Raw genomic sequence first — 255304 nt, 5'->3', positions numbered from 1 at the left:
CCGGGGAGGGGGAGGGGGAGGGAGGCCCGGTGTGGGACTGAGCCCCGGGGAGGGGGAGGGGGACCCGGTGTGGGACTGAGCCCCGGGGAGGGGGAGGGGGACCCGGTGTGGGACTGAGCCCCGGGGAGGGAGAGGGGGACCCGGTGTGGGACTGAGCCCCGGGGAGGGGGAGGGGGAGGGAGGCCCGGTGTGGGACTGAGCCCCGGGGAGGGGGAGGGGGACCCGGTGTGGGACTGAGCCCCGGGGAGGGGGAGGGGGAGGGAGGCCCGGTGTGGGACTGAGCCCCGGGGAGGGGGAGGGGGACCCGGTGTGGGACTGAGCCCCGGGGAGGGGGAGGGGGAGGGGGGCCCGGTGTGGGACTGAGCCCCGGGGAGGGGGAGGGGGAGGGGGGCCCGGTGTGGGACTGAGCCCCGGGGAGGGGGAGGGGGACCCGGTTAGGGACTGAGCCCCGGGGGGTTAGGGACTGAGCCCCGGGGAGGGGGAGGGGGGCCCGGTGTGGGACTGAGCCCCGGGGAGGGGGAGGGGGGCCCGGTTAGGGACTGAGCCCCGGGGAGGGGGAGGGGGGCCCGGTGTGGGACTGAGCCCCGGGGAGGGGGAGGGGGACCCGGTGTGGGACTGAGCCCCGGGGAGTGGGAGGGGGCGCCCGGTGTGGGACTGAGCCCCGGGGAGGGGGAGGGTGGCCCGGTGTGGGATGAAACATGTGCCCCTTGTTTAGGTGGAGGAGTTTGGTAGGTTACTGGTGGAAGCCATTCCCAGCGTGTTTCAGGAGACGAGGAGAACAGAACATGACAATCAGGAGCAGGAGTCGGCCATTCGGCCCCTCGAGCCTGCTCCGCCATCCAATCAGATCGCGGCTGACCTTTGACCTCAACTCCACTTTCCCGCCCGATCCCTCGATTCCCTTAATATCCAAAAATCTCCCGCTCTCGGCCTCGAAGACTGAGCCTCCCACGGCCCTCTGGGGCAGAGAATTCCAAAGATTCACCCCCCTCTGAGTGAAGAAATTCCTCCTCATCTCCGTCCTAAATGGCCAAGCCCTTATCCTGAGACTGTGAGCCCTGGTTCTAGACTCCCCAGCCCCGGGGGGGAAACACCCTCCCTGCATCTACCCTGTCAAGCCCTGTAAGTATTGTGTGTGTTTCAATGAGATCACCTCTCATTCTTCTAAACTCCAGAGAATATCGGCCCAGTCTGCTCAATCTCTCCTCATAGGACAATCCCCCCCATCCCAGGAATCAGTCTGGTGAACCTTCGCTGCACTCCCTCTGTGGCAAGTATATCCGTCCTTGGGTAAGGAGACCAAAACTGTGCACAATACTCCAGGTGTGGTCTCACCAGGGCCCTGTACAGATGTAGCAAGACTTCCTTACTTTTATACTCCAAGCCCCGCGCAATAAAGGCCAACAGACCATTTGCCTCCCTCATTGCTTGCTGTACCTGCAGGCTCGGTGGGGACAGGGTGGAGGGGAGGGGTGATGGGTGAGAAGATTGTTGTGGATCCGCTGTTATGGGGTGTGTTTAATTTTCCTGTTTTCAGTCCCCACAATATTCCTGAGCAAGAGGCCGAAGGATAAAGAGCTGGACTCCAAGAGTCAGGTGATCGAAGGCATCAGTCGGCTCATCTGCTCAGCCAAACCGCAGCAACAGAGCATGCTGAAAGGTCAGCTGGGGTCAAGGGTCGGGGGGTCAGGTGGCTCCCAGTCACCGTCCCATTGGCGAGGTTGGGAGGGGCTGGAGAGAGAAGGGGGAGGGGGGAGGGTTGGTAAAGGGGGGGGATGAGGGAGGGGGAGGGGTGGGAGGGAGGAGGTGGGGGTAAGGGAGGGGGAGTAAGTGAGGGAGGGTTGAGGAGGGAAGGAGAGGGGACGGAGGGGGTGAGGAAGGGAGGGAGTGAGGGGGAAGGGGGGGTGGTGGGGTGAGTGGGGAGTGAGGAGATGAAGCAGTGACGGTGGTGTTTGTGTCCGACAGTCTCCATCGATGGACTCGATTGGAACGATGTGAAGTTTTTCCAGCTGGCAGCTCAGTGGCCGAGCCATGTGAAGCATTTCCCCATCGGACTCTTCTCCTACAGTAAGCCCAGCTGCTAGCCCACGGCGGGGGCTGGGGGAGAGGCCGGACGGACACTCTAGGCCAGCCCTGGCCTCCGAACCCTCAGCGGCCGGGAGAGCCACGTCCGACTGGAATATATAAACGGAGGCGTTCGAGATACAAACCCACCGGGTCCTTGGAGTGCTGTCATAGCCGGCGAGCTGTGTACAGAACGGCTTTTATACCGCCTGTGTCCGTGTCCCCCTCCGCCTGTGTCCGTGTCCCCCTCCGCCTGTGTCCGTGTCCGTGTCCCCCTCCGCCTGTGTCCGTGTCCCCCTCCGCCTGTGTCCGTGTCCCCCTCCGCCTGTGTCCGTGTCCCCCTCCGCCTGTGTCCGTGTCCCCCTCCGCCTGTGTCCGTGTCCCCCTCCGCCTGTGTCCGTGTCCCCCTCCGCCTGTGTCCGTGTCCCCCTCCGCCTGTGTCCGTGTCCCCCTCCGCCTGTGTCCGTGTCCCCCTCCGCCTGTGTCCGTGTCCCCCTCCGCCTGTGTCCGTGTCCCCCTCCGCCTGTGTCCGTGTCCCCCTCCGCCTGTGTCCGTGTCCCCCTCCGCCTGTGTCCGTGGCCCCCTCCGCCTGTGTCCGTGGCCCCCTCCGCCTGTGTCCGTGTCCCCCTCCGCCTGTGTCCGTGTCCCCCTCCGCCTGTGTCCGTGTCCCCCTCCGCCTGTGTCCGTGTCCCCCTCCGCCTGTGTCCGTGTCCCCCTCCGCCTGTGTCCGTGTCCCCCTCCGCCTGTGTCCGTGTCCCCCTCCGCCTGTGTCCGTGTTCCCCCTCCGCCGGTGTCCGTGTCCCCCTCCGCCTGTGTCCGTGTCCCCCTCCGCCTGTGTCCGTGTCCCCCTCCGCCTGTGTCCGTGTCCCCCTCCGCCTGTGTCCGTGTTCCCCCTCCGCCGGTGTCCGTGTTCCCCCTCCGCCTGTGTCCGTGTCCCCCCCCTCCCTCCCGCGGTCTGCTCCCTTTTCCCTCCCACCCCGCTGTCTGCATCATCTCCTCCCCCCCGCGCTGTCCGGGTCCCCTGTGTTGGTGTGATGGTACAAGCAGGTGTCTCTCTCTCTCAATGACAGATGCTAGAAATGGCTATTTGTTTCCGCCCGGTGCAAATGATCATAGGATGCCCCCCCCCTGCACCCTCGCCCTTCAATGCTACAGTGCAGCTACTCAACTCAATAACATTGATGGGACAGTGTAGAGGGAGCTTTACTCTGTATCTAACCCCCTGTACCTGCCCTGGGAGTGTTTGATGGGACAGTGTAGAGGGAGCTTTACTCTGTATCTAACCCCCTGTACCTGCCCTGGGAGTGTTTGATGGGACAGTGTAGAGGGAGCTTTACTCTGTATCTAACCCCCTGTACCTGCCCTGGGAGTGTTTGATGGGACAGTGTAGAGGGAGCTTTACTCTGTATCTAACCCCCTGTACCTGCCCTGGGAGTGTTTGATGGGACAGTGTAGAGGGAGCTTTACTCTGTATCTAACCCCCTGTACCTGCCCTGGGAGTGTTTGATGGGACAGTGCAGAGGGAGCTTTACTCTGTATCTAACCCCCTGTACCTGCCCTGGGAGTGTGTGATGGGACAGTGTAGAGGGAGCTTTACTCTGTATCTAACCCCGTGCTGTACCTGCCCTGGGAATGTTTGATGGGACAGTGTAGAGGGAGCTTTACTCTGTATCTAACCCTGTGCTGAGGCGTGACTGATCCTGTGGGGTGAGCCCCTTCCCCTCTGGTTCCTGCTGTACCTGAAGTCCTGTGTTGTGGGTGATGTTTCGCTCTGTGTTGTAAATAGTGAATTTTTTTTTGAAGGTGTTTGTACTTTTGGTGCCATAACCCTGATGTCTAATAATGTGATACGGAGAAGTGCGGGGGGGGGGTGTTGGTCTTTGCTTTGCGATCCTGTTGCTCTGAGACGGGCAATTCTCCCTCAGGATCACTTCTCAAAACAAAGCAAGGAGCCACCCAGTGCCTCAGCTGGTGAATGCCCCGTCCAGTGTGGTACAGAGCCCCACGCACAGAACAGGAAACGCCCAGGCTCCATCCGCGGCCTAGTGAAGGAGTCAGCTGATGGCAGTCGGAGCTGCTCTGGGTTAAGGGGCCGGGGATAAATCAGCCAGGGTTCATGCCCGAGATTGCGAAACTCCTCTACGTTTCCGCAATGTTGGAAACTTGTTTTTAAAAATTGTTTTTAAGGTTAAAAAAAAATTAACGATAAAAGTTTGGTGTGAAGGGTGGGGTGTGACTGAACGCACAGGCCTGTGCTCAAATGTGGGCGTGTGTTGTACTCGTGTAAGCACAGCTGAACAGGAGAACCAAAGTGAAATCCACGGGACTCGAGTGATGGCTTGGGTTTGAAATGTCCGACCTCCCCAAACCGCAGACAGCTCCCCTCCCCGGCGCCCCTTGGCTCGGGAATGTGTGTACGCGCGCGCGCCCGGCATGGAGTCGAATAGCCCGTCTCCAGTCGGCTCGCAGGTGCTGAATGGCCCCTTTCCCGGGCGCGGAACCAGTGGGACCCTTGCCCCAGTGAGAGTCACCCCCTCCTCACCTGATCGTGGAACCGGTGGGACACTTGCCCCAGTGAGAGTCACCCCCTCCTCACCCGATCGTGGAATCGGTGGGACCCTTACCCCAGTGAGAGTCACCCCCTCATCCGATCGTGGAACCGGTGGGACCCTTGCCCCAGTAAGAGTCACCCCCACCCCCGATCGTGGAACCAGTGGGACCCTTACCCCAGTGAGAGTCAGCCCCTCACCCAATCGTGGAATCGGTGGGACCCTTACCCAAGTGAGAGTCAGCCCCCACCCCCGATCGTGGAACCAGTGGGACCCTTACCCCAGTGAGAGTCAGCCCCTCACCCAATCGTGGAACCGGTGGGACCCGTACCCCAGTGAGAGCCACCCCCTCCCCCGATCGTGGAACCGGTGGGACCCTTGCCCCAGGAAGAGTCAGCCCCTCCATAGGGTGCGGGCGGTGGGAGGAAGATCTTAGGGGGTGGGGGTCGGTCTTCAGTGGGCCCCACCAGAATGATGCGGGACTCCTCTGGGCTGAGGTGCTGCAGACAGAGGCCGTCGCTCTCTGGGGGAACGGGGGATTGTGTTACTCTGGCCAGCTATCACTTGTTACAGATCCATAGAATAATACAGCACAGGAGCCCACTCGGCCTGTCGTGCTTGTGCCGGCTGTTTGGTACAGCATTCCAATTTCTCCTGTTCAAGTATTTATCTAATTACATTTTTGAAAGTACCTGTCGCATCTCCTTCCACCACCCCTTCGGCCCCCGGGGATCGCGTGCGAACGTCTGAGTATTATGTTCCTGCTTTCTGTTTCCTTTTCTCTATTAAGCTATTAACAGCAGGCCTGTTATCAGTATTCGGAGAGAGAGAGAAAGAGAGAGTGCGTGGTCCTTCAGTGGGGGTCTCTGTTTTGTGTCTTTTGCTTCAATATATAAAGTTATTGTATTACAATTTTTCTATCCAAATAAAATTGTGCTCACATGGAATGATTCTGCCGCGTTGCTCTGCTTTGCACAGGATCCTCAGTGCACTGGCCGAGCTAACTCCTCGAGGGCAAGATAACCATCATCATCATAGGCAGTCCCTCGGGATCGAGGAAGACTTGCTTCCACTCTGAGTTCTTGGGTGACTGAACAGTCCAATACGGGAATTACAGTCTGTCACAGGTGGGACAGACAGCGGTTGAGGGAAGGGGAGGGTGGGACTGGTTTGCCGCATGCTCCTTCCGCTGCCTGCGCTTGGTTTCTGCACGCTCTCGGCGACGAGACTCGAGGTGCTCAGCGCCCTCCCGGATGCACTTCCTCCACTTAGGGCGGACTGGTCTTTGGGCCCAGGGACTCCCAGGTGTCGGTGGGGATGTTGCACTTTATCAGGGAGGCTTTGAGGGTTTTCTTGAACCATTTCCTCTGCCCACCTGGAGCTCGCTTGCCGTGTAGAGCGCTTGCTTTGGGAGTCTCGTGTCGGGGGGACATGCGAACAATGTGGCCCTGCCCAGCGGAGCTGGTCGAGTGTGGGTCAGTGCTTCGATGCTGGGGATGTTAGCCTGGTCGAGGACGCTAACGTTGGTGTGTCTGTCCTCCCGGGGGATTTGCAGGATCTTGCGGAGACATCGTTGGTGGTATTTCTCCAGCGACTTGAGGTGTCTACTGTACATGGTCCATGTCTCTGAGCCATACAGGAGGGTGGGTATCACTACAGCCCTGTAGACCATGAGCTTGGTGGCAGCTTTGAGTAACCCCTCACCGGTCAACACAAGGTGGGGACAGTGGGTTATTGTCTTGTTTCCTCGATTCATGGAATGGTTGCAGCAGGGTCTCTGCCACTTTCAATCCCCGCTCCCATTAATTTCCAGATATTTCGGGATACTGGTAGTAACGGATGTTGGACTTCGGGAGTGAAATTGGGAAACACTTCTACACACACAGGGTGGGAGAAGTTTGGAACTCAATTCCGCAAACGGCAATCGATGCTGTGTCAATTGTTTGTTGGAAGTCTGAGATTGGTAGCTTTCTGTTCAAGGGTTTTAAGGGATTTGGGATGAAGGCGGGTCTATGGAGTTGGGTCGCAGATCGGCATTGTTCTCACTGAATGGAGGAAGGGGCTCGAGGGGCTAATTGGCCGCCTCCCTGTTCCTGTGTTCTCGTTCAGTGCGTTGTATGCTTGTCCCCATTCCCTCAATGGGGACCGAGCCCTGTATTGGGGGGAGAAGGAGCTCTGGGATTGGCTGTATTGAGAGAAGGAGTTCTGGGATTGGCTGTATTAGGGGGAGAAGAAGCCCTGGCATTGGCTGTAATGGGGAGGAGGAGCGTTGGGATTGGTTGGTGGGAGCAGCAGCCCTGTGGTTGGCTGTCTCAATGGAGGCGTAGCCTCCCGCCCGGGTCACGTGCTTTCCCCCCCCCCTCGGATCTGAGCCGCTGCCATGTTGGTTAGACCGCCTCACCGGCTCCGGCGGCTTCCTCGCGCTTCACACGGCCGCCGTTTGACAGGCGGGTGAGTTAGCGGGGCGGGGGGGCGATGGCGATGGACGGTCCTGACTGGCGGCGCTGAGAGCTGTGGAGAATGGCGGAGGCGGGAAAGGGCCGGCGCGCTCGGCGGCCGCATGCTGCCGGCACCAGAGGATTTGGCGCCTGCGCGTTAGTGCCCGAACCGGCGGGGTGGGTGACGGGACTGCGCAGGCGCGACGACGAGCTCGGGACTACGCAGGCGTGACGGCGAGCTTGCGGCTGCGCGGGAGGAGGCGGGGCGGACCAACCGACGGCCCGCGAGCCCAGCATTCAAATCTCCCGCCACCCGAACTGGCTGTGCGCAAAATGGCGGCCGCGCGGCCCTCATTGCAACAGTGAGCGCCCTCCGGGGCCGGGCAGCGCTACGGGACGGCCCGGGGAGCGGGGTGGGGGAAACGGAGGGGAATAGGGGCTCGGGGGGGGGGGGGAAGAGGGGAATGGGGGCTCAGGGGGGGGAGAGAGGGGAATGGGGGGGGGGAGAGAGGGGAATGGGGGCTCGGGGGGTGGGGGGGAGAGGGGAATGGGGGCTCGGGGGGGGGAGAGGGGAATGGGGGCTCGGGGGGGGGAGAGGGGAATGGGGGCTCGGGGGGGGGGAGAGGGGAATGGGGGCTCGGGGGGGGGAGAGGGGAATAGGGGCTCGGGGGGGGGGAGAGGGGAATAGGGGCTCGGGGGGGAGAGGGGAATGGGGGCTCGGGGGGGTGGGGGGAAGAGAGGGGAATGGGGGCTCGCGTGGGGGGGGAAGAGAGGGGAATGGGGGCTTTTGAGGGGGGGGAAGAGGGGAATGGGGGTGGGGGGAAGAGAGTGGAATGGGGGCTTTTGAGGGGGGGGAGAGGGGAATGGGGGCTCGGGGGGGGGGAGAGAGGGGAATGGGGGCTCGCGTGGGGGGGAATGGGGGCTCGGGGGGGGGGGAAGAGAGGGGAATGGGGGCTCGGGGGGGTGGGGGGAAGAGAGGGGAATGGGGGCTTTTGAGGGGGGGGAGAGGGGAATGGGGGTGGGGGGAAGAGAGTGGAATGGGGGCTTTTGAGGGGGGGGAGAGGGGAATGGGGGCTCGGGGGGGGGGAGAGGGGAATGGGGGCTCGCGTGGGGGGGAATGGGGGCTCGGGGGGAAGAGAGGGGAATGGGGGCTCGGGGGGGGGAGAGAGGGGAATGGGGGCTCGCGTGGGGGGGAATGGGGGCTCGGGGGGGGGGGAAGAGAGGGGAATGGGGGCTCGGGGGGGGAGAGAGGGGAATGGGGGCTCGGGGGGGGGGGGAGAGAGGGAAATGGGGGCTCGGGGGGGGGAGAGAGGGGAATGGGGGCTCGGGGGGGGGGGAGAGAGGGAAATGGGGGCTCGGGGGGGGGGAAGAGAGGGGAATGGGGGCTCGGGGGGGGGGGAGAGGGGAATGGGGGCTCGGGGGTGGGGAGAGAGGGAAATGGGGGCTCGGGGGTGGGGAGAGAGGGGAATGGGGGGGAGAGAGGGGGCTCGGGGGTGGGGAGAGAGGGGAATGGGGGCTCGGGGGTGGGGAGAGAGGGGAATGGGGGCTCGGGGGTGGGGAGAGAGGGGAATGGGGGCTCGGGGGTGGAGGGGAGGGAAATGGGGGCTCGGGCGTGGGGAGAGAGGGGAATGGGGGCTCGGGGGGGAGAGAGAGGGGGGGGGGGAGAGAGGGGAATGGGGGCTCGCGGGGGGGGGGGGGAGAGGGGAATGGGTGCTCGGGGGGGGGGGAGAGGGGAATGGGGGCTCGGGGGAGGGGAATGGGGGCTCGGGGGGGGGGAGAGGGGAATGGGTGCTCGGGGGGGGGGGGGGAGAGAGGGGAATGGGGGCTCGGGGGAGGGGGGCAGACCCCTAGCCCTCACCCTCACCTGACTCCTGACTGCACATCACCATCTCACCAAGGCCTGTTTGAGTTGTTCCCTGTTCCACGCACCAGTCACCGTGGCTTCTCCCCTGAGTGAAAGGTGAGCCTTTAATGCAGGAGCCATTAGTTTGTTTTTGAAGGCGCAGATTTCCCGGGGAATGTGCTGAGGAAATGCAAAGTTATTTGTAAACACTGATTCTCCCTGAGATTAGAAACATAGAAAATAGGTGCAGGAGTAGGCCATTCGGCCCTTCGAGCCTGCACTGCATTCAATATGATCATGGCTGATCATGCAACTTCAGTACCCCATTCCTGCTTTCTCTCCATACCCGCTGATCCCTTTAGCCGTGCTGGCCACATCTTAACTTCCTTTGGAATATATCTGACGAATTGGACTCAACAACTTTCTGTGGCAGAGAATTACACAAGTTCACAACTCTGGGTGAAGAAGTTTCTCCTCATCTCAGTCCTAAATGGCCAACCCCTTATCCTTAGACTGTGACCCCCTGGTTCTGGACTTCCCCAACATCGGGAACATTCTTCCTGCATCTAACCTGTCCAGTCCCGTCAGAATTTTCTATATTTCTATGAGATCCCCTCTCATTCTTCTAAACTCCAATGAATACAGGGCCAGTTGATCCAGTCTCTCCTCATATGTCAGTCCTGCCATCCCGGGAATCAGTCTGGTGAACTCCCTCGATAGCAAGAAATGTCCTTCCTCAGATTAGGAGACCAAAACTGAACACAATATTCCAGGTGTGGCCTCACCAAGGCCCTGTACAACTGCAGTAAGACCTCCCTGCTCCTATACTCAAATCCCCTTGCTATGAAGGCCAACATGCCATTTGCTTTCTTTACTGCCTGCTGTACCTGCATGCCTGCCTTCAATGACTGATGTCCCATGACACCCAGGTCTCGTTGCACCTCCCCTTTTCCTAACCTGTCACCATTCAGATAATATTCTACCTTAGTGTTTTTGCCACCAAAGTGGATAACCTCACATTTATCCACATTATATTGCATCTGCCATGTATTTGCCCACTCACCTAACCTGTCCAAGTCCTCCTGCAGCCTTTTAGCATCCTCCTCGCAGCTCGCTTTGCCACCCCACCCAGCTTAGTGTCATCTGCAAACTTGGAGATATTACACTCAATTCCTTCATCTAAATCATTAATGTATATTGTAAATAGCTGGGGCCCCAGCACTGAGCCCTGCGGCACCCCACTAGTCACAGCCTGCCATTCTGAAAAGGACCCGTTTATTCCCACTCTCTGCTTCCTGTCTGCCAACCAGTTCTCTATCCACGTCAGTACATTACCCCCAATACCATGTGCTTTAATTTGACACACTAATTTCTTATGTGGGATCTTGTTAAAAGCCTTTTGAAAGTCTAAATCCACTGGCTCCCCCTTGTCCACTCTACTAGTTACATCGTCAAATAATTCCAGAAGATTTGTCAAGCACGATTTCCCTTTCATAAATCCATGCTGACTTGGACCGATCCTGTCACTGCTTTCCAAATGTGCTGCTATTACATCTTTGATAATTGATTCCAACATTTTCCCCATCACCGATGTCAGGGTGACCGGTCTATAATTCCCTGTTTTCTCTCTCCCTCCCTTTTTAAAAAGTAGTGTTACATTAGCTACTCTCCGGTCCATAGGAACTGATCCAGAGTCGATAGACTGTTGGAAAATGATCACCAATGCAACCACTATTTCTAGGGCCACTTCCTTAAGTACTCTGGGATGCAGACTATCAGGCCCTGGGGATTTATTGGCCTTCAATCCCATCAATTTCCCTAACACAATTTGCTGACTAATAAGGATATCCTTCAGTTCCTCCTACTCGCTAGACCCTTGTTCCCCTCGTATTTCCGGAAGGTTATTTGTGTGTGTGCCATTTCTTTGTTCCCCATTATAAATTCACCTGATTCTGACTGCAAGGGACCTACATTTATCTTCACTAATCTTTTTCTCTTCACGTATCTGTAGAAGCTTTTGCAGTCAATTTTTATGTTCCCTGCAAGCTTACTCTCATACTCTATTTCCCCCTAATTAAACCCTTTGTCCTCCTCTGCTGAATTCTAAATTTCTCCCAGTCCTCAGATTTGCTGCTTTTTTGGGCCAATTTATATGCCTTTTCCTTGGATTTAATACTATCACTAATTTCCCTTGTTAGCCACGGTTGAGCCACCTTCCCCGTTTTATTTTTACTCCAGACAGGGATGTACAATTGTTGAAGTTCATCCATGTGATCTTTAAATGTCTGCCATTGCCTATCCACCGTCAACCCTTTAAGTATTCCTCCTCCACAGTATTGCTACCAGTTTGGTTAGCCCACTCTATGGGCCCAAGTTTCCACACGATAAAAAAACGGGCGCCCCTCCGAGCTAATGTCCTTCTTTACTATTGCGTTAATCTCCTCTTTAACCAGTAACGCAACCCCACCTCCTTTTCCTTCCTGTCTGTCCTTCCTGATTATTGAATACCTCTGGATGTTGAGTTCCAGCCTTGGCTACTCTGGACCATGTCTCCGTTATCCCAATTACATCATATCTGTTAACAGATTTCTGTGCAGTCAATTCATCCACCTTATTACGAATGCACCTCGCATTGAGACTGAACCTTCAGGCTTGTTTTTTTAATACTCTTTGTCCTTTTAGAATTATGTTGTAATGTGGCTCTTTTTGATTTTTGCCCTTGATTTCTCTGCCCTCCAATCTTGCTTTTCTCCTTCCTACCTTTTGCTTCTGCCCCCTTTTTATTTCCCTCTGCCTCACAGCATAGATTCCCACCCCCCTGCCATTTTAGTTTAAACCCTCCCTAACAGCACTAGCAAACACTCCCCCTAGGACATCGGTTCCGATCCTGCCCAGGTGCAGACCGTCCAGTTTGTACTGGTCCCACCTCTCCCAGAACCGGTTCCAATATCCCAGCAATTTGAATTCCCTCCCCCTTGCACCATTCCTTAAGCCACGTATTCATCTGAGCTATCCTGCAATTCCTACTCTGACTAGCACGTGGCACTGGTAGCAATCCTGAGATTACTACCTTTGAGGTCCTACTTTTTAATTTAACTCCTAGCTCCCTAAATTCAGCTTGTAGGACCTCATCCAGTTTTTTTACCTATATCGTTGGTACCTATATGTACCATGACAACTGGCTGTTCACCTTCCCCCTCCAGAATGTGCTGCAGCCGCTCCAAGACATCCTTGATCCTTGCACCAGGGAGGCAACATACCATCCTGGAGTCTCATTTGCGGCCGCAGAAACGCCTATCTATTCCCCTTACAATAGAATCCCCTATTACTATAGCTCTCCCACTCTTTTTCCTGCCCTCCTGTGCAGCAGAGCCACCCATGGTGTCATGAACTTGGCTACTGCTGCCTTCCCCTGATGAGCCCATGGTGAATCTGTTTTGGAGGGAGATGACCGCAGTGGACCCCTGCACTACCTTCCACTGCTCTTCCTGGCTGTGTAACCTTTACCTGCAGTGTGACCAACTCACTAAACGTGCTATTGACGACATCCTCGGCATCATGGATGCTCCACAGTGAATCCATCTGCAGCTCCAGTGCCGTAATGCGGTCTGTCAGGAGCTGCAGCTGGATACACCTCCTACACATGTCGTTGTGTCCCTGATTTCCCACACAGCGCAGGAGGAGCATGACACGTGTCTGGGCTTTCCTGCCTTGACTTAATCCTTAAATTAACGTAATTGGTAACAGTGCCAAAGGTTTCTTACTGATAAGAAAAGAAAAAGATAAAGAAAAACTACTCACTAATCGACCAGCCAATCATTTACCCGCTTGGCTTTGACATCACACTCTGTTTCTTTCCACTTCTTTTTTGCCTTTTGAACCTGAACTGCTCTCCCTCTGTTGAGCTGCTCTCCTGACTGCTGTCCTTTTATGGTCTGGGTGGAACTGGGAATCAAAGTGCTGTACCCTCACTGGCCACTCGAGAACAGCGGTGAGCCTGGACCACAGCAGCAGCTGACAGCAATGGCCAGGTGAGTTGTACAACACCTTGCATTTATATAGCGCCTCACAGGAGAGTTAGCAGTTGACGCCGAGCCACAGACGAGGCGGAGAGGTTCAGGGAGGGAATTCCCTCCCGAGGGCCCAGGCAGCTGAAGGAGCCGCTGTCAACATTGGGGTGAAGGAAGAGGGGCATGCAAAAGAGGCCATGGTTGGAGGAGTGCCGAGATCTCGGAGGGTTGTGGTACCACAGGAGATTATAGAGATGGGAAGGGGCGAGGAGGCCACAGAGGGATTTGAACACCAGTAATAATTGTAAAGATGTGGTGTTTCCGGACCGGGAGTCATTGTAGGTCAGTGAGCACAGGGGGTGATGGGTGAGTGGCACTCGGTGCGAGTTAGGACACGGGGCAGTGAGCACAGGGAGTGATGGGTGAGTGGGACTGGGTGCGAGTTAGGACACGGGGACAGTGAGCACAGAGGGTGATCGGGACTCGGTGCGAGTTAGGACACGGAGCAGTGAGCACAGGGGGATGATGGGTGAGTGGGACTCGGTGCGAGTTAGGACACGGGGCAGTGAGCACAGGGGGTGATGGGTGAGTGGGACTCGGTGTGAGTTAGGACACAGGGCAGCGAGCACAGGGTGTGATGGGTGAGCGGGACTCTGTGAGTTAGGACACGGGGCAGTGAGCACAGGAGGTGATGGGTGAGTGGGACTTGGTGCGAGTTAGGACACGGGGCAGCAGAGTTGAAGTGAACCATTCTTGTTGAAGACAAATTATCAGCAGCTTAGAAACTTAATTGCATTGAAATTAGAAACAGCATCAACTGAGTACAAATCTGAGTGATTGTGTAAATATAATTACAATAAATACAGAGAAAATTAGGCCCCAGCTGGAGAATTGTGTCCAATTCTGGGTACCGCACTTTAGGGAGAATGTGAAGGCCCCAGAGAAGGTGTGGAGGGAGAACGGTCCCAGGGATGAGGGACTTCAGTGACGTGGGGAGTCTAGAGAAGCCGGGGTTGTTCTCCTTAGAGCAGAGAGGCTTAAGGGGAGATTTAACATAGGTGTGCAAAATTGTGAAGGATTTTGATAGAGAAGATAGAGAGAAACTGTTTGCAGTGGCAGGAGGGTCAGTAACTAGAGGGACACAGATTGACGATAATTAGCGAAAGAACCAGAGGGGAGATGATAATGTTTTTACACAGTAGGTTCTGATCTGGAACGCGCTGCCTGAAAGGGCGGTTGCGGGGAGGGGGGAGGCGGTGGAGCAGATTCAATATTAACTTTCAAAAGGGAATTGGATAAATACTTGAAAAGGTGAAATTTCCAGGGCTAGAGAGAAAGAGCAGGGGGAGTGGGACTAATGGGATAGATCTTTCACAGAGCCGGCACAGGCACGATGGGACGAATGGTCTTCTGTGCTGTAACACTCTGTAAGCAGGGAATGAATTTGACCCACCTTGCTCATCCATCTATCGACCTACACAAGCCCCTCCAGCAGCTAACTGTTTGAGGTTTTATTCTGTGAGCCAGAAGTCCAACCCAGGGAATCAGCATTCCATCTTGTGAAGTGCTTCCCGAGCTCTGTCCAAACCCACTGTGTTAACTTCTGCCTCCCTTTTCTCTCTCACTGGTTTCTCCCAGTGTCCTGCAGTTGTATTGTGAGTTAATGGTGCTCAGGATTCAGCTACCCTATTGCCGCTTGATCCTTCTATCTCTCCTTGTGCTGCACTGACGATACAAGGGTAGACTCGGTGTGAAGTGGTCTGGTTTCGGAAACTCCCCAACTGGAACTGTATCAGGGCCCCGGGAACCGTATCGAGGTCCCGCGCACCATATCGGGGCTGAAGGAAGGGGTCCCGTTTTCAGCATTGCAACAGGTCTGCACCTCAATTAATGGGGATAATTAAATTAAATTCTTTAATTCAATGAATGCAGAGAATGTCAATTTAGTAAGACATAGAACAGTACGTGGTTTCTGCACCAACCCAATACAGATTGTTACTCATCAACCAGTGGTTTCATTAATAACATCCTCAAGGTGCAAAATACTTTCAACGACGCACCGGCGCAGCAATAACACCAACCATAGCACCAATAGCACCACCAACAATAGTGCCAATTGGACCAAAAGCAGAGCCAGTAATAGCACCACCACCAGCAGCACTACCAGCAACAACAGCTTCAAGCATTTTCTCGACCTGTGGGAAGAGAGTGCATCAGTTAGAGACAGAAACAGACACCACAGTGAAGATGTTTCAGTGACTCTGAGATCCCAGCTGTAGATACTGTGCCGGGTCATTGATGGTATGAACTCTAGTGACCTTCCCAATGTGCCTTTGTATCCTCTTCCATTTAACATGTGCCTCGGTCTCCATTCCCATTCCATGGAATAACCAAGGAATTCTGGTCTAACCCCCCTCCCCCCCCCCCCCCCAGTACCGTTCCCCGACTCTCTCACTGACAAACCGATAGAATGCCCCATTCACCCCCACACACAACACCCTGTGTCAACGTGTCTCAGACACTTGGAGGGACACCTGCTGGTAGAGAGGCCAAAGCCACATCAGATCTCCCCAGTGTATCATTACCTGTTGGTCACGGGATGTACTCACCTGAAATGATACCTTTTTACCGTACCGAAGTCCATTGACAAAGTGCTCGCAGTTTGCTGTTGTTACTTTGTACTTCACTGTTTTTCCAACCCATTTTTTAGCTGCTCCTATAATCTGGTCAACAGGTAATGGGTCCCATTTCTCGTCAGAACTGTTGTTGATACGGTAGTCATCATTTCCAGCTACCTTAGAGAGAGGCTCTCTTTTAACCACAGCGATTAATGTAGCACTGGAAAATCGAAGGCTCAATTCTGCACTACCTCCACCTGGAAAATACATTAAAGGGACAGTTTATTGAGGCTGATCGAATAGCCAGGGTGGATACAGTTAAAGGGATGGAACCTGGTTTAGGTTACAGTTATTCAGGCTAATGGAATAAAATTAAAGGGATTGCTTTCTGGGGTTGATAAAAACCTGGTTGGAACCTGGCTTAGGTACAGTTAAAGGGAATGGGTAACTGAGGCTGATAAAATACCTCAGTTAGATACAACCTACAAATCTCTGCCACCGTTGAGAGTAACTGGCCCAAGGTGTTTCAGAGAGGAGTGAGGTGAGCAGCAGCGGTTGTAGAGTTTGGAGAACTGACCTTGGCTTTGGTCACCGAGGGTTTGAGACTGCTTTTGAGGTTTGGGAGAGAATGTCGGGCAGTGACAGAGCTAGGGTAGAGGAATGGAGGGGTCGAACTCCAGATTTGGCCGATTGGGCAGACTTAAGATTTATACCTGTATTCTGCCTTTAGAAAAGGACAAAAGCAAAATACTGCGGATGCTGGAAATCTGAAATAAAAACAGAAAATGCAGGAAATATTCAGCAGGTCGGGCAGCATCTGTGGAGAGAGAAACCGAGTTAATGTTTCAGCTCGATGACCCTTTGTCAGAATGGGAAAAGGTTAGAGATGTAACCGGTTTTAAGCAAGTACAGAGGTAGGGAAAGGGGGGAGGGGAGGAAAGAACAAAAGGGAAGGTCTGTGATAGGGGGGAGGCCGGAGAGGTAACATTAAAAGGGATGATGATGCAAGGCAAAAGGAGATGGTAATGGGGAAAGTAAAGAAACAAAAGGTGGGTGTAGAGGAGCTGAAAATAACTAAAGCAGAATCATTACCAACAACTGCTGTCCGATATAATAGGAGCAGTGGTTACCATGAATATGAAGGGACGTTGAATCGAAGTACAAAAGCGTGGTAGCTCTTACCTTCAGTTAAGTGGATGACCTCTCCATCTCCGACATAGATGGCCCAGTGTTGAAACCCAGATCGGAATATTTCGATCAAATCTCCAGGCTTTTCACGGTGGAGTGACTGGAAATGAGACGGATTTTACATGAGAAGTCAGTGTGGCCGTTTGAAAGTGTATTTATTTACAGTTCCTTGGGTTCTCGAGGTTAGGACACAGAATAGCTGAATGTGTGCTTCACCCCTTGACCTGCATGCTGTGTTGAAGAGGAGGCCAGGCATCTCCCCAAAGAGGAGTGAGGAAGCTGGGCAGAGAGTGACTCCAGGCCCTCCAGCAGCTGGTGGCAGAGGCCTGGGAGAAGGAGAATCACCAGCCTGCCTGTAACGTCTCGTGGATCAACAGATGGACACGCTGTTTGTGTTACCTGAGTTACACTGACTTCTCTCTAATCGAACAAGGTCATCCCGTTCTCATTTTCTATCTGTCTTTAGCAACATTTACAGGCGCATTTCTCAATGTTTCCAGAAACTGTCGATCTCTTCACAGAACCTTGGATTGTACCAGAACACTCGGCTCATCAGGTCTTCACTGGTGTTTTTATCCACACAGTCTGATCCCACTCTCCCCCTCACTCCCCGTACTCTTCAGTATCCCACCCAGTCTAATCCCACTCTCCCCCTCACTCCCTGCACCCTTTAAAATCCCACCCAGTCTAATCCCACTCTCCCCCTCACTCCCCGTACACTTCAATATCCCACCCAGTCTAATCCCACTCTCCCCCTCACTCCCTGCACCCTTTAATATCCCACCCAGTCTAATCCCACTCTCCCCCTCACTCCCCGTACACTTCAATATCCCACCCAGTCTAATCCCACTCTCCCCCTCACTCCTTGTACACTTCAATATCCCACCAGGTCTAATCCCACTCTCCCCCTCACTCCCTGCACCCTTTAATATCCCACCCAGTCTAATCCCACTCTCATCCTTACTCCCCGTACAGTTCAATATCCCACACAGTCTAATCCCACTTTCCCCCTCACTCCCTGTACTCTTCAGTATCCCACCCAGTCTAATCCCACTCTCCCCCTCCCTGTACACTTCTATATCCTACACAGTCTAATCCCACTCTCCCCCTCACTCACCGTACACTTCAATATGTGGCGGTGTGAGCTGTGAGGAGGACGCTAAGAGGCTGCAGGATGACTTGGACAGGTTAGGTGAGTGGGCAAATGCATGGCAGATGCAGGATAAAGTGGATAAATGTGAGGTTATCCATTTTGGGGGCAAAAACAGGAAGACAGAATATTATCTGAATGGTGGCAGATTAGGAAAAGGGGAGATGCAATGAGACCTGGGTGTCATGGTACATCAGTCATTGAAAGTTGGCATACAGGTACAGCAGGCGGTGAAGAAGGCAAATGGTATGTTGGCCTTCATAGGTAGGGGATTTGAGTATAGGAGCAGGGAGGTCTTACTGCAGTTGTACAGGGCCTTGGTGAGGCCTCACCTGCAATATTGTGTTCAGTTTTGGTCTCCTAATCGTGAGGAAGGACGTTCTTGCTATTGAGAGAGTGCAGCGAAGATTCACCAGACTGATTCCAGGGATGGCTGGACTGACATATGAGGAGAGACTGGATCGACGGAGCCTTTATTCACTGGAATTTAGAAGGATGAGAGGCAATCTCATAGAAACATATAAAATTCTGACGGGACCGGACAGGTTAGATGCGGGAAGAATGTTCCCAATGTTGGGGAAGTCCAGAACCAGGAAACACAGTCTAAGGATAAGGGGCAGGCCATTTAGGACTGAGATGAGGAGAAACTTCTTCACTCAGAGAGTTGTTAACCTGTGGAATTCCCGACCGCAGAGAGTTGTTGAGGCCAGTTCGTTGGATATATTCAAGAGGGAGTTAGATATGACCCTTACGGCTAAAGGGGATCAAGGGGTATGGAGAGAAAGCAGGAAAGGTGTACTGACGGAATGATCAGCCATGATCTTATCGAATGGTGGTGCAGGCTCAAAGGGCTGAATGGCCTACCTCTGCACCTATTTTCTATGTTTCTAATATCCCACCCAGCCTGATCCCACTCTCCCCCCTCACTCCCTGTACACTTCAATATCCCACCAGTCTAACCCACTCTCCTCACTCCTCACACCCTTTACGAACATAAGAAATAGGGGCAGGAGTAGGACATTCGGCCCCTCGAGCCTGCTCCACCATTCAATAAGATCATGGCTGATCTTCAACTCCACTTTCTTGTACTATCCCCATATCCCTTGATTCCCTTAATATTCTAAAATCTTTCAATCTCTGTCTTGAATATACTCAACGACTGAGCCTCCACAGCCTTCTGGGGCAGAGAATTCCAAAGATTCACCACCCTCTGAGTGAAGAAATTTCTTCTCATCTCAGTCCTAACTGGCCAATCCCTTATCCTGAGACTGTGACCCCTGGTTCTAGATTCTCCAGCCCGGGGGAAACACCCTCCCTGCATTTACCCTGTCAAGCTCTGTAAGAATTGTGTGTGTTTCATTGAGATCACTTCTCATTCTTCTAAACTCCAGAGAATATCGGCCCAGTCTGCTAAATCTCTCTTCATAGGACAATCCCTCCATCCAAGGAATCAGTCTAATAAAGGCCAACGTACCATTTGCTTTCCTAATTGCTTGCTGTACCTGCAGGTTAACTTTCAGTGATTGGTGTACAAGGACTCCCAGGTCCCTCTGAACATCGACATTTCCCAATCTCTCACCATTTAAAAAATACTCTGCTTTTCTATTTTCCCTCCCAAAGTGGATAACTTCACATGTGTATTCCATCTGCCATGTCCTTGCCCACTCACTTACTCTGTCTATATCCATTTAAAGCCTCTTTGCATCCTCCTCACAATTTAAATTACCACGTAGCTTTGTACATCAGCAAACTTGGATATATTACTTTTGGTCGCCTCATTCACTTTCCCGCTCACTCCCCACAGACTTTAATATCCCACCCAGTCTAATCCCACTCTCCCCTCACTCCCCGCACCCTTTAATATCCCACCCAGTCTAATCCCACTCTCCCCTCACTCCCCACACCCTTTAATATCTCACCCAGTCTAATCCCTCTCCCTCGTCACTCCGCCTAACACAGGGAGAGGAGAAATGTAAATATCCATTTTCTACCATTGACACAGGCTATCACAGGATTTTTCATAATGAGAGCTATATTTAAGATATGAGCCAATTTATTTTGATCAATTTCAGTGGCACTGTCTTTTTAACCTCTGTGTGAAACTGGTTGTTCTGTGGAGCTCTGCCCCGCTCCACAGACACGCTTCAGAATGTTAACAGTATTCGCCCTTTGCAGTCCTTCGTTTAGTAACATTAAAAGAAAGAAAGGACTCCCATTTATATCGTGCCTTTCACCATCTCGGGATGTTACTGGAGTGGGGCTTGAACCCCCAATCTGCTGACTCGGGGTGAGAGAGTTACCACAGAGCCACAGATGGGAGGTGTTTTGGGAGCTGCCTCAGTGACCTTCACCAGTCCTGCTGGTGATGAAGGAAGGAACCAGTGAGACAAAGGAGATAACCAATAGATAAGCACCAGAAATTTCAACATAGTAACAGGAGGAGGCCATTCAGCCCCTCGAGGCTGTTCCGATGGAGTTAAGATCTGTATCTTAACTCCATCTACCCACCTTGGTTCTGTAACCCTTAATCCTCTTACCCAACAAAAATCTATCAATTGACCCCCGGCCTCAGCAGCTTTTTGGGGGAGAGAGTTCCCGATTCCCACGGCCCTTTGTGTGAAGAAGTGCTCCCTGACATCACCCTGAACGGCCTGGCTCTAATGGTAAGGTGTCACCCCCTTGTTCTGGACTGACCCACCAGAGGGAATAGTCTCTCTCGCTCTCCCCCCATTGAACCCTTTAATCATCTTAAACACCTCGATTAGATCACCCCTTAATCTTCTAATCCCGAGGGAATACAAACCTCTTCTATGCCACCTGTATTCATAATTCAACCATTTTAGCCCCAGTATCATTCTGCTGAACTGAACGCAGTCACTCCACACGGGGTCTGACCAGAGCTTTATATAAACTGTAACATCGCTCCCACCGATTGTATTCCAGGCCCTGAGATAAAGGCCAACATTCCATTTGTCTCTTTAATTATTTTTTGACCCTGAGCGCTGGGTTTTAGTGATTTCTGTACTTGGAGCCCTAAATCTCTCTGCTCCCCCACAGTTCCGAACTTCTCGCCAGTTAGACCAGTGAAATCTTGTATTGATCTCGAACACTTTGAGGAAGTGACTGGGAGGGAGAGTGGAACCAGAAGAGGCAGTCCAGGAACCACAGAATGAGTTGGACAAGTTTTGTGAGTGAACAGAGTGATGGCGGAGGGAATTTAAGGCCAAGACGTGAAAAGTGCTGCCCAGAGGAAGGAGAAATAGCTGAGCAGCACGGCCCAGGATGAAGCTAAAAGATCTAGGAATCTCGGGAAACCCAAAGTCAAACCAAGGCAATAAATACAATCTAAATGGAAGTTCTAATATGCTTTATCTATTTCTGTTTAATAAAGGAATGCGATGTGGGATATTGCATTAGCGCTACTATTTATAGAGCTAAACACCCGGGCCGATATGGAGCAGGCATCGTTCACAGGAACACACACCTGAGTTGAGGTTAAAGTATTAGAACTGGTAAATATCAAAAAGGTTAAAAACAAACTTACATTTTGGCTACCCATTTTCAGCTCTTGATTCTGAACTGAGATCAAGATGGCAGTGATCGATCTCTCTCCCTCGGAGTTTCAGGACACGTGCAGACTGGAATCAAAACATGACGGAGCTTTCTTTTAAAAGTACTCAACTACTGTATTGTATGTTCTGTGCACTATTCCTTGTCGGGCTGTATATATATGCCGCCTAAGTTGACTAATCAGCTGTCACATATTTATGGTTTATTTCAGTTTCAATATGTCTCAGGTGCAAAGGTTCTTGGGACAGAGGCTTTGCCCAAACAGGATATTAGTCATTCATGGCCTACTGGGGGCTTCTCTTGTCTGACAACAGCAACTCCATCTTATCGGCGTGATGAGAAAGAAAGACAGAACTCCCATTCTACAGCTTTAGGATGTCCCAAAGCATTTTACAGCCAATGAAGTACTTTTGGAGTATAGTCACTGTTGTAATGTAGAAATCGTGGCAGCCATTTTGCACACAGCAAGCTCCCACAAACAGCAATGAGATGATGACCAGATCATCCGCTTTAGTGATGTTGGATGAGGGATAAATATTGGCCCCAGGACCCCGGGGTGAACTCGCCTGCTCTTCTTCCAATAGTGGCCGTGGGATCTGTTACAACCACCTTAAAGGGCAGACGGGGCCTCGGTTTAATGTCTTCTTTTTTTATTCATTCATAAGATGTGGGCTTTGTTGGCAAGGCTGGCATTTATTGCCCATCCCTAATTACCCCTTGGGAAGGTGGTGGTGAGCTGCCTTCTTGAACCGTTGCAGTCCGTGTGGTGAAGGTGCTCCCACAGTGCTGTTAGGGAGGGAGTTCCAGGATTGTGACCCTGCGACAATGAAGGAACGGCCGATATATTTCCAAGTCAGGATGGTGTGTGACTCGGAGGGGAACGTGGAGGTGATGGTGTTCCCATGCGCCTGCTGCCCTTGTCCTTCTAGGCGGTAGAGGTCGCGGGTTTGGGAGGTGCTGCCGAAGAAGCCTTGGTGAGTTGCTGCAGTGCATCTTGTAGATAGTACACACTGCAGCCACGGTGCGCCGGTGGTGGAGGGAGTGAATGTTGAAGGTGGTGAATGGGGTCCAAAACAAGTGGGCTACTTTGTCCTGGATGGTGTCAAGTTTTTTGTGTTTTGTTGGAGCTGCACTCATCCAGGCAAGTGGAGAGTATTCCATCACACTTCTTGTGCCTTGTAGATGGTGGAAAAGCTTTGTGGAGTCAGGAGGTGAGACACTTGCTGCAGAATACCCAGCCTCTGACCTGCTCATATAGCCACAGTATTTATGTGGCTGGTCCAGTTAAGTTTCTGGTCAATGGTGACCCCCGGGATGTTGATGGTGGGGGATTCGGCTATGGTAATGCAGTTGAATGTCAAGGGGCGGTGGTTAGACTCTCGCTTGTTGGAGATAGTCATTGTCTGTCATGTGTGTGGTGTGAATGTTACTTGCCACTTATCAGCCAAAGCTTGGTTGTTGCCCAGGTCTTGCTGCATGTGGGCACAGCCTGCTTCGCTATCTGAGGAGTTGTGAATGGAACTGAACACGTCATCAGCGAACATCCTCACTTCTGACCTAATGATGGAGGGAAGGCCATTGATGAAGCAGCTGAAGATGGTTGGGCCTAGGACACTGCCCTCAGCGATATCTTGGGGCTGAGATGATTGGCCTCCAACAACCACAGCCATCTTCCTTTGTGCTAGGTATGTCTCCAGCCATGGAGTGTTTTCCCTGATTCCCATTGACTTCAATTTTACTAGGGCCCCTTCATGCCACACTCGGTCAAATGCTGCCTTGATGTCAAGGGTAGTCACTCTCACCTCACCTCTGGTATTCAGCTCTTTTTGTACGGGGTATTTGTTTTACACTCTATCCTGATTCTTAGACCTCGGGACTTATAGGGAAAAGGACAACATGTGGCACAGGCTTAACCCAGTGTCAGTTTTATTACGCAATATCTAATTAAAACTACAGAACATACAATCGCCCTTCCAGGTTGTAGCTATTGTAGGTTTATGGTCGTTGGTTCCGTGACCGGTAGGTTCTTCTGGCCATTCTCTGCAGTTCAGTGATTGGCTGGTGATTAGTGAGTAGTTTTTCTTTTCCTTTTCTCTATCAGTTGGTAACCTTTAACATTGTTGGTGCCAAATTACGTTAATCTAGGGGTTAAGTCATGGCAGGAGAGCTCAGGCACGTGTTATGCTCCTCCTGTGCTATGGGAACTCAGGGACACTTCAAGCGTCCCTGATGACTACATATGCGGGAAGTGTATCCGCCTGCTGCACCTGACAGACCGCATTGCAGCACTGGAGCTGCGGGTGAATTTACTCTGGAGCATTCGCGATGCTGAGGATGTCGTGAATACATGTTTAGTGAGTTAGCCACACCGCAGGTAAAGGGTACACAGCCAGATAGGGGATGGGTGACCAACAGGAAGAGCAGTGGAAGGAAGGTAGTGCAGGGGTCCCTTGCGGTCATCCCTCTGCAAAACAGATACACCGCTTTGGGTACTGTTGAGGGGGATGACTCATCAGGGGAGAGCAGCAACAGCCAAGTTCATGGCATCGTGGGTGGCTCTGCTGCAAAGGAGGGCAGGAAAAAGAGTGGGAGAGCTATAGTGGTAGGGGATTCTATTGTAAGGGGAATAGATAGACGTTTCTGTGGCTGCAATTGAGACTCCAGGATGGTATGTTGCCTCGCTGGTGCAAGGGTCAAGAATGTCTCGGGTGCAGGACATTTTGAAAAGGGAGGGTGAACAGCCAGTTATCGTGGTGCGTATAGATACCAACGATATAGGTAAAAAAACGGGATAAGGTTCTAAAAGCTGAATTTAGGGAGCTGGGAGTTAAATTAAAAAGTAGGACCTCAAAGGTAGTAATCTCAGGATTGCTACCAGTGCCACGTGCTAGTCAGAGTAGGAATCGCAGGATAGCTCAGATGAATATGTGGCTTGAGGAGTGGTGCAGAAGGGAGGGATTCAAATTCCTGGGACATTGGAACCGGTTCTGGGGGAGGTTCTGGGGCAGGACCAGAACCAATGTCCTAGGGGAATGTTTGCTAATGCTGTTGGGGAGGGGTTAAACTAATATGGCAGGGGGATGGGAACCTATGCAGGGAGATGGGGGAAGTAAAATAGGGGCAGAAGCAAAAGATAGAAAGAAGAAAAGTAAAAGTGGAGGGCAGAGAAACCCAAGGCAAAAATCAAAAAGGGCGACATTGCAGCAAAATTCTAAAAGGGCAAAGTGTGTTAAAAAGACAAGCCTGAAAGCTCTGTGCCTCAATGCGCGGAGTATTCGTAATAAGGTGGACGAATTAACTGCACAGGCAGCAATTAATGAATATGATATAATTGGCATCACGGAGTCATGACTCCAGGGTGACCAAGGCTGGGAACTCAACATCCAGGGGTATTCAACATTCAGACAGGATAGACATAAAAGAAAAGGAGTGGGGTAGCGTTGCTGGTTAAAGAGGAAATTAACGCAATAGTAAGGAAGGACATTAGCTTGGATGATGTGGAATCTGTATGGGTAGAGCTGCAGAATACCAAAGGGCAGAAAACACCAAACGGTAGTAGTGAGGTTGGGGACAGCATCAAACAAGAACTTAGGGATGCTTGCAATAAAGGTACAGCAGATCTCATCCACTACTTTAATCGACATATAGATTGGGCTAACCAAACTGGTAGCACTATGATGGAGGAGGATTTCCTGGAGTGTATTAGGGATGGTTTTCTGGACCAATATGTCGAGGAACCAACTAGAGGGCTGGCCATCCTAGACTAGGTGATGTGTAATGAGAAAGGACTAATTAGCAATCTTGTTGTGCGAGGCCCTTTGGGGAAGAGTGACTATAATATGGTAGAATTCCTTATTAAGATGGAGAGTGACAGTTAATTCAGAGACTCGGGTCCTGAACTTAAGGAAAGGTAACTTTGATGGTATGAGATGTGAATTAGCTAGAATAGACTGGCAAATGATACTTAGAGGGTTGACGGTGGATAGGCAGTGGCAAACATTTAAAGATCACATGGATGAACTTCAACAATTGTACATCCCTGTCTGGAATAAAAATAAAACGGGGATGGTGGCTCAACCGTGGCTAACAAGGGAAATTAAGGATAATGTTAAATCCAAGGAAGAGGCATATAAATTGGCCAGAAAAAGCAGCAAACCTGAGGACTGGGAGAAATTTAGAATTCAGCAGAGGAGGACAAAGGGTTTAAATAGGTGGGGGGAAATAGAGTATGAGAGGAAGCTTGCAGGGAACATAAAAACTGACTGCAAAAGCTTCTATAGATATGTGAAGAGAAAAAGATTAGTGAAGACAAACATAGGTCCCTTGCAGTCAGATTCAGGTGAATGTATAATGGGCAACAAGGAAATGGCAGACCAGTTGAACAAATACTTTGGTACTGTCTTCACGAAGGAAGACACAAATAACCTTCCGGAAGTACTAGGGAACCGAGGGTCTAGTGAGAAGGAGGAACTGAAGGATATCTTTATTAGGCGGGAAATTGTGTTAGGAAAATTGATGGGATTGAAAGCCGATAAATCCCTGGGGCCTGATAGTCTGCATCCCAGAGTACTTAAGGAAGTGGCCCTAGAAATAGTGGATGCATTGGAGATCATTTTCCAATAGTCTATCGACTCTGGATCAGTTCCTATGGACTGGAGGGTAGCTAATGTAACACCACTTTTTAAAAAAGGAGGGAGAGAGAAAACGGGTAATTATAGACCGGTTAGCCTGACATCAATAGTGGGGAAAATGTTGGAATCAATTATTAAAGATGAAATAACAGCGCATTTAGAAAGCAGTGACAGGATCGGTCGAGTCAACATGGATTTATGAAATGGAAATCATGCTTGACAAATCTTCTGGAATTTTTTGAGGATGTAACTGGTAGAGTGGACAAGGGAGAACCAGTGGATGTGGTGTATTTGGACTTTCAAAAGGCTTTTGACAAGGTCCCACACAAGAGATTGGTGTGCAAAATTAAAGCACATGGCATTGGGGGTAATGTACTGACGTGGATAGAGAACTAGTTGGCAGACAGGAAGCAGAGAGTCGGGATAAACGGGTCCTTTTCAGAATGGCAGGCAGTGATTAGTGGGGTGCCGCAGGGCTCAGTGCTGGGACCTCAGCTATTTACAATATACATTAATGATTTAGACGAAGGAATTGAATGTAATATCTCCAAGTTTGCAAATGACACTAAACTGGGTGGCAGTGTGAGCTGCGAGGAGGACGCTAAGAAGCTGCAGGTTGACTTGGACAGGTTAGGTGAGTGGGCAAATACATGGCAGATGCAGTATAATGTGGATAAATGTGAGGTTATCCACTTTGGCGGCAAAAACACAGAATATTATCTGAATGGCGGCAGATTAGGAAAAAGGTAAGTGCAACGAGACCTGGGTGTCATGGTACATCAGTCATTGAAAGTTGGCATGCAGGTACAGCAGGCAGTGAAGAAGGCAAATGGCATGTTGGCCTTCATAGCTCGGGGTTTTGAGTATAAGAGCAAGGAGGAATTACTGCAGCTGTACAGGACCTTGGTGAGGCCTCACCTGGAATATTGTATTCCGTTTCGGTCTCCTAATCTGAGGAAGGACGTTCTTGCTTTTGAGGGAGTGCAGCGAAGGTTCACCAGACTGATTCCCGGGATGGCTGGACTGACATATGAGGAGAGACTGGATCAACTTGGCCTTTATTCACTGGAGTTTAGAAGGATGAGAGGGGATCTCATAGAAACATATAAAATTCTGACGGGACTGGACAGGTTAGATGCAGGAAGAATGTTCCCGATGTTGGAGAAGTCCAGAACCAGGGGTCACAGTCTAAGGATATGGGGTAAGCCATTTAGGACCGAGATGAGGAGAAACTTCTTCACTCAGAGAGTTGTTAACCTGTGGAATTCCCTACCGCAGAGAGTCCTTGATGCCAGTTCATTGGATATATTCAAGAGGGAGTTAGATATGGCCCTTACTGCTAAAGGGATCAAGGGGTATGGAGAGAAAGCAAGAATGGGGTACTGAGGCGAATGATCAGCCATGATCATATTGAATGGCGGTGCAGGCTCGAAGGGCCGAATGGCCTACCTCTGCACCTATTTTCTATGTTCCCTCCGCGTACGTTCCGTACCTAGCTGCGCTTCGGTACCACCCTTCCGTTTCCCACCGAACGATGATGGACGACTGGTAGGGTGTTTTTGAGCTGCTTCTAGCTCGCATATTTATATCCACGTTATGCCTGAACACCCACCACTGCGGTTCCTGATAATGTGTTTGCATGGATGCGTTGTTTTGTGGTGATCTTGGTTGATTGACTGCAATAATGGACTCGACTGTTCCCACTTTTCACACCGAGTCTACAAGGCACAAGATGCCTCCTCATTCCCCCAAAATGTGCACCTGATGTGATCCCTTTGTTGTCCAGTCTTCTTGCAGATTTGGTGTCTCCAGCGAGCTTTGTTCCCCCTGCATCCGCTCCCCCCCTCACTCTGGCCAATCAAGTTCAGGGCCTCATCAGTTAACTTATGAAAATGCAACAACTCCATTGTTGTTGTGCATAAAGTCAGTCTGGTCCCTGACCACAGAGTGTCCTTAAGTGGGGTGAGTCACCACCTACCACCAGGCTGGCGTCCTTTTTGCTCCGTTCAGTTCATTCCAAAGCTTATATTAAATCAATCACTTTTAGTTCATGGTCTCGTTCTGTGCTTTTTTGAAGATTTGTAACCTTACACTCCCTCCTTTTATGTCTCGTTAATATAAATCCAGAGACATTACTTGTGGATTTCTTCTTTTTCCATGAGCCATTTTTGGTTGTGGGTGTGCTGCAGTTTCAGTCAAAAACTCCAGATTACATTCCTTTTTACAACACAAACAGTACTTTTCCTGACAAACCTACGCTTTTTTACAACAAAAATGTTCGGCCTTGATCTGACTTCAGTTTTATATACAAACACTTTGGCCTTGGTTCATCTTAATAACCCTTCAAGATTACCTTCCTTTGTTTTCTGTTCTAATTTACAGGATAAGATAAATAGGTACAACACTATCACTAGCTGTAAAATGACTAGTGCATGTGATACGACTCGAACCCAGGGGGGGATCTCAATATTGAGTCCCATTGTGGAGGGGCCATCATTTCCTCAATTTCCTCCCTTACTTTCTCATTCATTTTGTTTAATGTTTGTGGGATAGCTCGATATCCTTTAATAACTTGGTCAAATGTTCGGGTAACGGCGGGATATCGTATCCAAAACGCGATATATATTCCTGGAGGTTCGGTATAGTACCATTGACTGTGATACTTATGTGTTTGTGGTCTGAGATAGGAGTGATATGAGTGTCTCTACCTAGGGTGTGAAACAAAAGGTGGAATCTGTCACTGGACGCCAAGTGTCCTGGTGTACTCTATATTGACTTTCGCTGGTGGTGACACAGCATGTCCCGTTTCCCTTGTACGCAACCTGTGGCGGGACATGGGCGTGAGCTGTCACTTCCATGATGCAGCTTATAGGCTGCCCGTCCTCATACTTGAACCCACATACCGGCCGGTCGAAAGGATTCAGGTGATAGGGGCACAATGTTGTTATGTATGTAAACCTTTATATACCCTGTATAGCCACCAGAGGGCTCAACCCCTGGTGTCCCAAGGGATCCCACAATCCCTTGGGAGCACAAGTACTTAAGGAGGCCTCAAAGGCTGGAGAGGCACTCTGGAGACCTGCAATAAAAGACTAAGCCCACACTTTACTTTGAACTCACAGTATCCATTCAGACTCTTTATGCATACATAACAACTGACGACGAGATACAGATGACGAATGCAACGATGCAGAGAACAGTGGGCATCCTGGAGAAATTTTCGGAGGGAGATGATTGGGAAACCTTCGTGGAGCAACTCGACCAATACTTCATGGCTGATGAGCTGGAAGGAGAAGCGAACGCTGCCAAACGAATGGCGATTCTCCTCACCGTCCACGGGGCACCAACGTATGGCCTCATGAAAAACCTGCTTGCTCCAGCAAAACGCACAGAGAAATCGTACGATGATTTGTGCACACTGGTCCGGGAGCATCTGAACCCAAAGGAAAGCGTTCTGATGGCGAGGTATCGGTTCGACACCTACGAAAGGTCTGAAGGCCAGGAAGTGGCAAGTTATGTCGCCGAGCTAAGATATCTTGCAGGACATTGCGAATTTGAAGGACATTTGGAGCACATGCTCAGAGACTTCTTCATACTTGGCATTGGCCATGAAGTGATACTTCGCAAACTGTTGACTGTAGGGGCCCCAGCCTTGAGTAAAGCCATAGCGATAGCCCAGGCGTTCATTGTCCAGTGACAATACTAAGCAAATCTCTCAGCACACGAGTGCTGCTACAGGTACAGTGAACAAAGTGATGTTGTTTTCAAATTGCAACATACAGGGCAGGCCCCACATGCCTGCAGCTGCACGTCCACAGATGTCTCAGAGTCCACCATCAAGGGTGATGAATGCAAGGTAATTAACACCTTGTTGGCGCTGCGGATGTGATCATCATTTCCATTCATGCCGCTTCAAAGGGTACATTTGCAAGGGCTGTGGTACAATGGGACACCTCCAACGTATGTGCAGGTGAGCTGCAAACCCTGTTACTCCTGCAAACCACTATGTTGCAGAGGAGGACAGATCCACGGCGGATCACGACGAACCAGAGTCTCAGACCGAGGAGGCAGAGGTATACAGTGTGCACACATTTACCACAAAGTGTCTCCCGATAATGCTAAAGGTTGAATTAAATGGACTCCCGGTGTCAATGGAGCTGGACACGGGCGCGAGCCAGTCCATTGTGAGCAAAAAGACTTTTAATAAATTGTGGTGTAGCAAGGACTCCCATTCGCACGAAACTGAGAACTTAGACAAAGGAACTGATTCCCGTAATTGACAGTGCTACTGTAAAGGTCTCCTACGATGGAGGGGTGCACAAGCTACCACTCTGGGTGGTACTGGGCGATGGGCCCACGCTGCTCAGCAGGAGCTGGCTGGGAAAAGTACACTGGAGCTGGGACGATGTCTGAGCACTCTCATCCGCTGACGACACTTCGTGTGCCCAGATCTTAAACAAGTTCCCTTCGCTGTTCAAACCAGGCATCGGGAAGTTCCAAGGAGCAAAAGTGCAGATCCACCTAATTCTGAGGGCACGACCCATCCATCACAAGGCGAGAGCAGTACGTACATGATGAGAGAAAGGGTAGAGATCGAGCTGGACCAGCTGCAACGAGAGGGCATCATTTTGCCGATCGAATTCAACGAGTGGGCCAGTCCGATTGTTCCAGTCCCCAAGGGAGACGGCACCATCAGAATCTATAGTGATTACAAAGTAACTATCAATCGTTTCTCCCTGCAGGATCAATACCGACTACCAAAGGCCGACGACCTTTTTGCAACGCTGGCGGGAGGAAAGACATTCACGAAGCTGGACCTGACCTTGGCCTACAAGACGCAGGAGCTGGAGGAATCATCAAAGGGCCGCACCTGCATCAACATGCACAAAGGTCTCTTCATTTACAAGAGATGCCCGTTTGGGATTCGATCAGCCACGGCGATATTCCAGAGAAACATGGAAAGCTTACTGAAGTCGGTCCCGTGCACGGTGGTCTTCCAGGACGACATCTTGGCTACAGGTTGGGACACAGTCGAGCATCGGCAGAACCTGGAGGAGGTGCTTAGTTGACTCAACTGCATGGGGCTCAGGTTAAAATGCTCGAAGTACATTTTCCTGGTGCCCGAAGTTGAGTTCCTAGGGAGAATAATCGAAGCGGCCGGCATCAGGCCCTCCGATTCGAAGACGGAGGCAATTGAAAATGCACCGAGACCACAGAACGTGATGGAGCAGCGGTCGTTTCTCGGACTCTTGAACTACTTTGGTAACTTCTTACCGGGTTTCAGCACACTGTTAGAACCACTGCACGCCTTACTGCATAAAGAAGATGAATGGGTATGGGGCAAAAGCCAAGAAAATGCCTTTGTAAAAGCTAGAAAATTGTTATGCTCAAATAAATTGCTTGTATTGTATGATCCATGTAAGCGTTTGGTACTAGCATGTGATGCGTCGTTGTACGGCGTCGGGTGTGTATTGCAATAAGCTAATGAATCTGGGAAATTGCAACCGGTTGCTTATGCATCCAGAAGTCTGTCTAAGGCTGAGAGAGCCTACAGCATGATTGAAAAAGAAGCATTAGCGAGTGTTTATGGGGTAAAGAAAATGCATCAATATCTGTTTGGGCTCAAATTTGAATTGGAAACTGACCATAAGCCACTGATATCCCTTTTTTCCGAAAGTAAGGGGATAAATACGAATGCATCGGCCCACATCCAGAGATGGGTGCTCACGTCCGCATACAAGTACACTATCCGCCACAGGCCAGGCACAGAAAACTGTGCCAATGCTCTCAGTAAGCTGCCGTTGCCACCATGGGGGTGCAAATGGCACAACCCGCAGATTTAGTCATGGTTATGGAAGCTTTCGAGAGTGAGCAATCACCCGTCACAGCCCGAGAGATTAGAACCTGGACGAGCCAGGACCCCTTACTGTCCCTTGTAAAAAATGGTGTGCTTAACGGGAGCTGGTCCAGTGTCCCAGTGGAAATGCAGGAAGAGATAAAGCCGTACCAGCGGCGCAAAGGTGAAATGTCTGCCTTCTGTGAGGTAATCGGGTAGTGGTCCCCAAGAAGGGCAGGGACACTTTCATCAGTGACCTCCACAGTACCCACCCAGGCATTGTAATGATGAAAGCGATAGCCAGATCCCACGTGTGGTGACCCGGTATCGATGTGGACTTAGAGTCCTGCGTGCACAAATGTAACACATGCTCGCAGTTAAGCAATGCACCCAGGGAGGCGCCACTAAGTTTATGATCTTGGCCCTCCAAACCGTGGTCCAGGGTCCATGTCGACTATGCACACCCGTTTTTGGGTAAAATGTTCCTTGTGGTTGTAGATGCGTACTCCAAATGGATTGAATGTGAGATAATGTCGGCAAGCACGTCCGCTGCCACCACAGAAAGCCTGCGGGCCATGTTTGCCATGCACGGACTTGTGAGCGACAACGGGCCGTGTTTCATCAGTGCCGAGTTCAAAGAGTTCATGACCTGCAATGGGATCAAACCGTTTAAACTAGCATCCAATGGTCAGGCAGAGAGAGCAGTGCAAACTATCAAGCAGGGCTTGAAGAAGGTACCTGAAGGCTCAAGGCTCTTGTTAGTTGACCCTGATCTACATGAAGAGCAGGCGGCTTCAACAAAGTACACATCATGATAGCGCAAATGATTCACGCGAAATTGAAATCAATGATCCTGTATTTGTGTTGAACTATGGACAAGGTCCCAAGTGGCTTCACGGCACTATTGTGGCCAAAGAGGGGAGCAGGGTGTTTCGGGTCAAACTTTCAAATGGACTCAATCAGCGGAAACACTTGGACCGAATCCAACTCAGATTCACGGACTATCCTGAGCAAACCCACTTTGGATCCTACCTTCTTTGACCCCCCAACATACACACCAGTGGCAACCGACACCGCGGTTGGCCACGAAGCAGAACCCATCACCCGCAGCAGCCCAGCATAACTCACCACACCAGGCAGCCCAGCAAGGCCAGCTGCACAGCAGTCCAGCGAGGGCCCAACAAACGATTCACCAAAATCAGCTTTCGCACCGAGACGATCAACCAGGGAAAGAAAGGCCCCAGATCGACTCACCTTGTAATTAGTTACACTATTGACTTTAGGTGGGAGTGTTGTTATCTATGTAAGCCTGTATATACCTTGTATAGCCACCAAAGGGCTCATCCGCTGGAGTCCCAAGAGATACCACAATCCCTTGGGAGCACAGGTACTTAAGGAGGCCTCACAGCCTGGAGAGGCACTCTGGAGACCTGCAATAAAAGACTACGGTCACACTTTACTTTGAGCTCACAGAATCCAGTCAAACTCTTTATTCATACATAACAGTCCACATATTGGACCAACCGATCTGGCTGACTAAAACCTTTTAATGCCTCGGCCATACTTTGGTGGAAGATTGAGGGACTATTATGAAACCCTTGTGGAAGTCATGTCCACGTGTACTGCTGACCCTTAAAGGTAAAGGCAAATTTATACTGGTCCTCCCGTCTCGGGGGAATGGACCAAAACCTGTTTGAAATGTCCAGCACGGTGAAAGCTGTAGCAGCTGCGGGGATACTCCCTATCAAATCCGCTACCACTGCTACCATGGGTGCACAGGCTGGAATATATTTACTCAGGGCTCGGTAATCTACCGTGGCCCTCCGTGAATTATGGGGCTTCTTTACTAGCTATACGGATGAGTTTACATGTGTGGCTATGGTCCTCAACACACCTTGATCCACCAGGGAATTTTTAGTAGTTTCCAAATCCTTTTCTGCTTCCCGGGGAAAAGTATATTGTTTCTGGGGCCATGTCATTGGGTCCCCGTCTATCTTCACCTCAACCCCAGTTACTCTCCCGCAATCATGCTTGTGCGTTGCAAATTCATCTATATTCTCCCGCACATACCCTTGATACCTGGCTGGAATGTTACCGACTAATCCTTCTAAGTCATAACACCCTTTCAGCTTCATTGTGCAGGTGCTGCCTTTGTCTGTCCTGTCCCTGGGAATCACTACGATCTCTCCCATTCTATCTGCATCAACTGCCTCCCATAGACAATTATTTTTCACATCCACTATGCCAAAATTTGCAGGCCACAGGAATGTGGGAAGGGAGGACCTTGAGACAATCATTATCACTAGGGGGGTAGTGCTGGACAGGCTAATGGGACTGAAGGTAGACAAGTCCCCTGGTCCTGATGAAATGCATCCCAGGGTATTAAAAGAGATGGCGGAAGTTATAGCAGATGTATTCGTTATAATCTACCAAAATTCTCTGGACTCTGGGGAGGTACCAGCGGATTGGAGAGCAGCTAATGTAACGCCTCTGTTTAAAAAGGGGGGCAGGCAAAAGGCAGGTAACTATAGGCCGGTTAGTTTAACATCTGTAGTGGGGAAAATGCTTGAAACTATCATTAAGGAAGAAATAGCGGGACATCTGGATAGGAATAGTGCAATCAAGCAGACGCAGCATGGATTCATGAAAGGGAAATCATGTTCAAGTAACTTACTGGAATTCTTTGAGGATATAACGAGCATGGTGGATAGAGGTGTACCGATGGATGTGGTGTATTTAGATTTCCAAAAGGCATTCGATAAGGTGCCACACAAAAGGTTACTGCAGAAGATAAAGTTATGCGGAGTCAGAGGAAATGTATTAGCATGGATAGAGAATTGGCTGGCGAACAGAAAGCAGAGAGTCGGGATAAATGGGTCCTTTTCTGGTTGGAAATCAGTGGTTAGTGGTGTGCCACAGGGATCAGTGCTAGGACCACAACTGTTTACAATATACATAGATGACCTAGAAGAGGAGACAGAGTGTAGTGCAACAAAATTTGAAGATGACACTAAGATTAGTGGGAAAGCGGGTTGTGTAGAGGACTCAGAGAGGCTGCAAGGAGATTTGGATAGGTTAAGCGAATAGGCTAAGGTTTGGCAGATGGAATACAATGTCGGAAAGTGTGAGGTCATCCACCTTGGGGAAAAAAAACAGTAAAAGGGAATATTATTTGAATGGGGAGAAATTACAACATGCTGTGGTGCAGAGGGACCTGGGGGTCCTTGTGCATGAATCCCAAAAAGTTAGTTTGCAGGTGCAGCAGGTAATCAGGAAGGCGAATGGAATGTTGGCCTTCATTGCGAGAGGGATGGAGTACAAAAGCAGGGAGGTCTTGCTGCAACTGTATAAGGTATTGGTAAGGCCGCACTTGGAGTACTGCGTGCAGTTTTGGTCATCTTACTTAAGGAAGGATATACTAGCTTTGGAAGGGGTACAGAGACGATTCACTAGGCTGATTCCAGAAATGAGGGGGTTACCTTATGATGATAGATTGAGTAGACTGGGTCTTTACTCCTTGGAGTTCAGAAGGATGAGGGGTGATCTTATAGAAACATTTAAAATCATGAAAGGGATAGACAAGATAGAGGCAGAGAGGTTGTTTCCATTGGTGGGGGAGACTAGAACTAGGGGGCACAGCCTCAAAATAGGGAGGAGCCAATTTAAAACCGAGTTGAGAAAGAATTTCTTCTCCCAGAGGGTTGTGAATCTGTGGAATTCTCTGCCCAAGGAATCAGTTGAGGATAGCTCATTCAAGTCACAGATAGATAGATTTTTAACCAATAAGGGAATTAAGGGTTATGGGGAGAGGGCGGGTAAGTGGAGCTGAGTCCACGACCAGATCAGCCATGATCTTATTGAGTGGCGGAGCAGGCTCGAGGGGCTAGATGGCCTACTCCTGTTCCTAATTCTTATGTTCTTACTATGGCGTGGTGTGCCAACATGTAGTCGGCCCCGAGAACTCCCGAACTGGGCTTTTTCCACTTCATTAAAATGCTTTCCCACTTTGTTATGTTAGGTCCTAACTCTTTGGTTAAGGGTGTCAACACTGCCCCAGCCTGCTCATTACCCGTAAAACTCGTCAGTGTAAATGGGACTCCGCTCGACCACGGGGAAGTGGTTGGATTCGGTGAGTGGACAACCGCTCTTGAGACTCCTGTATCGACTAAACACATTCCCCTAACTGTTTCCACCTGCACATCCACAGATAGCCTGCCCCACTCATCATATATGAGCAGACACAGGTACTCTGGCTGGGCGCAATGTCATAGCAGGGATGCCGATAGATTGGGTCCCTTTTCTCCCACTGCTGCCTCCAGCTTTCCTCCGCCCATGTCCATAATCTGCTGTAATGCGGCCACTAAAATCTGTACTGGGTCGCAGGCTACCTACGTCTGGCTTTTTCCTGCTCCAGCCTCGTACCCTGGTTGCCTCCCTGGTGCAAGGGTCAAGTATGTCTTGGAGCGGCTGCAGTGCATTCTGGAGGGGGAGGGTAAACAGCCAGTTGTCGTGGTGCATATAGGTACCAATGATATAGGTAAAAAAACGGGATGAGGTCCTGCAGGCTGAATTTAGGGAGCTAAGAGTTAAAGGTAGTAATCTCAGGATTACTACCAGTGCCATGTGCTAGTCAGAGTAGAAATAGCAGGATAGTTAAGATGAATACGTGGCTTGAGGAATGGTGCAAGAGGGAGGGATTCAAATTCCTGGGACATTGAAACCGGTTCTGGGGAAGGTGGGACCAGTACAAACCGGACGGTCTGCACCTGGGCAGGACTGGAACCGATGTCCTAGGGGGAGTGTTTGCTAGTGCTGTTGGGGAGGGGTTAAACTAATATGCAGGGGGATGGGAATCTATGCAGGGAGACAGAGGAAAGTAAAATGGGGGCAGAAGCAAAAGGTAGAAAGGAGGTAAGTAAAAGTGGAGGGCAGAGAAATCAAAGGCAAAAATCAAAAAGGGCCACATTACAATATATTTCTAAAAGGACAAAGAGTGTTAAAAAAACAAGCCCGAAGGCTCTGTGTCTCAATGCGAGGAGCACTCGTAATAAGGTGGATGAATTAACTGCGCAGACAACTGTTAACCGGTATGATGTAATTGGGATTACGGAAACCTGGCTCCAGGGTGACCAAGGCTGGGAACTCAACATCCAGGGGTATTCAATATTCAGGAAGGTTAGACAGAAAGGAAAATGAGATGGGGTAGTGTTGCTGGTTAAAGAGGAGATTAACACAATAGTAAGGAAGGACATTAGCTTGGATGATGTGGAATCTGTATGGGTAGAGCTGCGGAACACCAAAGGGCAGAAAACGTTAGTGGGAGTTGTGTACAGACCACCAAACAGCAGTAGTGAGTTGGGGATGGCATCAAACATGAAATTAGGAATGCGTGCAATAAAGGTACAGCAGTTATCATGGGTGACTTTAATCTACATGTAGATTGGGCAAACCAAACTGGTAGCAATACGGTGGAGGAGGATTTCCTGGAGTGTATAAGGGATGGTTTTCTAGACCAATATGTCGAGGAACCAACTAGAGAACAGGTCATCCAAGACTGGGTGTTGTGTAATGAGAGAGGATTAATTAGCAATCTTGTTGTCCGAGGCCCCTTGGGGAAGAGTGACCATAATATGGAAGAATTCTTCATTAAGATGGAGAGTGACACAGTTAAGTCAGAGACTAGGGTCCTGAACTTAAAGAAATGTAACTTCGATGGTATGAGACGTGAATTGGCTAGAATAGACTGGCAAATGATACTTAAATGGTTGACGGTGGATAGGCAATGGCAGACATTTAAAGATCACATGGATGAACTTCAACAATTGTACATCCCTGTCTGGAGTAAAAATAAAACGGGTAAGATGGCTCAACCGTGGCTAACAAGGGAAATTAGGGATAGTGTTCAATCCAAGGAAGAGGCATATAAATTGGCCAAAAAAAGCAGCAAACCTGAGGACTGGTAGAAATTTAGAGTTCAGCAGAGGAGGACAAAGGGTTTAATTAGGAGGGGGAAAATAGAGTATGAGAGTAAGCTTGCAGGGAACATAAAAACTGACTGCAAAAGCTTCAATAGATATGTGGAGAAAAAGATTAATGAAGATAAATGTAGGTCCCCTGCAGTCAGAATCAGGTGAATTTATAATGGGGAACAAAGAAATGGCAGACCAATTGAACAAATACTTTGGTTCTGTCTTCACCAAGGAAGACGGAAATACTAGGGGACCGTGGGTCTAGCGAGAAGGAGGAACTGAAGGAAATCTTTATTAGTCAGGAAGTTGTGTTAGGGAAATTGATGGGATTGAAGGCCGATAAATCCCCAGGGCCTGATAGTCTGCATCCCCGAGTACTTAAGGAAGTGGCCCTAGAAATAGTGGATGCATTGGTGGTCATTTTTCAACATTCTCTAGACTCTGGATCAGTACCTATGGATTGGAGGGTAGCTAATGTAACCCCACTTTTTAAAAAGGAGGGAGAGAGAAAACAGGGAATTATAAACCGGTTAGCCTGACATCGGTAGTTAGTGGGGAAAATGTTGGAATCAATTATTGAAGATGAAATAGCAGTGCATTTGGAAAGCAGTGACAGGATTGGATTTATGAAAGGGAAATCATGCTTAACAAATCTTCTAGAATTATTTGAAGATGTAACTAGTAGAGTGGACAAGGGAGAACCAGTGGATGTGGTGTATTTGGACTTTCAAAAGGCTTTTGACAAGGTCCCACACAAGAGATTAGCGTGCAAAATTAAAGGACATGGTATTGGGGGTAATGTATTGACGTGGATAGAGAACTGGTTGGCAGACAGGAAGCAAAGAGTAGGAATAAACGGGTCCTTTTCAGAATGGCAGGCAGTGACTAGTGGGGTACCGCAAGGTTCAGTGCTGGGACCCCAGCTCTTTACAATATACATCAATGATTTAGACGAAGGAATTGAATGTAATATCTCCAAGTTTGCAAATGACACTAAGTTGGGTAGCAGTGTGAGCTGTGAGGAGGATGCTAATAAATATAGAAATTAGGTGCAGGAGCAGGCCATTCAGCCCTTCGAGCCTGCACCACTATTCAATAAGATCATGGCTGATCATTCACCTCAGTACCCCTTTCCTGCTTTCTCTCCATACCCCTTGATCCCTTTAGCCGTAAGGGTCATATCTAACTCCCTCTTGAATATATCTTAACGAACTGGCCTCAACAACTTTCTGCGGTAGAGAATTCCACAGGTTAACCACTCTATGTGTGAAGAAGTTTCTCCTCATCTCAGTCCGAAATGGCTTACCCCTTATTCTTAGACTGTGACCCCTGGTTCTGTAACTCCCCAGCAACGGGAACATTCTTCCTGCCTCTAACCTGTCCAATCCCGTCAGAATTTTATATGTTTCTGTGGAATCCCCTCTCATTCTTCTAAACTCCAGTGGATACAAGCCCAGTTGATCCAATCTCTCCTCATATGTCAGTCCTGCCATTCGGGAATCAGACTGGTGAACCTTTGTTGTACTCCCTCAATAGCAAAAACATCCTTCCTCTGATTAAGAGACCAAAACTGAACACAATATTCCAGGTGAGACCTCACCAAGGCCCTGTACAATTGCAGTAAGACCTCCCTGCTCTTATACTCAAATCCCCTTGCTATGAAGGCCAACATGCCATTTGCCTTCTTCACTGCCTGCTGTACCTGCATGCCAACCTTCAGTGACTGATGTACCATGACACCCAGGTCTCGTTGCACCTCCCCTTTTCCTAATCTGCCGCCATTCAGATAATATTCTGCCTTTGTGTTTTTGCCCCCAAAGTGGATAACCTCACATTTATCCACATTATACTTCATCTGCCATGCATTTTCCCACTCACCTAACCTGTCCAAGTCACCCTGCAGCCTCTTAGCATCCTCCTCACAGCTCACACCGCCACCCAGCTTAGTGTCACCTGCAAACTTGGAGATATTACATTCAATTCCTTCATCTAAATCATTGATGTATATTGTAAATAGCTGGGGTCCCAGCACTGAACCCTGCGGCACCCCACTAGTCACTGCCTGCCATTCTGAAAAAGCCCGTTTATTCCTTCTCTCTGCTTCCTGTCTGCCAACCAGTTCTCTATCCACGCCAATACATTACCCCCAATACCATGTCCTTTAATTTTGCACACTAATCTCTTGTGTGGGACCTTGTCAAAAGCCTTTTGAAAGTCCAAATACACCACATCCACTGGTTCTCCCTTGTCCACTCTGCTAGTTACATCCTCAAAAAATTCTAGAAGATTTGTCAAGCATGATTTCCCTTTCATAAATCCATGCTGTCTTGGACCGATCCTGTCACTGCTTTCCAAATGCGTTGCTATTTCATCTTTAATAATTGATTCCAACATTTTCGCCACTACTGATGTCAGGCTAACCGGACTATAATTCCCTGTTTTCTCTCTCCCTCCCTTTTTACAAAGTGGTGTTACATTAGCTGCCCTACAGTCCATAGGAACTGATCCAGAGTCATTAGAATGTTGGAAAATGATGACATATGCATCCACTATTTCTAGGGCCACTTCCTTAAGTACTCAGGGATGCAGCCTATCAGGCCCCGGGGATTTATCCGCTTTCAATCCCTTCAATTTCTCTAACACAATTTCCTGACTGATAAGGATTTCCTTCCGTTCCTTCTTTTCGCCAGACCCTCAAACCCCGAGTATTTCCGGAAGGTTATTTGTGCCTTCCTTAGTGAAGACAGATCCAAAGTATTTGTTCAATTGGTCTGCCATTTCTTTGTTCCCCATTATAAATTCACCTGATTCTGACTGCAAAGGACCGACGTTGGTCTTCACTGATCTTTTTCTCTTCACATATCTATAGAAGCTTTTGCTGTCAGTATTTATGTTCCCTGCAAACTTCCTCTCAAACTCTATTTTCCCCCTCCAAATTAGACCCTTTGTCTTCCTCTGCTGAATTCTAAATTTCTCCCAGTCCTCAGGTTTGCTGTTTTTTCTGGCTAATTTATATGCCTCTTCCTTGGATTTAACACTATCTCTAATTTCCCTTGTTAGCCACGGTTGAGCTAGAAACATAGAAACATAGAAAATAGGTGCAGGAGTAGGCCATTCGGCCCTTCTAGCCTGCACCGCCATTCAATGAGTTCATGGCTGAACATGCAACTTCAGTACCCCATTCCTGCTTTCTCACCATACCCCTTGATTCCCCTAGTAGTAAGGACTTCATCTAACTCCTTTTTGAATATATTTAGTGAATTGGCCTCAACAACTTTCTGTGGTAGAGAATTCCACAGGTTCACCACTCTCTGGGTGAAGAAATTCCTCCTCATCTCGGTCCTAAATGGCTTCCCCCTTATCCTTAGACTGTGTCCCCTGGTTCTGGACTTCCCCAACATTGGGAATATTCTTCCTGCATCTAACCTGTCTAACCCCGTCAGAATTTTAAACGTTTCTATGAGGTCCCCTCTCATTCTTCTGAACTCCAGTGAATACAAGCCCAGTTGATCCAGTCTTTCTTGATAGGTCAGTCCCGCCATCCCGGGAATCAGTCTGGTGAACCTTCGCTGCACTCCCTCAATAGCAAGAATGTCCTTCCTCAGGTTAGGAGACCAAAACTGTACACAATACTCCAGGTGTGGCCTCACCAAGGCCCTGTACAATTGTAGCAACACCTCCCTGCCCTTGTACTCAAATCCCCTCGCTATGAAGGCCAACATGCCATTTGCTTTCTTAACCGCCTGCTGTACCTGCATGCCAACCTTCAATGACTGATGTACCATGACACCCAGGTCTCTTTGCACTTGCCCTTTTCCTAATCTGTCACCATTCAGATAATAGTCTGTCTCTCTGTTTTTACCACCAAAGTGGATAACCTCACATTTATCCACATTATACTTCATCTGCCATGCATTTGCCCACTCACCTAACCTATCCAAGTCGCTCTGCAGCCTCATAGAATCCTCCTTGCAGCTCACACTGCCACCCAACTTCGTGTCATCTGCAAATTTGGAGATACTACATTTAATCCCCTCGTCTAAATCATTAATGTACAGTGTAAACAGCTGGGGCCCCAGCACAGAACCTTGCGGTACCCCACTAGTCACTGCCTGCCATTCTGAAAAGTCCCCATTTACTCCTACTCTTTGCTTCCTGTCTGACAACCAGTTCTCAATCCATGTCAGCACACTACCCCCAATCCCATGTGCTTTAACTTTGCACATTAATCTCTTGTGTGGGACCTTGTCGAAAGCCTTCTGAAAGTCCAAATATACCACATCAACTGGTTCTCCCTTGTCCACTCTACTGGAAACATCCTCAAAAAATTCCAGAAGATTTGTCAAGCATGATTTCCCTTTCACAAATCCATGCTGACTTGGACCTATCATATTACCTCTTTCCAAATGCACTGCGATGACATCCTTAATAATTGATTCCATCATTTTACCCACTACCGATGTCAGGCTTACCGGCCTGTAATTCCCTGTTTTCTCTCTCCCTCCTTTTTTAAAAAGTGGGGTTACATTGGCTACCCTCCACTCCATAGGAACTGATCCAGAGTCAATGGAATGTTGGAAAATGACTGTCAATGCATCCACTATTTCCAAGGCCACCTCCTTAAGTACTCTGGGATGCAGTCCATCAGGCCCTGGGGATTTATCGGCCTTCAATCCCATCAATTTCCCCAACACAATTTCCCGACTAATAAGGATTTCCCTCAGTTCCTCCTCCTTACTAGACCCTCCGACCCCTTTTATATCCGGAAGGTTGTTTGTGTCCTCCTCAGTGAATACCGAACCAAAGTACTTGTTCAATTGGTCCGCCATTTCTTTGTTCCCCGTTATGACTTCCCCTGATTCTGACTGCAGGGGACCTACGTTTGTCTTCCCCGTTTTATTTTGACTCCAGACAGGGATATACAATTGTTCATCCAAGAGGCTGCAGGGTGACTTGGACAGGTTAGGTCAGTGGACAAATACATGGCAGATGCAGTATAATATAGATAAATGTGAGGTTATCCACTTTGGTGTCAAAAACAGGAAGGCAGAATATTATCTGAATGGTGACAGATTCGGAAAAGGGGAGGTGCAACAAGACTTGAGTGTCATGGTACATCAGTCATTGAAAGTTGGCCATGCAGGTACAGCAGGCGGTGAAGAAGGCAAATGGCATGTTGGCCTTCATAGCGAGAGGAATTGAGTATAGGAGCAGGGAGGTCTTACTGCAGTTGTTCAGAGCCACACCTTGAATATTGTGTACAGTTTTGGTCTCCTAATCTGAGGAAGGACATTCTTGATATTGAGGGAGTGCAGCGAAGGTTCACCAGACTGATTCCTGGGATGGCAGGACTGACATATGAAGAAAGACTGGATTGTCTGGGCTTATATTCACTGGAATTTAGAAGAATGAGAGGGGATCTCATAGAAACATATAAAATTCTGACGGGATTGGACAGGTTAGATGCAGGAAGAATGTTACAGATGTTGGGGAACCCGGGGTCACAGTCTAAGGATAAGGGGTAAGCCATTTAGGACCGAGATGAGGAGAAACTTCTTCACTCAGAGAATTGTGAACCTGTGGAATTCGCTACCACAGAAAGTTGTTGATGCCAGTTCGTTAGATATATTCAAAAGGGAGCTAGATGTGGCCCTTAGGGCTAAAAGGATCAAGGGGTATGGAGAGAAAGCAGGAGTGGGGTACTGAAGTTGCATGATCAGCCATGATCATATTGAATGGTGGTGCAGGCTCGAAGGGCCGAATGGCCTACTCCTGCACCTATTTTCTATGTTTCTATGTTTCCCTCCTTTAGCGCGCCGACAATCCTTGCTCCAGTGTCCCAGCTTCCCACAGTTAAAACTCGCCTTTAGATAGACCCGCATTACCTCCCTCTTGTCTCCATTCTTTCTTTTGCCTAACCTCTCCTTTTACTTCATGCACCTTCCCTTTTAGTTTCTCCTCCTCCCCTTGCCTGGACTTAAAAGCTAGAGTTAATCTTCTCAGCACCCCTGCCTCTGTATTCTGGAGATGGTCTGGGTCAGACCTTTGCTCTGACCCGTGGCAAACTGTTAGCCTTTACTGTTGGTTTCTGGGTTCCCCTATTAGGCCTGCCCGTATCAGTGGCCTCCAGTGGCCGTTAAATAAGTCGGCCACAGTCTATCTGCAAACGTATCGGGTGATTCATTTACTTGCTGCCTAGTCTGTTCTACCTGCCAGAATGACTACCCTGACTGTATCCTCGCACTGCCATGATTTCCTTTAAGCCCTGTGGGGTTTCTCCACCTAACTTGGTGGCTGTCGACAAGCTCTGATAAAGCTTCCCCTCCAGCGAGAGCAGTGTTACCTTCGCTCTCTCCTCCTTGCTGCAGTTATTGATACCTGCTATCTGCTCCATATTAGCAAAATGAACAGAGGCATCCCCTCCTTGCTTTGTCTTTACTCCACCATCAGCATCTCCTGCAGCTGAAGCGGCGTGTATGGGATCACAGTCGCTCTGTAATTGAGCCCGACCACCATTTGGTGGGGGTGGGCCCAATTTCTGCTGTCTCAATGGACATATCGGTTTCGGGGGTCCCGGTGCCTCGGGAGCCGGCCGATGCTCGCTATACTCGGGCCTATTGTCTGACTCTTTCCCCTCTGGATCCCAACATTCCTCGCCTGTTCCAGGTGCCATGAGACAAACCATCCCTTTGGCCCCGTCTAACGCTGCCGTTAGCTTGAGAGTCTTTTCCTTACAAGGTCCGTGATCTGCCCTCTCGTATCCCTGTTTCTGCGCCACTTGGTAGGCTATCTTGATTTTCCTGAGCTGTTCCTCTGCCTCACCAGACTGATTCCCGGGATGGCTGGACTGACATATGAGGAGAGACTGGATCAACTGGGCCTTTATTTACTGGAGTTTAGAAGGATGAGAGGGGATCCAAACCTTAAATTCTAAAAGTTTATCCTTTTGCTGTCGATGTTTTCACTGAATCCTTACACTATCCTAATTGACCCGAGACGATGAGATTCAACACCACCTCCAGTGCGCCAGTGCAGCCTTCGGCCGCCTGAGGAAAAGAGTATTCGAAGACCAGGCCCTCAAATCTGCCACCAAGCTCATGGTCTACAGGGCTGTAGTGATACCCACCCCCCTGTATGGCTCAGAGACATGGACCATGTATAGTAGACACCTCAAGTCGCTGGAGAAATACCACCAACGATGTCTCTGCAAGATCCTACAAATCCCCTGGGAGGACAGACGCACCAACAATAGCGTCCTCGACCAGGCCAACATCCCCAGCATTGAAGCACTGACCACACTCGACCAGCTCCGCTGGGCATGCCAGACGTGAGACTCCCAAAGCAAGCGCTCTACTTGGAACTCCTTCACAGCAAACGGACTAAAGGTGGGCAGAGGAAACGTTACAAGGACACCCTCAAAGCCTCCCTGATAAAGTGCAACATCCCCACTGACACCTGGGAGTCCCTGGCCAAAGACCGCCCTAAGTGGAGGAAGTGCATCTGGGAGGGCACTGAGCACCTCGAGTCTTGTCGCCGAGAGCGTGCAGAAACCAAGCACAGGCAGCGGAAGGAGCGTGCGGCAAACCAATCCCACCCACTCCTTCCCTCAACCACTGTCTGTCCCACCTGTAACAGGGAACTGTGGCTCTCGTATTGGACTGTTCAATCACCTAAGGACCATTTTAAGAGTGGGGGGACTGCCTATGATGATGATGACCTGCGACTTCTTTTCTCGGTGGCTACCCTAGTTAACCCGAGACTACTCCTGACTGTCAGAGGCTGTTTTTCTCCTGGCTGCCCTAGTCGCTCTTGAAAAGTACTTTTCGACTACCCTTAGCCGACCTTAGACTTGACCAAGCCTCCCTCCGGGGTTCTTGCCCTGGTTTTGTGTCCGTGATCCTATTCCCAACGCCGGTCGCCAATTCCGTAAGGGGTGTTTTTTGCACTCTACCTTGATTCTTAGACCTTGGGACTTATAGGGGGAAAGTTTGGGCTTAACCCAGTATCTGTTATATTATGCAAAAACTAACTAAAACTACAGAACTAGACTTCTGAGAGAAATCGACTGAAGACATACAATCACCCTTCCATATAGTCGCTATTGTAGGTTCATGGTCGATGATTCCGTGACCGGTTGGTTCTTCTTCTGGCTGTTCTCTGCAGTGCTGTTCCTTCTGTGTACATTCCGTTAAGAGCTCACTGGGTTGGGGGTAAAATTTGGCAGATGGAGTATAATGTGGGAAAATGTGAGGTTATCCACTTTGGAAAAATAAAAAAGATCGTTTCTGAATCTATCCCATGGTGGTAGTGTCACAAAACACGATGGAGGGTGTGAAGACGGAACTTCGTCTCCACAACATTTGTGTGATGGTCACTCCAACCAATACTGTCACGGGCAGATGCATCTGCGACAGGTAGATTGGTGAGGACAAGGTGAAGTTGTTTTTTACCTCGTGTTGGTTCTCTCACCACCTGCCACAGGCCCAGTCTGCCAGCTGTGTCATTCAGGACTTGGCCAGCTCAGTTAGTATTGGTGCTCCCGAGCCACTTTTGGTGATGGACGTTGAAGCCACCATCCAGAGTACATTCTGTGCCCTTGCTACCCTCAGTGCTTCTTCCAAGTGGTGTTCAACATGGATGGGCACTGATTCATCAGCTGAGGGAGGGCGGTTGGTGGCAATCAGCAGGAGGTTCCTTGCCCATGTTTTACCTGATGCCATGAGACTTTGTGGGGTCTGGAGTCGATGTTGAGGACTCCCAGGGCCACTCCCTCCCAACTGTACACCACTCTGCCACCACCTCTGGTGGGTCTGTACTGATGGTGGGACAGGACATACCCAGGGATAGTGAGGGAGGTGTCTGGGACATACGCTCAAAGGTATGATTATGTGAGTATGGCTATGTCAAGTGTTGCTTGGCTAGTCTGTGGGACAGCTCTCCAATTTAGGCACAAGACCCCAAATTGTTTTTAAATTAATTCATGGGATGTGGGTGTCGCTGGCAAGGCCAGCATTTATTGCCCATCCCTAATTGCCCTCGAAGTTGACGGTGAGCCGTCTTCTTGAATAAATAACTTGCGAGGGCCACTATTAACTGTCCCATTTCAGAGGGCAGTAAAATTTGAGCCACATTTTTGTCGGTCTGGAGTCACATATAGGCCAGACCGGGTAAGAGCGGCAGATTTGCTTCCCTAACGGACATTGGTGAACCAGATAGATTTTACGACAATCCGACAGTTTGCTGCTCACCATTACTGATTCCCCAGATTTATTTAATTGAATTTATATTCCCCAGCTGCCGTGGTGGGATTTGAAACTCATGCTTTGGGATCATTAGTCCAGGTCTCGGGATTACTGGTGCAGTAACGTAATCACTATACTACTGTTCCCGATCTGAATGTTCCCTCAGTACTGCCCCTCCGGCAGTTTGGCGCTCCCTCAGTACTGCCCCTCCGACAGTGCGGCGCTCCCTCAGTACTGCCCCTCCGACAGAGCGACGCTCCCTCAGTACTGCCCCTCCGACAGTGCGGTGCTCCCTCAGTACTGCCTCTCCGACAGCGCAGTACGGCGCTCCCTCAGTACTGCCTCTCCGACAGCGCAGTACGGCGCTCCCTCAGTACTGCCTCTCCGACAGTGTGGTGCTCCCGACATGAGACCTGGCAATGGCTTTCATCATGACAATACCGGGATAAGTGCTATGTAGATCATGCACAAATTGCTCTCTGCCTTTCTTAGGCATAACAACAAGATTACCCCACAGTATACAATCTGACTGAATGGATAGTTCATCTTTGCAACGGATGTGATGTTTGGTCTCATCGCACATTTGCTTGGGTATGGCAGACCAATCACCATTAAGTACAACTTTTCACAACCGATAATATCGGGTCCTGGCTGGTCCAGGTCTCACCTTGTTGAGCCGTGACAGGGGTTTCTTCACTTTCAAAAGCATCCTTAACGACCAGTAAGTCTGCCGGTTGTGGCGTTTCCACCCCCGGTGTGGGCAACAGCTCAATGCATCGGCACAGTTCTCAATGCGAATGACATAATCATCAGCGGATAATGTCAGTGCCCACCTCTGAATGCAGGATGATGCATTGGTATTGATACCTTTGTTTTCAGAAAACAATTAAATGAGCGGCTTGTGATCTGCTTCCACTTCAAACTGCGGACCGAACAAGTATTGATGCACCTATACTCCCCAACTGAAGCGTATCGGAGCCTTGCGAACCGTATCGGAGCCCCGCAAACCGAATCAGAGCCTCACGAACTGAATCAGGGCCCAGGGACTGTATCGGATCACCGCAAACCGTATCGGAGCCTCGCGAACCGTATCGGATCCCCGCAAACCGTATCGGAGCCTCACGAACCGTATCAGAGCCTCACGAACCGTATCGGAGCCTCGCGAACCGTATCGGAGCCTCGCGAACCGTATCGGAGCCTCGCGAACCGTATCGGAGCCCCGCGAACCGTATCGGAGCCTCGCGAACCGTATCGGAGCCTCGCGAACCGTATCGGAGCCTCGCGAACCGTATCGGAGCCTCGCGAACCGTATCGGAGCCCCGCGAACCGTATCGGAGCCTCGCGAACCGTATCGGAGCCTCACGAACCGTATCAGAGCCTCGCGAACCGTATCGGAGCTTCACGAACCGTATCGGAGCCTCTCGAACCGTATCGGAACCTCGCGAACCGTATCGGATCCCCGCAAACCGTATCGGAGCTTCACGAACCGTATCGGAGCCTCGCGAACCGTATCGGAGCCTCGCGAACCTCGCGAACCGTATCGGAGCCTCGCGAACCATAACGGAGACTCGCGAACCATATCGGAGCCTCACGAACCGTATCGGAGACTCGCGAACCATAACGGAGACTCGCGAACCTCGCGAACCGTATCGGAGCCTCGCAAACCGTATCGGAGCCTCGTGAACCTCGCGAACCGTATCGGAGCCTCACGAACCGTATCGGAGCCTCTCGAACCGTATCGGAGCCTCACGAACCGTATCGGAGCCTCTCGAACCGTATCGGAACCTCGCGAACCGTATCGGAGACTCGCGAACCGTATCGGAGCCTCGCGAACCGTATCGGAGCCTCGCGAACCGTATCGGAGCCTCACGAACCGTATCGGAGCCTCTCGAACCGTATCGGAACCTCGCGAACCGTATCGGAGACTCGCGAACCGTATCGGAGCCTCACGAACCGTATCGGAGCCTCATGAACCGTACCCAGTTTCCTTCGTTAGAAATAGGTTCACAGTCTCTTTCGGTAATGTCTTCACCTGTTGGTAGTCAGGACTTGGATCATAGAGTGGAAACTTCCGATTCTTCGGTTTCTTCCTTGTGGAGTTTCGTTCCGAGATTGGTCGATCGCGGTGATTTTTCGGTGGTACCACGTTGGCTGTGGTTAGGTTGTTGCCGTGATGGTGATGTTCTTCCTTCCTTTTTGGACTTCAGGACTTCGAGGCTGGAGAAGTTAGTTTACAACTGTCGCGTTAGTTTCTCTCCCTTCTTGATGGCATAAGCGTGGTATGGCACTAGGCGTAGAATGGCCTAGGCGTAGTATGGCATACTCGTTGTTAGAACAGGGGGCCAGTTATATGGTTTGAGTTGTCCTAATCTTCGCGCCAAATCAGACCAGAATTCTTTGTTTAAATTTGGCGGGCTTGTCATTTCTTTGTAATATTTTGGCGGGCTCGTTAAAAGTTAATATGTCTTGGGTGGGTTGCTCTTCTAAATCTGTTTCCTGATGGAAATATTAGCTTGGTAATCGCAATGTCTTTTTGTGCTTGGTTTTTGCATACAGGCTGTGGTGGGCTCTTTGTTCTTATTCATGTTGAACATGGCTTTTCTCGGTTTAGTTCAATGGCTGGCCATCTCTGAGTAATTGTTGTAATGTTAATGTCTCTTGTGGAGAAGGGTTTTCGAATATCTATTCCTCCAGGCAATTTACCTTAGTCCCAACACCCAGACAGTTCCAATAATCAAGTTGGTTCCTTTTGTTCCTTAGGCCCACCCACAGACTTGAATATGTCTTGTAAAAGTCCAAAATTCGATTAAAGTTCGTAGCTTCTTCCATAAGCTCTTTAGGATTTCAAACTTCCCGGCAGATAGTCCCAAATTAAATTTCCTTTCCAATGAGCCCAAACACTGGGGATGTGGGTTGGGGGGGGGGGGGGGGGGGTGGTGGGGGAGCGGGGTGATTCCCGTGAATTTTGACCTTTCAGTCCCCCCTGTTGACACTCTTCATCCTCGAGTGTCAAGCAAGGTAAGCAAAATTCCTGATCCCGAGAGTCAACCTTCCCCACATTTATACTAACTAAACATTAATGTGCATCCCCCTTTCAAATGCAATGCAAATTACAGGCGAATACAATCACTATAATTCGGTTACAGCATAGAGGGGGTCCGCTGGCCCTCCTTTACTCAGTTTTCACAGTAAAATAACGGTATACAGTCAAACACGACTTTAAGTACAGTATAAAAAATACAAAAGGTACATAGTTGAACAGATTTTAAGTAACACTCTTACAACACTCGATATTTTGTGGTTTTACAGTAGGTAAAATCAAACACAAATTAAACATGGTAGTATGGTGTCACCCCTCCCTGCGAGATTCCCAAGTTCGGCCAAGGAGCGTACAGCACCCTTTGGTGCCTGAACTGACGGCCTCTGTGTTTCACTTGGCAAGTGAGACACCATAAGTAAAGAATAATCGTGAGTTGACAGATAATTAAAGTGTGGGAAGCGATTCGGATCCAGACTGGGACTTCTATATTTCTGAAAAGGTCCCACCAAGGCGGAATTGTGATCTCGAGAATCTTTCTCCCTATCTCAATGATTTTCTGTTCTAGAGTATAGAAGTGTTTTTGTGAGATAATTACAGCTTTTAGCAGAGCGGTAAGATGTTCGGGTAGAGGGGGAATTGCATAGTCAAAGTGTACAACATAATTCTGCAGGTTTGTAATGTTTTCCTTCACAGTGAGGTGGACAGTGGAGGGTTCAGGAATGGGGACAATCCGTTCCTGGGCCACTTGAACTGATGCCTCAGGTTTGAAGCAAAAACGGCTGTCCCTAGCGGACACCAGAAGTGTCCATGTTGATAGTGGGGCACAATATGTCCCACCCCCTATGTATGCTACCTTGGAGGGACCTGGTCTTGTGCCATCACCCCCATGGTGCAGTTAATAGGCTGTGCACCAGCAGCTTTAAACCCACACTGTGACTTTGAATGGGCACTCAAGTACTGGGGACACAGTATTACATGTGCACCCCGGCTCCAGAACCCAGAGTGGTCAGTACCCGTGACAGCGTGCTCCCACTTTATGGCATAGGGTGGGACCGCTGCGAAACGAATGTGTGCACCTCCCTGACTAACTCCAATGTTCTCCACCCGGTATACCGGTGCGGGTCGGACTGTCCCACCCATGACCCACCCATCCTTAGTACGATTCCCATAATAGTGTGGTTAGATTTCCCACAGTCTATTGGGACAGGGTAGGCTTCAGAGGCTAGGCGAAGCTGGCATGGGCTTAGTGAATTGCTGTACGGGTGGAGGGCTGGGAGGTGCTTGTTCCTGATCCAGGAGGGGACCACACCTTGTTTTAAATCCTCCAGGTTGTTGCGGCCCTCGCCCAACAACCATGCCCCATACAATACGCACACCTCGTTCTGTGCAGCCTGGTCGGAAGCGTTTCTATCCTCCAGTATGAGTGCATTCACTGTCTGTGCATGTTTTTCCAGCTCAGCCACTATTTCTTTTAAATGGACAGTCATAACCTGGTCCTCGTGTAGTTCTGAACCTGCTACTGTGTTCTCTTGTTTCAGGATTTTCCTCAATTAGTTCTTTAAACCGTTTATCTGTGTTTGCAGTTCTATGTCATCTCGGCTATTTATTACAGAGGATCCTGTATTGTAGGCAGTAAAAACATTGTTTATGATTCCCCTTCTAGGTCTCCCCGAGCCCATGGTGTCCCTAGCGTTTAGGGTGTATAGGTCTGCTTTTTCTACATTTCCAAAGTCTAACTGGAAATGTGGGCAGGGGTTTCTTAATGTGTGGCGTTAATTGGGAGTGGGGAGTGTGAGGCCGCGCACCGTGTAGGCTAGAATCCCACCCCATCCCTTCCCCTTCATCTTGCCATTGCCTGGCGAAGGCGATTGATATGTCTGCGGGACAAATATTCTCTGATCCCCACATGCAAACGTAAATTCCTTGTTCAGATTCCCACCATTTGTCCCAACACACTTTCCTCCCTATGTCCCCGTGATGGTGCGGTACGTATCATTACTGAGTCTTTCCCAGTCTGATTCCTGGTCCCATGCATCCTTGCTGAGTTTTCTGAGCCACCATCTTCCCAGGCGGATCTTTCCTTTGCAAGTCAAACATACCCGTTTTCCCTCTGTAACACTGACTCGGGCAGCGATGATCCGTATCCGGGGGAATGGAAGTGAGGCCTTCCCATCGGTAAAACCTTCCTGGCTGGAGTAGCGGGTAGAATTAGATCCCAGCCACCCTGGCCACCTTTCCTCGTGGGCATAAACGGCAAGTTCTTCCACACCTGGTGTGCCGCCCCCTGCAGTTCTGATCGGTGCTCCCTCTCCTGAGCACCCATAAATGAGGGATTCTTCCACATCTCTTTGGCCGCCGCTGCTCATCCTTATCAGGGTGAGCAGGAACAGGACCCTTCTCATGTTCTTTTTCCTGTCGGGGCACATAAAACAGATTGTCTAGCCCTGAGAAGGCTCTCTGGCTTGACAAAGATGACCGACTTCCAATTTGAGCTCTCTTCCTTTCAGACATAGTCTAGTCTTCAATCGACTGGCTGTCTTATTCAGTTCCTTGTGGACTGATGTCTGCTTCTAACTTTATCTCACAGCCGTTTTGCTTGTTATCTCACCGGTGCTTCCTTTAATAGTTATACCGGTAGATTCTTCTTACTCCTGGGTATTACCCAGCCTGTGCCTCTACCTAAGAGCTGCTCAGGTTGATTCTTTTCCTTACCCCAGTAACCAATACATATATCACTATCATTACATAGACAAATCTTACACTATAACTTACTCACTAGACATTCTTAAATTCATATTGTACTATATATGTACATATATGTACCCGTCTCCGGGTGGCCAGGTTAATTCCTGCCTTCTTTCTTTCTTTCGCCTCTAGGTGTCCAGCGGGGCCAGTAGTAGACCGGCCTGTACCGCAGGACCTGGAGTGTCCTGACCGGATGTGGGTCTGAGTCCCACACTATCGGGGGAACGTCCCCTCCGGTGCTGCAGCACACCGCTCCTTTGCGGGTGGCTGCCTGGTTCGTTTCATCCCCTAGGGGTTCTGCCTGATCGAGGGCTACGGGCTGGGGATTCCCACTTGGTGGCTGGTCTATCGCTATCTCTTCTGGGGGGTCCCTCATTGCCCGAGGCTATCGGCTGGGTGTCCCTGCTCGCGGGCTGGTCTCTGACCTTGGGTACCCTTTCGCGGCTGGTCCCTTTCCCGGGGCTGAACCATTCAAATTGGGGCACTGGTGACCATGGTGTCTTTGGTCGTGGTGTGCAGGGAGTCCTTCTTAAGGCTCTGGCTGCTGGGGGCACGTCCGAGTCCCAAATGATTGGAAGGAACAGCTCCTCCAGTAACACAGTCCATCGCCCCTCTAGGCACAGTCTATGGGTCTGCCACGTCCCCTGTGGGAATCCCATAGCTGGAGGCTGCTGGCTGGGGGTCCCTGTTTTTAACACGGTTTACAGTTTTTGGTTGACCCTTGCGTTTAGCTGCTGCCCCTGGGTTGAAAAGTTTGCACTGATTTATGTGGAACCACTTTGTTCTGCGGAGAAATTTTATGATATAGACCATGGGGCTTGCCTTGTCGACAATGTGGTACGGTCCCATGTACAGTGCCTCAAAGACCCCTACTCTAGCGTAGTTCCTCACCATGACCTGGTCCCCTATCTCCCACTCGTGGTGTTTGCAGGGTTCTAGCAGCAGTCGGTTGCTCCGATGCTGTTTTCCCATGTTGTTAGCAGCCTGCCAGTGAATCCGTTTAAGGTGTTCAAACAGATTCCTGACAAAGCTGTCCCGACTCGCTTCTCTTCCCTTCCGTGAGTACCGGGGCTAACACATGGGTGGGGGTTCGCATGGCTGTATCGGTCATGAGCTCGTACGGGGAGTACCCCGTGCTTTTTGACTGGCTGGCCCGGATCCCCATGAGGACCAGTGGTAGGACCACTACCCACCCCTTGGGTGAGTCCCCTGTCTCTTTGCGCAGCCTTTCTTTGATGGTGCGGTTTAAACGCTCCACAGGCCCGGATGACTGCGGGTTGTGGGCGACATGCCATTTTACTTTGATGCCGAGCACCTTAAGGGTCTCCTGCATCACCTGCCCGGTGAAGTGACTCCCTTGATCGGACTCCACGTATTGTGGTAGTCCCCATCGGGAGAACACTTCTCTGACCAGGATCCTAGCTGTTCCCAGGGCAGTGGCTGTTCGGCATGGGAAGGCTTCCACCCATTTGGTGAATACATCCACCAATACTAGGCAGTACTTGTAGCCTCCCTGGGCAGTGGGTAGGGGCCCGATGTAATCGACTTGGATCGACTGCCAGGGTCCCTCTAACCTCCTGATATGTCCCATAGACACCTTTCTTTTTTGGGGTCGGGGTTGTTGGCAGTGCAGCGCAGCCAGACAGCTGGCGCAGAACTCGCGGACATCTTCCCTGAGTCCCGGCCACCACCCTGCCTGTTCTACCCATTGCCAAGTGGTCTCAGGTCCAGGGTGTCCTGCTCCTGGCCCCTTGGGGGCCAGATGGAGGAATTTTCTTGGTGTTGCGGTACTACCCATTGCTCCCCCCTGAACAGCATGCCTTCTTTAATGGCAATTGCTGCGGTGCCGTACGGGCCGTCTATCCTTTCCCCTTTAGCTAGCGTGTTCAGGACAGTTTTGAGGACGGGGTCTTGGGTCTGAACCATTTTTAGGTCCGGGGGCAATGCTACCCCTGCTCTACCTGTCGTCCCAATCCTGCCCCTAACTGCTGCGATGGGTCCTGTGTTGTACAGATCCCAGAGCTTGCCCATGCGGGCCCCCTGCTTGGCCAACATGTCAGCCTGCTGGTTTCCCTCGCTACGGGGTTCAGTGGTGGAATGTGCCTTCACCTTATGTATATAGATATTCCCTTCCTCCCCTGCGGCTTTCATGATCTTTTCCAGGAGGGGCTTAATTGCCAGGGATCTCCTGTCTGTGGATGTGTACCCGTGACGGGACCAGATAGCCAGGTACTCCGTACACGAATTGCAAGTGAACATACTGTCCGAGCAAATCGTGTATTGGGTAGAGAATTTTTCGAGGTGTGTGACTACGTACACCACCGCAGATAGTTCAGTGTGCTGGGCGCTCATAGTACAGGGGAGTTTAATCACCAGGGCAATGCCTGCCCCAGGGTCATAAACTCCGCAGCCTGTGAGTCGTTCACCCGCAGATACTGTGCTTGAACCGTCCACATAGATCTCTCGGCCTGTGGGGTATAACCCAGCCCGAAAGCCAAGTTAATTTCCCATACCCCTTCTATGGAACACCGGTGGGCTGTCCCTGGATAAATCATGTTGGCTGCGAGTCTTGGCTCGCAGAGACCCTTTACCCTTAGGTCCATTTGGGAGAGGAGCAGGGTCCAGCGAGCAATGCGGACACTGCTCACTGTCCCATTCTTGATTCTCCTGTCCAGGAGCATTTTGGTGGGCGTATGGTGGGTAAGGAGTGTGATAGGAGACCCCCCTGTGAAGATCAGTGATCTTTTCACAGCTCAGTGAGTGGCTAAGAGGTGCCGCTCACAGTTGGAGTATCCCTTCTCCACGTCCGTGAATATCCTGGAGGAGTAGACCACTGGCCTCAGCCGGCCGTGCCGTTCTTGGAGCAGTACTGCGCTCAGGCTGTCCCCACTGGCTGCTACCTCCAGGAAAAACTCTTTAACCCCATCGATGGCCCCTAGAGCTGGCGCAGTCTGCAGGTCTTTCTTGAGTTGGATAAATGCTGCCTCGCAACCGTTGTCCCATTCCCACTCCACTCCCTTGTGTAGGAGTCAGAGCAGAGGGGCTGCGGTGGCTGCATAATCCTCAATGTAATCTCTGCAGTACCCGGTTAGCCCGAGAAAAGATCTTACTCCTGTCACTGTGTTGGGGGCGGGTAACTTCTGCACTGCTTCCCTTCTAGCTTTGTCAATGGCTCTCTCCCCAGCGCGCACAGCCAGTCCCAGGAATTTTACTTCCTTCAGGCCGATCTGTGCCTTCTTGGGGTTTACTTTAAACCCTTCTTCTTTCAGCAGCTCCAGCAGCTCAGCCAGCAGTGGGCCATGTTCCTCCCCCTGATCGGTGAACAGGAACAGGTCATCCACGTACTGTACAAGCTGCTGGGGTCTGTTGAAGCTCTTTAAACAGTTGGCCATACACTGATGGAAAACACTGGGGCTGTTGTGGAAGCCCCGAGGGAGACAGTTCCAAGTGTATTGCTGTCCTTTAAAGGTAAAAGCAAACTTGTTCTGATCTTCCCTTCTTAAAGGTATGGACCAGAACCTGTTGGAAATATCCAGCACCGTGAAGGTGGTCGCGGAGGCTGAGATACTTCCAGTGAGGTCAGCGACAGCAGCAACAGTGGGTGCACAGGCGGGGATGTTACGGTCGAGTACTCGATAGTCCACCGTGGCTCTCCAGGAGTTGTCCGGTTTCTTAACTGGCCACAATGGAGAGTTCACATGGGTCGCTATTGGTCTCAATACCCCCTGTTTAACCAGAGAACCCAAGGCTGTTTCCATGTCTGCCTCCGCCTCCCTGGGGAAGTTGTACTGTTTCTGTGGTCGTGTCATGGGGTCCCCATCTATGCTAACCTCGCCCCCGTTTTTTCTCCCACAGTCGCGTTTGTGAGTGGCAAAAGCTGCAAGGTTTTTCCTCACATATTCTTGATATTTTACAGGGGTGTTACCGACCAGTGATTCAAGGTCGTAACCCTCCTTTGGTTTCATGGTGCACAATGTCCCTTTTCCCCGTTTTCTTGAGGTAACCATCACCTCACTCCCCTGTCCCGTACAGACTGACCCCCAAAGACAGTGGTTTCTTAAATCCACTAGGATGAAGCCAGCCCCCAGGATCCCTCTCCCTTCCTGTTCCCACTTCATCAGGACACAAGTCCACTTGGTGTGGAGTGTACCGAAATGAATGGAGAGTGGAACGGAGAATGAGCCAGTCTGTTCAGTACCTGTGAACCCCACCAAGCTGTGGGGGACCCCGCTAGACAGAGGTGAGGCGGTGGGATGAGCTGCATAGACAAGGGTGCTTGAAGCACCGGTGTCCAGCAGATAAGTCCCTTTCACCTTTTCCACTTCCATCTGAACGGTCGGTCTCCCCCACGCATCATACTCGAGGGAACACAGGTGGCCAGGCTGTGTCTGTCCTAGTCATGGTTTTGGTTGGGATGGGGCAGATGGTATTTCGGTACCGGTGGCGGTGGCTACCCTCCCACGGCCATCTAACATGGTTCGGAGTGTGGTTAGGAAGGTATCGAACGAGTGGGGAGGGACTGGCTTATCGGTCTCGGCCCTTTTGGCCAGGGGGTGGAGAACTCTTTCCTGCGCTATTCTTCCAAGGATTTCTACAATCCTTTCTCCAGCGCCCACTTTTTCCGCACCCGAAGCAGGTACGTTTTGTATCGGAGAGGTTGCCCCCCCCCCCTCGTGGCGCCATTCCCTCTTATCCTGGCTAGGTCGGATTTCATGGACCTTTCCCTTTTGTGGGTGCTCTTCCGTCCCTCTGCTGTTCCGGTAAGCTAGGGTTAGTTGCCTAAGCACTCCCTGTTCGGTGGCTTGGGGATCTCTTGGGTCGAACCAGGCCTCAGCCTTGGCTCTTATTCGGGGTAAACTGTTAGCTACTAGGCTACAGAGCCAGTGGGCTAACTTGTCTGGGCTTAAGTGATTTCAGTCGAGGTCCCCACCACAGGCACTCTGGTACACAGGCCACAGTCGGTCTGCGAAAGCTTGTGGGGTTTCCCCTGTGAGCTGCACCGTTTACTCTGGAGAAGGGACTCCCGTCATTGCAGCCCATGGCTTCTAAAATGTCTTTCTGGATGGCGGCAAGTGTTCTCCGTCCCCTTTTGCTCTCAGTAGAGAGGGACTGGTACAGCTTGCTGTCCAGGGATAGGAGAAGCATCTTTGCTATTTCTGCATCATCGCACCCATTAATATCCCCTGCCTGTTCCACCTCCATAAAGTGAACCGAGGGGTCTCCCTTTGGAATTAGCTTTCCCAGGTGGCTTATCATAGCCCTAAACTGTTTGGGAGTGTGAGGAACCACAAACTGGCTTTCCAGGGGCCCTTGACCCCCGCCACTGGTGGGTGGGCCAAACTTCTGTTGCTGGACTGGCTCTTCTTGTTCTGGCTCGCCTACCCCTCCTCCCTGCTGCCAGACTGAGCTGAAACTTGGTGCCACAGATGGTGGTGGTTTGCTATCCCTGTCTGCGTCGCAACTCGTTCGCCCCTCCTGCTGCTGCACCAGTGTAGTCACCGGTGCCACAGGTGGTGGTCAAACAGTTTCCTCCTTCTCTTCCCAGGTTTACCTGTGCGTACCCGGGCTTATTAAACATACCATGTCTTTTGCCTTGGACAGAGCAAGGTTTAAACTTTTGATTTGTTGCTGGCAGGGACCGTGGTCTCCCGATTCACACCCATTAGTGCTAGCTACTTTATACGCTGCCTGCACATCTTTTAATTTTTCCTGGAGCTCTTTTACTTGTAGGGTGAGGCGAGTGCTTTCCTCCCGTGGGTCTTTTCCTGTTTTAGCTTACGGAGTTCTCTTCATAACCTCTCATCTGTCATAGCCTTTTCTTGGTGGGCCTCTGCGCATTCCCATGGTTCTGCCTGTAGTGACTCAATGGTTTTGTCTAGGAGTTGGACCTGTCGCTGTAGACAGACCAACCAAATTGCCTTCTCTACTGCTTCTTTGTGATCCTTGCTTGCTGTCCACTGGGCTGCAGCGTACGCTGGACGCTCAGCGCGCAACAGACCAAGCACCCATTCCTTAGTTACATTCACTTTCTTGTACACATAGGAGGAAATCCTCTCTTCCATCTTGGTTCTTTCTCCCAAACCAGCACTCTCCGCATCACACCCCTTGTACCAGAGTCCTGCCGCGGTCGCCATTTTGTAAGGGGTGATCCCGAGGGTCAGGTTCACCTCTGTGAATCGCTCCCACTCCCTTGGGTTCTAGACTCTGGGTTTATTTGGGGGGTGTGATAAAAGTGCAAAGGACAACTGGTTTGATGCAAAAGAACTTTGTACTTTCTTGTCTGTAATAAAATCAATGTCAAACTTATAATCACTCTAATAAAGAACAATACATTACACATTCAAAGGGGGTTATAGTAAAAATTACACCTCCCACCTTCCAATACCTAATTCTAGCTAGGTTAGACTCCGGGGCAGGTAGGGACTATGCTTATCAATCCTTTCTGGTCAGTTAGCAGTAGTTTGTGATTTCGGGGTTCGTTGAATTCTGTAGGTTCTGCTTGCCATACCCCAAACGTCGGAGAAGACTTCTTACTGCGCAATCTTCAGTTGGGTTGAGTCCGCTGATGCGGTAAGGCGTGTTTTGGAGCTATGGGGCAAGTACCCGGTTTCCTTCGTTAGAAATAGGTTCAAAATCTCTTTAGGTAATGTTTTCGCCTGTTGGTAGTCAGGACGTAGATTGTAGAGTGGAAACTTCCGATTCTTCAGTTTCTTCCTTGTGGAGTTTCATTTTGAAATTGGTCGATCGCGGTGATTTTTCGGTGGTACCATTTGGCTGTGGTTAGGTTGATGCCGCGATGGTGATGTTCTTTCTTCCTTTTTTGGACTTCAGGATTTCGAGGCTGGAGAAGTTAGTTTACAACTGTCGCGTTGGTTTGTCTCCCTTCTTGATGGCGTAAGCGTAGTGTAGCACTAGGCATAGTATGGCCTAGACGTAGTATGGCATACCCTTTGTTAGAACAGGGGGCCAGTTATACGGTTTGAGTTGTCCTAATCTTCACGCCAAATCAGTCCAGAATTCATGTGTTTAAATTTGGCGGGCTTGACATTTCTTTGTAATATTTTGGTGGGCTCGTTAAGAGTTAATCTTGGGTGGGTTGCTCTTCTAAATCTGTTTCCTGATGGAAATATTAGCTTGATAATCGCAATGTCTTTTTGTGCTTGGTTTTTGCATACAGGCTGTAGTGGGCCCTTTGTTCTTATTCATGTTGAACATGGCTTTTCTCAGTTCAGTTCGATGGCTGGCCACTCTGAGTTATTGTTGTAATGTTAATGTCTCTTGTGGAGAAGGGTTTTCGAGTATCCATTCCTCCAGACAATTTATTTTCGTCCTAACACCCAGACAGTTCCAATAATCAAGTTGGCTCCTTTTGTTCCTTAGGCCCACCCACAGACTTGAATATGTCTTGTAAAAGTCCAAAATTCAATTAAAGTTCGTAGTTTCTTCCATAAGCACTTTAGGATTTCAAACTTTCTGGTAGATAGTCCCAAATTAAATTTCCTTTCCAATGAGCCCAAACACTGGGGGGTGGGGGGGGGGTGGTTCCTGTGAGTTTTGACCTTTCACAATCTGTCCACCAGGGGCAACACCAGGAGCGACAGGCCAGTACCCTCCAGCTTTCCTGGCAGACCCTGGGATGACCAGACTTTCATCACGAATGGAGGACAAGGAGCCCACACAGACCTGTGGCCCTGCCCACCACCACACACTTACCCACTCTACAGAGTATGTACCCTACCCACTGCTGCACTGGCTCCCATGCACTGAGGGTTCCCACAACAGTGACACCCACATGGTCTGTGTGTGTGTGCGGGGGGCGGGGGGTGGGGGGCGAGAAATGTATGAGGCGAGCCTCAAACACAGGGATCACACCTGGCACCCACACAACCCACACCACAACCTCCCACGGCCCACTACTGATCACTTCCCATGTCATGGCAATAAGGACGTGAAAAATACTTAGGGGGGAGTGTTGTTATGTATGCATGCCTACAATGTTATGATATACTGTAACACTGAATGTACCTTCACCCTGTACATACCTTACCTGTACACCAGAGGGTGCTGCTGCTGGAGACCTAAGGGTCACCTGCAGGTAACCTAGTATAAAAGGGAGCTCACCTCTTGGTGTCCTCACTCTAGGAGCTGCAATAAAGGACTACAGTCTTCACAGTTTAAGTACCATACCACTGCCTCGTGGAGTCATTTACAGAAGGCCTACATACACAATAAAAGCCTCTTTACATCCTCCTCACAATTTAAATTACCATGTAGCTTTGTATCATCAGCAAACTTGGATATATTACATTTGGTCCTTTCATTCACTTTCCCGCTCACTCCCCACAGGCTTTAATATCCCACTCAGTCTAATCAAACTCTATCCCTCACTCCCCATGCCCTTTAATATCCCACCCTGTCTAATCCCACTCTCCCCCTCACTCCCCATGCCCTTTAATATCCCACCCAGTCTAATCCCACTCTCCACCTCACTCCCCACACCCTTTAATATCCCACCCAGTCGAATCCCACTCTCCTTCTCACTCCCCGCAACCTTTACTATCCCACCCTGTCTAATCCCACTCTCCCCCTCACTCCCTATACCCTTTAATATCCCACCCAGTCTAATCCCACTCTCCCCTCACTCCCCACACCCTTTAATATCCCACCCAGTCGAATCCCACTCTCCCTCTCACTCCCCGCAACCTTTACTATCCCACCCTGTCTAATCCCACTCTCCCCCTCACTCCCTATACCCTTTAATATCCCACCCAGTCTAATCCCACTCTCCACCTCACTCCCCATACCCTTTAATATCCCACCCCGTCTAATCGCTCTCTCTCGTCACTCCCCATACCCTTTAATATCCCACCCCGTCTAATCGCTCTCTCTCGTCACTCCCCATACTCTTTAATAACACAGTCCTCCGTGGAGAGACCCGACCAATACTTAGTGGCCAACGAACTTGAATGGGACGAGAACGCTGCCAAACAAAGGGTGATCCTCCTAACTGTCTGTGGGGCAACAACCTATGGGCTCATGAAGAATCTCCTAGCTCCGGCAAAACCAACAGAGAAATCCTACAAAGAATTGTGTACGCTGGTCCGGGAGCACCTAAATCCTAAGGAAAGCGTTTTGATGGCGAGATATCGGTTCTACACGTGTCACGATCGGAGGGCCAGGAAATGGCGAGCTATGTCGCCGAACTAAGGCACCTCGCAGGACATTGAGAGTTTGAGGGATTCCGAGAACAAATGCTCAGAGACTTTTTTGTACTGGGCATTGGCCATGAGACAATCCTTCGCAAACTGTTGACTGTAGAAACTCCGAGTCTAAGTAAAGCCATAACGATAGGCCAGGCGTTTATATCCACCAGCGACACCACCAAACAGATTTCGCAGAGTAAAGAAGTTTCGGCCAGTACTGTGCATAAAGTAACGTCGGTTTCGAGCAGATATATACATGGCAGAACGTACACGCCGGCTACTGCTGCCCGACCTCAGATGACCCAGAGTCCACCATCAATCGTTAATGTGAGGCAGTTAACACCTTGTTGGCGCTGTGGAGGTAATCCTCAGCCCCATCAATGTCACTTCAAGCACGATGCGTGCAACGGTTACAGAACAATGGGACACCTCTAGCGAATGTGCCGGCGAGCTGCAAACCCTCCAAACCACCACGTTGCAGAGGAAAATCGATCCACTGGGGATCAGGCTGAATTGGAGACTCGTACCGAGGAGGCAGAAGTGTGTGGGGTACACACATTCACTACGAAATGTCCACCAATAATGTTGAAAGTTGATCTGAACGGAATCCTAGAATCTATGGAACTGGACATGGGTTCGAGTCAGTCCATAATGAGTAAAAAGGCCTTCGACAGGCTGTGGGGCAAAAAGGCACACAGGCCCAAGCTCAGCCCCATTCACACCAAACTAAGGACTTACACCAAGGAACTAATCCCTGTAATTGGCAGTGCAGAAGTCAAAGTCTCCTATGACGGAGCAGTACATGAACTCCCGCTGTGGATTGTGCCAGGGGATGGCCCCACAGTGTTTGGCAGAAGCTGGCTGGGTAAAATCCGCTGGAATTGGGACGACATCCGAGTGCTTTCGTCTGTCGACGACGCCTCATGTGCCCATGTTCTGAGCAAGTTCCCATTGTTGTTCGAGCCAGGCATTGGAAGCTTCTCGGTGGTGAAAGTGTAGATCCATTTGGTTCCCAGTACGCGACCCATCCACCACAAGGCACGGGCGGTACTGTACATGATGCGTGAGAAAGTAGAAATTGAGCTGGACAGGCTGCAGCGAGAAGGCATCATCGTGCCGGTGGAATTCATCAAGTGAGCCAGTCCGATTGCCCCGGTACTTAAAGAGGATGGTACGGTCAGGATTTGTGAGGACTATAAAGTAACGATTAACCATTTTTCGCTGCAGGACCAGTACCCGCTACCCAAGGCAGACGACCTATTTGTGACCCTGGCTGGAGGGAAGACGTTCACCAAGCTGGACCTGACCTCGGCCTACGTGACGCAGGAGCTGGAGGAGTCTTTGAAAGGCCTCACCTACATCAACACGCACAAAGGTCTGTTTATCTATAACAGGTGCCCGTTCGGGATTCGGTCGGCCGCGGCAATCTCACAATGGACCACGGAGAGCCTGCTAAAGTCGGTTCCTCGCACTGTGGTTTTCCAGGACGTCATACTGGTTACAGGTCGGGATACCATGGAGCACTTGAAGAATCTGGAGTTCTTAGTCGGTTGGATCGCGTGGGGCTTGAAGTGTGTTTTCCTGGTGCAAGAGGTCGAATTTTGGGGAGAAGAATCGCAGCAGACGGCATCGACCCACCAACGCCAAGACGGAGGCCATCAAGAACGCGCCGAGACCACAAACCGTGACGGAGCTGCGGTCATTCCTGGGACTCCTTAACTATTTCAGTAATTTCCTACCCGGGTTAAGCACCCTGCTTGAATCTTTACTTGTGCTACTGTGCAAGGGAGATGACTGGGTATGGGGGAATTCACAAGAAAGCCAGAAACAAACTGTATTCAAACAAACTGCTTGTCCTGTATAAGCCTTGTAAAAGATTAGTGTTAGCTTGCGATGCGTCGTCATACGGGGTCAGGCTAACGAACCGGGGATTTTGCAACCGGTCGCTTTTGCATCCAGGAGTTTGTCCAAGGCCGAAAGGGCCTACAGCATGATTGAAAAAGAGGCTCTGAGGTGCGTTTACGGGGTAAAAAAAATGCACCAGTACTTATTTGGTCTCAAGTTTGAGCTTGAAACTGACCACAAGCCGCTCATATTGTTCTCATATTCTCTAAGAACAAAGGGATTAACACCAATGCCTCTGCCCGCATCCAAAGATGGGCGAACATGCTGTCGGCATACAACTATGTAATCCGCCACAGACCGGGCACAGAGAACTGCGCAGATGCTCTCAGTCGGCTGCCATTGCCCACCACCGGGGTGGAAATGTCACAGCCAGCGGACTTGCTCATGGTCATGGAGGCATTCGAGAACGAAAAGTCACCTGTTATGACCCACCAGATCAGGACCTGGACCAGCCAGGATCCTTTACTGTCCTTGGTAAAAAAACTGTGTCCTCCATGGGAGCTGGTCCAGTGTCCCATCGGAGATGCAGGAGGCTATTAAGCCGTTCCACAGACGCATAGACGAAATGTCCCTTCCGGCGGACTGTCTGTTGTGGGGTAATCGCGTGGTCTTGCCCAAGAAAGGCAGAGATACGTTCATTTGTGAACTGCACAACACCCACCCGGGCATTGTAATGACGAAAGCCATAGCCAGATCCCGTGTGTGGTGGCCCGGCATTGACTCAGATTTAGAGTCATGCGTGCGCCAGTGCAACACTTGCTCTCAGCTGAGCACTGCACCGAGAGAGGCACCGCTAAGTTTGTGGTGATAGCCCTCCAAACCGTGGTCGAGGATCCACGTGGATTATGCGGGCCCATTTCTAGGCAAAATGTTTTTGGTTGTCGTGGACGCTTACTCAAAATGGATTGAATGTGTGATAATGTCTGTAAGCACGTCCACGGCCACCATTGAAAGCCTACGAGCCATGTTTGCCACGTACGGCTTGCCTGATGTCCTAGTTAGCGACAATGAGCCGTGCTTCACCAGTGCTGAATTCAAGGAATTCATGATCCGTAACGGGATCAAACCCCGTTCAAGCCCGCATCCAACGGCCAGGCAGAATGGGCAGTTCAGACCATCAAGCAAAGCTTGAAATGCGTGTCAGATGGCTCTTTGCAGACCCGGCTGTCCCGAATGCTGCTCAGCTACTGTACCAGACCCCACTCACTCACCGGGGTTCCCCCAGCCGAACTGCTCATGAAAAGGGCACTAAAAACAAGGCTCCCTCTTGTCCATCCTGATCTCCATGATCACGTGGAAGACAAGCGGCATCAACAAAGTGTGTACCATGACCACACAAATTTGTCACGCGATATTGAGATCAATGATCCTGTGTTTGTGCTCAATTATGGACATGGTCCCAAATGCCTTGCTGGCATGGTCACAGCGAAAGAGTGGAATAGGGTGTTTCGGGTCAAATTGATCAATGGACAAACGCACAGAAAACATTTGGACCAAATCAAATTGCGGTTCACCAACAGCTACGAACAACCCGAAGAAGACACCACCAACTTTGACCCTCCAACACACACACGCACACACAAGTGACAACTGACATCATGTTTGACCACGAAGCCGAACTCACCATCCCCAGCAGCCCGGCATGGCCAGCTGCCTGACAGCCCAGCGAAGAACTAACCAACTCACCCACACCCACATTTGTACCGAGACGATCGATAAGGGAGCGAAAAGCCCCAGATCGTCTCACCTTGTAAATAAGTGTAGCGTTGACTTCACAGGGGAGTGGTGTTATGTATTTAACCCCTTGTAACCTGTATTAGACTGCAAGCAAAGGGCCTACCCATTGGAGTCCCAAGGGACCCCAGCATTCCTTGGGAGCACGGTATATAAGCAGACCACCCACGAGGTACCTGCACTTTGGAGTTGAATTGAAGGCGCTAAGGTCACACTTGCTCATTGTACACAGTACTCAGTTTCCATCCTTTATTATGAGCGTAACAGTTCTCTCACCTCCTGCCGCAGGCCCAGAATGGCAGCTTCGGAACTCGGCCAGCTCGGTCAGTATTGGTGCTACCGAGCCACTCTTGGTGATGGACATTGAAGTTCCCCACTCACAGTACATTCTGTGCTTCTTCCAAGTGGTGTTCAACATGGATGGGTACTGATTCATCAGCTGAGGGAGGGCGGTTGGTGGTAATCAGCAGGAGGTTTTCTGGCCCATGTTTTACCTGATGCCATGAGACTTCAAGGGGTCTGGAGTCGATGTAGAGGACTCCCAGGGCCACTCCCTCCTGACTGTATACCACTGTGCCACCACCCTTGGTGGGTCTGTCCTGCCGGTGGGACAGTACATACCCAGGGATGGTGATGGAGGAGTCTGGGACATTGGCTGAAAGGTATGATTCTCTGTGTATGACAATGCCAGGCTGTTGCTTGGCTAGTCTGTGGAACAGCTCTTCCAATTTTGGCACATGTCACCAGATTTTTTTAATTCATTCATGGGATGCGGGCGTCACTGACAAGGCCAGCATTTATTGTCCATCCCTAACCGCCTTTGAAGCCACCTTCTTGAATAGGTGGCTCCCTCAGTACTTCTCCGACAGTACATCACTCCCTCAGTACTGCCCCTCCCACAGTGCAGCGCTCCCTCAGTACTGCTCCTCCCACAGTGCAGCGCTCCCTCAGTACTGCCCGTCCGAAAGTGCGCTGCTCCCTTAGTACTGCCCCTCCGATAGTCCAGCGCTCCCTCAGTACTACCCCTCCGACAGTGCGGGCCTCCCTCAGTACTGCCCCTCCAACAGTGCGGCGCTCCCTCAGTACTGCCCCTCCGACAGTGCGGCGCTCCCTCAGTACCGCCCCTCCGACAGTGCGGCACTCCCTCAGTACTGCCCCTCCGACAGTGCGGCGCTCCCTCAGTACTGCCCCTCCAACAGTGCGGCGCTCCCTCAGTACTACCCCTCCGACAGTGCGGCGCTCCCTCAGTACCGCCCCTCCGACAGTGCGGCGCTCCCTCAGTACTACCCCTCCGACAGTGCGCCGCTCCCTCAGTACTGCCCCTCCGACAGTGCGGCGCTCCCTCAGTACTGCCCCTCCGACAGTGCGGTGTTCCCTCAGTACTATCCCTCGAAAGGACCAGAACAAAGGACTAGAAAATTAAAATACGATTAAAGTTTGAGATAGAAAGACTGAAAGTAAATTGTCAAAGCAACACTGGTGATAAACCGCACCCTTGGCACTGAAACAAGAACCAAAGTCTCTTTCCATTCCCGCTTGTGTTTATCATCATGTCAATAATTCTTGTGGCTTCATGATTTGTGTGGAATGTTTTCAATTTCTTATATAGAGATTATCAGTGAGTGCCGGGAAGCAATGAGGAACAAGATCAGAAACCAATCACACCCCACCGTGTGCTCACAGAGGTTGATTTCAGACATAAATGGCCCCAGCAGGAGATGCAACGAGGGGCAAGAGAAAGGTGGGTGTGAAGGAGGATCTTACAGAAGGCGGGAAAGGGGTGCAGAGGGTTCAGGACGGAGGGTCCTGGATTTTCCGCACACCCAGGCCCCAATTGCACACTAGAAACAAATGATAAAAACTAATTTCAGCTTTTATTTTGATGGAAATCATGAATTTAAGCTAAGAGTACAATTCTTTGCTCCTATTTTCTTGCGCCTGTGTGAGAGAATTGTTGTGCGTTCTTTGTTTTTGCGTTTTCTTACCAGTGACGAGAGCTTTTAAAAAAATTGCAGGAACAGAGTTGCTTCAGTCCAAGGTGAGATCAAGATTTCAGTAAGGGAGACCTGGCTCAAACAAGGACAGGAATTGGAACTTAACTTTCCTGGCTACAAGATATTCAGTCGGCGTAGAGAAGGAAATTTCAGAAAGGTTCGGGAGATATGGAGTCAGGATAATGGGGAACTGAAATGATCCGAATATCGACTGGGATAAAACAGTGTAAAAGGCAAGGAGCGGGAGGAATCCCTGAAATGTGCACAGCAGCACCTTGTTGATCAGTGTGTTTCCAGCCCAATGAGGAATGATGCAGAGCTGGATCTAGTCCTGGGGAATGAAGTGGGGCATGTTTCAGTGGGGGATCTTGAATAAGTAGCCACTACTGTACCGGATTGTCGTCAGTCATCAGTCACAGGCGGTCCCTCGAAACGAGGATGACTTGCTTCCACGCCAAAAAAGGATGAGTTCCCAGGTGTTTCAATGAAGGACCCGAACTATATCCTCCAGGGTGGAAGTTGCCTGCGCGTGGATTTTTTTTAATGTGTGGTGGCCGTTGCTCACCAGCCGCCACACGGGCTTGACGTAAAACCCATCTGGTTCATCAATGCCCTTTAGGGAAGGAAACTGCTGTCCTTACCTGGCCTGGCCTACATGTGACTCCAGACTCACAACAATGTGGTTGACTCTTAACTGAGGGCAACTCAGTTGTATCAAACTGCTCGGAAAAACAACAAAAAAAACCAGACTGACCACCCAGCATCGATCTAAGCATCAGATTTAGACATGACAAATAACCCAGCCCAGTCGACCCTGCAAAGCCCACCTCACTATCATCTGGGGAATTGTGCCACAACTGGGAGAGCTGTCCCACAGAATATTCAAGCAACAGCCTAGCATTGAATATTCACCGAATCATACCTTTTTGCAAGTGTCCCCGACTCCTCCATCACCATCCCTGGCTATGTCCTGTCCCACCAGAGATGATGGTACAGTGGGGAGGAAGTGGCCCTGGGGGGTCCTCACCATTGACTCCGGACCCCATGATGTCTGATGGCTTCAGTTCAAACATGGGCAAAGCAACCTCCTGCTGATTACCATCTACCACCCTCCCTCAGCTGATGAATCAGTATTCCTCCATGTTGAGCACCATATGGAAGAACCGATGAGGGCAACAAGAGCACAGAGTGTACTCTGGGTGGAGATTTTCAATGTCCATCACCAAGAGTGACTCGGGGGGCGAGGAATGGGGGCTCGGGGGGAGAGAGGGGAATGGGGGAGAGAGGGGGAATGGGGAGTCGGAGGGAGAGAGGGGAATGGGGGTTCGGGGGGAGAGAGGGGAATGGGGGCTCGGGGGGGAGAGAGATGGGGGCTCGGGGGGAGAGAGGGGGAATGGGGAGTCGGGGGGAGAGAGGGGAATGGGAGCTCGGGGGGGGGGAAGAGATGGGGGCTCGGGGGAGTGGGGAGAGATGGGGATTGTGGGCTCGGGGGGAGAGATGGGGATTGGGGGCTCGGGGGAGGGGGGGAGAGATGGGGGATAGGAGGAGATTGGGAAACTGTGGGGAGGGGTGGAAAGAGAGAGTCGTGAATCTCGAATTTTTGCCCCAGAGAGTTGTGGAGGCTGGGTCATTGACTATATTCAAGGTGGAGATAGACAGACTTTTGAACAACATGGGAGTCAAGGGTTATGCGGAGCGGATGGGGAAGTGGAGTTGAGACCAAGATCAGATCAGCCATGATCTTATTGAATGGCGGAGCAGGCTCGAGGGGCCGTATGGACGACTCCTCCTATTTCTTATGTTCTAATGAATCCATCCATCGACCTACACAAGCTGCTCCGGCAGCTAACTGTTTGAGGTTTTATTCTGTGAGCCAGAAGTCCAGCCCAGGGAGTCAGCATTCCGTCTTGTGAAGTGCTTCCTGAGCTCTGTCCAAACCCACTGTGTTAGCTTCTGCCTCCTTTTCTCTCTCACTGGTTTCTCCCAGTGTCCCAGTGTCCTGCAGTTGTATTGTGAGTTAATGGTGCTCAGGATTCAGCTTCCCTATTGCCGCTCGATCCGTCTATCTCTCCTTGTGCTGCGCTGACGATACAAGGGTAGACTCGGTGTGAAGTGGCCTGGCTTTGGAAACTCCCCAACTGGAGCGTATCAAAGTCCAGGGAATGTATCGGGGCCCCGCGCACCGTATCGGGGCTCCGTGACCAGTATCGCGGCCTTGCGCACCGTATCGAGGCCCAGGGACCGTATCGGGGCCTCGGGAACCGTATCGGGGCCCAGGGAACCGTATCGGGGCCCCACGCACCATATCGGTGCCCCCAGGAACTGTATCGGGGCCCCACGCACCATATCGGTGCCCCCAGGAACTGTATCGGGGCCCCGCGCACCGTATCGGGGCCCAGGGATCCGTATCGGGGCCTGAAGGAAGCATCCGTATTTTTGACATTACAGCAGTGACGACACCTCAGTTAATGGAGGTAATTCAATTAAATTCTTTAGTTTAATGATTTCAAAAATTTAACGACCATCATTTCCATCAGCAACAGAATTAACAAACGCACGAACAAATCGAGCAGCAGCACCAACAGTTTCAGCAGCAGCACCAACAACATCCGCTGCAGCACCAACAACAACCCCAACAGAAGCACCAGCAGCTTGAACAATAGCAGCACCAGCAGCACCAACATCACTCTCGATTTCCTTGCCCTGTGGGAAGAGAGTGCATCAGTTAGAGACAGAAACAGACACCACAGTGAAGGTATTTCAGTGACTCTGAGATCCCAGCTGTAGATACTGTGCCGGGTCGTTGATGGCATGACCTCTAGTGACCTTCCCAATGTGCCTTTGTATCCTCTTCCATTTAACATGTGCCTCGGTCTCCATTCCCATTCTATGGAATAACCAAGGAATTCTGGTCTAACCCCCCTCCCCCCCAGTACCGTTCCCCGACTCTCTCACTGACAAACCGATAGAATGCCCCATTCACCCCCCCCACACAACACCTTGTGTCAACGTGTCTCAGACACTTGGAGGGACACCTGCTGGCAGAGAGGCCCAAGCCACATCAGATCTCCCCAGTGTATCATTACCTGTTGGTCACGGGATGTACTCACCTGATCCGATACTTTTTTACCGCACCGAAGCTCATTGACAAAGTGCTCGCAGTTTGCTGTTGTTAGTTCGTACTCCACTTTGTTTCCAACCTTTGCTTTAGCATTTTTTATTATCTCGTCAATGGGTAACGGGTCCCATTTCTCGTCAGAAGTGTTGTTGATATGGTACTCATCCTTTCCAGCTACCTTAGAGAGACGCTGTCTTTTAACCACAATGTTAGTCGTAGAGCTGGACGATACTCTTGCACTCGATCCTAGAAAATACATCAAAGGGACGGTTTATTGAGGCTGTTGGAATACCCGGGTTGGATACAGTTAAAGGGATGGAACCTTGCTTAGATACAGTTAAAGGGAATGGATTACTGAGGCTGATAAAATACCTCAGTTCGATACAATCTACAATTCTCTGGCACCGTTGAGAGTAATTGGGCCAAGGTGCTTCAGAGAGGAGTAAGGTGAGCAGCAGCAGTTGTAGAGTTTGGAGAACTGACCTTAGATTTGGTCACCGAGGGTTTGAAGCAGCTTTTGAGGTTGGGGAGAAAATGTCGGGCAGTGGCAGAGCTAGGGTAGAGGAATGGAGGGGTCGAACTCCAGATTTGCCCGACTGATGCCCCCAATTTTGGTCAATTTAGCCTATAAGAAGTCCAACTTTGGCTAACCTCAAAATGATTGGGGGTGAGGGCAAGTCATGACCCCCACTGGCGGCAGGTTTAGGGGGGAATTCCAGCGCTTGGTGTCAAAATGTCTGCCACCAATGCTAGAGGAAGGGGGATCGTCAGGAATCTGGACTGTAATTACACCCTCCTGCCAGTGGTGACACTGCAGCACCTCCACTGGTGAAAGGTTGTGATTACAGCGTGACGTTTACATAGGCAGCCTCCATTGTAAATAATGGAACGTGGGCAGACTTCAGATTCATACCTTTATTCTGTCAATATAAAAGGACGTTGAATCTAAGTACAAAAGCCTGAGAGCTCTTACCTTCAGTTAAGTGGACGACATCTCCATCTCCGACATAGATAGCCCAATGTTGATAATCACCTCGGAATATTTCGATCAAATCTCCAGGCTTGGGATCAGGGAATGACTGGAAACATGATGGATTTTACATTAGAAGTTAGCGCGGCTGTTTGAAAGTACTTATTGTTAGTTTCTTGGATTCTCGTGGTTAATCCAAGGACTAACACTAACACCGTGTATTTATACAGCCTTTAACATAGTCACCACACGGGCTTGACAGAGCTAGGTCTTGGTCCAGTGGCAAGGATTACCCAGGACAACTGGAGACCAGCTCTGCTGCACGGACCTAGTGCGCGCACATATCGCAGTGTGCTGCCCCTGGCCCCGAACTCACGCCATTCTTGGGCCTCGATCACATCCCTCCACAGTCTCTCACAGCTCCTTCGCCCCGATCTCGCCGCTCCTGTTCCATCTGCCCACGCTCCAATCACCGACCTGGACCTAGCTGACGTCCCTCTTCGCTGCCGTTGCCCTCCTGCACCAGCTCGCGTTGTACCCTGTAGTGGCCTCCCTCCACACTGTCCAGGGGCTGCATGCCGCTCCTTTTAACGGCCACCACACGTTAAAAAAATCCACGCACAGGTATCTTCCACCTTTGAGGATGTAGTTCGAGTTCTAAAGTTGAAACACCTGTGAATTCATCCTTTTTTTGGCGTAGAAGCAAGTCACCCTCATTTCGAGGGACTGCCTATGATGATGACTAACATAGTGAAACTGTTGAGTCCTTAACTCTTAAACATAATCACACGAGGCATGTACTGCAGACACAATCACTCTGTGAGCTTCACCTTTATTACCTGGACCAAGGAATGCTGGCCCTGCGAGGGACCTCCCCTTATATACCTGAATCTCCAGGTAAGGAGTGTCTCCCACAAGTACACCCCCTGTGGTCAAAGTGTGCATTTCCAGTAAGTATGTACAGTATGTAGTAGTTACCTGAGGGTTACAATTGTATAAGGGTTACAGTAGTGTGCTGGTTACATACATGACAGAAACATCCAAGGGCGCTTCACAGGAGCGATTATCAGACAAAATTTGACACCGAGCCAAAGAAGAAGATATTAGGACAGGGGACCAAAAACTTGATCAAAGAGCGAGGTTTTAAGAAATGACTTAAAGGAGGAGAGAGGGCGGAGAAGTTTAGGGATGGAATTCCAGATCCAGGCTCAACAGCTTTTGGGGGAGAGGGTTCCCGATTCCCACTGCCCTTTGTGTGAAGTGTTTCCTGACATCACCCCTGAACGGCCGGGCTCTAATGTTAAGATAATCCCCCTTGTTCTGGGCTATTCCCCACCCCCCCAGAGGAAATAATTTCCTCTACCCTTTCAACTTCTTTAATCATTTAAAATACCTCAATTAGATCATCACTTATTCTTTTATATTGAAGGGAATCATAGTCATCATCCTCATCATCATCACCTAGTCTCAAGCCCAGTCTCTGCACACACTTTTCATAGTTTAGCCCCGGGGTATCATTCTGGTGAATCTGCGCTGCTCCCACTCCGAGGCCGATATATCCTCCCCGAGGGGCGGGGCTCAGGACGGGACGTAGTTACTGCAGATGGGGTCTGACCAGAGCTTTATATAAACACAGGCATTTTCCAGCCCTGGAGTTCAGGACTTGAATAGAAAATAGAAACATAGAAAATAGGTGCAGGAGTAGGCCATTCGGCCCTTCGAGCCTGCACCACCATTAAAATATGATCATTGCTGATCATTCACCTCAGTATCCCTTTCCTGCTTTCTCTCCATACCCCTTGATCCCTTCAGCCGTAAGGGCCACATCTAACTCCCCCTTGAATATATCCAATGAATTGGCCTCAACAACTCTATGCGTCAGGGAATTCCACAGGTTAACAACTCTCTGAGTGAAGACGTTTCTCCTCATCTCAGTCCTAAATGGCTTACCCCTTATCCTTAGACTTTGTCCCCTAGTTCTGGATTTCCCCAACATCGGGAATATTCTTCCTGCATCTAACCTGTCCAGTCCCGTCAGAATTTTATATGTTTCTATGAGATCCCCTCTCATCCTTCTAAACTCCAGTGAATACAGGCCCAGTTGATCCAGTCTTTCCTCATCCCGGGAATCAATCTGGTGAACCTTCGCTGCACTCCCTCAATAGCAGGAACGTCCTTCCTCAGATTAGGAGACTAAAACACCAGGTGAGGCCTCACTAAGGCCCTGTACAACTGCAGTAAGACCTCCCTGCTCCTATACTCAAATCCCCTAGCTATGAAGGCCAACATACCATTTGCCTTCTTCACCGCCTGCTGAACCTGCATGCCAACTTTCAATGACTGATGTACCATGACAGCCAGGTCTCGCTGCACCTCCCCTTTTCCTAATCTGCCGCCATTCAGATAATATTCTGCCTTCGTGTTTTTGCCACCAAAGTGGATAACCTCACATTTATCCACATTATACTGCATCTGCCATGCATTTGCCCACTCACCTAACCTGTCCAAATCACCCTGCAGCCTCATAGCATCCTCCTCACAGCTCACACCACCACCCAGCTTAGTGTCATCTGCAAACTTGGAGATATTACACTCAATTCCCTCATCCAAATCATTTATGTATATTGTAAATAGCTGGGGTCCCAGCACTGAGCCCTGCGGCACCCCACTAGTCACTGCATCCTGTCTGGCAACCAGTTCTCTATCCACGTCAGTACATTACCCCCAATACCATGTGCTTTAATGTTGCACACCAATGTCTTGTGTGGGACCTTGTCAAAAGCCTTTTGAAGGTCCAAATACACCACATCCACTGGTTCTCCCTTGTCCAGTCTACGTTACATCCTCAAAAAATTCTAGAAGATTTGTCAAGCAGGATTTCCCTTTCATAAATCCATGCTGACTTGGACCGATCTCGTCACTGCTTTCCAAATGTGCTGCTATTTCATCTTTAATAATTGATTCCAACATTTTCCCCACTACTGATGTCAGGCTAACCGGTCTATAATTACTCATTTTCTCTCTCCCTCCTTTCTTAAAAAGTGGTGTTACATTAGTTACCCTCCAGTCCATAGGAACCAATCCAGTTTCGATAGACTGTTGGAAAATGATCACCAATGCATCCACTATTCCTAGGGCTACTTCCTTAAGTACTCTGGGATGCAGACTGTCAGGCCCCGGGAATTAATCGGCTTTCAATCCCATCAATTTCCCTAACACCATTTCCCATCTAATAAGGATTTCCTTCAGTTCCTCCTTCCCACTAGACTCACGGTCCCCTAGTATTTCCTTCGTGAAGACAGAACCAAAGTACTTGTTCAACTGGTCCGCCATTTCTTTGTTCCCCATTATAAATTCACCTGAATCTCACTGCAAGGGACCTACGTTTGTTTTCACTAATATTTTTATTTTCACATATCTATAGAAGCTTTCGCAGTCAGTTTTTATGTTCCCAGCAAGCTTCCTCTCATACTCTATTTTTCCCTCCTTCCCTGTCTGGAGTAAAAATAAAATGGGGAAGGTCGCTCAACCGTGGCTAACAAGGGAAATTAAGGATAGTGTTAAATCCAAGGAAAAGGCATATAAATTGGCCAGAAAAAGCAGCAAAGCTGAGGACTGGGAGAATTTTGTAATACAGCAGAGGAGGACAAAGGGTTTAATTAGGAGGGGGGAAATTCTCCCAGTCCTCAGGTTTGCTGCATTTTCTGGCCGATTTCTATGCCTCTTGCTTGGATTTAACATTATCCTTAATTTCCCTTGTTAGCCACGGTTGAGCCACATTCCTCGTTTTATTTTTACTCCAGACAGGGAAGGAGGGGGAAAATAGAATATGAGAAAAAAGCTTGTTGGGAACATAAAAACTGACTGTGAAAGCTTCTATAGATATATGAAAATAAAAATATTAGTGAAAACAAACGTAGGTCCCTTGCAGTCAGATTCAGGTGAATTTATAATGGGGAACAAAGAAATGGCGAACCAGTTAAACAAGTACTTTGGTTCTGTCTTCAAGAAGGAAGACACAAATAACCTTCTGGAAAGTCTAGGGGACCGAGGGTCTAGTGAGAAGGTGGAACTGAAGGAAATCCTTATTAGACGGGAAATGGTGTTAGGGAAATTGATGTGATTGAAGGTCGATAAATCCTTGGGGCCTGATAGTCTGCATCCCAGAGTATTTAAGGAAGTAGCCCTAGAAATAGTGGATGGACGTGTGATCATTTTCCAACAGTCTATCGACTCTGGATCAGTTCCTATAGACAGGAGGGTAGCTAATGTAGCACCGCTTTTTAAAAAAGGAGGGAGAGAGAAAACGGGTAATTATAGACCGGTTAGCCTGACATCAATAATGGGGAAAATGTTGGAATCAATTATTAAAGATGAAATAGCAGCACATTTGGAAAGCAGTGACGAGATCGGCACAAGTCAGCATGGTCTTATGAAAGGGAAATCCTGCTTGACAAATCTTCTAGAATTTTTTGAGGATGTAACTGGTAGACTGGACAAGGGAGAACCAGTGGATGTGGTGTATTTGGACTTTCAAAAGGCTTTTGACAAGGTCCCACACAAGAGATTGGTGTGCAACATTAAAGCATATGGTATTGGGGGTAATGTACTGACGTGGATAGAGAACTGGTTGGCAGTCAGGAAGCAGAGAGTCGGGATAAACGGGTCCTTTTCAGAATGGCAGGCAGTGACTAGTGGGGTACCGCAGGGCTCAGTGCTGGGACCCCAGCTATTTACAATATACATAAATGATTTGGATGAGGGAATTGAGTGTAATAGCTCCAAGTTTGCAGATGACACTAAGCTGGGTGGCGGTGTGAGCTGTGAGGAGGATGCTAAGAGGCTGCAGGGTGACTTGGACAGGTTAGGTGAGTGGGCAAATGCATGGCAGATGCAGTATAATGTGGATAAATGTGAGGTTATCCACTTTGGGGGCAAAAACACGAAGGCAGAATATTATCTGAATGGCGGCAGATTAGGAAAAGGGGAGGTGCAGCGAGACCTGGGTGTCATGGTACATCAGTCGTTGAAAGTTGGCATGCAGGTACAGCAGGCGGTGAAGAAGGCAAATGGTCTATTGGCCTTCATAGCTAGGGGATTTGAGTATAGGAGCAGGGAGGTCTTACTGCAGTTGTACAGGGCCTTGGTGAGGCCTCACCTGGAATATTGTGTTCAGTTTTGGTCTCCTAATCTGAGGAAGGATGTTCTTGCTATTGAGGGAGTGCAGTGAAGGTTCACCAGACTGATTCCTGGGATGGCTGGACTGACAGATGAGGAGAGACTGGATTGACTGGGCCTGTATTCACTGGAGTTTAGAAGGAAGAGAGGGGATCTCATAGAAACATGTAAAATTCTGACGGGACTGGACAGGTTAGATGCAGGAAGAATGTTCCCGATGTTGGTAAGTCCAGAACCAGGGATGACATAGTCTAAGGATAAGGGGTAAGCCATTTGGGACTGAGATGAGGAGAAACTTCTTCACTCATAGAGTTGTTAACCTGTGGAATTCCCTGCCGCAGAGAGTTGTTGATGCCAGTTCATTGGATATATTCAAGAGGGGGTTAGATATGGCCCTTACGGTTAAAGGGATCAAGGGTTATGGAGAGAAAGCAGGAAAGGGGTACTGAGGTGAATGATCAGCCATGATCATATTGAATGGTGGTGCAGGCTCGAAGGGCCGAATGGCCTACTCCTGCACCTATTTTCTATGTTTCTATGCAAACCCATTGTCCTCCTCTGCTGTATTACAAAATTCTCCCAGTCCTCAGGTTTGCTCCTTTTCTGGCCAATTTATATGCCTCTTCCTTGGATTTAACACTATCCTTAATTTCCCTTGTTAGCCACGGTTGAGCCACCTTCCCCGTTTTATTTTTGCTCCAGACTTGTTGAAGTTTATCCATGTGATCTTTAAATGTTTGCCATTGCCTATCCACCGTCAACCCTTTAAGTATCACTCGCCAGTCTTCTAGCCAATTCACGTCTCATACCATCGAAGTTACCTTTCCTTAAGTTCAGGATCCTAGTCTCTGAATTAACTGTGTCACTCTCCACCTTAATAAAGAACTCTACCATATTATGGTCACTCTTCCCCAAGGGGCCTTGCACAACAAGATTGCTAATTAGTCCTTTATTGGGTATAGGGTCCTTTATTGAAACATCTATGAACTCATCCCTTTTGGTGTGGAAGCAAGTCATCCTTGTTCGAGGGACTGCCTATGATGATATATAAACTGTAACATCGCTCCCACTGATTGTATTCCAGCCCCTGAGATAAAGACAAACATTCCATTTGTCTCTTTAATTATTTTTTGACCCTGAGCGCTGGGTTTTAGTGATTTCTGTACTTGGAGCCCTAAATCTCTCTGCTCCCCCACAGTTCCGAACTTCTCGCCAGTTAGAACAATGAAATCTTGTATTGATCTCCAACACTTTGAGGAAGTGACTGGGAGGGAGAGTGGAACCAGAAGAGGCAGTCCAGGAACCACAGAATGAGTTGGACAAGGTTTGTGAGTGAACAGAGTGATGGCGGAGGGAATTTAAGGCCGAGACGTGAAAAGTGTTGCCCAGAGGAAGGAGAAATAGCTGAGCAGCACGGCCCAGGATGAAGCTAAAAGATCTAGGAATCTCGGGAAACCCAAAGCCAAACCAAGGCAGTAAATACAATCTAAATGTAAGTTCCAATATGCTTTATCTGTTTCTGTTTAATGAGGGAATGCGGTCTGGGATATTGGATTAGCGTTACCATTTATAGAGTTAAAGACTCTGGGCCAATATGGAGCAGGCATCATTCACAGGAAGCCTGTCGGACACACAGCCGAGTTGTGGATTAAAGGGTTAGACCTGGCAAATATCAAAAAGTGAAGGACGAACTTACTTTTCGATTACTCATTTTCGGCTCTTGATTGTGAACTGAGATCAAGAACTAGATGGCAGTAAACAATCTCTCTCCCTCGGAGTTTCAGGACACTTGCAAAGTGGAATCAAAAAATGACGGAGCTTTCTTTTAAAAGTACTCAGCGACTGTATTGTGTGTTCGGTGCACTATTCCTTGTCGGGCTGTATATGATGCCTAAATTGATCAATCAGCTATTACCATTTATGGTTTATTGCAGGTTGGATATGTCTCGGGTACAAAGGTTTTTGCGGCAGAGGCTTGGCCCAAACAATCGATCGGTCATTCTTGTTCCCTGTCCAGGTTAACACCTGCTGACATTCCTGGCCTGCTGGGGGTGCCTCTTGTCTGACAACAGCAACTCCACCTTACATAATATATAATGGGGCTGAAATTCAGCCCCCCGAAAAGGCTGCGTACAGCCGGAAAGCGGCAGCCTAGCGGCAGAGGCGAGTGGCCGCTGGTTTGGCGTCCAATGGCCGCCGCCAGCAAAACTCACCTCGGTGATTTTTCCGGCAGTCCCCAACTCCTCCTCAGTGCATCATCAAAGGACGCACTGCCGATCTCCCGTACCTCAATCAATATTCAGCACAAAACATCTTCGGGCCGCCGATTGGTGCCCCAGACAGCTTTTTCTGTCGGTGCACCTTGTTTCCAGTGTGTGGGTCATGGCTATGCGGCGGCCATTAAAGGGGAGGGCATTCTGCCGTGGCTGCCATTTTTTTGCCGGCCGACTTCCAGATCGGCCGGACAATTATGCCCCCCGGGTTCAGCCAGGTCGCCAACAGGCAGCCTGACACCCCCTGTTAAGTGCCAGGCTGTTGGCCCGGCTGAAACCCTCCCTAGTGGCCCAGTGGACCGAACTAAAATCGTCGCAGAACTCGCAGTGGCGCTCCCCTTTAAGTGAAGGGGAGCGACATGGTGACACACATGAGTCATGACATCATCACAGCTCCGCTGATGTATGACAGCGGCGGAGATTCTGTCCCGCCTCCACTTCCGCCCCTCTCGTGGTCGATCATCTGCTTCCCGCCCCCATTATGACCGACTTCCGTTCCGCCTGAAAAAAAATGACAAACAGCTGAATTGTGCGAACAAGGTCACCTCATCCACCGCGGTGGAAAAAACACTTCAAAATTGGTAGGTGCGACCTGTTTCGGGTGGACCTGAATTTCTACCCCAAGAAATCCATCTTATCCGTGCGATGAGAAAGAAAGACAGAACTCCCATTCTACAACACCTTCCACAGCTACAGAACGTCCCAAAGCATTTTACAGCCAATTAAGTACTTTTTTTCAAGTGTAGTCAGTGTTGTAATGTAGAAAATATCGCAGCAATTTTGCGCACAGCAAGCTCCCACAAACAGCAATGTGATAATGACCTAGATCATCTGTTTTCGTGATGTTGTTTGAGGGATAACTAACCGGGCAGAGCTCCCCTACTCTTTCATCCAATAGTGGCTCTGGGATCTTAAAAATTTGTACCGGGATGTGGGCATCGCTGGCAAGGCCGGCATTTATTGCCCATCCCCCTAATTGCCCCTTGAGAAGGTGGTAGTGAGCCGCCTTCTTGAACCGCTGCAGTCCGCGTGGTGAAGGTGCTCCCATAGAGCTGTTAGGGAGGGAGTTCCAGGATTTTGACCCTGCGACGATGAAGGAACGGCCGATATATTTCCAAGTCAGGATGCTATGTGACTCGGAGGGGAACTTGGAGGTGGTGGTGTTCCCATGCGCCTGCTGCCCTTGTCCTTCTAGGTGGTAGAGGTCGTGGGTTTGGGAGGTGCTGCCGAAGAAGCCTTGGTGAGTTGCTGCAGTGCATCTTGTAGATGGTACACACTGCAGCCAGGGGGCGCCGGTGGTGGAGGGAGTGAATGTTTAAGATGGTGGATGGGGTAGTGATTAAGTGGGCTGCTTTGTCCTGGATGGTGTTGAGCTTCTTGAGTGTTGTTGGAGCTGCACTCATCCAGGCAAGTGATTATACACTCCTGACTTGTGCCATGTGGATGATGAAAAGGCTTTGGGGAGTCAGGAGGTGAGACACTTGCCGCAGAATACCCAGGCTCTGACCCGCTCATGTAGCCACAGTATTTATGTGGCTGGTCCGATTAAGGTTCTAGTCAATGGTGACCCTCAGGATGTTTATGGCAAGGGATTCGGCGCTGGTAATGCCGTTGAATATCAAGTGGAAGTGGTTAGACTCTTGCTTGTTGGAGATGGTCATTGCCTGCTGCTTGTGTGGCGCGAATGTTACTTGCCACCAATCAGCCCAAGACTGAATGTCGCCCAGGTCTTGCTGCATGCGGGCATGGACTGCTCCATTATCTGAGGAGTTGCAAATGGAACTGAACACTGCATTCATCTGCGAATATTCCCACTTCTGACCTTAAGTATGATGGAAGGAAGGTCATTGATGAAGCAGCTGAAGCTGTTTGAACCTAGGACACTGCCCTGAGTAACGCCTACACGATGTCCTGAGGCTGAGATGATTGGTCTCCAACAACCACAACCATCTTCCTTTGTGCTAGGTATGTCTCCAGCCCGTGGAGAGTTTTCCCTGATTCCCATTTACTTCAATTTTACTAGGGCCCTTTGATGCCACACTCGGTCAAATGCTGCCTTAATGTCAAGGGTAGTCACTCTCACCTCACCTCTGGTATTCAGCTCATTTGTCCATATTGGGACCAAGGCTGTAATGAGGTCTGGAGCCGAGTGGTCCTGGCAGAACCCAAACTGAGCATCAGTGAGCAGGCTATTGGTGGGTAAATGCTGCTTGGTAGCACTGTCGATGACACCTTCCATTACTTTGCTAATGATTGAGAGTAGACTGACGGGGCAGTAATTGGCCGAATTGGATTTGTCCTGCTTTTTGTGGACAGGACATACCTGGGCAGTTGTTGACATTGTTGGGTATGTGCGAGTGTTGTAACTGTACTGGAACAGGTTGGCTAGAGGTGCGTCTAGTTCTGGAGCACAAGTCTTCAGCACAACAGCAGGGATGTTGTCAGGTCCCATAGCCTTTGCTGTGTCCTGTGAGCTCAGCCGCTTCTTGGTGTCACATGGAGTAAATTGAATTGGCTGAGACTGGATTCTGTGTGATGGTGGGAACCTCAGGAGGAGGCGAAGATGGATCATCCACTCTGCACTTCTGGCTGAAGATGGTTGCAAACGCTTCAGCCTTGTCTTTTGCACTCGTGTGCTGGGCTCTGCCATCCTTGAGGATGGAGATGTTCATGGAGCCTCTTCCTCCCATCAGTTGTTTAATTGTCCACCACCATTCACGACTGGATGTGGCAGGACTGCAGAGCTTTGATCTGATCCATTATGGGATTGCTTAGCTATGTCTATAACATGCTGCACCCGCTGGTTAGCATGCATGTGTTGCAGCTTCACCAGGGTGGCACATCAGTTTTAGGTATGCCCGGTGCTCTTCTATACTCCTAATTGAACCAGGATTACATAAGAACATAAGAAATAGGAGGAGGAGGAGGCCATTCAGCCCTTCGAGGCTGCTCCACCATTCAAGAAGACCATGGCTGATCTTCTACCTCAAGTCCACTTGCCTGTACCCATATCCCTTGATTCCCTTAATATCCAAAGATCTATTAATTTCTGTCTTGAATATGCTCAAAGACTGAGCTTCCACAGTTCTCTGGGGTAGAGAATTCCAAAGATTCACCACCCTCTGAGTGAAGAAATTCCTCCTCATCTCAGTCCTAAATGGCCGACCCCTTATCCTGAGACTGTGACCCCTGGTTCTAGACTCCAGGGGAAAACATCCTCCAGCATTTACCCTGTCAAGCCCTGTCAGAATTTTATCTGTTTCAATGAGATCACCTCTCATTCTTCTAAACTCTAGAGAATATCGGCCCAGTCTGCTCAAATTCTCCTCATAGGACAATCCCCCCATCCCAGGAATCAGTCTGGTGAACCTTCGTTGCACTCCCTCTATGGCAAGTATATCCTTCCTTAGGTAAGGAGACCAGAACTGTGCACAATACTCCAGGTGTGGTCTCACCAGGGCCCTGTATACTTGCAGTAAGACATCTTTACTCTTATACTCAAATCCTCTTGTAATAAATGCCAACATACCATTTGCTTTCTTAATTGCTTGCTGTACCTGCATGTTAACTTTCAGTGATTGGTGTACAAGGACACCTAGGTCCCTCTGAACACCAACATTTAACAATCTCTCACCATTTAAAAAATATTCTGCTTTTCTACTCTTCCTACCAAAGTGGATAACTTCACATTTCTCCATATTATATTCCATCTGCCACATTCTTGCCCAATCACTCAGCCTGGCTATATCCCCTTGAAGTCTCTGCATCCTCCTCACAACTTACATTCCCACCGAGCTTTGTATCATCAGCAAACTTGGATATATTACAATTGGTTCCCTCATCCAAATCATTGATATAGATTGTGAATAGCTGGGGCCCCAGCACTGATCCTTGCAGTACCCCACTAGTTACAGCCTGCCAACCTGAAAATGATCCGTTTATTCCTACTCTCTGTTTTCTGTCCGTTAACCAATCCTCAATCCATGCTAATATATTACCCCCAATGCCATGGGCCCTAATTTTGTTTAATAACCTCCTGTGTGGCACCTTATCAAATGCCTTCTGAAAATCCAAATGCACCACATCCACCGGTTCCCCTTTATCTATTCTGTTAGTTCAACCTCAAAAAACTGTTAACAGATTTGTCAGACATGATTTCCCTTTCATAAATGCATTTGACTCTCCCCAATCTTCTTATTTTTTACGTTGGTTGGACTTGATTGGTCCCCTAGCTTGATGGCAAAGGTAGAGTGAGGGATATGCCGGACCATGAAGTTGCAGATTGTGGTGGAATACATTTCTGCCGCTGCTGGTGACCCATAGCGCCTCATGGATGCTAGGTTTTGAGCTACTAGATCTGTTCTGAATCTATCCCATTCAGCACGGTAGTTGTGCCACACAACAAAATGGAGGCTGTCCTCAGTGTGAACACAGGACTTCTTCTCCACAAGGACTGCGTGGTGGTCACTCCAACCAGTACGGTCATGGAAGATGCATCTGTTGGTGTTGGTTCTTGTTAAGTATTTAACCCCTTGGAACCTGTATTACACTACCAACCGAGGGCCTATCTGTTGCAGTCCCAAGGGATCCCAGCATCCCTTGGGAACATGGTATATAAGCAGGCCACCCACGAGGTACCTGCACTCTGGAGTCGCATTAAAGGAGCTAAGGTCACACTTGCTCATTGTACACAGTACTCAGTTTCCGTCCTTTATTATGAGTGTAACAATTGGCGACGAGGTAACGAACAACCGCGCAAAAATGCATAGAACAGTTGGTACCCTGGAGAAGTTCTCAGAAGGGGACACTTGGGAGGCCTCCGTGGAGAGACTCGACCAATACTTTGTGGCCAACGAGCTGGAAGAGGACGAGAACGCTGCCAAACGAAGGGTGATCCTCCTAACTGTCTGTGGGGCAACAACCTATGGGCTCATGAAGAATCTCCTAGCTCCGGCAAAACCAACAGAGAAATCCTACAAAGAATTGTGTACGCTGGTCCGGGCCATGAGACAATCCTTCGCAAACTGTTGACTGTAGAAACTCCGAGTCTAAGTAAAGCCATAACGATAGGCCAGGCGTTTATATCCACCAGCGACACCACCAAACAGATTTCGCAGAGTAAAGAAGTTTCAGCCAGTACTGTGCATAAAGTAACGTTGGTTTCGAGCAGATATATACATGGCAGAACGTACACGCCGGCTACTGCTGCCCGACCTCAGATGACCCAGAGTCCACCATCAATCGTTAATGTGAGGCAGTTAACACCTTGTTGGCGCTGTGGAGGTAATCCTCAGCCCCATCAATGTCACTTCAAGCACGATGCGTGCAACGGTTACAGAACAATGGGACACCTCTAGCGAATGTGCCGGCGAGCTGCAAACCCTCCAAACCACCACGTTGCAGAGGAAAATCGATCCACTGGGGATCAGGCTGAATTGGAGACTCGTACCGAGGAGGCAGAAGTGTGTGGGGTACACACATTCACTACGAAATGTCCACCAATAATGTTGAAAGTTGATCTGAACGGAATCCTAGAATCTATGGAACTGGACTTGGGTTCGAGTCAGTCCATAATGAGTAAAAAGGCCTTCGACAGGCTGTGGGGCAAAAAGGCACACAGGCCCAAGCTCAGCCCCATTCACACCAAACTAAGGACTTACACCAAGGAACTAATCCCTGTAATTGGCAGTGCAGAAGTCAAAGTCTCCTATGACGGAGCAGTACATGAACTCCCGCTGTGGATTATGCCAGGGGATGGCCCCACATTGTTTGGCAGAAGCTGGCTGGGTAAAATCCGCTGGAATTGGGACGACATCCGAGCGCTTTCGTCTGTCGACGACGCCTCATGTGCCCAGGTTCTGAGCAAGTTCACATTGTTGTTCGAGCCAGGGATTGGAAGCTTCTCTGGGTAGATCCATTTGGTTCCCGGTACGCGACCCATCCACCACAAGGCACGGGCGGTACCGTACATGATGCGTGAGAAAGTAGAAATTGAGCTGGACAGGCTGCAGCGAGAAGGCATCATCGTGCCGGTGGAATTCAACAAGTGGGCCAATCCGATTGTCCCGGTACTTAAAGAGGATGGCACGGTTAGAATTTGTGGGGACTATAAAGTAACGATTAACCGTTTTTCACTGCAGGACCAGTACCCGCTACCCAAGGCAGACGGCCTATTTGTGACCCTGGCTGGAGGGAAGACGTTCACCAAGCTGGACCTGACCTCGGCCTACGTGACGCAGGAGCTGGAGGAGTCTTCGAAAGGCCTCACCTACATCAACACGCACAAAGGTCTGTTTATCTATAACAGGTGCCCGTTCGGGATTCGGTCGGCCGCGGCAATCTCCCAATGGACCACGGAGAGCCTGCTAAAGTCAGTTCCTCGCACTGTGGTTTTCCAGGACGTCATACTGGTTACAGGTCGGGATACCATGGAGCACGTGAAGAACCTGGAGGAGATTCTTAGTCGGTTGGATCGCGTGGGGCTCAGGTTGAAACACGCAAAGTGTGTTTTCCTGGTGCAAGAGGTTGAGTTTTGGGAAGAAGAATGCAGCAGACGGAGGCCATCAAGAACGCGCCGAGACCACAATCCGTGACGGAGCTGCGGTCATTCCTGGGACTCCTTAACTATTTCAGTAATTTCCTACCCGGGTTAAGCACCCTGCTTGAATCTTTACTTGTGCTACTGCGCAAGGGAGATGACTGGTATGGGGGAATTCACAAGAGATTGCCTTTAAGAAAGCCAGAAACCTGTTGTATTCAAACAAACTGCTTGTCCTGTATAACCCTTGTAAAAGATTAGTGTTAGCTTGCGATGCGTCGTCATACGGGGTCAGGCTAACGAACCGGGGATTTTGCAACCGGTCGTTTTTGCATCCAGGAGTTTGTCCAAGGCCGAAAGGGCCGACAGCACGATTGAAAAAGAGGCTCTGGGGTGCATTTACGGAGTAAAAAAAAAATGCACCAGTACTTATCTGGTCTCAAGTTTGAGCTTGAAACTGACCACAAGTCGCTCATATTGTTGTTCTCTGAGGGCAAAAGGATTAACACTAATGCCTCTGCCCACATCCAAAGATGGGCGCTCACACTGTTGGCATACAACTATGTAATCTGCCACAGACCGGGCACAGAGAACTGCGCAGATGCTCTCAGTCGGCTGCCATTGCCCACCACCTAGGTGGGAATGGCACAGCCAGTGGACTTGCTCATGGTCATGGAGGCATTCGAGAAACATAGAAACATAGAAACAGAGAAAGTAGGTGCAGGAGTAGGCCATTCGGCCCTTCGAGCCTACACCGCCATTCAATAAGATCATGGCTGATCATTCCCTCAGTACCCCTTTCCTGCTTTCTATCCATACCCCTTGATCCCCTTAGCCGTAAGGGCCATATCTAATTCCCTCTTGAATATATCCAATGATCTGGCATCAACAACTCTCTGCGGCAGGGAATTCCACAGGTTAACAACTGAGTGAAGAAGTTTCTCCTCATCTCAGTCCTAAATGGCCTACCCCTTATCCTAAGAGTATGTCCCCTGGTTCTGGACTTCCCCAACATCGGGAACATTCTTCCCGCATCTAACCTGTCCAGTCCCGTCAGAATCTTATACGTTTCTATGAGATCCCCTCTCATCCTCCTAAACTCCAGTGAATAAAGGCTCAATTGATCTAGTCTCTCCTCATCTGTCAGCCCAGCCATCCCGGGAATCAGTCTGGTGAACCTTCGCTGCACTCCCTCAATAGCAAGAGCGTCCTTCCTCAGATTAGGAGACCAAAACTGTACACAATACTCCAGGTGTGGCCTCACCAAGGCCCTGTACAACTGCAGTAAGACCTCCCTGCTCCTATACTCAAATCCTCTCGCTATGAAGGCCAACATACCATTTGCCTTCTTCACCGCCTGCTGTACCTGCATGCCCATTTTCAGTAACTGATGAACCATGACACTCAGGTCTCGTTGTACCTCCCCTTTTCCTAATCTGCCGCCATCCAGATAATATTCTGCCTTCCTGTTTTTGCCACCAAAGTGGATAACCTCACATTTATCCACATTATACTGCATCTGCCATGCATTTGCCCACTCACCTAACCTGTCCAAGTCACCCTGCAGCCTCTTAGCGTCCTCCTCACAGCTCACACCGCCACCCAGTTTAGTGTCATCTGCAAACTTGGAGATATTACACTCAATTCCTTCATCTAAATCGTTAATGTATATTGTAAATAGCTGGGGTCCCAGCACTGAGCCCTGTGGCATTCCACTAGTCACTGCCTGCCATTCTGAAAAGGATCCGTTTATCCCAACTCTCTGCTTCCTGTCTGCCAACCAGTTCTCTATCCGCATCAGTATATTACCCCCAATACCATGCGCTTTGATTTTGCACACCAATCTCTTGTGCGGGACCTTGTCAAAAGCCTTTTGAAAGTCCAAATACACCACATCCACTGGTTCTCCCTTGTCCACTCTGCTAGTTACATCCTCAAAAAATTCCAGAAGAATCGTCAAGCATGATTTCCCTTTCATAAATCCATGCTGACTCGGTCCGATCCTGACACTGCTTTCCAAATGTGCTACTATTTCATCCTTAATGATTGATTCCAACATTTTCCTCACTACTGATGTCAGGCTAACCAGTCTATAGTTACCCGTTTTCTCTCTCCCTCCTTTTTAAAAAAGTGGTGTTACATTAGCTACCCTCCAGTCCATAGGAACTGATCCAGAGTCGATAGACTCTTGGAAAATGATCACCAATGCATCCACTATTTCTAGTGCCCCGTTACGGCCCGCCAGATCAGGACTGTCCTTTGTAAAAAAACTGTGTCCTCCATGGGAGCTGGTCCAGTGTCCCAGCGGAGATGCAGGAGGCGATTAAGCCGTTCCACTGGCGCACAAACGAAATGTCCCTTCCAGCGGACTGTCTGTTGTGGGGTAATCGCGTGGTCTTGCCCAAGAAAGGCAGAGATACGTTTATTTGTGAACTGCACAGCACCCACCCAGGCATTGTAATGACGAAAGCCATAGCCAGATCCCGTGTGTGGTGGCCCGGCATTGACTCAGATTTAGAGTCATGCGTGCGCCAGTGCAACACTTGCTCTCAGCTGAGCAATGCACCGAGAGAGGCACCGCTAAGTTTGTGGTGATAGCCCTCCAAACCGTGGTCGAGGATCCACGTGGATTATGCGGGCCCATTTCTAGGCAAAATGTTTTTGGTTGTCGTGGACGCTTACTCAAAATGGATTGAATGTGTGATAATGTCTGTAAGCACGTCCGCGGCCACCATTGAAAGCCTATGAGCCATGTTTGCCACGTACGGCTTGCCTGATGTCCTAGTTAGCGACAATGAGCCGTGCTTCACCAGTGCTGAATTCAAGGAATTCATGATCCGTAACGGGATCAAACCCCGTTCAAGCCCGCATCCAACGGCCAGGCAGAATGGGCAGTTCAGACCATCAAGCAAAGCTTGAAACGCGTGTCAGATGGCTCCTTGCAGACCCGGCTGTCCCGAGTGCTGCTCAGCTACCGTACCAGACCCCACTCACTCACCGGGGTTCCCCTAGCCGAACTGCTCATGAAAAGGGCACTAAAAACAAGGCTCTCTCTTGTCCATCCTGATCTCCATGATCACGTGGAAGACAAGCGGCATCAACAAAGTGTGTACCATGACCACGCAAATCTGTCACGCGATATTGAGATCAATGATCCTGTGTTTGTGCTCAATTATGGACATGGTTCCAAATGCCTTGCTGGCATGGTCACAGCGAAAGAGTGGAATAGGGTGTTTCGGGTCAAATTGATCAATGGTCAAACGCACAGAAAGCATTTGGACCAAATCAAATTGCGGTTCACCAACAGCTACGAACAACCCGAAGAAGACACCACCAACTTTGACCCTCCAACACACACACACACAAGTGACAACTGACATCATGTTTGACCACGAAGCCGAACTCACCATCCCCAGCAGCCCGGCAAGGCCGGCTGCCCAACAGCCTAGTGAAGAACTAACCAACTCACCCACACCCACATTTGTACCGAGACGATCGACAAGGGAGCGAAAAGCCCCAGATTGTCTCACCTTGTAAATAAGTGTACCGTTGACTTCACGGGGGAGTGATGTTATGTATTTAACCCCTTGTAACGTGTATTAGACTGCAACCAGTGGGCCTACCTGTCAGAGTCCCAAGGGATTCCAGTTCATGCGGAGTTAGCTGAGGGCAGGAAAAATTGCGAGCATCCCTTGGGAGCACGGTATATAAGCAGGTACCTGCACTCTGGAGTCATAAGAACATAAGAATTAGGAACAGGGGTAGGCCATCTAGCCCCTCGAGCCTGCTCCGCCATTCAATAAGATCATGGCTGATCTGGCCGTGGACTCAGCTCCACTTACCCGCCCGCTCCCCATAACCCTTAATTCCCTTATTGTTTAAAAATCTATCTATCTGTGATTTGAATACATCAGTCATTGAAGGTTAGCATGCAGGTACAGCAGGCGGTTAAGAAAGCAAATGGCATGTTGGCCTTCATAGCGAGGGGATTTGAATACAGGGGCAGGGAGGTGTTGCTACAGTTGTACAGGGCCTTGGTGAGGCCACACCTGGAGTATTGTGTACAGTTTTGGTCTCCTAACTTGAGGAAGGACATTCTTGCTATTGAGGGAGTGCAGCGAAGGTTCACCAGACTGATTCCCGGGATGGCGGGACTGACCTATCAAGAAAGATTGGATCAACTGGGCTTGTATTCACTGGAGTTCAGAAGAATGAGAGGGGACCTCATAGAAACGTTTAAAATTCTGACGGGTTTAGACAGGTTAGATGCAGAAAGAATGTTCCCAATGTTGGGGAAGTCCAGAACCAGGGGTCACAGTCTGAGGATAAGGGATAAGCCATTTAGGACCGAGATGAGGAGAAACTTCTTCACCCAGAGAGTGGTGAACCTGTGGAATTCTCTACCACAGAAAGTAGTTGAGGCCAATTCACTAAATATATTCAAAAGGGAGTTAGATGAAGTCCTTACTACTCGGGGGATCAAGGGTTATGGCGAGAAAGCAGGAAGGGGGTACTGAAGTTTCATGTTCAGCCATGAACTCATTGAATGGCGGTGCAGGCTAGAAGGGCTGAATGGCCTGCTCCTGCACCTATTTTCTATGTTTCTATGTTTCAATGAGCTAGCCTCAACTGCTTCCTTGGGCAGAGAATTCCACAGATTCACAACCCTCTGGGAGAAAAAATTCCTTCTCAACTCGGTTTTAAATTGGCTCCCCCATATTTTGAGCCTGTGCCCCCTAGTTCTGTCTCCCCGACCAGTGGAAACAACCTCTCTGCCTCGATCTTGTCTATCCCTTTCATTATTTTAAATGTTTCTATAAGATCACCCCTCATCCTTCTGAACTCCAACAAGTAAAGACCCAGTCTACTCAATCTATCATCATAAGGTAACCCCCTCATCTCTGGAATCAGCCTAGTAAATCGTCTCTGTACCCCCTCCAAAGCTAGTATATCCTTCCTTAAGTAAGGTGACCAAAACTGCACGCAGTACTCCAGGTGCGGCCTCACCAATATCTTGTACAGTTGCAGCAGGACCTCCCTGCTTTTGTACTCCATCCCTCTCGCAATGAAGGCCAACATTCCATTCGCCTTCCTGATTACCTGCTGCACCTGCAAACTAACTTTTTGGAATTCATGCACAAGGACCCCCAGGTCCCTCTGCACCGCAGCATGTTGTAATTTCTCCCCATTCAAATAATATTCCCTTTTACTGTTTTTTTTTTCCAAGGTGGATGACCTCACATTTTCCGACATTGTATTCCATCTGCCAAACCTTAGCCCATTCGCTTAACCTATCTAAATCTCTTTGCAGCCTTTCTGTGTCCTCTACACAACTCGCTTTCCCACTAATCTTTGTGTCATCTGCAAATTTTGGTACACTACACTCTGTCCCCTCTTCCAGGTCATCTATGTATATTGTAAACAGTTGTGGTCCCAGCACCGATCCCTTTGGCACACCACTAACCACCGATTTCCAACCTGAAAAGGACCCATTTATCCCGACTCTCTGCTTTCTGTTCGCCAGCCAATTCTCTATCCATGCTAATACATTTCCTCTGACTCCGCGTACCTTTATCTTCTGCAGTAACCTTTTGTGTGGCACCTTATTGAATGCCTTTTGGAAATCTAAATACACCACATCCATCGGTACACCTCTATCCACCATGCTCATTATATCCTCAAAGAATTCCAGTAAATTAGTTAAACATGATTTCCCCTTCATGAATCCATGCTGCGTCTGCTTGATTGCACTATTCCTATCTAGATGTCCCGCTATTTCTTCCTTAAATGATAGCTTCAAGCATTTTCCCCACTACAGATGTTAAACTAACCGGCCTATAGTTACCTGCCTTTTGTCTGCCCCCTTTTTTAAACAGAGGTGTTACATTAGCTGCTTTCCAATCCGCTGGTACCTCCCCAGAGTCCAGAGAATTTTGGTCGATTATAACGAATGCATCTGCTATAACTTCCGCCATCTCTTTTAATACCCTGGGATTCATTTCATCAGGACCAGGGGACTTGTCTACCTTGAGTCCCATTAGCCTGTCCAGCACTACCCCTCTAGTGATAGTAATTGTCTCAAGGTCCTCCCTTCCCACATTCCTGTGACCAGCAATTTTTGGCATGGTTTTTGTGTCTTCCACTGTGAAGACCGAAGCAAAATAATTGTTTAAGGTCTCAGCCATTTCCACATTTCCCATTATTAAATCCCCCTTTTCATCTTCTAAGGGACCAACATTGACTTTAGTCACTCTTTTCCGTTTTATATATCGGTAAAAGCTTTTACTATCTGTTTTTATGTTTTGCGCAAGTTTACTTTTGTAATCTATCTTTCCTTTCTTTATTTAAGAAGCTAAGGTCACACTTGCTCATTGTACACAGTACTCAGTTTCCATCCTTTATTATGAGCGTAACAGTTCTCTCACCTCCTGCCGCAGGCCCAGAATGGCAGCTTCGGAACTCGGCCAGCTCGGTCAGTATTGGTGTTACCGAGCCACTCTTGGTGATGGACATTGAAGTTCCCCACTCACAGTACCTTCAGTGCTTCTTCCAAGTGGTGTTCAACATGGATGGGTACTGATTCATCAGCTGAGGGAGGGCGGTTGGTGGTAATCAGCAGGAGGTTTTCTGGCCCATGTTTTACCTGATGCCATGAGACTTCAAGGGGTCTGGAGTCGATGTAGAGGACTCCCAGGGCCACTCCCTCCTGACTGTATACCACTGTGCCACCACCCTTGGTGGGTCTGTCCTGCCGGTGGGACAGGACATACCCAGGGATGGTGATGGAGGAGTCTGGGACATTGGCTGAAAGGTATGATTCTGTGTGTATGACAATGCCAGGCTGTTGCTTGGCTAGTCTGTGGAACAGCTCTTCCAATTTTGGCACATGTCACCAGATTTTTTTAATTCATTCATGGGATGCGGGCGTCACTGACAAGGCCAGCATTTATTGTCCATCCCTAACCGCCTTTGAAGCCACCTTCTTGAATAGGTGGCTCCCTCAGTACTTCTCCGACAGTACATCACTCCCTCAGTACTGCCCCTCCCACAGTGCAGCGTTCCCTCAGTACTGCCCGTCCGAAAGTGCGCTGCTCCCTTAGTACTGCCCCTCCGATAGTCCAGCGCTCCCTCAGTACTACCCCTCCGACAGTGCGGCGCTCCCTCAGTACTGCCCCTCCAACAGTGCGGCGCTCCCTCAGTACTGCCCCTCCGACAGTGCGGCGCTCCCTCAGTACCGCCCCTCCGACAGTGCGGCACTCCCTCAGTACTGCCCCTCCGACAGTGCGGCGCTCCCTCAGTACTGCCCCTCCAACAGTGCGGCGCTCCCTCAGTACTACCCCTCCGACAGTGCGGCGCTCCCTCAGTACCGCCCCTCCGACAGTGCGGCGCTCCCTCAGTACTACCCCTCCGACAGTGCGCCGCTCCCTCAGTACTGCCCCTCCGACAGTGCGGCGCTCCCTCAGTACTGCCCCTCCGACAGTGCGGTGTTCCCTCAGTACTATCCCTCGAAAGGACCAGAACAAAGGACTAGAAAATTAAAATACGATTAAAGTTTGAGATAGAAAGACTGAAAGTAAATTGTCAAAGCAACACTGGTGATAAACCGCACCCTTGGCACTGAAACAAGAACCAAAGTCTCTTTCCATTCCCGCTTGTGTTTATCATCATGTCAATAATTCTTGTGGCTTCATGATTTGTGTGGAATGTTTTCAATTTCTTATATAGAGATTATCAGTGAGTGCCGGGAAGCAATGAGGAACAAGATCAGAAACCAATCACACCCCACCGTGTGCTCACAGAGGTTGATTTCAGACATAAATGGCCCCAGCAGGAGATGCAACGAGGGGCAAGAGAAAGGTGGGTGTGAAGGAGGATCTTACAGAAGGCGGGAAAGGGGTGCAGAGGGTTCAGGACGGAGGGTCCTGGATTTTCCGCACTCCCAGGCCCCAATTGCACACTAGAAACAAATGATAAAAACTAATTTCAGCTTTTATTTTGATGGAAATCATGAATTTAAGCTAAGAGTACAATTCTTTGCTCCTATTTTCTTGCGCCTGTGTGAGAGAATTGTTGTGCGTTCTTTGTTTTTGCGTTTTCTTACCAGTGACGAGAGCTTTTAAAAAAATTGCAGGAACAGAGTTGCTTCAGTCCAAGGTGAGATCAAGATTTCAGTAAGGGAGACCTGGCTCAAACAAGGACAGGAATTGGAACTTAACTTTCCTGGCTACAAGATATTCAGTCGGCGTAGAGAAGGAAATTTCAGAAAGGTTCGGGAGATATGGAGTCAGGATAATGGGGAACTGAAATGATCCGAATATCGACTGGGATAAAACAGTGTAAAAGGCAAGGAGCGGGAGGAATCCCTGAAATGTGCACAGCAGCACCTTGTTGATCAGTGTGTTTCCAGCCCAATGAGGAATGATGCAGAGCTGGATCTAGTCCTGGGGAATGCAGTGGGGCATGTTTCAGTGGGGGATCTTGAATAAGTAGCCACTACTGTACCGGATTGTCGTCAGTCATCAGTCACAGGCGGTCCCTCGAAACGAGGATGACTTGCTTCCACGCCAAAAAAGGATGAGTTCCCAGGTGTTTCAATGAAGGACCCGAACTATATCCTCCAGGGTGGAAGTTGCCTGCGCGTGGATTTTTTTTAATGTGTGGTGGCCGTTGCTCACCAGCCGCCACACGGGCTTGACGTAAAACCCATCTGGTTCATCAATGCCCTTTAGGGAAGGAAACTGCTGTCCTTACCTGGCCTGGCCTACATGTGACTCCAGACTCACAACAATGTGGTTGACTCTTAACTGAGGGCAACTCAGTTGTATCAAACTGCTCGGAAAAACAACAAAAAAAACCAGACTGACCACCCAGCATCGATCTAAGCATCAGATTTAGACATGACAAATAACCCAGCCCAGTCGACCCTGCAAAGCCCACCTCACTATCATCTGGGGAATTGTGCCACAACTGGGAGAGCTGTCCCACAGAATATTCAAGCAACAGCCTAGCATTGAATATTCACCGAATCATACCTTTTTGCAAGTGTCCCCGACTCCTCCATCACCATCCCTGGCTATGTCCTGTCCCACCAGAGATGGCGGTACAGTGGGGAGGAAGTGGCCCTGGGGGTCCTCACCATTGACTCCGGACCCCATGATGTCTGATGGCTTCAGTTCAAACATGGGCAAAGCAACCTCCTGCTGATTACCATCTACCACCCTCCCTCAGCTGATGAATCAGTACTCCTCCATGTTGAGCACCATATGGAAGAACCGATGAGGGCAACAAGAGCACAGAGTGTACTCTGGGTGGAGATTTTCAATGTCCATCACCAAGAGTGACTCGGGGGGCGAGGAATGGGGGCTCGGGGGGAGAGAGGGGAATGGGGAGTCGGAGGGAGAGAGGGGAATGGGGGTTCGGGGGGAGAGAGGGGAATGGGGGCTCGGGGGGGAGAGAGATGGGGGCTCGGGGGGAGAGAGGGGGAATGGGGAGTCGGGGGGAGAGAGGGGAATGGGAGCTCGGGGGGGGGGAAGAGATGGGGGCTCGGGGGAGTGGGGAGAGATGGGGATTGTGGGCTCGGGGGGAGAGATGGGGATTGGGGGCTTGGGGGAGGGGGGGAGAGATGGGGGATAGGAGGAGATTGGGAAACTGTGGGGAGGGGTGGAAAGAGAGAGTCGTGAATCTCGAATTTTTGCCCCAGAGAGTTGTGGAGGCTGGGTCATTGACTATATTCAAGGTGGAGATAGACAGACTTTTGAACAACATGGGAGTCAAGGGTTATGCGGAGCGGATGGGGAAGTGGAGTTGAGACCAAGATCAGATCAGCCATGATCTTATTGAATGGCGGAGCAGGCTCGAGGGGCCGTATGGACGACTCCTCCTATTTCTTATGTTCTAATGAATCCATCCATCGACCTACACAAGCTGCTCCGGCAGCTAACTGTTTGAGGTTTTATTCTGTGAGCCAGAAGTCCAGCCCAGGGAGTCAGCATTCCGTCTTGTGAAGTGCTTCCTGAGCTCTGTCCAAACCCACTGTGTTAGCTTCTGCCTCCTTTTCTCTCTCACTGGTTTCTCCCAGTGTCCCAGTGTCCTGCAGTTGTATTGTGAGTTAATGGTGCTCAGGATTCAGCTACCCTATTGCCGCTCGATCCGTCTATCTCTCCTTGTGCTGCGCTGACGATACAAGGGTAGACTCGGTGTGAAGTGGCCTGGCTTTGGAAACTCCCCAACTGGAGCGTATCAAAGTCCAGGGAATGTATCGGGGCCCCGCGCACCGTATCGGGGCTCCGTGACCAGTATCGCGGCCTTGCGCACCGTATCGAGGCCCAGGGACCGTATCGGGGCCTCGGGAACCGTATCGGGGCCCAGGGAACCGTATCGGGGCCCCACGCACCATATCGGTGCCCCCAGGAACTGTATCGGGGCCCCACGCACCATATCGGTGCCCCCAGGAACTGTATCGGGGCCCCGCGCACCGTATCGGGGCCCAGGGATCCGTATCGGGGCCTGAAGGAAGCATCCGTATTTTTGACATTACAGCAGTGACGACACCTCAGTTAATGGAGGTAATTCAATTAAATTCTTTAGTTTAATGATTTCAAAAATTTAACGACCATCATTTCCATCAGCAACAGAATTAACAAACGCACGAACAAATCGAGCAGCAGCACCAACAGTTTCAGCAGCAGCACCAACAACATCCGCTGCAGCACCAACAACAACCCCAACAGAAGCACCAGCAGCTTGAACAATAGCAGCACCAGCAGCACCAACATCACTCTCGATTTCCTTGCCCTGTGGGAAGAGAGTGCATCAGTTAGAGACAGAAACAGACACCACAGTGAAGGTATTTCAGTGACTCTGAGATCCCAGCTGTAGATACTGTGCCGGGTCATTGATGGCATGACCTCTAGTGACCTTCCCAATGTGCCTTTGTATCCTCTTCCATTTAACATGTGCCTCGGTCTCCATTCCCATTCTATGGAATAACCAAGGAATTCTGGTCTAACCCCCCTCCCCCCCAGTACCGTTCCCCGACTCTCTCACTGACAAACCGATAGAATGCCCCATTCACCCCCCCCACACAACACCTTGTGTCAACGTGTCTCAGACACTTGGAGGGACACCTGCTGGCAGAGAGGCCCAAGCCACATCAGATCCCCCCAGTGTATCATTACCTGTTGGTCACGGGATGTACTCACCTGATCCGATACTTTTTTACCGCACCGAAGCTCATTGACAAAGTGCTCGCAGTTTGCTGTTGTTAGTTCGTACTCCACTTTGTTTCCAACCTTTGCTTTAGCATTTTTTATTATCTCGTCAATGGGTAACGGGTCCCATTTCTCGTCAGAAGTGTTGTTGATATGGTACTCATCCTTTCCAGCTACCTTAGAGAGACGCTGTCTTTTAACCACAATGTTAGTCGTAGAGCTGGACGATACTCTTGCACTCGATCCTAGAAAATACATCAAAGGGACGGTTTATTGAGGCTGTTGGAATACCCGGGTTGGATACAGTTAAAGGGATGGAACCTTGCTTAGATACAGTTAAAGGGAATGGATTACTGAGGCTGATAAAATACCTCAGTTCGATACAATCTACAATTCTCTGGCACCGTTGAGAGTAACTGGGCCAAGGTGCTTCAGAGAGGAGTGAGGTGAGCAGCAGCAGTTGTAGAGTTTGGAGAACTGACCTTAGATTTGGTCACCGAGGGTTTGAGGCAGCTTTTGAGGTTGGGGAGAAAATGTCAGGCAGTGGCAGAGCTAGGGTAGAGGAATGGAGGGGTCGAACTCCAGATTTGCCCGACTGATGCCCCCAATTTTGGTCAATTTAGCCTATAAGAAGTCCAACTTTGGCTAACCTCAAAATGATTGGGGGTGAGGGCAAGTCATGACCCCCACTGGCGGCAGGTTTAGGGGGGAATTCCAGCGCTTGGTGTCAAAATGTCTGCCACCAATGCTAGAGGAAGGGGGATCGTCAGGAATCTGGACTGTAATTACACCCTCCTGCCAGTGGTGACACTGCAGCACCTCCACTGGTGAAAGGTTGTGATTACAGCGTGACGTTTACATAGGCAGCCTCCATTGTAAATAATGGAACATGGGCAGACTTCAGATTCATACCTTTATTCTGTCAATATAAAAGGACGTTGAATCTAAGTACAAAAGCCTGAGAGCTCTTACCTTCAGTTAAGTGGACGACATCTCCATCTCCGACATAGATAGCCCAATGTTGATAATCACCTCGGAATATTTCGATCAAATCTCCAGGCTTGGGATCAGGGAATGACTGGAAACATGATGGATTTTACATTAGAAGTCAGCGCGGCTGTTTGAAAGTACTTATTGTTAGTTTCTTGGATTCTCGTGGTTAATCCAAGGACTAACACTAACACCGTGTATTTATACAGCCTTTAACATAGTCACCACACGGGCTTGACAGAGCTAGGTCTTGGTCCAGTGGCAAGGATTACCCAGGACAACTGGAGACCAGCTCTGCTGCACGGACCTAGTGCGCGCACATATCGCAGTGTGCTGCCCCTGGCCCCGAACTCACGCCTTTCTTGGGCCCCGATCACATCCCTCCACAGTCTCTCACAGCTCCTTCGCCCCGATCTCGCCACTCCTGTTCCATCTGCCCACGCTCCAATCACCGACCTGGACCTAGCTGACGTCCCTCTTCGCTGCCTTTGCCCTCCTGCACCAGCTCGCGCTGTACCCTGTAGTGGCCTCCCTCCACACTGTCCAGGGGCTGCATGCCGCTCCTTTTAACGGCCACCACACGTTAAAAAAATCCACGCACAGGTATCTTCCACCTTTGAGGATGTAGTTCGGGTTCTAAAGTTGAAACACCTGTGAACTCATCCTTTTTTTGGCGTAGAAGCAAGTCACCCTCATTTCGAGGGACTGCCTATGATGATGACTAACATAGTGAAACTGTTGAGTCCTTAACTCTTAAACATAATCACACGAGGCATGTACTGCAGACACAATCACTCTGTGAGCTTCACCTTTATTACCTGGACCAAGGAGTGCTGGCCCTGCGAGGGACCTCCCCTTATATACCTGAATCTCCAGGTAAGGAGTGTCTTCCACAAGTACACCCCCTGTGGTCAAGGTGTGCATTTCCAGTAAGTATGTACAGTATGTAGTAGTTACCTGAGGGTTACAATTGTATAAGGGTTACAGTAGTGTGCTGGTTACATACATGACAGAAACATCCAAGGGCGCTTCACAGGAGCGATTATCAGACAAAATTTGACACCGAGCCAAAGAAGAAGATATTAGGACAGGGGACCAAAAACTTGATCAAAGAGCGAGGTTTTAAGAAATGACTTAAAGGAGGAGAGAGGGCGGAGAGGTTTAGGGATGGAATTCCAGATCCAGGCTCAACAGCTTTTGGGGGAGAGGGTTCCCGATTCCCACTGCCCTTTGTGTGAAGTATTTCCTGACATCACCCCTGAACGGCCGGGCTCTAATGTTAAGATAATCCCCCTTGTTCTGGGCTATTCCCCACCCCCCCAGAGGAAATAATTTCCTCTACCCTTTCAACTTCTTTAATCATTTAAAATACCTCAATTAGATCATCACTTATTCTTTTATATTGAAGGGAATCATAGTCATCATCCTCATCATCATCACCTAGTCTCAAGCCCAGTCTCTGCACACACTTTTCATAGTTTAGCCCCGGGGTATCATTCTGGTGAATCTGCACTGCTCCCACTCCGAGGCCGATATATCCTCCCCGAGGGGCGGGGCTCAGGACGGGACGTAGTTACTGCAGATGGGGTCTGACCAGAGCTTTATATAAACACAGGCATTTTCCAGCCCTGGAGTTCAGGACTTGAATAGAAAATAGAAACATAGAAAATAGGTGCAGGAGTAGGCCATTCGGCCCTTCGAGCCTGCACCACCATTCAATATGATCATTGCTGATCATTCACCTCAGTACCCCTTTCCTGCTTTCTCTCCATACCCCTTGATCCCTTCAGCCGTAAGGGCCATATCTAACTCCCCCTTGAATATATCCAATGAATTGGCCTCAACAACTCTATGCGGCAGGGAATTCCACAGGTTAACAACTCTCTGAGTGAAGACGTTTCTCCTCATCTCAGTCCTAAATGGCTTACCCCTTATCCTTAGACTTTGTCCCCTAGTTCTGGATTTCCCCAACATCGGGAATATTCTTCCTGCATCTAACTTGTCCAGTCCCGTCAGAATTTTATATGTTTCTATGAGATCCCCTCTCATCCTTCTAAACTCCAGTGAATACAGGCCCAGTCGATCCAGTCTTTCCTCATCCCGGGAATCAGTCTGATGAACCTTCGCTGCACTCCCTCAATAGCAAGAGCGTCCTTCCTCAGATTAGGAGACTAAAACACCAGGTGAGGCCTCACTAAGGCCCTGTACAACTGCAGTAAGACCTCCCTGCTCCTATACTCAAATCCCCTAGCTATGAAGGCCAACATACCATTTGCCTTCTTCACCGCCTGCTGTAACTGCATGCCAACTTTCAATGACTGATAAACCATGACACCCAGGTCTCGCTGCACCTCCCCTTTTCCTAATCTGCCGCCATTCAGATAATATTCTGTCTTCCTGTTTTTGCCACCAAAGTGGATAACCTCACATTTATCCACTTGATACTGCATCTGCCACGCGTTTGCCCACTCACCTAACCTGTCCAAGTCACCCTGCAGCCATTTAGCGTCCTCCTCACAGCTCACACTGCCACCCAGCTTAGTGTCATCTGCAAACTTGGAGATATTACACTCAATTCCCTCATCTAAATCATTAATGTATATTGTAAATAGCTGGGGTCCCAGCACTGAGCCCTGCGGCACCCCACTAGTCACTGCATCCTGTCTGCCAACCAGTTCTCTATCCACGTCAGTACATTACCCCCAATACCATGTGCTTTAATGTTGCACACCAATCTCTTGTGTGGGACCTTGTCAAAAGCCTTTTGAAAGTCCAAATACACCACATCCACTGGTTCTCCCTTGTCCAGTCTACCAGTTACATCCTCAAAAAATTCTAGAAGATTTGTCAAGCAGGATTTCCCTTTCATAAATCCATGCTGACTTGGACCGATCTCGTCACTGCTTTCCAAATGTGCTGCTATTTCATCTTTAATAATTGATTCCAACATTTTCCCCACTACTGATGTCAGGCTAACCGGTCTATAATTACTCGTTTTCTCTCTCCCTCCTTTCTTAAAAAGTGGTGTTACATTAGCTACCCTCCAGTCCATAGGAACCAATCCAGTTTCGATAGACTGTTGGAAAATGATCACCAATGCATCCATTATTCCTAGGGCTACTTCCTTAAGTACTCTGGGATGCAGACTGTCAGGCCCCGGGGATTAATCGGCTTTCAATCCCATCAATTTCCCTAACACCATTTCCCATCTAATAAGGATTTCCTTCAGTTCCTCCTTCCCACTAGACTCTCGGTCCCCTAGTATTTCCTTCGTGAAGACAGAACCAAAGTACTTGTTCAACTGGTCCGCCATTTCTTTGTTCCCCATTATAAATTCACCTGAATCTCACTGCAAGGGACCTACGTTTGTTTTCACTAATATTTTTATTTTCACATATCTATAGAAGCTTTCGCAGTCAGTTATGTTCCCAGCAAGCTTCCTCTCATACTCTATTTTTCCCTCCTTCCCTGTCTGAAGTAAAAATAAAACGGGGAAGGTCACTCAACCGTGGCTAACAAGGGAAATTAAGGATAGTGTTAAATCCAAGGAAAAGGCATATAAATTGACCAGAAAAAGCAGCAAAGCTGAGGACTGGGAGAATTTTGTAATACAGCAGAGGAGGACAAAGGGTTTAATTAGGAGGGGGGAAATTCTCCCAGTCCTCAGGTTTGCTGCATTTTCTGGCCGATTTCTATGCCTCTTGCTTGGATTTAACACTATCCTTAATTTCCCTTGTTAGCCACGGTTGAGCCACCTTCCCCGTTTTATTTTTACTCCAGACAGGGAAGGAGGGGGAAAATAGAATATGAGAAAAAAGCTTGTTGGGAACATAAAAACTGACTGTGAAAGCTTCTATAGATATATGAAAATAAAAATATTAGTGAAAACAAACGTAGGTCCCTTGCAGTCAGATTCAGGTGAATTTATAATGGGGAACAAAGAAATGGCGAACCAGTTAAACAAGTACTTTGGTTCTGTCTTCAAGAAGGAAGACACAAATAACCTTCTGGAAAGTCTAGGGGACCGAGGGTCTGGTGAGAAGGAGGAACTGAAGGAAATCCTTATTAGATGGGAAATGGTGTTAGGGAAATTGATGTGATTGAAGGCCGATAAATCCCTGGGGCCTGATAGTCTGCATCCCAGAGTATTTAAGGAAGTAGCCCTAGAAATAGTGGATGGACGTGTGATCATTTTCCAACAGTCTATCGACTCTGGATCAGTTCCTATAGACAGGAGGGTAGCTAATGTAGCACCGCTTTTTAAAAAAGGAGGGAGAGAGAAAACGGGTAATTATAGACCGGTTAGCCTGACATCAATAATGGGGAAAATGTTGGAATCAATTATTAAAGATGAAATAGCAGCACATTTGGAAAGCAGTGACGAGATCGGCACAAGTCAGCATTGACTTATGAAAGGGAAATCCTGCTTGACAAATCTTCTAGAATTTTTTGAGGATGTAACTGGTAGACTGGACAAGGGAGAACCAGTGGATGTGGTGTATTTGGACTTTCAAAAGGCTTTTGACAAGGTCCCACACAAGAGATTGGTGTGTAACATTAAAGCACATGGTATTGGGGTAATGTACTGACGTGGATACAGAACTGGTTGGCAGAGAGGATGCAGTGACTGGTGGGGTGCCGCAGGGCTCAGTGCTGGGACCCCAGCTATTTACAATATACATTAATGATTTGGATGAGGGAATTGAGTGTCATATCTCCAAGTTTGCAGATGACACTAAGCTGGGTGGCAGTGTGAGCTGTGAGGGGGACGCTAAAAGGCTGCAGGGTGACTTGGACAGATTAGGTGAGTGGGCAAATGCGTGGCAGATGCAGTATAATGTGGATAAATGTGAGGTTATCCATTTTGGTGGCAAAAACACGAAGGCAGAATATTATCTGAATGGTGGCAGATTAGGAAAAGGGGAGGTGCAACGAGACCTGGGTGTCATGGTTCATCAGTCATTGAAAGTTGGCATGCAGGTACAGCAGGCGGTGAAGAAGGCAAATGGTATAATCGCCTTCATAGCTAGGGGATTTGAGTATAGGAGCAGGGAGGTCTTACTGCAGTTGTACAGGGCCTTAGTGAGGCCTCACCTGGAATATTATGTTCAGTTTTGGTCTCCTAATCTGCTATTGAGGGAGTGCAGTGAAGGTTCACCAGACTGATTCCCGGGATGGCTGGACTGACAGATGAGGAGAGACTGGATCGACTGGGCCTGTATTCACTGGAGTTTAGAAGGATGAGAGGATCATAGAAACATATAAAATTCTGACGGGACTGGACAGGTTAGATGCAGGAAGAATGTTCCCGATGTTGGTAAGTCCAGAACCAGGGGACATAGTCTAAGGATAAGGGGTAAGCCATTTGGGACTGAGATGAGGAGAAACTTCTTCACTCATAGAGTTTGTTAACCTGTGGAATTCCCTGCCGCAGAGAGTTGTTGATGCCAGTTCATTGGATATATTCAAGAGGGGGTTAGATATGGCCTTTACAGTTAAAGGGATCAAGGGGTATGGAGAGAAAGCAGGAAAGGGGAACTGAGGTGAATGATCAGCCATGATCATATTGAATGGTGGTGCAGGCTTGAAGGGCCGAATGGCCTGCTCCTGCACCTATTTTCTATGTAAACCCATTGTCCTCCTCTGCTGTATTACAAAATTCTCCCAGTCCTCAGGTTTGCTCCTTTTCTGGCCAATTTATATGCCTCTTCCTTGGATTTAACACTATCCTTAATTTCCCTTGTTAGCCACGGTTGAGCCACCTTCCCCGTTTTATTTTTACTCCAGACAGGGATGTACAATTGTTGAAGTTTATCCATGTGATCTTTAAATGTTTGCCATTGCCTATCCACCGTCAACCCTTTAAGTATCACTCGCCAGTCTTCTTGCCAATTCACGTCTCATACCATCGAAGTTACCTTTCCTTAAGTTCAGGATCCTAGTCTCTGAATTAACTGTGTCACTCTCCACCTTAATAAAGAACTCTACCATATTATGGTCACTCTTCCCCAAGGGGCCTTGCACAACAAGATTGCTAATTAGTCCTTTATTGGGTATAGGGTCCTTTATTGAAACATCTATGAACTCATCCCTTTTGGTGTGGAAGCAAGTCATCCTTGTTCGAGGGACTGCTTATGATGATGATATATAAACTGTAACATCGCTCCCACCGATTGTATTCCAGCCCCCGAGATAAAGACAAACATTCCATTTGTCTCTTTAATTATTTTTTGACCCTGAGCGCTGGGTTTTAGTGATTTCTGTACTTGGAGCCCTAAATCTCTCTGCTCCCCCACAGTTCCGAACTTCTCGCCAGTTAGAACAATGAAATCTTGTATTGATCTCCAACACTTTGAGGAAGTGACTGGGAGGGAGAGTGGAACCAGAAGAGGCAGTCCAGGAACCACAGAATGAGTTGGACAAGGTTTGTGAGTGAACAGAGTGATGGCGGAGGGAATTTAAGGCCGAGACGTGAAAAGTGTTGCCCAGAGGAAGGAGAAATAGCTGAGCAGCACGGCCCAGGATGAAGCTAAAAGATCTAGGAATCTCGGGAAACCCAAAGCCAAACCAAGGCAGTAAATACAATCTAAATGTAAGTTCCAATATGCTTTATCTGTTTCTGTTTAATGAGGGAATGCGGTCTGGGATATTGGATTAGCGTTACCATTTATAGAGTTAAAGACTCTGGGCCAATATGGAGCAGGCATCGTTCACAGGAAGCCTGTCGGACACACAGCCGAGTTGTGGATTAAAGGGTTAGACCTGGCAAATATCAAAAAGTGAAGGACGAACTTACTTTTCGATTACTCATTTTCGGCTCTTGATTGTGAACTGAGATCAAGAACTAGATGGCAGTAAACAATCTCTCTCCCTCGGAGTTTCAGGACACTTGCAAAGTGGAATCAAAAAATGACGGAGCTTTCTTTTAAAAGTACTCAGCGACTGTATTGTGTGTTCGGTGCACTATTCCTTGTCGGGCTGTATATGATGCCTAAATTGATCAATCAGCTATTACCATTTATGGTTTATTGCAGGTTGGATATGTCTCGGGTACAAAGGTTTTTGCGGCAGAGGCTTGGCCCAAACAATCGATCGGTCATTCTTGTTCCCTGTCCAGGTTAACACCTGCTGACATTCCTGGCCTGCTGGGGGTGCCTCTTGTCTGACAACAGCAACTCCACCTTACATAATATATAATGGGGCTGAAATTCAGCCCCCCGAAAAGGCTGCGTACAGCCGGAAAGCGGCAGCCTAGCGGCAGAGGCGAGTGGCCGCTGGTTTGGCGTCCAATGGCCGCCGCCAGCAAAACTCACCTCGGTGATTTTTCCGGCAGTCCCCAACTCCTCCTCAGTGCATCATCAAAGGACGCACTGCCGATCTCCCGTACCTCAATCAATATTCAGCACAAAACATCTTCGGGCCGCCGATTGGTGCCCCAGACAGCTTTTTCTGTCGGTGCACCTTGTTTTCAGTGTGTGGGTCATGGCTATGCGGCGGCCATTAAAGGGGAGGGCATTCTGCCGTGGCTGCCATTTTTTTGCCGGCCGACTTCCAGATCGGCCGGACAATTATGCCCCCCGGGTTCAGCCAGGTCGCCAACAGGCAGCCTGACACCCCCTGTTAAGTGCCAGGCTGTTGGCCCGGCTGAAACCCTCCCTAGTGGCCCAGTGGACCGAACTAAAATCGTCGCAGAACTCGCAGTGGCGCTCCCCTTTAAGTGAAGGGGAGCGACATGGTGACACACATGAGTCATGACATCATCACAGCTCCGCTGATGTATGACAGCGGCGGAGATTCTGTCCCGCCTCCACTTCCGCCCCTCTCGTGGTCGATCATCTGCTTCCCGCCCCCATTATGACCGACTTCCGTTCCGCCTGAAAAAAAATGACAAACAGCTGAATTGTGCGAACAAGGTCACCTCATCCACCGCGGTGGAAAAAACACTTCAAAATTGGTAGGTGCGACCTGTTTCGGGTGGACCTGAATTTCTACCCCAAGAAATCCATCTTATCCGTGCGATGAGAAAGAAAGACAGAACTCCCATTCTACAACACCTTCCACAGCTACAGAACGTCCCAAAGCATTTTACAGCCAATTAAGTCCTTTTTTTCAAGTGTAGTCACTGTTGTAATGTAGAAAATATCGCAGCAATTTTGCGCACAGCAAGCTCCCACAAACAGCAATGTGATAATGACCTAGATCATCTGTTTTCGTGATGTTGTTTGAGGGATAACTAACGGCCAGGACACCGGGCAGAGCTCCCCTACTCTTTCATCCAATAGTGGCTCTGGGATCTTAAAAATTTGTACTGGGATGTGGGCATCGCTGGCAAGGCCGGCATTTATTGCCCATCCCCCTAATTGCCCCTTGAGAAGGTGGTAGTGAGCCGCCTTCTTGAACCGCTACAGTCCGCGTGGTGAAGGTGCTCCCATAGAGCTGTTAGGGAGGGAGTTCCAGGATTTTGACCCTGCGACGATGAAGGAACGGCCGATATATTTCCAAGTCAGGATGGTATGTGACTCGGAGGGCAACTTGGAGGTGGTGGTGTTCCCATGCGCCTGCTGCCCTTGTCCTTCTAGGTGGTAGAGGTCGTGGGTTTGGGAGGTGCTGCCGAAGAAGCCTTGGTGAGTTGCTGCAGTGCATCTTGTAGATGGTACACACTGCAGCCAGGGTGCGCCGGTGGTGGAGGGAGTGAATGTTTAAGATGGTGGATGGGGTAGTGATTAAGTGGGCTGCTTTGTCCTGGATGGTGTTGAGCTTCTTGAGTGTTGTTGGAGCTGCACTCATCCAGGCAAGTGATTATACACTCCTGACTTGTGCCATGTGGATGATGAAAAGGCTTTGGGGAGTCAGGAGGTGAGACACTTGCCGCAGAATACCCAGGCTCTGACCCGCTCATGTAGCCACAGTATTTATGTGGCTGGTCCGATTAAGGTTCTAGTCAATGGTGACCCTCAGGATGTTTATGGCAAGGGATTCGGCGCTGGTAATGCCGTTGAATATCAAGTGGAAGTGGTTAGACTCTTGCTTGTTGGAGATGGTCATTGCCTGCTGCTTGTGTGGCGCGAATGTTACTTGCCACCAATCAGCCCAAGACTGAATGTCGCCCAGGTCTTGCTGCATGCGGGCATGGACTGCTCCATTATCTGAGGAGTTGCAAATGGAACTGAACACTGCATTCATCCGCGAATATTCCCACTTCTGACCTTAAGTATGATGGAAGGAAGGTCATTGATGAAGCAGCTGAAGCTGTTTGAACCTAGGACACTGCCCTGAGTAACGCCTACACGATGTCCTGAGGCTGAGATGATTGGTCTCCAACAACCACAACCATCTTCCTTTGTGCTAGGTATGTCTCCAGCCCGTGGAGAGTTTTCCCTGATTCCCATTTACTTCAATTTTACTAGGGCCCTTTGATGCCACACTCGGTCAAATGCTGCCTTAATGTCGAGGGTAGTCACTCTCACCTCACCTCTGGTATTCAGCTCATTTGTCCATATTGGGACCAAGGCTGTAATGAGGTCTGGAGCCGAGTGGTCCTGGCAGAACCCAAACTGAGCATCAGTGAGCAGGCTATTGGTGGGTAAATGCTGCTTGGTAGCACTGTCGATGACACCTTCCATTACTTTGCTAATGATTGAGAGTAGACTGACGGGGCAGTAATTGGCCGAATTGGATTTGTCCTGCTTTTTGTGGACAGGACATACCTGGGCAGTTGTTGACATTGTTGGGTATGTGCGAGTGTTGTAACTGTACTGGAACAGGTTGGCTAGAGGTGCGTCTAGTTCTGGAGCACAAGTCTTCAGCACAACAGCAGGGATGTTGTCAGGTCCCATAGCCTTTGCTGTGTCCTGTGAGCTCAGCCGCTTCTTGGTGTCACATGGAGTAAATTGAATTGGCTGAGACTGGATTCTGTGTGATGGTGGGAACCTCAGGAGGAGGCGAAGATGGATCATCCACTCTGCACTTCTGGCTGAAGATGGTTGCAAACGCTTCAGCCTTGTCTTTTGCACTCGTGTGCTGGGCTCTGCCATCCTTGAGGATGGAGATGTTCATGGAGCCTCTTCCTCCCATCAGTTGTTTAATTGTCCACCACCATTCACGACTGGATGTGGCAGGACTGCAGAGCTTTGATCTGATCCATTATGGGATTGCTTAGCCGTGTCTATAACATGCTGCACCTGCTGGTTAGCATGCATGTGTTGCAGCTTCACCAGGGTGGCACATCAGTTTTAGGTATGCCCGGTGCTGCTCCTGGCGTGCTCTTCTACACTCCTCATTGAACCAGGATTACATAAGAACATAAGAAATAGGAGGAGGAGGAGGCCATTCGGCCCTTCGAGGCTGCTCCACCATTCAAGAAGACCATGGCTGATCTTCTACCTCAAGTCCACTTGCCTGTACCCATATCCCTTGATTCCCTTAATATCCAAAGATCTATTAATTTCTGTCTTGAATATGCTCAAAGACTGAGCTTCCACAGTTCTCTGGGGTAGAGAATTCCAAAGATTCACCACCCTCTGAGTGAAGAAATTCCTCCTCATCTCAGTCCTAAATGGCCGACCCCTTATCCTGAGACTGTGACCCCTGGTTCTAGACTCCAGGGGAAAACATCCTCCAGCATTTACCCTGTCAAGCCCTGTCAGAATTTTATCTGTTTCAATGAGATCACCTCTCATTCTTCTAAACTCTAGAGAATATCGGCCCAGTCTGCTCAAATTCTCCTCATAGGACAATCCCCCCATCCCAGGAATCAGTCTGGTGAACCTTCGTTGCACTCCCTCTATGGCAAGTATATCCTTCCTTAGGTAAGGAGACCAGAACTGTGCACAATACTCCAGGTGTGGTCTCACCAGGGCCCTGTATACTTGCAGTAAGACATCTTTACTCTTATACTCAAATCCTCTTGTAATAAATGCCAACATACCATTTGCTTTCTTAATTGCTTGCCGTATCTGCATGTTAACTTTCAGTGATTGGTGTACAAGGACACCTAAGTCCCTCTGAACACCAACATTTAACAATCTCTCACCATTTAAAAAATACTCTGCTTTTCTACTTTTCCTATCAAAGTGGATAACTTCACATTTCTCCATATTATATTCCATCTGCCACATTCTTGCCCAATCACTGAGCCTGGCTATATCCCCTTGAAGTCTCTTTGCATCCTCCTCACAACTTACATTCCCACCGAGCTTTGTATCATCAGCAAACTTGGATATATTACAATTGGTTCCCTCATCCAAATCATTGATATATATTGTGAATAGCTGGGGCCCCGGCACTGATCCTTGCAGTACCCCACTAGTTACAGCCTGCCAACCTGAAAATGATCCGTTTATTCCTACTCTCTGTTTTCTGTCCGTTAACCAATCCTCAATCCATGCTAATATATTACCCCCAATGCCATGGGCCCTAATTTTGTTTAATAACCTCCTGTGTGGCATCTTATCAAATGCCTTCTGAAAATCCAAATGCACCACATCCACCGGTTCCCCTTTATCTATTCTGTTAGTTCAACCTCAAAAAACTGTTAACAGATTTGTCAGACATGATTTCCCTTTCATAAATGCATTTGACTCTCCCCAATCTTCTTATTTTTTACGTTGGTTGGACTTGATTGGTCCCCTAGCTTGATGGCAAAGGTAGAGTGAGGGATATGCCGGACCATGAAGTTGCAGATTGTGGTGGAATACATTTCTGCCGCTGCTGGTGACCCATAGCGCCTCATGGATGCTAGGTTTTGAGCTACTAGATCTGTTCTGAATCTATCCCATTCAGCACGGTAGTTGTGCCACACAACAAAATGGAGGCTGTCCTCAGTGTGAACACAGGACTTCTTCTCCACAAGGACTGTGTGGTGGTCACTCCAACCAGTACGGTCATGGAAAGATGCATCTGTTGGTGTTGGTTCTTGTTAAGTATTTAACCCCTTGGAACCTGTATTACACTACCAACCGAGGGCCTATCTGTTGCAGTCCCAAGGGATCCCAGCATCCCTTGGGAACATGGTATATAAGCAGGCCACCCACGAGGTACCTGCACTCTGGAGTCGCATTAAAGGAGCTAAGGTCACACTTGCTCATTGTACACAGTACTCAGTTTCCGTCCTTTATTATGAGTGTAACAATTGGCGACGAGGTAACGAACAACCGCGCAAAAATGCATAGAACAGTTGGTACCCTGGAGAAGTTCTCAGAAGGGGACACTTGGGAGGCCTCCGTGGAGAGACTCGACCAATACTTTGTGGCCAACGAGCTGGAAGAGGACGAGAACGCTGCCAAACGAAGGGTGATCCTCCTAACTGTCTGTGGGGCAACAACCTATGGGCTCATGAAGAATCTCCTAGCTCCGGCAAAACCAACAGAGAAATCCTACAAAGAATTGTGTACGCTGGTCCGGGCCATGAGATAATCCTTCGCAAACTGTTGACTGTAGAAACTCCGAGTCTAAGTAAAGCCATAACGATAGGCCAGGCGTTTATATCCACCAGCGACACCACCAAACAGATTTCGCAGAGTAAAGAAGTTTCAGCCAATACTGTGCATAAAGTAACGTCGGTTTCGAGCAGATATATACATGGCAGAACGTACACGCCGGCTACTGCTGCCCGACCTCAGATGACCCAGAGTCCACCATCAATCGTTAATGTGAGGCAGTTAACACCTTGTTGGCGCTGTGGAGGTAATCCTCAGCCCCATCAATGTCGCTTCAAGCACGATGCGTGCAACGGTTACAGAACAATGGGACACCTCTAGCGAATGTGCCGGCGAGCTGCAAACCCTCCAAACCACCACGTTGCAGAGGAAAATCGATCCACTGGGGATCAGGCTGAATTGGAGACTCGTACCGAGGAGGCAGAAATGTCCACCAATAATGTTGAAAGTTGATCTGAACGGAATCCTAGAACCTATGGAACTGGACATGGGTTCGAGTCAGTCCATAATGAGTAAAAAGGCCTTCGACAGGCTGTGGGGCAAAAAGGCACACAGGCCCAAGCTCAGCCCCATTCACACCAAACTAAGGACTTACACCAAGGAACTAATCCCTGTAATTGGCAGTGCAGAAGTCAAAGTCTCCTATGACGGAGCAGTACATGAACTCCCGCTGTGGATTGTGCCAGGGGATGGCCCCACATTGTTTGGCAGAAGCTGGCTGGGTAAAATCCGCTGGAATTGGGACGACATCCGAGCGCTTTCGTCTGTCGACGACGCCTCATGTGCCCAGGTTCTGAGCAAGTTCACATTGTTGTTCGAGCCAGGGATTGGAAGCTTCTCTGGGTAGATCCATTTGGTTCCCGGTACGCGACCCATCCACCACAAGGCACGGGCGGTACCGTACATGATGCGTGAGAAAGTAGAAATTGAGCTGGACAGGCTGCAGCGAGAAGGCATCATCGTGCCGGTGGAATTCATCAAGTGGGCCAGTCCGATTGTCCCGGTACTTAAAGAGGATGGCACGGTTAGAATTTGTGGGGACTATAAAGTAACGATTAACCGTTTTTCACTGCAGGACCAGTACCCGCTACCCAAGGCAGACGGCCTATTTGTGACCCTGGCTGGAGGGAAGACGTTCACCAAGCTGGACCTGACCTCGGCCTACGTGACGCAGGAGCTGGAGGAGTCTTCGAAAGGCCTCACCTACATCAACACGCACAAAGGTCTGTTTATCTATAACAGGTGCCCGTTCGGGATTCGGTCGGCCGCGGCAATCTCCCAATGGACCACGGAGAGCCTGCTAAAGTCAGTTCCTCGCACTGTGGTTTTCCAGGACGTCATACTGGTTACAGGTCGGGATACCATGGAGCACGTGAAGAACCTGGAGGAGATTCTTAGTCGGTTGGATCGCGTGTGGCTCAGGTTGAAACACGCAAAGTGTGTTTTCCTGGTGCAAGAGGTTGAGTTTTGGGAAGAAGAATGCAGCAGACGGAGGCCATCAAGAACGCGCCGAGACCACAATCCGTGACGGAGCTGCGGTCATTCCTGGGACTCCTTAACTATTTCAGTAATTTCCTACCCGGGTTAAGCACCCTGCTTGAATCTTTACTTGTGCTACTGCGCAAGGGAGATGACTGGTATGGGGGAATTCACAAGAGATTGCCTTTAAGAAAGCCAGAAACCTGTTGTATTCAAACAAACTGCTTGTCCTGTATAACCCTTGTAAAAGATTAGTGTTAGCTTGCGATGCGTCGTCATACGGGGTCAGGCTAACGAACCGGGGATTTTGCAACCGGTCGTTTTTGCATCCAGGAGTTTGTCCAAGGCCGAAAGGGCCGACAGCACGATTGAAAAAGAGGCTCTGGGGTGCATTTACGGAGTAAAAAAAAATGCACCAGTACTTATCTGGTCTCAAGTTTGAGCTTGAAACTGACCACAAGTCGCTCATATTGTTGTTCTCTGAGGGCAAAAGGATTAACACTAATGCCTCTGCCCACATCCAAAGATGGGCGCTCACACTGTTGGCATACAACTATGTAATCTGCCACAGACCGGGCACAGAGAACTGCGCAGATGCTCTCAGTCGGCTGCCATTGCCCACCACCTAGGTGGGAATGGCACAGCCAGTGGACTTGCTCATGGTCATGGAGGCATTCGAGAAACATAGAAACATAGAAACAGAGAAAGTAGGTGCAGGAGTAGGCCATTCGGCCCTTCGAGCCTACACCGCCATTCAATAAGATCATGGCTGATCATTCCCTCAGTACCCCTTTCCTGCTTTCTATCCATACCCCTTGATCCCCTTAGCCGTAAGGGCCATATCTAATTCCCTCTTGAATATATCCAATGATCTGGCATCAACAACTCTCTGCGGCAGGGAATTCCACAGGTTAACAACTGAGTGAAGAAGTTTCTCCTCATCTCAGTCCTAAATGGCCTACCCCTTATCCTAAGAGTATGTCCCCTGGTTCTGGACTTCCCCAACATCGGGAACATTCTTCCTGCATCTAACCTGTCCAGTCCCGTCAGAATCTTATACGTTTCTATGAGATCCCCTCTCATCCTCCTAAACTCCAGTGAATAAAGGCTCAATTGATCTAGTCTCTCCTCATCTGTCAGCCCAGCCATCCCGGGAATCAGTCTGGTGAACCTTCGCTGCACTCCCTCAATAGCAAGAGCGTCCTTCCTCAGATTAGGAGACCAAAACTGTACACAATACTCCAGGTGTGGCCTCACCAAGGCCCTGTACAACTGCAGTAAGACCTCCCTGCTCCTATACTCAAATCCTCTCGCTATGAAGGCCAACATACCATTTGCCTTCTTCACCGCCTGCTGTACCTGCATGCCCATTTTCAGTAACTGATGAACCATGACACTCAGGTCTCGTTGTACCTCCCCTTTTCCTAATCTGCCGCCATCCAGATAATATTCTGCCTTCCTGTTTTTGCCACCAAAGTGGATAACCTCACATTTATCCACATTATACTGCATCTGCCATGCATTTGCCCACTCACCTAACCTGTCCAAGTCACCCTGCAGCCTCTTAGCGTCCTCCTCACAGCTCACACCGCCACCCAGTTTAGTGTCATCTGCAAACTTGGAGATATTACACTCAATTCCTTCATCTAAATCGTTAATGTATATTGTAAATAGCTGGGGTCCCAGCACTGAGCCCTGTGGCATTCCACTAGTCACTGCCTGCCATTCTGAAAAGGATCCGTTTATCCCAACTCTCTGCTTCCTATCTGCCAACCAGTTCTCTATCCGCATCAGTATATTACCCCCAATACCATGCGCTTTGATTTTGCACACCAATCTCTTGTGCGGGACCTTGTCAAAAGCCTTTTGAAAGTCCAAATACACCACATCCACTGGTTCTCCCTTGTCCACTCTGCTAGTTACATCCTCAAAAAATTCCAGAAGAATCGTCAAGCATGATTTCCCTTTCATAAATCCATGCTGACTCGGTCCGATCCTGACACTGCTTTCCAAATGTGCTACTATTTCATCCTTAATGATTGATTCCAACATTTTCCTCACTACTGATGTCAGGCTAACCAGTCTATAGTTACCCGTTTTCTCTCTCCCTCCTTTTTAAAAAAGTGGTGTTACATTAGCTACCCTCCAGTCCATAGGAACTGATCCAGAGTCGATAGACTCTTGGAAAATGATCACCAATGCATCCACTATTTCTAGTGCCCCGTTACGGCCCGCCAGATCAGGACTGTCCTTTGTAAAAAACTGTGTCCTCCATGGGAGCTGGTCCAGTGTCCCAGCGGAGATGCAGGAGGCGATTAAGCCGTTCCACTGGCGCACAAACGAAATGTCCCTTCCGGCGGACTGTCTGTTGTGGGGTAATCGCGTGGTCTTGCCCAAGAAAGGCAGAGATACGTTCATTTGTGAACTGCACAGCACCCACCCAGGCATTGTAATGACGAAAGCCATAGCCAGATCCCGTGTGTGGTGGCCCGGCATTGACTCAGATTTAGAGTCATGCGTGCGCCAGTGCAACACTTGCTCTCAGCTGAGCAATGCACCGAGAGAGGCACCGCTAAGTTTGTGGTGATAGCCCTCCAAACCGTGGTCGAGGATCCACGTGGATTATGCGGGCCCATTTCTAGGCAAAATGTTTTTGGTTGTCGTGGACGCTTACTCAAAATGGATTGAATGTGTGATAATGTCTGTAAGCACGTCCGCGGCCACCATTGAAAGCCTATGAGCCATGTTTGCCACGTACGGCTTGCCTGATGTCCTAGTTAGCGACAATGAGCCGTGCTTCACCAGTGCTGAATTCAAGGAATTCATGATCCGTAACGGGATCAAACCCCGTTCAAGCCCGCATCCAACGGCCAGGCAGAATGGGCAGTTCAGACCATCAAGCAAAGCTTGAAACGCGTGTCAGATGGCTCCTTGCAGACCCGGCTGTCCCGAGTGCTGCTCAGCTACCGTACCAGACCCCACTCACTCACCGGGGTTCCCCCAGCCGAACTGCTCATGAAAAGGGCACTAAAAACAAGGCTCTCTCTTGTCCATCCTGATCTCCATGATCACGTGGAAGACAAGCGGCATCAACAAAGTGTGTACCATGACCACGCAAATCTGTCACGCGATATTGAGATCAATGATCCTGTGTTTGTGCTCAATTATGGACATGGTTCCAAATGCCTTGCTGGCATGGTCACAGCGAAAGAGTGGAATAGGGTGTTTCGGGTCAAATTGATCAATGGTCAAACGCACAGAAAGCATTTGGACCAAATCAAATTGCGGTTCACCAACAGCTACGAACAACCCGAAGAAGACACCACCAACTTTGACCCTCCAACACACACACACACAAGTGACAACTGACATCATGTTTGACCACGAAGCCGAACTCACCATCCCCAGCAGCCCGGCAAGGCCGGCTGCCCAACAGCCTAGTGAAGAACTAACCAACTCACCCACACCCACATTTGTACCGAGACGATCGACAAGGGAGCGAAAAGCCCCAGATTGTCTCACCTTGTAAATAAGTGTACCGTTGACTTCACGGGGGAGTGATGTTATGTATTTAACCCCTTGTAACGTGTATTAGACTGCAACCAGTGGGCCTACCTGTCAGAGTCCCAAGGGATTCCAGTTCATGCGGAGTTAGCTGAGGGCAGGAAAAATTGCGAGCATCCCTTGGGAGCACGGTATATAAGCAGGTACCTGCACTCTGGAGTCATAAGAACATAAGAATTAGGAACAGGGGTAGGCCATCTAGCCCCTCGAGCCTGCTCCGCCATTCAATAAGATCATGGCTGATCTGGCCGTGGACTCAGCTCCACTTACCCGCCCGCTCCCCATAACCCTTAATTCCCTTATTGTTTAAAAATCTATCTATCTGTGATTTGAATACGTCAGTCATTGAAGGTTAGCATGCAGGTACAGCAGGCGGTTAAGAAAGCAAATGGCATGTTGGCCTTCATAGCGAGGGGATTTGAATACAGGGGCAGGGAGGTGTTGCTACAGTTGTACAGGGCCTTGGTGAGGCCACACCTGGAGTATTGTGTACAGTTTTGGTCTCCTAACTTGAGGAAGGACATTCTTGCTATTGAGGGAGTGCAGCGAAGGTTCACCAGACTGATTCCCGGGATGGCGGGACTGACCTATCAAGAAAGATTGGATCAACTGGGCTTGTATTCACTGGAGTTCAGAAGAATGAGAGGGGACCTCATAGAAACATTTAAAATTCTGACGGGTTTAGACAGGTTAGATGCAGAAAGAATGTTCCCAATGTTGGGGAAGTCCAGAACCAGGGGTCACAGTCTGAGGATAAGGGGTAAGCCATTTAGGACCGAGATGAGGAGAAACTTCTTCACCCAGAGAGTGGTGAACCTGTGGAATTCTCTACCACAGAAAGTAGTTGAGGCCAATTCACTAAATATATTCAAAAGGGAGTTAGATGAAGTCCTTACTACTCGGGGGATCAAGGGTTATGGCGTGAAAGCAGGAAGGGGGTACTGAAGTTTCATGTTCAGCCATGAACTCATTGAATGGCGGTGCAGGCTAGAAGGGCTGAATGGCCTGCTCCTGCACCTATTTTCTATGTTTCTATGTTTCAATGAGCTAGCCTCAACTGCTTCCTTGGGCAGAGAATTCCACAGATTCACAACCCTCTGGGAGAAAAAATTCCTTCTCAACTCGGTTTTAAATTGGCTCCCCCATATTTTGAGCCTGTGCCCCCTAGTTCTGTCTCCCCGACCAGTGGAAACAACCTCTCTGCCTCGATCTTGTCTATCCCTTTCATTATTTTAAATGTTTCTATAAGATCACCCCTCATCCTTCTGAACTCCAACAAGTAAAGACCCAGTCTACTCAATCTATCATCATAAGGTAACCCCCTCATCTCTGGAATCAGCCTAGTAAATCGTCTCTGTACCCCCTCCAAAGCTAGTATATCCTTCCTTAAGTAAGGTGACCAAAACTGCACGCAGTACTCCAGGTGCGGCCTCACCAATATCTTGTACAGTTGCAGCAGGACCTCCCTGCTTTTGTACTCCATCCCTCTCGCAATGAAGGCCAACATTCCATTCGCCTTCCTGATTACCTGCTGCACCTGCAAACTAACTTTTTGGAATTCATGCACAAGGACCCCCAGGTCCCTCTGCACCGCAGCATGTTGTAATTTCTCCCCATTCAAATAATATTCCCTTTTACTGTTTTTTTTTTCCAAGGTGGATGACCTCACATTTTCCGACATTGTATTCCATCTGCCAAACCTTAGCCCATTCGCTTAACCTATCTAAATCTCTTTGCAGCCTTTCTGTGTCCTCTATACAACTCGCTTTCCCACTAATCTTTGTGTCATCTGCAAATTTTGGTACACTACACTCTGTCCCCTCTTCCAGGTCATCTATGTATATTGTAAACAGTTGTGGTCCCAGCACCGATCCCTTTGGCACACCACTAACCACCGATTTCCAACCTGAAAAGGACCCATTTATCCCGACTCTCTGCTTTCTGTTCGCCAGCCAATTCTCTATCCATGCTAATACATTTCCTCTGACTCCACGTACCTTTATCTTCTGCAGTAACCTTTTGTGTGGCACCTTATTGAATGCCTTTTGGAAATCTAAATACACCACATCCATCGGTACACCTCTATCCACCATGCTCATTATATCCTCAAAGAATTCCAGTAAATTAGTTAAACATGATTTCCCCTTCATGAATCCATGCTGCGTCTGCTTGATTGCACTATTCCTATCTAGATGTCCCGCTATTTCTTCCTTAAATGATAGCTTCAAGCATTTTCCCCACTACAGATGTTAAACTAACCGGCCTATAGTTACCTGCCTTTTGTCTGCCCCCTTTTTTAAACAGAGGTGTTACATTAGCTGCTTTCCAATCCGCTGGTACCTCCCCAGAGTCCAGAGAATTTTGGTCGATTATAACGAATGCATCTGCTATAACTTCCGCCATCTCTTTTAATACCCTGGGATGCATTTCATCAGGACCAGGGGACTTGTCTACCTTGAGTCCCATTAGCCTGTCCAGCACTACCCCTCTAGTGATAGTAATTGTCTCAAGGTCCTCCCTTCCCACATTCCTGTGACCAGCAATTTTTGGCATGGTTTTTGTGTCTTCCACTGTGAAGACCGAAGCAAAATAATTGTTTAAGGTCTCAGCCATTTCCACATTTCCCATTATTAAATCCCCCTTTTCATCTTCTAAGGGACCAACATTTACTTTAGTCACTCTTTTCCGTTTTATATATCGGTAAAAGCTTTTACTATCTGTTTTTATGTTTTGCGCAAGTTTACTTTTGTAATCTATCTTTCCTTTCTTTATTTAAGAAGCTAAGGTCACACTTGCTCATTGTACACAGTACTCAGTTTCCATCCTTTATTATGAGCGTAACAGTTCTCTCACCTCCTGCCGCAGGCCCAGAATGGCAGCTTCGGAACTCGGCCAGCTCGGTCAGTATTGGTCTTACCGAGCCACTCTTGGTGATGGACATTGAAGTTCCCCACTCACAGTACCTTCAGTGCTTCTTCCAAGTGGTGTTCAACATGGATGGGTACTGATTCATCAGCTGAGGGAGGGCGGTTGGTGGTAATCAGCAGGAGGTTTTCTGGCCCATGTTTTACCTGATGCCATGAGACTTCAAGGGGTCTGGAGTCGATGTAGAGGACTCCCAGGGCCACTCCCTCCTGACTGTATACCACTGTGCCACCACCCTTGGTGGGTCTGTCCTGCCGGTGGGACAGGACATACCCAGGGATGGTGATGGAGGAGTCTGGGACATTGGCTGAAAGGTATGATTCTGTGTGTATGACAATGCCAGGCTGTTGCTTGGCTAGTCTGTGGAACAGCTCTTCCAATTTTGGCACATGTCACCAGATTTTTTTAATTCATTCATGGGATGCGGGCGTCACTGACAAGGCCAGCATTTATTGTCCATCCCTAACCGCCTTTGAAGCCACCTTCTTGAATAGGTGGCTCCCTCAGTACTTCTCCGACAGTACATCACTCCCTCAGTACTGCCCCTCCCACAGTGCAGCGTTCCCTCAGTACTGCCCGTCCGAAAGTGCGCTGCTCCCTTAGTACTGCCCCTCCGATAGTCCAGCGCTCCCTCAGTACTACCCCTCCGACAGTGCGGCGCTCCCTCAGTACTGCCCCTCCAACAGTGCGGCGCTCCCTCAGTACTGCCCCTCCGACAGTGCGGCGCTCCCTCAGTACCGCCCCTCCGACAGTACGGCACTCCCTCAGTACTGCCCCTCCGACAGTGCGGCGCTCCCTCAGTACTGCCCCTCCAACAGTGCGGCGCTCCCTCAGTACTACCCCTCCGACAGTGCGGCGCTCCCTCAGTACCGCCCCTCCGACAGTGCGGCGCTCCCTCAGTACTACCCCTCCGACAGTGCGCCGCTCCCTCAGTACTGCCCCTCGAAAGGACCAGAACAAAGGACTAGAAAATTAAAATACGATTAAAGTTTGAGATAGAAAGACTGAAAGTAAATTGTCAAAGCAACACTGGTGATAAACCGCACCCTTGGCACTGAAACAAGAACCAAAGTCTCTTTCCATTCCCGCTTGTGTTTATCATCATGTCAATAATTCTTGTGGCTTCATGATTTGTGTGGAATGTTTTCAATTTCTTATATAGAGATTATCAGTGAGTGCCGGGAAGCAATGAGGAACAAGATCAGAAACCAATCACACCCCACCGTGTGCTCACAGAGGTTGATTTCAGACATAAATGGCCCCAGCAGGAGATGCAACGAGGGGCAAGAGAAAGGTGGGTGTGAAGGAGGATCTTACAGAAGGCGGGAAAGGGGTGCAGAGGGTTCAGGACGGAGGGTCCTGGATTTTCCGCACTCCCAGGCCCCAATTGCACACTAGAAACAAATGATAAAAACTAATTTCAGCTTTTATTTTGATGGAAATCATGAATTTAAGCTAAGAGTACAATTCTTTGCTCCTATTTTCTTGCGCCTGTGTGAGAGAATTGTTGTGCGTTCTTTGTTTTTGCGTTTTCTTACCAGTGACGAGAGCTTTTAAAAAAATTGCAGGAACAGAGTTGCTTCAGTCCAAGGTGAGATCAAGATTTCAGTAAGGGAGACCTGGCTCAAACAAGGACAGGAATTGGAACTTAACTTTCCTGGCTACAAGATATTCAGTTGGCGTAGAGAAGGAAATTTCAGAAAGGTTCGGGAGATATGGAGTCAGGATAATGGGGAACTGAAATGATCCGAATATCGACTGGGATAAAACAGTGTAAAAGGCAAGGAGCGGGAGGAATCCCTGAAATGTGCACAGCAGCACCTTGTTGATCAGTGTGTTTCCAGCCCAATGAGGAATGATGCAGAGCTGGATCTAGTCCTGGGGAATGAAGTGGGGCATGTTTCAGTGGGGGATCTTGAATAAGTAGCCACTACTGTACCGGATTGTCGTCAGTCATCAGTCACAGGCGGTCCCTCGAAACGAGGATGACTTGCTTCCACGCCAAAAAAGGATGAGTTCCCAGGTGTTTCAATGAAGGACCCGAACTATATCCTCCAGGGTGGAAGTTGCCTGCGCGTGGATTTTTTTTAATGTGTGGTGGCCGTTGCTCACCAGCCGCCACACGGGCTTGACGTAAAACCCATCTGGTTCATCAATGCCCTTTAGGGAAGGAAACTGCTGTCCTTACCTGGCCTGGCCTACATGTGACTCCAGACTCACAACAATGTGGTTGACTCTTAACTGAGGGCAACTCAGTTGTATCAAACTGCTCGGAAAAACAACAAAAAAAAACAGACTGACCACCCAGCATCGATCTAAGCATCAGATTTAGACATGACAAATAACCCAGCCCAGTCGACCCTGCAAAGCCCACCTCACTATCATCTGGGGAATTGTGCCACAACTGGGAGAGCTGTCCCACAGAATATTCAAGCAACAGCCTAGCATTGAATATTCACCGAATCATACCTTTTTGCAAGTGTCCCCGACTCCTCCATCACCATCCCTGGCTATGTCCTGTCCCACCAGAGATGGCGGTACAGTGGGGAGGAAGTGGCCCTGGGGGTCCTCACCATTGACTCCGGACCCCATGATGTCTGATGGCTTCAGTTCAAACATGGGCAAAGCAACCTCCTGCTGATTACCATCTACCACCCTCCCTCAGCTGATGAATCAGTACTCCTCCATGTTGAGCACCATATGGAAGAACCGATGAGGGCAACAAGAGCACAGAGTGTACTCTGGGTGGAGATTTTCAATGTCCATCACCAAGAGTGACTCGGGGGGCGAGGAATGGGGGCTCGGGGGGAGAGAGGGGAATGGGGGAGAGAGGGGGAATGGGGAGTCGGAGGGAGAGAGGGGAATGGGGGTTCGGGGGGAGAGAGGGGAATGGGGGCTCGGGGGGGAGAGAGATGGGGGCTCGGGGGGAGAGAGGGGGAATGGGGAGTCGGGGGGAGAGAGGGGAATGGGAGCTCGGGGGGGGGGAAGAGATGGGGGCTCGGGGGAGTGGGGAGAGATGGGGATTGTGGGCTCGGGGGGAGAGATGGGGATTGGGGGCTCGGGGGAGGGGGGGAGAGATGGGGGATAGGAGGAGATTGGGAAACTGTGGGGAGGGGTGGAAAGAGAGAGTCGTGAATCTCGAATTTTTGCCCCAGAGAGTTGTGGAGGCTGGGTCATTGACTATATTCAAGGTGGAGATAGACAGACTTTTGAACAACATGGGAGTCAAGGGTTATGCGGAGCGGATGGGGAAGTGGAGTTGAGACCAAGATCAGATCAGCCATGATCTTATTGAATGGCGGAGCAGGCTCGAGGGGCCGTATGGACGACTCCTCCTATTTCTTATGTTCTAATGAATCCATCCATCGACCTACACAAGCTGCTCCGGCAGCTAACTGTTTGAGGTTTTATTCTGTGAGCCAGAAGTCCAGCCCAGGGAGTCAGCATTCCGTCTTGTGAAGTGCTTCCTGAGCTCTGTCCAAACCCACTGTGTTAGCTTCTGCCTCCTTTTCTCTCTCACTGGTTTCTCCCAGTGTCCCAGTGTCCTGCAGTTGTATTGTGAGTTAATGGTGCTCAGGATTCAGCTACCCTATTGCCGCTCGATCCGTCTATCTCTCCTTGTGCTGCGCTGACGATACAAGGGTAGACTCGGTGTGAAGTGGCCTGGCTTTGGAAACTCCCCAACTGGAGCGTATCAAAGTCCAGGGAATGTATCGGGGCCCCGCGCACCGTATCGGGGCTCCGTGACCAGTATCGCGGCCTTGCGCACCGTATCGAGGCCCAGGGACCGTATCGGGGCCTCGGGAACCGTATCGGGGACCAGGGAACCGTATCTGGGCCCCGCGCACCATATCGGGGCCAGGCAACTGTATCAGGGCCCGCGAACCGTATTGGGGCCCAGGGAACCATATCGGGGCCCAGGGAACCGTATCGGGGCCCAGGGAACCGTATCGGGGCCCAGGGAACCGTATCGGGGTTCCACACACTGTATCGGGGCCCCACGCACCATATCGGGGCCAGGCAACTGTATCAGGGCACGCGAACTGTATCGGGGCCCATGGAACCGTATCGGGGCCCCGCGCACCGTATTGGGGCCAAGCAATTGTATCAAGGCCCAGGGAACCGTATCGGGACCGAGGGAACCGTATCGGGGCCCCGCGAACCGTATCGGGGCTGAGGGAACCGTATCGGGGCCCCGCGAACCGTATCGGGGCCAAGGGAACTGTATCGGGGCCCCGCGAACCGTATCGGGGCCGAGGGAACCGTATTGGGGCCCAGGGAACCGTATCGGGGCCCCGTGAACCGTATCGGGGCCCGTGAACCGTATCGGGGCCCCGCGAACCGTATCTGGGCCCCGTGAACCGTATCGGGGCCCAGAGAACCGTATCGGTGCCCCCAGGAACTGTATCGGGGCGCTGCGCACCGTATCGGGGCCCCGCGCACCATATCGGTGCCCCCAGGAACTGTATCAGGGCCCCACGAAGCATATCGGAGCCCGTGCACCATATCGAGGTCAGGCAACTGTATCAGGGCCCAGGGAACCGTATCGGGGCCCAGGGAACCGTATCGGGGCCCCGCGCACCATATCAGGGCCCAGGGAACCGTATCGGGGCCCCGCGCACCATATCGGTGCCCCCAGGAACCGTATCGGGGCCCCACGCACCATATCGGTGCCCCCAGGAACCGTATCGGGGCCCCACGCACCATATCGGTGCCCCCAGGAACTGTATCGGGGCCCCGCGCACCGTATCGGGGCCCAGGGATCCGTATCGGGGCCTGAAGGAAGCATCCGTATTTTTGACATTACAGCAGTGACGACACCTCAGTTAATGGAGGTAATTCAATTAAATTCTTTAGTTTAATGATTTCAAAAATTTAACGACCATCATTTCCATCAGCAACAGAATTAACAAACGCACGAACAAATCGAGCAGCAGCACCAACAGTTTCAGCAGCAGCACCAACAACATCCGCTGCAGCACCAACAACAACCCCAACAGAAGCACCAGCAGCTTGAACAACAAAAGCACCAGCAGCACCAACATCACTCTCGATTTCCTTGCCCTGTGGGAAGAGAGTGCATCAGTTAGAGACAGAAACAGACACCACAGTGAAGGTATTTCAGTGACTCTGAGATCCCAGCTGTAGATACTGTGCCGGGTCATTGATGGCATGACCTCTAGTGACCTTCCCAATGTGCCTTTGTATCCTCTTCCATTTAACATGTGCCTCGGTCTCCATTCCCATTCTATGGAATAACCAAGGAATTCTGGTCTAACCCCCCTCCCCCCCAGTACCGTTCCCCGACTCTCTCACTGACAAACCGATAGAATGCCCCATTCACCCCCCCACACAACACCTTGTGTCAACGTGTCTCAGACACTTGGAGGGACACCTGCTGGCAGAGAGGCCCAAGCCACATCAGATCTCCCCAGTGTATCATTACCTGTTGGTCACGGGATGTACTCACCTGATCCGATACTTTTTTACCGCACCGAAGCTCATTGACAAAGTGCTCGCAGTTTGCTGTTGTTAGTTCGTACTCCACTTTGTTTCCAACCTTTGCTTTAGCATTTTTATTATCTCGTCAATGGGTAACGGGTCCCATTTCTCGTCAGAAGTGATGTTGATATGGTACTCATCCTTTCCAGCTACCTTAGAGAGACGCTGTCTTTTAACCACAATGTTAGTCGTAGAGCTGGACGATACTCTTGCACTCGATCCTAGAAAATACATCAAAGGGACGGTTTATTGAGGCTGTTGGAATACCCGGGTCGGATACAGTTAAAGGGATGGAACCTTGCTTAGATACAGTTAAAGGGAATGGATTACTGAGGCTGATAAAATACCTCAGTTCGATACAATCTACAATTCTCTGGCACCATTGAGAGTAATTGGGCCAAGGTGCTTCAGAGAGGAGTGAGGTGAGCAGCAGCAGTTGTAGAGTTTGGAGAACTGACCTTAGATTTGGTCACCGAGGGTTTGAGGCAGCTTTTGAGGTTGGGGAGAAAATGTCAGGCAGTGGCAGAGCTAGGGTAGAGGAATGGAGGGGTCGAACTCCAGATTTGCCCGACTGATGCCCCCAATTTTGGTCAATTTAGCCTATAAGAAGTCCAACTTTGGCTAACCTCAAAATGATTGGGGGTGAGGGCAAGTCATGACCCCCACTGGCGGCAGGTTTAGGGGGGAATTCCAGCGCTTGGTGTCAAAATGTCTGCCACCAATGCTAGAGGAAGGGGGATCGTCAGGAATCTGGACTGTAATTACACCCTCCTGCCAGTGGTGACACTGCAGCACCTCCACTGGTGAAAGGTTGTGATTACAGCGTGACGTTTACATAGGCAGCCTCCATTGTAAATAATGGAACGTGGGCAGACTTCAGATTCATACCTTTATTCTGTCAATATAAAAGGACGTTGAATCTAAGTACAAAAGCCTGAGAGCTCTTACCTTCAGTTAAGTGGACGACATCTCCATCTCCGACATAGATAGCCCAATGTTGATAATCACCTCGGAATATTTCGATCAAATCTCCAGGCTTGGGATCAGGGAATGACTGGAAACATGATGGATTTTACATTAGAAGTTAGCGCGGCTGTTTGAAAGTACTTATTGTTAGTTTCTTGGATTCTCGTGGTTAATCCAAGGACTAACACTAACACCGTGTATTTATACAGCCTTTAACATAGTCACCACACGGGCTTGACAGAGCTAGGTCTTGGTCCAGTGGCAAGGATTACCCAGGACAACTGGAGACCAGCTCTGCTGCACGGACCTAGTGCGCGCACATATCGCAGTGTGCTGCCCCTGGCCCCGAACTCACGCCATTCTTGGGCCTCGATCACATCCCTCCACAGTCTCTCACAGCTCCTTCGCCCCGATCTCGCCGCTCCTGTTCCATCTGCCCACGCTCCAATCACCGACCTGGACCTAGCTGACGTCCCTCTTCGCTGCCGTTGCCCTCCTGCACCAGCTCGCGTTGTACCCTGTAGTGGCCTCCCTCCACACTGTCCAGGGGCTGCATGCCGCTCCTTTTAACGGCCACCACACGTTAAAAAAATCCACGCACAGGTATCTTCCACCTTTGAGGATGTAGTTCGAGTTCTAAAGTTGAAACACCTGTGAATTCATCCTTTTTTTGGCGTAGAAGCAAGTCACCCTCATTTCGAGGGACTGCCTATGATGATGACTAACATAGTGAAACTGTTGAGTCCTTAACTCTTAAACATAATCACACGAGGCATGTACTGCAGACACAATCACTCTGTGAGCTTCACCTTTATTACCTGGACCAAGGAATGCTGGCCCTGCGAGGGACCTCCCCTTATATACCTGAATCTCCAGGTAAGGAGTGTCTCCCACAAGTACACCCCCTGTGGTCAAAGTGTGCATTTCCAGTAAGTATGTACAGTATGTAGTAGTTACCTGAGGGTTACAATTGTATAAGGGTTACAGTAGTGTGCTGGTTACATACATGACAGAAACATCCAAGGGCGCTTCACAGGAGCGATTATCAGACAAAATTTGACACCGAGCCAAAGAAGAAGATATTAGGACAGGGGACCAAAAACTTGATCAAAGAGCGAGGTTTTAAGAAATGACTTAAAGGAGGAGAGAGGGCGGAGAAGTTTAGGGATGGAATTCCAGATCCAGGCTCAACAGCTTTTGGGGGAGAGGGTTCCCGATTCCCACTGCCCTTTGTGTGAAGTGTTTCCTGACATCACCCCTGAACGGCCGGGCTCTAATGTTAAGATAATCCCCCTTGTTCTGGGCTATTCCCCACCCCCCCAGAGGAAATAATTTCCTCTACCCTTTCAACTTCTTTAATCATTTAAAATACCTCAATTAGATCATCACTTATTCTTTTATATTGAAGGGAATCATAGTCATCATCCTCATCATCATCACCTAGTCTCAAGCCCAGTCTCTGCACACACTTTTCATAGTTTAGCCCCGGGGTATCATTCTGGTGAATCTGCGCTGCTCCCACTCCGAGGCCAATATATCCTCCCCGAGGGGCGGGGCTCAGGACGGGACGTAGTTACTGCAGATGGGGTCTGACCAGAGCTTTATATAAACACAGGCATTTTCCAGCCCTGGAGTTCAGGACTTGAATAGAAAATAGAAACATAGAAAATAGGTGCAGGAGTAGGCCATTCGGCCCTTCGAGCCTGCACCACCATTCAATATGATCATTGCTGATCATTCACCTCAGTACCCCTTTCCTGCTTTCTCTCCATACCCCTTGATCCCTTCAGCCGTAAGGGCCATATCTAACTCCCCCTTGAATATATCCAATGAATTGGCCTCAACAACTCTATGCGTCAGGGAATTCCACAGGTTAACAACTCTCTGAGTGAAGACGTTTCTCCTCATCTCAGTCCTAAATGGCTTACCCCTTATCCTTAGACTTTGTCCCCTAGTTCTGGATTTCCCCAACATCGGGAATATTCTTCCTGCATCTAACTTGTCCAGTCCCGTCAGAATTTTATATGTTTCTATGAGATCCCCTCTCATCCTTCTAAACTCCAGTGAATACAGGCCCAGTCGATCCAGTCTTTCCTCATCCCGGGAATCAGTCTGGTGAACCTTCGCTGCACTCCCTCAATAGCAAGAACGTCCTTCCTCAGATTAGGAGACTAAAACACCAGGTGAGGCCTCACTAAGGCCCTGTACAACTGCAGTAAGACCTCCCTGCTCCTATACTCAAATCCCCTAGCTATGAAGGCCAACATACCATTTGCCTTCTTCACCGCCTGCTGTACCTGCATGCCAACTTTCAATGACTGATAAACCATGACACCCAGGTCTCGCTGCACCTCCCCTTTTCCTAATCTGCCGCCATTCAGATAATATTCTGTCTTCCTGTTTTTGCCACCAAAGTGGATAACCTCACATTTATCCACTTGATACTGCATCTGCCACGCGTTTGCCCACTCACCTAACCTGTCCAAGTCACCCTGCAGCCATTTAACGTCCTCCTCACAGCTCACACTGCCACCCAGCTTAGTGTCATCTGCAAACTTGGAGATATTACACTCAATTCCCTCATCCAAATCATTAATGTATATTGTAAATAGCTGGGGTCCCAGCACTGAGCCCTGCGGCACCCCACTAGTCACTGCATCCTGTCTGCCAACCAGTTCTGTATCCACGTCAGTACATTACCCCAATACCATGTGCTTTAATGTTGCACACCAATCTCTTGTGTGGGACCTTGTCAAAAGCCTTTTGAAAGTCCAAATACACCACATCCACTGGTTCTCCCTTGTCCAGTCTACCAGTTACATCCTCAAAAAATTCTAGAAGATTTGTCAAGCAGGATTTCCCTTTCATAAATCCATGCTGACTTGGACCGATCTCGTCACTGCTTTCCAAATGTGCTGCTATTTCATCTTTAATAATTGATTCCAACATTTTCCCCACTACTGATGTCAGGCTAACCGGTCTATAATTACTCGTTTTCTCTCTCCCTCCTTTCTTAAAAAGTGGTGTTACATTAGCTACCCTCCAGTCCATAGGAACCAATCCAGTTTCGATAGACTGTTGGAAAATGATCACCAATGCATCCACTATTCCTAGGGCTACTTCCTTAAGTACTCTGGGATGCAGGCTGTCAGGCCCCGGGGATTAATCGGCTTTCAATCCCATCAATTTCCCTAACACCATTTCCCATCTAATAAGGATTTCCTTCAGTTCCTCCTTCCCACTAGACTCTCGGTCCCCTAGTATTTCCTTCGTGAAGACAGAACCAAAGTACTTGTTCAACTGGTCCGCCATTTCTTTGTTCCCCATTATAAATTCACCTGAATCTCACTGCAAGGGACCTACGTTTGTTTTCACTAATATTTTTATTTTCACATATCTATAGAAGCTTTCGCAGTCAGTTATGTTCCCAGCAAGCTTCCTCTCGTACTCTATTTTTCCCTCCTTCCCTGTCTGAAGTAAAAATAAAACGGGGAAGGTCGCTCAACCGTGGCTAACAAGGGAAATTAAGGATAGTGTTAAATCCAAGGAAAAGGCATATAAATTGACCAGAAAAAGCAGCAAAGCTGAGGACTGGGAGAATTTTGTAATACAGCAGAGGAGGACAAAGGGTTTAATTAGGAGGGGGGAAATTCTCCCAGTCCTCAGGTTTGCTGCATTTTCTGGCCGATTTCTATGCCTCTTGCTTGGATTTAACACTATCCTTAATTTCCCTTGTTAGCCACGGTTGAGCCACCTTCCCCGTTTTATTTTTACTCCAGACAGGGAAGGAGGGGGAAAATAGAATATGAGAAAAAAGCTTGTTGGGAACATAAAAACTGACTGTGAAAGCTTCTATAGATATATGAAAATAAAAATATTAGTGAAAACAAACGTAGGTCCCTTGCAGTCAGATTCAGGTGAATTTATAATGGGGAACAAAGAAATGGCGAACCAGTTAAACAAGTACTTTGGTTCTGTCTTCAAGAAGGAAGACACAAATAACCTTCTGGAAAGTCTAGGGGACCGAGGGTCTGGTGAGAAGGAGGAACTGAAGGAAATCCTTATTAGATGGGAAATGGTGTTAGGGAAATTGATGTGATTGAAGGCCGATAAATCCCTGGGGCCTGATAGTCTGCATCCCAGAGTATTTAAGGAAGTAGCCCTAGAAATACTGGATGGACGTGTGATCATTTTCCAACAGTCTATCGACTCTGGATCAGTTCCTATAGACAGGAGGGTAGCTAATGTAGCACCGCTTTTTAAAAAAGGAGGGAGAGAGAAAACGGGTAATTATAGACCGGTTAGCCTGACATCAATAATGGGGAAAATGTTGGAATGAATTATTAAAGATGAAATAGCAGCACATTTGGAAAGCAGTGACGAGATCGGCACAAGTCAGCATGGTCTTATGAAAGGGAAATCCTGCTTGACAAATCTTCTAGAATTTTTTGAGGATGTAACTGGTAGACTGGACAAGGGAGAACCAGTGGATGTGGTGTATTTGGACTTTCAAAAGGCTTTTGACAAGGTCCCACACAAGAGATTGGTGTGTAACATTAAAGCACATGGTATTGGGGTAATGTACTGACGTGGATACAGAACTGGTTGGCAGACAGGATGCAGTGACTGGTGGGGTGCCGCAGGGCTCAGTGCTGGGACCCCAGCTATTTACAATATACATTAATGATTTGGATGAGGGAATTGAGTGTAATATCTCCAAGTTTGCAGATGACACTAAGCTGGGTGGCAGTGTGAGCTGTGAGGGGGACGCTAAAAGGCTGCAGGGTGACTTGGACAGATTAGGTGAGTGGGCAAATGTGTGGCAGATGCAGTATAATGTGGATAAATGTGAGGTTATCCATTTTGGTGGCAAAAACACGAAGGCAGAATATTATCTGAATGGTGGCAGATTAGGAAAAGGGGAGGTGCAACGAGACCTGGGTGTCATGGTTCATCAGTCATTGAAAGTTGGCATGCAGGTACAGCAGGCGGTGAAGAAGGCAAATGGTATAATCGCCTTCATAGCTAGGGGATTTGAGTATAGGAGCAGGGAGGTCTTACTGCAGTTGTACAGGGCCTTAGTGAGGCCTCACCTGGAATATTATGTTCAGTTTTGGTCTCCTAATCTGAGGAAGAATGTTCTTGCTATTGAGGGAGTGCAGTGAAGGTTCACCAGACTGATTCCCGGGATGGCTGGACTGACAGATGAGGAGAGACTGGATCGACTGGGCCTGTATTCACTGGAGTTTAGAAGGATGAGAGGATCATAGAAACATATAAAATTCTGACGGGACTGGACAGGTTAGATGCAGGAAGAATGTTCCCGATGTTGGTAAGTCCAGAACCAGGGGACATAGTCTAAGGATAAGGGGTAAGCCATTTGGGACTGAGATGAGGAGAAACTTCTTCACTCATAGAGTTTGTTAACCTGTGGAATTCCCTGCCGCAGAGAGTTGTTGATGCCAGTTCATTGGATATATTCAAGAGGGGGTTAGATATGGCCTTTACAGTTAAAGGGATCAAGGGGTATGGAGAGAAAGCAGGAAAGGGGAACTGAGGTGAATGATCAGCCATGATCATATTGAATGGTGGTGCAGGCTTGAAGGGCCGAATGGCCTGCTCCTGCACCTATTTTCTATGTAAACCCATTGTCCTCCTCTGCTGTATTACAAAATTCTCCCAGTCCTCAGGTTTGCTCCTTTTCTGGCCAATTTATATGCCTCTTCCTTGGATTTAACACTATCCTTAATTTCCCTTGTTAGCCACGGTTGAGCCACCTTCCCCGTTTTATTTTTACTCCAGACAGGGATGTACAATTGTTGAAGTTTATCCATGTGATCTTTAAATGTTTGCCATTGCCTATCCACCGTCAACCCTTTAAGTATCACTCGCCAGTCTTCTTGCCAATTCACGTCTCATACCATCGAAGTTACCTTTCCTTAAGTTCAGGATCCTAGTCTCTGAATTAACTGTGTCACTCTCCACCTTAATAAAGAACTCTACCATATTATGGTCACTCTTCCCCAAGGGGCCTTGCACAACAAGATTGCTAATTAGTCCTTTATTGGGTATAGGGTCCTTTATTGAAACATCTATGAACTCATCCCTTTTGGTGTGGAAGCAAGTCATCCTTGTTCGAGGGACTGCTTATGATGATGATATATAAACTGTAACATCGCTCCCACCGATTGTATTCCAGCCCCCGAGATAAAGACAAACATTCCATTTGTCTCTTTAATTATTTTTTGACCCTGAGCGCTGGGTTTTAGTGATTTCTGTACTTGGAGCCCTAAATCTCTCTGCTCCCCCACAGTTCCGAACTTCTCGCCAGTTAGAACAATGAAATCTTGTATTGATCTCCAACACTTTGAGGAAGTGACTGGGAGGGAGAGTGGAACCAGAAGAGGCAGTCCAGGAACCACAGAATGAGTTGGACAAGGTTTGTGAGTGAACAGAGTGATGGCGGAGGGAATTTAAGGCCGAGACGTGAAAAGTGTTGCCCAGAGGAAGGAGAAATAGCTGAGCAGCACGGCCCAGGATGAAGCTAAAAGATCTAGGAATCTCGGGAAACCCAAAGCCAAACCAAGGCAGTAAATACAATCTAAATGTAAGTTCCAATATGCTTTATCTGTTTCTGTTTAATGAGGGAATGCGGTCTGGGATATTGGATTAGCGTTACCATTTATAGAGTTAAAGACTCTGGGCCAATATGGAGCAGGCATCGTTCACAGGAAGCCTGTCGGACACACAGCCGAGTTGTGGATTAAAGGGTTAGACCTGGCAAATATCAAAAAGTGAAGGACGAACTTACTTTTCGATTACTCATTTTCGGCTCTTGATTGTGAACTGAGATCAAGAACTAGATGGCAGTAAACAATCTCTCTCCCTCGGAGTTTCAGGACACTTGCAAAGTGGAATCAAAAAATGACGGAGCTTTCTTTTAAAAGTACTCAGCGACTGTATTGTGTGTTCGGTGCACTATTCCTTGTCGGGCTGTATATGATGCCTAAATTGATCAATCAGCTATTACCATTTATGGTTTATTGCAGGTTGGATATGTCTCGGGTACAAAGGTTTTTGCGGCAGAGGCTTGGCCCAAACAATCGATCGGTCATTCTTGTTCCCTGTCCAGGTTAACACCTGCTGACATTCCTGGCCTGCTGGGGGTGCCTCTTGTCTGACAACAGCAACTCCACCTTACATAATATATAATGGGGCTGAAATTCAGCTCCCCGAAAAGGCTGCGTACAGCCGGAAAGCGGCAGCCTAGCGGCAGAGGTGAGTGGCCGCTGGTTTGGCGTCCAATGGCCGCCGCCAGCAAAACTCACCTCGGTGATTTTTCCGGCAGTCCCCAACTCCTCCTCAGTGCATCATCAAAGGACGCACTGCCGATCTCCCGTACCTCAATCAATATTCAGCACAAAACATCTTCGGGCCGCCGATTGGTGCCCCAGACAGCTTTTTCTGTCGGTGCACCTTGTTTTCAGTGTGTGGGTCATGGCTATGCGGCGGCCATTAAAGGGGAGGGCATTCTGCCGTGGCTGCCATTTTTTTGCCGGCCGACTTCCAGATCGGCCGGACAATTATGCCCCCCGGGTTCAGCCAGGTCGCCAACAGGCAGCCTGACACCCCCTGTTAAGTGCCAGGCTGTTGGCCCGGCTGAAACCCTCCCTAGTGGCCCAGTGGACCGAACTAAAATCGTCGCAGAACTCGCAGTGGCGCTCCCCTTTAAGTGAAGGGGAGCGACATGGTGACACACATGAGTCATGACATCATCACAGCTCCGCTGATGTATGACAGCGGCGGAGATTCTGTCCCGCCTCCACTTCCGCCCCTCTCGTGGTCGATCATCTGCTTCCCGCCCCCATTATGACCGACTTCCGTTCCGCCTGAAAAAAAATGACAAACAGCTGAATTGTGCGAACAAGGTCACCTCATCCACCGCGGTGGAAAAAACACTTCAAAATTGGTAGGTGCGACCTGTTTCGGGTGGACCTGAATTTCTACCCCAAGAAATCCATCTTATCCGTGCGATGAGAAAGAAAGACAGAACTCCCATTCTACAACACCTTCCACAGCTACAGAACGTCCCAAAGCATTTTACAGCCAATTAAGTCCTTTTTTTCAAGTGTAGTCACTGTTGTAATGTAGAAAATATCGCAGCAATTTTGCGCACAGCAAGCTCCCACAAACAGCAATGTGATAATGACCTAGATCATCTGTTTTCGTGATGTTGTTTGAGGGATAACTAACGGCCAGGACACCGGGCAGAGCTCCCCTACTCTTTCATCCAATAGTGGCTCTGGGATCTTAAAAATTTGTACTGGGATGTGGGCATCGCTGGCAAGGCCGGCATTTATTGCCCATCCCCCTAATTGCCCCTTGAGAAGGTGGTAGTGAGCCGCCTTCTTGAACCGCTACAGTCCGCGTGGTGAAGGTGCTCCCATAGAGCTGTTAGGGAGGGAGTTCCAGGATTTTGACCCTGCGACGATGAAGGAACGGCCGATATATTTCCAAGTCAGGATGGTATGTGACTCGGAGGGGAACTTGGAGGTGGTGGTGTTCCCATGCGCCTGCTGCCCTTGTCCTTCTAGGTGGTAGAGATCGTGGGTTTGGGAGGTGCTGCCGAAGAAGCCTTGGTGAGTTGCTGCAGTGCATCTTGTAGATGGTACACACTGCAGCCAGGGTGCGCCGGTGGTGGAGGGAGTGAATGTTTAAGATGGTGGATGGGGTAGTGATTAAGTGGGCTGCTTTGTCCTGGATGGTGTTGAGCTTCTTGAGTGTTGTTGGAGCTGCACTCATCCAGGCAAGTGATTATACACTCCTGACTTGTGCCATGTGGATGATGAAAAGGCTTTGGGGAGTCAGGAGGTGAGACACTTGCCGCAGAATACCCAGGCTCTGACCCGCTCATGTAGCCACAGTATTTATGTGGCTGGTCCGATTAAGGTTCTAGTCAATGGTGACCCTCAGGATGTTTATGGCAAGGGATTCGGCGCTGGTAATGCCGTTGAATATCAAGTGGAAGTGGTTAGACTCTTGCTTGTTGGAGATGGTCATTGCCTGCTGCTTGTGTGGCGCGAATGTTACTTGCCACCAATCAGCCCAAGACTGAATGTCGCCCAGGTCTTGCTGCATGCGGGCATGGACTGCTCCATTATCTGAGGAGTTGCAAATGGAACTGAACACTGCATTCATCCGCGAATATTCCCACTTCTGACCTTAAGTATGATGGAAGGAAGGTCATTGATGAAGCAGCTGAAGCTGTTTGAACCTAGGACACTGCCCTGAGTAACGCCTACACGATGTCCTGAGGCTGAGATGATTGGTCTCCAACAACCACAACCATCTTCCTTTGTGCTAGGTATGTCTCCAGCCCGTGGAGAGTTTTCCCTGATTCCCATTTACTTCAATTTTACTAGGGCCCTTTGATGCCACACTCGGTCAAATGCTGCCTTAATGTCAAGGGTAGTCACTCTCACCTCACCTCTGGTATTCAGCTCATTTGTCCATATTGGGACCAAGGCTGTAATGAGGTCTGGAGCCGAGTGGTCCTGGCAGAACCCAAACTGAGCATCAGTGAGCAGGCTATTGGTGGGTAAATGCTGCTTGGTAGCACTGTCGATAACACCTTCCATTACTTTGCTAATGATTGAGAGTAGACTGACGGGGCAGTAATTGGCCGAATTGGATTTGTCCTGCTTTTTGTGGACAGGACATACCTGGGCAGTTGTTGACATTGTTGGGTATGTGCGAGTGTTGTAACTGTACTGGAACAGGTTGGCTAGAGGTGCGTCTAGTTCTGGAGCACAAGTCTTCAGCACAACAGCAGGGATGTTGTCAGGTCCCATAGCCTTTGCTGTGTCCTGTGAGCTCAGCCGCTTCTTGGTGTCACATGGAGTAAATTGAATTGGCTGAGACTGGATTCTGTGTGATGGTGGGAACCTCAGGAGGAGGCGAAGATGGATCATCCACTCTGCACTTCTGGCTGAAGATGGTTGCAAACGCTTCAGCCTTGTCTTTTGCACTCGTGTGCTGGGCTCTGCCATCCTTGAGGATGGAGATGTTCATGGAGCCTCTTCCTCCCATCAGTTGTTTAATTGTCCACCACCATTCACGACTGGATGTGGCAGGACTGCAGAGCTTTGATCTGATCCATTATGGGATTGCTTAGCTGTGTCTATAACATGCTGCACCCGCTGGTTAGCATGCATGTGTTGCAGCTTCACCAGGGTGGCACATCAGTTTTAGGTATGCCCGGTGCTGCTCCTGGCGTGCTCTTCTACACTCCTCATTGAACCAGGATTACATAAGAACATAAGAAATAGGAGGAGGAGGAGGCCATTCGGCCCTTCGAGGCTGCTCCACCATTCAAGAAGACCATGGCTGATCTTCTACCTCAAGTCCACTTGCCTGTACCCATATCCCTTGATTCCCTTAATATCCAAAGATCTATTAATTTCTGTCTTGAATATGCTCAAAGACTGAGCTTCCACAGTTCTCTGGGGTAGAGAATTCCAAAGATTCACCACCCTCTGAGTGAAGAAATTCCTCCTCATCTCAGTCCTAAATGGCCGACCCCTTATCCTGAGACTGTGACCCCTGGTTCTAGACTCCAGGGGAAAACATCCTCCAGCATTTACCCTGTCAAGCCCTGTCAGAATTTTATCTGTTTCAATGAGATCACCTCTCATTCTTCTAAACTCTAGAGAATATCGGCCCAGTCTGCTCAAATTCTCCTCATAGGACAATCCCCCCATCCCAGGAATCAGTCTGGTGAACCTTCGTTGCACTCCCTCTATGGCAAGTATATCCTTCCTTAGGTAAGGAGACCAGAACTGTGCACAATACTCCAGGTGTGGTCTCACCAGGGCCCTGTATACTTGCAGTAAGACATCTTTACTCTTATACTCAAATCCTCTTGTAATAAATGCCAACATACCATTTGCTTTCTTAATTGCTTGCCATATCTGCATGTTAACTTTCAGTGATTGGTGTACAAGGACACCTAGGTCCCTCTGAACACCAACATTTAACAATCTCTCACCATTTAAAAAATACTCTGCTTTTCTACTTTTCCTATCAAAGTGGATAACTTCACATTTCTCCATATTATATTCCATCTGCCACATTCTTGCCCAATCACTGAGCCTGGCTATATCCCCTTGAAGTCTCTTTGCATCCTCCTCACAACTTACATTCCCACCGAGCTTTGTATCATCAGCAAACTTGGATATATTACAATTGGTTCCCTCATCCAAATCATTGATATATATTGTGAATAGCTGGGGCCCCGGCACTGATCCTTGCAGTACCCCACTAGTTACAGCCTGCCAACCTGAAAATGATCCGTTTATTCCTACTCTCTGTTTTCTGTCCGTTAACCAATCCTCAATCCATGCTAATATATTACCCCCAATGCCATGGGCCCTAATTTTGTTTAATAACCTCCTGTGTGGCATCTTATCAAATGCCTTCTGAAAATCCAAATGCACCACATCCACCGGTTCCCCTTTATCTATTCTGTTAGTTCAACCTCAAAAAACTGTTAACAGATTTGTCAGACATGATTTCCCTTTCATAAATGCATTTGACTCTCCCCAATCTTCTTATTTTTTACGTTGGTTGGACTTGATTGGTCCCCTAGCTTGATGGCAAAGGTAGAGTGAGGGATATGCCGGACCATGAAGTTGCAGATTGTGGTGGAATACATTTCTGCCGCTGCTGGTGACCCATAGCGCCTCATGGATGCTAGGTTTTGAGCTACTAGATCTGTTCTGAATCTATCCCATTCAGCACGGTAGTTGTGCCACACAACAAAATGGAGGCTGTCCTCAGTGTGAACACAGGACTTCTTCTCCACAAGGACTGTGTGGTGGTCACTCCAACCAGTACGGTCATGGAAAGATGCATCTGTTGGTGTTGGTTCTTGTTAAGTATTTAACCCCTTGGAACCTGTATTACACTACCAACCGAGGGCCTATCTGTTGCAGTCCCAAGGGATCCCAGCATCCCTTGGGAACATGGTATATAAGCAGGCCACCCACGAGGTACCTGCACTCTGGAGTCGCATTAAAGGAGCTAAGGTCACACTTGCTCATTGTACACAGTACTCAGTTTCCGTCCTTTATTATGAGTGTAACAATTGGCGACGAGGTAACGAACAACCGCGCAAAAATGCATAGAACAGTTGGTACCCTGGAGAAGTTCTCAGAAGGGGACACTTGGGAGGCCTCCGTGGAGAGACTCGACCAATACTTTGTGGCCAACGAGCTGGAAGAGGACGAGAACGCTGCCAAACGAAGGGTGATCCTCCTAACTGTCTGTGGGGCAACAACCTATGGGCTCATGAAGAATCTCCTAGCTCCGGCAAAACCAACAGAGAAATCCTACAAAGAATTGTGTACGCTGGTCCGGGCCATGAGATAATCCTTCGCAAACTGTTGACTGTAGAAACTCCGAGTCTAAGTAAAGCCATAACGATAGGCCAGGCGTTTATATCCACCAGCGACACCACCAAACAGATTTCGCAGAGTAAAGAAGTTTCAGCCAATACTGTGCATAAAGTAACGTCGGTTTCGAGCAGATATATACATGGCAGAACGTACACGCCGGCTACTGCTGCCCGACCTCAGATGACCCAGAGTCCACCATCAATCGTTAATGTGAGGCAGTTAACACCTTGTTGGCGCTGTGGAGGTAATCCTCAGCCCCATCAATGTCGCTTCAAGCACGATGCGTGCAACGGTTACAGAACAATGGGACACCTCTAGCGAATGTGCCGGCGAGCTGCAAACCCTCCAAACCACCACGTTGCAGAGGAAAATCGATCCACTGGGGATCAGGCTGAATTGGAGACTCGTACCGAGGAGGCAGAAGTGTGTGGGGTACACACATTCACTACGAAATGTCCACCAATAATGTTGAAAGTTGATCTGAACGGAATCCTAGAATCTATGGAACTGGACTTGGGTTCGAGTCAGTCCATAATGAGTAAAAAGGCCTTCGACAGGCTGTGGGGCAAAAAGGCACATAGGCCCAAGCTCAGCCCCATTCACACCAAACTAAGGACTTACACCAAGGAACTAATCCCTGTAATTGGCAGTGCAGAAGTCAAAGTCTCCTATGACGGAGCAGTACATGAACTCCCGCTGTGGATTGTGCCAGGGGATGGCCCCACATTGTTTGGCAGAAGCTGGCTGGGTAAAATCCGCTGGAATTGGGACGACATCCGAGCGCTTTCATCTGTCGACGACGCCTCATGTCCCCACGTTCTGAGCAAGTTCACATTGTTGTTCGAGCCAGGGATTGGAAGCTTCTCTGGGTAGATCCATTTGGTTCCCGGTACGCGACCCATCCACCACAAGGCACGGGCGGTACCGTACATGATGCGTGAGAAAGTAGAAATTGAGCTGGACAGGCTGCAGCGAGAAGGCATCATCGTGCCGGTGGAATTCAACAAGTGGGCCAATCCGATTGTCCCGGTACTTAAAGAGGATGGCACGGTTAGAATTTGTGGGGACTATAAAGTAACGATTAACCGTTTTTCACTGCAGGACCAGTACCCGCTACCCAAGGCAGACGGCCTATTTGTGACCCTGGCTGGAGGGAAGACGTTCACCAAGCTGGACCTGACCTCGGCCTACGTGACGCAGGAGCTGGAGGAGTCTTTGAAAGGCCTCACCTACATCAACACGCACAAAAGTCTGTTTATCTATAACAGGTGCCCGTTCGGGATTCGGTCGGCCGCGGCAATCTCCCAATGGACCACGGAGAGCCTGCTAAAGTCAGTTCCTCGCACTGTGGTTTTCCAGGACGTCATACTGGTTACAGGTCGGGATACCATGGAGCACGTGAAGAACCTGGAGGAGATTCTTAGTCGGTTGGATCGCGTGTGGCTCAGGTTGAAACACGCAAAGTGTGTTTTCCTGGTGCAAGAGGTTGAGTTTTGGGAAGAAGAATGCAGCAGACGGCATCGACCCACCGACGCCAAGACGGAGGCCATCAAGAACGCGCCGAGACCACAATCCGTGACGGAGCTGCGGTCATTCCTGGGACTCCTTAACTATTTCAGTAATTTCCTACCCGGGTTAAGCACCCTGCTTGAATCTTTACTTGTGCTACTGCGCAAGGGAGATGACTGGTATGGGGGAATTCACAAGAGATTGCCTTTAAGAAAGCCAGAAACCTGTTGTATTCAAACAAACTGCTTGTCCTGTATAACCCTTGTAAAAGATTAGTGTTAGCTTGCGATGCGTCGTCATACGGGGTCAGGCTAACGAACCGGGGATTTTGCAACCGGTCGTTTTTGCATCCAGGAGTTTGTCCAAGGCCGAAAGGGCCGACAGCACGATTGAAAAAGAGGCTCTGGGGTGCATTTACGGAGTAAAAAAAAATGCACCAGTACTTATCTGGTCTCAAGTTTGAGCTTGAAACTGACCACAAGTCGCTCATATTGTTGTTCTCTGAGGGCAAAAGGATTAACACTAATGCCTCTGCCCACATCCAAAGATGGGCGCTCACACTGTTGGCATACAACTATGTAATCTGCCACAGACCGGGCACAGAGAACTGCGCAGATGCTCTCAGTCGGCTGCCATTGCCCACCACCTGGGTGGAAATGGCACAGCCAGTGGACTTGCTCATGGTCATGGAGGCATTCGAGAAACATAGAAACATAGAAACAGAGAAAATAGGTGCAGGAGTAGGCCATTCGGCCCTTCGAGCCTACACCGCCATTCAATAAGATCATGGCTGATCATTCCCTCAGTACCCCTTTCCTGCTTTCTATCCATACCCCTTGATCCCCTTAGCCGTAAGGGCCATATCTAATTCCCTCTTGAATATATCCAATGATCTGGCATCAACAACTCTCTGCGGCAGGGAATTCCACAGGTTAACAACTGAGTGAAGAAGTTTCTCCTCATCTCAGTCCTAAATGGCCTACCCCTTATCCTAAGAGTATGTCCCCTGGTTCTGGACTTCCCCAACATCGGGAACATTCTTCCCGCATCTAACCTGTCCAGTCCCGTCAGAATCTTATACGTTTCTATGAGATCCCCTCTCATCCTCCTAAACTCCAGTGAATAAAGGCTCAATTGATCTAGTCTCTCCTCATCTGTCAGCCCAGCCATCCCGGGAATCAGTCTGGTGAACCTTCGCTGCACTCCCTCAATAGCAAGAGCGTCCTTCCTCAGATTAGGAGACCAAAACTGTACACAATACTCCAGGTGTGGCCTCACCAAGGCCCTGTACAACTGCAGTAAGACCTCCCTGCTCCTATACTCAAATCCTCTCGCTATGAAGGCCAACATACCATTTGCCTTCTTCACCGCCTGCTGTACCTGCATGCCCATTTTCAGTAACTGATGAACCATGACACTCAGGTCTCGTTGTACCTCCCCTTTTCCTAATCTGCCGCCATCCAGATAATATTCTGCCTTCCTGTTTTTGCCACCAAAGTGGATAACCTCACATTTATCCACATTATACTGCATCTGCCATGCATTTGCCCACTCACCTAACCTGTCCAAGTCACCCTGCAGCCTCTTAGCGTCCTCCTCACAGCTCACACCGCCACCCAGTTTAGTGTCATCTGCAAACTTGGAGATATTACACTCAATTCCTTCATCTAAATCGTTAATGTATATTGTAAATAGCTGGGGTCCCAGCACTGAGCCCTGTGGCATTCCACTAGTCACTGCCTGCCATTCTGAAAAGGATCCGTTTATCCCAACTCTCTGCTTCCTGTCTGCCAACCAGTTCTCTATCCGCATCAGTATATTACCCCCAATACCATGCGCTTTGATTTTGCACACCAATCTCTTGTGCGGGACCTTGTCAAAAGCCTTTTGAAAGTCCAAATACACCACATCCACTGGTTCTCCCTTGTCCACTCTGCTAGTTACATCCTCAAAAAATTCCAGAAGAATCGTCAAGCATGATTTCCCTTTCATAAATCCATGCTGACTCGGTCCGATCCTGACACTGCTTTCCAAATGTGCTACTATTTCATCCTTAATGATTGATTCCAACATTTTCCTCACTACTGATGTCAGGCTAACCAGTCTATAGTTACCCGTTTTCTCTCTCCCTCCTTTTTAAAAAAGTGGTGTTACATTAGCTACCCTCCAGTCCATAGGAACTGATCCAGAGTCGATAGACTCTTGGAAAATGATCACCAATGCATCCACTATTTCTAGTGCCCCGTTACGGCCCGCCAGATCAGGACTGTCCTTTGTAAAAAACTGTGTCCTCCATGGGAGCTGGTCCAGTGTCCCAGCGGAGATGCAGGAGGCGATTAAGCCGTTCCACTGGCGCACAAACGAAATGTCCCTTCCGGCGGACTGTCTGTTGTGGGGTAATCGCGTGGTCTTGCCCAAGAAAGGCAGAGATACGTTCATTTGTGAACTGCACAGCACCCACCCGGGCATTGTAATGACGAAAGCCATAGTGTGTGGTGGCCCGGCATTGACTCAGATTTAGAGTCATGCGTGCGCCAGTGCAACACTTGCTCTCAGCTGAGCAATGCACCGAGAGAGGCACCGCTAAGTTTGTGGTGATAGCCCTCCAAACCGTGGTTGAGGATCCACGTGGATTATGCGGGCCCATTTCTAGGCAAAATGTTTTTGGTTGTCGTGGACGCTTACTCAAAATGGATTGAATGTGTGATAATGTCTGTAAGCACGTCCACGGCCACCATTGAAAGCCTATGAGCCATGTTTGCCACGTACGGCTTGCCTGATGTCCTAGTTAGCGACAATGAGCCGTGCTTCACCAGTGCTGAATTCAAGGAATTCATGATCCGTAACGGGATCAAACCCCGTTCAAGCCCGCATCCAACGGCCAGGCAGAATGGGCAGTTCAGACCATCAAGCAAAGCTTGAAACGCGTGTCAGATGGCTCCTTGCAGACCCGGCTGTCCCGAGTGCTGCTCAGCTACCGTACCAGACCCCACTCACTCACCGGGGTTCCCCCAGCCGAACTGCTCATGAAAAGGGCACTAAAAACAAGGCTCTCTCTTGTCCATCCTGATCTCCATGATCACGTGGAAGACAAGCGGCATCAACAAAGTGTGTACCATGACCACGCAAATCTGTCACGCGATATTGAGATCAATGATCCTGTGTTTGTGCTCAATTATGGACATGGTTCCAAATGCCTTGCTGGCATGGTCACAGCGAAAGAGTGGAATAGGGTGTTTCGGGTCAAATTGATCAATGGTCAAACGCACAGAAAGCATTTGGACCAAATCAAATTGCGGTTCACCAACAGCTACGAACAACCCGAAGAAGACACCACCAACTTTGACCCTCCAACACACACACACACAAGTGACAACTGACATCATGTTTGACCACGAAGCCGAACTCACCATCCCCAGCAGCCCGGCAAGGCCGGCTGCCCAACAGCCTAGTGAAGAACTAACCAACTCACCCACACCCACATTTGTACCGAGACGATCGACAAGGGAGCGAAAAGCCCCAGATTGTCTCACCTTGTAAATAAGTGTACCGTTGACTTCACGGGGGAGTGATGTTATGTATTTAACCCCTTGTAACGTGTATTAGACTGCAACCAGTGGGCCTACCTGTCAGAGTCCCAAGGGATTCCAGTTCATGCGGAGTTAGCTGAGGGCAGGAAAAATTGCGAGCATCCCTTGGGAGCACGGTATATAAGCAGGTACCTGCACTCTGGAGTCATAAGAACATAAGAATTAGGAACAGGGGTAGGCCATCTAGCCCCTCGAGCCTGCTCCGCCATTCAATAAGATCATGGCTGATCTGGCCGTGGACTCAGCTCCACTTACCCGCCCGCTCCCCATAACCCTTAATTCCCTTATTGTTTAAAAATCTATCTATCTGTGATTTGAATACATCAGTCATTGAAGGTTAGCATGCAGGTACAGCAGGCGGTTAAGAAAGCAAATGGCATGTTGGCCTTCATAGCGAGGGGATTTGAATACAGGGGCAGGGAGGTGTTGCTACAGTTGTACAGGGCCTTGGTGAGGCCACACCTGGAGTATTGTGTACAGTTTTGGTCTCCTAACTTGAGGAAGGACATTCTTGCTATTGAGGGAGTGCAGCGAAGGTTCACCAGACTGATTCCCGGGATGGCGGGACTGACCTATCAAGAAAGATTGGATCAACTGGGCTTGTATTCACTGGAGTTCAGAAGAATGAGAGGGGACCTCATAGAAACGTTTAAAATTCTGACGGGTTTAGACAGGTTAGATGCAGAAAGAATGTTCCCAATGTTGGGGAAGTCCAGAACCAGGGGTCACAGTCTGAGGATAAGGGGTAAGCCATTTAGGACCGAGATGAGGAGAAACTTCTTCACCCAGAGAGTGGTGAACCTGTGGAATTCTCTACCACAGAAAGTAGTTGAGGCCAATTCACTAAATATATTCAAAAGGGAGTTAGATGAAGTCCTTACTACTCGGGGGATCAAGGGTTATGGCGAGAAAGCAGGAAGGGGGTACTGAAGTTTCATGTTCAGCCATGAACTCATTGAATGGCGGTGCAGGCTAGAAGGGCTGAATGGCCTGCTCCTGCACCTATTTTCTATGTTTCTATGTTTCAATGAGCTAGCCTCAACTGCTTCCTTGGGCAGAGAATTCCACAGATTCACAACCCTCTGGGAGAAAAAATTCCTTCTCAACTCGGTTTTAAATTGGCTCCCCCATATTTTGAGCCTGTGCCCCCTAGTTCTGTCTCCCCGACCAGTGGAAACAACCTCTCTGCCTCGATCTTGTCTATCCCTTTCATTATTTTAAATGTTTCTATAAGATCACCCCTCATCCTTCTGAACTCCAACAAGTAAAGACCCAGTCTACTCAATCTATCATCATAAGGTAACCCCCTCATCTCTGGAATCAGCCTAGTAAATCGTCTCTGTACCCCCTCCAAAGCTAGTATATCCTTCCTTAAGTAAGGTGACCAAAACTGCACGCAGTACTCCAGGTGCGGCCTCACCAATATCTTGTACAGTTGCAGCAGGACCTCCCTGCTTTTGTACTCCATCCCTCTCGCAATGAAGGCCAACATTCCATTCGCCTTCCTGATTACCTGCTGCACCTGCAAACTAACTTTTTGGAATTCATGCACAAGGACCCCCAGGTCCCTCTGCACCGCAGCATGTTGTAATTTCTCCCCATTCAAATAATATTCCCTTTTACTGTTTTTTTTTTCCAAGGTGGATGACCTCACATTTTCCGACATTGTATTCCATCTGCCAAACCTTAGCCCATTCGCTTAACCTATCTAAATCTCTTTGCAGCCTTTCTGTGTCCTCTACACAACTCGCTTTCCCACTAATCTTTGTGTCATCTGCAAATTTTGGTACACTACACTCTGTCCCCTCTTCCAGGTCATCTATGTATATTGTAAACAGTTGTGGTCCCAGCACCGATCCCTTTGGCACACCACTAACCACCGATTTCCAACCTGAAAAGGACCCATTTATCCCGACTCTCTGCTTTCTGTTCGCCAGCCAATTCTCTAGCCATGCTAATACATTTCCTCTGACTCCGCGTACCTTTATCTTCTGCAGTAACCTTTTGTGTGGCACCTTATTGAATGCCTTTTGGAAATCTAAATACACCACATCCATCGGTACACCTCTATCCACCATGCTCATTATATCCTCAAAGAATTCCAGTAAATTAGTTAAACATGATTTCCCCTTCATGAATCCATGCTGCGTCTGCTTGATTGCACTATTCCTATCTAGATGTCCCGCTATTTCTTCCTTAAATGATAGCTTCAAGCATTTTCCCCACTACAGATGTTAAACTAACCGGCCTATAGTTACCTGCCTTTTGTCTGCCCCCTTTTTTAAACAGAGGTGTTACATTAGCTGCTTTCCAATCCGCTGGTACCTCCCCAGAGTCCAGAGAATTTTGGTCGATTATAACGAATGCATCTGCTATAACTTCCGCCATCTCTTTTAATACCCTGGGATTCATTTCATCAGGACCAGGGGACTTGTCTACCTTGAGTCCCATTAGCCTGTCCAGCACTACCCCTCTAGTGATAGTAATTGTCTCAAGGTCCTCCCTTCCCACATTCCTGTGACCAGCAATTTTTGGCATGGTTTTTGTGTCTTCCACTGTGAAGACCGAAGCAAAATAATTGTTTAAGGTCTCAGCCATTTCCACATTTCCCATTATTAAATCCCCCTTTTCATCTTCTAAGGGACCAACATTTACTTTAGTCACTCTTTTCCGTTTTATATATCGGTAAAAGCTTTTACTATCTGTTTTTATGTTTTGCGCAAGTTTACTTTTGTAATCTATCTTTCCTTTCTTTATTTAAGAAGCTAAGGTCACACTTGCTCATTGTACACAGTACTCAGTTTCCATCCTTTATTATGAGCGTAACAGTTCTCTCACCTCCTGCCGCAGGCCCAGAATGGCAGCTTCGGAACTCGGCCAGCTCGGTCAGTATTGGTGTTACCGAGCCACTCTTGGTGATGGACATTGAAGTTCCCCACTCACAGTACCTTCAGTGCTTCTTCCAAGTGGTGTTCAACATGGATGGGTACTGATTCATCAGCTGAGGGAGGGCGGTTGGTGGTAATCAGCAGGAGGTTTTCTGGCCCATGTTTTACCTGATGCCATGAGACTTCAAGGGGTCTGGAGTCGATGTAGAGGACTCCCAGGGCCACTCCCTCCTGACTGTATACCACTGTGCCACCACCCTTGGTGGGTCTGTCCTGCCGGTGGGACAGGACATACCCAGGGATGGTGATGGAGGAGTCTGGGACATTGGCTGAAAGGTATGATTCTGTGTGTATGACAATGCCAGGCTGTTGCTTGGCTAGTCTGTGGAACAGCTGTTCCAATTTTGGCACATGTCACCAGATTTTTTAAATTCATTCATGGGATGCGGGCGTCACTGACAAGGCCAGCATTTATTGTCCATCCCTAACCGCCTTTGAAGCCACCTTCTTGAATAGGTGGCTCCCTCAGTACTTCTCCGACAGTACATCACTCCCTCAGTACTGCCCCTCCCACAGTGCAGCGTTCCCTCAGTACTGCCCGTCCGAAAGTGCGCTGCTCCCTTAGTACTGCCCCTCCGATAGTCCAGCGCTCCCTCAGTACTACCCCTCCGACAGTGCGGCGCTCCCTCAGTACCGCCCCTCCGACAGTGCGGCGCTCCCTCAGTACTACCCCTCCGACAGTGCGCCGCTCCCTCAGTACTGCCCCTCCGACAGTGCGGCGCTCCCTCAGTACTGCCCCTCCGACAGTGCGGTGTTCCCTCAGTACTATCCCTCGAAAGGACCAGAACAAAGGACTAGAAAATTAAAATACGATTAAAGTTTGAGATAGAAAGACTGAAAGTAAATTGTCAAAGCAACACTGGTGATAAACCGCACCCTTGGCACTGAAACAAGAACCAAAGTCTCTTTCCATTCCCGCTTGTGTTTATCATCATGTCAATAATTCTTGTGGCTTCATGATTTGTGTGGAATGTTTTCAATTTCTTATATAGAGATTATCAGTGAGTGCCGGGAAGCAATGAGGAACAAGATCAGAAACCAATCACACCCCACCGTGTGCTCACAGAGGTTGATTTCAGACATAAATGGCCCCAGCAGGAGATGCAACGAGGGGCAAGAGAAAGGTGGGTGTGAAGGAGGATCTTACAGAAGGCGGGAAAGGGGTGCAGAGGGTTCAGGACGGAGGGTCCTGGATTTTCCGCACTCCCAGGCCCCAATTGCACACTAGAAACAAATGATAAAAACTAATTTCAGCTTTTATTTTGATGGAAATCATGAATTTAAGCTAAGAGTACAATTCTTTGCTCCTATTTTCTTGCGCCTGTGTGAGAGAATTGTTGTGCGTTCTTTGTTTTTGCGTTTTCTTACCAGTGACGAGAGCTTTTAAAAAAATTGCAGGAACAGAGTTGCTTCAGTCCAAGGTGAGATCAAGATTTCAGTAAGGGAGACCTGGCTCAAACAAGGACAGGAATTGGAACTTAACTTTCCTGGCTACAAGATATTCAGTCGGCGTAGAGAAGGAAATTTCAGAAAGGTTCGGGAGATATGGAGTCAGGATAATGGGGAACTGAAATGATCCGAATATCGACTGGGATAAAACAGTGTAAAAGGCAAGGAGCGGGAGGAATCCCTGAAATATGCACAGCAGCACCTTGTTGATCAGTGTGTTTCCAGCCCAATGAGGAATGATGCAGAGCTGGATCTAGTCCTGGGGAATGAAGTGGGGCATGTTTCAGTGGGGGATCTTGAATAAGTAGCCACTACTGTACCGGATTGTCGTCAGTCATCAGTCACAGGCGGTCCCTCGAAACGAGGATGACTTGCTTCCACGCCAAAAAAGGATGAGTTCCCAGGTGTTTCAATGAAGGACCCGAACTATATCCTCCAGGGTGGAAGTTGCCTGCGCGTGGATTTTTTTTAATGTGTGGTGGCCGTTGCTCACCAGCCGCCACACGGGCTTGACGTAAAACCCATCTGGTTCATCAATGCCCTTTAGGGAAGGAAACTGCTGTCCTTACCTGGCCTGGCCTACATGTGACTCCAGACTCACAACAATGTGGTTGACTCTTAACTGAGGGCAACTCAGTTGTATCAAACTGCTCGGAAAAACAACAAAAAAAAACAGACTGACCACCCAGCATCGATCTAAGCATCAGATTTAGACATGACAAATAACCCAGCCCAGTCGACCCTGCAAAGCCCACCTCACTATCATCTGGGGAATTGTGCCACAACTGGGAGAGCTGTCCCACAGAATATTCAAGCAACAGCCTAGCATTGAATATTCACCGAATCATACCTTTTTGCAAGTGTCCCCGACTCCTCCATCACCATCCCTGGCTATGTCCTGTCCCACCAGAGATGGCGGTACAGTGGGGAGGAAGTGGCCCTGGGGGTCCTCACCATTGACTCCGGACCCCATGATGTCTGATGGCTTCAGTTCAAACATGGGCAAAGCAACCTCCTGCTGATTAACATCTACCACCCTCCCTCAGCTGATGAATCAGTACTCCTCCATGTTGAGCACCATATGGAAGAACCGATGAGGGCAACAAGAGCACAGAGTGTACTCTGGGTGGAGATTTTCAATGTCCATCACCAAGAGTGACTCGGGGGGCGAGGAATGGGGGCTCGGGGGGAGAGAGGGGAATGGGGGAGAGAGGGGGAATGGGGAGTCGGAGGGAGAGAGGGGAATGGGGGTTCGGGGGGAGAGAGGGGAATGGGGGCTCGGGGGGGAGAGAGATGGGGGCTCGGGGGGAGAGAGGGGGAATGGGGAGTCGGGGGGAGAGAGGGGAATGGGAGCTCGGGGGGGGGAAGAGATGGGGGCTCGGGGGAGTGGGGAGAGATGGGGATTGTGGGCTCGGGGGGAGAGATGGGGATTGGGGGCTCGGGGGAGGGGGGGAGAGATGGGGGATAGGAGGAGATTGGGAAACTGTGGGGAGGGGTGGAAAGAGAGAGTCGTGAATCTCGAATTTTTGCCCCAGAGAGTTGTGGAGGCTGGGTCATTGACTATATTCAAGGTGGAGATAGACAGACTTTTGAACAACATGGGAGTCAAGGGTTATGCGGAGCGGATGGGGAAGTGGAGTTGAGACCAAGATCAGATCAGCCATGATCTTATTGAATGGCGGAGCAGGCTCGAGGGGCCGTATGGACGACTCCTCCTATTTCTTATGTTCTAATGAATCCATCCATCGACCTACACAAGCTGCTCCGGCAGCTAACTGTTTGAGGTTTTATTCTGTGAGCCAGAAGTCCAGCCCAGGGAGTCAGCATTCCGTCTTGTGAAGTGCTTCCTGAGCTCTGTCCAAACCCACTGTGTTAGCTTCTGCCTCCTTTTCTCTCTCACTGGTTTCTCCCAGTGTCCCAGTGTCCTGCAGTTGTATTGTGAGTTAATGGTGCTCAGGATTCAGCTTCCCTATTGCCGCTCGATCCGTCTATCTCTCCTTGTGCTGCGCTGACGATACAAGGGTAGACTCGGTGTGAAGTGGCCTGGCTTTGGAAACTCCCCAACTGGAGCGTATCAAAGTCCAGGGAATGTATCGGGGCCCCGCGCACCGTATCGGGGCTCCGTGACCAGTATCGCGGCCTTGCGCACCGTATCGAGGCCCAGGGACCGTATCGGGGCCTCGGGAACCGTATCGGGGCCCAGGGAACCGTATCGGGGCCCCGCGCACCATATCGGGGCCAGGCAACTGTATCAGGGCCCGCGAACCGTATTGGGGCCCAGGGAACCATATCGGGGCCCAGGGAACCGTATCGGGGCCCCACGCACCATATCGGTGCCCCCAGGAACTGTATCGGGGCCCCGCGCACCGTATCGGGGCCCAGGGAACCGTATCGGGGCCTGAAGGAAGCATCCGTATTTTTGACATTACAGCAGTGACGACACCTCAGTTAATGGAGGTAATTCAATTAAATTCTTTAGTTTAATGATTTCAAAAATTTAACGACCATCATTTCCATCAGCAACAGAATTAACAAACGCACGAACAAATCGAGCAGCAGCACCAACAGTTTCAGCAGCAGCACCAACAACATCCGCTGCAGCACCAACAACAACCCCAACAGAAGCACCAGCAGCTTGAACAACAGCAGCACCAGCAGCACCAACATCACTCTCGATTTCCTTGCCCTGTGGGAAGAGAGTGCATCAGTTAGAGACAGAAACAGACACCACAGTGAAGGTATTTCAGTGACTCTGAGATCCCAGCTGTAGATACTGTGCCGGGTCGTTGATGGCATGACCTCTAGTGACCTTCCCAATGTGCCTTTGTATCCTCTTCCATTTAACATGTGCCTCGGTCTCCATTCCCATTCTATGGAATAACCAAGGAATTCTGGTCTAACCCCCCTCCCCCCCAGTACCGTTCCCCGACTCTCTCACTGACAAACCGATAGAATGCCCCATTCACCCCCCCCACACAACACCTTGTGTCAACGTGTCTCAGACACTTGGAGGGACACCTGCTGGCAGAGAGGCCCAAGCCACATCAGATCTCCCCAGTGTATCATTACCTGTTGGTCACGGGATGTACTCACCTGATCCGATACTTTTTTACCGCACCGAAGCTCATTGACAAAGTGCTCGCAGTTTGCTGTTGTTAGTTCGTACTCCACTTTGTTTCCAACCTTTGCTTTAGCATTTTTTATTATCTCGTCAATGGGTAACGGGTCCCATTTCTCGTCAGAAGTGTTGTTGATATGGTACTCATCCTTTCCAGCTACCTTAGAGAGACGCTGTCTTTTAACCACAATGTTAGTCGTAGAGCTGGACGATACTCTTGCACTCGATCCTAGAAAATACATCAAAGGGACGGTTTATTGAGGCTGTTGGAATACCCGGGTTGGATACAGTTAAAGGGATGGAACCTTGCTTAGATACAGTTAAAGGGAATGGATTACTGAGGCTGATAAAATACCTCAGTTCGATACAATCTACAATTCTCTGGCACCGTTGAGAGTAATTGGGCCAAGGTGCTTCAGAGAGGAGTAAGGTGAGCAGCAGCAGTTGTAGAGTTTGGAGAACTGACCTTAGATTTGGTCACCGAGGGTTTGAGGCAGCTTTTGAGGTTGGGGAGAAAATGTCGGGCAGTGGCAGAGCTAGGGTAGAGGAATGGAGGGGTCGAACTCCAGATTTGCCCGACTGATGCCCCCAATTTTGGTCAATTTAGCCTATAAGAAGTCCAACTTTGGCTAACCTCAAAATGATTGGGGGTGAGGGCAAGTCATGACCCCCACTGGCGGCAGGTTTAGGGGGGAATTCCAGCGCTTGGTGTCAAAATGTCTGCCACCAATGCTAGAGGAAGGGGGATTGTCAGGAATCTGGACTGTAATTACACCCTCCTGCCAGTGGTGACACTGCAGCACCTCCACTGGTGAAAGGTTGTGATTACAGCGTGACGTTTACATAGGCAGCCTCCATTGTAAATAATGGAACGTGGGCAGACTTCAGATTCATACCTTTATTCTGTCAATATAAAAGGACGTTGAATCTAAGTACAAAAGCCTGAGAGCTCTTACCTTCAGTTAAGTGGACGACATCTCCATCTCCGACATAGATAGCCCAATGTTGATAATCACCTCGGAATATTTCGATCAAATCTCCAGGCTTGGGATCAGGGAATGACTGGAAACATGATGGATTTTACATTAGAAGTCAGCGCGGCTGTTTGAAAGTACTTATTGTTAGTTTCTTGGATTCTCGTGGTTAATCCAAGGACTAACACTAACACCGTGTATTTATACAGCCTTTAACATAGTCACCACACGGGCTTGACAGAGCTAGGTCTTGGTCCAGTGGCAAGGATTACCCAGGACAACTGGAGACCAGCTCTGCTGCACGGACCTAGTGCGCGCACATATCGCAGTGTGCTGCCCCTGGCCCCGAACTCACGCCTTTCTTGGGCCCCGATCACATCCCTCCACAGTCTCTCACAGCTCCTTCGCCCCGATCTCGCCACTCCTGTTCCATCTGCCCACGCTCCAATCACCGACCTGGACCTAGCTGACGTCCCTCTTCGCTGCCTTTGCCCTCCTGCACCAGCTCGCGCTGTACCCTGTAGTGGCCTCCCTCCACACTGTCCAGGGGCTGCATGCCGCTCCTTTTAACGGCCACCACACGTTAAAAAAATCCACGCACAGGTATCTTCCACCTTTGAGGATGTAGTTCGGGTTCTAAAGTTGAAACACCTGTGAACTCATCCTTTTTTTGGCGTAGAAGCAAGTCACCCTCATTTCGAGGGACTGCCTATGATGATGACTAACATAGTGAAACTGTTGAGAGTCCTTAACTCTTAAACATAATCACACGAGGCATGTACTGCAGACACAATCACTCTGTGAGCTTCACCTTTATTACCTGGACCAAGGAGTGCTGGCCCTGCGAGGGACCTCCCCTTATATACCTGAATCTCCAGGTAAGGAGTGTCTTCCACAAGTACACCCCCTGTGGTCAAGGTGTGCATTTCCAGTAAGTATGTACAGTATGTAGTAGTTACCTGAGGGTTACAATTGTATAAGGGTTACAGTAGTGTGCTGGTTACATACATGACAGAAACATCCAAGGGCGCTTCACAGGAGCGATTATCAGACAAAATTTGACACCGAGCCAAAGAAGAAGATATTAGGACAGGGGACCAAAAACTTGATCAAAGAGCGAGGTTTTAAGAAATGACTTAAAGGAGGAGAGAGGGCGGAGAAGTTTAGGGATGGAATTCCAGATCCAGGCTCAACAGCTTTTGGGGGAGAGGGTTCCCGATTCCCACTGCCCTTTGTGTGAAGTGTTTCCTGACATCACCCCTGAACGGCCGGGCTCTAATGTTAAGATAATCCCCCTTGTTCTGGGCTATTCCCCACCCCCCCAGAGGAAATAATTTCCTCTACCCTTTCAACTTCTTTAATCATTTAAAATACCTCAATTAGATCATCACTTATTCTTTTATATTGAAGGGAATCATAGTCATCATCCTCATCATCATCACCTAGTCTCAAGCCCAGTCTCTGCACACACTTTTCATAGTTTAGCCCCGGGGTATCATTCTGGTGAATCTGCGCTGCTCCCACTCCGAGGCCGATATATCCTCCCCGAGGGGCGGGGCTCAGGACGGGACGTAGTTACTGCAGATGGGGTCTGACCAGAGCTTTATATAAACACAGGCATTTTCCAGCCCTGGAGTTCAGGACTTGAATAGAAAATAGAAACATAGAAAATAGGTGCAGGAGTAGGCCATTCGACCCTTCGAGCCTGCACCACCATTCAACATGATCATTGCTGATCATTCACCTCAGTACCCCTTTCCTGCTTTCTCTCCATACCCCTTGATCCCTTCAGCCGTAAGGGCCATATCTAACTCCCCCTTGAATATATCCAATGAATTGGCCTCAACAACTCTATGCGGCAGGGAATTCCACAGGTTAACAACTCTCTGAGTGAAGACGTTTCTCCTCATCTCAGTCCTAAATGGCTTACCCCTTATCCTTAGACTTTGTCCCCTAGTTCTGGATTTCCCCAACATCGGGAATATTCTTCCTGCATCTAACTTGTCCAGTCCCGTCAGAATTTTATATGTTTCTATGAGATCCCCTCTCATCCTTCTAAACTCCAGTGAATACAGGCCCAGTCGATCCAGTCTTTCCTCATCCCAGGAATCAGTCTGGTGAACCTTCGCTGCACTCCCTCAATAGCAAGAGCGTCCTTCCTCAGATTAGGAGACTAAAACACCAGGTGAGGCCTCACTAAGGCCCTGTACAACTGCAGTAAGACCTCCCTGCTCCTATACTCAAATCCCCTAGCTATGAAGGCCAACATACCATTTGCCTTCTTCACCGCCTGCTGTAACTGCATGCCAACTTTCAATGACTGATAAACCATGACACCCAGGTCTCGCTGCACCTCCCCTTTTCCTAATCTGCCGCCATTCAGATAATATTCTGTCTTCCTGTTTTTGCCACCAAAGTGGATAACCTCACATTTATCCACTTGATACTGCATCTGCCACGCGTTTGCCCACTCACCTAACCTGTCCAAGTCACCCTGCAGCCATTTAGCGTCCTCCTCACAGCTCACACTGCCACCCAGCTTAGTGTCATCTGCAAACTTGGAGATATTACACTCAATTCCCTCATCCAAATCATTAATGTATATTGTAAATAGCTGGGGTCCCAGCACTGAGCCCTGCGGCACCCCACTAGTCACTGCATCCTGTCTGCCAACCAGTTCTCTATCCACGTCAGTACATTACCCCCAATACCATGTGCTTTAATGTTGCACACCAATCTCTTGTGTGGGACCTTGTCAAAAGCCTTTTGAAAGTCCAAATACACCACATCCACTGGTTCTCCCTTGTCCAGTCTACCAGTTACATCCTCAAAAAATTCTAGAAGATTTGTCAAGCAGGATTTCCCTTTCATAAATCCATGCTGTCTTGGACCGATCTCGTCACTGCTTTCCAAATGTGCTGCTATTTCATCTTTAATAATTGATTCCAACATTTTCCCCACTACTGATGTCAGGCTAACCGGTCTATAATTACTCGTTTTCTCTCTCCCTCCTTTCTTAAAAAGTGGTGTTACATTAGCTACCCTCCAGTCCATAGGAACCAATCCAGTTTCGATAGACTGTTGGAAAATGATCACCAATGCATCCATTATTCCTAGGGCTACTTCCTTAAGTACTCTGGGATGCAGACTGTCAGGCCCCGGGGATTAATCGGCTTTCAATCCCATCAATTTCCCTAACACCATTTCCCATCTAATAAGGATTTCCTTCAGTTCCTCCTTCCCACTAGACTCTCGGTCCCCTAGTATTTCCTTCGTGAAGACAGAACCAAAGTACTTGTTCAACTGGTCCGCCATTTCTTTGTTCCCCATTATAAATTCACCTGAATCTCACTGCAAGGGACCTACGTTTGTTTTCACTAATATTTTTATTTTCACATATCTATAGAAGCTTTCGCAGTCAGTTTTTATGTTCCCAGCAAGCTTCCTCTCATACTCTATTTTTCCCTCCTTCCCTGTCTGAAGTAAAAATAAAACGGGGAAGGTCACTCAACCGTGGCTAACAAGGGAAATTAAGGATAGTGTTAAATCCAAGGAAAAGGCATATAAATTGACCAGAAAAAGCAGCAAAGCTGAGGACTGGGAGAATTTTGTAATACAGCAGAGGAGGACAAAGGGTTTAATTAGGAGGGGGGAAATTCTCCCAGTCCTCAGGTTTGCTGCATTTTCTGGCCGATTTCTATGCCTCTTGCTTGGATTTAACACTATCCTTAATTTCCCTTGTTAGCCACGGTTGAGCCACCTTCCCCGTTTTATTTTTATTCCAGACAGGGAAGGAGGGGGAAAATAGAATATGAGAAAAAAGCTTGTTAGGAACATAAAAACTGACTGTGAAAGCTTCTATAGATATATGAAAATAAAAATATTAGTGAAAACAAACGTAGGTCCCTTGCAGTGAGATTCAGGTGAATTTATAATGGGGAACAAAGAAATGGCGAACCAGTTAAACAAGTACTTTGGTTCTGTCTTCAAGAAGGAAGACACAAATAACCTTCTGGAAAGTCTAGGGGACCGAGGGTCTGGTGAGAAGGAGGAACTGAAGGAAATCCTTATTAGATGGGAAATGGTGTTAGGGAAATTGATGTGATTGAAGGCCGATAAATCCCTGGGGCCTGATAGTCTGCATCCCAGAGTATTTAAGGAAGTAGCCCTAGAAATAGTGGATGGACATGTGATCATTTTCCAACAGTCTATCGACTCTGGATCAGTTCCTATAGACAGGAGGGTAGCTAATGTAGCACCGCTTTTTAAAAAAGGAGGGAGAGAGAAAACGGGTAATTATAGACCGGTTAGCCTGACATCAATAATGGGGAAAATGTTGGAATCAATTATTAAAGATGAAATAGCAGCACATTTGGAAAGCAGTGACGAGATCGGCACAAGTCAGCATTGACTTATGAAAGGGAAATCCTGCTTGACAAATCTTCTAGAATTTTTTGAGGATGTAACTGGTAGACTGGACAAGGGAGAACCAGTGGATGTGGTGTATTTGGACTTTCAAAAGGCTTTTGACAAGGTCCCACACAAGAGATTGGTGTGTAACATTAAAGCACATGGTATTGGGGTAATGTACTGACGTGGATAGAGAACTGGTTGGCAGACAGGAAGCAGGGAGTCGGGATAAACGGGTCCTTTTCAGAATGGCAGGCAGTGACTGGTGGGGTGGCGCAGGGCTCAGTGCTGGGACCCCAGCTATTTACAATATACATTAATGATTTGGATGAGGGAATTGAGTGTCATATCTCCAAGTTTGCAGATGACACTAAGCTGGGTGGCAGTGTGAGCTGTGAGGGGGACGCTAAAAGGCTGCAGGGTGACTTGGACAGATTAGGTGAGTGGGCAAATGCGTGGCAGATGCAGTATAATGTGGATAAATGTGAGGTTATCCATTTTGGTGGCAAAAACACGAAGGCAGAATATTATCTGAATGGTGGCAGATTAGGAAAAGGGGAGGTGCAACGAGACCTGGGTGTCATGGTTCATCAGTCATTGAAAGTTGGCATGCAGGTACAGCAGGCGGTGAAGAAGGCAAATGGTATAATCGCCTTCATAGCTAGGGGATTTGAGTATAGGAGCAGGGAGGTCTTACTGCAGTTGTACAGGGCCTTAGTGAGGCCTCACCTGGAATATTATGTTCAGTTTTGGTCTCCTAATCTGCTATTGAGGGAGTGCAGTGAAGGTTCACCAGACTGATTCCCGGGATGGCTGGACTGACAGATGAGGAGAGACTGGATCGACTGGGCCTGTATTCACTGGAGTTTAGAAGGATGAGAGGATCATAGAAACATATAAAATTCTGACGGGACTGGACAGGTTAGATGCAGGAAGAATGTTCCCGATGTTGGTAAGTCCAGAACCAGGGGACATAGTCTAAGGATAAGGGGTAAGCCATTTGGGACTGAGATGAGGAGAAACTTCTTCACTCATAGAGTTTGTTAACCTGTGGAATTCCCTGCCGCAGAGAGTTGTTGATGCCAGTTCATTGGATATATTCAAGAGGGGGTTAGATATGGCCTTTACAGTTAAAGGGATCAAGGGGTATGGAGAGAAAGCAGGAAAGGGGAACTGAGGTGAATGATCAGCCATGATCATATTGAATGGTGGTGCAGGCTTGAAGGGCCGAATGGCCTGCTCCTGCACCTATTTTCTATGTAAACCCATTGTCCTCCTCTGCTGTATTACAAAATTCTCCCAGTCCTCAGGTTTGCTCCTTTTCTGGCCAATTTATATGCCTCTTCCTTGGATTTAACACTATCCTTAATTTCCCTTGTTAGCCACGGTTGAGCCACCTTCCCCGTTTTATTTTTACTCCAGACAGGGATGTACAATTGTTGAAGTTTATCCATGTGATCTTTAAATGTTTGCCATTGCCTATCCACCGTCAACCCTTTAAGTATCACTCGCCAGTCTTCTTGCCAATTCACGTCTCATACCATCGAAGTTACCTTTCCTTAAGTTCAGGATCCTAGTCTCTGAATTAACTGTGTCACTCTCCACCTTAATAAAGAACTCTACCATATTATGGTCACTCTTCCCCAAGGGGCCTTGCACAACAAGATTGCTAATTAGTCCTTTATTGGGTATAGGGTCCTTTATTGAAACATCTATGAACTCATCCCTTTTGGTGTGGAAGCAAGTCATCCTTGTTCGAGGGACTGCTTATGATGATGATATATAAACTGTAACATCGCTCCCACCGATTGTATTCCAGCCCCCGAGATAAAGACAAACATTCCATTTGTCTCTTTAATTATTTTTTGACCCTGAGCGCTGGGTTTTAGTGATTTCTGTACTTGGAGCCCTAAATCTCTCTGCTCCCCCACAGTTCCGAACTTCTCGCCAGTTAGAACAATGAAATCTTGTATTGATCTCCAACACTTTGAGGAAGTGACTGGGAGGGAGAGTGGAACCAGAAGAGGCAGTCCAGGAACCACAGAATGAGTTGGACAAGGTTTGTGAGTGAACAGAGTGATGGCGGAGGGAATTTAAGGCCGAGACGTGAAAAGTGTTGCCCAGAGGAAGGAGAAATAGCTGAGCAGCACGGCCCAGGATGAAGCTAAAAGATCTAGGAATCTCAGGAAACCCAAAGCCAAACCAAGGCAGTAAATACAATCTAAATGTAAGTTCCAATATGCTTTATCTGTTTCTGTTTAATGAGGGAATGCGGTCTGGGATATTGGATTAGCGTTACCATTTATAGAGTTAAAGACTCTGGGCCAATATGGAGCAGGCATCGTTCACAGGAAGCCTGTCGGACACACAGCCGAGTTGTGGATTAAAGGGTTAGACCTGGCAAATATCAAAAAGTGAAGGACGAACTTACTTTTCGATTACTCATTTTCGGCTCTTGATTGTGAACTGAGATCAAGAACTAGATGGCAGTAAACAATCTCTCTCCCTCGGAGTTTCAGGACACTTGCAAAGTGGAATCAAAAAATGACGGAGCTTTCTTTTAAAAGTACTCAGCGACTGTATTGTGTGTTCGGTGCACTATTCCTTGTCGGGCTGTATATGATGCCTAAATTGATCAATCAGCTATTACCATTTATGGTTTATTGCAGGTTGGATATGTCTCGGGTACAAAGGTTTTTGCGGCAGAGGCTTGGCCCAAACAATCGATCGGTCATTCTTGTTCCCTGTCCAGGTTAACACCTGCTGACATTCCTGGCCTGCTGGGGGTGCCTCTTGTCTGACAACAGCAACTCCACCTTACATAATATATAATGGGGCTGAAATTCAGCCCCCCGAAAAGGCTGCGTACAGCCGGAAAGCGGCAGCCTAGCGGCAGAGGCGAGTGGCCGCTGGTTTGGCGTCCAATGGCCGCCGCCAGCAAAACTCACCTCGGTGATTTTTCCGGCAGTCCCCAACTCCTCCTCAGTACATCATCAAAGGACGCACTGCCGATCTCCCGTACCTCAATCAATATTCAGCACAAAACATCTTCGGGCCGCCGATTGGTGCCCCAGACAGCTTTTTCTGTCGGTGCACCTTGTTTTCAGTGTGTGGGTCATGGCTATGCGGCGGCCATTAAAGGGGAGGGCATTCTGCCGTGGCTGCCATTTTTTTGCCGGCCGACTTCCAGATCGGCCGGACAATTATGCCCCCCGGGTTCAGCCAGGTCGCCAACAGGCAGCCTGACACCCCCTGTTAAGTGCCAGGCTGTTGGCCCGGCTGAAACCCTCCCTAGTGGCCCAGTGGACCGAACTAAAATCGTCGCAGAACTCGCAGTGGCGCTCCCCTTTAAGTGAAGGGGAGCGACATGGTGACACACATGAGTCATGACATCATCACAGCTCCGCTGATGTATGACAGCGGCGGAGATTCTGTCCCGCCTCCACTTCCGCCCCTCTCGTGGTCGATCATCTGCTTCCCGCCCCCATTATGACCGACTTCCGTTCCGCCTGAAAAAAAATGACAAACAGCTGAATTGTGCGAAGAAGGTCACCTCATCCACCGCGGTGGAAAAAACACTTCAAAATTGGTAGGTGCGACCCGTTTCGGGTGGACCTGAATTTCTACCCCAAGAAATCCATCTTATCCGTGCGATGAGAAAGAAAGACAGAACTCCCATTCTACAACACCTTCCACAGCTACAGAACGTCCCAAAGCATTTTACAGCCAATTAAGTCCTTTTTTTCAAGTGTAGTCACTGTTGTAATGTAGAAAATATCGCAGCAATTTTGCGCACAGCAAGCTCCCACAAACAGCAATGTGATAATGACCTAGATCATCTGTTTTCGTGATGTTGTTTGAGGGATAACTAACGGCCAGGACACCGGGCAGAGCTCCCCTACTCTTTCATCCAATAGTGGCTCTGGGATCTTAAAAATTTGTACCGGGATGTGGGCATCGCTGGAAAGGCCGGCATTTAGTGCCCATCCCCCTAATTGCCCCTTGAGAAGGTGGTAGTGAGCCGCCTTCTTGAACCGCTGCAGTCCGCGTGGTGAAGGTGCTCCCATAGAGCTGTTAGAGTTCCAGGATTTTGACCCTGCGACGATGAAGGAACGGCCGATATATTTCCAAGTCAGGATGGTATGTGACTCGGAGGGGAACTTGGAGGTGGTGGTGTCCCCATGCGCCTGCTGCCCTTGCCCTTCTAGGTGGTAGAGGTCGTGGGTTTGGGAGGTGCTGCCGAAGAAGCCTTGGCGAGTTGCTGCAGTGCATCTTGTAGATGGTACACACTGCAGCCACGGTGCGCCGGTGGTGGAGGGAGTGAATGTTGAAGGTGGTGGATGGGGTACTGATTAAGCGGGCTGCTTTGTCCTGGATGGTGTTGAGCTTCTTGAGTGTTGTTGGAGCTGCACTCATCCAGGCAAGTGATTATACACTCCTGACTTGTGCCATGTCGATGATGAAAAGGCTTTGGGGAGTCAGGAGGTGAGACACTCGCCGCAGAATACCCAGCCTCTGACCCGCTCATGTAGCCACAATATTTATGTGGCTGGTCCGATTAAGGTTCTAGTCAATGGTGACCCTCAGGATGTTTATGGCAAGGGATTCGGCCATTGAATATCAAGTGGAGGTGGTTAGACTCTTGCTTGTTGGAGATGGTCATTGCCTGCTGCTTGTGTGGCGCGAATGTTACTTGCCACCAATCAGCCCAAGCCCGAATGTCGCCCAGGTCTTGCTGCATGTGGGCACGGACTGCTCCATTATCTGAGGAGTTGCAAATGGAACTGAACACTGCATTCATCCGCGAATATTCCCACTTCTGACCTAAAGTATGATGGAAGGAAGGTCATTGATGAAGCAGCTGAAGCTGTTTGGGCCTAGGACACTGCCCTGAGGAACTCCTACACGATGTCCTGGGGCTGAGATGATTGGCCTCCAACAACCACAACCATCTCCCTTTGTGCTGGGTATGTCTCCAGCCCGTGGAGAGTTTTCCCTGATTCCCATTTACTTCAATTTTACTAGGGCCCCTTGATGCCACACTCGGTCAAATGCTGCCTTAATGTCGAGGGTAGTCACTCTCACCTCACCTCTGGTATTCAGCTCATTTGTCCATATTGGGACCAAGGCTGTAATGAGGTCTGGAGCCGAGTGGTCCTGGCAGAACCCAAACTGAGCATCAGTGAGCAGGCTATTGGTGGGTAAATGCTGCTTGATAGCACTGTCGATGACACCTTCCATTACTTTGCTAATGATTGAGAGTAGACTGACGGGGCAGTAATTGGCCGAATTGGATTTGTCCTGCTTTTTGTGGACAGGACATACCTGGGCAGTTGTTGACATTGTTGGGTATGTGCGAGTGTTGTAACTGTACTGGAACAGGTTGGCTAGAGGTGCGTCTAGTTCTGGAGCACAAGTCTTCAGCACAACAGCAGGGATGTTGTCAGGTCCCACAGCCTTTGCTGTGTCCTGTGAGCTCAGCCGCTTCTTGGTGTCACATGGAGTAAATTGAATTGGCTGGGACTGGATTCTGTGTGATGGTGGGAACCTCAGGAGGAGGCGAAGATGGATCATCCACTCTGCACTTCTGGCTGAAGATGGTTGCAAACGCTTCAGCCTTGTCTTTTGCACTTGTGTGCTGGGCTCTGCCATCCTTGAGGATGGAGATGTTCATGGAGCCTCTTCCTCCCATCAGTTGTTTAATTGTCCACCACCATTCATGACTGGATGTGGCAGGACTGCAGAGCTTTGATCTGATCCATTATGGGATTGCTTAGCCGTGTCTATAACATGCTGCACCTGCTGGTTAGCATGCATGTGTTGCAGCTTCACCAGGGTGGCACATCAGTTTTAGGTATGCCCGGTGCTCTTCTATACTCCTAATTGAACCAGGATTACATAAGAACATAAGAAATAGGAGGAGGAGGAGGCCATTCGGCCCTTCGAGGCTGCTCCACCATTCAAGAAGACCATGGCTGATCTTCTACCTCAAGTCCACTTGCCTGTACCCATATCCCTTGATTCCCTTACTATCCAAAGATCTATTAATTTCTGTCTTGAATATGCTCAAAGACTGAGCTTCCACAGTTCTCTGGGGTAGAGAATTCCAAAGATTCACCACCCTCTGAGTGAAGAAATTCCTCCTCATCTCAGTCCTAAATGGCCGACCCCTTATCCTGAGACTGTGACCCCTGGTTCTAGACTCCAGGGGAAAACATCCTCCAGCATTTACCCTGTCAAGCCCTGTCAGAATTTTATCTGTTTCAATGAGATCACCTCTCATTCTTCTAAACTCTAGAGAATATCGGCCCAGTCTGCTCAAATTCTCCTCATAGGACAATCCCCCATCCCAGGAATCAGTCTGGTGAACCTTCGTTGCACTCCCTCTATGGCAAGTATATCCTTCCTTAGGTAAGGAGACCAGAATTGTGCACAATACTCCAGGTGTGGTCTCACCAGGGCCCTGTATACTTGCAGTAAGACATCTTTACTCTTATACTCAAATCCTCTTGTAATAAATGCCAACATACCATTTGCTTTCTTAATTGCTTGCCGTATCTGCATGTTAACTTTCAGTGATTGGTGTACAAGGACACCTAGGTCCCTCTGAACACCAACATTTAACAATCTCTCACCATTTAAAAAATACTCTGCTTTTCTACTTTTCCTATCAAAGTGGATAACTTCACATTTCTCCATATTATATTCCATCTGCCACATTCTTGCCCAATCACTCAGCCTGGCTATATCCCCTTGAAGTCTCTGCATCCTCCTCACAACTTACATTCCCACCGAGCTTTGTATCATCAGCAAACTTGGATATATTACAATTGGTTCCCTCATCCAAATCATTGATATATATTGTGAATAGCTGGGGCCCCGGCACTGATCCTTGCAGTACCCCACTAGTTACAGCCTGCCAACCTGAAAATGATCCGTTTATTCCTACTCTCTGTTTTCTGTCCGTTAACCAATCCTCAATCCATGCTAATATATTACCCCCAATGCCATGAGCCCTAATTTTGTTTAATAACCTCCTGTGTGGCACCTTATCAAATGCCTTCTGAAAATCCAAATGCACCACATCCACCGGTTCCCCTTTATCTATTCTGTTAGTTCAACCTCAAAAAACTGTTAACAGATTTGTCAGACATGATTTCCCTTTCATAAATGCATTTGACTCTCCCCAATCTTCTTATTTTTTACGTTGGTTGGACTTGATTGGTCCCCTAGCTTGATGGCAAAGGTAGAGTGAGGGATATGCCGGACCATGAAGTTGCAGATTGTGGTGGAATACATTTCTGCCGCTGCTGGTGACCCATAGCGCCTCATGGATGCTAGGTTTTGAGCTACTAGATCTGTTCTGAATCTATCCCATTCAGCACGGTAGTTGTGCCACACAACAAAATGGAGGCTGTCCTCAGTGTGAACACAGGACTTCTTCTCCACAAGGACTGTGTGGTGGTCACTCCAACCAGTACGGTCATGGAAAGATGCATCTGTTGGTGTTGGTTCTTGTTAAGTGTTTAACCCCTTGGAACCTGTATTACACTACCAACCGAGGGCCTATCTGTTGCAGTCCCAAGGGATCCCAGCATCCCTTGGGAACATGGTATATAAGCAGGCCACCCACGAGGTACCTGCACTCTGGAGTCGCATTAAAGGAGCTAAGGTCACACTTGCTCATTGTACACAGTACTCAGTTTCCGTCCTTTATTATGAGTGTAACAATTGGCGATGAGGTAACGAACAACCGCGCAAAAATGCATAGAACAGTTGGTACCCTGGAGAAGTTCTCAGAAGGGGACAGTTGGGAGGCCTCCGTGGAGAGACTCGACCAATACTTTGTGGCCAACGAGCTGGAAGAGGACAAGAACGCTGCCAAATGAAGGGTGATCCTCCTAACTGTCTGTGGGGCAACAACCTATGGGCTCATGAAGAATCTCCTAGCTCCGGCAAAACCAACGGAGAAATCCTACGAAGAATTGTGTACGCTGGTCCGGGCCATGAGATAATCCTTCGCAAACTGTTGACTGTAGAAACTCCGAGTCTAAGTAAAGCCATAACGATAGGCCAGGCGTTTATGTCCACCAGCGACACCACCAAACAGATTTCGCAGAGTAAAGAAGTTTCGGCCAGTACTGTGCATAAAGTAACGTCGGTTTCGAGCAGATATATACATGGCAGAACGTACACGCCGGCTACTGCTGCCCGACCTCAGATGACCCAGAGTCCACCATCAATCGTTAATGTGAGGCAGTTAACACCTTGTTGGCGCTGTGGAGGTAATCCTCAGCCCCATCAATGTCACTTCAAGCACGATGCGTGCAACGGTTACAGAACAATGGGACACCTCTAGCGAATGTGCCGGCGAGCTGCAAACCCTCCAAACCACCACGTTGCAGAGGAAAATCGATCCACTGGGGATCAGGCTGAATTGGAGACTCGTACCGAGGAGGCAGAAGTGTGTGGGGTACACACATTCACTACGAAATGTCCACCAATAATATTGAAAGTTGAACTGAACGGAATCCCAGTATCTATGGAACTGGACATGGGTTCGAGTCAGTCCATAATGAGTAAAAAGGCCTTCGACAGGCTGTGGGGCAAAAAGGCACACAGGCCCAAGCTCAGCCCCATTCACACCAAACTAAGGACTTACACCAAGGAACTAATCCCTGTAATTGGCAGTGCAGAAGTCAAAGTCTCCTATGACGGAGCAGTACATGAACTCCCGCTGTGGATTATGCCAGGGGATGGCCCCACAGTGTTTGGCAGAAGCTGGCTGGGTAAAATCCGCTGGAACTGGGACGACATCCGAGCGCTTTCGTCTGTCGACGACGCCTCATGTGCCCAGGTTCTGAGCAAGTTCACATTGTTGTTCGAGCCAGGGATTGGAAGCTTCTCTGGGTAGATCCATTTGGTTCCCGGTACGCGACCCATCCACCACAAGGCACGGGCGATACCGTACATGATGCGTGAGAAAGTAGAAATTGAGCTGGACAGGCTGCAGCGAGAAGGCATCATCGTGCCGGTGGAATTCAACAAGTGGGCCAATCCGATTGTCCCGGTACTTAAAGAGGATGGCCCGGTTAGAATTTGTGGGGACTATAAAGTAACGATTAACCGTTTTTCGCTGCAGGACCAGTACCCGCTACCCAAGGCAGACGGCCTATTTGTGACCCTGGCTGGAGGGAAGACGTTCACCAAGCTGGACCTGACCTCGGCCTACGTGACGCAGGAGCTGGAGGAGTCTTCGAAAGGCCTCACCTACATCAACACGCACAAAGGTCTGTTTATCTATAACAGGTGCCCGTTCGGGATTCGGTCGGCCGCGGCAATCTCCCAATGGACCACGGAGAGCCTGCTAAAGTCGGTTCCTCGCACTGTGGTTTTCCAGGACGTCATACTGGTTACAGGTCGGGATACCATGGAGCACGTGAAGAACCTGGAGGAGATTCTTAGTCGGTTGGATCGCGTGGGGCTCAGGTTGAAACACGCAAAGTGTGTTTTCCTGGTGCAAGAGGTTGAGTTTTGGGAAGAAGAATGCAGCAGACGGCATCGACCCACCGACGCCAAGACGGAGGCCATCAAGAACGCGCCGAGACCACAAACCGTGACGGAGCTGCGGTCATTCCTGGGACTCCTTAACTATTTCAGTAATTTTCTACCTGGGTTAAGCACCCTGCTTGAATCTTTATTTGTGCTACTGTACAAGGGAGATGACTGGTATGGGGGAATTCACAAGAGATTGCCTTTAAGAAAGCCAGAAACAAACTGTATTCAAACAAACTGCTTGTCCTGTATAACCCTTGTAAAAGATTAGTGTTAGCTTGCGATGCGTCGTCATACGGGGTCAGGCTAACGAACCGGGGATTTTGCAACCGGTCGCTTTTGCATCCAGGAGTTTGTCCAAGGCCGAAAGGGCCGACAGCACGATTGAAAAAGAGGCTCTGGGGTGCATTTACGGAGTAAAAAAAAATGCACCAGTACTTATCTGGTCTCAAGTTTGAGCTTGAAACTGACCACAAGTCGCTCATATTGTTGTTCTCTGAGGGCAAAAGGATTAACACTAATGCCTCTGCCCACATCCAAAGATGGGCGCTCACACTGTTGGCATACAACTATGTAATCTGCCACAGACCGGGCACAGAGAACTGCGCAGATGCTCTCAGTCGGCTGCCATTGCCCACCACCTAGGTGGGAATGGCACAGCCAGTGGACTTGCTCATGGTCATGGAGGCATTCGAGAAACATAGAAACATAGAAACAGAGAAAGTAGGTGCAGGAGTAGGCCATTCGGCCCTTCGAGCCTACACCGCCATTCAATAAGATCATGGCTGATCATTCCCTCAGTACCCCTTTCCTGCTTTCTATCCATACCCCTTGATCCCCTTAGCCGTAAGGGCCATATCTAATTCCCTCTTGAATATATCCAATGATCTGGCATCAACAACTCTCTGCGGCAGGGAATTCCACAGGTTAACAACTGAGTGAAGAAGTTTCTCCTCATCTCAGTCCTAAATGGCCTACCCCTTATCCTAAGAGTATGTCCCCTGGTTCTGGACTTCCCCCAACATCGGGAACATTCTTCCCGCATCTAACCTGTCCAGTCCCGTCAGAATCTTATACGTTTCTATGAGATCCCCTCTCATCCTCCTAAACTCCAGTGAATAAAGGCTCAATTGATCTAGTCTCTCCTCATCTGTCAGCCCAGCCATCCCGGGAATCAGTCTGGTGAACCTTCGCTGCACTCCCTCAATAGCAAGAGCGTCCTTCCTCAGATTAGGAGACCAAAACTGTACACAATACTCCAGGTGTGGCCTCACCAAGGCCCTGTACAACTGCAGTAAGACCTCCCTGCTCCTATACTCAAATCCCATAGCTATGAAGGCCAACATACCATTTGCCTTCTTCACCGCCTGCTGTACCTGCATGCCCATTTTCAGTAACTGATGAACCATGACACTCAGGTCTCGTTGTACCTCCCCTTTTCCTAATCTGCCGCCATCCAGATAATATTCTGCCTTCCTGTTTTTGCCACCAAAGTGGATAACCTCACATTTATCCACATTATACTGCATCTGCCATGCATTTGCCCACTCACCTAACCTGTCCAAGTCACCCTGCAGCCTCTTAGCGTCCTCCTCACAGCTCACACCGCCACCCAGTTTAGTGTCATCTGCAAACTTGGAGATATTACACTCAATTCCTTCATCTAAATCGTTAATGTATATTGTAAATAGCTGGGGTCCCAGCACTGAGCCCTGTGGCATTCCACTAGTCACTGCCTGCCATTCTGAAAAGGATCCGTTTATCCCAACTCTCTGCTTCCTGTCTGCCAACCAGTTCTCTATCCGCATCAGTATATTACCCCCAATACCATGCGCTTTGATTTTGCACACCAATCTCTTGTGCGGGACCTTGTCAAAAGCCTTTTGAAAGTCCAAATACACCACATCCACTGGTTCTCCCTTGTCCACTCTGCTAGTTACATCCTCAAAAAATTCCAGAAGAATCGTCAAGCATGATTTCCCTTTCATAAATCCATGCTGACTCGGTCCGATCCTGACACTGCTTTCCAAATGTGCTACTATTTCATCCTTAATGATTGATTCCAACATTTTCCTCACTACTGATGTCAGGCTAACCGGTCTATAGTTACCGGTTTTCTCTCTCCCTCCTTTTTAAAAAAGTGGTGTTACATTAGCTACCCTCCAGTCCATAGGAACTGATCCAGAGTCGATAGACTCTTGGAAAATGATCACCAATGCATCCACTATTTCTAGTGCCCCGTTACGGCCCGCCAGATCAGGACTGTCCTTTGTAAAAAAACTGTGTCCTCCATGGGAGCTGGTCCAGTGTCCCAGCGGAGATGCAGGAGGCGATTAAGCCGTTCCACTGGCGCACAAACGAAATGTCCCTTCCGACGGACTGTCTGTTGTGGGGTAATCGCGTGGTCTTGCCCAAGAAAGGCAGAGATACGTTCATTTGTGAACTGCACAGCACCCACCCAGGCATTGTAATGACGAAAGCCATAGCCAGATCCCGTGTGTGGTGCCCTGGCATTGACTCAGATTTAGAGTCATGCGTGCGCCAGTGCAACACTTGCTCTCAGCTGAGCAATGCACCGAGAGAGGCACCGCTAAGTTTGTGGTTGTAGCCCTACAAACCGTGGTCGAGGATCCACGTGGACTATGTGGGCCCATTTCTAGGCAAAATGTTTTTGGTTGTCGTGGACGCTTACTCAAAATGGATTGAATGTGTGATAATGTCTGTAAGCACGTCCACGGCCACCATTGAAAGCCTACGAGCCATGTTTGCCACGTACGGCTTGCCTGATGTCCTAGTTAGCGACAATGAGCCGTGCTTCACCAGTGCTGAATTCAAGGAATTCATGACCCGTAACGGGATCAAACCCCGTTCAAGCCCGCATCCAACGGCCAGGCAGAATGGGCAGTTCAGACCATCAAGCAAAGCTTGAAACGCGTGTCAGATGGCTCCTTGCAGACCCGGCTGTCCCGAGTGCTGCTCAGCTACCGTACCAGACCCCACTCACTCACCGGGGTTCCCCCAGCCGAACTGCTCATGAAAAGGGCACTAAAAACAAGGCTCTCTCTTGTCCATCCTGATCTCCATGATCACGTGGAAGACAAGCGGCATCAACAAAGTGTGTACCATGACCACGCAAATCTGTCACGCGATATTGAGATCAATGATCCTGTGTTTGTGCTCAATTATGGACATGGTTCCAAATGCCTTGCTGGCATGGTCACAGCGAAAGAGTGGAATAGGGTGTTTCGGGTCAAATTGATCAATGGTCAAACGCACAGAAAGCATTTGGACCAAATCAAATTGCGGTTCACCAACAGCTACGAACAACCCGAAGAAGACACCACCAACTTTGACGCTCCAACACACACACACACAAGTGACAACTGACATCATGTTTGACCACGAAGCCGAACTCACCATCCCCAGCAGCCCGGCAAGGCCGGCTGCCCAACAGCCTAGTGAAGAACTAACCAACTCACCCACACCCACATTTGTACCGAGACGATCGACAAGGGAGCGAAAAGCCCCAGATTGTCTCACCTTGTAAATAAGTGTACCGTTGACTTCACGGGGGAGTGATGTTATGTATTTAACCCCTTGTAACGTGTATTAGACTGCAACCAGTGGGCCTACCTGTCAGAGTCCCAAGGGATTCCAGTTCATGCGGAGTTAGCTGAGGGCAGGAAAAATTGCGAGCATCCCTTGGGAGCACGGTATATAAGCAGGCCACCCACGAGGTACCTGCACTCTGGAGTCATAAGAACATAAGAATTAGGAACAGGAGTAGGCCATCTAGCCCCTCGAGCCTGCTCCGCCATTCAAAAAGATCATGGCTGATCTGGCCGTGGACTCAGCTCCACTTACCCGCCCTCTCCCCATAACCCTTAATTCCCTTATTGGTTAAAAATCTATCTATCTGTGACTTGAATACATTCAATGAGCTAGCCTCAACTGCTTCCTTGGGCAGAGAATTCCACAGATTCACAACCCTCTGGGAGAAGAAATTCCTTCTCAACTCGGTTTTAAATTGGCTCCCCCATATTTTGAGCCTGTGCCCCCTAGTTCTAGTCTCCCCGACCAGTGGAAACAACCTCTCTGCCTCGATCTTGTCTATCCCTTTCATTATTTTAAATGTTTCTATAAGATCACCCCTCATCCTTCTGAACTCCAACGAGTAAAGACCCAGTCTACTCAATCTATCATCATAAGGTAACCCCCTCATCTCTGGAATCAGCCTAGTGAATCGTCTCTGTACCCCCTCCAAAGCTAGTATATCCTTCCTTAAGTAAGGTGACCAAAACTGCACGCAGTACTCCAGGTGCGGCCTCACCAATACCCTATACAGTTGCAGCAGGACCTCCCTGCTTTTGTACTCCATCCCTCTCGCAATGAAGGCCAACATTCCATTCGCCTTCCTGATTACCTGCTGCACCTGCAAACTAACTTTTTGGAATTCATGCACAAGGACCCCCAGGTCCCTCTGCACCGCAGCATGTTGTAATTTCTCCCCATTCAAATAATATTCCCTTTTACTGTTTTTTTTTTCCAAGGTGGATGACCTCACATTTTCCGACATTGTATTCCATCTGCCAAACCTCAGCCCATTCGCTTAACCTATCTAAATCTCTTTGCAGCCTCTCTGTGTACTCTACACAACTCGCTTTCCCACTAATCTTTGTGTCATCTGCAAATTTTGTTACACTACACTCTGTCCCCTCTTCCAGGTCATCTATGTATATTGTAAACAGTTGTGGTCCCAGCACCGATCCCTGTGGCACACCACTAACCACCGATTTCCAACCTGAAAAGGACCCATTTATCCCGACTCTCTGCTTTCTGTTCGCCAGCCAATTCTCTAGCCATGCTAATACATTTCCTCTGATTCCGCGTACCTTTATCTTCTGCAGTAACCTTTTGTGTGGCACCTTATTGAATGCCTTTTGGAAATCTAAATACACCACATCCATCGGTACACCTCTATCCACCATGCTCATTATATCCTCAAAGAATTCCAGTAAATTAGTTAAACATGATTTCCCCTTCATGAATCCATGCTGCGTCTGCTTGATTGCACTATTCCTATCTAGATGTCCCGCTATTTCTTCCTTAATGATAGCTTCAAGCATTTTCCCCACTACAGATGTTAAACTAACCGGCCTATAGTTACCTGCCTTTTGTCTGCCCCCTTTTTTAAACAGAGGTGTTACATTAGCTGCTTTCCAATCCGCTGGTACCTCCCCAGAGTCCAGAGAATTTTGGTAGATTATAACGAATGCATCTGCTATAACTTCCGTCATCTCTTTTAATACCCTGGGATGCATTTCATCAGGACCAGGGGACTTGTCTACCTTCAGTCCCATTAGCCTGTCCAGCACTACCCCTCTAGTGATAGTAATTGTCTCAAGGTCCTCCCTTCCCACATTCCTGTGACCAGCAATTTTTGGCATGGTTTTTGTGTCTTCCACTGTGAAGACCGAAGCAAAATAATTGTTTAAGGTCTCAGCCATTTCCACATTTCCCATTATTAAATCCCCCTTTTCATCTTCTAAGGGACCAACATTTACTTTAGTCACTCTTTTCCGTTTTATATATCGGTAAAAGCTTTTACTATCTGTTTTTATGTTTTGCGCAAGTTTACTTTTGTAATCTATCTTTCCTTTCTTTATTTAAGAAGCTAAGGTCACACTTGCTCATTGTACACCGTACTCAGTTTCCATCCTTTATTATGAGCGTAACAGTTCTCTCACCTCCTGCCGCAGGCCCAGAATGGCAGCTTCGGAACTCGGCCAGCTCAGTCAGTATTGGTGTTACCGAGCCACTCTTGGTGATGGACATTGAAGTTCCCCACTCACAGTACCTTCAGTGCTTCTTCCAAGTGGTGTTCAACATGGATGGGTACTGATTCATCAGCTGAGGGAGGGCGGTTGGTGGTAATTGGCAGGAGGTTTTCTGGCCCATGTTTTACCTGATGCCATGAGACTTCAAGGGGTCTGGAGTCGATGTTGAGGACTCCCAGGGCCACTCCCTCCTGACTGTATACCACTGTGCCACCACCCTTGGTGGGTCTGTCCTGCTGGTGGGACAGGACATAACCAGGGATGGTGATGGAGGAGTCTGGGACATTGGCTGAAAGGTATGATTCTGTGTGTATAACAATGCCAGCCTGTTGCTTGGCTAGTCTGTGGAACAGCTCTTCCAATTTTGGCACCAGTCACCAGATTTTTTTAAATTCGTTCATAGGCTGCGGGCATCACTGACAAGGCCAGCATTTATTGCCCATCCCTAACCGCCTTCGATGCCACCTTCTTGAATAGGTGGCTCCCTCAGTACTGCCCCTCCGATAGTCCAGTGCTCCCTAAATACTGTCCGTCTGAAAGTGCGTCGCTCTCTTAGTACTGTCACTCCGACAGTGCGGTGCTCCCTCAGTACTGCCCCTCCGACCGTGCGGTGCTCCCTCAGTACTGCCCCTCCGACCGTGCGGTGCTCCCTCAGTACTGCCCCTCCGACAGTGCGGTGCTCCCTCAGTACTGCCCCTCCGACCGTGCGGTGCTCCCTCAGTACTGCCCCTCCGACCGTGCGGTGCTCCCTCAGTACTGCCCCTCCGACAGTGCGGCGCTCCCTCAGTACTACCCCTCCGACAGTGCGGCGCTCTCTCAGTACTGTCCCTCCGACAGTGCGGCGCTCCCTCAGTACTACACCTCCGACAGTGCGGCGCTCCCTCAGTACTGCCCCTCCGACAGTGCGGCGCTCCCTCAGTACTGTCCCTCCGACAGTGCGGCGCTCCCTCAGTACTACCCCTCCGACAGTGCGTGCTCCCTCAGTATTGTCACTCCGACAGTGCGGTGCTCCCTCAGTACCGCCCCTCCGACCGCGCGGTGCTCCCTCAGTACTGTCCCTCCGACACTCCCTCAGTACCGCCCCTCCGACAGTGCAGCGCTCTCTCAGTACTGCCCCTCCGACAGTGCGGCGCTCCCTCAGTATTGCCCCTCCGACAGTGCAGCGCTCTCTCAGTACTGCCCCTCCGACAGTGCGGCGCTTCCTCAGTACTGCCCCTCCGACAGTGCAGTGCTCCCTCAGTACTGCCCCTCCGACAGTGCGGCACTCCCTCAGTACTGCCCCTCCGACAGTGCAGCGCTCTCTCAGTACTGCCCCTCCGACAGTGCGGCTCTCCCTCAGTACCGCCCCTCCAACAATGCGGCGCTCCCTCAGTACCGCCCCTCCGACAGTGCGGTGCTCCCTCAGTACTGCCCCTCCGACAGTGCGGCGCTCACTCAGTGCTGCCCCTCCGACAGTGCGGCTCTCCCTCAGTACTGCTCCTCCGACAGTGCGGCGCTCCTTCAGTACTGCCCCTCCGACAGTGCGGCGCTCCCTCAGTACTGCCCCTCCGACAGTGCGGCGTTCCCTCAGTACTGCCCCTCCGACAGTGCGGCGCTCCCTCAGTACTGCCCCTCCGACAGTGCAGCGCTCTCTCAGTACTGCCCCTCCGACAGTGCGGTGCTCCCTCAGTACCGCCCCTCCAACAATGCGGCGCTCCCTCAGTACCGCCCCTCCGACAGTGCGGTGCTCCCTCAGTACTGCCCCTCCGACAGTGCGGCACTCCCTCAGTACTGCCCCTCCGACAGTGCTGCGCTCCCTCAGTATTGCCCCTCCGACAGTGCGGTGCTCCCTCAGTACCGCCCCTCCGACAGTGCAGTGCTCCCTCAGTACTGCCCCTCCGACAGTGCGGTGCTCCCTCAGTACTGCCCCTCCGACAGTGCGGCGCTCCCTCAGTACTGCCCCTCCGACAGTGCGGTGCTCCCTCAGTACTGCCCCTCCGACAGTGCGGCGCTCCCTCAGTACTGCCCCTCCGACAGTGCGGTGCTCCCTCAGTACTGCCCCTCCGACAGTGCGGCGCTCCCTCAGTACCGCCCCTCCGACAGTGCGGTGCTCCCTCAGTACCGCCCCTCCGACAGTGCAGTGCTCCCTCAGTACTGCCCCTCCGACAGTGCGGCACTCCCTCAGTACCGCCCCTCCGACAGTGCGGGGCTTCCTCAGTACCGCCCCTCCGACAGTGCAGCGCTCCCTCAGTACTGCCCCTCCGACAGTGCGGCGCTCCCTCAGTACTGCCCCTCCGACAGTGCGGTGCTCCCTCAATACTGCCCCTCCGACAGTGCGCCGCTCTCTCAGTACTGCCCCTCCGACAGTGCGGCACTCCCTCAGTACCGCCCCTCCGACAGTGCGGTGCTCCCTCAGTACTGCCCCTCCGACAGTGCGGTGCTCCCTCAGTCATCATCATCATCATCATCATATGCAGTCCCTCGAAACGAGGATAAGACGCCAAAAAGAGATGAGTTCACAGGTGCCTCAATGAAGGACCTAATATTCCAGATCCCGAACTATGTGGTGCAGGGTGAAAGATGCCTGTGAGTGGATTTTTTTAACGTGAGGTGACCATTGCACACCAGCCACACCACACGGGCTTGACAGAGCGAGGTCTTGGTCCAGTGGCAAGGATTAACCAGGACGACTGGAGACCAGCTCTGCTGCACGGACGTAGAGCACAGACATATTGCAGTGTGGGCTGGCCAGTGCTGCCCCCTGCTCCCTCGCCTCTTCTGGGCCCTGAACTCACCCCTCTCCCTCAGTACTGCTCCTCCAACAGTCCACTGCTCCCTCAGTTCTGCCCCTCCAACAGTGCGCCGTTCCCTCAGTACTGCCCCTCTGACAGTGCAGCACTGTCTCAGTACTGCCCCTCCGACAGTGCGGCGTTCCCTCAGTACTGCCTTTCTGACAGTGCAGCGCTCCCTCAGTACTGCCTTTCTGACAGTGCAGCGCTCCCTCAGTACTGCCCCTCCGACAGTGCAGCACTCCTTCAGTACCGTCCCTCCCACAGTGCGCCGCTCCCTCAGTACTGCCCCTCCGACAGCACAGTGCTCCCTCGGTACTGCCCCTCCGACAGTGTGGCGCTCCCTCAGTACTGCCCCTCCGACAGTGCGGCGCTCCCTCAGTACTGCCCCTCCGACAGTGCGGCGCTCCCTCAGTACTGCCCCTCCGACAGTGCAGCGCTCCCTCAGCACCGCCCCTCCGACAGTGTGGCGCTCCCTCAGTACTGCCCCTCCGACAGTGCGGCGCTCCCTCAGTGCTGCCCCTCCGACAGTGCGGCGCTCCCTCAGTACTGGCACTGGGACTGTCGGCCAGAATTATGGAGCTTAAGTCTGTGGAATGGGACTCTAACATATGACCTTCTAACTCAGAGGCGAGAGTGATACTAACTGAGCCACACTGACACCTATGTCAACAGCCTTGTGGTTATGATTGAAGCAGAGCATTAAAGATCCCATGGGTGAAATGACAGAATTCCCCCAGTGCCCTGGGGCAACATTCCTCCCTCAGCCACCGTAAGGCATGGTAAGTGGCCATTGATCGCTCTTGCTGTTTATGGGATCTTACTGTGTCTTGTAGTCACCAAGCAGGTGCCGGGACTGTGGGTAAATTACCTTTAGGGATCTCCCCATTTCCCCGGGGTAAAGGCTGTGACTCACCTTGAGAACAACAAAGGAGGAGAAAATTAAAATAAGATTATAGCTTGAGCCAGAGAGACTGAAAGTAAATTGTCAACTCAACACTGGTGATAAACCGCACCCTTTGAACAAGTGCTGGGCACTGAAACAAGGTCCACAGTCTCTTTCCATTCCTGCCTGTGTTCATCATCATGTCAATAATTCTTGTGGCTTCATGACTTGTGTGCAATGCTTTGAATTTCTTATATAGAGATTATCAGTGAGTGCCGGGAAGCAATGAGGAACAAGATCAGCAACCAATCACACCCCACCGTGTGCTCACAGAGGTTGATTTCAGACATAAATGGTCACTGGGCCCCAGCAGGAGATACAACGAGGGGCAAGAGAAAGGTGGGTGTGAAGGAGGATCTTACAGAAGGCGGGAAAGAGGTGCAGAGGGTTCAGGACGGAGGGTCCTGGATTTTCCGCACTCCCAGGCCCCAATTGCACACTAGAAACAAATGATAAAAACTAATTTCAGCTTTTATTTTGATGGAAATCATGAATTTAATCTAAGAGTACAATTCTTTGCTCCTATTTTCTTGCGTCTGTGTGAGAGAATTGTGCGTACTTTTTGTGTTTGCGTTTTCTTACCAGTGATGAGACCTTTTAAAGGAATCGCAGGAACAGAGTTGCTTCAGTCCAAGGTGAGATCAAGAGTTCAGTAAGGGAGACCTGGCTCAAACAAGCACAGGATTGGAACTTAACATTCCTGGCTACAAGATATTGAGTCGGCGTAGGAAGGAGGAAAAAGGAGGGGTCAGCAGTATTGATCAAAGATACTTACAGTCCTGGAAAGCACTGATGTGTTTGAGGGTTGAAAGACACAATCTGTTTGGTTAGAGATAAGGAACAGAAGAGGAGCTGTTAAGCTGCTGGGTGTAAACCATAGACCAGCAAAGACTGGGGAGGAACAAATTTATCGGCACATTTCAGAAAGATGCAAGAAGTATAGAGGCATGATAATGGGGAACTGAAATGATCCGAATATCGACTGGGATAAAACAGTGTAAAGGGCAAGGAGCGGGAGGAATCCCTGAAATGTGCACAGCAGCACCTTGTTGATCTGTGTGTTTCCAGCCCAATGAGGAATGATGCAGAGCTGGATCTAGTCCTGGGGAATGAAGTGGGGCATGTTTCAGTGGGGTAAGGAGGCCATTTCGGCCCATCGTGTCCGCACCAACCGACCAAGATGCTATCCAGCCTAATCCCACTTTCCAGCTCTTGGTCCGTAGCCCTGCAGGTTACGGCACTTCAAGTGCACATCCAAATATCTTTTAAATGTGGTGAGGGTTTCTGCCTCTATCACCCTTTCAGGCAGCGAGTTCCAGACCCCCCACCACCCTCTGCATGAAGAAGCCTCCCCTCTAAACCTTCCACCAACCACCTTAAAACTATGCCCCCTTGTAATTGACCCCTCCACCAAGGGAAATAGGCCCTTGCTATCCACCATATCCAGACCCCTCAAAATTTTATACACCTCAATGAGATCTCCTCTCAGCCTCCTCTGTTCCACAGAGAACAAACCAGCCTATCCAATCTGTCCTCAAAGCTAAGATTCTCCATTCCAGGCAACTTGCTCGTAAATCTCCTCTGCGCCCTCTCTAGTGCAACCACATATTTCCTATAATACGGCGACCAGAACTGCATGCAGTATTCGAGCTGTGGCCTAACCAGAGGTTTAATGCTGTTAGAACTGGTAAATTCAAAAATGTTAAGCACGAACTTATGTTGTGATTTCCCCTTTCCCATTTTCGGTTTGTGATTCCAAACTGAGATCAAGAGCTAGACGACAGTAAACGATTTCTGTCCCTCTGTCCCTCGGAGTTTCAGGACACTTGCAAACTGGAATCAAAAAATGACGTGGTTTGTGTCATGTATTTCACCACCTTGCAATGACAATAGTTATGTAACTGTAACTCATGCACACTGTACCTGTACCCCTGAAATGCACACCCTGACCACAGGGGGTGAGCTTGCGGGAGACACTCCTCGCCTGGCCTTCCAGGTATAAAAGGGGAGGTCCCGCCCAGGGTCGGCACTCCTTGGTCCTGGGAATAATGTGAAGGTCACAGAGTGACCGTATCTGATATATCCATGCCTCGTGTGAGTTTGTAACAAGGTGCAGAGACACTACATGTGGCGACGAGAAACAGGAATCACCGAACCACGAGGATGGCCACTGGTGGCACAGAGGAACGCTACTGTGTGGGTGAGGACTGGGACGACTTTGTGGAAAGACTCCAGCAGAGCTTTGTTACAAAGGGCTGGCTGGAAGAGACAGCGGCTGACAAGCGGAGGGCGCATCTACTGACCAGCTGTGGTCCACAGACGTATGTGCTGATGAAAGACCTGCTCGCACCCCGAAAGCCAGCGGACAAGTCCTTCAAAGAGCTCAGCTAGCTGATCAGTGAGCATCTCAAGCCGGCAAGTTGCGTACAAATGGCCCGGCACCGGTTCTACTCTCACCAGCGTCGGGAGGGTCAAAACATCTCGGACTTCGTGGCAAAACTGTGGCATTTGGCCAGTCTCTGTAAGTTCTCTGATGCCTGCAGGGGGAAGATGTTAAGGGACTTTTTCATCGAGGGCATTAATCAAGCCGGCATTTTCAGGAAGCTCATAAAGACTAAGGACTTGACTTTAGAAGGGGCGGCGTTGATAGCTCAGACCTTTATGGCAGGGGAAGAGGAGACCAAGCTAATTTACACACGCAGCCCTGGTTTTAACATTGCGATGAACCAGGGAGTTAATGTTGTAAAAGTGATACAGAACCCAGAACCGCAGGCAGGCAAGGGCAATTCGACACTGACCAGGCAGGCAGGCAAGGGCAATTCGACACCGCCCAGGCAGCAATAAGCTCCAGGGTGGGCCCGCAACAGGGACACTGGAAAGGATATCGGCAATTCACGCAATCACGAGGCACAATGCATCCCATGATGGGACCAATAAGACCCTCCATCAGAGTGCTTAGAAACAGCCAAATGGGCCATCAGAGAGGAATGCCTGGGAACAGTCCTTTTGTTAACAGCAATCTCAGCTCATGCTGGAGGTGTGGGGGTAGACACACTGCCAAAAGCTGCAGGTTCCAGCTTTATATCTGTAGGATTTGTAATGTCAGTGGACACTTGGCCAATATGTGCAAAAAGGCAGTAGCGAGGCTAGTCTGCGAGACAGAGGAACCAGACGAGGGGTCTGCAATGCAGGATGAGGCCTGGGGAATAACCATGGATGCTGAAGTTCAGAGAGTTCATGTGGCTGACGCCTGCAGCTCATACACTATAAAACGCCACCCATGATGATGAAAATCTTACTAAATGGCATCCTGATGCACATGGAGCTGGATATGGGAGCTAGCCAGTCACTCATGAGCGCCCAACAATTTGAGAGACTATGGCCACACAGAGCTAGCAGGCCCAAACGGGAACACATTGAGACGCAGCTACGTACGTACAACAAAGAGATAATCCCAGTGCTGGGTAGTGCAGACTTGGTGGTAACGCATAATGGATTACAGAACTGGCTGCCACTCTGGATTGTTCCGGGAAATGGCCCCGCGCTTTTAGGGAGGAGTTGGCTAGCTGAGATGAATTGGTAATGGGGGGGATGTGTAAGCCATTTCATCCGTGGAGCGAAGTTCATGCTTGCAGGTATTGCAAAAATTCGAGTCACTCTTTCAACCTGGTGTCGGAACGTTCAAGGGCACTAAAGTAGTGACACACATCACTCCGGACGCCAGACCAGTGCACCACAAAGCCAGAGCGGTGCCGTATGTGATGCGTGAGAAAATTAAAAGTGAAGTGGACAGGCTGCTCAGAGAGGGCATAATTTCGTTCATTGAATTCAGCGACTGGGCAAGTCCCATCGTTCCCGTCCTCAAAGCAGATGGCTCGGTTAGGATTTGTGGCAACTACAAAGCCACCATCAACCGAGTGTCGCTGCAAGACCAATACCCGCTTCCGAGTGCGGAGGACCTCTTTGCCACGCTGCCAGGTGGAAAGATGTTCACGAAGCTGGACCTCACTTCGGCCTACATGACTCAGGAACTGGCTGAAGAATCCAAGCTTCTGACCATCATCATGACACACAAAGGATTATTTGTCGACAACAGGTGTCCGTTTGGCATTCGTTCAGCAGCAGCTATCTTTCAGCGAAACATGGAAAGCCTGCTCAAGTCCATCCCTGGAACGGTCGTATTCCTAGACGACATCCTTATAACGGGTCGAGACACTGAGGAACACCTCCACAACCTGGAGGAGGTGCTACGCCGATTGGATCGGGTAGGCTTGCGGCTGAAAAAGGCCACGTGCATGTTTTTGGCCCCAGAGGTCGAGTTCCTGGGCAGGAGGGTTGCCGCAGACGGGATCCGGCCCACCGAATCAAAAACTGAGGCGATTCGCCGGGCGCCCAGGCCCGGCAATATATCGGAGTTGCGATCATTCCTGGGACTTTTGAACTATTTTGGGAACTTTCTGCCGAACTTAAGCACATTGTTGGAGCCGTTACACATGCTCCATTGTAAAGGTTGTGAATGGTTTTGGGAGGATTGTCAAGAATGGGCTTTCAATAAGGCAAGGAACCTGCTGTGTTCCAACAAACTGTTGACTTTCTATGACCCCTGTAAAAAACTGGTTTTAAATGCGATGCGCCATCCTACGGGGTTGGGTGTGTGTTGCAGGGTAACGATGACGGCCGACTCCAACCGGTGGCTTACGTCTCCAGGTCGCTCTCCCAGGCAGAGCGTGGATACAGCATGGTCAAGAAGGAGGCACTCGCGTGTGTGTACGGTGTGAAAAAGATGCACCAGTACCTTTTCGGTAGACAGTTTGTGCTAGAGACAGACCACAAGCTGTTAACATCCCTGTTGTTCGACAGCAAGGCTGTCAACGCTAACGCGTCAGCTCGCATACAGCGATGGGCCCTCACACTGGCTGAGTATGACTACACCATACGGCACCAGCCAGGCACCGTAAAATGCGCTGATGCACTCAGCAGGCTCCCACTGGCCACCACCGAGGGGGCATCGGAGCAGAGCGCCGAGATGGTCATGGCCGTTGAGGCTTTTGACACTGCGGGCTCGCCCATCACAGCCTGCCAGATCAAACTCTGGACCAACAGGGACCCCCTCCTATCCATGATAAAGAAATGTGTCCTGACTGGGGACTGGGTGCCCGCACAAAGGGCGTGCCCCGAGGAAGTCAGGCCGTTTCAGAGACGGATGGATGAACTCTCCGTCCAAGCCGACTGCCTGTTATGGGGCAGCCGGTTAGTCATGCCCCAAAAAGGAAAGGAAGCGTTCATCAGGGAACTCCACAGCGAGCACCCTGGCATCATGTTAATGAAGGCCATTGCCCGGTCACATGTATGGTGGCCGGGGATTGACTCAGACCTGGAACACTGGGTTCGCAGGTGCACGACGTGTGCCCAGCTGGGCAATGCCCCCAGGGTGGCTCCACTCAGCCCGTGGCCCTGGCCCACCAGGCCATGGTCACGTATTCACGTAGACTATGCGGGGCCGTTCATGGGGAAATGCTCCTGAACGTTGCCGATGCGTACTCAAAGTGGATCGAGTGCATCATATTGAACTCGTGCACGACATCCATCACTGTGGAGAGTCTGCGTACGGTTTTCGCGACCCACGGCTTGCCGGACATCCTGGTCAGCGACAATGGCCCGTGTTTTACCAGCCATGAATTCCAGGAGTTTATATTGGGCAATGGGATCAAGCACGTCCGGACAGCGCCGTTCAAGCTGGCTTCCAATGGCCAGGCGGAACGTGCGGTCCAAGTCATAAAGCAGGGCATGCTACGTATCCAAGAACCCTCCCTTCAGTACCGCCTATCGCGCCTCCTGCTGGTCTACAGGTCCCGGCCGCACTCGCTCATGGGAGACCTGCCAGCGGAACTCCTCATGAAACGCACGCTCAAGATGCGGCTGTCCCTCATTCACCCAGCCCTGGCAGACATTGTTGAGGGCAAGCGCCAGTCCCAAACCGAGCTCCATGATCGAGGCTCAAGGGGGAGGTGTATAGAAATAGATGACCCGGTATTTGTTCTTAACCATGCTTTGGGACCCAAATGGCTTGAGGGCACTGTAATCGGCAAAGAAGGAAACAGGGTCATGGTGGTCAGACTAAACAATGGGCAGATATGCCGCAAACACTTGGACCAAGTAAAGACAAGGTTCAGTGCAGACACGGAGGAACCGGAAGAAGAGCATGGTGAGATAGCACCCACACCACTGCCAGCGCACGAACAACAAAGACAACCCTCAGCATGTACAGTCCCGGCGGCCAGCCCGGACAGGCCGGAATCACCTCAAGTGACAGAGACACGTGCTGAGGCTCAGCTACCAGAGCCACACGAGAGAGCGTCGACCACCCGATAGACTTAACCTCCGAAACTAAAAGACTTAAAGGGGGAGGTGATGTCATGTATTTCACCACCTTGCAATGACAATAGTTATGTAACTGTAACTCATGCCCACTGTACCTGTACCCCTGAAATGCACGCCCTGACCACAGGGGGTGAGCTTGCAGGAGACAATCCTCACCTGGGTTTCCAGGTATAAAAGGGGAGGTCCCATCTAGGGTCAGCACTCTTTGGTCCTGGGAATAAAGTGAAGGTCACAGAGTGACCGTGTCTGATATATACATGCCTCGTGTGAGTTTGTAACAAGATGCAGAAACACTACAGTTTGCTTTTAAAAGTACTCGTCTACTGTATTGTGTGTTCTGCGCACTAATCCTTGACAGGATGTGTCTCGTAAATTGATCAATCAGCAATCACTTTTATGGTTTATTTCAGTTTTGATATGTCTCGAACAGTATTGGGGCCTCGCGTACCATATCGGGGCCCTGGGAACCGTATCAGAGCCCTGGGAACTGTATCGGGGCCCCGGGAACCGTATCCGATCCCGCAAACCGTATCAGATCCCGGGAACTGTATCAGATCCCGCGAACTGTATCAGATCCCAGGAACTGTATCGGATGCCGGTAACCGTATCGGATCCCGGGAATGAATCAGCGAATCAGGGAGTATAGCGAGTAAGACGGATGAGCTAAGAGCACAGGTAGATACTTGGGAGTATTGCATTAGAGAAACATGGCTGAAAGAGGGGCAGGTTTGGCAGATCAATATTCCTGGTTACAGGATTTTTAGACAAGACCAGAGAGGGGGGTGAAAAGGATGGGGTGGCGTCACGGTACTGATCAAAGAAACTATTACAGCGGTGAGGAGGGATGATATGTTAGAAGGATCATCAAATGAGGTCATATGGGTCGAATTGAAGAATAAAAAAGAGGCGATCACACTGCTGGGCATGTATTATAGACCCCCAAACAGTGGGAGGGAGATAGAGGAGCAAATATGTCGGCAAATAAAAAGTACTGCATTGGCTGTGAAGTGCTTCAGGATATCCTGAGGTCATGAATAGCGCTGTAGAAATCCAAGTCTTTTCTTTAATGGAGGCAATTAATAAAATGTTTTAATTGAACAAGTAATTACAGAGAATGTCGATTTCGGGAGATGTAACACATTACACAGTTTCTGCACCAACCCAATACACAGTGTTACTCATCAGCCACTGGTTTTATTAACCACGGGTCCAAGTTACCAAATAGTTTCGAAGGCGCAACAGTCCAAAAATTCCAGCCGCAGCAACAACAGGAACAGGAGCAATAGCTACAACAGCGACAGCAGCGACAAGCGCAACAAAGGCTGCAGCAACGGCAATGGCAACGGCAACAGCAGCAGCAACCACAGCAACGGCAGCAATGGCAGCAGCCACCACAGCAACAGCAGCAGCGGCAGCAGCCACGGGAACAGGAACAGCAACAGCAACAGCATTAACAATAACACCAACAACAACAACACTAACAGCAGCTACTGCAACAGCAGCACCCACTGCAGCACGATCAACAGTGATTTCCTTGCCCTGTGGGAAGAGAGTGCATCAGTTAGAGACAGAAACAGACACCACAGTGAAGATATTTCAGTGACTCTGAGATCCCAGCTGTAGATACTGTGCCGGGTCGTTGATGGTATGACCTCTAGTGACCTTCCCAATGTGCCTTTGTATCCTCTTCCATTTAACATGTGCCTCGGTCTCCATTCCCATTCCATGGAATAACCAAGGAATTCTGGTCTAACCCCCCTCCCCCCCAGTACCGTTCCCCGACTCTCTCACTGACAAACCGATAGAATGCCCCATTCACCCCCACACACAACACCTTGTGTCAACGTGTCTCAGACACTTGGAGGGACACTTGCTGGTAGAGAGGCAAAAGCCACATCAGATCTCCCCAGTGTATCATTCATTACCTGTTGGTCACGGGATGTACTCACCTGATTCCATACTGCTGTTTTGTACCGAAGCATTTTGACAAAGTGATCAAGGTTTGGTGTAGCTGAATTGTACACCACTTGTTTTCCAACCCATTCTTCAGCATTTTTTATTATCTGGTCAACGGGTAACGGGTTCCGTTCCTTGTCAGAGCTGTTGTTGACACGGCAGAATTTATTTTTCAGTACCTCCGAGAGATGCTCTCTTCTAACCTGAGCAAATATTATAGAGTATGACAATTGATGGGTCGATTCCACATCAGATCCTCCATCTAGAAAATACATTCAAGGGATGGTTTATTGAGGCTGATCGAATACCCAGGGCGGATACAGTTAAAGGGAATGGGTAACTGAGGCTGATAAAATACCTCAGTTCGATACAACCTACAATTCTCTGGCACCGTTGAGAGTAACTGGGCCAAGGTGCTTCAGAGAGGAGTGAGGTGAGCAGCAGCGGTTGTAGAGTTTGGAGAACTGACCTTAGCTTTGGTCATCGAGGGTTTGAGGCAGCTTTTGAGGTTGGGGAGAGAATGTCGGGCAGTGGCAGAGCTAGGGTAGAGGAATGGCGGTTCGAACTCCAGATTTGGCTGATTTAGTCGAGAAGAAATCCAAATTATGACTGACCTCAGAATGGTTGGGGGTGAGGGAGGATCTTGACACCCCACTAGCTCTGCCACTGGTGACACGTTCAGGGGGGGATTTCCAGCGCTTGGTATCAAAACGTCTGCCACCAACGTTGGAGGTAGGGGGAATCGTCAGGAATTGGGCTGTAATTACACCCACCTGCCAATGGTGACACTGCAGCACCTCCACTGGTGAAAGGTTGTAATTACAGTGTGACGTTTACATAGGCCGCCTCCATTGTAAAGGTGGACATAGCAAATTATAATAGAATGTGGGCAGATTTAAGGCTTGTACCTTTTTACAAAAGTATGAAAGTCGAGAAGCACTTACCTGTAGTTAAGTGGATGACATATCCACCTTCGACACACATGGCCCAGTGTTGATATGTACCTCGGAATATTTCGATTAAATCTCCAGGCTTGAGAAGAGAGGATGACTGGAAATAAGACAGGCATTAGAAGTGCACGTGGCTGTTTGAAAGTGTATTTAATTGCAGTTCCTTGGGTTCTAACGGTTAGGGCATGGACTGACAACAGCAGTGTGTATTTATACAGCGCCTTTAACATAGTAAAACAAGGTACTTCACAGGAGCAATTGCCAGGTAAAGGTTGACACCAAGCCAAAGAAGGAGATATTAGGACAGGTGATAAAAAGCTGGGTCAAAGAGGTCGGTTTTAAGGAGCATCTTAAAAGAGTAGAGAGAGGCGGAGAGGTTTACGGAGGGAGTTCCAGACCCAGCTTTCTGGGGGAGCGAGTTACCAATTTCCAATGTGTGAAGAAGTGCTTTCGCCCTCACCCTGAATGGCCTGGCTCTAATTTTAAGGTTATGTCCCTTTGTTCTGGACTCCCCCCAGCAGAGGAAACAGTTTCTCTCTATCTACACTCTCAACTCCTTTAATCATCTTAAACACATCAATTAGATCCCAACAGTGGATCGTCAAGGGGCTATAGGGGGGAGGAACTTAACACAATCACAATCACTAAGGAGGTGGTACTCAGTAAGATAATGGGACTAAAGGTGGATAAACCCCTGGACCTGATGGCTTACATCCTAGGGTCTTAAGAGAAGTAGTGGCAGGGATTGTGGATGCATTGGTTATAATTTACCGAAATTCTCTGGATTCTGGGGAGGTCCCAGCAGATTGGTAAACTTAAAATGTAACGCCCCTATTTAAAAAAGGAGGCAGACAAAAAGCAGAAAACTATAGACCAATTAGCCTAACATCTGTGGTTGGGAAAATGTTGGAATCCATTATTAAAGAAGCAGTAGCAGGACATTTGGAAAAGCATAATTCAGTCAGGCAGAGTCAGCATGGATTTATGAAGGGGAAGTTATGTTTGACAAATTTGCTGGAATTCTTTGAGGATGTAACGAACAGGGTGGATAAAGGGGAACCAGTGGATGTGGTGTATTTGGACTTCCAGAGGCATTTGACAAGGTGCCACATAAAAGGTTACTGCACGGGGTTGGGGGTAATATATTAACATGGATAGAGGATTGGCTAACAAACAGAAAACAGAGAGTCAGGATAAATGGTTCATTCTTGGATTGGCAATCAGTAACTAGTGGGGTGCCACAGGGATCAGTGCTGGGACCCCAACTATTTACAATCTATATTAACGACTTGGAAGAAAGGATCGAGTGTAACGTAGCCAAGTTTGCTGATGATATAAAGATGGGAGGAAAAGCAATGTGTGAGGAGGACACAAAAAATCTGCAAAAGGACATAGACAGGCTAAGTGAGTGGGCAAAAATTTGGCAGATGGAGTATAATGTTGGAAAGTGTGAGGTCATGCACTTTGGCAGAAAAAAATCAAAGAGCAAGTTATTATTTAAATGGAGAAAGATTGCAAAGTGCAGTACAGCAGGACCTGGGGGTACTTGTGCATGAAACACAAAAGGATAGTATGCAGGTACAGCAAGTGATCAGGAAGGCCAATGGAATCTTGGCCTTTATTGCAAAGGGGATGGAGTATACAAGCAGGGAAGTCTTGCTACAGTTATACAGGGTATTGGTGAGGCCACACCTGGAATACTGTGTACAGTTTTGGTTTCCATATTTACGAAAGGATATACTTGCTTTGGAGGCAGTTCAAAGAAGGTTCACTAGGTTGATTCCGGAGATGAGGGGGTTGACTTATGATGAAAGGTTGAGTAGGTTGGGCCTCTACTCATTGGAATTCAGAAGAATGAGAGGTGATCTTATCGAAACGTATAAGGTTATGAGGGGGCTTGACAAGGTGGATGTAGAGAGGATGTTTCCACTGATGGGGGAGACTAGAACCAGGGGGCATAATCTTAGAATAAGGGGCCGCCCATTTAAAACTGAGACGAGGAGGAATTTCTTCTCTCAGAGGGTTGTAAATCTGTGGAATTTGCTGCCTCAGAGAGCTATGGAAACTGGGACATTGAATATATTTAAGACAGAGATAGACCGTTTCTTAACCGATAAGGGAATAAGGGGCGGGCAGGGAAGTGGAGCTGAGTCCATGATCGGATCAGCCATAATCTTATTGAATGGCAGAGCAGGCTCGAGGGGCCGTATGGCCTATTCCTGCCCCTATTTCTTATGTTCTTATTAGATCACTGCTTAATCTTCTGAACTCGAGGGAATACAAGCCTAATCTGTGCAACCTGTCCTCATAATTTAACCCTTTTAGCCCCGGTATCATTCTGGTCAAGCTGTGCTGCTACCCCTCCAAGGCCGATATCTCCTTCCTGAGGGAGATATGCAGATGGGGATCTGACCGGAGCTTTATATAAACTGTAACATCGCTCCCACCGATTGTATTCCAGGCCCCGAGATAAAGGCCAACATTCTATTTGTCTCTTTAATTATTTTTTGACCCTGAGCGCTGTGTTTTAGTGATTACTTGGAGCCCTAAATCTCTTTGCTCCCCCACAGTTCCGAGCTTCTCGCCAGTTAGACCAGTGAAATCTTGTATTGATCTCGAACACTTTGAGGAAGTGACTGGGAGGGAGAGTGGAACCAGAAGAGGCAGCCCAGGAACCACAGAATGAGTTGGACAAGGTTTGTGAGTGAACAGAGTGATGGCGGAGGGAATTTAAGGCCGAGACGTGAAAAGTGTTGCCCAGAGGAAGGAGAAATAGCTGAGCAGCACGGCCCAGGATGAAGCTAAAAGATCTAGGCGTCTCGGGAAACCCAAAGCCAAACCAAGGCAATAAATACAATCTAAATGTAAGTTCCAATATGCTTTATCTGTTTCTGTTTAATGAGGAAATGCAGTCTGGGATATTGGATGAGCGCTACCATTTATAGAGTTAAAGACCCAGGGCCAATATGGAGCAGGCATCATTCACAGGAAGCCTGTAGGACACACACCCGAGTTGAGGTTAAAGTGTTAACTACATTGCACTGTCCCCCTCTCCCTCAAATCTGCCGCCATCACCCCTCTTAAAACACTAACCCTTGACCCCTCCATCCTCCATCCTTGCAAACTAGTACCCCATCTCCAACCTCGCTTTCCTCTCTGTTATGTATTAATGGTTGGGGATCACCAGACACCAGAGGTCATCGAGCTGTACGCTTGTGGCATGTGTTCCTGGTCACCTGTATATAAGCGGGGTGTCTTTGTCACACTGGCACTCTTGGGCTGAAATAAAGAAGGATCATGTTGCACCTGAGTGAGTTTACAGTAACCAGAGTCTTGAGTCATTACAATTGGCGACGAGGTAATTTAAGAACCTTCGCACGCACAATGGGCACTGTTGGAATCCTGGAGAGATTCGTGGAGGGCGAGGATTGGGCGGATTCTGTTGACCGCCTGGATCAGTATTTTGTGGCCAACGGCATGTAGGCAGAGGCCAATGCAGTTAAGCGCAGGGCAGTTCTCCTCATTGTTTGTGATCCGAACATTTACAGACTCATGAAGAATCTTCTCTTGTCTGTACTTCTGGCGGATAAAGGGTACGAGGAATTGTGTACGTCGGAGGGTAACCACCTGAAGCCAAAAGAGGGGATCATCATATCACGCTACCGTTTCTACACGCATGTTTGTCCTGAGGGCCAGAACGTGTCGGGATTTGTCGCCGACCTGCGACGTCTTGCTGAGCCGTGTAAGTTCGGGAACATGCTCGAAGACATGCTGCGTGATGTCTTCGTGATAGGCATCAGCCATGATGCGATCCTCAGGAAGCTGTTGGCTGCAGAGACACTGGATTTGAAAAAGGCCATCGCGACTGCCCAGGCATGCATGATGTCAGATGATCATTTGAGGCAGATATCATTGACGAGCCGGAGTTCCACGGCAAGTACTGTAAACAAGATGGCGTCGTCTTCGGGCAGAGCTGCTTACTTGAAACCTGCCGCTGCTCAGAGCCCGCCAACTGGTTTGAACCAGATTTCACCCTGTTGGCGTTGTGGGGGCAATCATCGGCCTCATCAGTGTCGGGTTAGACAATACTCATGCAATGGATGTTCGAAAGTGGGGCATCTTCACAGGATGTGTCCACAACGGAGCAAGTGTGGTGCAGCTCACCACGTGATTGATGAGGACCAGTTCAGTGATGGCCCGGATATGCAACTCGAGGAGGAAGTGAATGGACTGTATTCATTTCTGAGCAAGAGCCAGCCGATAGTCATTAATGTGAAGCTGAATGGCGTGCCTGTATCAATGGAGCTGGATACGGTTCCGAGCCAGTTGATAATGAGCCAAATGACATTCGACAAACTATTGGACCTTAAGGCTGTGAAACCGAAGCTCAGTCCAGTCAATACCAGGTTGTGTACTTACACTAAGGAACCCATACCGGTGCTCGGCAGTGCAGCAATCGAGGTGTCATATGACGGTGTGGTTCACGGGCTGCCATTATGGATCATCGCAGGTAATGGTCCATTGCTGTTCGGCAGGAATTGGCTCGGGAAAATCAAGCTAAACTGGAACGATGTCAAGATGTTGTCCTCGGTGTGCTCAAGTATTGAAAAAGTTTCCTTCTTTGTTTGAACCGGGCATTGGTAATTTTACGGGGGCCAAGGTGCAGATTCACCTGGACTCCAATGCAAGGCCTGTCTATCACAAAGCTCAGTCTGTTCCATACATGATGAGGGAGAAGGTTGAAATTGAGCTTGACAAACTCCAGCGTGAAGGGATCATATCACCGGTCGAGTTTAACGAGTGGACTAGTCCCATTGTTCCTGTGTTGGAGAGTGATGACACTGTCAGGATTTGTGGAGACTACAAGGTTACGATCAACCGATTTTCAAAACATGATCAGTCTCTGTTACCGAGAGCTGATGACCTGTTTGCCATGCTAGCTGGTGGAACGTCGTTTACGAAACTGGATGTGACGTCGGCCTATATGACTCAGGAGCTTGTCGACACTTCGAAGAAACTCACCTGCATCAACGCCCATAAAGGACTGTTTGTCTACAACAGTTGTCCTTTTGGGATTTGTTCAGCTGCAGCCATATTTCAGAGGAATATGGAGAATTTACTGAAGTCCGTTCCTAGAACTGTCGTGTTTCAAGATGATATTCTGGTCGCAGGTCACGACACTGCTGAATATCTGAACAATCTTGAAGAAGTCCTACAGCGTCTGAACAAAGTGGGACTCAGGCTGAAATGCTCGAAGTGTGTATTCATGGCACCTGAAGTCGAATTCCTCAAGAGGAAGATTGCTGCTGATGGCATCAAGCCCACTGATTTGAAAACAAGGCCATCAAAAATGCACCCAGGCCTCAGAATGTGATGGAGCTGCGTTCGTTCCTAGGGTAATTTCTTACCCAGATTGAACACTTTACTAGAGCCACTAAGAAAAGGCGACAACTGGGTCTGGAGTGCGTCTCAAGATAGAGCCTTTGAGAAAGCCAAGAATCTGCTATGTTCAAACAAGTTGCTTGTTCATTATGATCTGCGTTAGGGTCTTGTATTGGCCTGTGATGCTTCATCATATGGGGTTGGCTGCGTACTCCAACAAGCAAATGAATCGGGCAGGCTACAACCTGTTGCGTAATCTTCGAGAAGTCTGTCAAAAGCGGAAAGAGCTTACAGTATGGTAGAGAAAGAAGCTTTGACCTGTGTGTTTGGAGTAAAATAAATGCACCAGTACCTGTTTGGTCTTCGTTTTGAACTAGAAACGGATCACAAGTCACTCATTTCATTGTTTGCGGAAAACAAAGGTATTAATACCAATGCATCGTCCCGCATTCAAAGGTGGGCGCTGACATTGTCTGCCTATGATTCCGTCATCCGTCATAGACCTGGTACTGGGAATTATGCCGATGCACTGAGTCGTCTGCCCTTACCCACAACTGAGATGGCAACGCCTCAACCTGCAGATCTACTGTTAGTAATGGATGCTTTTGAGAGTGAAGGAACTCCTGTCACTGCTCAACAAGTTAGGATCTGGACCAGCCATGACCCTATTTTATTGGTTGTGAAACGGTGTGTACTCAGTGGTGATTGGTCTGTCATACCTATGGAGATGCATGAGGAGACCAAACCTTACAACCGTCGCAAGGATGAGCTGTCCATTCAATCAGACTGTTTACATGGGGTAATTGTGTATAGAAAAATTTGTACGTGAACTACGTAGCACTCATCCTGGTATTGTCATGATGAAGTCCATTGCTAGGTCTCATGGATGGTGGCCTGGAATTAACTCTGATCTGGTATCATGTGTGCATCAGTGCAATACTTGCAAGCAGCTAAGTAAAGTACCAGCGGAATCTCCGCTGAGTCTTTGGTCGTGGCCATCCAAACCATGGTCGAGGATGCACATTGATTTTGCGGGCCCGTTCTTAGGAAAGATGTTTTTTGTCGTAGTACATGCATATTCTAAGTGGATAGAGTGTGTTATTATGTCATCCACCACGTCTACAGCTACCATTGAGAGCCTTTGTATCATATTTTCTACTCATGGTTTGCCTGACATTGTTGTGAGCGACAACGGATCTTGCTTCACAAGTCTTGAGTTCCAGGAGTTCATGAAACTCAATGGCATCAGAGGCCAGCTCCATTCAAGCCTGCTTCTAATGGTCAAGCGGAGCGTACCGTTCAAACGATCAGGCAAAGTATGAAACGTGTAACTCAGGGCTCACTGCAGATGGTTATCATGTATATTGCTCAGTTACAGGTCAAGAGCTCATACACTTACTGAGGTTCCTCCTGCTGAATTACTGATGAAGAGAAATCTCAAGACCAGGCTTTCTCTTGTTCATCCTGATTTGAATGATCGTGTTGAAAACAGACGTCAAAGTCTGTTGCCGTGTCACGTGACATCTCGGTCAACGATCCGGTTTATATACTGAACTATGGTCAAGGTCCAAAGTGGATCACCGGCACTGTTACAGCTAAGGAGGGTAACAGAGTGTTTATTGTCGTGCTCAAGAATGGGCAAACAGGCAGGAGGAAACACCTTGACCAGGTTAAACTGCGGCACACGGATGAACTGGAACCGAGTGAGGAAGAACCAACCATTGTTCACTCATCAGAGGACTCTGCTGACATTACTGACTCTGAAGCTTCAGTCTCTGATGTGGTCATGACCACTCCCGTCAGCTTGGCTACTCAGCCCTCAGTCTCAACAGACTGAGAACGCTCGCCCAGAGCCAATGTTGAACTGAGATGATCAACTCGTGAGAGGAAAGCCCCAGACCGTCTTAATTTGTAAAAAGACTTTTAAAAGGGGGCTGTTGTTATGTATTAATGCTTGGGGGGGGTCACCAGACACCAGAGGGCGCCGCGGTCGGAGGTCATCGTGCCGTACCCATGTGGCATGTGTTCTTGGTCACCTGTATATAAGCGGGGTGTCTTTGTCACACTGGCACTCTTGGGCTGAAATAAAGATGGATCAGGTTGCACTTGAGTGAGTTTACAGTAACCAGACTCTTGAGTTATTACACTCTCCAAAGTCCTTGAATGTATTGTCACCTCCCAAATCCGTAGCCATAATTCCCGCAATTCCATGTTTAAATCCCTCCAATCAGGTTTCTGCCCCCGCCACTGTACCGAAACGGCTCTCATCATAGTCACAAATCACATCCTTTGTGACTATGACAAAGGCAAATTATCCCTCCTCGTAATTCTTAACTTGTCAGCAGCTTTTGACACGATTGACCATTCCATCCTCCTCCAACGCCTCTCCACCATCGTCCAGCTGGGTGGGACTGCACTCGCCTGGTTCCATTCTTACCTGTCTAATCGTAGCCGGAGAATCTCCTGCAATGGTTCTCTTCCCACCCCCACATCATTACCTCTGGTGTACCCCAAGGATCTATCTTTGGCCCCTCCTATTCCCTATCTACATATTGCCCCTTGGCGACATCATCCGGAACCACGGAGTCAGTTTCCACATGTACACTGACACACCCAGCTCTACCTCACCCCCACTTCTCTCGACTCCTCCTCGGTCTCTAAATTGTCAGACTGCTTGTCCGATATCCAGTTCTGGATGAACAGAAATTTTCTCCAATTGAATATCGGGAAGACCAAAGCCATTGCCTTCGGTCCCCGCCACAAACTCCGCTCCCTCGCCACAGACTCCATCCCTCTCCCCAACTTCTCTCTGAGGCTGAACCACACTGTTCACAACCTTGGTGTCATATCTGACCCTGAAATTAGCTTTTGACCACACATCCACAGCATAAGTAAGACCGCCTATTTCCACCCTCCATAACATCACCCGTCTCCGCCCCTGCCTCAGCTCATCCTCTGCTGAAACCCTCATCCATGCCTTTGTTGCCTCTAGACCTGACTATTCCAATGTATTCCTGGCTGGTCTCCCACATACCACATGCAGTTCTGGTCGCCGTATTATAGGAAGGATGAGATTGCACTAGAGAGGGTGCAGGGGAGATTTACTAGGATACTGCCTGGAATGGAGAATCTTAGTTATGAGGACAGATTGGATAGGCTGGTTTTGTTCTCATTGGAACAGAGGAGGTTGAGAGGAGAACTCATTGAGGTGTACAAAATATTGAGGGGCCTGGACATAGTGGATGTTAAGGGCCGATTTCTAATGGTGGAGTGGTCTATTATGAGGGCATCGTTTTAAAGTGGTAGGTGGAAGGTTCAGAGGGGATTTGAGGGAGGGGGCTTCTTTACACAGAGGGTCGTGGGAATCTGGAACTCACTGCCTGGAAGAGTGGTGGATGCAGAAACCCTCACCACTTTTAAGAGATGGTTGGATGGGCCCTTAAAGTGCAGTAACCTGCAGAGTTACGGACCTAGAGCTGGTAATTGGGATTAGACTGGATGACCTTTTGTTGGACGGAGCAGATATAATGGTAAGTACTGCAGGGAATAGAATACGGCCAGGGTGATCTCCTGGACTAGTGTCGATCGCCTGGATGGGTTGGAGAGGAATTTTCCCAGATTTTCCTCCCTAAATTGGCCTGGGTTTTTATCTGCTTTTTGCCTCTCCCAGGAGATCACATGGCTCCGGTTGGGGTGGAGTGTAGAATGTTTCAGTGTAAGGGGTGTCACAGTTGTGTGGGGCAGACTGGTTAGGCTGGATGCCCTTTACCTTTCCGCCATTGTTCATTGTTCATAGGTTTATATGTAACCTTCAGGGCTGCTGACCGAGGGCCGTGAGGCTCTTTGTCGGCCGGCGCGGACACAATGGGCCGAATTGGCCTTTTGCGCTGTAAATTTCAATGTTTCTATTCTGCCCTACGTAAACGATAGATGATCCAAAACTCGGCTGCCAGTGTCCTAACTCACACCCAGTCCCACTCACCCATCACCCCCTGTGCTCACCGCCCCGTGTCCTAACTCACACCCAGTCCCACTCACCCATCACCCCCTGTGCTCACTGCCCCGTGTCCTAACTCGCACCCAGTCCCGCTCACCCATCATCCCCCTGTGCTCACCGCCCCGTGTCCTAACTCGCACCCAGTCCCGCTCACCCATCATCCCCCTGTGCTCACTGCCCCGTGTCCTAACTCACACCGAGTCCCGCTCACCCATCACCCCCTGTGCTCACTGCCCCGTGTCCTAACTCACACCGAGTCCCACTCACCCATCACCCCCTGTGCTCACTGCCCCGTGTCATAACTCACACCAAGTCCCGCTCACCCATCACCCCCTGTGCTCACTGCCCCATGTCCTAACTCGCACCCAGCCCCGCTCACCCATCACCCCCTGTGCTCGCTAACTTACATTATCTGCCGGTTAAGCAACGCCTCAATTTCAAAATTCTCATCCTTATTTTGAAATCCCTCCATGGCCCTCGCCCCTCCCTATCTCTGTAATCTCCTCCAGTGCCACATCCCCCCCCCCCCCCCCCCGAGATGTCTGCACTCCTCTAATTCTACCCTGTTGAGCATCACTGATTATAATCACTCCACCATCGGTGACTGTGCCTTCTGTTGCCTGGGCCCCAAACTCTGGAACTCCCTCCTTCAACCTCTCCGCCTCTCTACCTCTCTTTCCTCCAAGACGCTCCTTAAAACCGATCTCTTTGACCAAGCTTTTGGTCGCCTGCACTAGTTTCTACTTATGCGGCTCGGTGTCAATTTTTTTATCTCGTAACAGTCCTGTGAAGCGCTTTGGGATGTTTTGCTATGTTAAAGGCGCTATATAAATACACGGCGTTATTGTTGTTCGAACAAACTTACATTTCCATTACCCATTTTCAACTCTTGATTCCGAACTGAGACCAAGAGCTAGACAGCAGTACACGATCTCTCTCCCTCAGAGTTTCACCACCATTGCAAACTGGAATCGAAAAATGATGTGGCGCACTTTTCGAAGTACTCGGCTACTGTATTGTGTGTTCTGTGCACCAGTCCTTGACAAACTGGCTATGAACAGTACATGGCTTCTTTCAGTTTCAATGTCTCAGGTAAAACAGGTTCCTGTGACAGAGGCTTTGTCATCATTCTTGGCCCCTGTCCAGGTTAACACCCGCTGACATTCCTGGCTTACTGGATAAGTGATGAGAAAAAAAGAACTTGCATTTATATAGCGCCTTTCACTCACCATATCGGACTACACTGTAAGACTGAGCTGCTGTGACTGATCATTTATTCAGTCTCTTCGGGTTGAAGGTCACTTGGTCTGGTTTACAGCCCACCCTCCCACCGCCGCTGTTGCCCGCTGAGACGATGACTGTCCACATGGTCCTACTGGGTTTCCAGATTTATTTTGTTACAGTATGGTTCATAAGAACATCAGAAATAGGAGCAGGAGTAGGCCATACGGCCCCTCGATCCTGCTCCGCCATTTAATACCATCATTGCTGATCCGATCATAGACTCAGCTCCACTTCCCCGCCCGCTCTCCATAAATCCTTATTCCCTTATCGTTTAAGAAATTGTCTATTTCAGTCTTAAATATATTCAATGACCCAGCCTCCACAGCTCTCTGAGGCAGCGAATTCCACAGATTTACAACCCTCTGAGAGAAGAAATTTCTCCTCATCTTAGTTTTAAATGGGCGGCCCCTTATTCTAAGACCATGCCCCCTAGTTCTAGTCTCCCCCATCAGTGGAAACATCCTCTCTGCATCCACCTTTTCAAGCCCCTTCATAATCTTATACGTTTCGATAAGATTACCTCTCATTCTTCTGAATTCCAATGAGTAGGGACCCAACCTACTCAACCTTTTCTCATAAGTCAACCCCCTCCTCTCCAGAATCAACCTGGCCAGAGACTCACTCTCCTGCACCGAAGCCCATTCCTCCTCCATTTCTGGATCTTGTGGTGATCTCTAACCTAGCCAGCGTTTTTTCTGCCCCACATTCAATTCCACAAACCTCCTGGCTCTTCATTCCCACGGAAATACCTCCAGCGGTGCGTCCTCCCATACTCTAACCTTCAGGTATCTTCGGGCCTCACTCGCCCTCCACACCTGGACACCAGTTCATCGATGCACCATGCTGACTCCCCACCTTATCTACATCAACTTTATCCCACCACGGGTCCTCTGGCTTTAACTTTGGACTCCCTCCCACTGTCTCCTCTCTATTCCCCATTTATTACTGGGACATATCAATCCTAATCTTGCTATGTAACCATGTCTATGTAACCTGACTTTCCCTGTGTCCATTCCTGCGCGCAATTTGGCTGGTGCCCCATCTGACCCCATCATTTCAGTTTCCCTTTTTTCCCCCTTTTTTTTCACTTTACCCCTTCTGGGCCCCTCCTGTCATCGTGCCTTCTTTCATTTCTCCCCTCTCAGATACTCTGCCCCTCTTAGAAATTTGGGCTGCCTAAAAATGCATATGGTAACGTGAATGAAATTGTGACAAGAATAAAACTGTGTTTAAATGATTGTATTAGAGCTCGACACAAGTAAGGGGTTAATGTATATGTTATGCTTTACTGGAAATGTTTAAGTTTTGTTTTCCTGCGATAGTTTAAGTTTTGTTTTTCTGGAAAATGTGTATGAAAGAGTCGAGACCAGGGAGGGCAGGGCCGGACAAGATAAGAGGGATCAAATGGATCGGCCTTCAAAGCTGTATAAACAAGCAAGCAAGTAATGGTTGTGAGGACCCCTTGAGGGAGGGTCTTCAGCTGTAAATTCAGACAAAGAATTCATAGAAAACATAGAAACATAGAAAATAGGTGCAGGAGTAGGCCATTCGGCCCTTCGAGCCTGCACCGCCATTCAATGAGTTCATGGCTGAACATGAAACTTCAATACCCCCTTCCTGCTTTCTCACCATACCCCTTGATCCCCCTAGTAGTAAGGACCTCATCGAACTCCTTTTTGAATATATTTAGTGAATTGGCCTCAACTACTTTCTGTGGTAGAGGTCTTCAGCTGTAAGTTCAGACAAAGAATTCGACATGCCCTTGGGCACCTTGTTTTCAGGGGAACCTCTCCAGGTTAAATGGTCCTGTCCATATTCTACCCCAAGACCACCCCTAAGAAGTGAATAAAAGGAAGACCTAAAGAACCCTTAGCACAGACGGTGGAGCGGAGATCTCCCGAGGGGGGAGGGGGGGGTACCATGCTGACGGCCTAACACCCTTGAGCAGTTGGGGAAGAGCGAGGAATAAGAGTTGTTCGGGCACGCCGGCCCTCGGTCCGATCGGGATCGGTACCAGCTACTTGTCACGGTCGTATGTGTTAACCGCTGTTGAGCAGTGCCTGAGCCAATCAGTGGTGCACTTTGGTCCTCAATGATCACAAAGGGCTCAACGTACATTTGCTTGTTCTTTGTATTTTCCAGTGACACATTACAAGTCCCTACCACTGGAATGGTTGCATGATTGTTATATATTGACAGTGTTGTCTGAGATTCTTTTACCTTTAAGCCTTTAGGTAAATATCTCAGAGGTAGCACATTGCATGTGGTCCCACAATCTATTTGCATTTTTACCATTTGACCTTTAATGGAGAAGGTAGCTATAATCTATTGTGTTCCTAACACAGATGAGGCTGCACACAGGGAGGTTAAAGTAACAGTGACCTCAGTCTTTAATAAGACATTCCAGAGTGAGGAACAGGCCTTAGGGGCCGGCTTATATATAGTGCTCCCAAGGGATGCTGGGATCCCTTGGGACTTCAGAGGATGCGCTCCCTGGTGGCGGAACATGGGAGTGCATGCTTTACAGATACACAACATCACTCCCCCCGCCCCCCAAAGTCAAAGTTAAATCTATTTACAAGGTGAGGCGGTCGGGAGCCTTTCCTTCCCTGGTGGACCGCCTCGGTACAAATGTCTGTTCTGATGTGTTGGCTGTGCCCTCGCTGGGCTGGTGTGTTGTTGGCCCTGCAGGGCTGCTGGGTGAGCCTGGCCTTGCTGGGCTGTTGGGCGTGATGGGTTCGATTTCCTGGTCCAGGGTAGTGTTGTTGATCTTTTGCGTGTGTGCTGTGGGCTCGAAAAAGGTGGTGTGTGCTGTGGGTTGTTCAGGGCATTCTGTGAACCGCAGCCTCGTTTGGTCCAGGTGCTTTCTGCAAATTTGTCCATTGTCTAGTTTGACTACAAACACCCTACTCCCTTCTTTAGCTATCACCGTGCCCGCGATCCACTTGGGACCATGTCCATAGTTTAGCACATACACAGGGTCATTCAGATTAATTTCCCGTGACACAGTGGCGCGACCATCGTTTACATTTTGTTGCTGCCGCCTGCTCTCTACCTGATCATGCAGGTTGGGATGAACCAGTGAGAGTCTGGTTTTAAGTGTCCTTTTCATGAGTAGCTCAGCCAGGGGCACCCCTGCGAGAGAGTGGGGTCTCGTGCGGTAGCTGAGCAGTACTCGGGACAGGCGGGTTTGGAGTGAGCCTTCTGTGACTGGTTTAAGGCTCTGTTTGATGGTTTGTACTGCCCACTCTACCTGCCCATTGGAGGCTGGTTTAAACGGGGCCGAGGTGACATGTTTGATCCCATTGCGGGTCATGAATGCTTTAAATTCGGCACTGGTGAAACATGGCCCGTTGTCACTGACCAGTATGTCAGGCAGGCCGTGGGTGGCAAACATGGCCCTCAGGCTTTCAATGGTGGTGGTGGCGGTGCTTCCCGACATTATTTCACATTCAATCCATTTTGAAAAAGCATCCACCACCACAAGGAACATTTTACCGAGAAACGGGCCCACATAGTCGACATGGATCCTCGACCATGGTCTGGAGGGCCAGGACCACAAACTTAGTGGTGCCTCTCTGGGCACGTTGCTCAACTGAGCACACATGCTGCATTGCCGTGCACAGGACTCTAAGTCAGAGTCGATACCGGGCCACCACACGTGGGATCTGGCTATCGCTTTCATCATTACTATACCCGGGTGTGTGCTGTGGAGATCCGAGATGAACGTCTCCCTGTCCTTTTTTGGTAGCACTACGCGGTTAACCCACAACAGGCAGTCTGCCTGAATGGACAGCTCGTCCTTTCGCCGCTGGAACGAGCTCTTGCATTTCAACGGGGATGCTGGCCCAGCTCCCATGCAGTACACAGTTTTTTACTAGGGACAGCAGAGGATCTTGGCTGGTCCAAGTCCTAACCTGGCGGGCCGTGACAGGTGATTTATCATTTTCAAACGCTTCCATGACCATCAACAAGTCTGCGGTCTGCGCCACCATCAACAAGTTTGCAGGCTGCGCCATTTCCACCCCCGTGGTGGGCAATGGTAGCCGACTGAGAGCATCCGCACAGTTCTCGGTGCCTGGCCTGTGGCAGATGGTATAGTTATACGCTGATAGCGCGAGTGCCTACCTCTGTATGTGGGCTGAGGCATTGGTATTTAACACCTTGTTTTCAGCGAACAGGGATATGAGGGGCTTGTGATCGGTTTCCAGCTCATATTTGAGGCCAAACAGGTACTGATGCATTTTCTTTACCCCGAACACACACGCTAATGCCTCTTTCTCAATCATGCTGTAGGCCCTCTTGGCCTTAGACAAGCTCCTGGAGGCATAGGCGACAGGCTGCAACTTCCTCGCAACGTTAGCTTGTTGTAATACACACCCGACTCCGTACGACGACACGTCACATGCTAGCACGAGTCTTTTACACGGGTTATACAATACAAGCAGCTTGTTGGAGCATAAAATGTTTCTGGCTTTCTCAAAAGCAATTACTTGTTTTTTTTTTCCCCATACCCAGTTCTCACCGTTGCGCAATAACACATGTAGGGGCTCTGAGACGGTGCTTAACCTCGGTAGGAAGTTACCAAAATAGTTGAGGAGTCCCAGGAACGACCGCAGCTCCATGATGTTCTGTGGCCTGGGCGTGTTCCTGATTGCCTCTGTCTTGGCGTCTGTGGGCCGAATGCTGTCCGCCGTGATCTTTCTCCCCAAAAACTCCACTTCTGTTGCCATGAAGACGCATTTCGACCTCTTCAGCCACAGCCCTATGCGCTCCAGTCGCTGGAGGACCTCCTCCAGGTTTTGTAGGTGCTTGGCGGTGTCCCGACCCGTGACCAATATGTCATCCTGAAAGACCACCGTGCGTGGTACCGACTTGAGTAGGCTCTCCATGTTTCTCTGGAAGATCGCTGCAGCCGACCGAATTCCAAACGGGCAACTGTTGTAGATGAACAGTCCCTTGTGTGTGTTGATGCAGGTGAGGCCCTTCGAAGACTCCTCCAGCTCCTGCGTCATGTAGGCCGAAGTCAGGTCGAGCTTGGTAAACGTCTTGCCTCCTGCCAGCGTCGCAAATAGGTCGTCTGCCTTAGGTAGTGGGTATTGGTTCTGTAGCGAAAAACGATTAATAGTTACTTTATAATCACCGCAAATCCTGACCGTGCCATCACTTTTGAGTACTGGAACAATCGGGCTGGCCCACTCGCTGAATTCCACTGGGGAGATGATGCCCTCGCGTTGCAGCCTGTCCAGCTCGATTTCCACTCTCTCCCTCATCATGTAAGGTACCGCTCATGCCTTGTGGTGAATGGGTCATGCCTCTGGGACCAAGTGGATCTGCATCTTCGCCCTGGAAAAGTTTCCAATGCCTGGCTCAAAAAGGGAAGGAAATTTGTTAAGAACTTGGGTACATGTGGCCTCATCGATGTGATAGCGCTCGGATGTCATCCCAGTTCCAGTGGATTTTGCCCAGCCAGCTCCTTCCGAGCGGTGTGGGGCCATCGCCCGGGACAATCCAGAGTGGCAGTTCGTGCACCGTGCCCTCGTAGGTGAACTTGACCATGGCGCTGCCCAGGACAGTGATAAGCTCTTTGGTGTACGTTCTCAGTTTCGTGTGGATGGGGCTCAGGGCTGATCTGAATGCCTTGTTGTACCACAGTCTCTCAAACATCTTTTTACTCATGATGGATTGGCTAGCGCCAGTGTCCAGTTCCATGGCTACGGGTAAGCCATTCAATTTTACGTTTAGCATTACAGGTGGACATTTCGTCAAAAATATGTGCACTCCGTGTACTTCAGCATCTGCCTCCTCTCTCTGAGGCTCGAAATTGCTTTGATCCACCATGGACTGCCACGTGGTGGTTAGCAGGTTTTGCAGAACTTGCAGCTCGTTTGTAAGCTCGTTGGAGGTGCCCCATTGTTCCACAGCTCTTGTAAACATACCCTTTGAAGCGGCATGAATAGGCTGAATGGAAGCCTCCACAATGCCAACAAGGTGTGAATTGCCTTGCATTCATTCTTTGTTGGGGACTCTGAGTCATTTGGGTCACCTGAGGCCTGCTGGCAGTTGCAGACTCGTGGTTTCTGCCCTGTACATTTCTGCTCGCAAACACAGTTCCAGTTAATTTATGAACATTGCTAGCACTTGTGTGTTGAGAGATTTGTTTGGTGTTATCACTGGTGGACATAAACGCCTGTGCTATCGCAATGGCCTTACTGAGGGTCGGTGTCTCTACAGTCAAAAGTTTTCATCGGATGGTCTCGTGGCCAATGCCCAGTACAAAAAAATCTCTGACCATTTGCTCCAGGTAGCCATCAAACTCACATTGTCCTGCAAGTCGCCTTAGCTTGGCGATGTAGCTCGCCACATCCTGACCTTCAGATCGCTGGCACGTGTAGAACCGATACCTCGCCATCAGCGCGCTCTCCCTCGGGTTAAGATGCTCTCGAACCAGTGTACACATACGACTTATCTGTGGGTTTCACCGGAGCCAGAAGATTCTTCATGAGGCTGTAGGTCGGTGCCCCGCAGACTGTGAGGAGGACCGCTCTCCTTTTTGCAGCGCTTCCTTCTCCGTCCAGCTCGTTGGCTACAAAGTACTGGTCTAGCTGTTCGACATAGGCTTCCCAGTCCTCATCCTCCGAGAACTTCTCCAGGATGCCCACAGTTTGCTGCATCTTTGCGTTGGATTCGTATTCTTGTCGCCAGTTATTGTGTTCCTAACACAGATGAGGCTGCACACAGGGAGGTTAAAGTAACAGTGACCTCAGTCTTTAATAAGACACTCCAGAGTGAGGAACAGGCCTTAGGGGGCCGGCTTATATACAGTGCTCCCAAGGGATGCTGGGATCCCTTGGGTCTTCAGGGGATGAGCTCCCTGGTGGCGGGACATGGGAGTGCATGCTTTACAGATACACAACAGGGCAGGGACACTTTCATCATTGACCTCCACAGTACTCACCCAGGCATTGTAATGATGAAAGCGATAGCCAGATCCCATGTTTGGTGACCCGGTATCGATGCGGACTTAGAGTCCTGCATGTGCAAATGTAACACATGCCCACAGTTAAACAATGCACCCAGGGAGGCGCCACTAAGTTTATGGTCTTGGCCCTCCAAACCGTGGTCCAGGGTCCATGTCGACAATGCAGGCCCGTTTTTGGGTAAAATGTTCCTAGTGGTTGTAGATGCGTACTCCAAATGGATTGAACGTGAGATAATGTTGGCAAGCACACCCACTGCCACCACAGAAAGCCTGCAGGCCATGTTTGCCATGCACGGACTGCCTGATGTCCTTGTGAGCGACAACGAGCCATGTTTCACCAGTGCCGAGTTCAAAGAGTTCATGACCCGCAATGGGATCAAACATGTTACATCTGCCCCGTTTAAACCAGCATCCAATGGTCAGGCAGAGAGAGCAGTGCAAACTATCAAGCAGGGCTTGAAGAGGGTAACTGAAGGTTCACTGCAGACTCGCCTATCCCGAGTCCTGCTTATCTACCGCACAAGACCCCGCTCACTCACTGGAATTCCACCTGCTGAATTGCTCATGAAACGGGCACTTAAGACAAGGCTCTCGTTAGTTCACCCTGATCTACATGAACAGGTAGAGAGCAGGCGGCTTCAACAAAGTACATATCATGATAGTGCAAATGTGTCACGCAAAATTGAAATCAATGATCCTGTATTTGTGTTGAACTATGGACAAGATTCCAAATGGCTTCCCGGCACTATTGTGGCCAAAGAGGGAAGCAGGGTGTTTCGGATCAAACTTTCAAATGGACTCATTCACCGGAAACACTTGGACCAAATCCAACTCAGATTAACGGACTATCCTGAGCAACCCACTTTGGATCCTACCTTCTTTGACCCCCCCCAACATACACACCAGTGGTTGGCCACGAAGCAGGCCACAAAGCAGAACCCAATGCAGTTCGGGAGTGTTTAAACTAATATGGCAGGGGGATGGGAACCTATGCAGCGACTCAGGGCGAAGTAATATGGAGACAGAAACAGATGGTAGAAAGGTAAAAAGCAATAGTGGAAGGCCGAGTAAACAAAGGCAAGAAACCAAAAGGGCCACACTACATCTTAATTCTAAAAGGACAAAGGGTGTTAAAAAAACAAGCCTGAAGGCTTTGTGTCTTAATGCAACGAATATCCATAATAAGGTGGATGAATTAACTGTGCAAATAGATGTTAACAAATATGATGTGATTGGGATTACAGAGACGTGGCTCCAGGATGATCAGGGCTGGGAACTCAACATCCAAGGGTATTCAACATTCAGGAAGGATAGAATAAAAGGAAAAGGAGGTGGGGTAGCATTGCTGGTTAAAGAGGAGATTAATGCAATAGTTAGGAAGGACCTTAGCTTGGATGATGTGGAATCTATATGGGTAGAGCTGCAGAACACCAAAGGGCAAAAAACGTTCGTGGAAGTTGTGTACAGACCTCCAAACAGTAGTAGTGATGTTGAGGAGGGCATCAAACAGGAAATTGGGGGTGCATGCAATAAAGGTGCAGCAGTTATAATGGGTGACTTTAATATGCATATAGATTGGGCTAACCAAACTGGAAGCAATACGGTGGAGGAGGATTTCCTGGAGTGCATAAAGGATGGTTTTCTAGACCAATATGTCGAGGAACCAACTAGGGGAGAGGCCATCTTAGACTGGGTGCTGTGTAATGAGAGAGGATTAATTAACAATCTCATTGTCCGAGGCCCCTTGGGGAAGAGTGACCATAATATGGTGGAATTCTACATTAGGATGGAGAATGAAACAGTTAATTCAGAGACCATGGTCCAGAACTTAAAGAAGGGTAACTTTGAAAGTATGAGGCATGAATTGGCTAGGATTGATTGGCGAATGATACTTAAGGGGTTGACAGTGGATGGGCAATGGCAGACATTTAGAGACCACATGGATGAAGTACAACAATTGTACATCCCTGTCTGGCATAAAAATAAAAAAGGGAAGGTGGCTCAACTGTGGCTATCAAGGGAAATCAAGGATAGTATTAAAGCCAAGGAAGTGGCATACAAATTGGCCAGAAATAGCAATGAACCCGGGGACTGAGAGAAATTTAGAACTCAGCAGAGGAGGACAAAGGGTTTGATTAGGGCAGGGAAAATAGAGTACGAGAGGAAGCTTGCAGGGAACATTAAGACGGACTGCAAAAGCTTCTATAGATATGTAAAGAGAAAAAGGTTAATAAAGACAAACATAGGTCCCCTGCAGTCAGAATCAGGGGAAATCATAACGGGGAACAAAGAAATGGCAAACCAATTGAACAAGTACTTTGGTTCGGTATTCACTAAGGAGGACACAAACAATCTTCCGGATATAAAAGGGGTCAGAGGGTCTAGTAAGGAGAAGGAACTGAGGGAAATCCTTATTAGTTGGGAAATTGTGTTGGGGAAATTGATGGGATTGAAGGCCGATAAATCCCCAGGGCCTGATGGTCTGCATCCCAGAGTACTTAAGGAGGTGGCCTTGGAAATAGCGGATGCATTGACAGTCATTTTGCAATATTCCATAGACTCTGGATCAGTTCCTATGGAGTGGAGGGTAGCTAATGTAACCCCACTTTTTAAAAAAGGGGAGAGAGAAAACAGGGAATTATAGACCGGTCAGCCTGACATCGGTAGTGGGTAAAATGATGGAATCAATTATTAAGGATGTCATAGCAGTGCATTTGGAAAGAGGTGACATGATAGGTCCAAGTCAGCATGGATTTGTGAAAGGGAAATCATGCTTGACAAATCTTCTGGAATTTTTTGAGGATGTTTCCAGTAAAGTGGACAAGGGAGAACAACTTGATGTGCTGTATTTGGACTTTCAGAAGGCTTTCGACAAGGTCCCACACAAGAGATTAATGTGCAAAGTTAAAGCACATGGGATTGGGGGTAGTGTACTGACGTGGATTGAGAACTGGTTTGCAGACAGGAAGCAAAGAGTAGGAGTAAATGGGTACTTTTCAGAATGGCAGGCGGTGACTAGTGGGGTACCGCAAGGTTCTGTGCTGGGGCCCCAGCTGTTTACATTGTACATTAATGATTTAGACGAGGAGATTAAATATAGTATCTCCAAATTTGCGGATGACACTAAGTTGGGTGGCAGTGTGAGCTGCGAGGAGGATGCTATGAGGCTGCAGAGTGACTTGGATAGGTTAGGTGAGTGGGCAAATGATGGCAGATGAAGTATAATGTGGATAAATGTGAGGTTATCCACTTTGGTGGTAAAAACAGAGAGACAGACTATTATCTGAATGGTGACAGATTAGGAAAAGGGGAGGTGCAACGAGACCTGGGTGTCATGGTACATCAGTCATTGAAGGTTGGCATGCAGGTACAGCAGGCGGTTAAGAAAGCAAATGGCATGTTGGCCTTCATAGCGAGGGAATTTGAGTACAGGGGCAGGGAGGTGTTACTACAGTTGTACAGGGCCTTGGTGAGGCCACACCTGAAATATTGTGTACAGTTTTGGCCTCCTAACTTGAGGAAGGATGTTTTTGCTATTGAGGGAGTGCAGCGAAGGTTCACCAGTCTGATTCCCGGGATGGTGGGACTGACATATGAGGAGAGATTGGATCAACTGGGCTTGTATCCACTGGAGTTTAGAAGAATGAAAGGGGATCCCATAGAAACATATAAAATTCTGACGGGATTGGACAGGTTAGAGGCAGGAAGAATGTTCCCGTTGCTGGGGAGTTACAGAACCAGGGGTCACAGTCTAAGAATAAGGGGTAAGCCATTTCGGACTGAGATGAGGAGAAACTTCTTCATTCATAAAGTGGTTAACCTGTGGAATTCTCTACCGCAGAAAGTTGTTGAGGCCAGTTCGTTAGATATATTCAAGAGGGAGTTAGATATGACCCTTACGGCTAACGGGATCAAGGGGTATGGAGAGAAAGCAGGAAAGGGGTACTGAGGTGAATGATCAGCCATGATCTTATTGAATAGTGGTGCAGGCTCGAAGGGCCAAATGGCCTGCTCCTGCACCTAATTTCTATATTTCTTAGCATCCTCCTCACAGCTCACACTGCTACCCAATTTAGTGTCATTTGCAAACTTGGAGATATTACATTGAATTCCTTCGTCTAAATCATTGATGTATATTGTAAAGAGCTGGGGTCCCAGCACTGAACCTTGCGGCACCCCACTAGTCACTGCCTGCCATTCTGAAAAGGACCCGTTTATTCCTACTCTTTGCTTCCTGTCTGCCAACCAGTTCTCCATCCATGTCAACACATTACCCCCAATACCATGTCCTTTAATTTTGCACACTAATCTCTTGTGTGGGACCTTGTCAAAAGCTTTTTGAAAGTCCAAATACACACATCCACTGGTTCTCCCTTGTCCACTCTACTAGTTACATCTTCAAAAAATTCTAGAAGATTTGTCAAGCATGATTTCCCTTTCATAAATCCATGCTGACTTGGACCGATCATGTCACTGCTTTTCAAATGCACTGCTATTTCATCTTTAATAATTGATTCCATCATTTTCCCCACTAACTACCGATGTCAGGCTAACCTGTTTATAATTCCCTGTTTTCTCTCTCCCTCCTTTTTTAAAAAGTGGGGTTACATTAGCTACCCTCCAATCCATAGGAACTAATCCAGAGTCTGTAGAATGTTGAAAAATGACCACCAATGCATCCACTATTTCTAGGGCCCCTTCCTTAAGTACTCAAGGATGCAGACTATCAAGCCCTGGGAATTTATCGGCCTTCAATCCCATCAATTTCCCTAACACAACTTCCTGACTAATAAAGATTTCCTTCAGTTCCTCCTTCTCGCTAGACCCACGGTCCCCTAGTATTTCCGTCTTCCTTGGTGAAGACAGAACCAAAGTATTTGTTCAATTGGTCTGCCATTTCTTTGTTCCCCATTATAAATTCACCTGATTCTGACTGCAAGGGACCGACATCGGTCTTCACTGATCTTTTTCTCTTCACATATCTATAGAAGCTTTTGCTGTCAGTTTTTATGTTCCCTGCAAACTTCCTCTCAAACTCTATTTTCCCCCTCCAAATTAGACCCTTTGTCTTCCTCTGCTGAATTCTAAATTTCTCCCAGTCCTCAGGTTTGCTGTTTTTTCTGGCTAATTTATATGCCTCTTCCTTGGATTTAACACTATCTCTAATTTCCCTTGTTAGCCACGGTTGAGCTACCTTCCCCGTTTTATTTTTACTCCAGACAGGGATATACAATTGTTCATCCAAGAGGCTGCAGGGTGACTTGGACAGGTTAGGTCAGTGGACAAATACATGGCAGATGCAGTATAATATAGATAAATGTGAGGTTATCCACTTTGGTGTCAAAAACAGGAAGGCAGAATATTATCTGAATGGTGACAGATTAGGAAAAGGGGAGGTGCAACAAGACTTGAGTGTCATGGTACATCAGTCATTGAAGGTTGGCATGCAGGTACAGCAGGCGGTGAAGAAGGCAAATGGCATGTTGGCCTTCATAGCGAGAGGAATTGAGTATAGGAGCAGGGAGGTCTTACTGCAGTTGTTCAGGGCCTTGGTGAGGCCACACCTTGAATATTGTGTACAGTTTTGGTCTCCTAATCTGAGGAAGGACATTCTTGCTATCCCTTAGTGCTGCCCCTCCGACAGCGCAGTACGGCGCTCCCTCGGTACTGCCCCTCCGACAGTGCGGCACTCCCTCAGTACTGCCCCTACGACAGTGCGGCGCTCCCTCAGTACTGCCCTCCGACAGTGCGGCGCTCCCTCAGTACCGGCCCTCCGACAGAGCGACACTCCCTCAGTACTGCCCTCTGACAGTGCGGTGCTCCCTCAGTACTGCCCCTCTGACAGTACGGCGCTCACTCAGTACTGCCCCTACGACAGTGCGGCGCTCCCTCAGTACTGCCCTCTGACAGTGCGGCGCTCCATCAGTACTGCCCTCCGACAGTGCGGCGCTCCCTTAGTGCTGCCCCTCCGACAGCGCAGTACGGCGCTCCCTCGGTACTGCCCCTCTGACAGTGCGGCGCTCCCTCAGTACTGCCCCTACGACAGTGCGGCGCTCCATCAGTACTGCCCCTCCGACAGTGCGGCGCTCCCTCAGTACTGTCCCTCCAACAGTGCGGCATTCCCGCAGTACTGCCCCTTTGATAGCGCAGTACGGCTCTCCCTCAGTATTAACTCTCCGACAGTGCGGCACTCCCTCAGTACCGCCCCTCCGACAGTGCGGCGCTCCCTCAGTACTGCCCCTCCGACAGTGCGGCGCTCCCTTAGTCCTGCCCCTCCGACAGTGCGGTGCTCCCTCAGTGCTGCCCCTCTGACAGTGCGGCACTCCCTCAGTCCTGCCTCTCCGACAGTGTGGTGCTCCCTCAGTGCTGCCCTTCCAACAGTACGGCTCTCCCTCAGTGCTGCCCTCCAACAGTGCGGTGCTCCCTCAGTGCTGCCCCTCCGACAGTGCGGCGCTCCCTCAGTACCGCCCCTCCGACAGTGCGGTGCTCCCTCAGTGCTGCCCTTCCGACAGTGCGGCGCTCCCTCAGTACTGTCCCTCCGACAGCGAGACCCAGCGGGCAGGGGAAGGCCAGCTCAAGGAACAAGGGGGAGGTTACACCTTTTTTTGGAAAGGAAAACCAGAGGAAGAACGCCGCTGTTGTGTGTACAATAACTCGATAGACTGAGTACTGTTAACTCCACACACGTACAAACCTGGCTCTACTTTATTAGGGCCCAAAGTGATTATAATACATGATGCCTGGGCCACACACGCGTGCCTACAGCCCAATGACCTCCGACAGTGACACCCCCTGGTGGCTAGTAACCCCAAGCATACACACATGACAATATCCCCCTTGAAGATATTAGTAACGGTCTTTTTACAAATTGAGACGGTCCGGGGCTTTCCGCTCCCGGGTCGAATATCTCAGTTCAACTCCAGCCTTGGGCGAGGGTTCTGAGTCTGTTATGACCGGGGGCTGGGGCCGATCTGATGGGAGTGACAATGACCATGTCAGGGATTGAAAGTCCAGACTCACTGATGACAGCGGAGTCCTCTGATGACTGGGGGTAGGTTGGTTGGTCACTGATTGTGTCTTCCTCAGACTGTTCCGGTTCATCCGTGTACCTCAGCTTTATCTGATCAACATGTTTCCTGCATGTCTGCCCATTCTTGAGCTTGACAATAAACACTCTGTTACCCTCCTTGGCCGTAACAGTACCGGCGATCCACTTGGGACCTTGACCATAATTCAGTACATACACAGGATCGTTAACAGAAATGTCATGTGACACAGCAGCGCGATCATGATACCACTGCTGACTTTGACGGTCTGTATTCAACATGATCGTTCAAGTCAGGGTGGACAAGAGAGAGCTTGGTCTTGAGACCTCTCTTCATCAATAGTTCAGCAGGGGAGACCTCGGTAAGTGTGTGGGGTCTTGTCCTGTAACTAAGCAATAGGCGTGACAAGCGAGTCTGCAGTGAACCTTGAGTTGCACATTTCATACTCTGATGGTTTGGCCAGCACGCTCTGCTTGACCATTAGATGTGGGTTTGAATGGTGCTGACCTCACAAGTTTGATACCATTGAGTTTCATGAACTCCTGAAACTCCAGACTAGTGATGCAAGGTCCGTTGTCACTTACAACGATGTCGGGCAGACCATGAGTGGCAAACATGACACGAAGGCTCTCAATGGTAGCTGTGGATGTACTGGATGACATGATTATACACTCTATCCACTTGGAATATGTATCCACCACAACTAAAAGCATCTTTCCCAGGAAGGGACCTGCAAAGTCGATGTGGATCCTGGACCATGGTTTAGATGGCCATGATCACAGACTCAGTGGCGATTCCATTCGTGCTTTGCTGAGCTGCATGCAAGTGTTGCACTGATGCACACATGATTCCAGATCAGAGTCAATTCCAGGCCACCATACATGAGACCTGGCAATGGCTTTCATCATGACAATACCGGGATAAGTGCTATGTAGATCATGCACAAATTTCTCTCTGCCTTTCTTAGGCATAACAACAAGATTACCCCACAGTATACAATCTGACTGAATGGATAGTTCATCTTTGCAACGGATGTGAGGTTTGGTCTCATCGCACATTTGCTTGGGTATGGCAGACCAATCACCATTGAGTACAACTTTTCACAACCGATAATATCGGGTCCTGGCTGGTCCAGGTCTTACCTTGTTGAGCCGTGACAGGGGTTTCTTCACTTTCAAAAGCATCCTTAACTACCAGTAAGTCTGCCGGTTGTGGCGTTTCCACCCCCAGTGTGGGCAACAGCTCAATGCATCGGCACAATTCTCAATGCCAGGTCTATGGCGAATGACATAATCATAAGCGGATAATGTCAGTGCCCACCTCTGGATGCAGGATGATGCATTGGTATTGATACCTTTGTTTTCAGAAAACAATGAAATGAGCGGCTTGTGATCTGTTTCCACTTCAAACTGCAGACCGAACAAGTATTGATGCACCTATACTCCCCAACTGAAGCGTATCGGATCCCCGCAAACCGTATCAGAGCCTCACGAACCGAATCGGAGCCTCGCGAACCGTATCGGATCCCCGCAAACTGTATCAGAGCCTCGCGAACCGAATTGGAGCCTCGCGAACCGTATCGGGGCCCAGGGACTGTATCGGGATCCCGCGAATCGTATCAGGGTCCCGCGTACCATATCGGATCGGATCCCCGGGAAGTGTATCGGGGCCACGCAAACCGTAATGGGGCCCCGCGCATTGTATCGGAGCCCTGGGAATGGTATCGGAGCCCCGCGAACCGTATCGGGGCCCTGCGCACCATATCGAGGCCCAGGAACCATATCGGTCCCGTTTCCAACATTGCAACAGGTGTCTGCACCTCAATTAATGGAGATAATTTGAATAAATTCTTTAATTTTAGGAATGTATGCAGAGAATGTCGAATTTGAGAGATACAGAACAGTACATGGTTTCTGCACCAACACAATGCACATTGTTACTCATCAGTAGTGAATGAACCCATGAAATCTCCAAGGTTGCACATACTTGCAATGACTTCACAGCAGCAGCAACAGCATTCTGGAATGTGGAAAGAGAGTGCATCAGTTAGAGACAGAAACAGACACCACAGTGAAGATGTTTCAGTGACTCTGAGATCCCAGCTCTGGATACCGTGCCGGGTCATTAATGGCATGACCTCTAGTGACCTTCCCAATCTGCCTTTGTATCCTCTTCCATTTAACATGTGCCTCGGTCTCCATTCCCATTCCATGGAATAACCAAGGAATTATGGTCTAACCCCCCTCCCCCCCAGTACCGTTCCCCGACTCTCTCACTGACAAACTGATAGAATGCCCCATTCACCCCCCCCACACAACACCTTGTGTCAACGTGTCTCAGGCACTTGGAGGGACAACTGCTGGCAGAGAGGCCCAAGCCACATCAGATCTCCCCAGTGTATCATTACCTGTTGGTCACGGGATGGACTCACCTGATCCGATACCTTACCGTACCGAAGCTCATTGACAAAGTGCTCACAGTTTGCTGTTGTTAGTTTGTACTTCACTTTTTTTCCAACCAAATTTCTCAACTTGTTTTATGATCTGGTCAACAGCTAATGGGTCTCATTTCTTGACATAACTATTGTTGATATGGTAGCATTATTATCCAGCTGCCTTAGAGAGAGGCTCTCTTCTAATCTGGGCAAATATTATAGAGCTGGACAATACAAAGTTCAATCCTCCACAGATTCCCCACTAGATCCCCTGCTCGATCCAGAACACGATTCTCCATCTACAAAATACATTCAAGGGACGGTTTATTGAGGCTGATCGAATACCCAGGGCGGATACAGTTAAAGGGAATGGGTAACTGAGGCTGATAAAATACCTCAGTTAGATACAACCTACAATTCTCTGCCACCGTTGAGAGTAACTGGGCCAAGGTGCTTCAGAGAGGAGTGAGGTGAGCAGCAGCGGTTGTAGAGTTTGGGGAACTGACCTTAGCGTTGGTCACCGAGTGTTTGAGGCAGCTTTTGAAGTTGGGGATAGAATGTCGGGCAGTGGCAGAGCTAGGGTAGAGGAATGGCGGTTCGAACTCCAGATTTGGCTAATTTAGCCTATAAGAAGTCCATCTTTGGCTAACCTAAAAATGATTGGGGTTGGGAGGGTCATGGCATAAGAACATAAGAACATAACATAAGAACATAAGAATTAGGAACAGGAGTAGGCCATCTAGCCCCTCGAGCCTGCTCCGCCATTCAACAAGATCATGGCTGATCTGGCCGTGGACTCAGCTCCACTTATCCGCCCGCTCCCCATAACCCTTAATTCCCTTATTGGTTAAAAATCTATCTATCTGTGATTTGAATACATTCAATGAGCTAGCCTCAACTGCTTCCCTGGGCAGAGAATTCCACAGATTCACAACCCTCTGGGAGAAGAAATTCCTTCCCAGCTCAGTTTTAAATTGGCTCCCCCGTATTTTGAGGCTGTGCCCCCTAGTTCTAGTCTCCCCAACCAGTGGAAACAACCTCTCTGCCTCTATCTTGTCTATCCCTTTCATTATTTTAAATGTTTCTATAAGATCACCCCTCATCCTTCTGAACTCCAAGGAGTAAAGACCCAGTCTACTCAATCTATCATCATAAGGGGGAGGAGGTTACAGAGATAGGGAGGGGTGTAGGGGCTGAAGATTACAGAGATGGGGAAGGGTGTAGGGGCTGGAGGTGGTTACAGAGATAGGGAGGGGTGTAGGGCTGGAGGGGGTTACAGAGATAGGGAGGGGTGTAGGGCTAGAGGGGGTTACAGAGATAGGGAGGGGTGTAGGGGCTGGAGGAGGTTACAGAGATAGGGAGGGGTGTAGGGCGGGAGGGGGTTACAGAGATAGGGAGGGGTGTAGGGGCTGGAGGAGATTACAGAGATAGGGAGGGGTGTAGGGCAGGAGAGGGTTACAGAGATAGGGAGGGGTGTAGGGCTGGAGGCGGTTACAGAGATAGGGAGAGGTGTAGGGGTTGGTGGTTACAGAGATAGGGAGGGGTGTAGGGGCTGGAGGAGGTTACAGAGATAGGGAGGGGTGTAGGGCTGGAGGAAGTTCCAGTGATAGGGAGGGGTGTAGGGGCTGGAGGAGGTTACAGAGATAGGGAGGGGTGTAGGGGCTGGAGGTTACAGAGATAGGGAGGGGTGTAGGGGCTGGAGGAGGTTACTGAGATAGGGAGGGGTGTAGGGGCTGAAGGTTACAGAGATAGGGAAGGGTGTAGGAGCTGGAGGAGGTTTCAGAGGTAGGGAGGGGTGTAGGGCTGGAGGGAGTTGCAGAGATAGGGAGGGGTGTAGGGCTGGTGGAGGTTACAGAGATAGGGAGGGGTGTAGGGCTGGAGAGGGTTACAGAGATACGGAGGGGTGTAGGGGTTGGAGGTTACAGAGATAGGGCGGGGTGTAGGGGCTGGAGGTTACAGAGATAGGGAGGGGTGTAGGGGCTGGAGGAGGTTACAGTGATAGGGAGGGGTGCAGGGGCTGGAGGAGGTTACAGAGATTGGAGGGGGTGAGGAGGCCACAGAGGGTTTTGAACACCAGGATGAATAATTTTGAAATTGAGGCATTAGTCGGAGTTGTGTACAGACCACCAAACAGTAGTAGTGAGGTTGGGGATGGCATCAAACAGGAAATTCTGGATGCATGCAATAAAGGTGCAGCAGTTATCATGGGTGACTTTAATCTACATATAGCTTGGGATGATTTTCTAGACCAATATGTCGATGAGCCAACTAGAGAGCAGGCCATCCCAGACTGGGACTTGTGTAATGAGAGAGGATTAATTAGCAATCTTGTCATGCGAGGCCCCTTGGGGAAGAGTGACCATAATATGGAAGAATTTTTCATTAAGGTGGAGAGTGACACAGTTAATTCAGAGACTAGGGTCCTGAACTTAAAGAAAGGTAACTTCGATGGTATGAGGCGTGAATTGGCTAGAATAGACTGGCAAATGATACTTAAAGGGTTGATGGTGGATAGGCAATGGCAAACATTTAAAGATTACATGGATGAACTTCAACAATTGTACATCCCTGTCTGGAGTAAAAATCAAATGGGGAAGGTGGCTCAACCGTGGCTAACAAAGGAAATTAAGGATAGTGTTAAATCCAAAGAAAGAGGCATATAAATTGGCCAGAAAAAGCAGCAAACCTGAGGACTGGGAGAAATTTAGAATTCAGCAGAGGAGGATAAAGGGTTTAATTAGGTGGGGGAAAATAGAGTATGAGAGTAAGCTTGCAGGGTCCATAAAAACTGACTGCAAAAGCTTCTATAGATATGTGAAGAGAAAAAGATTAGTGAAGACTAATGTAGGTCTCTTGCAGTCAGAATAAGGTGAATTTATAATGGGGAACAAGGAAATAGCAGACCAATTGAACAAATACTTTGGTTCTGTCTTCACTAAGGAAGACACGAATAACCTTCCGAAAATACTAGAGGACTGGAGCTCTAGCGAGAAGGAGGAACTGAGGAAATGGTGAAATTGATGGCACCGTATCGGGGCCCAGGGAATCGCATCGGGGCCCCGCACACCGTATCGGGGCCCAGGGAACTGTATCGGGGCCCCGCACACCGTATCGGGGCCCAGGGAACTGTATCGGGGCCCCGCACACCGTATCGGGGCCCAGGGAACTGTATCAGGGCCCAGAGAACTGTATCGGGACCCCGCACACCGTATCGGGGCCCCGCACACCGTATCGGGGCCCAGGGAACTGTATCGGGGCCTAGGGAACTGTATCGGGGCCCCGCACACCGTATCGGGGCCCAGGGAACTGTATCGGGGCCCCGCACACCGTATCGGGGCCCCGCACACCGTATCGGGGCCCAGGGAACTGTATCGGGACCCCGCACACCGTATCGGGGCCTAGGGAACCGTATCGGGGCCCAGGGAACCTTATCGGGGTCTGAAGGTCTCATTTCCGACTACAACGGTGACTTCACCCCAATTAACGGAGATAATTCAATCAAATTCTTTAGTTTAATGAATGGTTTAATTTCATTAAAAAATTTAACGACCATCATTTGCCTTACTAGCAAAAGCATCGGCAGGGTCAGCATTATCTTCAGCACCACCATCAACAACACCAGCAACTACTTGCTCAGCAACTTCACCAGCAACTTCACCAGCAAATTTACGAGCAACTGCATGTTTGTCTTTCTTGCCCTGTGGGAAGAGAGTGCATCAGTTAGAGACAGAAACAGACACCACAGTGAAGATGTTTCAGTGACTCTGAGATCCCAGCTCTGGATACTGTGTCAGGTCATTGATGGCATGACCTCTAGTGACCTCCCCAATGTGCCTTTGTATCCTCTTCCATTTAACATGTGCCTCGGTCTCCATTCCCATTCCATGGAATAACCAAGGAATTCTGGTCTAACCCCCCTCCCCCCCAGTACCGTTCCCCGACTCTCTCACTGACAAACCGATAAAATGCCCCCATTGTGGAGAGAGAGATGGAGCTGGGAATTCCAGATCCACCCTCAACAGTGTTTTGGGGGAGAGAGTTCCCGATTCCCAGGGCCCTTTGTGTGAAGAAGTGCTCCCTGACATCACCCTGAACGGCCGGGCTCTAATGGTAAGGTGTCGCCCCCTTGTTCTGGACTGACCCACCAGAGGGAATAGTCTCTCTCTCGATCTCCCCCATCGAACCCTTTAACCCTCTCAAACCCCTCGATGAGATCGCCGCTTAACCTTCCACACTCGAGAGAACACAGGCCCAGTCTGTGCAACCAGTCCTCGGGACTTAACCCTTTTAGCCCCGGGGCATGGTTCTGGTGAATCTGCCCAGCTCCCCCTCCGAAGCCGATAGCCCCTCCCCGAGGGATGGGGCCCAGGACGGGACGCAATCACTCCCGATGGGGATCTGACCGGAGCTTTATATAAACTGTAACATCGCTCCCACCGATTGTATTCCAGCCCCCGAGGTAAAGGCCAACATTCTATTTGCCTCTTTAATTATTTTTTGACCCTGAGCGCTGGGTTTTAGTGATTACTTGGAGCCCTAAATCTCTCTGCTCCCCCACAGTTCCGAGCTTCTCGCCAGTTAGACCAGTGAAATCTTGTATTGATCTCGAACACTTTGAGGAAGTGACTGGGAGGGAGAGTGGAACCAGAAGAGGCAGCCCAGGAACCACAGAATGAGTTGCACAAGGTTTGTGAGTGAACAGAGTGATGGCGGAGGGAATTTAAGGCCGAGACGTGAAAAGTGCTGCCCAGAGGAAGGAGAAATAGCTGAGCAGCACGGCCCAGGATGAAGCTAAAAGATCTAGGAGTCTCGGGAAACTCAAAGCCAAACCAAGGCAGTAAATACAATCTAAATGTAAGTTCCAATAAGCTTTATCTATTTCTGTTTAATAAGAGAATGCGGTCTGGGATATTGGATTAGCGCTACCATTTATAGAGTCAAAGACCCAGGGCCAATATGCAGCAGGCATCATTCACAGGAAGCCTGTAGGACACACAGCCGAGTTGAGATTAAAGTGTTAGCTACATTGTTTACAGTTCTCTCTCCTTGGGCACTGTCCCCCTCTCCCTCAAATCTGACGTCATCACCCCTCTTCTCAAAAAAAACAACCCTTGACCCCTCCGTCCTTGCAAACTACCGTCCCATCTCCAGCCTCCCTTTCCTCTCCAAAGCCCCTAAACGTGTTGTCACGTCCCAAATCCGTACTCATATTTCCTGAAATTCCATGTTTGAATCCTTCCGATCCTGGTTCCGCGCCTGCCACTCTACCGAAACAGCTCTCGTCAAAGTCACAAGCCTGTAGGACACAGACCCAAGTTGAGGTTTAAAGTGTTGGAATTGCTGAAGATGAAAAAGGTAAAGTACGAACTTACTTTTTGCTTATCCATTTTCGGCTCTTGATTCCGAACTGAGATCAAGAACTAGATGGTAGTGAACGATCTTTCTCTCTCGGAGTTTCACACTTGTGGATCGGAATCAAAAAATGGTGTGGTTTTCTTCATAGGTTCTCGGCTCCTGTGTTGTGTGTTCTGTGCACGGGCTGTATATATATAGCCCACATTGACAAATATGCTATTCATACATTTATTTCCGTTTCGTAAAGTGGAACAGGTTCTTATAACAGAACTTTTGCCCAAAGAGCATATTAGTCAATCTTGTTCCTCATTCTCTAACAACTGCTGGCATTCCTGTCATGCTGTTCCTTTTGTCTCCTCTCTATTCCCCATTTATTAGCTAGCACATAGCAATCCTAATAAGCACATAAGAAATAGGAGCAGGAGTCGGCCAATCGGCCCCTCGAGCCTGCTCCGCCATTTAATACAATCATGGCTGATCTGATCAAGGACTCAGCTCCACTTCCCCGCCTGCTCCCCATATCCCCTTATTCCCTTATCGGTTAAGAAACTGTCTATTTCAGTCTTAAATATATTCAATGTCCCAGCCTCCACAGCTCTCTGAGACAGCGAATTCCACAGATTTACAACCCTCTGAGAGAAGAAATTCCTCCTCGTCTCAGTTTTAAATGGGCGGCCCCTTATTCTAAGACCATGCCCCCTAGTTCTAGTCTCCCCCATCAGTGGAAACATCCTCTCTGCATCTAATCTTGCTATGTAACCACGTCTATGTAACTTGACATTTGGCTGGTGCTTCAAACCCGATCCCATCACTTTGATTTCCCCTTACTTCCCTTTTTTTTTGCTTATTTTCTCTTTACCCCTCCTGGGCCCTCTCTCCTGCCTCCTTTCATTTCTCCCCTCTCAAATACCTTCACCCCACCCCTCCAAATCCCTACCCCAACCCTTCACCACTCATCGAGGTTTCTACTTCTGTCACTGTCCCAGGCTGGACTCCTTCTTGGAAGCTGTTTTATGAAGGGGAAATCATGTTTGAACAAATTTGCTGGAGCTCTTTGAGGATGTAATGAGCAGGGTGGATAAGGGGGAACCAGTGGATGTGATGTATTTGGATTTCCAGAAGGCATTCGATAAGGTGCCACATAAAAGGTTACTGCACAAGATAAACGTTCACGGGGTTGGGGGTAATATATTAGCATGGATAGAGGATTGGCTAAGTAACAGAAAACAGAGTGGGGATAAATGGGTAATTTTCCGGTTGGTAAACAGTGACTAGTGGGGTGCCACAGGGATCGGTGCTGGGGCCTCAACTATTTACAATCTATATTAATAGAAACATAGAAATTTACAGCGCAGAAGGAGGCCATTTCTGCCCATCGTGTCCGCAATTACTTGGATGAAGGGACCGAGTGTAATGTAGCCAAGTTTGATGATACAAAGATGGTTGGAAAAACAAATTGTGAGGAGGACACAAAAAATCTGCAAAGGGATATAGACAGGTTCGGTGAGAGGGCAAACATTTGGCAGATGGAGTATAGTGTGAGAAAATGTGGCAAAAACACGAAAGCAGAATATTATCTGAATGGCGGCAGATTAGGAAAAGGGGAGGTGCAACGAGATCTGGGTGTCACGGTTCATCAGTCATTGAAAGTTGGCATGCAGGTACAGCAGGCGGTGAAGAAGGCAAATGGTATGTTGGCCTTCATAGCTTGGGGATTTGAGTATAAGAGCAGGGAGGTCTTACTACAATTGTACAGGGCCTTGGTGAGGCCTCACCTGGAATATTGTGTTCAGTTTTGGTCTCCTAATCTGATGAAGGACGTTCTTGCTATTGAGGGAGTGCAGTGAAGGTTCACCAGACTGATTCCCGGGATGGCAGGACTGACATATGAGGAGAGACTGGATCAACTGGGCCTTTATACACTGGAGTTTAGAAGGATGAGAGGGGATCTCATGGAAACGTATAAGATTCAGACGGGACAGGACAGGTTAGATGTGGGAAGAATGTTCCCGATGTTGGGGAAGTCCAGAACCAGGGGACACAGTCTTAGGATAAGGGGTAAGCCATTTAGGACTGAGATGAGGAGAAACTTCTTCACTCAGAGAGTTGTTAACCTGTGGAATTCCCTGCCGTTGAGAGTTGTTGATGCCAGTTCATTGGATGTATTCAAGAGGAAGTTAGATATGGCCCATACGGCTAAAGGGATCAAGGGGTATGGAGAGAAAGCAGGAAAGGGGTACTGAGGTGAATGATCAGCCATGATCTTATTGAATGGCGGAGCAGGCTCGAGGGGCCAGGTGGCCGATTCCTGCTCCTATTTCTTATGTTCTTATCCAAGAGGCAATCAAGCCTGGGATGGTGGCAGGAGTAGAAACCTCGATGTGTGGTGAAGAGTTGGGATAGGGATTTGGGGTGGAGTGAGGTGTTGAGATGAACTTATCTCTGGTCTTTCAAATAATCAGGATCGAGTGCAAACCAATATGGTGGGTATATTGTGTTTAAGCGGAGTTTAGGACGGAATATAACGCACTCGTTATACAGCTAACACATACGACCGTGACAAGTAGCTGGTACCGATCCCGATTAGACCGACAGCTGGCGTGCCCGAACAACTCTTATTCCTTTCTCTTTCCCAACTGCCCAAGGGTATTAGACCGTCAGCATGGTATCCCCCCTCTCGGGAGCTCTCCGCTTCACCGTCTGTGCTAAGGGTTCTTTTAGGTCTTTCTTTTATTCTCTTCTTAGGGGTGGTCTTGGGGTAGAATATGGACAGGACCATTTAACCTGGAGAGGTTCCCCTGAAAACAAGGTGCCCAAAGGCATGTCGAATTCTTTGTCTGAACTTACAGCTGAAGACCTCCCTCAAGGGGTCCTCACAACCATTACACATGCTTTCTTGGTTATACAGTTTTGAACGCCGATCCATCTGCATCTCTCTTATCTCATCCGACCCTGTCCTTCCTGGTCTCGAGACACGAATATGCATTTTCCAGGAACACTTCCAGTAAACGATGACTGGGAGATAGTTTTGATGTCTCAGGTAAAACAGGTTCCTGTGACAGAAGCTTTGTCCAAACAACATAGCCATCATTCTTGGCTCCTGTCCAGGTTAACACCTGCTGACATTCCTGGCCTACTGGGGGCTCCTCTTGTCTGACAACAGCAACTCCATCTTACAGATGTGATGAGAAAAGAACTTGCATTTATATAGCGCCTTTCACTCACTATATCGGACTACAGTGTAAGACTCAGCGGCTGTGACTGATCATCTAGTCAGTCGCTTTGGTTTTAAGGTCACTTTGTCTAGTTTACAGCCCACCCTCCACTGTTGCCTCCTGAGACGATGACTGTCCTCATTGTCCTACTGGTTTTCCAGCTTTATTTTGCTACAGTCTGGTTCCTGGCCAGAGACTCACTCTCCTGCACCGAAGCCCATTCCTCCTCTATATCTGGATCTTGTGGTGATCTCTAACCTAGCCAGCGTTTTTTCTGCCCCACATTCAATTCCACACACCTCCTGGCTCTTCATTCCCACGGAAATACCTCCAGCGGTGCGTCCTCCCATACTCTAACCTTCAGGTATCTTCGGGCCTCACTCGCCCTCCACACCTGGACACCAGTTCATCGATGCACCATGCTGACTCCCCATCTTATCTACATCAACTTTATCCTACCACGAGTCCTCTGGCTTTAACTTTGGACTTCCTCCCACTGTCTCCTCTCGATTCTCTGTTTATTACCGGGACATATCTCAGATAAGGCCATCTCTGATCACTTCCTTGTGTCCCTCCGTGAGAGGCAGTGGTGAGGTAGAGCTGGGTGTCGTCAGTGTACAACGCAGCCCCATCGACAAGCAAATCTGCAAAAGCTGCTGGCCCAGATGGTGTTTTCCCAGAATTCCCAAAGCAAAGAGATGGTTGACCACCTCCTTCTCCGAAGTACTGGCAACCGGTAAAATTCCACCGAATTGCCGGCCTAAAACCTCCAGCTACTGCCCGATCTCCTTACTTTGCACTTATTTTAACGTGTTGGAGAGGCTGCTACTCCACAGACTAACCCCCATCATCGAGCCGACCATTCTTAAGGAGCAAGCGGGCTTCCGGAGCGACCGTAACTGCCCCGACCAAGTGGTAGCTTTAACAACACATACCGAAGTCAGTGGTGTATGGCACAGTACGGAAACAGGGGCTGCTTTTCAAGCTCTCCGCCATTTCACCCTGCAGAACAAACGATCCATCTTCCCAATTCCATGCTTCAAAACCGATGCTTCCGTGCGCACTCTGGCCCCCAGAAGAGCAAATGTAGGACATTGAACAACGGACTCCCGCAGAGTTCTGTCCTGGCACCCGTATTATTCAACGTTTACACCAGCGATCTTCCCGAAACAGTCCCGTAAGTTCATATATGCTGATGACGTTGCCTTGGCCAGGCAAAATACGAATCTGTCCATCACCGAGGAGACCCTGACAGAGGATGGAGGCCTGCTTCCGCCGATGGCGACACCGGTCAAACCCGCTAAAGACCGTCACCTTGACCTGCCACCTCAACACCCAGCAAGTAAACCCAGTTTTGAAAGTCTCCTTTTGCGGTGCCAAAAACTCTCCTATTTGGGAGACACGCTCGATCGCACCCTGTCATATAGACAACGTCTCCAGAACCTTGGGAAGAAACTAGAGTGTCGGGTCAACGTGATCCAGAAACTGGCCGGATCCACATGGGGACCAGACGCTCATACCTTCCGTACAGCAGCACTCGCCCTGGTGTACTCTACAACAGAGTGCTGCTCTCCGGCATGGCTATCCAGTTCGCATGTCAAATCCGTTGATGTCCAGCTGAATTCTACTTTGAGAATTATCACCGGTACACTTTTATTGACACCAATGCTTTGGCTGCCCGTGCTTGCAACCAGCGCACCATCATACCTACGCGCGAATATGCCGTTCCAGAGAATACAAGCACTACACCAGCAAAGACATGCCGATCCAGGCCGACTTGAACAACCTACACCTGACCCCGGCTCAACTCTGGAAGGCCAATTTGGACCGTCACCGATGGCTGATGGAGAAATGCTTGGAAGAACTGCGACATACGGAATGGATTCCTTATGGAGGACCACACAGTACAACCTGCAGGGTCAAACCTTCCTCACCAATAGTGGACAACCATCGACCTCCTCAGAACCGGTCACGGTCGAGGCTGCTGCCTTCTCTATAGGTGGAAGATTAAAGCATCCCCATCGTGTGACTGTGGAGTTCCTAATCAGACCCTGGGGCACATCATCGAGCACTGCCCTCAGAGGGAATTCACAGGCAGCCTGCGGGATATGCACGCTGTTACACGGGAAGCTTTGGCTCTGGATATCCGACTTAGATACCGACATTTGATTTGCTGTGCTGCTCCCGTACGGAAGAAGAGTCTATGTGTGGAACCTGATGTGTTTTCGGATGATGTCGCCGAGGGGCAGCATGTAGACGAGAGATAGACGGGGGGCCAAGGATAGATCCCTGGGGGACTCCAGAGGTAACGGTGCGGGAGCGGGAAGTGAAGCCGGATCCGGGAAGGACGAGGAGGTATAGTGGACCATGGTCACAGTCACACAGTTACTTATAACAGGATCTAAGATGATGGTGTTAGGGTGCGATGAAGAGGGGTGGGCAGAGGCTGGTGTGGTGTGATGGGGCCGATTGGCCTGTTTGTGTGTGGGACTGAGCGGTTTTCCTGAAGTGGGTTTGAAGAACCCAGGGTGAGGAACGGTGGGAGCATTTGCAGAGTACACGCCCAGTAAATCGCTCAAATACATTCTCAAAGTGAAGATTCTGTCCCACCATATGGAATCCAGTTTTAAAACTGAAAGCTGGATGTTTATTGGAACCGAACATTCTTTCCCGGTGATATGACCCGAATATTGGGGTCTGATGTTAGTACGACAAGAATAAGCCACATCTTGTGGGGTCCTGCGTAGACCCTATTTTTAAAAGGAAGATTTGAAAGGTAGGGAGGAGATGCTGCCTTACGGAATGGCTCGCACTCGGGATGTTTCATCACGTTAAAGGCGCTATATAAATGCAAGTTGTTGTCGTTGATTGATGCCAAAAGAGTTGATCCCATTGGCCACACGTGTCACCCAGATTGGTCAGTTGAATGAAGCACCATTTGTCTTGGTGTTTAGGAGGGGAGCAAGATGTCTTCGCAAGATCCTACAAATCCCCCGGGAGGACAGACGCACCAACGTTAGCGTCCTCGACCAGACCAACATCGCCAGCATCGAAGCACTGACCACACTCGACCAGCTCCGCTGGGCAGGGCCACATTGTCCGCATGCCCCCAGACACGAGACTCCCAAAGCAAGCGCTCTACTCTTCACGGCAAACGAGCCCCAGGGTGGGCAGAGGAAACGTTACAAGGGACCACCCTCAAAGCCTCCCTGATGAAGTGCAACATCCCCACCCACACCTGGGAGTCCCTGGGCCCAAAGACCAGTCCGCCCTAAGTGGAGGAAGAGCATCCGGGAGGGCGCTGAGCACCTCGAGTCTCGTCGCCGAGAGCGTGCAGAAACCAAGCGCAGGCAGCGGAAGGAGCGTGCGGCAAACCAGTCCCACCCTCCCCTTCCCTCAACCACTGTCTGTCCCACCTGTGACATGGACTGTGGCTCTCGTATTGGACTGTTCAGCCACCTCAGGACTCATGTTAAGAATGGAAGCAAGTCTTCCTCGATTCCGAGGGACTGCGTATGATGATGAGGGGGGGGGGGAGCACAGCTCACCCTCCAGGCAGATTTTCGTCATCGTTCTCACAGACAGTGTCGCAGTAGGTTTCGCAGTAGGGCTTCCCCTGCACTCACATGGTTCAGCGGAAGAGGAGCGGGACCAGCAGAGGGAGTGGCGAGCAGGCCAGAGACACATATTGGTCCCTCTGTCCCAGGAGCACAGTAAAGACAGGACTCCCATTTCTCCACCATCTTTCGCCATCTCAGGACGTTCCATAGTGCCTCACAGCCAATGAAGCACTTTTTGTGAAGTGTGGCCGCTGTTGTAATGTCGGAAACGCAACAGCCAAAATGTGCACAGCAAGCTCCCACAAGAAGCAATGTGATAAGTGACCGGATCATCGGTTGTGGCGATGTTGTTCGAGAGATAAATATTGGCCCCAGGACACTGGGGATAACTCCCCCTGCTCCAATAGTGGCCGTGGGGTCTTTTACATCCACCTGAGGGGGCAGACGGGGCCTCGGTTTAACGTCTCATTGTATAAGCCACTGACGGCAATGTGTGCTGTTTTACACACACACACACACACACACACACACACACACACACACAGGGAGCTTTCAGTCACAAACCTTTCATTCATTTCAGGAACGTGAATACTTTAATAAACAGAAATACCAATTGGCCCAAAGATGGCACCTGTTGCTTTTACACTGTGAGAGGCGTCCTGCTTGGTGCCTGTCCGACTGGTTAGGTTATTCAGTTAAATTAAAAGCATGGTATCTACAGAGCCACGCTCAATCCGAATCCTACGCTATGGGGCATTCAGGAATCCCTCGATCATCCCGTGTGTCTACTGAATGCCCATGAAACGACGTGTGTGTTTGTACATGTGTGTACCTGTCTCTGTAGGTGTGTGTGTCTGTACATGTATGTTTGTGTCTTCATTGTGTGTCTGATCACGTATAATTCTCGGTGGCCAGCATTTAGTGCCCGTCCCTAATCGCCCTTGAACAACTGAGTGACTCGCTGGGCCCTTTCACAGGGCAGTTAAGAGTCAACCACATTGCTGTGGGTCTGGATTTACATATCGGCCAGACCGGGTAAGAGCAACAGATTTCCCTCCCTCTAGGACATCAGTGAACCAGCTGAGTTTTTTCCGACAATCCGGTAGTTTCATGGTCACTATTACGAACACTAGCTTTATATTTCAGATTTATTTAATTAACTGAGTTTAAATTCCCCAGCTGCCATGGTGGGATTTGAACTGTGGGTCATTAGTCCAGGGTTTGGGTTACTGGTCCCGTAACATAACCACTGCTCCTATACCCTTGTGTGTGTGTGTATATGTACGTGTATCCAATCTCCTTCATACTCCCTCCCACATGTCTGCTCTCCTCCGCCAGGAGGCCACAGCTGGAAGGAATCGTGAGACCAGAGGTTGGAAACTAAGACGGTGGACCCTGAAAATGATTCAATCACAAGTTTAAAAGCTTTCCCGGATTAGTCTCTGTTTGCGATTCACCGCGAAGTGAAATACTACAAGGCCGTACGAGCTGGAATAAAATGGTTCAGTGGGCCAGCGCGGTGAGCCCGTGGCAGGAGGGCGAGGGGGGGGGGGGGAGTATCGCTGTGAGCCTCTCTCGCTCCCCCCACACCCCAGCGCCCAGCCCAAGCTGCCTTTAGCTGCGTATCCCAGCCAGGTTGAGCAGAGATCCAGCCACCTCTTTCAGCTCCTCGTCGATGTCCGAGAACGACAACGCCTCCCACCTGCCGTGACACGGGCCGCCCTCTGACCCCTCCCGGGCCGGGGGGTCCCGCAGGCTCAGGGGGACGTAGCCGCTGTCCGCCAGCGAGTCCTCGGCCCCCTCGTCCTCCGAACTGTCCTCCATCTCCGATTCGCCGCCACTCAGGAATCCCTCGCTGTCGTCGTCGCCGTTGTCACAGCGGCCGAGCTTGGCGGAGACGGTGCCGAGTCTGTCCCGGGCGCTGGGTGCCGGGGGCCAGAGCGCCCACTTGCCCATCCGCACCAGGCTATAGTTGTGGTCCCCGCTGGCGGCTGGGGCCTGGCTGGCGAGAAGGGCGTCTCCCCAGAGGGGAAGAAGTGCCGGGTCACGGCTGGAGAGGAGAAAGAAAAACGTAAGGGGATCAGAGAGAAACTTGTCCGTCTCCCCTCCCCCGTCCGTCTCCCCTCCCCCGTCCGTCTCCCCTCCCCCGTCCGTCTCCCCTCCCCCGTCCGTCTCCCCTCCCCCGTCCGTCTCCCCCTCCCCCGCCCATCTCCCCTCCCCCGCCCGTCTCCCCTCCCCCGTCCGTCTCCCCCCCTCCCCCATCCATCTCCCCTCCCCCGTCCGTCTCCCCTCCCCCGTCCGTCTCCCCCTCCCCCGTCCGTCTCCCCTCCCCCGTCCGTCTCCCCCTCCCCATCCATCTCCCCTCCCCCGTCCGTCTCCCCTCCCCCGTCCATCTCCCCTCCCCCGTCCGTCTCCCCTCCCCCGTCCATCTCCCCTCCCCCGTCCGTCTCCCCTCCCCGTCCATCTCCCCTCCCCCGTCCATCTCCCCTCCCCCGTCCATCTCCCCTCCCCCGTCCGTCTCCCCCTCCCCCATCCATCTCCCCTCCCCCGTCCATCTCCCCCCCTCCCCGTCCATCTCCCCCCCTCCCCCAGTCCATCTCCTCTCCCCCATCCATCTCCCCCCTCCCCCCATCCATCTCCCCTCCCCCGTCCATCTCCCCCCCTCACCCGTCCATCTCCCCCCCTCCCCCATCCATCTCCCCCCCCCCGTCCATCTCCTCTCCCCCATCCATCTCCCCCTCACCCGTCCATCTCCTCTCCCCTGTCCATCTCCCCCCCTCCCCCATCCATCTCCCCCTCCCCCGTCCATCTTCTCTCCCCCGTCCATCTCCCCCCCTCCCCCGTCCGTCTCCCCCTCCCCCGTCCGTCTCTCCCTCCCCCCATCTGTTCCTCCACCACTGCCACCATGTTTGTTTGGTGTAATACCTGTTTATCTGGGTGGGCTCTTCATTACCAGTCACAGCGGTGCCATCGCGAGACAGTGTGGGTGCAGCACATTGTTCCTGACTCTCTTCGGAAACCTGCTCCTGGATTAGTCCAGCTAGCGAATGGAAACAAAGCTGGAGTTAGAGCTGAGCCCCTGCCCTGTACAGTAACAGAGTCCTGGCTACACAATTACAGAGGCACTGGACAAGGTGGAACAAAGATTTACGAGGATGATGATGCCAGAATGAGAAGTTATATCTCTCAGCAGAGACTGAACAGGCTGGGCCTCTTTTCTCGAGAAATGAAGAGGCTGAGGGGTGACCTGATAGAGCTCTTTAAAATCATGTAGGGGATTCGATAGGGTAGGCATAGAGAAGATGCGTACAGTTCTGGTCACCATATTATAAAAAGGGTATAGAGGCATTGGAGAGGGTGCAGAGAAGATTCACAAGGATGATACCAGAACTGGGAGGTTCCAACTCGTCAGGACTAGGGGCCACCAATATCAGACAGTCACTGATAAACCCAACGGGGAATTCAGGAGAAACTTCTTTACCCAGAGAGCGGTGAGAATGTGGAACTCGCTGCCACAGGGAGGGGTTGAGGTGAATAGTATCGATGTATTTAAGGGGAGGCTGGATAAACACACGGGGGAGAGAGGGATAGAAGGATGGGGTGATGGGGGGGAGATGGAGAGGGGTGGGAGGGGGCTGGTGTGGAGCATAAAGCCCGGCACGGAGCAGTGGGGCATAAACCCCGGCACGGAGCGGTGGGACATAAACCCCGGCACGGAGCGGTGGGGCGTAAACCCCGGCACGGAGCGGTGGGGCTGAGTGGCCTGTGTCTGTGCCGGACTCTCTGTGTTATTCTATGTTCACGTTCTGTTGGTATTCCATTACTGGATTGTACAGCAAGTCACAGTCTCCCCATTCAATGCCCAGCGAGTTCCTGATCTCGGGCTGGTTGATAGCAAAGAGATTGTGACTGCTTCGTCTTTGGCCTACTGACAACAGTTGGACCGCGTAACTTGAAGAGAACAGGAAAGTTTAATCTCCTCCATCTCGGATATGTACGATATTGGATGAGTAGTTAAATGTTGGAAATACCAAAGCCATCATCTTCGGTCCTCGCCACATACTCTGTTCCCTGCCACTGATTCCATCCCTCTCCCTGGCAACTGAGGCTGAACCAGACTGTCCCTCAATTCTGGCCTCTTGCCCATCCCCCGATTCCCATCGCTCAACCATCGGTGGCCGTGCCTTCAGCTGCCTGGGCCCCAAGCTCTGGAACTCCCTCCCTAAACTTCTCCGCCTCTCTCTCCTCCTTTAAGATGCTCCTCAAAACTGACCTCTCTGACCCAGCTTTTGCTCACCTGCCCTAATATCTCCTTATGTGCTTCGGTGCTAATTTTTGTCTGATTTGCGCTTCTGTGAAGCACATTGAGACGTTTTACTACGTTAAAGGCACTATATAAATGCACGTTGCAACCTTGGTGTCATATTCAACCCTGAGCTGGTTTTTGGACCTCATACCCATCCGACACAATAGATTTTTGAATATTAAGGGAATCGAGGGATATGGGAATAGTGCGGGAAAGTGGAGTTGAGGTGGAAGATTAGCCATGATCTCATTAAATGGCGGAGCAGGTTCGAGGGGCCGAATGGCTTCCTCCTGTTCCTAATGTAACAGGTTCGAGGAGCTGAATGGCCTCCTGCTGTTCCTAATGTAACAGGCTCGAGGAGGTGAATGGCCTCCTCCTGTTCCTAATGTAACAGGCTCGAGGGGCTGAATGGCCTCCTCCTGTTCCTAATGTAACAGGCTCGAGGGAATGAATGGCCTCCTCCTGTTCCTAATGTAACAGGCTCGAGGGGCTGAATGGCCTCCTCCTGTTCCTAATGTAACAGGCTCGAGGGGCTGAATGGCCTCCTCCTGTTCCTAATGTAACAGGCTCGAGGGGCTGAATGGCCTACTCCTGTTCCTAATGTAACAGGCTCGAGGGGCTGAATGGCCTCCTCCTGTTCCTAATGTAACAGGCTCGAGGGGCTGAATGGCCTCCTCCTGTTCCTAATGTAACAGGCTCGAGGGGCTGAATTGCCTCCTCCTGTTCCTAATGTAACAGGCTCGAGGGGCTGAATGGCCTCCTCCTGTTCCTGTGTAACAGGCCCGAGGGGCTGAATGGCCTCCTCCTGTTCCTAATGTAACAGGCTCGAGGGGCTGAATGGCCTCCTCCTGTTCCTAATGTAACAGGCTCGAGGGGCTGAATGGCCTCCTCCTGTTCCTAATGTAACAGGCTCGAGGGGCTGAATGGCCTCCTCCTGCTCCTAATGTAACAGGCTCGAGGGGCTGAATGGACTCCTCCTGTTCCTAATGTAACAGGCTCGAGGGGCTGAATGGCCTCCTCCTGTTTGTAATGTAACAGGCTCGAGGGGCTGAATGGCCTCCTCCTGTTCCTAATGTAACAGACTCGAGGGGCTGAATGGCCCCTTCCTATTCCTAATGTAACAGGCTCGAGGTGCTGAATGGCCTCCTCCTATTCCTAATGTAACAGGCTCGAGGGGCTGAATGGCCCCCTCCTGTTTGTAATGTAACAGGCTCGAGGGGCTGAATGGCCTCCTCCTGTTCCTAATGTAACAGGCTCGAGGGGCTGAATGGCCTCCTCCTGTTCCTAATGTAACAGGCTCGAGAGGCTGAATGGCCTCCTCCTGTTCCTGTGTAACAGGCTCGAGGGGCTGAATGGCCTCCTCCTGTTCCTAATGTAACAGGCTCGAGGGGCTGAATGGCCTCCTCCTGTTCCTGTGTAACAGGCTCGAGGGGCTGAATAGCCTCCTCCTGTTCCTAATGTAACAGGCTCGAGGGGCTGAATGGCCTCCTCCTGTTCCTAATGTAACAGGCTCGAGGGAATGAATGGCCTCCTCCTGTTCCTAATGTAACAGGCTCGAGGGGCTGAATGGCCTCCTCCTGTTCCTAATGTAACAGGCTCGAGGGGCTGAATGGCCTCCTCCTGTTCCTAATGTAACAGGCTCGAGGGGCTGAATGGCCTACTCCTGTTCCTAATGTAACAGGCTCGAGGGGCTGAATGGCCTCCTCCTGTTCCTAATGTAACAGGCTCGAGGGGCTGAATGGCCTCCTCCTGTTCCTAATGTAACAGGCTCGAGGGGCTGAATTGCCTCCTCCTGTTCCTAATGTAACAGGCTCGAGGGGCTGAATGGCCTCCTCCTGTTCCTGTGTAACAGGCCCGAGGGGCTGAATGGCCTCCTCCTGTTCCTAATGTAACAGGCTCGAGGGGCTGAATGGACTCCTCCTGTTCCTAATGTAACAGGCTCGAGGGGCTGAATGGCCTCCTCCTGTTCCTAATGTAACAGGCTCGAGGGGCTGAATGGCCTCCTCCTGCTCCTAATGTAACAGGCTCAAGGGGCTGAATGGACTCCTCCTGTTCCTAATGTAACAGGCTCGAGGGGCTGAATGGCCTCCTCCTGTTTGTAATGTAACAGGCTCGAGGGGCTGAATGGCCTCCTCCTGTTCCTAATGTAACAGACTCGAGGGGCTGAATGGCCCCTTCCTATTCCTAATGTAACAGGCTCGAGTTGCTGAATGGCCTCCTCCTATTCCTAATGTAACAGGCTCGAGGGGCTGAATGGCCCCCTCCTGTTTGTAATGTAACAGGCTCGAGGGGCTGAATGGCCTCCTCCTGTTCCTAATGTAACAGGCTCGAGGGGCTGAATGGCCTCGTCCTGTTCCTAATGTAACAGGCTCGAGGGACTCCTAATTCTTATGTTCTTATGACACTAAGAACGCCTGGTTCCACCTCTGTACATTGCCCATCTCTGCTCACTGTGGGGGTTCCGACTCCGTGATGGAGGCAGGGGGTGTGGCGCTTCCTGTGGGGAGTGGGGGGGGAGAGGAAGATGTCTCCCCGGGGTGTGTGTCGGTGCTGCGAGGGCAGGAGGCCTGGCTCACAGGCGCTCCATCACCACCAGCTGCTGCAAACGTGCAGAGATCGACAAAGCCAGTCATGGCACCGACAGAGAAAGCGGCCTTTGGTAACCACAGTTACAGGGCCCGTTGCTCTGGTAATTGTGCACAGTGAAGCTTCACTGCTTGATTGGGGCCCTCTTGTTCAATGGCGTCAGGGGATGAGTGAGCAGTTGAGGGAGGGGCGGTTTTGTCAATTGTGTGTTCAAGCCCCACTCCAGAGACTCGAGCCCATAATTCAGGCCAACACTCCCAGTGCAGTGCTGAGGGAGTGCCGCACTGTCGGAGGGGCAGTGCTGAGGGAGCCCCGCACTGTCGGAGGGGCAGTGCTGAGGGAGCGCCGCACTGTCGGAGGGGCAGTACTGAGGGAGCACCGCACTGTCGGAGGGGCTGTACTGAGGGAGTGCCGCACTGTAGGAGGGGCGGTACTGAGGGAGTGCCGCACTGTCGGAGGGGCAGTACTGAGGGAGCGCCGCACTGTCGGAGGGGCAGTACTGAGGGAGCGCCGCACTGTCGGAGGGGCCGTCTTTCGGATGAGACGTTAAACCGAGGCCCCGTCTGCCCTCTCGGGTGGATGTAAAAGATCCCGGGGCCACTATTGGAAGAAGAGCAGGGGAGTTCTCCCCGGTGTCCTGGGGCCAATATTTATCCCTCGACCAACATCACTAAAACAGATGATCTGGGTCATTATCACATCGCTGTGGGAGCTTGCTGTGCACAAATTGGCGTTTCCCACAATATAACAGTCAGCGCAGGGAGGGTAGGCTTCACAGGCTGCCTGTTGTCCCCCTCACTGATAAAGTTGTCTCTTGGATTATCGGACAGGAGGAGCTTCAGTGTGGGCAGGGCTCATTGCAAACCTGCTGGACAACCTCACAGCCTGCCTGCCAGAGATGCAGCTCCCGTGCCAGGGGCCAGGGACCAGGGGCCAGGGTGCCTTTCCCCTTGCTGTGGATGAGCAGGCAGATGGGAGGGAGGGATTGTGCCGACTCACCTGGGTCCTGAGTGTGGGATGGGTACTGCAGATCTGTGGCACTGGAGCTGGGACAGAAACACAGAGAGAGAGAGAGAGAGAGAAAGGGTTATTGCAAGAGTCTGTGCTGAGCTTCGGCCTAGAAATTGGCCTCCTTAGCGCCTCCTGTTATCGCCTCCAGGGGGCAATAAATGGGCATAAGAATAGGTGCATCAGTCGGCCATTCGGCCCCTCGAGCCTGCTCCGCCATTCAATGAGATCATGACTGATCCGATCATGGACTCAGCTCCACTTCCCCGCCCGCTCCCCATAACCCTTCACTCCCTTATCGCTCAAAAATCTGTCTATCTCCACCTTAAATGACCCGGCCTCCACAGCTCTCTGGGGCAGCGAGTTCCACAGATTTACAACCCTCAGCTCTGTTTTAAATGGGCGGCCCCTTATTCTGAGAGCGTGCCCCCGAGTTCTGTATTCCTAGATCGGGGCGCTAGCCACTTAGTGATCGGGCACGGCGAGACCACAACCCCCGGCTAACTTCGGCAGGAGGTTTGCGGCAGGACGTTGCGACCAATCTTCGCCCGGAGATCGTGACGCCATCGCTGCGCGCGTCGCCCCGGTAACGACCCAGACCCGAACTTGGGTTCCGCCCCCAGCGGCATCACCGGGCGATTACACCGGAGGCTGCAGGGGGTGTTGATCGGGAGGCTGGGCACTTCGGGGGTGATGGTTCAAGGGGACCACTTACCATAACTCGGGAGCCTGTTAATAAGGGCAGACATCAATGACGAGATTCAACACCGCCTCCAGTGCGCCAGCGCTGCCTGAGGAAAAGAGTGTTCGAAGACCAGGCCCTCAAATCCACCACCCAGCTCATGGTCTACAGGGCTGTAGTGATACCCGCCCTCCTGTATGGCTCAGAGACATGGACCATGTACAGTAGACACCTCAAGTCGCTGGAGAAATACCACCAACGCTGTCTCCGCAAGATCCTGCAAATCCCCTGGGAGGACAGACGCACCAACGTTAGCGTCCTCGACCAGGCCCAAGATCCCCAGCATCGAAGCACTGACCCACACTCGACCAGCTCCGCTGGGCAGGGCCACATTGTCCGCATGCCCCCCAGACACGAGACTCCCCAAAGCAAGCGCTCTACTCGGAACTCCTTCACGGGCAAACGGGCCAAAGGTGGGCAGAGGGAACGTTACAAGGGACCACCCTCAAAGCCTCCCTGATAAAGTGCAACATCCCCACCGACACCTGGGAGTCCCTGGGCCCAAAGACCAGTCCGCCCCTAAGTGGAGGAAGTGCATCCGGGAGGGCGCTGAGCACCTCGAGTCTCGTCGCCGAGAGCGTGCAGAAACCAAGCGCAGGCAGCGGAAGGAGCGTGCGGCAAACCAGTCCCACCCTCCCCTTCCCTCAACCACTGTCTGTCCCACCTGTGACAGGGACTGTGGCTCTCGTATTGGGCTGTTCAGTCACCTAAGAACTCACTTTTAAAGTGGAAGCAAATCTTCCTCAATTTCGATGGTTAAAGGGAGTTGGCCAAAGTATGTGGAAACATCTTTAAAATGCTGTTTTGCAGTTGTATTGCATTCCTCTTTGGCCACAATCAGCCCAGCACTCTGCTTCAGTGCCTGGGGCCAGATTACAGCGGTGTACCGCTCAGTGCCGGGGTTTATGCCCCACCGCTCTGTGCCGGGGTTTATGCCCCACCGCTCCGTGCCGGGGTTTATGTCCCACCGCTCCGTGCCGGGGTTTATGTCCCACCGCTCCGTGCCGGGGTTTATGCCCCACCGCTCTGTGCCGGGGTTTATGCCCCACCGCTCTGTGCCGGGGTTTATGCCCCACCGCTCCGTGCCGGGGTTTATGCCCCACCGCTCCGTGCCGAGGTTTATGGCCCACCGCTCCGTGCCGGGGTTTATGCCCCACCGCTCCGTACCGGGGTTTATGCCCCACCGCTCCGTGCCGGGGTTTATGCCCCACCGCTCCGTGCCGGGGTTTATGCCCCACCGCTCCGTGCCGGGGTTTATGCCCCACCGCTCCGTGCCGGGGTTTATGTCCCACCGCTCCGTGCCGGGGTTTATGTCCCACCGCTCCGTGCCGGGGTTTATGTCCCACCGCTCCGTGCCGGGGTTTATACCCCACACCAGCCCCCTCCCACCCCTCTCCATCTTCCCCCATCACCCCATCCTTCTATCCCTCTCTCCCCCGTGTGTTTATCCAGCCTCCCCTTAAATACATCGATACTATTCACCTCAACCCCTCCCTGTGGCAGCGAGTTCCACATTCTCACCGCTCTCTGGGTAAAGGAGTTTCTCCTGAATTCCCCGTTGGGTTTATCAGTGACTGTCTGATATTGGTGGCCCCCAGTTCTGGTCTCCCCCACAAGGGGAAACATTCTCTACGTCTACCCTATCGAACCCCCTGCATCATTTTAAACACCTCTACCAGCTCACTCCTTAGCCTTCTCTTTTCTAGAGCAAAGAGGCCCAGCCTGTTCAGTCGCTCCTGAAGAGTTGGAACCTCCCAGTTCTGGTATCATCCTTGTGAATCTTCTCTGCACCCTCTCCAATGACTCTACATCCTTTTTATAATATGGCGACCAGAACTGTACGCAGTGTTCCAAGTGTGGTCTAACCGCGGTTCGATACAGGTTTAACATAACTTCCCTGCTTTTCAATTCTATCCCTCTAGAAATGAACCCCCAGTGTGTGGTCAGCTTTTCTCCGGAATTATTAACCTGTCGCTACTTTTAGTGATCACGCAAAACAGATTTAACTGTTGATTCGCTGTCTTGTGTATCTCACTGTTTGACAGAAGTAGCTGCTGTGTAAACAGCCCTGTGCGTTTTAAAATGCCCCAAATTCCCTGGACCTTGGTCATGCTGCACATGGGATCTTGCTGTGTGCACAATGGCTGCACAATTAATAAAAGTAGATGGTGTGCAGCACTCTGGGACCTCCCGAAGGATGCAGATTCAGACCAGGGGAGGTTCGGGAGGTGGCCTGGCACTGAGTTTCCATCCCCTCCCCTCCGCCCCCCACCCCCCCGCGGATTGACTTATCACACACAGACTGTCGCACTCACCCGAGAGCGGGGCTGTGGATGCACAGGGTTCGTTTCCTGATGGCCTGCAGGAGGTTGGGTCTGGATTCCGCATCAATGCACCAGAAGGAACCTTTGCCCAGAGCCTGTGAACAGAAGCAGACCTGAAGCGAGTGTTTGGGGCAGAATATCGGCCCCCCGATCGTCTCACAGACGCTCCCCCAGACCCTCCGAACCCGGAACCTCCCTCCCCTGGACCCTCCGACCCCCAGACCCTCCGTCCCCCGGACCCTCCGACTCCCGGACCCTGCGTTCCCGAACCATCCGACCCCCAGACCCTCCATCCCTGGACCCTCCGACCCCGGAACCTCCCTCCCCTGGACCCTCCGTCCCCGGACCCTTTGACCTCCGGACCTTCCGACCATCCGTTTCCGGGCCCTTCGTTCCCGGACCCTCTGACCCCCGGACTCTCCGTCCCCGGACCCTCTGACCCCCGGACCCTTCGACCCTCTGACCCCCGGACCCTCCGTCCCCGGACCCTCTGACCCTCTGACCCCCGGACCCTCCGTCCCCGGACCCTCTGACCCCCGGACCCTTCGACCCTCTGACCCGCGGACCCTCCGTCCCCGGACCCTCTGACCCCCGGACCCTCCGTCCCCGGACCCTCTGACCCCCGGACCCTTCGACCCTCTGACCCCCGGACCCTCCGTCCCCGGACCCTCTGACCCTCTGACCCCCGGACCCTCTGACCCCCGGACCCTCCGTCCCCGGACCCTCTGACCCTCTGATCCCCGGACCCTCTGACCCCCGGACCCTCTGACCCCTGGACCCTCCGTCCCCAGACCCTCCGACCCCGGACCCTCTGACCCAGGACCCTCTGACCCCGGACCCTCCCACAGACCCTCCGACCCCCAACTCTAGGACCTCCAACCCCGTACCCTCCAACCCCAGACACTCCAACCCTGGACCCTCCGATCCTCAGATCCCGGAGCCTCAGACCCCGGACCCTCCGTCCCTGGACCCTCCGACCTTCCGACCCCGGACCCTCCTCTGGACCCTTTGACCCCGGACCCTCCGACCCCGGACCCTCTGAGCCCATACCCTCCGTCTCCGGACCCTCCATTCCCGGACCCCCCCGCGGCTCAAGACCCTCCGAATCCCGGACCCTCCGACCCACGGACCCTCTGACCCCGGACCCTCAGACCCCGGACCCTCTGTTCCCCGGACCCTCCATCCCCGGACCCTCTGAACCCGGACCCTCTGACCCTGGACCCTCCGACCCCCTGAACCTTCGACCCTGGACCCTCCGAACGTTTGGGTTCCGGCCCCTCCGACTATAGAACATTACCCCGAACCTGAACGCTGCATTCCTTTGGTGATGATCTCACCTTTATACCCTCTAGTTACCGACATGAACCAGTGTAACTTGTGTATCTAATCGAAGCCTCACGGAATTCTCAACCACGCCCCCCCACCCCCCGTCATCCCGCTCAAATCCCACCTTAGCCTTCACAGTTCTAGTGAAAGGAGTTCCAGTTATTCCAGTCTCCTCAGACCACGTTACATATTAGTGACTCTCTTCTCCCCTCACTCCCTGTTCCCCTAGTTCCCTCTCACTCCCTTTTTCTTCCTTCCCTCGTTCTGTCCCTCTCCCTCTCGTTCCCACTCACTCCCTCTCTCATTCTCACACTCCCTCCCTCATTCTCTCACTCCCTCTCTCGCTCCCTCACTCCATCCCTCACTCACTTTCATACTCCCCCGTTCCCTCTCTCACTCCCTCGTTCTCTCTCTCACTCCCTCCCTCCCTTTCCCATTCCCCACCTCACTCCCCCGTTTTCACTCCCTCCCTCCCCATTCCCCACCTCACTCCCTCCCTCTCTCCTTCCCTCTGTCCCTCACTCACTCCCCATTCCCCACCTCACTCCCTTCCTCTCTCACTTCCTCGTGTACACCCTCACTCCCTCTCTCCCTCCCCATTCCCCACCTCACTCCTTCGCTCACTCCCACCCTCCCCCGCTCTCCCTCCCTCCCTCCCTCCCCATTCCCCACCTCCCTCCCTCCTGCCCCGCCCCCGTGTTCCTCACCTCCCTCCCTTGTTTCTCCACTCTCTTGAAACACCTATTGAGCGACAGGTTGTGCCGCACGGAGTTCTTCCAGCCCACGGGCGCCCTCTTGAAGTAGGGGTAACGCTCCAAGATCCACTTGTAGATCTCCTTCACGGGCAGGCACTGGGCGGGCGAGCCTTCGATGGCCATGAAGATCAGGCAGTTGAAGGAGTAGGGGGGCTTGGAGGAGGCCCGAGGCTTGGCCTCCAGCTCGGGGGGAGCGGGTGAGGGTGGAGGCTGGTTCTCCTTGGCCTGAGCTGGCCGGAGCTCGGCCGGGGTCTCCCCTCCCAGGCTCATGGCCGTCAGCAGGTTCTTGCTCTCGTGCAGCCAGTTGAGGCTGGTCAGCTCCTCGTCCTCCCTCGCCTCGCGCTTGCTGCCGACGGAGGAGGGGCAGCCGGGCCCCTCGCCCCCCGCCTGGCCCGACTGGGACCCCCCGTGGGGCGCGGGGCTGCTCCTCCCCTGCCTCTCCCCTGCGCAGAGCCACGCTCCATCCATTCTGCTCAGAGGGCAGTCGGCTGAAGGGAGTCAGTCACTCCTAAAGAAAGAAAGAGACTTGCAATGACTTGCATTTATATAGCGCCGTTCACCACCTCGGGAGCACCTCACACCCAATTAAGTACTTTTTTTGCAGTGTGGTCACTGTTGTAATGTCGGAAACTCCCAAAGCAAGCGCTCTACTCGGAACTCCTTCACGGCAAACGAGCCAAAGGTGGGCAGAGGAAACGTTACAAGGGACCACCCTCAAAGCCTCCCTGATAAAGTGCAACATCCCCACCCACACCTGGGAGTCTCTAGCCCAAAGACCAGTCCGCCCTAAGTGGAGGAAGTGCATCCGGGAGGGCGCTGAGCACCTCGAGTCTCGTCGCCGAGAGCATGCAGAAACCAAGCGCAGGCAGCGGAAGGAGCGTGCGGCAAACCAGTCCCACCCTCCCCTTCCCTCAACCACTGTCTGTCCCACCCTCCCCTTCCCTCAACCACTGTCTGTCCCACCTGTGACAGGGACTGTGGCTCCCCGTATTGGACTGTTCAGCTACCTAAGGACTCGTTTTAAGAGTGAAAGCAAGTCTTCCTCGATTCCGAGGGACTGCCTGTGATGATGAATGTCGGAAACACAGCAGAAAATTTGTGCACAGCAAACAGCAATGTGATAATGATCCAGATAATCAGTTTTTTATTGATGTTGGTTGAGGCCTTGGAGAGGGTGCAGGGGAGATTGACCAGAACGGTCCTGGGGGGATGAGGGACTTCAGTGAGGTGGGGAGACTGGAGAAGCCGGGGTTGTTCCCCTTGGAGCAGAGAAGGTTAAGGGGGAGATTTGATCGAGGTGTTCACAATCACGGGGGGTTCTGACGGAGTAAATCAGGAGGGACTGTTCCCGGGGGCAGGAGGGCCGGTAACCAGAGGGACACGGATTGGCGATAATCAGCGATGGAACCAGAGGGGGAGACGAGGAGAATGTTTTTACGCAGCGAGTTGTTGTGATCGGGAACGCGCTGCCTGAAAGGGCGGTGGGAGCAGATTCAATCGTGACTTTCAAACCGGGAATTGGATCAATACTGGGACAGGAGAAATGTGCCGGGGCTGTGGGGAAAGTGCAGGGGGGAGTGGGACTGATTGGATCGCTCTGTCACAGAGCCGGCACAGCACGGGCTCGAGGGGCCCAATGGGATCCTTCTGTGTTGGGTGATGTCAGCAATTGGAGATTGCCAGGAGTGTAGATGTAAATGTTACATATGCTATACCACTCACCTGCACCCCCACCCCTGCGATGCTCCGTGATATATCCCTATCATCATCATCATAGGCAGTCCCTCAAATTCGAGGAAGACTTGCTTCCACTCTAACAATGAGTCCTTAGGTGGCTGAACAGTCCAATACGAGAGTCACAGTCCCTGTCACAGGTGGAACAGACAGTGGTTGAGGGAAGGGGAGGGTGGGACAGACAGTGGTTGAGGGAAGGGGAGGGTGGGACAGACAGTGGTTGAGGGAAGGGGAGGGTGGGACAGACAGTGGTTGAGGGAAGGGGAGGGTGGGACTGGTTTGCCGCACGCTCCTTCCGCTGCCTGTGCTTGGTTTCTGCACACTCTCGGCGACGAGACTCGAGGTGCTCAGCGCCCTCCCGGATGCACTTCCTCCAATTAGGGCGGACTGGTCTTTGGCCAGGGACTCCCAGGTGTCGGTGGGGATGTTGCACTTTATCAGGGAGGCTTTGAGGGTGGTCCCTGTAACGTTTCCTGCCCACGTTTGCTGTGAAGGAGTTCCGAGTAGAGCGCTTGCTTTGAGAGTCTCGTGTTGGGACATGCAGACAATGTGGCCCTGCCCAGCGGAGCTGGTCGAGTGTGGTCAGTGCTTCGATGCTGGAGACGTTGGCCTGGTCAGGGACACTAATGTTGGTGCACTAACTGGCCCACAGACACCCCAACCTGCCCCACCACCACAGGACTGCTGCCCGAATCACAAATCATGGGCAACATTTTCTGGTTTGGTTTCCAATCTTTTTGGGCCCATCGAGCCTGATCTGTGCCGGCTCTGTGACAGAGCGATCCAATCAGTCCCACTCCCCCCTGCTCTTTCCCCACAGCCCGGCACATTTCTCCTGTCCCAGTATTGATCCAATTCCCGGTTTGAAAGTCACGATTGAATCTGCTCCCACCGCCCTTTCAGGCAGCGCGTTCCCGATCACAACAACTCGCTGCGTAAAAACATTCTCCTCGTCTCCCCCTCTGGTTCCATCGCCGATTATCGTCAATCCGTGTCCCTCTGGTTACCGGCCCTCCTGCCCCCCGGGATCAGTCTCTCCTGATTTACTCTGTCAAAACCCAGGTCAAAATCCCAGAACTCCCTCCCTAACAGCACTGTGGGAGCACTTTCACCACACGGACTGCAGTGGTTCAAGAAGGCGGCTCACCGCTACCTTCTCAAGGGGCAATTAGGGATGGGCAATAAATGCTGGGCCTTGCCAGCGATGCCCGCATACCAGAAATGAATTTTAAAATCTTTTCTAGTCTCTCCACATAACTCAAGTCCCTTATCCCTTTTTACAGGCACAATTATATGCACTCCCCTCCAAGTTATGCACTTTGGCAGAAAAAATCAAAGGGCAAGTTATTATTTAAATGGAGAAAGATTGCAAAGTGCCGCAGTACAGCAGGATCTGGGGGTACTTGTGTATGAAACACAAAAGGATAGTATGCAGGTACAGCAAGTGATCAGGAAGGCCAATGGTATCTTGGCCTTTATTGCAAAGGGGATGGAGTATAAAAGCAGGGAAGTCTTGCTCCAGTTATACAGGGTATTGGTGAGGCCACACCTGGAGTACTGCGTGCAGTTTTGGTTTCCATATTTACGAAAGGATATACTTGCTTTGGAGGCAGTTCAGAGAAGGTTCACTAGGTTGATTCCGGAGATGAGGGGGTTGACTTATGAGGAAAGGTTGAGGAGGTTGGGCCTCTACTCATTGGAGTTCAGAAGAATGAGAGGTGATCTTATCGAAACGTATAAGATTATGAGGGGGACTCGAGAAGGTGGATGCAGAGAGGATGTTCCCACTGATGGGGGAGACTAGAACTAGGGGGCATAGTCTTAGAATAAGGGGCCGCCCATTTAAAACTGAGATGAGGAGGAATTTCTTCTCTCAGAGGGTTGTAAATCTGTGGAATTCTCTGCCTCAGAGAGCTGTGGAGGCTGGGACATTGAATATATTTAAGACAGAGATAGACAGTTTCTGAACCGATAAGGGGTTATGGAAGTGGAGCTGAGTCCATGATTGGATCAGCCGTGATTGTATTGAATGGCGGAGCAGGCTCGAGGGGCCGAATGGCCAACTCCTGCTCCTGTTTCTGATGTGAGTCCCAGTTCAGTCTGTGGTTGGGATCCTGCACAGTAGGAATTCTAGCAGGTGTTGCAGCTTTGTTGTCTGGTTCGAGCTGCGCGTGTAGCCAGCTTTACCCGGCCTCCAGGGGGAAATCCTCCTCACCATCTACTGCCGGAAAACAAATGGGCGGAAATTTGACACCAGCCCTGCTCCCCGGGCCGTCTGTTTCTGGGTTGCTGCCCAGCCAACCTGCAGGCGATGTCCCAGACACAACAGTGACACCATCTGGGCCTGTATGTGTGGGGCCTAATGTCAGCCAGCACTCCAGCACTGCCCTGGAGGGCTCCAGGAATGAAAGAGTCATCTCCTGCACACTGCCGACAGTAACCCGGCACGACAAAACCGTACAACACTTCTGTTTATCAGTATCGGTGATGGGGTGGGGCGGGAGGAATTTTGACCGGGCGGGGCGGTTGAATGCAGGAGATCACTACATCGGATATACGGGTCAGAAACTGGCCATTGGGACCCAGTACGTGCCACTCGAGCCTCCTCCCGTCTTTCCTCATCTAAATCTATCAGCATAACCCTCTATTTCCTTCTCCCTCATATGTTTACCCAGCTTCCCCTTAAATACATCGATACTATTCACCTCGACCCCTCCCTGTGGCAGCGAGTTCCACATTCTCACCGCTCTCTGGGTAAAGAAGTTTCTCCTGAATTCCCCATTGGGTTTATCACTGACTGTCTGATATTGATGGCCCCTAGTTCCAGTCTCCCCCACAAGTGGAAACACTCTCTGTATCCACTCTATCAAAACCTTTCATCATTTTAAAGACCTCTATTAGGTCACCCCTCGGCCTTCCTTTTTCAAAAGAGACCCAGACTGTTCATCCTTTCCTGATATGTATACCCTCGCATTTCTGGTATCATCTTTGTAAATCTCTGCACCTTCTCCAGTGCCTCGATATCCTGTTTATAATATGGCGACCAGAACTGTACGCAGTGCTCCAATTGTGGTCTAACCCAGGTATATGGAGACCAGAACTGTGCACAGTGCTCCAAGTGTGGTCTAACCCAGGTATATGGAGACCAGAACTGTGCACAGTGCTCCAAGTGTGGTCTAACCCAGGAATATGGCGACCAGAACTGTACGCAGTGCTCCAAGTGTGGATTAACCCAGGTATATGGAGACCAGAACTGTGCACAGTGTTCCAAGTGTGGTCTAACCCAGGTATATGGAGACCAGAACTGTGCACAGTGCTCCAAGTGTGGTCTAACCCAGGTATATGGAGACCAGAACTGTGCACAGTGCTTCAAGTGTGGTCTAGCCCAGGTATATGGCGACCAGAACTGTACACAGTGCTCCAAGTGTGGTCTAACCCAGGTATATGGAGACCAGAACTGTGCACAGTGCTCCAAGTGTGGTCTAACCCAGGAATATGGCGACCAGAACTGTACGCAGTGCTCCAAGTGTGGTCTAACCCAGGTATATGGAGACCAGAACTGTGCACAGTGCTCCAAGTGTGGTCTAACCCAGGTATATGGCGACCAGAACTGTACACAGTGCTCCAAGTGTGGTCTAACCAAGATTGGATACAGGGTTAGCATAACTTCCTTACTATTCATGTGGTGAAAACCAGTGTAACCAGTGACGGTAAGCCGAGCAAGGCTGCGAGATCTTGCTAGTTAAAGGGCAGAAGTTCCTCCTGGAATCACGTAAACCTGGAGCTTTCAGCAATTGGCAACTGCACCTGAAACCTTTGGGGGAATACGAGGAAAGAGATAGTTCAGAGTTCTACAATCGCAGAGAGCGGGGATTCATTCATCTTAAAAACAGCACCGTTTTATATCATCATCATAGGCAGTTGCTTGAGTCGAGGATGGCTTGCTTCCACACTAGAAATGAGTTCTCGGGTAACTGAAGATCTAATGCGGGACCTACAGTCTCTGTCATGAGGCAGACGGCGATTGGAGGGACGGCTGGGTGGGGTGCCTGGGTTGCCGCGCGCTCCTTCCGCTGTCGACACTTGGCTTCAGCTTGCTCTCGGTGACGAGACTCGAGGTGCTCAGCGCCTTCCTGGATGCACTTCCTCCACCTAGGGCAGTCTTGGGCCAGGGACTCCCAGGTGTCGTTGGAGATGTTGCACTTCTTCAAGGAGGCCTTGAGGGAGTCCTTGAAGTATTTCCTCTGTCCACTTGGGGCTCGCTTGCCGTGTCGGAGCTCCAAGTAGAGCGCTTGCTTTGAGAGTCTCGTGTCAGTCCAGCGGAGCTGGTCAATGCTTCGATGCTGGGGATGTTGGCCTGAGCGAGAACACTGATGTTGCTGCACCTATCCTGCCAGTGGATTGGCAGGATCCTGCGGAGGCAGCGTTGGAGGTACCTGCTATACATAATCCATGTCTCTGAGCCATATAGGAGGGTGGGTATTACTTCTGCTCTGTAGACCATGAGCTTGGTGCTGGGTTTGAGATCCTGGTCTTCAAACACTTTCTTCCTCAGGTGACCGAAGGCTGCACTGGTGCACTGAAGGTGGTGTTGGGCCTCATCGTCGATGTCTGCCCTTGTTGACAGTCGGCTCCTGAGATATATACACCCATCATATATCACACCGTTATACAGTCCAGTCATACCCAATATTCCCTCTCATTTCTATTTCGTGCATGGTCCCTTTAAATTTGCTGCGTGGTTGCCTCAAATTCTGTATGTCGCTCTGTTTTTACATACATGCCATTACATAGGGCACAGAAACAGGCCAATCGGCCCAACCAGTTTATGCTCCACTCGAGTCTCCTCCCATCTTTCCTCATCTAACTCTAACCCTCTATTCCCTTCTCCCCCGTGTGTTTATCCAGCCTCCCCTTAAATGCATCGATGCTATTCGCCTCAACCCCTCCCTGTGGCAGCGAGTTCCACATTCTCACCGCTCTCCGGGTAAAGAAGTTTCTCCTGAATTCCCCGTTGGGTTTATCAGTGACTGTCTGATATTGATGACCTCTTGTTATGCTCTTCCCCAAAAGTGGAAACATTCTGTATGCACTCCCTTTCATCATTTTAAAGACCTCTATTAGGTCATCCCTCAGCCTTCCTTTTTCAAGAGAAAAGAGACCCAGCCTGTTCATCCTTTCCTGATATGTATACCCTCGCATTTCTGGTATCATCTGTGTAAATCCTCTCTGCACCCTCTCCAGTGCCTCGATATCCTTTTTATAATATGGTGACCAGAACTGTGCGCAGTGCTCTGTGTGGTCTCTCCCTTTATCTCCCACTTGTCGCTCTCTCTCCCTCTATCTCTTTCGGACATGCGGTTGACCACCAGAGGTATTGTTGTATTGGCAGCACAGGGACAGATGTGAGACACCTAGAGCAGCAGGAGACACAGAGTGTGCGACGAACGAGCAGCCTCGAGGGACAACGTCCCAAAGCAGCGCAGGGGGCAACACTAACTGAATTATCGACAGCCGAGTCATTTTCCAATCTGGTTCCCACGGTCACCTGCGCACACAATGAGCTCAGCGTTTACCCCCACACATCATCGGCAACCTGGAGCTGCAAACTGGCTGAGGGGGCGAAGGCCCACCCAGAATTATCACCATTATACAATCACAGAAATTCACAGCACGGAGGGAGGCCATTCGGCCCATTGTGTCCGCGCCGGCCGACCAAGAGCTACCCAGCCTAATCCCACTGTCCAGCTCTGGGTCCGTAGCCCTGTAGGTTACAGCACTTCAGGTGCACATCCAAGTACTGTTTAAATGTGGTGAGGGTTTCTGCCTCTACCGCCCTTTCAGGCCGTGAGTTCCAGACCCCCACCACCCTCTGGGTGAAGAAATTTCCCCTCAAATCCCCTCTAAACCTCCCCCCAATTAGTTTAAATCTATGCCCCCTGGTTGTTGACCCCTCTGCAAAGGGAAACAGGTCCTTCCTATCCACTCTATCCAGGCCCCTCATCATTTTATACACCTCAATCAGCTCTCCCCTCAGCCTCCTCTGTTCCAAAGAAAACAACCCCAGCCCATCCAATCTTTCCTCATCGCTAAAATTCTCCAGTCCTGGCAACACCCTGGTAAATCTGCCGGTCTGGGCCTATAAGTGACTTCAGTCCCCACACCAACGTGGTTGTCTCTTAAGTGCAAAGTGGCCCAGTGAACCACTGAGGAGGGGCAAGGAGGGGACGGACATATATGTGCCAGCCTTGCCAGTAACACCCACATCCCGATGCAAAGGGCAGGCTTCATGACAATTGCCGAGTAACAAATTAAATGATTGTTATGGATGTAAAAATGCATGGACTGGAGAATACTTGGCACATTACTCCGTCCTCTCCCGCCCATCACAGCTCCCCCACCCACACCCCTTTCTCGGGCCACTCCCAGGGCATCCCCAATTCTAAAACTGAGCAGGTTGCACCAAAACTGCAAAGAATTTTCACCTTCCTCCTCCTCCTCTTGTCAGCGGGTGCCCTGAACAAATGCAGAGTTGAATATTGGTGCATGCAGGAGCAAGGATCTGAAACAAAACCAGGAAAATTGCTGGAAATACTCACAGCACATCAGGCAGCATCTGTGGAGAGAGAGAGAGAGAGGGAGAGAAGTTAACCAGGGTCATGGACCTCAAACGTTAACTGTGTGTTTCTCTCTCTCCACAGATGCTGCCTGACCTGCTGTGTGTCTTTCCAGCAATGTTTATTTATTAGGAGTGATTTAATGCAGAAAGGGTCGGGTGGGGGTTTAATTTGTCCCTTTGCACAAGGGAAGGCATTTAGGGCTATCGCGAGTGCAAAGCGGATGTGGGGGAGCAGCGTTGGTTTAATGCGGAGGGCGATGCCCTTGTCGCAGGCACAGACTGACACACACACACACACACTGGGTGTGTGCATGGGGCATCATTGCAAGCGATTCCTGCAGCCTTTCCGCAGCGAACCCTGCACGTCTGCATTTTTTGCAAAAAAAAAATTATATAGCCTTCCTCCTCTCCCCGCCCTTCCCCTTCCTTACCTGAAGCCGGATCCCTGCCATGCCTCTCGCCCTCACTCTCGCACATTGCTCCGGGGGCTGAGAGAGAGGGAGAGGGAGAGGGAATCTCCAGAATGACGCTGAAAATCCGCCTTGGCATCTCCATGGGAACCCACATTCCTGGCTCGCATCTCCATTACAGTCTGTCTCCATTCACATTCACACACACACTGCCGCCCTCTCAAGCCAGCCTTCAGTTATAGCCAGCTCTCACAGAAACATAGAAAATAGGTGCAGGAACTGGCCATTCGGCCCTTCGAGCCTGCACCGCCATTCAATAAGATCATGGCTGCTCAATTATTTCCAACCCAATCTATCAAGACCCTCTTTCCCCCCCATACCCCCCAATATGTTGATCCCATCACTGAAGGGGTGGCACTGTTAGTTTATTGACTGGGCAGAGTGGCGAAGCAAATAGACACCAAGTCTAATCATGGCATGGCTGTTAATGAAAACTCATTGAAAACCTTCCTAATCCCCCCCTACCCCATTCCACACCACCCATACCCCGCATACACCACTTGCTTTGGAGGCAGTTCAGAGAAGGTTCACTCGGTTGATTCCGGGGGCGAGGGCGTTGACTTATGAGGAAAGGTTGAGGAGGTTGGGTCTCTACTCATTGGAATTCAGCAGAATGAGAGGTGATCTTATTGAAACGCATCAGATTATGAGGGGGCTTGACAAGGTGGATGCAGAGAGGATGTTCCCACTGATGGGGGAGACTAGAACTAGGGGGCATGGTCTTAGAATAAGGGGCCGCCCATTTAAAACCGAGATGAGGAGAAATTTCTTCTCTCAGAGGGTTGTAAATCTGTGGAATTCGCTGCCTCAGAGAGCTATGGAAACTGGGACATTGAATATATTTAAGACAGAAATAGACAGTTTCTTAGCCGATAAGGGAATAAGGGGTTATGGGGAGCAGGTAAGTGGACCTGTGTCCATGATTGGATCGGCCATTGTATTGAATGACGGAGCAGTCTCGAGGGGCCACATGGCCGATTCCTGCTCCTATTTCGTATGTTCTTAATAACCTTACGTAGCATAGTGTACCAATAACCCAGAGACCTGGACTAATAATCTGGAGATACAAGTTTTAATCCCAGCATGGCAGCTGGGGAATTTAAATTCAATGAATTACATTTTAAAAACCTAGCGTCAGTAATGTTGACCATGAAACTACCAGATTGTGGTAAAACCCATCTGGTTCACTAATGTTCTTTAGGGAAGGAAATCTGCCGCCCTTACCCGGCCTGACCTATACGTGACTCCAGACCCACGGTGATGTGGTTGACTCTTAACCCCCCCTCTGTGGTTCAAGAAGGCGACTCACCACCACCTTCTCAAAGGCACTTAGGGACAGGCAATAAATGCCGGTCTTGCCAGCGACGGCCACATCCTGTGAATGAATAAAGAATAAACGAAAAAAAGATGTGCATTTCTATCCCACCTTTCACAACCACAGGACACCCCAAAGCGCTTTGCAGCCAAAGAAGTACTTCTTGAAGTGTGGTCACTTTTGTAATGTAGGAAACGCGGCAGCCAGTTTGCGCACAGCAAGCTCCCACACACAGTAATGAAATATTGACTGGATGTTTTTTAATGATGTTGGTTGAGGGATAAATATTGGCCTCAGAACACTGGAGAGAAATCCCCCTGCTCTTCTTCCAATAGTGGTTGTGGGATCTTTTACATGCGCCCGAGAGGGCAGACGGGACTTGAACTGACTCAGAGGCTGGAGTGTTACCCACTGAGGCACAGCTGACACTGCTTCTCACTGGCATGTGGCCACTTTGGTGGGGTATCGGAGAGAACCGGCAGCTGTGGAACTGTCGCTGTCATTTTTATTTTCAAATTTTTGTCTTATAACACTCCTGTAAAGTGCCTTGGGACGTGTTACTGCATTAAAGGCACTATATAAATATAAGTTGTTGTTGTTTCAGGGTGAGCAGGTTGTAGGATTATAATAATTACAGGTAGGATATTGGGGTGTTTCACTTTACCACCAGTCACATATGGACTCTCAGTGAGGTACTGTTGGGCATAGCAACATAGGAATAGGAGCAGGCCATTCAGCCCCTCAATTAGATCATTGCTGATGATCTTACGGCTGACCAGGTTATCATCATCATCATAGTCCCTCGAATCGAGGAAGACATAGTTCCACTCCAAATGTGAGTTCTCAGGTGACTGAACAGCCCAATACGGGAACCACAGTCCCTGTCACAGGTGGGACAGACAGTGGTTGAGGGAAGGGGAGGGTGGGACAGACAGTGGTTGAGGGAAGGGGAGGGTGGGACAGGTCTGCCGCACGCTCCTTCCGCTGCCTGCGCTTGGTTTCTGCACGTTCTCGGTGACAAGACTCGAGGTGCTCAGCGCCCTCCCGGATGCACTTCCTCCACTTAGGGCGGACTGGTCTTTGGGCCAGGGACTCCCAGGTGTCGGTGGGGGATGTTGCTTTTTATCAGGGAGGCTTTGAGGATGGTCCCCTGTAACGTTTCCTCTGCCCACCTTTGGCTCGTTTGCTGTGAAGGAGTTCCGAGTAGAGCGCTTGCTTTGGGAGTCTCGTGTCGGGTGTGCGGGCAATGCGGCCTGCCCAGCGGAGCTGGTCGTGTGTGGTCAGTGCTTCGATGCCGGGGAAGGTGGCCTGGTCGAGGACGTTAACGTTGGTACGTCTGCCCTCCCAGAGGATTTGCAGGATCTTGCGGAGACAGCGTTGGTGGTATTTCTCCAGCGATTTGCGATGTCTGCTTTATATGGTCCATGTCTCTGAGCCATACAGGAGGGCGGGTATTACTACAGCCCTGTAGACCATGAGCTTGGTGTCAGATTTGAGGGCCTGGTCTTCAAACACTCTTTTCCATAGGCGGCCAAAGACTGCACTGGCGCACTGGAGGCGGTGTTGGATCTTGTCGTCAATGTCCGCTCTTGCTGACCAGTTTATTTCAGGAATCTGAGTGTAACTAGTATTACTATTAGTTATTAAGTGCAATTTCAGTGAGTCACTGGTGGAATCAAAGTTCTTCATGAATCTCTTGTTGCTGGCAATGAGTTGATATAAAACAAATGGTGATAGAAAGATGAGGTGCAAGTGGTCCTCCAGGCCGCTGGGTGCGCTGCACTCGGAAGTCTCCCTCGGCCAGCAATGCACGTCGGTCTTATGGAGGATTGAGGCCGCGGTGGATGCCGGGTACTCGGAGGTCCCTCGTCTGTCAGCCAGGGCTTCGTCGCGCCCTGCGTGCCGATTGGCTGGAGCAGGGAGCGCGGTGATTGGCTCGAGGTACAAGGAGCGGCGCGGTGATTGGCTGGAGGAGCAGGGAGCGGCGCGGTGATTGGCTGGAGGACCGGGGAGGCGCGGAGCTGTTCGCGCGGGACAGTCTGAGCGGCTGGAGGCGGCGGGGAGCAGGTCCCGAGATGCCACCGACTGTGGAGAATATCATCGCCGAGCTCGACACTTTCGATGTGGTTGTTGAGGATGGGAGCGCGCTGGAGAAACGTGAGTGTGAGGGGCAGTGCTGAGGGAGTGCCGCACTGTCGGAGGGGCAGTGCTGAGGGAGTGCCGCACTGTCGGAGGGGCAGTACTGAGGGAGTGCCGCACTGTCGGAGGGGCGGTACTGAGGGAGTGCCGCACTGTCGGAGGGGCGGTACTGAGGGAGTGCCGCACTGTCGGAGGGGCAGTGCTGAGGGAGTGCCGCACTGTCGGAGGGGCAGTGCTGAGGGAGCGCTGCACTGTCGGAGGGGCGGTACTGAGGGAGTGCCGCACTGTCGGAGGGGCGGTACTGAGGGAGTGCCGCACTGTCGGAGGGGCGGTACTGAGGGAGTGCCGCACTGTCGGAGGGGCGGTACTGAGGGAGTGCCGCACTGTCGGAGGGGCAGTACTGAGGGAGCGCCGTACTGTCGGAGGGGCAGTACTGTTAAACTAATATGGCAGGGGGATGGGAACCAATGCAGGGAGACAGAGGGAAACAAAATGGAGACAAAAGCAAAAGACAGAAAGGAGATGAGTAAAAGTGGAGGGCAGAGAAACCCAAGGCAAAAAACCACTGTACAGCAAAATTCTAAAGTGTCAAAATGAAATAAAAAGGCAAGCCTGAAAGCTCGGTGCCTCAATGCAAGGAGTATTCGGAACCCAGGAGAGGGCTCTGAGCTAGTTAGAGTGGGTGAGAGCTCAGATGAACAGGACCCCAAGAAAGAATGCAAAAGACAGGAGGCAACAGAGCAGAGTAGCACTGGGGTAAGTGTAAACCACAAGGTGATAGGAAGGGATAATATGTCTGAATATAAAGGGGCTGCAGGAGGGGTCAAAACTAAAAATCATGGTTTAAAAACTAGTATTAAAACACTCTACCTAAACGCACGCAGCATTCGAAATAAAGTAAATGAGTTGACGGCACAAATCATTACAAATGGGTATGATTTGGTGGCCATTACAGAAACGTGGTTGCAGGGTGGCCAAGACTGGGAATTAAACATACAGGGGTATCTGACAATTTGGAAAGATAGACAAGAAGGGAAAGGAGGTGGGGTAGCTCTGTTAATAAAGGATGATATCAGGGCAGTTGGGAGAGATGATATTGGCTCCAATGAACAAAATGTTGATTCTTTGTGGGTGGAGATTAGAGATAGTAAGGGGAAAAAGTCACTGGTGGGCGTAGTTTATAGGCCCCCAAATAATAACTTCACGGTGGGGCGGGCAATAATCAAGGGAATAATGGAGGTATGTGAAAAAGGAACGGCAGTAATCATGGGGGATTTTAACCTACATATCGATTGGTCAAATCAAATCGCACGGGGTAGCCTGGAGGAGGAATTCATAGAATGCATACGGGATTGTTTCTTAGAACAGTATGTTACAGAACCTACAAGGGAGCAAGCTATCTTAGATCTGGTCCTGTGTAATGAGACAGGAATAATAAACGATCTCCTCGTAAAAGATCCTCTCGGAATGAGTGATCACAGTATGGTTGAATTTGTAATACAGATTGAGGGTGAGGAAGTAGTATCTCAAATGAGCGTACTATGCATAAACAAAGGGGACTACAGTGGGATAAGGGCAGAGTTGGCTAAAGTAGACTGGAAACACAGACTAAACGGTGGCACAATTGAGGAACAGTGGAGGACTTTTAAGGAGCTCTTTCATAGTGCTCAACAAAAATATATTCCAGTGAAAAAGAAGGGCGGTAAGAGAAGGTATAACCAGCCGTGGATAACCAAGGAAATAAAGGTAAGTATCAAATTAAAAACTAATGCGTATAAGGTGGCCAAGGTTAGTGGAGAAACTAGAAGATTGGGAAAATTTTAAACGACAGCAAAGAATGACTAAGAAAGCAATAAAGAAAGGAAAGATAGATTACGAAAGTAAACTTGCGCTAAACATAAAAACAGATAGTAAAAACTTTTACCGATTTATATAAAACGGAAAAGAGTGACTAAAGTCAATGTTGGTCCCTTAGAAGATGAGAAGAGGGATTTAATAATGGGAAATGTGGAAATGGCTGAGACCTTAAACAATTATCTTGCTTCGGTCTTCACAGTGGAAGACACAAAAACCATGCCAAAAATTGCTGGTCACGGGAATGTGGGAAGGGAGAACCTTGAGACAATCACTATCACTAGGGGGGTAGTGCTGGACAGGCTAATGGGACGCAAGGTGGACAAGTCCCCTGGTCCTGATGAAATGCATCCCAGGGTATTAAAAGAGATGGTGGAAGTTATAGCAGATGCATTCGTTATAATCTACAAAAATTCTCTGGACTCTGGGAAGGTACCAGCGGATTGGAAAGCAGCTAATGTAACACCTCTGTTTAAAAAAGGGGGCAGACAAAAGGCAGGTAACTATAGGCCGGTTAGTTTAACATCTGTAGTGGGGAAAATGCTTGAAAGTATCATTAAGGAAGAAATAGCAGGACATCTAGATAGGAATAGTGCAATCAAGCAGACGCAACATGGATTGATGAAGGGGAAATCATGTTTTACTAATTTACTGGAATTCTTTGAGGATATAACGAGCATGGTGGATAGAGGTGTACCGATGGATGTGGTGTATTTAGATTTCCAAAAGGCATTCGATAAGGTGCCACAAAAAAGGTTACAGCAGAAGATAAAGGTACGCGGAGTCAGAGGAAATGTATTAGCATGGATAGAGAATTGGCTGGCGAACAGAAAGCAGAGAGTCGGGATAAATGGGTCCTTTTCGGGTTAGTGGTGTGCCACAGGGATCGGTGCTGGGACCTCAACTGTTTACAATATACATAGATGACCTGGAAGAGGGGACAGAGTGTAGTGTAACAAAATTTGCAGATGACACTAAGATTAGTGGGAAAGCGGGTTGTGTAGAGGACACAGAGAGGCTGCAAGGAGATTTGGATAGGTTAAGCGAATGGGCTAAGGTTTGGCAGATGGAATACAATGTCGGAAAATGTGAGGTCATCCACCTTGGGGGGGGGGGGGGGGGGGGGGAAAACAGTAAAAGGGAATATTATTTGAATGGGGAGAAATTACAACATGCTGCAGTGCAGAGCGACCTGGGGGCCCTTGTGCATGAAACTCTTTTGGAGAAAAGCATCGCTTGAATCGGGACTTGAACTCTCAACCCACAGATGAAAAAATCTACCGACTGAGCCATCGCTGCTCTTATGGTCACTGAGGAGCACAGAATGATTAGTTGTGCAACATGAATGACTGAGGAGGCATCTGGAAACTCTTTTTGGAGTTTATCTGCAAAACAAAACACATTAAACCGTGCCACCCGACCTGGGTGACACACCAGACATTTACAAGGCCCTTTTTTTCCTTTTTTTGTTTTTTTTCTCCTTTTTTTTGGGGTTTTTTTTGGGCACTAAAATCACAATTTTTCCCCAGTGCCCCCTATAAAAGGGAAGGGGACACTAAAAACACCGGCAATTAAAACAAATTAAACTTTAAAACTTAAAATCAAATTAAAATTTGGTTGCCGGGCGTGATGATGCACTCCAGTCCCTCCGGTGCCCACCTCTCGCGGAAGGCCGCGAGCGTACCGGTGGACACCGCGTGCTCCATCTCCAAGGACACCCTGGACCGGATGTAAGAGCGGAAGAGAGGCAGGCAGTCAGGTTGAACGACCCCCTCGACCGCCCGCTGCCTGGACCGGCTGATGGCACCCTTGGCCGTGCCCAGGAGCAGTCCTACGAGGAGGCCTTCGGACCTACCCGCTCCCCTCCGCACAGGGTGCCCAAAGATCAGGAGAGTGGGACTGAAGTGCAGCCAGAATTTCAGGAGCAGCCCCTTCAAATAATGGAATCCAAAAAGTTAGTTTGCAGGTGCAGCAGGTAATCAGGAAGGCGAATGGAATGTTGGCCTTCATTGCGAGAGGGATGGAGTACAAAAGCAGGGAGGTCCTGCTGCAACTGTACAGAGTATTGGTGAGGCCGCACCTGGAGTACTGCATGCAGTTTTGGTCACCTTACTTAAGGAAGGATATACTGGCTTTGGAGCGGGTACAGAGACGATTCACTAGGCATCCGGAGATGAGGGGGTTACCTTATGATGATAGATTGAGTAGACTGGGTCTTTACTCGTCGGAGTTCAGAAGGATGAGGGGTGATCTTATAGAAACATTTAAAATAATGAAGGGGATAGACAAGATAGAGACAGAGAGGTTGTTTCCACTGGTCGGGGAGACTAGAACTAGGGGGCACAGCCTCAAAATACGGGGTAGCCAATTTAAAACCGAGTTGAGAAGGAATTTCTTCTCCCAGAGGGTTGTGAATCTGTGGAATTCTCTGCCCAAGGAAGTAGTTGAGGCTAGCTCATTGAATGTATTCAAATCACAGATAGATAGATTTTTAACCAATAAGGGCATTAAGGGTTACGGGGACCGGGCGGGTAAGTGGAGCTGAGTCCACGGCCAGATCAGCCATGATCTTTTTGAATGGCGGAGCAGGCTCGAGGGGCTAGATGGCCTACTCCTGTTCCTAATTCTTATGTTCTTATGAGGGAGTGCTGCACTGTCGGAGGGGCCGTCTTTCGGATGAGACGTTAAATCGAGGCCCCGTCTGCCCCCTCGGGTGGATGTAAAAGATCCCGGGGCCACTATTGAAAGAAGAGCAGGGAGAGTTCTCCCCGGTGTCCTGGGGCCAATATTTATCCCTTGACCAACATCACTAAAACAGATGATCTGGGTCATTATCACATCGCTGTGTGTGGGAGCTTGCTGTGCGCAAATTGGCGTTTCCCACATTACAAGTGATCACACTCCAAAAGTACTTCATTGGCTGAGGTGCTTTGAGACGTCCGGTGGCCGTGTAAGATGCTGTGTAAGGCGCTATATAAATGCAAGTCTTTTGTTTCTCCTCTGCCTGACGTGACTATGACCTGGCCCCAGGTCCCCATGCGAGTCGGGCAGCGAGGCTCGGGCTAGGCTGCAGTGGTGCCTCGCTAGTTCAATAGCTGTGGTCCCAGGGTCCCCGAGCAGTCTGGCAGCTCTGTGTATGAGGCACGGTCAGTGGGAAGCTGCAGAAGATCATTTGCTGTTTCTGTGGTTTTTTTTTTTATGTGTTTTTCCTCTTTTCTGTCTGTCCAGTGTTGGAGCACTGCATCACGTACCGCTTGAAGGAAGAAGACATTGTGCACGAATGGTTTGCCTTCAGCACCACACGAGGTGGTGTTGGTCTTACTGCCGACAATGTGGGCATTTTTGAACATGAGGTAATGGGTTAAGAACGTATCACAATACAGTGGACAAAGATATAGAAGCATTGGAGGAAGCTGAGGAGAGAGCTTATTGAGGTGTATAAAATTATGAGGAGCCTGGATAGGACGGACCTGTTTCCCTTGGCAGAGGGGTCAACAACCAGGGGGCATAGATTTAAAGATAAGGGGTAAGCCATTTAGGACCGAGATGCGGAGAAACTTCTTCACCCAGAGAGTGGTGAACCTGTGGAATTCTCTACCACAGAAAGTTGTTGAGGCCAATTCACTAAATATATTCAAAAAGGAGTTCGATGTGGTCCTTACTACTAGGGGGATCAAGGGGTATGGCGAGAAAGCAGGAATGGGGTACTGAAGTTGCATGTTCAGCCATGAACTCATTGGTGGTGCAGGCTCGAAGGGCCGAATAGCCTACTCCTGCACCTATTTTCTATGTTTCTAAAGTAATTGGGGGGAGGTTTAGAGGGGAAATGTCTTAGAAAACAGAAAATAGGTGCAGGAGCAGGCCATTCAGCCCTTCTATCCTGCACCGCCATTCAATGAGTTCATGGCTGAACATGAAACTTCAGTACCCCCTTCCTACTTTCTCGCCATACCCCTTGATCCCCCGAGTAGTAAGGACTACATCTAACTCCTTTTTGAATATATTTAGTGAATTGGCCTCAACAACTTTCTGTGGTAGAGAATTCCACAGGTTCACCACTCTCTGGGTGAAGAAGTTTCTCCTCATCTCGGTCCTAAATATAGAAAACATAGAAAATAGGCGCAGGAGCGGTGGGGATCTGGAACTCAGTGCCTGAAAGGGTGGTAGAGGCAGAAACCCTCACCACATTTAAACAGGACTTGGATGTGCACCTGAAGTGCTGTAACCTACAGGGCTACGGACCCAGAGCGGGAAAGTGGGATTAGGCTGGGTAGCTCTTGGTCGGCCGGCGCGGACACGATGGGCCGAATGGCCTCCTTCCGTGCTGTAAATTTCTGTGATTTTTATGAAGGCTGAATGAAGACCTGATAGAGGTCTTTAAAATTATGAAGGGGGTTCAATAGGGTCGACGTAGAGAAAATGTTTGCACTTGTGGGGGAGACCAGAACTAGAGGGCCATCAATATAAGGCAGTCACTAATAAATCCAACCGGGAATTGAGGAGAAACTTCTTTACCCAGAGCGTGGTGAGAATGTGCTGCCTGAAAGGGCGGTGGGAGCAGATTCAGTAGTAATGGTGTAAAGGGAAGCTGATAAATACTGGGACAGGAGAAATGTGCCGGGGCTGTGGGGAAAGAGCAGGGGGGGGGGGAGTGGGACTGATTGGATCGCTCTGTCACAGAGCCGGCACAGCACGGGCTCGATGGGCCCAATGGGATCCTCCTGTGCTGGGTGATTCTATGATATCTGCATGTCACAGCAGCATTGCCGCTGACTGACAGCTCTTCAGTGGCAATGGCTGTGATGTAGAGAAGGCGGCTCTGTTGGACTGGAGTGTAGAACGGGCCCTTGAGTGTTGTCTGCTGTCGGTTGTGAGGTCTCTGTTGTGTTTGTGGCTGAGCTGGACGAGTGTGGATACCCGTGCGGACCAGGAGCCTAGGTTTAGGACCGCTGGCCGTTCCGGGGGGGGGGTGCTGGTGGTGGTGAAGGTCGCCAAGTAGAGAAGGAGTTGCACTCCTTGACCTTTGAACTGTCTGGCCCCCAACAAACAAAAAAAAATTGACACCGAGCCGGTCAAAAAGGTAGGTTTTAAGGAGGATAGCGAGGCAGAGAGGTTTAGGCAGGAAATTCTAGAGGGGGACAAGGCA

The 255304-nt window shown here is 49.9% G+C and overlaps 5 protein-coding genes, 1 long non-coding RNA gene and 1 pseudogene across 19 annotated transcripts in view; 2 read left to right on the top strand and 5 right to left on the bottom strand.

Annotated features, from left to right (window-relative positions):
* The first annotated feature begins 11753 nt into the window (after positions 1–11753).
* On the top strand, positions 11754–186563 carry LOC139239404 (putative uncharacterized protein DDB_G0285119). Of its 10 annotated transcripts, none has more exons than XR_011588646.1 (15): positions 11754–12925; positions 67345–67476; positions 70267–70484; positions 78194–78487; positions 93532–93663; positions 93938–93960; positions 96435–96652; positions 119574–119705; positions 119980–120002; positions 123316–123527; positions 131193–131486; positions 146374–146505; positions 149351–149568; positions 157266–157559; positions 174638–174720. XR_011588646.1 is itself a non-coding variant. In XM_070868102.1 (11 exons), the coding sequence occupies exons 5-11, from the start codon at positions 93625–93627 to the stop codon at positions 186323–186325; spliced, it is 714 nt and encodes a 237-aa protein (XP_070724203.1). In that variant the 5' UTR covers positions 11754–12925; positions 67345–67476; positions 70267–70484; positions 78194–78487; positions 93532–93624; the 3' UTR covers positions 186326–186563. The 10 variants fall into 10 exon arrangements, 1 of the variants encoding a protein (XP_070724203.1); XR_011588645.1 differs by having other exon boundaries at positions 123310–123527; XR_011588644.1 differs by lacking the exons at positions 119980–120002; positions 123316–123527; positions 131193–131486 and adding an exon at positions 146780–146802 and having other exon boundaries at positions 149357–149568.
* LOC139239320 (phospholipase A and acyltransferase 3-like) lies at positions 14953–22974 on the bottom strand. The gene is made up of 4 exons (XM_070867991.1): positions 22861–22974; positions 16705–16810; positions 15514–15779; positions 14953–15099 (listed from the first exon to the last, which is right to left on the bottom strand). The coding sequence occupies exons 1-4, from the start codon at positions 22972–22974 to the stop codon at positions 14953–14955; spliced, it is 633 nt and encodes a 210-aa protein (XP_070724092.1).
* Positions 70244–78763, bottom strand: LOC139239319 (phospholipase A and acyltransferase 3-like). The gene is made up of 4 exons (XM_070867990.1): positions 78692–78763; positions 71821–71926; positions 70840–71093; positions 70244–70432 (listed from the first exon to the last, which is right to left on the bottom strand). Exons 1-4 carry the CDS (start codon positions 78704–78706, stop codon positions 70244–70246), a joined length of 564 nt encoding a protein of 187 aa, XP_070724091.1. The 5' UTR covers positions 78707–78763.
* LOC139239406 (uncharacterized) lies at positions 96425–98112 on the bottom strand. Its single transcript, XR_011588647.1, has 3 exons — positions 97989–98112; positions 97008–97261; positions 96425–96600 (listed from the first exon to the last, which is right to left on the bottom strand). It is a non-coding gene; the product is annotated as an uncharacterized lncRNA (long non-coding RNA).
* Positions 123456–131762, bottom strand: LOC139239301 (phospholipase A and acyltransferase 3-like; annotated as a pseudogene).
* A 36987-nt stretch (positions 186564–223550) lies between the features above and the next one.
* On the bottom strand, positions 223551–244981 carry LOC139239516 (forkhead box protein N2-like). 3 transcript variants are annotated; one of them, XM_070868319.1, is made up of 6 exons: positions 244812–244981; positions 235980–236535; positions 233938–234041; positions 230872–230918; positions 225906–226020; positions 223551–225030 (listed from the first exon to the last, which is right to left on the bottom strand). In XM_070868319.1, the coding sequence occupies exons 2-6, from the start codon at positions 236493–236495 to the stop codon at positions 224595–224597; spliced, it is 1218 nt and encodes a 405-aa protein (XP_070724420.1). In that variant the 5' UTR covers positions 236496–236535; positions 244812–244981; the 3' UTR covers positions 223551–224594. The 3 variants fall into 3 exon arrangements, with proteins under 3 accessions (XP_070724420.1, XP_070724422.1, XP_070724421.1); XM_070868321.1 differs by lacking the exon at positions 244812–244981 and adding an exon at positions 244247–244289; XM_070868320.1 differs by lacking the exon at positions 244812–244981 and adding an exon at positions 241437–241500.
* A 3208-nt stretch (positions 244982–248189) lies between these two features.
* Positions 248190–255304, top strand: part of pola2 (polymerase (DNA directed), alpha 2) — a 58011-nt gene continuing 50896 nt past the window's right edge. For all 3 annotated transcript variants that reach the window (XM_070868097.1, XM_070868095.1, XM_070868096.1), the window contains exons 1-2: positions 248190–248322; positions 253387–253511. In XM_070868097.1, the coding sequence (XP_070724198.1) occupies positions 248241–248322; positions 253387–253511 (207 nt within the window). In that variant the 5' untranslated portion in view covers positions 248190–248240. The remainder of the gene's footprint in view (positions 248323–253386; positions 253512–255304) is intronic.

Source organism: Pristiophorus japonicus, chromosome 27, assembly GCF_044704955.1.
Source record: "Pristiophorus japonicus isolate sPriJap1 chromosome 27, sPriJap1.hap1, whole genome shotgun sequence".
NCBI classification, from domain to species: domain Eukaryota; kingdom Metazoa; phylum Chordata; class Chondrichthyes; family Pristiophoridae; genus Pristiophorus; species Pristiophorus japonicus.
This window is presented reverse-complemented; position numbering and strand designations above follow the sequence as displayed.

Excerpts from the sequence above, each read along its gene's own strand:
- LOC139239319 (XM_070867990.1), bottom strand. Across the intron at positions 71,094-71,820 it reads TGTCGTCCACTTAACTGAAG|GATCGAGTGCAAGAGTATCG; the intron begins GTAAGAGCTCTC and ends TGTATTTTCTAG. Across the intron at positions 70,433-70,839 it reads GTAAAAAAGTATCGGATCAG|GGCAAGGAAATCGAGAGTGA; the intron begins GTGAGTACATCC and ends CTCTTCCCACAG.
- LOC139239404 (XM_070868102.1), top strand. The coding sequence starts at position 93,625 with ATGGCCCCAGCAGGAGATGCAACGAGGGGCAAGAGAAAG. Across the intron at positions 93,664-93,937 it reads CAACGAGGGGCAAGAGAAAG|GAACAGAGTTGCTTCAGTCC; the intron begins GTGGGTGTGAAG and ends AAAAAATTGCAG. Across the intron at positions 146,506-174,637 it reads CAACGAGGGGCAAGAGAAAG|AGATTATCAGTGAGTGCCGG; the intron begins GTGGGTGTGAAG and ends TTTCTTATATAG.
- LOC139239320 (XM_070867991.1), bottom strand. The coding sequence starts at position 22,974 with ATGTTCGCTGATGACGTGTTCAGTTCCATTCACAACTCCTCAGATAGC. Across the intron at positions 16,811-22,860 it reads CTTTGGCTGATAAGTGGCAA|TCACTCCACCGTGAAAAGCC; the intron begins GTAACATTCACA and ends TCTCATTTCCAG. Across the intron at positions 15,100-15,513 it reads GTAAAAAGGTATCATTTCAG|GTCGAGAAAATGCTTGAAGC; the intron begins GTGAGTACATCC and ends CTCTTCCCACAG.
- LOC139239516 (XM_070868319.1), bottom strand. The coding sequence starts at position 236,495 with ATGGATGGAGCGTGGCTCTGCGCAGGGGAGAGGCAGGGGAGGAGCAGC. Across the intron at positions 226,021-230,871 it reads ATCCCACACTCAGGACCCAG|CTGGACTAATCCAGGAGCAG; the intron begins GTGAGTCGGCAC and ends TCCATTCGCTAG. Across the intron at positions 225,031-225,905 it reads GAGCCCACCCAGATAAACAG|CCGTGACCCGGCACTTCTTC; the intron begins GTATTACACCAA and ends TCTCCTCTCCAG.